The sequence below is a fragment of the Sciurus vulgaris genome (genome assembly GCF_902686455.1).
Source record: "Sciurus vulgaris genome assembly, chromosome: 10".
Taxonomy (NCBI): domain Eukaryota; kingdom Metazoa; phylum Chordata; class Mammalia; order Rodentia; family Sciuridae; genus Sciurus; species Sciurus vulgaris.
In genome coordinates, this window is record NC_136470.1 from 143,630,268 (window position 1) to 143,918,625 (window position 288,358).

Genomic DNA, 288,358 nt, shown 5'->3' on the forward strand with positions numbered 1-288,358 from the left:
TTTGTGGCCACCAGAAAGGTTCCCATGCAAGGAAAACACCTATATGCGGTGTTCTTATTACCTTTCCCATAAAAACAGAACTCCTGGCAGAGTGAAATAGAGGAGACTGTCTGAAAGGAACTCTGCACAAGACCTTTGGTGTCTGGGCTAAAAAGGACCAGGTCTCTTCCACGCCAGCCGCGTGCTCTGGAGGCTGCACCGATACTCATGTGGCAAAGCTGCCTGGAGAGTCCCAGGGAGGATCCACCAGCAAAGATGCCAGTCGCCACCAGATCATGCTCATCTTTCCATCTGAGACTTCTCGGCAGGCTCTCAGTGGGGGGTTCCAACACTAACAGAAAAAATGTTTTGAAACCCAGGTGGGCTTCTTGGAATGGAGTGTCTGAGGGAGCTCTTATGGAGGAACCAATACAGTTACTGCCCCAAAATCAACAGAGAATTTGTCGGAAGGGCCTCCTTCTGGTGGCGGTACTTATTTTATTCTGAGAATGAGATCCATCACTTCTGATTTGACCTGCGGTGGTGATATGAAGCTGCGCATGTCAACACTAAGGTACCTGGGTGTACCCATCTGAGTGCTGATGGAAGTGATAGCTCTCTCACCTGAGAATGTGTTTGAAACATTATTTTTAAAATTAATTTTTAATTTGTCCCAATTTGTTGTACATGACAGTTGAATGCATTTATACATTTTGATAGATCATACATACATGGAGTGTAATATCTCATTTTTCTGATTGTACGTATTGTAGACAGAGATCCAAGATGGCAGACCACAGGGAGGCTGCATTCCTTGTTGCTCTGTGACTCGGGATCCAAGCAGAGGAAATATTGTTTCTCTGCGAGGCAGTCATTGCTGCCCACCGATCCCCTGCTGCTTACCTGATTTGTCCACTGTGATCACCTGCCCTCTGCCAGCATGTTGCCTGCCTTTTGAGTGTGGGTCACTTATCATCTACCATTTACCTGTTTGCCACCTCCTGCCTGCCCATCGCCACTGCCTGACATCCACCCACATACTGTCTGCCATTAGCCTGCAAACCACCAGCGCATTGCCTGCTGCTTGCCATTACCTGGAAGTCCACTGTCACAGTGCCTAGAGCTTTGCTTACATGGTGGCAGCCATCTGGGGCAACAGCAGGTCTGCAGCCCGAGTGCTGCCCCTCGGCTGTGGCCATCTCAGTCTGCCCACAGACCAGGGCCTGGAGGTCTGCAGCCCGAGTGCCACCCCTCGGCTGTGGCCATCTCAGTCTGCCCACAGACCAGGGCCTGGAGGTGTGCAGTGGCACCTGAGGTCTTTCTGCCAGGCGTGCTAGTGGCCACCATCTGGCTGCCTCTTTGCAGGGCTGCTCCTCTGTGTGAGCGCGTGCCTGGTGGTCTCTCTGCAAGGTGAAAGGGCTTTGAGGTCCTGGTGCTGCAGCAAGACGGGGCCTGGGGGAGCCACAAAGCAACTCTCAGCATATACAGAAAAACAGAAATACTGCCCTGCGTTCTATCAGACTGTAAAGGAGTGAAACTAGACACCAACAGTAAAATTAAAAACAGTAGCTACTCCAGAACCTGGAGACTAAATAGCATGCTATTGAATGAGGACTGGATAAAAGAAAAAAAATCAAGGAGGAAATAAGAAAATACTTAGAGGTGAATGAGAACAACATATCAAAATCTCTGGGACGCTGTAAAGGCAGTGCTAAGAGGAAAGTCCATGGCATTAGCTCATACATTAAAAGAATAAAACATCAACAAATAAATGACCTACCATTACATCTCAAGGCATTAGAAAAAAAAATCAACAGCAAAAGAAGAAGACAGGAAATAATTAAAATCAGAGCTGAAATCAATGAAATTGAAACAAAAGAAACATGAAAAAATTGACAAAACAAAAATTTGGTTCTTTGAAAAAATAAACAAAATTGATAAAACTTTAGCTACACTAACAGAGTGAAAACTCAAATTACTAAAATTCATGATGAAAAAGGGAATTTCACGATAGACACCACTGAAATACAGAAGATAATTAGAAACTATTTTGAAAATTTATACTCAAATAAAATAGAAAAATTTGAAGGCATTGACAAATCTCTAGATATCTATGATCTATGCAAACTGATGCAGGAGGACATACACAATTTAAACAGATCAATTTCAAGCAATGAAATAGAAGTTGCCATCAAAAGCCTACCAATCAAGAAAAGCCCAGGACCAAACGGATTCTCAGCCAAGTTCTACAAGACCTTCAAGGAAGAATTAACACCAATTCTCCTCAAATTATTCCATGAAATAGAAAAGGAGGGAGCCCTTCCAAACTCATTCTATGAGGCTAGTAACAGCCTGATACCAAAACCAGACAAAGACACATCAAGGAAAGAAAACTTCAGACCAATATCCCTGATGAACATAGATGTAAAAATTCTCAATAAAATTCTGGCAAATCACATACAAAAATATATTTAAAAGATAGTGCACCATGATCAAGTGATGTTCATCCTAGGAGTATGAGGTTGGTTCAACATATGGAAATCAATAAACGTAATTCATCACATCAATAGACTTAAAGACAAGAATCATATGATGATCTCAGTAGACACAGAAAAAGCATTTGACAAAATACAGCACCTCTTCCTGTTCACAACACTAGAAAGACTAGGGATAGTGGCCATCTACGCCATCTACGCCAAGCCCACGGCCAACATCATTGTAAATGGAGAAAAACTGAAAGCATTCCCCCTAAAAACTGGAACAAGGCAGGGATGCCCTCTTTCACCACTTCTATTCAACATCGTCCTTGAAACTCTAGCCAGAGCAATCAGACATACGAAGAAATTAAAGGGATATGAAAAGGAAAAGAAGAACTCAAACTATCACTATTTGCTGGCAACATGTTTATATATTTAGAAGATCCAAAAAATTCCACCAGAAAACTTCCAGAACTCATAAATGAATTCAGCAAAGTAGCAGGATATAAATTAATTACTCATAAATCAAATGCATTTCTATACATAAGTGACGAATCCACTGCCAGGGAAATTAGGAAAACTACCCCATTCACAATAGCCTCAACAAAAATAAAATACTTGGGAATTAATTTAACAAAAGAGATGAAAGCTCTCTACAATGAAAACTACAGAACACTAACAAAAGAAATTGAAGAAGACTTTAGAAGATGGAAAGATCTCCTATGCTCTTGGATAGGCAGAATTAATATTGTCAAAATGGCCATACTACCAAAAGTGTTATACAGATTCAATGCAATTCCTATTAAAATCCCAATTACATTCTTCCTAGAAATAGAAAAAGCAATCATGAAATTCATTTGGAAGAGTAAAAGATTCAGAATAGTGAAGGCAATCCTTAGTAAGAAGAGTGAAGCAGGAGGCATCACAATACCAGACCTTAAACTGTACTACAGAGCAATAGTAACAAAAACAGCATGGTATTGGCACCAGAATAGACAGATAGACCAGTGGCACAAAGTAGAAGACACAGAGACAAACCCACATAAATACAGCCATCTCATATGAGACAAAGGTGTCAAAAATATACATTGGAAAAAAGATAGCCTCTTCAACAAATGGTGCTGGGAAAACTGGAAATCCATGCCGTAGAATGAGACAGACATTATTACCCTATATACATGTATGAATTTTTTTAAAACAATAAAAAAAATAAAGAAACATTAGACAATTTGTTCTTTCTTTGCTGAAAGTTCAAGTCATCCTGTTTAACTGGAAACAAAGGAAGTCTTTTACATTTATAAGAGAAACAGATGATTAGAAATCTAGAGGCCTTTTCCCTGAAAGTCATTAAGCAGCTAGTTTTTGGATTCCGTGCCGGCTAGCAGACTCTGAGTCACTCTGGCCGCCATGCTCGACTCCAGGCGGGGCAGCCTGCATCAGGGAAGAGCCTCTAGTGATGATTTGAGCAGCAGCACTTACAGACGTTTTCAGCTGGGCTGGGGTGCCCGGATGTAGTCCCAGACTCAGGAGGCTGACAGGAGAGCACTGTGCTTAGGAGTTTCAGTCAAACAGGGGTACATAGAAAAAAACGATTTTTAAAAATAAGTTGGTGGGTAAATCAGGGATCTTCTGTTTTTTTCTGCCATCGTATTTGATGTTTTAATTATTTTCAAATATTTTCAGATTCTTTTCCTTCCTGTGAATCAGGAAATAATGGGAGGTGCAAGGAAATATATAGAATGACCTATAAGATTTCTCTTGCCTCAACTCTGTGCATTAGTCAGCTTTTGTCACTGTGACAAAATTCTGAGAAAAACAACTTGAAGGAGGAGAGATTTATTGTGGCTCTCAGTTTCAGAGGTCTCAGAGGTGTCGGTTCATGGCTGGCGGCTCCGTTGCTTTGGGCCTGTGGTATGGGAGAACATCATGGCAGAGAGCATGAAGGAAGAGAGCTGTTCACCTCAGGCAGGCGGGAAGCAGAGAGGGAAGGAGGGCGGAGCACAAGGTGAACTTTTCCAGGACGCGCCTCGGTGGCCTGCTCCCTCCCACGAGGCCTCCTCCTACAGTGCCCACCAGGGACGTCATCAAATCAGGACCAACCCTCTGAAGAGGCCAGGGCCCTCGGCTCCCATCATCCCCAAAGCCCCATCTCTGGACACTGCTGTCCTGGGACCACCCCTCCACACACGAGCTTTGGGGCCTTGACGATCTAAACTACTGCCCTTTTTCCAAAAGAGGGGTACGATGAGTCGGGAGAACTGTGACAGGTGGCCGCTGGCCCTGTGCTGCGCCGTCCCGGAGCTGCTGGGAGCCCTTCCTCCGCGTCCCCACGCCTGCGGAGTGGGGAGGCGGGTCTCAGGCTTGGCCACGGCGCTTTGCCAGGTGCCTGGCCACCACAGGGGCGTGTACGTGTTTTCTGGGAAGAGAGGGAATCGTGTGCTCACAGAGGAGAAGTAACCAGGCCTCCGACTCAGTTCAGAGTTACAGGAGAGCAGCCACTGGAGACCTGGAGGCCCAGAGTCCCGCCTGGCTTCGTTGCAAGCCGACGGCCTCTGGCAGGACACGTCTCTCTGAAGCTTGGGTCTTCCCTGTGGAGAAGGTCCGCGGCCACACCCGGAACTTGTCTTGTCCGATTCAAAACCCCACGGGTTACTTACATCTGGTAACAGTTGGAATTCTCACGACTTTTAATCACCACTACCCGGTGGTGACGTCTTCAGTCGTGGGATCAAATCAGGACTGATCGTGCCAAACAGGTGATCGATCATGCCAGGTGAGAATGAATCCACCTTCTCTAAGATCCTCTTGAAACAGGTTCTTTAGAAGAACATTTTGCCGTTTTTTCAGCAGGTGTGAGTTGGGCTCCTGCCCACCGCGTCTGCTCTCCCGGGAGCCACATGTCCCTCCTGGCCCCTCTTTGCTGACCATTTTGGTTTAGCAGGTCCTCTCCTCTTTTCTTTGGCTCCAAACCACAAGTTGACCTCTCTTGATCAGGCACGAAGGTGGGCCCCCTGGGGTCGGGACAGTGCCCGAGAGACAACAGCAGAGCTCTGCTCTGCTCCTGACTGGGGAAACAAGAGGGCGGGGGGAGTGGCTCCAGCAGCTGGTGCGACCTGACCTGGGACTCCCGGGAGAGGAGGAGTCCAGCTTCCTCAACCGGTGAGTGCTTCATCAGGTGGCCCCCCCTTCCAAACTAGCCTGAAAGACTGCTCCTGGGTACACAGAGCACATTCAAAAAACAGGAGTCTAGCCTGGCGGGCAGCGCATGCCAGGAATCCTGACCGCTGGGGAGACTGAGGCAGGAGGATCATCAGTTTGAGGCCAGCTTGGGCAACTAGCAAGAACTTGTCTCAAAACTACAAAAGAAATAAGTCAATAAAAAGGGCTGGGGATGTAACTCAGTGGTAGAGCACACCTGGGTTCAATCTCTAGTATGGCCAGAAAACCCCCCAAAACCAAAAAACATACATTTTGCCCAGCTACTTGGGAGGCTGAAGGAGGCTCTCCTGATCTCAGGAATTTGAGGTCAGTCTGGGGGGAAAAAAAAGGATGTTTTGTTATGTGACACATTTATTCAGATCTAAGTATCTGGAGAGAAACTTACTGATGTGTGGGGTGGGATGGGGGTATTATGTCACGTTCCCCAGTTTGTGTGTGCATGTGTGGTACTAGGGATTGAACGTGGGGCACTCTACACTGGGCTGCATTCCCAGCCTTTTTAATTTTATTTTGAGATGGGGTCTCACTAAGGTGCCCTCGCTGGCTTCCAGCTTTTGATCCTCCTACCCACTCGCGAGTTGCTGGAATCGTAGGTGAGCCTCACCAGCCTGGCTCCCAGTGTTTTTGGACAAAATTATTATGGTGTTCACAGATGTTTGTTTCTGAATTTTTCATCAAATATTTTTAAAAGTATCTTTTTTGTGTTGCTACATTACCTTCATAGTTTCAGAGAGTTACCGAAAACTTTACTGGAACCAGGTGTGGTGGCATATGTCTGGTGGCTGAGGCAGGAGGATCACAAATTCAAGGTCAGCTTTAGGAATTTAGCAAGGCCTCCCCCCCCCAAAAAAAAAAAAAAAAAAAAAAAAAAAAAACACGCCCAGGGCGCAGTAGCCCACACCTCTGATCCCAATGGCTCAGGCAGGAGGGCCTCAAGATCAAAGTCAACCTCAGCAACTTAGCAAGTTCATCTCAGAATAAAAATGAAAAGGGTTGGGGACCTGGTCAGTGGTTAATTACCCCTAGGTTCAATCTCTGGTACCAATAGAACAAAAACCAAAAACGCAAAAGCAAAAAATAGGCGGGGATGTAGCTCAGTGGTAAAGTGCCCCTGGGTTAAATTCCCAAATTCCTAGTGCCATAAAAAGACCAAAAACCAATCAAATTCGTTGGACATACTGTTATATGTAGTCAGTCATTCTCTGGGGCTTTTTTTGGTTTTGTTTTGATTTTCAAGGGTTTTTTTCTCCTTTCCTTTTTCTTTTTTTAAATTTTGAGACAGGGTTCCCTATGTTGCTCAGCCTGGTCCTGAAGTCCTGGGTTCAAGTCTCAGCCTCCCGAGTAGCTGGGGCAACAGGCGTGTACCATTGTGCCCTGTTGCTATTCTTGCAGGAAATTTCTAATCTTCCCCTATTACAGATTATGCTACAGTTGGCAATTCTGCAAAAAAACTTGATTGGTAGTGTCTAAACTATTATACAGTTAAGCATTTTCAAAAGAGAAAATGAGAAAATATTTCAATGAGAAAAATATTTTCCCCAGATCCCTCCCCTGCAAAAAGATGAATGGTGGCCAGGCACAGTGGTAGAGACCTGGCACAGACCTATAATCCCAGTGACTTGGGAGGCTGAGGATCACAAGTTCAAGGTCAGCCTCAGTGACTCTGTGAGATCCTCAACAACTTGGCAAGACCCTGTCTCAAAATAAAATATGAAAAGGACTGGGGATGTGGGGATGTAGCTCAGGGTAAAGTGCCCTGGGGGTTTGATCCCCAGCGTGCACACACACACACACACACACACACACACACACACACACACAAGAAAATAATAAAGGATAGATAACTTGCACAAGGTACCAAAGCCGGGCAAAGGCTAGATTTCAGGAACTCCTCTTCTTTGGCCCAGTGCTACCGACTGAAGCAGTAGGTAACATTGGCTGGTCCTATCGCTCATCACCATCCCGATCATCTTCCTCCGCATCATATCAGTGATGCAATTAAGAACACAGATGCCGGCTGCGGGGTGCTTACCTAGAGTTGCAGCCACTTGGGAGACTGAGGCAGGAGGAGCTCAAGTTTCAGGCCAGCCTCAGCAAGGAGGGAAACCTGCCTCAAAATAAAACGTAGAAAGGTGGAGCACCCCTGCACCCCATCCCCAGTGGGGGCGGGGTGGGGTGTGGGAAAAAGGCCAGGAGGAGTGACGGTGAGACCTGCACCTGGGGGTCCCTCGAAGTGGGCGGCCGCACCCTCCACTCTGGGTCACGTCTTTTCCACCTTGCTGAGTACTGGACACTGTGCTGGATGGCCAGGACCTGGCAAGTCAGGAGCTCACAAGTGTCAGGTTTGCTACCCCAGGGACTGGTCAGTTCTTGATATCGCAATAGGAACCTGATCGTGACTCAAACCCGATCTCCTCAAGGTCCTCGCTGTTTCGCTCCTGTCAGCTGCTGAGGACCCAGCCCTGACCTCGGGAGTGTTCTGCACACTGGTTCAGCAAGTCCAGGCGGTTCTGCCCCAAGGGCTTCTGGGCCACAGTGCTCTGATCACTGGGCCGTCCCATCACATTTCTAACCGTTCCCAAGGCTGGAATCTGTCACTGGGATCTAGGCGGCAGCCGGGGGCGGGAATGATGTGTGAGGCTGAGAAAAGCAGGGATAAGAAAAGTTGGGATAAGAGCCAGGCATGGTGGCCAGGCCTGTAATCCCAGCAGCAAGGGAGGCTGAGGCAGGAGGATCACAAGTTCAAAACCAGCCTCAGCAACTTAGCGAGGCCCTGTCTCTAATAAAATACAAGGCTCAGTGGTTAAGCACTCCTGAGTTCAATCCCTGGTACCAAGAAAAAAAAAAGCCATTGGGGTATGCCACCATTTGTACTGACCACATCTGCCTGGAGAATACCTTGTCAGGCATGGGAAAACCAGAAAGAAAACCAAGTCCTCTTCATTTGTTCTCAGAGAGCTCGCGATCTTGTCAGAGTTAAATAGATGAGTGGTGACAGAATTGAAGCCAGCAGTGGAGGAAAACTTACAAACCGTTGGGAGGACGCTCCTGTCTCTGGAGGAGGAATGGGCACAACCAGGGAGGACCATTATGCTCCTGAGAAGGGATCGTGGCTGGGCGCAGTGGCCCCGTCTGCAGTCCCAGTGGTTCAGGAGGCTGAAGCAGGAGATGAAAGCTCAAGGCCAGCCTCAGCCACTTAGCAAGGCCCTGTCTCAAAATAAAAATAAGAGGACTGGGGATGTGGCTCAGTGGTCAAGGACCCCTGGGGTCAATCCCCAGTACAAAAAAAAAAAGAAGAAGAAGAAAAGAAACGACGGAATGGTGACCTTCTCAGGAGCGGCTCCACAGATGAGGCTTGTCCCTGTGGCTCTTTGCTGTCCAGCTGGGGAGGCACGAGATACGGGGTCAATGTCAAAGCACAGTATGAATTCAGTGTCGTGTTTCACTGCGTGGTGAGGGAGTGAAAAGAACGAGGACTTAGGGGACAGAAGGGAGAGACGGGGAAGGCAGCAGGGCCACACGCTGGGCCCCAGCCTGGCAGGAGTGGATGAAGGAGGCCTTCTAGCTGGGCCATGCAAGAAGCAAGTCAGAAAGACAGCACGATGGCCATCCATCTGGAGACCTTGGTGCTAGATCGACAGCTTTGACCTTTATTCTTTCAGGCAGTTGTCAAAAAAATCCCTGAGCCAGAGAATGACATCATGAAAAGAGGAGACAGACCAGACTGGAGGCTGAGAAACCAGTCAGGAAGCGATAAGGTCCTGGTGTGGGAGTGTGAAAGGAGGGACGGACTTGAGGGGTGCCGGGGTGAGGAGGGAGGGGCCCCTGGGGAAGGCTTCACGGGGAGCCTGCTGAGGCCGCTGGTGCTGGCTCTGGTGGAAAGTGTCTGGAGATGCAGAGAGATATTTACGTATCAGCAGGAGTGTACTCTCAACTGATTATCCTATGAAAGCTGTGGAGCTTCTCCATGAGATACGATTTAAAATGGCAACACAGGGCCCAGCCCCTGGCTCAACACGGGGTGGGACAACAGAAAAAGCAGTCTGCACTGGGTTTAAGAACGCTGGGATGAATCCCAGGGTTTTTTTCATGATTTCATTGTATTTACTTGGGAAAAATACTTTAAAAGTCTCTGGGAGAGTTTCCTTGTCTGTAAAGCAGGGGTATAGAATTTATTATCTATTCTTTGGGTCTCCATGAGAGGCACTGTTTATTGTTTTTCCTTGGGGGCATAGTCAGTGGTAAAGCCTGTGCTAGGCCCTGTGTTCAGTCCCCAGCAACAAGAAAATAAAAAGTAAATCTTCATCTTCAGAATGCACATTCTGTATTTAACTGCCCTCAAATTTGGTGGCATAAAGCAGTATTCATTTTATTTGCTGATGATTCTGCAGTCTGGGCTGGGCCCCTGCAGTTCTGCTGTTGTTTGGTGGGGTGGTTGCAGTGGGTCTGCACTCGGCTTGTGGGGTGGAGCTCAGGTCATCTCAGATCCTGAATGGCGGACCTTCACCCCCGCCACTCATGCTCGGACTTCCCTTTATTTGTGTGGTTCCCCCAGCAGGGTAGCTGGACTTCTGAATCTAGTGGCTCAGGTCTTCCAGTGCAAACTGGAAGCTTCCACACCTTCTGAAGGTGTGGGTGGGAGGTGCTGGTTCACCTTCACTGCTGCGTGCTCCTGCTCAGTCCAGATGTAAGCGGAAGGGACTTCATAAGAGTGTGAACAAAGGGAGCACGGTTCATTGTAGGGCAACCATGGTCCAGATGACCACCACAGCCTCCCCAATTGTAGGTGAAAACACTGGCTCCTTGGGAGGCTAGGACCAATGCAGAAGGCCAGCCAGGCACTTCAAGTCCTGTGCAACGAGTCACAGGTCCACAGGTAAAATCAGCATACTCTTGGGAGTGGGTACTGTTGATGTCCCTGATTTACAAAGGGGGCACCCAGGAATAGAGTCTAAGTCTCTTGCATGAGGTGACTCAAGTATTTTGCTTCAGAAATCATACTTCCCTGCTGCCCCGTGCTGCCCCTCATGGGCAGCACCTGCCACACACAGGACACCTAAGTTTAGTTACTCTGAAGTGCTAATCTTGCTAAATGGCCTGGGCTGGCCTGGAACTTGGGATCCTCCTCCCTCAGCCTCCTGAGTAGCTTGGCTCATGGGCGAGTGCCATGGTGTCTGGCACTATTCCTCGAAGCTTGGCAAGGAACGAACACGACACCCTTGCCATCCGGCCCGACCTGGCCTCACCGCTCACTCAGTCTGCGCCCTGGTTCTCACTGCCTTCAGCGCTGAGCACATTCCTGGGCTACAGGTGGTCTCAGCTGTCCTTCCTTTCGCCATCAAACCAGCCCCACAGCTTCTGAACTCGTGGCCAGTCTTGCCCAAGTTGCGTAGCTCCTTTCCCCATGCTGCAACTGTGGTGTCTTCTGAGGATCCTGCGCAGATTCTGCGACCCACGGAGTGAGCCACAGTGGGTTTCCCTCCACCACTGCCCTCCTGGGGCACAGAACTGGATGCGGGGAAACATCGGGCTCCTGCAGAGTTCTACTTATCCTGAAGTCCATCCATGTGCCCAGCTTCCTCTACTTTTTCCCAGGCTGTGGGGAAGGGGACACAGCAGGCCCATGTGCAGATGATCTGGAGCAGTCTGGGACAGGATGCAGGCGTTCAGCCCAGCACAATGGCACACACCTGCCATTCCAGCGATGTTGGAGGCAGAGGCAGGAGGGTGGCTGTTCTAGAACAGGGAGGCCCTGAGAAACTTAGCAACACCTTGTCTCAAAATAAAAAAAATAGAAAAGGCTGGGGATGTGGCTCCGTGGTCTTCAATCATGTACCAAAAAAAAAAAAAAAAAAAAAAAGGCAGCCACTCAGGGAGTGCCCTCCAACTCATCCTACCTTTCCCAAGGAGAACTAGGGAGCGGCCTGTGTTTCCCTTAAACTTTTCTTCAACTCTAAGATCTCAATTTTGACTTTGCTTCGCCCTCATACAAACGTTGAGGCACAACGCCTGAACTTAGTAAGGTTTCATTCTATTTAACAAGCCGTTCCTAGCTGGCCCAGGGCTGAGCAAGGCGCGCAACGCGCACTGCCCGCCGGCTTGTTCCAAGGCCTCTGCTGGGATCCGTGGGAAGGGTCGGGCTTCCTGGAACTCACCTGGCAGCGCCTCCTGTTTTCCGGCAATGGAAAGGGGACGAAGGAGGGACGGAACTGAGCTGCTGCGGAGGGCAGGGCCGCCTCCCACTCCCCGCAGCTGCCCTCCCGCCAGCCCTCCGCCCCTGAGGCGGGGGTCTCCCCCCCCCCCCGCCCTATCCAGTCAGTGGGGGGTGGGCGGCTTTCCCGGGTCATGGGCGCACCCTCGCTACTCCCGGCCACCTGCTTGGGTTCCATCCCGGCTCCAGGCTCCCTGGAGGGCGTCCGGGACATTCCGATCCTCCCACTGCCCGCGCGGATGTTGCGGGGGAGGGGGCGCAACTGCTCTCCCCTTGCAGCGCCCAGCTTTGATCCGGTTTCTCGTCACCCTGGTGGCCCGTCACCCGGTGGAGGACACGAAGGACTGATGAGTGATTCGAAGGTTGTTTACAGCCCACGGGTGGCGACGCTGCATCTCCGGCAACAGAGGCACTTTCTGGGCACCGTCTGCGCCCCAGCAGACAATCGAAGGCCAGGCAGCCAAGATGCCTCCTCACCAGACCAAATATGGTCACAAGCGCAAGGCAGCCTCCCGTGGAAAGGCTGGCCTTCTTGGTGTCTCCCGGCGCCGGTGCAGCCCGGCCTGACCTCTGGCACGACCGCGGTCAGTGCAGCCCTCCTGGAGCCCTGAGGCTCCGCGCCCCGCAGGAGGGTCGGCGCGGCGCCCAGGCGACCCTTCCTCGGCCTCGGCCCCGCATCCGCGTGCCCCCCGCCACCGCAGGCTTGGTTTCGGCCCACGAGCCCTTGATTACACGGGCGCGGGCCGCTCTCCCTTTGATCCCGCCCCAAGTCCGTGGTAAACGCAAAGGAATGCAGATGCAGGGCTCGGCGGGAGGGTCCGCGCGGGCGGAGCGGCGGGGGGGCGCCGACCGCGAGTACCAGCCGCCCGGGGCTGGAGCGCGCGGGCGGAGGAGGAAGAGGCGGGGCGAAGGCGGGCCCGCCCGGACTGCCGGTCATGCATAATTCAGCAGCTCGCTCTCGGGCCGCCCCTCTCCTGGGGGTGGGAGTCTGCGTCCAACTTTGTTTATGGGACAGTCGGGGAGCAGCCGGGGCCGCGCTGTCTGCTGCCGCCGCGCCTCCCGGCCCCGCGCGCGCCTGAGGCCGGCTCGGGGGTGTGAGACCCCGGCCCTCGGCTGCCCGCACCGCGTTCTGTCGGATTGGCCCGCGGGCGGGGCTCCCGCCGCCAGCTCCCAACGCTCCCCAGCGGCTCGGCCCGACGGCTGGCTCGGTGGGACGGCGCGCGCCCAGGTAGAGCCTGCCGAGCGCCCGCCGCACCCCGCAGGGCCGGCTCGCGGGCAGTTGGCCGGGCTGACTGCTCTGCGGGCCGCCTTCCTGGGCAGCTAGGACCCGTCCTTGGCCGCAGCGGCCAGGCGGCGTCCCGGGCAGCTGCGCCTGCTCCCCCGCGCCTCTTCCTCCTCGGGCAGCGCCTTGGCTTCCAGAAGGTTGCATAATTCCGGAGGCCAGGAGGGACCCCTGCCCCAGCGCCTCGCCGCCGCGCGTCTGGCCCAGGACGGACACCTGGCTGTCTCCCGTCCCTTCTTCTCGTCCTCGCCCGGTCCCCACTCCTCCTCCAACTTGGACTCAAGGGCTGATCCCAGCCGCCTTGCTCTTCAGAAGATGAATCCGTCCTCGGCGCCCCCGCCGCTCCCGCCACCCGGGCAGCAAGTGATCCACGTCGCGCAGGACCTGGACACGGACCTCGAAGCCCTCTTCAACTCCGTCATGGACCCCAAGCCCAGCTCGTGGCGGAAGAAGATCCTGCCGGAGTCTTTCTTCCAGGAGCCTGACTCGGGCTCGCACTCGCGCCAGTCCAGTACCGACTCGTCGGGCGGCCACCCCGGGCCGCGGCTGACCGGCGGCGCCCAGCACGTCCGCTCACACTCCTCGCCCGCGTCCCTGCAGCTGGGCACCGGCGCGGGCGCTGCGGGAAGCCGGGCGCAGCAGCACGCGCACCTCCGCCAGCAGTCCTACGACGTGACGGACGAGCTGCCGCTGCCCCCGGGCTGGGAGATGGCCTTCACCGCCACCGGCCAGCCGTACTTCCTCAAGTAAGTGCCTGGAGCCGGGGCACTGCCGCGGTGCCTGGCGAGCGCGCCCGAGTGAGTGGGGAGGGGGGGAGGGACCGCCTCCAGGATCACACAGTGGAGGACGTGGGGCGAGTCCGGGGGAGCTGGGCTTCCAAGGGGCCGGGGACCAGGAGCAGCGAAGAGTCAGGGGCAGCTCGCCCGTGGACCCGGAATGCCCGCCGGGTTCAGGACGGAGACTCCACGCTTTGGAGAAGAAAGCCGGGGGCGGATTCCCCTAAAACCTGAAGGCGGCCGGGCCCCCAGCCCCTGCGCCTTCGCCGACGGCCCCAGCCACACAGCCAGCCCGCCGTCCCCAGGGACGCGACACGAGATAGGGAGGGAGCAGGCGGGGCAAGCGGTCGGGGTGGAGGGTCTGCGGCCCTGGTTTCTGGGTAGAAGCTGGAAAAGCGAACCGGGCCTGCTAGGCCTCGCGCCCCGGGTGGGTGACGTAATGACCGCAGAGCGCAGTGACGTGATCGCAGTTAGCCGGGCTGCGGGGTGGCCGTGGGCTGGAACGAGGACTGTGTGGAAATTGGGTCAGGAGTTTCATGATGTCGGACGTGGAAACCTAAAATACCAGCCAATGGGGAGTCTCCCTTCTCATCCTGCTTCCCTTAATTGTTCTAGCTTTGCGTGTCTGTGTGTGTGTGTGTGTGTGTGTGTGTGTGTGTGTGTGTGTACTGGGGTTTGAACTCCGTCCCCAGCTCTCTTTGTTTTATTTTGAGACAGGGCCTTGCTAGGTCGCTCAGGGCCTCACTTAATGCTGAGGCTGGCCTGGAACTTGGGCCTCAGCCTCCCCATTTGCTGGGATTTTAGGCATGAGTAAGTGGCACCCGGCCGGTTCAACTTTTTGATGTAATGACTTTTACATCAGATTTGAATTTTCAGATTAGACCGACCCGGAAAATGCATTCTTAAACACTAGAGGAGATTGCTTCAATCGTGGTGCCCTGAAATCATTGCTTTGCTAAGCAGAAACCCAGCTGGAACTTGAAATGTACCTAGCAGGCTGCAGGGCCTGGCACCCCAGGCCTGGCTGGAGGCTGTGCCAGCCTGCCCACTTGGCTGGCATTTGCTGCCAATGAGAGAAACACCTGAGAACTTGCCTTAGAGTTCACTTTAAAGCCCATGCTTCTTTGGTGGAGTAGACTTAGTTAAAAAACTGTGTTGAGAAGTTTGAAGTATGAAGACAGCGGCACTGTTTTAAAGTCTTGGTTGAGCTTTTCTTTGGTCACTACCGTCTATACTTGGAGGGCCGTGAGAGCGTCTGAAGAACACACCCCCAGTGAGGGGTGAAGTCTCCACACCAGCTCTTTGACCAGTTCTCTCTCCTTCCCTCTCCCAAAGTTGGTGCCGTCTTATGTAAGGAGGTTTTTTTTTTCCCTTTGGGTTTCTGGGGTTGGTACAATACTGAGGTCCTGAAACAGACCCGATGGTCGTTTGTTTACGGCTGATCTTCTCTGGGTTACTGAGCCATAGTGTAGCCAGCCACCTGCCCAGGGCTTTGATTTCTATGACTGGTGGAAGTCAAGTATGTGATATAATAATATGATATTTTCCTGAAGGCGATATTGTTCCAAAGGATGACATTGGTCTCTTTACTATGTACAGATGCAAAATAGGTATCATCATGTTTAAATTCACTTAGGTAAATGCAGTTTTGCCTGTTTTATGATTTGTCAAAATGGACTTAATAACTATAGATTCAGTAATTTATGATAATTTGGGAAGGCTTTGGTCTCAGACAATTTTTAAACTGTGTATGAATACATACTTATGTGGTATATGGTCAATATAAATGCGATTATTCAAAATATGAAATATGAGCTGGGGTTAGGGGCGGTAGCACACACCTGTAAGCCTAGTGACTTGGGAGGTTGAGGCAGGAGGATCACACGTTCAAGGCCAGTCTGGGAAATTTATTGAGACCCTGTCTCAAAATAAAAAATTATTTAAAAAAGCCTGGGAATGTAGCTCAGTGGTGAAGCATCTATAGAGTCAATCTCTGGTACCTCAAAAAAATAGAAAAAAAAAAAAAAGAAAAAGAAAGAAGAAACAGCTGGGCGTGCCTAATATCTGTGGAAAGCTAGATTAAAAAAAGACCCCAAAATAATAGCAGCAGCAACAATTCCTTTTATACACGTATTCTGAATGATGAGGGAAACGCAGGGCTGTTTGGGATCTAGGGCAAGAGTGGAGATGAGGGTTTGGCAAGTCGCTGTGGTCCCTCCTGCCGGTCCGCCACAGCGCCAGACCCCAGCCCGCAGCAGAGGGTCTTCTCGCTTTGAAGAGACCACCGGTGACATCACAGCTAAAGAAACAAGGACAGCAACAACCCACAAGTGGTGGCTGCCTGATATAATGCTGTCCCTGAAAAGTTCTTGGCCTAGTGGGCGAAGAGGATCTAGGAAATCAAGTCATTGTGCTCTAGATCTGTCAAAAGGCCTTTCTTTCAGAGCTTTATTTAAAGTTTGAATAGGTTGATGTTAAATGTCACACAGCCTTTGGTAGATGAAGGAGTTTGAGCCAGGCCTGGCGGTACGTGATCCCAGCAACTCAGAAGGCTGAGGCAGGAGAATCACAAGTTCAGGACCAGCCTCTGCAATTTAACCATCTCCTAAGCAACTTAGTGAGACCCTGTCTCAAAATGAAAAACAAAACAAAACAAAACAAAAATATAAAATCAAAAGGACGGAGAGGGGATGTGGCTCAGTAGTTAAGCACCCCAGGGTTCAATCCCTGGTATTAAAACAAGAAAAAAAAAAGAAATGGTGGTAATTGACCCTGACTTGATCGCCAGTGATCTGTTCATGACTCGGCCCCTCATCTGTGAAATAGGGCTAGCAGAAGAGTCCTATTCTTGACTCTGTTGGGAGCTGAAGATTGCACAGATCAGAAATCAAAGGATTTCAGAACTGATGAGGACGAGGTTTTGCTTTTGTTTTTTGCTCTTTGTTTTTGATCAGAAGACTGAGGCCAGGGCAGGGTCACTTTCTGGAGGAGCCGGCGGCCCTGTCTTTGTCCTCTGCTCGCTCCCTGGCAGGCAGTCCCCTTCCTTCCCCGCCTTCTTAGGTGCGCGCAGACCTGTGGGCAACACAGGATGGCACACACTCTCGGGTGCTTCCTGCAGGGTCCCTTCCCTGGGCAGCCGCTGCTTTTCTGTGTTGTCCAGCAACAGCAGACAAAGTCATGGCCTCTGGAAGCTCTGGCTGGTCCCTTCTGTCCTCTGAAGCTTGCTAGCCAGAGCGGGGCACCCAAGCCTTGCACTCTTAGCAGCTTGAAGCCTCGACTTTGAACGTGGCTCACACAGGACTTTTTAAAAGCTTCTTGCTGTAATACGATCCATATTCTTTGTACCTAAACCAGAAACCAAAGAATCGTGGAGAAGTGATCTAGCTTCAGCAGATTTTCCCATCTTTATCTCGCAGCCCAGTCTAGAAGAGTTTTATTCGAATAACATGATTCTTTAAGAAAAGAGATTTTATCCTGTTGTTCCATACAATTCCTGCTGACATTTGGCTGCCATTCCTGATTTTTAGGAATGATTTCAGTGCTTCGCCTTTCCTGAAACTTGTGGTAAATTTATGAATTTTTTTAATTCACAAATTTGAAATTTGAAATTCATGATAAAAAATTAATTATACACGTGGTAACAAATTCAGGGGTACAGAAGGACTTTTGTTAAAAACAATGTTTCCTTTACCTCCTCAAGGCTCACCGAGGGGAGTCTTGAATTTTTGGACTGGTTCTGTCTTGGATTTTTAGATCATCATCTTCTTAACTCTTAGTGATATATACCTTTACCTCCCCTCCTTTTTTTGTTACCGGGATTGACCTTTGCAAGGGTGCTTTACTACTGAGCCATTTTTATTTTTTATTTTGAGACAGGGTATCGCTGAGGTCAAACTTGAGCCCTCCTGCGTCCCCGGGGTTACGGGCCTGTGCCACCGCACCCAGCTTATCATCCTGTTTCTGATTTGCCAACTTTGAACTTGTTATGTGAAGGGGAGAATGTAGTTCCTTAAACAAGCTTTCTTCTTCCTCTCCCAAGTTTGTTATCTAAATTATCTTAAGTTTCCTGGGCGTGGTGGTGAAGACCTGTAACCCCAGGTACTAGGGAGGATGAGGCAGGAGAATAGCAAATTTGAGGCCAGCCTGGGAAACTTAGTGACATTCTGTCTCAAAATAAAAATTAAAAAGGGCTGGAGATGTAGCTGGGTGGCAGAGCACCCCTAGGTTTAATCCCCATCACTGTGAAAGAATAAAAAATTCAAAACATTTTCAAAATATCTAAGTGTGTGGTAGGTCACCTGGGTCACTCCTTGGTCCACTTTGGACAGTTCTCTTGACTTGCTGCTGTGTGAGTGAGTGGCTTTGATCGTCAGTACCAGCTCTGCCAATCACTTTTTGGCCATGACACCTTAATGTTCCAAAGCCCTGAACCTAGAGCCTGCACTTGCGTTCTGCCCCAAAGGTGACCTTCTTATTCGTAAGCCGTTCTTGGAGCTGAACCTGGAGGCGGCCTGTGCGACTGCAGCTCTGTGAGTGACTCACCGCCTGCGTGTGAGGTGTGGGTCTGAGACTTCAAGGCTGGCGCGCGTGCTGGACGGCGGGTACAACCCAGAGAGGAGCACGCAGCACAGCCGGGCGGACTCCTCACTCTGCGTCCGTTGTTTACATCCGTCTCACTTTTTAGTTCCCTTTGTATTTGGACCGTGGCTTAATTAAATAATGTCTTTATTTCAAATTGCCTTTAATAAGCCGATGCATTAGTTTCCTTGTTATGACTCATGGATCTTCTGGACTCTGCGCTCCGTCTGTTCTGTCAGGTCTTCTTCTCTGCATGTTTCTGCATCTCCGTGCCCCTCTGGAGTGACTGTCGTGGAGGCCTGCGTGGAGCGGCCGTGGTGGGGCTGCGCGGCGGCCAGGAATGCTGTCTCTTCCCCACACCTTCTTGTTTTGTGGCAGTGCTTTCCTGAGTGACTTCCTAAAACTCAACACCAAAAAACTAGTGACCCGGTCAATAAGTGGGCGAAGGGGCCGAGCAGACACTTCACAGAAGAAATACAGTCGATCAACAAACGTGAAAAATGCTCAACATCTCCAGCAATTAGAGAAATGCAGATCAAGACTGCTCTAAGATTCCATCTCACCCCAGTCAGAATGGCAGTTATCAAGAACACAGGCAACAGTAAGTGTTGGCGAGGATGCGGGGAAAAGGCACACTCACGCATTGCTGGTGAGAATGCAAATTGGTGCAACCGTTATGGAAAGCAATATGGAGATTCCTCAGAGAACTTGGAATGGAACCACCATTTGACCCAGTTATCCCACTCCTTGGTTTATACCCCAAAGATTTAAAATCAGCATACTACAGTGACATAGCCACATCAATGTTTATAACAGCTCAATTCATAATAGCTAGATTGTGGAACCAACCTAGATGCCCTTCAATGGATGAATGGATAAAGATACTGTGGTATATATACACAATGGAATATTACTCAGCCTTGAAGAAGATGAAATTATGGCATTTATCAGTAAATGGATGGAGCTGGAGACTATCATGCTAAGCAAAATAAATGAACTCCCCAAAAAACAAAGACTGAATTTTCTCTGATGTGCAATGCTAATTCACAATAGTAGGTGAGGGGTGACTAGGGAAGAATAGAGTTACTTTAGGCAGAGGGGAGTGTAGGGAGAGGAGGGGGTATGTGGGTAGGAAGGATAGTAGAATGAATCAGACATTATTACCCTATGTACATATATGATTGCATGACTGGTGTGATTCTACATCCTGTATAACCAGAAAAATAAGAAACCATACTCTGTTTATGTATGATGTATCAAAGTGCATAAGTGTAGTCTACTGTCATGGATAGTGAATTAGAACAAATAAAAAGCAAAACAAAAAGTAACACAGAATTAGAGCAGTTTTGCTCACACACACACACAAAAGAAATGGTTTGTGGAGCATAAAATTTTCAAATATTTTCCTATCTGAACATGTTACTTTGAAAGCGTCTCTAAATTTATTTTCTTTAAAAAGTTCCATTTTTTTCTGTTTTGCCTTTGGATGACATATTGTGTGCCCGTTTTCAAGAAGGGCCTTTTGTCCTCCAGAAGCAGTGCCTGCTGCGCAGGTTCCTGTCTGTGACGTGGAGACACGTTTCGTGGTGGTTGGGGAGATCGGATGACACTGACGAGGCACACCTGCAATCCAGTGGCCTGGCGGCTGAGGCAGGAGGGTCGCCCAAGTGTGAGGCCAGGCTCTGCCACGCAGTGAGACCTCGTCCCAAAAAGCAGAAGTGCCGGGTATGTGGGTCAGTGGTAAAGCATCCCTGGGTGCAACCGCAAAGAAAAGAGGAAAAGGCCAGCCCGGCGGCATGCCCGCAGCGTGTGGCTGTGGTGAGTGCCCCGTGCCGGCTAGTCCCCGCCTCACCCCAGGTCCTCCCAGTCCGTCCAGCCCAGCTGATGCAGTGGGGCCTGGCGGTTTGACCCCAGTGATAGCCCAGCTCTGGAGGACAGCCCGGGTCTGCAGCTGGAAGACGGTCAGTCCATCTTCGTGTCTGAACACCTAAGCGGTGCCCACCCTGGGGGCCCTCCCATTTAAGAGGACACTGTCCCCTTCTGAGAAGCACCTGCTGTTTTGGGGGAGGGATTTGGCTTGTAGCTACTAGTTGGACCTTTTTTGTGGGGGGCATTAGAGGAGAGGGAAGAGAGAGAAGGGGTGGCGATGAGGAGGGAAGGAGATCGCCATTTGCTGGTGGCCTGGTCTGTGCAGAGCTGAGTCAGTTCATCAGAGAGGGAGCAAAGGTCCCAGAGTCACGTGCGTGGAGCCTCTTCTGTGACGCTGGGGTTACGTTCAGTCCGTTAGCAGTCAGTCATCCTGGGAACTGTGCATAGTGTCGTCTCATCTACTGTTGAGGAAGCTGAGGCTTGTTGAGGTCAAATAAATTCCTGGGGTCAAGCAGCAGGTGGGTGGCAGAGGTGGGCTGAGAACGGCATGGCTCCAGAGCCTGGCCGCCTGCCCGCCTGCCGTGCTGTCTCATGCCAAGCACATGCCCAGACTCAGGCTTCCCTGGCGACCAGGTACCTGGAGTGGTGGAAGAGCTTGCTTCTGAGCCGAGTGACCCCGTTTGGAGTTCTCCTTGCTGGTGAGCTAGAGATGCAGAAAACCCCCAAACCAGAAGTGGGCAGCGCGCCTACGGTGCCTGTCGGTGCTTTGTTCTCATGAAGATTTCCAGCACAAATCGGCCCACGGCACTTTAGGGAGATTGCGATATGGGGTGCAGACGGCAGTCTCCGGTGGACCAGCTGATGTCCAGGCCCGGCGCTTTGGACTCGTCCACAGGGTTAACTAACCCTGTTAGGGAGGCAGTTTCCAGGAGAAAGAGGCAGCTTGCTTCCCATTGTCTTTATAATTTGAGGAGATTGTTTGAAAATGAATGGTGGTTGAGTCAGCGTTGGGTCCAAGTCTGTTGGCAGATCAGACACACGGGAATCCCAGCCTTGTGGCTCAGCCTCCTTTGCACCCCCCAACCCAGAGAGGGCGGTAAGCGTGCAATCGCCCATCTAAGGGACAGGTTTCTTTTTAAAGGCGATTTGGAAGACGAGGGCTGAAGTGACCGGCCTACTACTGGAGGCCTTTTTGTTACACTGGGACGTGAACCGGGAGCCCTACAGGGACTGCATCCCCAGCCCTGCGATTTCTCCCTTTTAAAAGGTTTTCAGGATTTCGCTTCAGTACACAGAACTTGAGAGTTCTCTTTCACTGGGTGGCTGCCTCGGGCAAGCGGTCCCAGGGGGACCAGGATGCAGGACAGGACCCCGCATCCTCGGGTGCCCACTGGGCCCTGCCCGCCCCAGGCCCGCTCCGCAGCCCTGCCGGGGAGCACGCAGCTGGGAGCCCGGCCATTTCCATGGGGGCTCTGAAGGGCTGTTGGTGACCTGTCTGGCCTTTAAGGGCCCAGAGGTGGAAGGCATGCGCCCCTCCCAGCCCTTCTCAGCTCCTCTGGCCATGGACCTACAGCTCTTGGCCTCCCCACTGGAGGCCCGGCGAGCTGCCTGCCTGGTTCAGGAGCGCGGGTTGTAAGGGGTGGCCCTGCTGCCTTTCTGCTGGGGTCTGGCTGTTCTCATTCACTGAGGCGTTGGTAGAGCAGTGTGTTCTTCAGGCCCTCTGAACGAGGACTTCTGGATGGACAGGTTTGGGATGTGTGCACTTTATCCCTTTAATGCACAATATGTATCAAAGGTGCCAGAGACCCTCCTTAAAAAACTGGTTTATTTTTGCTTACATCAGTATTTCACAGGTTTATTTGGATTTGATCATTTTTATTCTAACTATCATCCGTTAATATGCATTCAGGAAATTTGTACAGACCATACTTTGGAAACCTTTCTGTGACCTTCTCTGTTATTTTATAGTAGAGACTTCCATGTTTGAAGCCAGTTGGTTTTCCTTTTCAGTGTGCTTTGTATGTGTGTATTTCTTGATTTAACAACTGCCAATACTTACTGGGAGCCAGAGCCTAGGAATATGGAGATAAGAAATGGTCCTAAATACCCATCAAGTGGCTTACAGACAAGAAAACCAAGAATCACAATACAGTGTGCTAGTGCCATATTCCTGATTTTGTTTTAAAAATTTGGGGTGCGAGGAGGAGAGAGGAAAAAGAGAAAGAATACACATGAATGTGCTTATAGTGGTCATTTCTGGGATAATGGCTGATTACTACTGTAGTTTCTGCCTTTACAGAGAAATTCAATCATCAAACCCCAAGACAATATTTCTGTCTGAACTGGTGCTGGGGGCAGTTATAGAAAGCGCAGGAGAGGAGCTGGTGGTGGTGGTGTGCTCTCGGAACCCCAGCTGGCCGGGAGGCCGGGGCTGGTTGGTGGCGAGGTCTGAGGCCAGCTCGGGTAACTTCACGAGACTGTCTCAAAATACAAAGCAAAAGGGCTGAGGATGCAGCTCAGAGGTAAAGAGCCTTAGGATTTAGTCCTCAGTGCCAAAGAGAAGGTCGGAGGTAGGATGAAGGCCGGAAGCCAGTGAGGACGGGTTTCTGGAGAGGCAGGTGGCACCTTTTCGTGAGCTTCGGTCTGCAGATGGAGGTGCAGTACTACAGAGGGGCCCTCTGGAGCCGCTTGTGTTTTCTTTGGACATGAACTAGACACAGCAATTGCTGGAATCTTAAGCAAGATTTCTCACTGGCACTCGCCTCGGGATCTGCTTGTGGCGAGTGGCGAGTGGCGAGTCTCGTGGATTCCCTCCCGTCTGCCTCCTGGACTCCTGAGTTTGTTTCGCACTCCCTGTGACCCGCAGATGGTGAGTAGGGCGGGGAGGATGCTCCCTCACCCAGTGCCTGCCGGGCGCAGGGCGGCCTCTGCTCAGAGGAGGCGGCGGAGGCGGAGGGAATCTCCCAGGCCTCCCCTTTGTGCCACCTAAAGATCTTTGGCGTTTCAGCCAATGTTCGCCAGACGCCCACGGGCTGCTCTGGATGCTCGGCTCAGTGCCGCTTCCTGGGACTCATGGGGCTGCTTCCCCTGGCTTCCCAGTCTGAAAAGCTGCTGTCTCTGCCGAGGGACGGGGAGGGAGGCTGGTCCAGCCGGGTGCTGCCAGGCCCGGCAGTGGCCTCCGCCTTGGTGTCTGTGAGGTGTCCTTAGTCTGCCGTCTTTCTGTTGTTGTGGTCTGAAACTTGCAGCCGTACTCAACGCCCTTGGTTTCTTCCACTGGCTGCTCCCTCTGGCCTCAGGGCCCGGCACAAGTCGCTACCTGTGCCTGGAACGTCATTTCCCCGCCTCTTGCCTGCTTAATGCCTCGGTCGCCTTCAGACGTTGGCTCCAATGCCGCCTCCTGCGGGTTCCCTGACCCGCAGCCCCTCTCCAGTTGGGGTGCTTTCCGGGCCTTTGCACGACTCCTTGGCACGACTCCCCTGCACTGTTCATGTCCAGCCTTTGCTTAGTTGTCTCTCTTCTTGGCCTTGAGCTTGTGATTGCTGGCTTGCCTCCCAGTGGCTCTGATTGTAGACGTGCACCGTGGAGCCCAGCCGCCTCCTCTTCCTTACTGCACTGTGACCTCTGTGAGGGCAAGAACCACGTGTGTCCTGCTCGGCGTCGTGTGGCCCCACTGCAGTGCCTGGCCATAGTGGTGCTCCAGGAGGAAGAAGGATCTTGCCATGTTTTCTTTGAACCATTTTCTTTTTTCTTTCTTTGGATACCAGGGATTAACCACTGAGCCACATCCCCAGCCCCTTTTATATATTTTATATAGAGACAGGGTCTGGCTGAGTTGTTTAGGGCCTCACTAAAGTTGCTGAGGCTGGCTTTGAACTCAAGATCCTCCTGCCTCAGCCTCCAGAGCTGCTGGGACCACAGGCGTGGCCACCATGCTCGAGCTGTCAAGCCATTTTCATTAGCTAGCTTGTACCTGAGAATTTCACTGCTATGTTCAGGAATGGAAGTCATCATGTTTGTGCCCCTTGGACTGAATATTTAGGACCAGGGCTTCAGATACCACGTGCCAGAGAGAGAGAGATGAATGAAGGCCGGATAGTCGAAGGAGTCTCTGTGCAGGCGGTGGACCTAAACAGTCTTGAAAGGACATCGACGAGCTTCCAGGAAGAAGGGGCAGGAGGAGCCAGAGGTGCGGAGGGGTCTTTGTGGTCCGACTTGGGCTGACAGCTTGGAACCTCAGTGGGGATGAGTGTGCAGGCCTTTTGATAGTGATGTTGACTCCCTCACCCCTTAGATGGGAGCTCCACCAGCTCTGGCTTCATCTCCCTGCAGCAGGGGGCCCTCGCATTGTCCCCTGTGCTGGGATCTCCCCAACAGTTCCGGGAACTAAGCACTTACCAGCCGCGGAGCCCGGAAGCCGCGGAGCTTGGAAGCTGCGGAGCCTTTCGCGACACTTCACTTGTGCATCCAAGGCCCGGCCCAGTGTCACGTGTCCAGTGAGCAAGGCTGGTCCAGTCAGTGGGTGGTCTCTGGGTTTCGAGTGGTGGACGACAGGCCACCTTTGATGCAGCCCCTCCCCAGCGGTGCTGCCATTTCTGCTTATGAAGAGCTTCTGTGGTTTGTGTGGCTGCTCTGCTCCTTGGAGGCTGCTCGACTCTGCCACGCCCAGGCGGCCCTTGGCCTCGTCCCCCAGGCTGCCCAACCAGAGCAGCCCTGGCTTCCCTCTGGGGCGCGCTTTCTGATGTCACAGGGCGATGTTTTCAGGTGCCTCTCTCACCTGATAACGTGGAATGGGTACCAAGTGCGTGTAAATAGCAGGCTATTCAAACAGCACTCTGCAGTGTCACTCCCCTGGGCCCCTGGTCCCCCGCCCTCGCTCCTTGTCGTTCCAGAGGAGCCATGTGAGCACCAGCATGCATATGCACACCTGGGTTGCACACCTGGGTTGCGTGTGACTCCGTGACTGGCAGTGTTCCAACACTCTTCCACACCTTCTTCCTTGGTCTTAGTGTATCTTGGAATTCCTTCCTTTCCTCTTTCCCTCTTTTCCTCCCTCTTTCTTTCTTCCTTGGAACCGGGGATTGAACTTAGGGTTCAATATCCTCAGTCTTTTTTTTTTGATAAGTTGCTGAGGCTGATCTCAAATTTGCCATCCTCCTGTCTCAGCCTCCTGAGTTGCTGGGGTTATAGGCATGCACCACTGCTCCTGACTCCTTTACTTTACACAAATATTTGCTGTATTTCTTTAAGGACTAAATAATTTTCCATTGTTTGTATAGATTATAAATTTCTTTAACTGGTACCCTTTTGATGGACATTAAATTGTTTCTTTTTTGTTATTAAAATTATATGTGCTAAAATACTACTTGAGGGAGGAAGATGGAAAATAAATTTTTCTGGTCTTCTCTGGATTTTCTATTTAGAGGGAACTGTGGTTGGTAACTTATCTAGAAACAGTCTTTGCACAGAGTGGCTCCTTGACTCCTGATTCACTGTCCACCTCGCCGTCACCGCTATCCTACCCATCGGCCTACCTGTCTTGTGCAGCGTGTTTCACAGTCTGACCAGCGCACCAACCAGTTAGCACGGACCCGGCCAGTCCACACGGTGCACACCTGTGCCAGGCGCCCGAGGGTGCAGCTCAGGGCAGCTTGCAGGGTGTGCCACGGGCCACGAGCCGTGTGTGGCCTGACTGACTCATGCTGAGCTGGACACAAGTTGAGAGTGTTTAGAAACCTTTAGAGCAAATAGAATTGCTGTGATGTCGAGCACAAGGTCAGGGGCGTCATCTTGGGAAACAGGGTGGTTCGGTCTATCGAATTTGTGTGTGGAGTTGCACGGGGTCTGAATCACATCCAAGCCACTTATGACAGGACTGTAAAACGCTCTTAGGATTACTGGGTCGAAACGAATACTCCGGTTGTTCACCACAGAGCTGGAGAAGCACTGCTTTGTTTCTCTGTCTCTTAATTCTGTCTGCTCTCTGCTCACCCATTTATTTTCAAGCATTTTAGTTTTCTATCCTTATAACTGTCTTATGAATCAACCAACCAATCAGTCATACTTTTTATTAACTTTAGAATGATCAGTGCAGGAGGTTGAATAATGAGTCTCCAGTGGAAAAATTCTGTGGCACCAAGGTCGTTTGCGATCTGAGACGTAACGTGTTTTAGGTCTCTGTGGCTGCTATGCTAACTCATTGTTCTAAAGATGCGCCCTGGCGTACCACAGCTCCCAGCCTGCAGACGCACGCCGTTGTGATCCTTTCAGCACAAGGCTACTCAGGCTTTGCCAGCCACAGACTCGGGGGTCAGCTTGGCAACTGGAGGATATCACACACTGTTCACTAAAAAAAGCTCCTTTGTGACGACGTTTTAATTTGTCTATGAAAATGATTTCTTGGCCTAAGTAAATGGTCAAAGATCGAAGCAGCAGTTGTCATAACCCAACAAAAAGCAGAAAGCAGAAGCAAATGTTAAATGTGACTAAAATGAGCAGAGGTAGAACTTCTACTGACTTGGTTTCCTTTTCAGGTCTGTTTTTAAAAAGCTGTTTTTTTTTTTTTTTTTTTTTATTGTTGTTATCAAGAAGTCCAGCAGAACTGAAGGGTGTCGGGTGACAGAAGTGCCCCCCCCTCCTCCCACGGGTCCTGCTTCTCAGAAGCAGGAACCACAGCGTCGGCAGCTGGTTCCTGGCTGACCCTCACAACTTCAGACCAACTTGAGGTGGCAGCAGACGGAACTCTGGAAAGCAGAGCGTGGCACGTGGCGGGCGTCTCGGGGACAGGCCCTCCAGGGTGACCAGGTCCAGAGGTGGGGTTCAGCTTGGGGTTCAGGAGGCTGCTGCCTTCAGTGGCCCGAGACCTGCAGGCTCTTAAGGGCTGTCTGATGCGGGCTGGGCTGGGGAGAGCGGGATAGAAGTTGTAATCGCAGGTTCAGAATTCACAAGCAGGGACTGAAGTACTTGGCCACTGGAAGCAAGATGCACTCAAGGGTGGCGCTGGAAAAGGGCGGAAGTCGTTCCCAGGTTTGGTGGTGGAGTAGATGGTGCAGGAGGATGTTGCTGGCTGTGTGGTGGCGTCCCCGTGACTGGCTGCGACAGGCAGTACTGGGAGGTTTGGCAGAGAAATTTCTCAGCGCATTGAGTTTGCGGTGATGTTAAGATACCTGAGGGAGTTACAGGGACCACAAATGTGTATGTGTTTCGTGTGTGTGTGCACGCGCGTGTGCGCACGGGGGTTGAGACGGGGCCTTAGGCCTGCTAGGCACAGGGTCTACCACTGAGCTCGTCCCAGTGCATGACCTATGACTGTTCCCGTCCAGGTGGGAGGAGCTCCCCCAGAGAGAGGCTGGGAGCCGGTAAGAGGTCCCTGGAGAATGGCGAGCCGGGGGGCAGGAGGAAACCCAGAGAGGGTTGTGTGGAGCCGGGGAAGAAAGTGTTGAAGAGGGCTGTCCGCCCTGGGGCATGTTTCTCCGGGAAGAGGAGAACTGAAGCGCCAATGTCGTCCCCGTGGTCGTCCCCCCCCCCACGCGGGTAGGACAAAGACGGGGCGTGGGGCACTCAGGGATATCATCATTCCGTAATTTAGTTTTGGAAAAGGAAAATCAGGAAGAGGAAGGCTCTCGCTGGATGGGTCTAGACGGCGCTTGCAAGCCGTGCCTGCAAGCCACGCCTTGGGCTCCTGCAGTCCCAGTGTCCCTGCCCCAGGGCTCCCACTTGGTGGCCTCGTGCTGCGGGAGGGCTACAGGTTTGCGTCCTGGAACATCCGGTTAAAATGGGTCTGAAATCAGTGACGTGTAGCCAACAAAGGCCTTAGAAGACTCGGTGAGACTGTCACCCCGATTGATATGGCGATTGCTTGCGGGGGTGGGAATTCCAGTCTTCACGGCGAGCTGCGATAGAATCTTCATCACTGTTGGCAACGCTGAGGACTTACTGCCGGGACAAGTCATACGAAATTACAGCCATAAAAACAGCAGATTATGTTTGGAGGGTATCAGTTAAAAAATTATGATTCAGAACATTATGTAAGTGTAGCTTCAGATAAATGTTATCTTCCCTATCTTTGTTTCTCTCATAGCCAGAACTACTGATACCTGGCACAGGGGAGCTGAGATTAATGCCTGAAATTTCTACAGGCTACGTTTGATTGTGTCAAACTGGTTTGTGTTTGGATACGTTTTAAAGTTGAGGCTTGTTTTGGTGGTTTAAAGGTTATTCTGTTGCATCGCCTGCTTTAGGAGCACCTGGTGGCCTCCTGCAGTTTCGGGATTTGTACAGAGGTGAATTTAGTGGGAGGGATTAGGAAACGTGAAAGAAGGAGTACACTCCAGCACTGCCATAACACACTTACGGTCTCTGGGGACACAGTGGTCCTCACTTTTATGGGTCTTCATGCATGATGTGAAACGCAAGCCTGTGTGTGTGGCGCTTTGGGCAGATATGGGTTCTGCTTACGTAATCGTGTCACTGAGCACATACTTGCTTTTGTGTGTGTTTTAGCATAGAATCAAACCATAAATCTATATAGAAAAATCTAGAAGAAAGCTAGGGGTGGAGAAAAGGTCAGCGACTTGAAGGGTAAGCTGTCACCAAGTGTATTTTTAATATATGATCTTTTTTTTTCTTGGACTTAGAACTTTTTCATCATCCTATCTGTGGTCTAAGGAACGCTACTCTTGGGTCATGGACCGTGCGTTTCGGCCTGGGAGTGTGAGGACAGCGGGCTGTGCTTGGCTTTGGGTGGCGGCCCTCTCAAGCTGAGGTCCACGGGCTGCGGCCCTTGAGGGCACAGGGTGGTGGCTGTTCCCTGAATGTGTCTGCTATTCACATTTTGATATCTGTCGCGTAGCCAGTGAGCATTAACAGATGTCCCCCTGTAGGAGTGGAGTAGAGAGTGGGCCCTGTGGACAGCTTGGGCTGTCCACCTTGAAGAAAGGATCGTGAAAGTTCGATCCCAGTCACCACAGCTCCTGCCTGGACCTGGCAGTGAGTTGAGCGAGGCCCGGGGTCAGGCAGCCCGCTCTCATTGTTAGCATGGTGGACCAGGTCCATGCTGCCACCGTGCTTTTGACCAGTACGGCCAGCCCTAGTTAGTGAGCTGCCAGAAAACCAGGCCGGACAGATTTCCAGCTGCGGGTGCCCTGGAGCGCTCAGCTCCCTCTGATGTGTGGACAGGGGCCCTGGATGGGCTGAGCAGGTGCACCATCCGCACACGCTCTGAAGCAAAGCGTGGTGACCGGGGGCGGGGGGCCGAGGGGCCGGCCTCCGTGAACTTCCGGGAGCATGGAGGTGCCGCTGAAGCCACGGTCTCTTCAGCCGAGCAGCGGAGATCACGCTTACTGACACTTAGGAAACAGCGTCTGTTTTCTACGGTGAGAGTGACGTCTGCCAGGACCGAGACAGAACGAGGTGAAAGGGCACTGCGTGATAAATAACGTCTAATGCCATCCAGACAGCGGGTTTGTGTCCAAAATGTAAACAGGCGCCTCTACCTGAATATTTTAAAGATCTGGTGTTCTTTGTTTGCCACTGATTCGATACATAGAATAATTATGGTTCTGAATATGTCTAGCTCTGGACTGTTACAATAAGGAGTACATCCGTATAGCAAGTAAGAAAGAAAGCCGCGGACGCTCTTGCTGTACTGATGGCTTAGGGATCGTTTTTATTACAGTGGCCTGGCACGAAGTTCGTTGCCTGCATCTGAAATGTTTTCATCTGCAGTTTCTCATAACCAGGAGCCGTATTTCATCCAGTCGTGTTGGTCCTCATTTTTACCCACAGACGCACACGTCGGCTTGTGGAGAACTGGCTCAGGGTCAAGCTGGAGAGATTCTGACAGTTCTCCCAGAGGGTCGGTGTGGATCTGGTCGCTGTGGGTTGCTCGCTGTGGTTCTGAGGAACTTTGGGCACTAGGAGGTCGCCTGGAGTTGAGGCTGTCCTCAGGTTGCTGGTCCTGGTGGAGAGGCCGTGCTGGGCGCGGCGGAGATGACCACCAGTCTGTTGGGATCTGTCTGTTGGGATCTGTAGGAAGAGGAGATACAGATTCTTGTGGGTCGTGTGATAGGGAGGACCAGAGTGGGACTGGTGTGCCCGAGCAGTCACCCCACGTGCAGCTGAACTTCTGGGCAGCTGTGGAAGGCCGTGGGAGCTCAAACCAGTGTCCCAACAGGGCCGTGTTCGTAAGGGACTTTGCGATGTTTGAAGGTGTCCTCTGGAATGTGCCCGAGTTATGTGTGGGAAGAGAGAGAGGTGACTGTGGAAAGTCGCAGGGAAGAACGATGGACGTGCGTGGAGACGTTCGAAAAGCAGCCCTGGAGTGCGCCTCTAGAACTTTCTGCAGGGCGCTGACTAGGAAGAGACTGCGGCCCAGCGTCCTTAAGGGCCATTGTGTGGCAGGGCTTCCCAGCGTCCAGCCGCAGGCTCGCAGGATGTGCAGAGACCAAAAGGCTCCATTTGTTAGGGCTCCAGAGCTCTTGCCTTCAAGCGGGATGTCAAGTGGCCGGCTTTGATTTGCTTCCTGCCCCGAGCCTTCGAGCCTGCTGGGGTGCATTTAGAGCCATTTGTTCCACCGTCAACTGTCTGGGCCTTACCCATGATTCCTGAACTCTGGTTACAGGGGTTATTATAGGACAAGGGCGTCTTTGTAAAGGAGCATGTTTAATACTCTGGGGTCTAGCGTGACTAGTGCATATAAATTGTATGGAAGCAATTAAATGAGAAGGAAATGTCGTGTGGGCTGAATGTAAATGTACAGACTGTGGCATTGATTTTTTAAAAACGTATACCAAGAAGGATGGAGAGAGAAAAATAAAAGAACAGAGAAGAGAAATAGGCAAAGAGAGTCAGGGAGGCACGTACAGAGATGGGAGGCAGTGAGTCCTTTTTAATATTTGGTTAAAAATTCAAAGTCAAGAGTTGTTACTGGCGAATGGCATTGCCTTCATCTGAACCCTTTGAAAGTACAAATGTGGGGATCACACCCTGCCTGCGGACTCACGCATGGTCCCAGCCAGTCACCCATCTCAAGGCTGACGCTCTCTAACAGTGGAGGGAGAATCTTGGAATCTGTTGATGAACAGACCTGAAGGAAGTGCCATAAATAATTGCAGAGTTTCTTTCTCCAGTTTTCTCTCCGTTGTGTGTTCATGACCACTGCATGTTTTACCTGGAGTGGCTCATCTTTGGGTTTCTGGGTAGTACGCATGTCCTTGCTTGCTGGAATAGCCTCCATCTTTGGTCTGTTGAGACTTGGCCAACTGTCTCCTCTCTAACACCGTATTGGACCAACTAGCTGGAAGGACTCTCCTCCTACTCCTGACCCCATAGTCATTTGATCTGTAGAGATGATTTGGCACGTGATCTTCTCTGTTGTCCATTAAATATTGTGTAAGGCTTGTGGTTAAAGGGATGGTTTTATTTCACTTCCCCGACTGTTCACTCTGAGGATAAGGACCTAGAGTTGTATTGTCCTTCAGGCTTCACACATATTGGTACTAGTGGATGTTTGAGATCATTGCCAAATTTTTTTCAGTACTGGGGATCAAACCCAGGGGTGTTCCACTGAGCTGTGCCCCAGCCACCACCCCCTTTTTAAAATTTTGAGACATGGTTTTATAAAGTTGTTGAGACTGACCTCAAACTTGTGATCCTCCTGCTTCAGCCTCCTAGTAGCTGGGATTATTGGCGTGCACCACCATGCACAGCCCATTACTGATATGGAACGTGCTGATGAAGTAATAAAAATGACTGGGTGGTCAGAGGAGAAATGGCTGCTTTTAGATTAGAAGTAATAGTACAACAAGTTTGATGTGAAATTTATTTTAAAATAATAAGCAGCCCTGGGTTGTTGGCCCTGCTGGAGTTTGGTCATGCTTTGTTTTCATTCTTCACACTGTGAACTCCTTAGGACAGGAACCTCATTTTACTCGCCTGGTACTTCTCAGATGCCTGGCCCAATGCCTGGCACTCTGACTAGGGCTTCAGGTACTGTTTCCTGAAGGAAACGTAAGTGATTTGAATTCCCCCGGTATTTAGATCATTCGGTGATTCTTTCCGTATTCATTGAGTTCATATCGTGTGCCACTGCGCTCAGGATACTAAGTACACAGAAAGTATTGCTTCAGGTTTCCCTTTTCTTCTCTCTGGTGCTGGGAGCAGAGCCCAGGGCCTCGCACATGGTGCTAGCAGGGGCTCTACCCCAAGTCCTGTTCCCGGCCCTTGACTTTGGAATGTATTCTAATCTTTGTATTTAATTTCATAGTCTGATTGTACATTCTAAGAAATCACTTCCTCAAGCGGAACAATGAAGATCCAAGGTTGCTAGGAAGAATCCATTATATCCATCTACTCCTGGATTACTTCCACATTCCACTTAGCGGGAATTCACACCCTCCCCCTCGCCCCTCTCTAGATGCCCCCAGGATTGTAGCCTCTCCCTGCAGAGCTGAGAGGAAGAGGAGGCTGTTCAGGTTTCAAAGGACCTTTCAGGATGCAAAGTAAATAGGAAAATTTGAGATCTCAACAAAACTGTAATTCAGCAGATTAACTGTGTCAGTAGTGAGTACAGAGATGTCAGAGGAGCTAGTCAGTCAGAAGTGTTCAAACACAGCCTCAAGTTCATTCCCAGTGGGATCACCTTCATCTCCAGATGGAAAAGAAATCAGCCAGACAAACCCAGGACAAGGATTTCTCCTAGAACCTCACATGCTGAGTCATTAGTCATCATATATTCATTATTATTATCCTCATTTTAAAATTTGGCTTGAGCTCTTTTATTCTTTACATGCCCTTTCAGGTCACATGGATTTAACAAGCTTATTTTCAGATTTCAGAAGAATGGGAAATGAATCTTTTTCTGACCAGAACAAAAAGAAGAGTTTGAAATTATAAGCCAGGTTTATTTTACTCTTGGGTGGCCACATGTTTAAATGCAAAGTGACCTATTTTTTACTTTTAAAGTCTGCACGAGTTACCTATGACTGCATTCTTGCTTGATGAGGTCCACAAACTGATGGTCTCTCTCGACCTGTGGTCCTGCCCTGGCAGGACCGCCCTCCTGCCTCGGTCCCTGCCCTGCTCATCCAGGGCCAGTCACATGCTGACAAGGCCCCGAGGCCTAGCATGTCCCCCTGGAGGGCCCTTGCAGCTGCCCCAGCTCTCTCTAGTCCGTTCTGCCCTGCAGGTCCATCTGGACCTCACTGTCCATCAGCTCTCGGGGTTTGCCTCTCCTGAACCTGCTGCTGCAGACTGAGGGGCATAACGTCAATGTTGCAAGCGTGACTGCAGCTGACCAGGATGACGCCCTTTGGGGTCCACATCTGGCATAGCACTGAGCTGGGCTCCAGTGGACATTAAGTAGTGGAATTAGTAGGCATTAGGACACCAATTTAAACCTGATTATCGGGCCTGTGACTTGGTTTCCTCACCCTAGAGGAACTCGAAAGAGATAATAGCCAGAGTTCTTTTTAATTTTCTTAACCAATTATTCCTTTTTTTTTTTTTTTAAATAGCTTTATTGAGATGTAATTTAAAGATTTATTTTGACCCTGGGGATTGAACCCTGAGGTGCTGTACACTGAGCCACATCTATAGCCCTTTTTATTTTTTATTTTGAGATAGAGTCTCGCTGAGTTGCTGAGGTCAGCCTCAAATTTGTGATCATTTTTCCTCCCTCTCCTGAGTTGCTGGGATTACAGCTATGAGCCACTGTGTCTGGCTGATTTGGCCTTTAAAGTGTATACTTCAGTGTTTTTTAGCATAGCCACAGATTGCCACTGTCCAGAACATCACCAAAGGAGAATCCCCTCCCAAATGGACACCGTTAGTTGCCCCAACTCCCACAGATCCTCATCCTCAAGAGCCTCAGCCACCAGCGTACTCAGTTTCCTTAAGTTTGCTCACTCTGGTCATCTTATGTACGTGGACTCACGTAATATGTGTTCTTTCGTGGCCACTTGGCATAGTGTCTTTAAGGTATGTCCATTTTTTAACATTTATTAGAACCTCATTCCTCTTATAGCCAAAAAAGTTGCACTGCACAGAGAAACCCATTTGGTTTCCACATCCACTCACCTGCCGGTGGGCATTTGAGTTGTTTCCACCTTTCGGCAAACTATTTCTGTTCTGAGATGAAGAGAGCTTCCCCTTCACTGGCTTCTGTAGTTGCCAATGCACTTGCTTCTTCTGCCTCTGAGGCTGGGGATTGAACCCTGGCCTCAGGCCTGCTGGGCAAGCGCTCTACCCCTGAGCTACACCCCCAGCCCATCCCTGCTGCTCGAAAAGCAGGAATCTGGGCCTGCTGGCTGTGTGCACAGTGTGAACGGACAGGTCCAGGTGGGGCGGAGGCTCAGCCCAGGGAGCTCGGCAGGGCGTCCTCGGGATTGTGTCGTCAGACGTCGTGGCTGGAATCACGCTCTGCTGCGCAACGAGCGTACACGGCCTCAGAAGCTCCAGGTCTTCGTCGTCCAGTGGAAATGGCCCTGCCTGTTTCCTTAGGGTCCAGATCACACTGGAAAGGGTGTGGGGCCTGGGATAACCCGGCCAGCGCAGGGGTCCTCATTATGGCTACAGAAACGGGTAAGTGTGTAGGTAGACAGGAGTCAGGAAAGCACAGGCTCCCGAGGCCGGCAGTTTGGGCAGGAGCAGTGCCTCAGTGTGTTCCCGGCAGGCCGCCGCCGTCAGGGTGGACCTGCTTAGTCTTGCAGGGACGAGAAATCAGAGATTTCTTCATCTTGAGTCTAAATCAAGACTGCTGGACGTTAGAGAAGCATGGCCATGGGGAGTGAGGTGTTGTCCCCTCTTAGAGACGACACGGGGAGTGTATTTTATTCTTGGTGGGGACACATGGAAGGTCGATCACTTCCTTTGCTAGATTTACCTGAAAGTTGTGGGCTCAGGGTGAGGATGGTTGCCCTGAGCTTGCTTATTTTTATTGAGCATCTATTGGATCTTATATCTGGGATTTGTACTTGAAGATGGGATCTTTTTGGCCTTAGGTGAATGAGACATGAGAGGTTAATTTGAGTCAAACTTTACTTAGAGGGTGGCTTTCATAACGATGCTGTTGATTTGGTTCGTGTTGTTATTAAGAAATCAAGGAACCCTATAATTTTGGATTTTAATCAAGCCCTGCCTTCACACTGAGAAAGCACGTTTTTATTACTTTTTTAAAGTAAGTAGACTTTAGAAACATACAGTTCTTGCATTCACAGAAGCAGGTCTTTTGAGAGAATGGCAGCTAGCCCTCTTTCTCACCCACACTTAGCTTCGGTGTCCTGATCTATGGGTGGTGGGAACAGTTACTGCCTCCTTCTGCTCCTCTGCCCCAGGCGAGTGGGGACAGGTCTTCCCCGGCACCCTCCCCACTAGCTTGACGTGTGCACAACACCAGAAAAAGTCGGCATTTCCAGGCTGACACGATGACCGATTCTGTGCCGGAGACCTTGACCAAAGGGCATTTATCTCTGGGGGCTGACACCTCAGTCATCCGTCATTAGATTGTGACCCTTTTCTGAATTAAGTGGAGCTTAGAAACAAGGAAGGAATGGGTAAAGGAAATGGGCTTGCTTCCTCCACATGCAAACCGTGCAATAACAAATGAGTAACGTCAGAACGGACTTCATTCCTGGGGTGACGTCAGGGCCCTGGAAAGGGAGGGTTTATTCACCGAGTGAGCTGGTCTCATCAACGTAGGCATCACGACTCTGCTTCCCATTGATCCTGATGCAAGGGGCCCTGATTTACATGCAGACTCCTGTTTGCCAGCCCAACAGGCGGAGGGCTGGGGCAGGTAACTGGAGCATCTCATGAAGTGACAGACCTTGACCTGTATTTCTGGCTCATAGTTGCCTGGAAAAGTGCATTCAGCTGGTCTGTGGGAAAAGCAAGAAGAAATTGTGTTCATCTTGTCCCCAAGTGAAGGCATACCCTGTTGGTGAGGTGGCTGGGAAGGAGGGTGGATGCAGTGAAGGACCTGTGAGAAGTTTGGATCTTTGTTTTTTGCTCGTGGTTGGAGACAAATCACCAGTTTTCTTTCCCTGTATAGAGAACCTTTTCTCCAATTCTCATTGGCACAGTTGGAGGCCAAAGTACAATTAAAGACTTTCATTTTAAACAATTTATTTTGAGGCTACCACCTTTATAATCATGGTTCGTTTAAATATTAGAATCTTATTGCAAAAATAATTCATAATGATCACTGGAAATTTTTTACAAGTGGAAAAAGCCCACTAAAAGTCTCATTCTGTTGTCCCTAGAGTGCTTTTCTGTGTTTGCAGATGGCCTTCCCATACTGCCATCCACTTCCATAACCAGACTCCAGAGTCAGTGGCTTGGCTGCTTGGAGAGGAGCGTCCGTGGGGTTCACCTCATTGCTCTCACGCCAGGGTCTCCAGTGCATTATTTGGCACCCGCCATGTCAGCGCCTGTCAGGTGGAGAAGGGCATCTCCATAGCCTCTCTTCAGCCCTTTCCAAGACCCTGGACGGCAAGTTGCTGGTACTTGGAAACTGAAGAGAGAGCCTGTCGCCCTCAGCCTTGGGGCGACAGCCCAGGAGAGGCACTGGGAGACTCCAGCTTCCAGGGCCGCGCCTGAGGGCACACTCAAGTCCTGGCTGGGGTCACCTGGCTTGCTGTTGCACTGACCTAAGAAATATCGAGCCCCAGTGAGTGGCACACACCTGTGATCCAGCTCCTTGGGAGGCTGAGGCAGGCGGATGGAAAGTTCCAGGTTCCCTGGGCAACGTAGCAAGAGCCTATCTCAAAGCAAAACAAAAAAGGCTGGAAGTATAGCTGAGCGGTAGAACTCTCCTGGGCCCAGTTCCCAGTACTGCCCCCAAACCCAAAACAAAACAGAACAAAACAAATATGTATATATACGTATGTAGACAGGCATATACTGAATTAGTTCTTAGATGATCTCTTGAGGGCCTCCTCTGTAAGGATATAAATATACTAAATAAACAGGCTGGAAATACTAATGTGAGTACTTTGTGAGCCCAAGGTACTGCTGTAAGATCAAAGACAAACTTTTCAGTCTGAGAAGAGAGTAAAGTCATGTTTTGTGAGCAGCAATGTTCATTTAAATAGGGAGGCCAGGTCCTTTTTCCCCTTCCAAATCTGTGCCGTACGATGCAGACACTTATTTTTTTCTTTTACTCTTTCCTTGAGATAGTTGGCAGAGATGACCTCTAGAGGAACCATCAGTTTAGAGTCTCTCCTGCTGGTAAGGTCTGCAGTGACCGCTTGGTCCCGGTAACCATTTCTCCAAATCTTCAAAACTTACCTGTCTTTCCCGTTGGCAGGGACGCACACGCTTCATTATGGGGAAAAAGATGTCCCCTGGGGAAGGATCAGCCTGTTAGACCAAGTGGTGAACTGTGCCGAGAACCAAAGCCGGGTTTCGTGGCAGTCTCCCAGAACAGCGTTTGTTGGTTTGGGTTCCCTGTTGCTACGCATGCAGCTCCCAAATGCCCAGCCCGGCGTGACAATGGGAGTTTTTATTAGACAACAATACTTTCTTTAGGAAAAAAAGTACTATTGCGCAGTGTGAAATACAGGGCGGCCTGCCCTGGAGAGCTCGGTGGGTCTTGTCCCGGGTGACGATGGCGGCGGGCGTGTCATGGCCGGCAACAGGAGGCCTCTGGCCCCGCGCGGGGTCCGACCAGCTGGGTCACAGCGCCGCGCCTTCCCTCGGCCACCGGTCTCATTCTTCTAGTCCCCTTGTGTGCTTGCACTAAGCAAAGGATCGTTGTCCACCTGACATTCAGAGTCGGCTGGGGGTCCTGCATTGTGTCTGTGACACTGGCGCCCGGAGCCCCTGGGGCTTCTCCTGCCTCCCTCCGTGGTCCTTGTTAGCCCCCTGCTTCCCTGGCCTGAGCTTTCTTGGCTTTGCGCAGGCGTGGGCAGGCCCAGTGGCAGGATGTTCACGAGTGTGAAGGAGGAGAGGGCAGGGCACGACGGAGTGTTGGCCAACAGTGCTGGTGGCCTCGGGACAGAGTGGGTGTTCAGCTGCCCGCTGGCCGAGTGCCCGGCTGGGCGGCACCTTGTTTTGACCTGTTCTTGGGTGCACCTATGCTCTGTGCTTGTCTCATCCCCATCTGCCCACGTGTTCCATGGGAGCGGTTCTCCAGCTGGTACCCTCCCGTCCTCCTGGTGGGCAGCACCTCCGGTGCCTCTCCTGGGAACCTGGGAGAGGAGTGGACTCCTCCTCTAGCCAGTAACGCAGAGTCCGTTGGTTTGGTTCTTTGGCCCTGGGATCTAACTCAGGCGCGTTACCATCGCGCTGCTTCCCCAGCCCTTTTAATTTTTTGAGACAGGGTCTTGCTAAGTCGCAAGGCTGGCCTGGACCTTGTCATCCTTCTGCATCAGCCGCTGAGTCCCTGGGATTGTAGGTGTGCGCCACTGTGCCTGGCTCGCTTTTGGGTTTTTGATGCTGATTATGTAAATAGAGTAAAATTCATTTTCATTCGTGTGGTAACTATCACGTTAGTTCTGGTCAGTTTTATTTTTTCTGGTCAGCTGTTTTAGCATACTACAGGATGTGTATGTGATTATACATTCTCTCTGAATTCTGGCTCACACAAGATCTGATTTCAACTGGATGAATTTTAGGGGAGGAAGAAACCAAAGGAACTATGATCAGAGGCATAAGGGATGCTTATCTGCACAGTCTGCCCTGAATGCAGCTTTGTTTACTCTCCACGTTTTGGTGGCTCTGTTATTTCCTCAGTGGGGTCCAGTAATCCAGAGGATTGACAGAGTAGAATTGGTTTATTCACCATAGTTTTGTCCTGAAATCATCGCAGACACCACTTCCCTGTTCAAGGCCACCCCTTTGCTGGATTTGACTCAGCCACCATGGTGGTGTTTCCTGGGCCTTGCAGGAAAGCTCCTCCGTCACGAGCAGCCATGACTTCGCAGTCATTACGAGGTGGTTGGGGCACACTCATTGTAGGACTGGGTTGTGAGTGTCACCTTGCCCCATGAGCTCACCTGGGTGTCAGACACGTGGGAGGGCGGGGCTCGGGCACTCCTGGGCAGCAGGGTGCTGGAGGCGGCGTGGGATCACGCGCAGCCCTGTGAGTCAGGGCCTTGGTGCTGTGCCCTGGACACCTCGCTTCCTTGGGACAAGACACTTATTTGCGTGTGGCCCTGATTTCTGCTTCTTTACAACAATGACAACAAAAATGAGTTGCTCTAAGTCCATCACTGAAGGCAGGGGTTAAACAAAGGCAGGTTGTCCATTTCACCATCAACTGACATTTCCTAAAACGTTGCCTCACTTCCTGTGAAGATGAAGAGTGATTGTAACTTGTTTTTCTAATTTTAGTAAAGAAACAGAACGAGCCAGCTTCTTCCCCGTAGCCAGACACTGGTGTTCTAGAAGGGTGCAGCACACGGGATCTCACACGTGTGCGTGACCCACACTTCCAAGGTGATGACCCCACCTGGAGGCACGAAGCCCACCTGGACCTGTGCTAGGACAGAATGCCTAGAAAAATAACTTAGAGGAAGAAAGATGTATTTGGGATCATAGTTTCAGAGTTTCTTGGTCCACTGTTCCTATTGCTTTGGGCCGAAGGCAGGGAAGAACGTCATGGTGAGGGGTGAGATGGAAAGCTGTCCACTTCATTGCAGCCAGGAAGGAGGGGGAGGAAGAGGAGAGAGGGGGGGGAGGGCAGGGGAGGGGGGGAGGGAAGGAATGGCCTGCTTCCGTCAATCAGGCCACCTCCTACAGTTTCCACCACCTCCTCACAATGCCGTCTGCTATGAGCCCCTCGATGCATTTATTCATCCGTGAGGTCAGAATTCTCCTGACCCAAACCTAACAAGGCCTTTTGACCATGAACGCAGCACACAGCATATCCCATCGCTTCCTTGTATGACTGAGCCTGGTCCGGTCAGGTCTGTTCCAGCTGAGAGTGACAGACGTCCAGCTCCAACTGGCTGGTGCCTGTTCCAGATGAGGCTGAGGTTGCTTCCAGATCCAGGGGCTTCATTAGTGACACCTGGACTCGCCCTCTGCTTCCAAGGCCCCTCTGCCCCTCGGCCACATTTCCTGCTCCAGCTGATAGGAAGGAATATGGCGTCAGGCAGAGCTGGTTCCACACCCCAGGGAAGCAACCCTGGGAGGCATGAGGTCTTCTTACAGCACCTGCTTCAGTTATGCCAGGTCTGCGGGCTGGTCCTCGCTCTAGCTCAGCAGAGCAGGGCGCTACACTGGTTGCCATCCAAACATCACAGGATCAGAAGGAAGGAAGAGCAGGTTCTCCACAGAGGTGGTCTTGGTGGTGGTGGGGAGATGGGACCTGCTGTGGCCAGAAGAAGGGAAGGGAGGTGGGCAGGCAGCAACCACCCGAGGGGAGGCGAGCCATGTGGGGACGCGGCGCCTGGCCCCACCCTGCCGGCTGGCCAGAGGGGGAGCTGCGTGCTCTGTAGATGTGCAGGTGAGGAGGAGAGGCAGGGCTGTCTGAGCAGAGGAACCGACCTCCTCCGGAGGACGCAAGGCTCTGCTTCACAGTCACCTCCCCGTGGGATGCCAGGGAGCCGCCCACTCGCTCGCCACCGTCACACCTTCCGACTGCTGTCTGTGCGTGTGTGTGCATTTTTCAAGTGCAGTTTTGCTCTGCAGTCCAGGTTGGACTTGAACTTGAAATCTCCCTGCCTCGGGCTTCTAGCCGGCTGGGTTGCAGGTACATACTGCGGTACCTGGCTCACACCTCTTCTCTCTCTGTCAAAGGTGGGGATTGAATCCTGGGCCTCTTGCGTGCTCGGCGGGGCTGTGACCACTGAGCCACACCCCTCTTTTCTTTGTAGTCATGTAGTAGGTGGTAAGTCCTTAAAGCAATTATATCATTAATGTCTACTTACACAGGTCTGAATTTATCCTTAGAGAGCATTTCTCTCAAGTTCATGGAAATGATGTCATTCAATGAATAAAGACGTTGATTCATTAGAAAAAAATCTATTTTGCAAACATGATCTGGGGTGTGTTTTACAACGGTGGCATCTTAGTCTGACTTTGAGTGACTGCCCCTCGTGTCCTTTGGTAGATGTTTTTGAGGATGCATCCTTGTTTCTTCATTAGAATCCCTTAGGTGGGCTGGGGGTATAGCTTAGCATCACAGTGCTGGCCTCAAATGTGTGAGGCCCTGGGTTGGGTCCCCAGCACTAAGATTCAGTGAATTCCTTCTTAGAATCACTGGATCCATGGCCACAGTTGCCATGGGTCTTAATGGGGGTCGTGGAGAAGGAATGACAACCAACTCAGAAGCACCTGAATCACTGAGTCCTTTATTCTCTTTGCTTCGTGGAAAACAACTTAGTTGTAAATACCAAAAGATTGTTTTCATTTACATATATATATATTTTTGGGGTGTGTACTGGGGATTGAACTCAGGGGCACTCAACTACTGGCACATCCCCAGCCCTATTTTGTGTTTATTTAGAGATGGATCTCACTGAATTCCTTAGCGCCTTGCTTTTGCTGGCTTTGGACTTGAGATCCTCCTGCCTCAGCCTCCCCAGCCACTGGGGTTGTAGGTGTGCAGCCCGGCGCTGGGCTCATTGCTATGTACTATTCATATTATATGTGGCATTACATCATTGGTACAGATTCATTATTTAATGTCCCTAATAATATACTCTGACAGTTGATCATACTTACATGGTTTTTGAAAAATGAATCTATCGTTCAAGTGGTAACTTGGTAGAAAAGATACTAGTCTTTGGGGAAGTAATAACATTCCAGATTTTCTTTAACAGACTTTGCGGTCATGAGAGCATCCATGTCCATCTTAAGAGTGGCCTGATACAAGCCCTTGTCACGCTGTGGCCCTCATGTCCTAAGGTGGGGTCTGGGTAGTGAGCTGTGGTAGACAGGGCTGTTATTTTTGAAGGGGGAGGGTGTGAAATATGAATTCATAATACCTTCCAAATTGTTTTCTAGATAAAAATGAGTGAGTGAGAGTTAGAACAATAAAGATAAGGAAAACTCCAATGATTGATTAAGACATTTTGACTCTTTGGTCTCCGGAGCAAACCTTTTATGGTGCCAAAGAGAAACCACATACTAAGTTTGAAACTGGGCCAACAACATGTTGAAATGGTAGTAGAGAAATTTGAAGGGTGTAATGTTAGGCCATTGGTTTGTCTTCCATGTAAGACTTTGAGAACAACTGCAACACAGAACAGTGGACCACACAATATATGAAGTTCTTTAAAAATTGGTCTGTAACTGGGTGAGGTAGCGTACACCTGTAATCCCAGTGACTGGGGAGGCTGAGGCAGGTAAAGTTCAAGGCCAGCCTCGGCAACTTAGGCCCTAAGCAACTTAATGAGACACTGACTTGAAATAAAAAATTAAAAAAGAGCTGGGGATGTGACTCAGTGGCAAAGTGTCCCTGGGTACCAAAAATAAATAAATAATAAAACACCTTGCTCTGTACGCGTTTGGACACTGACCATGGCAGTCAGGACTGCTGTCTCCTGCTGACTTCAGTGTTTTATTTGGACTTCTTCCTCGCCTTTGTTGTTCCTCCTGCATTTTTTTCTTTCCATCCTTGAGAGGAAGACGCTGGTGAAAGGACTTGCACTGGGCTCCTCTGAGGAGCATCCAGAGCTGTCTCGCCACTGGTCCGGGCCAGGAACAGCGGGCACTGCGGCGCTCCGGGCTCCTGCGGGCCTTATTTATGACTGTGCTTGCTCCCAGCAGGGCTCACTTCTGTTTGGTCACTGTGGTTTTCAGCTTCCTTCCAATAACATTGCTTGAGTTTAAAAAAAATCACAGAAATACAGTTTCACAAAGACTTCAGTGATTAGAATTACCGTCTGGAATTTTTAAAAGTAGACAGTGAAGAAGCAAATTTAAGAGACTTGCAAAGTTTAAAAGCAAGAACTGTTTCTTTATAAAGGAGGCCTGAAAGTTGTGGGGTTAGTGTTCTTCGCCCTTTAAAATGCTGTATTTAGTATACCTCAAACCCATGGAAGCAAAGCAAAAGCTAAAATAGAAAAAGCCTGTCATTTTGTGACATTTTCGGGACCATAAAGTAAGAATGGCAGCATTTGTTTCACGGATCTGTGGGTCCTTCAGCAAGGTCAGTCTCAGTGCAGACTTGTTCCTGCTCAGGTGGGACGGGGGTTCTTTGGTGGTTCTCTGGGTCTCCCGCCTGCATCCCTCCACCTGGGCTGTTCTCGCAGCCGTGTCCGGGGCATGCGGCGGGCAGGCTGAGTCTCCTGACGGCGGACGTGTGTGGTCTGCTACTTCTGCAGCCTGGAGGCAGGACTTGTTCCTGCATGTCGGCAGGCACAGGGTGACTTCCTGCCCTGGAAATGCCCTTAGGAGCAGGACAGAGGAGTTCTGAGCCGGGACTTGAGGTGTGGTAGGTAGGAGCTAGGTAAACACCACCCAGACCTCCTTCTCAGCTCGATACCGACATGCCCTGCACGCCGAGTAGGTAGACACCACGTGTGCCACGGGCGGTGGGGGAGGAGACAGGGACTGGCGGGACGCTCGCTCCCCCCGGGGCCTCCTCAGGGCCCTTGGAACTGGCTTTGAAGGCAGATGACCAGAGTCCTCCTCTTCATCCAGACTTGTCAGTCGACTGAGCCTCGTGGTCAGACGTGGCCTCCTGGAGGGTGAGCTCTGTGGGTGCCCTGATTCGGGGGCTGCTCAGACAGACTCCCAGGAGCTCGGGTCGTCTCTGGGGCTCGTGCTTGGCTGCGCGGGCGGCGTGAGGGACACCTCTCTTTTTGTTTCTCGTGCCACACGTCCCCTTGTGGATACTTTATTTAAAACATCAAGAAACCAAGTCGCCCTCAACCCGGTAGGAGAGCGGCCTAGCGGTTCACAGGACAGGTTCTGGAGTCGGGATGCTTGGGTTCAGTCCTCGTCTCAGGGCAGAGATGACACAGTGCCTGGAAGACGAGGCTCCTTCCAGGATGGAGAGCCCGTCTGTGCACAGGACGTGGGTAAGCGCTCTGGAGCACCAAGTGATGGAGCCCAGCGCCAAAAGAAATCAGCGTGTAGGTTGGATGGAGCCACATTTCTAACTGGTATCTAAGGCAGAATCCTCCATGTTTCCAGAGGACCACTAATTTGGAAAAACAACATTTAGAAATCAACTCCCTGAGGTCTGAGAGATCCAGATCATGGATGCAGCTTGGTCCCAGGTCCTTCAGGATAAGCCAGCGGCCCTGCAGGCAGTGTTGCTGGGCAGGCGGCCCAGCGGGCAGTGTTGCTGGGCAGGCCTTCACATCTTCGGGTGACGCATGGGCCTCCTGAGGCCATCGTCGCAGGGCTAAAGTGAAGGCCTTCGGCCAAGTGCCTGCTGGGCTCGGCACCGAGCATGGGACTGATCCACCGGCGTGCTCCCACGATTTCTTTCTCAGTAACACTGCCTCCGTGTGAAGAGTTTGAGGGAAGCAGGGCTGTTCTTCATTCTTCCAGAAGTTTCCTGGGGTCCATGGCTGGCCTTCAGGAGAGCCCCTTGTCGACCCCAGCGCCTCTCCAGCTACGTGGTCTGACCTGAGAACTGTGACCGACCGTGAATTTCACCTTGAGTGGTGCCCAGAGCCCACGGGGCTGACCCTCCTTGCCATGTGTCTGCCTGTCTCCCGGCAGGACGAGGTTGTGACGGAGCAGCAGGTTTATCTTGAGTTTCCTTGGGCCTGAGTGTCTCTCAGCTCCCGTGAGCCAGGAGTGCTGTCCCCTGCCCTGACGTGCTCCCGAAGCCCAGGACCCCTGGGGAGCGGGCAGCCCACACTCGTCTTGCACTGTCCCTTGAGGCACTGCTTTTCCAGGCCCCCTCAGTGTGGAGAGGTTCCTGCAGAGACAGAGACTTCAGGCAGGATGGACTCCGCCTGCCTTCCTGGGTGTCTCCCATGCGCCCTCCCTCCCCGTGACTCATGCCTGACCACAGCGCCCTCTCTTTTTCCTCTGTTCGTCTGTGAGCTCCAGGTGCGTGGGCACCGCACCTCTGCCACGGATGTCTTGTGGGTGAGAATGCTTCCCGGACCTCTCTGGCTCCAAACCTGGGCTCGGCCACGTGTTGCTGTGCGGTACTGGGCAGGTTTCCTACCCTCCTGTGCCCTGGGTGGTGCTGTGAGGATGAGAAATAAGCCCATGTCGAGCCTCTGGCTCCACAGCTGGCACAGATGGGCTCAGAAATGCTGGTGCCCCACCTCCAGTGCGGTACTGTCGCCCAGTCTGCGCAACCCGCCAGCACACCCAGACACGTCTGTTGGCCGCACGACACTGACCTTGTGGCCCAGGCTGGTGGCCAGCTCGGGCAGGCAGCTGTTGGCTCAGGAGCCCCTCATGCTGTTGTTCAGTGTCTGAGAGACATGTCCGCAAAGGGCGCAGGTTTTGTCTTTGGAACTTCTAAGATTCAGTCTATCCTCAGAATTCAACAGTGGTCTTTGAAAAGTGACTCTTAAAACTTACTTCAAAGGCAGGTTCGCTCTTTGTTGAGGAAGGGGCTGGGGAATTCCCCATAATGGACTGTCTGATTGTGCACAGCCCCCTTTGCTATATATCTTCCAGGTCTTCCAGTGAGGACATACAGCCAACGATGAAGCAGTCTATATTTTTATATTCATGGGAAGGGCGTTTAGAGTTCATTGTATGACGGGATTTTAAAAGCCTTTGTCTCCTTTGCTAGATGAGGCCATCTAGAAACCATGAAATGTGGCCCACGTGCCTGGGTGGTGAGCTTGAGTAAGCAGGCCGCCCTGTGGTGTGCGCCCTGGGCTGGCCCACGGCTGCCTGTAAGCTTGGAGAGGGGGACAGGGCGAGAGAGGACTGCACAGCCAGGGGTTCTCAGTGCCACTGCCTTGTCAGACCCGTCCGCCTTCCAACCCATCTGTCCTAGAGCTGGGGGGTTTTACTTGGGGTCAGAGTGTCTAAAAATGGCACCGCAGACCTAATGTGAGTAGGGGGCTTCTCGAGAACATCACCGATTTTGCTTTCCCTGGGTGACTTGAGCCCTCTCTTTTCACTAGCCTCACCTCTGGCCGGTGCCTGCGCCCCAGGTCCCTCCCTCCCTGCCGCTCTCCCTCCCTCTCCACGTCCACACTGAGCTCCTGTGTGCTGGAACCGGGGATGCACCCATGGATCGTTCCGCGCGCAGTTTAGGGGGAATCCAGTGGCGCCTCATGTGTGTGGCAGGGTCAAGGAACTTCATTCCATCAGGAAGGGTGGGGCGGACGCGCGGTTCCCCCCGGGGACTTGGTCACAGGGAGCTCCCGAGGCGGACGCCCCCTGAGCTGGGCTGGTGGGTCGGTGGGCAGGAGAGCGGCGGCCCGCGGTCCCGGGCAGAGCGCGCCCCGGCCGTGCGTCCGGCTGCCCCGAGCCCCGCTGGACCCTTCCCGGTCAGTCTTAGGAGGGGATGTCTGTCCTAGGATACTGACTCAGGGCGCTTCCTCTACAGGCAGGATGGCCTCCATCAGCCCGGTATTGTTCTCGGCCCTCGTTTTGTTTTGTTTTGTTATCTTGGATAAACAGGAGAGGCTGATTCATTTTTCTAGAAAAACAGGATGCACTGAAATCTGCCGGAGACAATGAGGCAGGCGTGCTCGGGACAGTGATGTCCGTGGAGGCCCCGCCGTGCGTGTGGCCGGCACCTCCGGTGCGGCCCTGCCCGCGCCTCTGCCTCCGGCCGCGGCCCCCAGGCTTCTTTCTCCGGGTCTCAGTTTCTCGCGAAGTGGAATCGGGACCCAGGCCCCTGACCAGCTGCCTGCGCCGCGAAGTGCCCAGCCTCGGGTGCCAGGGACCCGCCTGGCGCAGCCCCTGGGCGCAGCCGGGTCTGGCCGGGTCAGCGGAGTGTTCCCGGTGGGAGGTGCCCGAGCAGACCGAGCAGAGAGGAGCGCGGAGACCCCTGCCCCCCACCGCCCGCTCTTACGCGGCCCTCCTCGCTCAGCAGTGCTCGGACGTTTGTGCCCGCTCACTAAGTCATTTTAAAGCAGGTTTCTAGACAGCACGTAACTTTGTGCACAGAGAATTGTGAGGGTGATAAATCGGTGGACCAAGGAAGAAACCCTTCAAGTATGGTAGAGACTGGTGTTCTGAACCCAGGTCTCACAGCCGAGTTTTACGAGTGTTTTGCATTCAATCAGAACATGCCTGCAAGTCTTTTATTAGAACGTCTTCTTTTGAAAGATCTTCATGCTGTTTGTAAAAGACTTCCTGGATCAAAACGGCCTTACTAATTTTAGAAAAAAGGCCCAGAATCATACATATTACTCTAGATGAAAAGAAGCCCTTAATCATCAGTGGTATTGCCAAAGAGAGGGTACGAGGGATAGCTCAGAAAAACTGATTTTTCCAGATAGAATAAAAGTAAAATCTAATGTTTGCAAGCAGTTCAAGAAAGACTTCTCCAGAGAGAGACAATCAAGGCGGAGTTTGGCAGGCGATGCTGAGATGTTAGAAGGCTCTCTGGGTGGGGAAGCGACAGACTTGCCCTTCTGCTCGCCATCCATCTTTCTGCCTCATTTTTTTTTTACGTTTTACAATTTGTTTTCATCATGAGCCTATTTGTTTAAAAAATAATAAAAGAATTAAGTTACTAAAATAAAAGAAGTCATTCAGGGTGGAGGCTGGCTGTGTAGAAGTGGAAAGCCCCCTGGCCTTGCCCCTGGCCTTCAGCCGGGGTTGCCAACCCTGGCTTGCCTCTGTTTCTCATTTCTGAGGGCCGGCAGGGCTGCCCACCTTCATGATGCCATTTCATTAGGCCAGGTGGGAAGACCACTGACCACGATCCTGGGTCTGTGTCCTCAGCAGATCCACTCTTGGCTCTGTTCTGTCTTGGGCCTTTGCATTCTCTTCTGAGCCTGTCCAGGCGTTAGGAGAGGGGTGTTGGAAAGGCTGGGCTATGGTGGGTCCCGGGAGACAGGACCCTGGCAGAGTGTCCTCGGAGAGCCGGGGTCCCTCTCCTCTTCACACCCTGAGCATGTGCACATGCCTCTGCTCCCCCACTGGCCCACCTGCCCTTGCTTTGGAAGAACAGTTATCACATACTTCAAACGGCCTTTGGACCTGCACTGGATCTATCTGAAGTTAAGGATGGAAATAAGAGACAGGTGTGTAAAGCAAGCAGGTAAAGGAACTGAACATTACAAGTTGTGCAGGAAGGGAGGTGTCAAAGGCCTAATGGAGGTGAGCTGTGTGTGGAGCCAGCTGGGGAGGGGGTGGAGAGGGGGATGATGGTTAAAGGAGCCATTTCTGTCAACTCTGTATGTGGAAACTGACCTCTGGTGTGACCAGTGGGAAGAGAGACTCCTGTTTCCCAGGCTAGCCTCCCTCTCACTTTTCACCCTGAATATCCTGCTTGTGGAGAAATTCAGTGCTGTGACCTCACATCCACTGACTACCTGGGAAACTGTCAGCACCCGAGGTGTCAGGACTCTCTGGGCCACTTCCCTGAGAAGACTACTCAACTGGCAGGCAACTGGGGCTCCTAAGGGAGCCGTTCAAACACCATCTGTTGTGTATGGGCACGTATGGAGGACAGGGAAGTCAATTCCAAATAATGCCTTTCTGCTAAAGATCCTGAATTTTCCAGTGTGAAATAAAGATGATCCAGCTACCAGGGTAGACTGTGGCAGGCAGTCAGGGTTTTTGCTTCTGTTTTCAGGTTTTGGTTTCTTCTTTTATGCTGGTTGAAGTTAATCCGTGTGAACATTCACCTGGTGCTCACGATTACAAAAGGGTATGGCTTGGTCGGAGCTTGTTGAAACACAGAATGAATCTACCTCAGATTCTTGGTGTTTCCGTCTAGATTCTGAGTGGCACCAAGCTTTAGCTGATGCACCTGCAGGCCACCGTGCAGGTTTGCTGAGGAGGAGTCCTCCAGATGCATGCCTGTTGGGTCACGTAGTGTTCATCAGTGTTTAGTCTGGAACAGTCTGTGGGGCAGCCCTGAATCTGTTTTTTTTTTTTCTTTTCCCTTCTTCTGGATACCAGGGATTGGACTCAGGGGCACTCGACCACTGAGCACCTCCCCAGCCCTATTTTGTATTTTATTTAGAGACGGGTCTCACTGAGTTGCTTAGTGCCTCGCCTTGGCTGAGGTTGGCTTCGAACTCAGGATCCTCCTGTCTCAGCCTCCAAAGCCGCTGGGGTCACATCAATCTTGAGGTCTTCCTAAATGAAGTTGTGAGCAGGGTTCCAGGCCATCCTCTTGGCCCTGACTGCATGTGGATCCTTGTAAGGTAAGTCACTGGGTTTCCCTCCTGTGCCAAATGGAAACAGTGTCTGCCAAGACGAGGGCTAAGTGCAAGCCTGGGGAACCATGTGAGTAACAGAGTGTTTTAGATTAAAGCGACATTCCAGTTCATGAATAGTCATCAGTCTGAGGAAAACGTTTCTTGAGCCTCTAGGTCCCAATGGGGTTTGCCACAAATGTCCAGGAAGTGCGGGGAGGGACGGCATTGGGAGGAAGTCAGCAGTTACCGGAGCCACGCGGCCCCTGCTTTCGACCCCTTCTCACCCGCTGCCCAGCTCTCCCAGCCGGGCTGCTCTGCCCTCACGGCTTCTGTCCCCACTTCTGCCTTCTGAAGCGCTTGGGCATTCGAGACTCAGGCCAGATGTCGCTCTTTCATGCAGTCTTGGCAGTGGCCACCTCAGACCGTCCCTCTGGCATAGGCCAGGCTGGTGACGCTCTTCTAAACAAGGCCATTGATGATTGGACTTTGCAGGCCACTGGTTTTGTTGGATCTGCTTACCTCTCTCACGGTAACGTGAAAGCACCATAGACAATACAAAAACCAGTGCGTGGGCCCTGTTCCAGGAAAACTTTATGTGCAAAAGCAAGCTGCTTGCCGCGCCTGGCCTGCGGCTGCAGTTAGCCAACCTCTGGCCCATGTCTTTGGCTTCTAAGGAGCTTTACTGGTCCTGTGCACATTTACTTCGCCCTGTATGTTAGTGGACTTCTGAAGGGCAGAGTCCAGGCCTTGTCCCTCTTCAGAATCCCCTGGATGCTGTATGAGTAGGAGGGCGAAGGTGGGCAATCTTGGTGTCCTGATGGCCACGGTTCTCCAGCCTGACCACCGCCCACGCCCAGTCTGCCCTGCTGGAGAGCCAGAGCCACCTCGGTCAGCCACCCTTCTACTACTTTGAGCAACTGCTATTTACAACTCCAAGAAGTCTTTATTTATGCTGTGCTGGAGACTGTTTACCCTTGTGGAACTAATATTAGGTAAAAATGTGCAATTAAAATGAAGAGTGGCCGTGTGTAACTTTAGGGGCATCACAGCTGGGTGCATGATGTCAGCGAACGTAGACACCCACCAAGTCATTTCCAGAGGTCCCTGGAGTGGGACTTTCCTAGTTTGTGAGTTACCATGCAGGACTTGTACAAACAAAAAACCTTGTTTCATTTTAAAATCATTTTGTGACACTGAGCAGGTATGAATTTAGTACTTTGTTTTCAACTGCAAAACTGGTAAGTTGAAAATTTAAATATGGATAATATGATTTTTAGTTTTTAAGTTGTGTGATATACAATGGGAGTTTGCATATTTTTCATACTAGAAAGAACAGCATCTCAAAGGAAGAGAAAAACGCTTTCAGTTCCAGGATGTTAAACATTCTTTTTTCCCTGGGGTGAATGCATGACCTAGCTACCGTTTTTTCTACTGAAAGAAGTGAACTGTTGGAGTCCTGGACTCACTGGGAAGATGACATAGACGAACCCCTCTGGATGAAACATTGCTTTTAATGTCGCTGGAACTGAGGCAGATGAGGACTTGGAAAGGAAGGCTCTTACTTCCTCTGTGGAGACTTTTATCTTTGTTTTCTGGGTTGCTGGTAAAAACAATAGTTTGCTGTGGAGTTTCAATAATCAAAGAAAAGGAAATGGCGTGTGAGTGCCTGTAGCTGGTTGGCAGGGACAAGGCTGGCTCTTTGGAAGGTGAAATTAGCCAAAGTCACGTTGACTGTCTCCCAGTTCCAGGGTGACAGGTGTTTTCTGTAAAGGGCCAGATGTATCTCAGCCTTTGCAGCCATGCCTCCAACTGCTTCTGTGAGAAAGCAGCCATGCACCCCATGGAAACAGTGAGTGTAGCTGGGTGCCACCCCACACAGCTGTATTTATGGATACAAAAATTTGTATTTTCATGTGTTGCAAAGTATTCTTTTAAATTTGCTTCAGTGCTTTAAAGAATGCAAAACCTATTCTTAGATTGCATATTATGCAAACATAGGTGTCGAATGGGATTGTCTGCAGGCCATAATTGGCTTACCCTCTGCTAGTGAGTTGGCAGGGTATTTCCTTGGGGTGGGTGTGGGGGGTGTAGTAATGAAGATATTGCATATTCAATGTATTTAGTAGATAATTGGATTTGTGGAGAAAAATCCCAAATGAAGTCTGGCTGATCCTTGGAATCCAGGATTCTTGTCCTCTTTACCCTAACGTGTAGTCGAGTGGCCCTACAGACCTTGGTTGCCCATCTGGTTTATGAGATGGAACTGTATGCCTTCTAAGCCCACATAGATCTCAGCATCTTGGACATGTTACCACTTGTGCTTCAGCTCTTTTTTTCTGATGATAATTTTTGCAGTGTATATTCCTAAAAGCCACTTAAATGTCTGTTGAGAAACTAATATATGCTAACTGGGCAGGTTTGGTGGTTTTCTTGTGTTGAGGGAGGAGGAGGATCCTGGAGGGGAGGGTAATCAGAAAACAAAAATGTGCATTTGGTAGCTCAAATGAAATTTTTCTATGTTGTATAGTTTTTCTTTTGGTTATAAAAACAATATGATAGGTAATTATATATTTTAAAAAGTATTTATTAAAAATAGTCATATGAATTCAGAATTAATAAAAAATACCAGGTAACCAATTTTAGATTATTCATGTTTATTTGTGCATGCAAGAAGCATTTCCTGATCACCTGCTGTGTGCAGGCACTGGATAGGCCTTCAGGACTGCACTCTGCCTGGTGAACCTTGTGTTCTCATGGAACTTTCTGTTGGAGATGATGGGTGGGTGCTGTATTTGACTTTTCAGAAGAGGTCTGCTTACTCACTATGTATTTTTCTTTTTTCTTATTGTTTCAGTTATCTTTTGGCAAATCTCTGAGTAATGTTTTTGAATTAGAAGAGGCAATTTTAGGTTCTCATGGGTCTGTTGCTTTCCCAGCCTCCTGAAGTTGTGAATCATTGAAGATGATTCTGGTTCCTCACTGACGGAATGAATTCACGGCTTTCAGTTATGTTAACTCCTTGGCAAAGCCCTTCTGTCTACTTAAAACCTTAGGGCAGACCGATCCAGCCTCATCATGTACATTTCTTTAGTGAATACCAGAAACCGACGGGCAAGACAAAAGCAGCTGAAAACAGTCACACCTGTTAAAGCTGGCTCATGGCTTTTCCTTGGTATCTCAAATTTTGTTTATTTTTGGAAGAGGGTGGTGTTCTTGGCTTTACAACTAGAAGAACCCCATTATAATAATAGTACTGTAACGACATAAATACCCAAAGTGGCCAAGGCAGCCACACCTATTAATCCTCCCCAGACCTCGCTCCCCTCCGTTCTCTTCAGACAGTGGCCGCCTCTGTTGTTCTTTGTACAGTGAAGCTGCTCAGGCCATTTGCTGCTCCTTGGGACCCTCTTACCCCCACCCCACGCCTACAGCTGGCTAATTCCTGGTGCTTCTCACCTTAAAAGGGTCCCTTCCTCCGGGAGCTCTCCCAGGGGCTGTGGTTCCCCGCCAGGGCTCCACCAGGCGCCCTGCCGTTCTCCAGAGCGAGGGTCACTCGGCGTTTATCTCACTGTCAGGGGAGCAGGATGGAGGCGGAGCCCGTGCTCCAGCTCTGGGCATGAATGAGCCCGTCACCAGGCATTGCCCCCTCCCCTCAAGTCAGCTCTGAAGGCACAGAGGGGCGGAGGGGCTGAGGGGCTTACAGGATGACTGCTCTGTAGCCGCAGGGCCTGCGGGTCAGCCAGGTCTGTGTGACCCCAGAGTCTGCCTCTCACTGGCACTTCAGTTAGATCTATCAGTGTAAGCTATTCAAGTGATTGAGTAAGACACTGATATTTCCTCATCTCGTAGTGCTGTGTGTCTTTTATAACCTAGATATTTGGTCATGTGTTCTGGCTAGGTTGGATCAACTGCCGTTTGAGGACACGTTGGAATTTTAATGGTGGCAGGACACGTGGGCCAGAATGTCTGAAATGAGCATGGCCGTGGGGAAGCAGGGCATGTGTGTACCAGACTTATTCTTATCCTCAAAGAGCTTAAGCCTGGATGGGACAGGAAAGTGCATTTGTGTAAAACAATCTGTGTATGTGTGATCTGTTTGGGCTGCTGTAGCAAAAATACATAAACTGGTGTCCTCTTCCTCACGTTCTGGAGGCTGAGAGAGACCAGATCAAGGCTCTGGCAGATTCAGTACTGATGGGAACAGGTTCCTCACAGATGGCTTCTCACCGGGTCCTCCTGCGGTAGAAGGGACAAACACGCTCTCTGTGCCCTGTTTTGTCGTTTGTTGTTGTTCTTGTTTTCTCTTTTGGTGGTACTAGGGATTGAGCCCAGAGCCGTGCACATGCAGACAAGGGCTCTCCAGCGGAGCCACCTCCGATCCCTAAGTTTCCCAGGCTGCCCTTGAGCTTGCGATCCTCCTGCTCCAGCCTCCTGAACCTCTGGGGTAGCAGGTGTGCACCACCAGGCACAGCTCTGTGGCCTTCTGTGAGGTCCTGTTCGTGATCGGATCCCTTGGGCTCTGCCTGGGTGTTTGTGTCCCAACTCGTGACCTTGGGAGCGCCACCAGCCTTCTGATCATGAGAAAGCAGAACCCTGTGGCTGCATTTTGTGTGGGGCCTGTCTCTGCACCTGGTTTCCTCTGGCACCTGTCCTCACACCTGGCTCTCCTAGCCCGTGTGTCTGATCTGAGGAGACGGGGTAGGGAGGGGAGCGTGCGGGGCCCGGGCAGCACCCTTCAGCAGGAAGGGCAGCCTGCGGGAGGCCGGGGCCTCAGACTTGCCTGACACCTGCCACCGTCCCCTGTCCAGAAAGGCCAAGCAGCTGGTCCCCACGTGGGCTGCAGAATAGGGTGGGGAAGGGACAGGGATTAGGACAGCCCTGTGGCAGCAGCTGTGGCACAGATGCACCTGGCCCTCCTGGAAGTTCAGGGCTCCGTCTCCACCGCCTTCCTTCACTTCCTGCATTTTCTGAATTACAGCTAAAATCCGAGCACCGAAGGGCTAACGTTGATTCCTGAGATGAAACAGGCTTCTTTTCTAGCTGACGAGTTCCTCTGGATGATGAGCAGAGATCGGAGCCAGTGTAGGTGCTTTGCACAGTCCTGTGCAAACCCCTCTGGGAGCCCCGAGTGGACGAGAATTGTGGGTTTGCTCACAGTGAGCTGTGCGGAGGTCCCCCTCACAGGGAGGTAGGCCATGGCTATTGTCTAGCACCAGGTGGGCAGATTGTCTATCTTCTGATCCTCACTATCTTATGGACAGGATTAGAGCATGAAATAGACACTAGGAAAATCAACAAAAAATGTTTTGCATTTGTTTTTGGTTTGGGGGGGGGTTGGGTACTGGAGATTGAACCCAGTGGTGCTTTACCACTGAGCTGCATCCCCAGCCCTTTTTATTTTTTATTTGAGTCAGGGTCTTGCTAAGTTACTGAGGCTGGCCTTGACTTTGCGATCCTCCTTCGTTCGTCTCCAGAGCTGCTGGGGTTATGGGCATGTGCCACTGTGCCCAGCTTGCTTTGCATATTACAAAATGTGAAAATATTTTGCCTATCATACCATTATACTATTATTACTGGGGCTTATAAAGTGTAAAAAAGTTCTGCCCTTTAACCATATTTCACGAAGTCGTGATCTTTCTGATTATCTGAAAGTATCACAAATGCGGCATGGAATTCTTGACTGGCAGAGTCCCATCATGACCTGGGTGTGGCAAGTGTGCTCCTGACAGAGGACTGTGCTGCTTCACAAGCTGTTATTTTGTGTATGACATTTGCGTTGCACTAGTAAAGCATTTTACCATGGAAGCATTTTTTTCCCTTTGACATTATCTCATAATCCAATCATTATCAAGAGAAAATGTCAGTTGGTTTTCTGCATCACTAAGGACATGAACAAAGAAAACTGTAACACAGAACTTTCTGTGTCTGTGAGAGGAGTGTAACTGGCCCGTGACTTCACCAGCGGGGCAGCTCTGGGGCACACCAGCGAGCTGCGTACGGAGAGGCACCCAGCAAGAGAGGGAACGGGGCGGGGAAGGTCATCAGAGCACAGAAAAAAGCTGACCCTTGGCAATTAAATTATTAGCATTATTAGGAAGGAACTGTCTTTGAAATCGTCTTTAAGCTAAAGAATCATAAAGCAGTATTTTTATGTGACTATTTCCCCTTGTCTTTCAGACTTATATGCCAAAAGTTCTTCATAAATCTTCGTTAAGATGTCAGAATTCCTTGTGAAGCCTGTCTTCATTTGCATTCCCTTGTACAGTTATTAACAAAAGACGCTTTATGTCTCTGCCCAGCTTGATTCAGTCATGAACCCCACTTTCCTTTTATTATTTCATAAACTCTGGTTACTTGGCTGCATGTGGTGAATCGCTTGTGGGGGTCTCGGTGGGAAGCCAAGAGTGGCAGTGGACCCAGGACAGGTGGGACAAAGGGACGCAGGCCACCGTGGTCCCTGCTAACTCAGAGCAAGGCTCCAGTGTGTCCTCGAGTCCCTTCTTGTTAGATTCTTAAAACTTCCTGCCCTACGTTAATGTTTTCTGAAGTTTGAAAATAGATTTCTGCAGTTGAAGCCTAGAGTAGAAGAAAACCGAGTTGTTTTTTAAAAATGCCTTTAAAGTTAGCTTTCTTTCATGAATCGAGTGTCAAGCTGGTCATTTTAAAGCATGATGAGAGTGTCGGCTGTTGGCGGGTTTGGACCAAGCCGTGTCCTGGTGATGACCCACACTGGAGTCGCCCCCGTGAAGGCCTGTGCTTTCCGCCTTTCAGATGTTGAGATGAGCGTGAGTGTCCCCAAGCACCTGAGGACCACGGGCCACTACTGGGGTCTCAGGGCTGCTCTGGGCCCAGGGTGAAGGGGTGCCGCCACTGGCCGTGGGCCCCACGGGGCTGCTCCTCCTTCAGTCCAGATCCTCGGCTCATGCCAGAATCGTTGTTAGCAGAAGGACACACTAGCCTGGAATTCCAGAGGTTCGGGAGACAGAGGCAGGAGGAGCCCAAGTTCAAGGCTGGCCCTGTCTCAAAATAAAATGTCAAGAGGACTAAGGATGCAGCTCAGTGGCAGAGTGCCCCTGGTTCCATCCCCACATAGAGAGAGGAAGAGGAAGAATTTAAGTGTCCTCCTGCGGTGTGACTGTGATGAACAAGTCTACTGAACCTTGCCTTCGTTTCCTGACTCCCTCTGAGGCCCGCAGAGACCCCTCTTTCTCCTGTGAGAAACTTCCCTTGTTCTCAGCTGCGTCCTTCAAGGGCCTGTCCCTGATGGTGGTAGTTCTGGTGGGGCCTGGCATGTGCCCTTGGTGGCGAATGTGAAGATCAGATGCAGTTCAGGCTCAAAGGAATTTAGAATCTGACAGGATGAGACCTGCCAGCCCCGGAGCAGTCTCTGTGGACAGGTGGCTCCGAGCAGCCTTACTCCACCCCTCGCATCTCGCTGACACTGACCTCTCTGTTTTGAGGAGGCCACTCCGTGCCGTAGGACCGTGAGGCTGCTTACAAGCTGAGCGGTTTTAGGATTGTTGGTTGGGTGTTGTAAACATGCACATTTTTTTTTTTCCTAAGTAGACTAGAGAATACTTAAAAGGTTCACAAAGGAGCAGGAACTTAGAAGAAGAATCTAAACAATTTTTTCATATCCTGGATCAGTGCTGATTGATTTACAAGGACGTGGTATGGTGGAGAGTTGGGGAACACGCTGGTCTGGGGCTGGTGTTAACTAGAGAAGGCTTAGCTATTAATAGTTGGAAAGTTCCCAAGGGAATGGAGGGCTAGCCACTGGTTTCCAAGAAAAGGAGAAATGGTCAGGGCCGGTCATCCAGGTGCTTCTTTTGAAAAATGCACACATTTCTTACGGTTTATGTATCTTGAGTTCAGAAACGCTGGCTGATTGGAAGCTGAGCGTAGCTCTGTGTGCCAGAGAGGACATGATTCTGGGGGGTAGAACCTCACCCCTGTCCTGCTCAGGAGTCTGCACCTGGGGCAGACTCTGCCAGGGACTGCCTGTGGGGCTCCGAGGCGGTCAGCTGGAGGGCCTGGTGGGGTGCTGGCCGCTCCTTTCCAAGGTGGCTCCCTCCTGTAGCTGGCAAGTTGGTCTTGGCCATCAGCTGGGTGCGTCAGCTTCTTTCCACGTGGGTCTCTCTGGGGGCTGCTTGGGCTTCTGTGTCACCTGGTAGCTGGGTTCCCAGGCTAAGCATTCCAAGAGGCAGAACAGAAGCGATGGGTTTCTTAAGACTTGGGTCTGGAAACTAGCACAGCATCACATGCACCAAATCCCATTGGTCAGGCAGTTCACGATCTAAGTTTTAAATAGGCGGCTTCTTGACTTACAGCAATACTTTCTCATCAAATGAGCACCTCCAGGGTGACTCCTGCCCTGGCAGGGTGGCGTTTTTGTGCCAGGGAGTAAAGCAAGGTGCCACGCGGGTGGGCTTCAGGCAGGCCTGTTCACTGCTGCCACGCGGGTGAGCCAAGGGGTCAGGGGTGGACCTCAGCTCCAGCTGCCTGTGGGCAGAGAAGGGTGCTCCTCTTCAGGTTTGGGTGAGGAAGCCTGCAGACCCCGGTGGCCTTCGGCTCTGGGACTTTAGGATTTTAGCCAGCACTTCTTGGTGCTCGCCATGCACAGGACTTTCCGGCCAGCCCGCTGGGGGGCATTCCCACGAGGGGATGCTCTCGGCAGCCTCTTAGGTGTTGCTCCCCCCTTTTTTTTTTTTGGTACCGGGGATTGAACCCAGGGCTGCTTAACCACGGTTGCTCTTGATTCCTAACAGTGACATTACTTGTCGAGGAGATTATCATTGATGATCTCTGGCTCCATCTTATTACTCTGTATGATATATGCCTTGTTTCTAAAATATTCTGTATCCCTTGAAATTTCGATGTTTTTGAGTGAACTAACATTGTAGCTTCTGTTTCCATATTATCTTGGTGTAATTTGCTTTTAAATTGAAAAAATGGGGTTTAGTGTTATTCTGAATGTTTTCGTTTTGGACGTGGCCACACTGTGGAAGGGGCCGAGTCTTCCCTCGGTCTCACTTCCACGGACACCGTTGAACTGGTTTTGAGATGGGTCATAATGAGCGCTGGCGTAGGACTGTCCCCTCGCCTCAGCAGAGGTCAGCTGGCAGCCAGTGTACACTGTTTCTTTACTCTGGAAAGGTTTTGCCTGGGCAAAGACACCCTTTTAACCAGAGCCTGCCTTTCATCTGTTTTTGATGGCAACAGACCATATTTCCCAGCCATTTGCAAACAGTGCCTGTCTGGCGGGATTTCCTGGACACAGAGCCCTTAACAACCATTACTGGCCAACTTTTTGAACTTCAGTGATTAACCTGGTTATTTGTTCTGTGTTTTCTGCCATGGGAACCAGTAAGGTTATCCTTCCAAGACTAGCAAAGGGTCAGAGAATAATCCTTTTGCTAATTAGGCCCATTGTTTTCCCCAGTCCGTTCACTTTGATGAATCAGATCCTCCTTCCAATATCCAGCTAGCCAGCTGCAGGTGAGTACTAGGCAGAGGGATGCGAATTTCTAGACCAGGTTCCTATGGTAACTCGACCTTGGTCATGGCCGTTTTGGAATCCTTGTCTTACAGATTAACATGATCCAAACATGATAGCAATGGAACATCAATGGCGTTGGATGAAACTGGTTGGCCAATTAAAGATAATTTTATAGTGCAAATATTGTTAAAATCATTCTCGTGCACAGATAACAATTTTAAAACATCCAATGAGTTATCCTCCATAATATGACTATTGTTTTTTCACTACAAAAATCAACAGAAGGTTGGGCTGGGGGTGCAGTGCAGAGGTAGAGTGCTCGCCCAGCACCCAGACCAGAAAACAAAACTGAACAAACAAAAGCAAAACATAAGGCTTCATGCTCTCTGACCCTGTAGCACTGATTGTGGGACTCTGGCCTAAAGGGATAACTCAGACTTCTGAGAGAAGCATGTGCTCAGGGATGTTTATTGAAGCACTGTTTGTAATGAAAAAAGAGAATTCTGAATATCTAATGGTGAAGAACTGGTTAAGCGTCCCGTGATGTTCCAGGAGCGTCTTTAATAGCGTGGCACGTCTTCCTTGCCTTCCCCACCTGTTGGTGCACTCTGGCTGTACATCACGGTGGGCTTGTTGTCGCATATCTGTGCATGCACACGGTGCAATGATGCGATCTGGCCATTGTCACACCCGCACCCCAGCCCTCAGACCCTTTCCTCTGCTGGTCTCCCTTTGATCCCCATGAGATGTTCGCCACACATTTCTTTTCCTTTTTCCTCTCTAGCTTCCTCATGTGAGAAAAAACATACACCCCTTGACCTGAGTTTGACTTATTTTAGCATGGGACTGTTTTTACGATGTTTAAAGGGGAGGACAAGTAGAAATACCTTGTTTAATACGACCATGGCCAGGGAAGATTCATGCGGTGGAGAGGAGACACGGTAAGAGTACTGCACAGGGCCGTACCAGGTCTTTCCAAAGGTAGTTGACTCCTTCACTGTCTGAGTGGTAAAGCACAGGCACGCCTCCTCGCGCGGTCAGGATGCAGCTGGGTGTGTCTGCAGGTTTCCCTGCGGCCCGCGGCCTCCATTTTCCCTCCTCCTTAGGGAACTGTCTTTGCTGAACCCGTGGAAGCTTCTCAGGACAGCAGTTCCTCGGTCCAGAGATCCTGAATTTCTCAGGTTGAGGGGTTCTGAGCCTTTATTTTGGCAGGTGAATTATGTGATGAAAATACTCCTGAACTGCTGAAAGGGGCCGTTAGAGGAGGCTGTGACTTGGAGCTGCTTCCTCGGACACCTAGGCATGTGGCACAGTAAGGCAGAAGACAAAGTAACACAGAGATTCTACTAGTCCCTCAGGGTCCCCCATTTCTCACATCCTGGATGTGCTTGGGAGGACGCATACATTTCTGTTCCCTAGGAGCAAGGTGCTGTGAGATCATAATGCAAGTAGGAGAACAAGGTGCTTTGATTTAAGGAGGCGTGTTTGAAAACAGCTCCTCAGAAGCTCAGCCGTTCTGGAAGTGATGTGTGTTCCCACGTTGCTGAATGCTGTTAATAATGACCATTTATTCAGAGGGGTAAGGCTGCTCTGAAGATACCTGCCATCAGGCGGGCTGCCCAGCTTCGTGGGACACGGTTCTCTTCGGAAGAGTTACTTGCTTAGGGTAGATGTGGCAGGGCTGGTGGAGCTGCTGCCGGAGACCGTGGCTAGAGTCATCTGGGCGACTTCTGCTGAGCACTGAGGAGCCCTGATGTTTCCATGGTCAGTGTATTAGTTACACAGTTCGTTGGGAATGGAGCAGGCTGATGTGGATTTTGAGCACCTTTACAAGACTTTCGTGTGCTGCATGCAGAAGTCAACTGTCCTTATGGAAAAGTCTGTTTTCCCCACAAGGGTTCAAAAGTTAAAGTATAAAAATCCTAAAATTCCTAGCTCAAAAGTGTCACTAAAGTGTCAAGAAATTTATCAAAACTTTAACTTGGTTCTTTTTTTTTTCCTTCTTTTTTTTTTTTTGGTAGTACTGGGTTCAAACCCCGGGCCTCACCTACACTAGGCAAGTGCTCCACCTCTGAGCTAAATCCCAGCCCTGCTCTTTTTGGTTTAATATAAAAATTCTGAACAAGTAAGCCAACTTCTTGTACGTACGAAGCTACAGGGACAGCCCAGGCCAGAGCATCGTGGCCTCTCACCCGTCACGGAGTGGCTGGACCTGCCTCTGCAGGTCACAGTGATTAAAGACACGACCTGTGCTTATTTTGTTAAAAACCCCAAGTCCTCCGTGACTCTGCCCTCAGCATGTTCCCTGCCCGTTGGATTTTACCTCCTCGAAGAGGTCTGGGAAGGGAGCCTGATGGTTGGGAGGTAAAATGAGAACAAACTATGGAAAACTGAACTTGTGTAAACGCAGGCTTGAGAAATTCAGCTTGGCTGCACAAAGGCAACAGCTAAAAGCAAGTGTTAATTTTCTGGAGCTGAAGGCCAGCTTCAGAAAATGACTGTCACACAGCTTAGCTGCCCCTTTCTCAGCGTGGAGGGATTCCTTCAGTGCCAGGAGGTACCCTCTGCCCTTTCTGTTTTTCTCGTCTCCATCGACCTCCACATTGTGATTCGACCTCAGAATGCTGATCTCCAGGTAGGGAGCTGGCCCAGGCTAGCAGTGGGATGCCCGGGCCCGTGTGTCCAGGTGAGCTGAGCACAGGACAGGCGTGGTAGGGCGTGGGGACCCAGCCCTGCACCCGTTCAGGAAGTGGTGCCTTGTTCTGCACTTAGCTCACAGAGGGGTTCTTGGACTCTTAGCCTTCTTTAAAACAGTTTTATTTGGTTTTAGGCCCAGATGCTTCACAATGTGTTTTCTTTCTTCTTTCACGGGATACTAAAAGAAGGCAAAAGAAAATTTCAGCTGGGTGCCTTGCTGCACGCATGTGATTGCAGCCACTTGGGAGGCTGAGGCGTGGGACAAGTTTAAGGACACAAGTTTAAGGACAGCCTCAACAACCTAATTAGAGAGGCCCTGTCTCAAAAAATGAAAAAGGATGGGGATGTAGCTCAGTGGTGGAGCACTCCAGTACCAGGAAACTAAGAAAAGAAAGGAAGAGGACAGGAGACCTCAGGGGTGCTGTTGGCTTTGGGGCCGGGCGATTCCTGCTCTTCTGTTGACAACTGATGGGCTTTAGGCAGGTCTCAGAAATGTTTGAGCCCCAGTTTCTTCCTTCATAAAATGGGGTTTGTCTTGGTGTTTTTTCTGTTGCTATAACTGAATGCTATGGACAGAGTAATTCCTAAAGAATGGATGTTTATTTGGCTTACAGTTCTGGAGGCCGGGATGTCCAAGAGCGTGGTCCAGCACCTGCTGGGCACCTGCTGGGGCCTCATGCTGTGTCATAACATGGTGGGGGACAGCCAATGGAGAGACGGGCTGGTGTGCGAAGAGCACTCCCTTTTATGACAGAACCAACCCCTCGGCAGCCCGTCGATCCATGAGTAGGGAGCCACTCCCGAGGTCCCATCGCCAGTCACCACTGATACCCGACTTTGGGGATCAGGTTTCTGTCGGAGTTCTGGTGGACTCACCCACACCATAGCAGGGACGGGATTTTTTTTCTCCTCAGGATTACTGTGAGTGTTAAATGAGATAATGATGCAGGAAAATCTTGATCTTCATGTAGTTTTTGGGGGTACTAGGGATTGAACCCGGGGGCACTTTACCCCTGAGTCACATCCCCAGCCCTTTTTATTTTTTATATTGAGACAGGGTCTCGCTTAGTTGCTTAGGGCCTTGCTAAGTTCCTGAGGCTGACCTGGCGCTGGCCATCCTCCTGCCTTGGCCTCCCCAGGTGCTGGGAGTGCAGGTGCGCAGCACCTCACCCGGCTCCATTTCTGTTCTCTTCTTGGGTTTCTGCTGTGATTTTTGCATTGATTTTGACGTTCTGTGGAGAAACACCTAGTGAGGGATTCTCAGGAGAATCTGCCTCTGTGACTCTTCTAGACCATTGCAGGCCAAACACCAGCACCTGTGCTGGGCACTGTCCCGTTTCAGGGCTGCCATTAGCCACCTGAGCTGGACCCCCACCCGAAGGTCTGAAGCTGCGGATGCTGCTGACTGTGCGTTGAACAGAAAACCCTGCGTATCTCCAGTCACAGAGGGGTGGTCATGGCTCTAGGAAAAAGTGGTCACTCTCAGACAGAAAGACTCCCAGCGCAGCCATCTTTCCTGTAAAATTTGACCAAAACCAAACAACCAAGCACAAAGATTTCAGTGGCACAAAATCAAGCACACTTGTGACCAAGGTCCCAAGCGGTGTGTCGTTGTTGCTGGCCCTTTCTGTTTATATGTTAGATCGAGCCTCGGGAGGCTTATGCTGCTGTCCTTGAGCACTGTCCCCGTGCTGCGTGAGTCTCTCCTTCACAGGGGATTCCTGGGGATGGAGGGATTTAGGGGGCAGAGGGTGCAGCAGAGTGGCTTTTGTCAGCATGGGGGAAAGGGAGAATCCTTGAGTCTTTTGATCTTTGGTTTCCTTATCAGCAGAGCAGTTGACAGCGTTGTCTACCTGAGAGTTACCGTGAGGGCAAGCGGTAATGGCTACCTGGAGTCATCGTGTGCATCAGGCACTCTGCTGAGGACGTCACGTACCTCAGTGACTTTGAGTTCAAGCTAACTCTGCAGTGGCTCTTTCTGTCCTGAGAATGACAGCTAATGTTTTTTGATGTCTTCTGTCTGTCAGACTTGGTTTTAAGGCCTCTGTGTGTCATGGGCGTTGGTGGGACACTGGTACAGGGGCTGATTGGGTACCTTGCCCAGGTTTATGTAACTAGCAAGTGTGGGAGCCAGGATTGAAAAACAAACTGGCACCCGGCCCTTTAACTGCTATCCAGTAGCTCCATTTTATAGAGAAATAAAGAAACTGAGAAGGAAAGAGAGACCGAGTCACTGGTGAGTGGTGGAGTTGACCCTCAGGCCAGGTTCTGCCTGACTCCCCTGCCCGAATCGTTGCCTGTTAGACAATATGGATTCCAGTTCTGAGACCGTGGCAGTCAGTGTCCCGAGGGCTCTTTGTCCTTTGTTGTCCCCAAAGCTATAAAACACATTAGGAGCAGCCCCCAGCCCCCCAAGGCCACTGCACCGAGCTGCTGCTGTGTGTTAGGTCTACAGGTCCTGGAGGCTCAGTGGTAGACATGTTCAATCCCCAGCACCCACCCCACCCCAATTCCATTGTCCCTTGCTTCCCGAGGTGAGAGAGGCACAGAGAAGTGGGCTCCCCTTCTCACGGGTACCCTATGCACCTACTTGGCAGCGAGGCCTTAGAAGTGCCAGGGCCAACTCCCAGGTGGAGAATGGTCTGGAAGGAAGAGTGGATTTCTAAGGCCAGCTTTTCAGTGATGGGGGTCAGAGGGCAGCACAGGAATACACTGGCTTGTCTCTGGAGAACAGCTGGATGACGTTCGGGTTTCTGGGCAGAGAGCTACCTCTTTGAGCCACTCACCCTCCCTCCTTCCCTTGAGCATCCTTAGACCTAGAGCTGAGAGGAGTGTGTATTGGGCTCTATGTACATAGAACCAGAATTCTGGGCCCGCTGGGCCAGGGTGCCTGCCCAGCTGCCCCTGGGTCATGGAGAACTTGAACCATAACGTATTCAAGAAGGCTACTGCCATCTATCTTGAAAATTTGAGGCCACAGAGACTTGGGAAGGCTTTTATTGTTAAAGGGAGAAGAAATATGAAAGTTGTTACTTTGGACATATTATTGTGAAATGTCATACTTGGGAGGAGGGAGAAGGACGCATGGTCCGTGGTAGCCCCCAGCGAGTTTGAGAACCTTGAGTTCACCACAGTGGTCTGTTCCATATATCTTTAATGGAAGTATTTTCAAGCAAATAATAGATTTAACATTTTACTCCTAAATACTAAAATAGGTATCTCTCTTAAATAAGAGCATTTCCCTGTTACAAAGTGATAATTTTCTTTTGTAACACAATTAATTTTTGTTTCTTCTTCTGAACATCTTCAGACCTGAAGAGATGCTGAAAAGGAGGTGCTCTTGCTCCTCTAGATTCAGCAGCTGCGGACCCATCGCCGCTTTTCCGGCCTGCGTCCTGGTCCTGACTCTGGGGAAGCCGGTGACAGGCAGGTGGCAGGCAGGTGGAGCTTCCGCTATGCGCCTCCGAGTTCTGAAGAGGCCGCGCCTCACGCAGCAGAAGGCTGGGGCCCAGCAATCTCCGCCCTGTCACCTTCTCCTAGTTGTTCCAGAGCATATTAGGTGGCTATCCGCGTGTGTCCTGCAGGGTCCAGCTGGGGGCACCTACTGCGTTTGGCGATCCTGTCTTGCCCAGGCCATCTGCTTCTCTTAGTGAGGTGACGTCTGGTCTGTGGCTGGGATCACGAGGCCCATCGCTGTGTCCACCCCACCTTACGCGTGCACACGGGTTCCTTTTGATTCCATCAGGCCGGTTTTGGTAGACGTGCGAATGATTTTGTGAACGTATCACCACCTCACATGAAGCCAGCAACAACTCTCGACGTCATTCGGTACCTTATCCTCCGCCACCCGTGGCGCCGGTGTGTTGTTGTTTTCACATTGGTTTTTCTCAAACCAATGATCGTGCACCATTTTTTTAAAACAAAGTAAAAAGATGAGCTGTAGTCTTGATTTTATTCCTTGTAGATGCCTTGGGCTTATTCTTATGCCTACTTCAGATGGAAACTATACCTCTTTTCCTTGTATACAAATTACTTGAAAAAAGGGAAGCAATTTCTCTGAATTGCTCTTAAAAATGAAGTCAAATTATTGTAAAAAATATAGAAATCATAAATACGCTGCCTGATGAATTTTCACAAATCAGACATGGCCACGAAAGCATCTCTCAGACTGAGTAAAGGACGTTCTCAATCGGGAGTGCCCCTCCTGCTGCGCCTGGCCTGGGGCCCTCAGGGTGCCCCCTCCCCTCACATCCAGGGCCCGGGATCTGTCCCCTGCTGAAAATGACTTCTCTTTCCCTGACAGAGGAAGCACAAAGTAGAGAAGCCATAAAAGACACGTATATTTTAGTTATGAATTATGAAGCCCACCTTCAAAGACATTTTAAATGATATACTGTATATATTTTCACACAAAATATTTCCCACATCAATGTTTTACATAATGGTTCCATTCAACTGTTCTCCCTGATTCCTGAGAATTGGGATTTTGTCCAAAGCTTTAAAGGTTAAATTATCAATAGAACTCAAAGGGCATTTTGTTTCCGTCTGTGTAAGTCGCCTAATGTTTTTAAGTCCTCCGTATGCTGACAATGGAGGCAGTCAGTCGCAGGGGGCTTAGCAAGGCATTCCTAGAGTTCTCCTCAGTGGCCAGCAGGGTCCAAGCACATGCAGGAAAAAAAGCAGCTCTTTACTGAAGGAAATTATTTTAATTAGTAATTCCCAAAGGACCATCGACAGTTAGATAACACTGAAAACTCCCCGCTTTGGGGCAAATAATTACAATCAGCATGCAGTTAAAAAATCAAAGGAAGCCAGTGCGGTGATGTACACCTGTAACCCCAGCAACTTGGGAGGCTGAGGCAGGAGGATCACAGGTTTGAGGCCAATCTCAGCAACTTAGTGACACCCTGTCTCAAAATAAAAAAGGCTGGGGGTGTAGCTCAGTGGTTAAGCACCCTGTGTTCAATCCCTAAAACCAAAGGAAACTAGGACGAGGAAGTGTACAATCAGCGTGGCACCAATCGTTGCATTTTGAGGGCTTCATGACGAGTGTATGGTCCGCTAATGCCAGGAAGGCATCCCCGTGCGTTTTAATAAGAAGCAGCAGACGGCAGCACGATACAGGTCTCGGGATGGAATCGGCGGTGGCTTCCTGGTCTTCTGGGCTCTGCAGCGGCGAGTGGGAAACCGTCCGGTGGGCTGAGCTGGGGGGTGGCAGGCTCACATGTGCTGAAGCTCTTGGCTCACCCGTGTGCCCCCCACGAATCGGGTCACGTGGACCTGTGATTGGCAGATGAGTGAGAGCCTCCTCCGTGTGCCTGGAGACTTGGGGCGTAGCAGTGCACCTTCAGGGTGTGGCCTTCAGTGTGGCATGCCCCGGGGACATTCGTGGCTCAGTGACTTGCTAAAGTTAGAAGTGGGTTGAACAGCTGGGTGGTGGCCTGCTGCTCGGTTCCCACCAGTTGTTCAGAGGGAGGGAGAGGAGCCACCCACAGTGCTTTGCAGCAGCTGTGACCTCGAACCAAGGGAAACTTTATTTCGAAAGCACACTAAGAATAGAAACATATGGGCTCCCGATTTTAAAAAATGAGTCGGAAGATTAAAACCTTTCTGGTTACAAACAGCTCAGGTCACTTTTTAAAAGCCCCATCTGGACTCTGGCCACGTGGACGTGTGTTCCGTACATGTGCACACACATGCCCCCATGCCTGCGGCTGTGCCCCTCTCTGTCCCTGTGCCCCGTCTAGGCTGTGTTAGCTGAGCTTTGGGTGAACTTGGTCGTTGTCATGCTTCAGATCCAGGCCTTCACATTGGCCTGATGGCTCTCGGCAGGAGCCACCTGTAGTTTCTCAGTTGTGCTCAATTGGGTGTGAAGAATACTGCTTAATGTCTGTCTGCAGCATAATGTGTTTCCTGACAGTGATGCTGAATCAGATCATCATGGTTGGGTGAATATCCTCAATAGTAGACTCTCTCACGTGCTTCCTGAAGGTGTATTTTATAGGATATTGATTGCTAAGTGTAAAAGAAAAGATTGCACCTAGGATTAATCTGAGAAACGTGGACCTAAATTAGACCCAAAGTCTTTTTTACGCATGTGTATCGTGTAAAGTTTAGAACGAAAATACTGCATTCAGTATTTTTCAGACTTATTTGATAGCAGAACTCTTGGGCACAAGAGTGTGGGGCACAACCTTCCAGGACTAAAGTCTGGTGGGTGTACTTGTCTCCTGCCCCTCGGAGATAGCGTGGCTGGGCCTGACGGCTTTGGTTACCCAAGAAGTGGATTCCAGGTCCGAATGCCAGGATCCTGGGTGCTGTGATGTGATTGGCAGGATGTCTGTTCGCCAATGGCCACAATAAAATGAAATAAACTAAAGTAAAAAAGACTGGGAATGTAGCTCAGTGGTCAAGCACCCTGGGTTCAATCCCTAGTATGAGGGGTGGTAAGAGAGGGGGAAGGAGGTCAATAAATCTGTTAAGTAAGATCAAGTTAATAATTGAAACTCTAAAATACTATATAAATGCCAATTGTGATCGTCATTATTGCCATGATTACTGTGACTGTTATAAAGAGTAGTACCACCACGTGAGCCACTAGTACTATGGCTGTGGTCATTATGAACGTTAGTACCAGCCCACTCATTAGACAAGCATTTATTTATTGTGTGCCTACTGTATGCCAGATGTGGCTCACTTGGAGGGCCTCTGGTGTGTGGCACTGGCAGAAGCTCAGCCAACAAGCTTGCGGAATGGAATAGGAATGTGCCGATATGGATCTGATTGTTTTCGGTGGAGTTGTAGGATCATGTAGCATTTATTCTTCCTGGGACAAGTAAAGCACGAGTCTTCCCAAGTGAGTTTTTGGGTACTTAGGAAGATATTTAAGATGCAAATAAGACCTTTGATTTGGTGAATGCTGAGAAGCAAAGCGATTTGCTGGAGGAGACCCACTGGGTGTGTGCATTTGCCTTCACGTCCAGCCCACAGTTGGGACTGCTCAGGAGCTGGAAGCTCAGATAGTCTCCTTCAGTTTTAACCCATCGTGAAGAGTCTCATAGAAAGGAAAACCCTGTGACGGAAATGCCGTTTCCTCTGACAAGGACGGTGGGCTCCCTCCTAGTGGATGGGTGTGGCGAAAGGTCTGGGGGCAAGGTGTGTCTGGGGTGGGGGCCCAAGGAGCCTGTGGCTGGCCACCTGATGGAACTGAAGCCATTATTTGTAGGATATATAATTAACCCGGCTGTTTGAAATGGAAAATACAGCTGCAAGGGGAGGTTTCTACTTTTAGATAAAATTTTAAAAAAAGAAAAAAAGAAAGAAAAGAAAAGAATAGAAAAGAAAAAAGGCAGGCAGGACCAGACAAAGACACAGTTCCAAGAACAAGCAGAGCTGTCTTATCCTAATCTTCCTGGATACAGTAGCCGCCTCTCCTCCGGATCAGGCAGGTGACGGTGACAACAGAACTGCGGCTGGGAGTCTCCGGTGCCGACAGGTGCTGGATATAGGATGCCCCAGATTGTCCCCAGATTGTCCCTGAAGTGCAGACAGCGTCCAGAGAAGGCTGCCCTGTGCTGTGGATGGTCCCTAGACCCCTGCTTGCTCCGGCAGCTGCAGAGGCAGCCACACGGCGCTACCTACTTACAGAATTCCCTTGATCCTCCTCATCCTGCTGCAGGTTTCCCCTCCTGGGGCTGTGCCCGTCCAGGGCTGCTCAGGCTCAGCTCTGTGCCGAGTATCATGATGGTGCCTTTTCTAAGTCACAACTAAGGGACCCGCAGGACGTCAGCCCCAAGCTCTAGCTGTGGAATTACTTTCAGAGGTTGTAATTAGCGGGTATACCTTCAAATGTGGAATGCGACTTTATTGTTCAAGAAGGAAGTGGGTTCAGTTGGGGCGAGGACAGCTTTCATATTCTTTTTTTTTCTGATTAGGAAAATAATTCTTGGTGTTCACAATGAACAAAGTGTGCAAAGAAATCTAAAGCCTACTTCCTCATTCATATGCATTTGATTAACCAAATGGGATTATATTCACTCGGCAACGCATTATGGGTGTCTTTTCAATTTAACAAACAGATCTATGTCATCTGTAAGGCCTGTTGAGTATTCAGTTGTCTGAACTGTACCATATCTGTCTTAATTTTTTTTTCCCCCAGTACTGGGGGTTGAACTCAGGGGTGCTGTACCACAGAGCTACATCCCCAGCCCTTTTTATTTTTTATTTTGAGACAGTCTTACTGTGTTGCCCAGGCTGGCCTTGAACTTGTGATTCTCAAGCCTCAGCCTCCTGAATTTTGGGATTACAGGCGTATATCACTGTGTCTGGCTGGTTGGAAGACTCCACAAACTCCTTAGGTGGTCTTATTGAGTGACTCTATCCCTTATGACTCAACAGGGCTGCTGTAAATCTAGCCATCATGTTTATATTCCAAACTGGAGCAAAGAGGAAGGGTAGGAAGTAAAAAAGTCTGTAACCCTTTCTTTTAAAGAACTTCCCCAGAATCCCACATAGAATTTCTGTTTATTGTCTAAGAACTTAGTCCGTTGGCTAGAACTAGCCCCTAGAAGTGGGAGAGCAGACATTGCAAAGCAGCCAGCCATCTCCACCCTTCCTGATAGTTTTCCTACATATAAGCAGAGAAAGTTATAATTAAGAAAAGTGGTATCCACTTCTTGGAAGTGGATTGCTATATCAAAGCTTTTTCCAGGCTTTTATTACATACTGATAATCTATGGGGCCAATTTAAGTCTAGTAATATGTGGAAGTGATCCTTGGTTAGTTTGCAGGGTCTTTTGCATTTTACGGTAATTTTTAAAGCTTTAAAAAAATTTTTTTTTGTTTGTTTATTTATTTATTTATTTATTGTTAAAATCATATTTTCTGCCAGTTGTGGTGGCTTGTGCCTGTAATCCCAGTAACTTGGGAATCCAGTGCTGAAGAATCAGAAGTTCGAGGTCAGCCTCAGCAATTTAACTAAGCCCTTAGCAACTCAGTGAGACCTGGTATCAAAATAAAAAATCAACAACTGTTCGTTGTAGAGCGGGCCGGGCTCTATCTTAGTGCTGGTGGGGAAACGTCTATGTCTGCACAGGTCAGCTCTCATTTCAAGTGATCCAAGGGGCGTTTCTCAGAATTCAAGTGTTATTCACTCGTGTTTACTTACAAGAAAGTGTGCTTGGAGGTGCCAGCTGAATGAATAAACGAATCAAGCCAAGGTGACTCTCCTGTTTTAAAAAATCTCTGACAGTGAAATAAGACTCGGTGAGTGGTGTGGAGACCCGGTGTCTGATCTGTGCTGGGCCGACCCGCTTCAGCCCCCCATGGACAAGCCCTGCTCCTTCGGGTGCCGTGCCTGTTTTCTCCTTCAGTTGAAGGCTGTTAAAGGACTATTTGGATGAAATCTTAGCACTTTAGTTTAGATGCCGTCAACAAGTTTAGTGTCACCTGGCCCAAAGGGAGCGTTTCCCCCCTGGTACACCGCAGTGCAAGATTTCTGACGCTAGATTCTCCAGCGGACACCGCGGGGTCCCCTGTACTTTAATTCAGTCTTGAGGCTGGGGTGCAGCTCGGTGGTAGAGCACTTGCCCAGCAGGCCCGAGGCCCTGGGTGCGTCCAGCCCTGCAGACGAGCCAAGAGCTCTGACACCGCGTTCCTGCGTGGGCATCGGGTCCCAGGCTGAGATCAGCCCCTGGTGCGCCCGCGCTGCCCTGCCCGTGCCGTTGCAGGACGACGCTTCCGACCAGCCCTGCAGGTCGGGTTCCCGCGCCCCCACGGGTGCGATCGATAGGCTGCAGGTCGGGGTTCCCGCGCCGCCACGGGTGCGATCGATAGGCTGCAGGTCGGGGTTCCCGCGCCCCCACGGGGGCGATCCACAGGCTGCAGGTCGGGGTTCCCTCAACCCCTGATAGGGTTTGATCCTTAGGCTGCCGGCGGCTGGAGGAGGGTGGGGCAGGGAGGGGCGGGGCTGGCAGCGGCCACGCCCACCCTGCCGGGCCAGCCCTCGGAGCTTCCAGCGTCCAGCCCTGCAGATGCCTGCTGGCCGGGCCTTCTCACCCAGGCCGTGCTACCCAAGCAGCTGGACCGCGGCCTGGGCCGCCGATCTCCTCGACCGTCAGCTCTTCTCCTGTCCCCTAGCGATTGGGACCGGGCTGGGAAGTGCCACCCCCTGATCACATGGTCGTTTCCCCGGGCAGTGAGCCGCATCCCAGGACTTTCTAGGTGTCCTCCAAGAGTTGTCTGAAAAGAATGGAGGATGCACCTGCCACCCAGGAAATTCTGCGGAGGAGCTGTCAGGACTGGGCAGGGCCAGAGACCAGCATTAGTACGACTGCCACTTCTAGCCCCTCCCGCCACAAGAGTTAACTGGGCGCTGCGCCGTCCAACAGGGCAGGCACCAAGTAGTGCTTTCTTAGGTCCCCTGGCTTGGTGTTCAGACTGGTGATCAGAGACTTTTCCCCCATTTTTCTTTAGCATGCATGTTATAAAATAAAATTTGTCTCTCTTCCAAGTTAGAAAAGTGACTGGCCAAAGTATTACCTTTACCTGTGATACTCCAATAGTTCATTAGAACACAGATGTTATTCTAGTGTGAATTACAGTCAAAACTAAAATATATATATATATATATGTATATGTATGTGTGTGTGTATGTATGTGTGTGTGTGTGACAGTTGATGAATCAGTCCATGAGTATCTTGTATATCCTCATAATTTTCCTGTCAATTTAAAATGTCAAAAGGTTGTGTACTACAGAAATATTCATTTTATATGCCATCTTTTATCTGCTACTTCAGTGAAGAAGTGTGGGGTTTGGATGGGATATAAGTCATAATTGAACAGATAGATATTACTGTTTTTTGCTGCATAAAAAAGTTAAAAGTGTTAGTACATTTTTATTAACATTTGCTATGGGTGCAGAGCTACTCTATTTGGAGTCTGTGTAAACATGCTGTGTTTAGAGACTGGGGTTGTGGCTCAGTGGTAGAGCACTTGCCTAGCATGTGTGAGACTCTGCATTTGATTCTCAGCACCACATATACATAAAAAGATCCATTGACAACTAAAAAAACAAATTAAAAAAAAAATGCTGTGTTTAAAACTGCAGTGCTTTTTAGACTAAATTTGTTACCTGTTGGAATTACAGAAGCATCCCAGCTTCTTACTGGGATTTCTGTACCTGCACTATCCCTCACATTTTAGAACTTAATCTCCTTTTAAGTGATTAAACATTTAAGTTAAACTAAAGCTTCTCGAGCATTTCTCTGTTAGGAAAAGTGGAAAGCCTTTAGATTTTCATTTGCTGGTATTTGATCTTATTGTACATTGTACTTCAAGCTGAACGTCTTTGATTTTTAAAAAAATATTATTTTTTATCTTGGGACAAGGTCTCACTAAATTGCTGAGACTGGCCTCAAACATGAGCTCCTTGGTCTCAGCCTCCTGAGTTGCTGGGATTATGCTCGTATCAGCTCCTGGTGTTCCCTTTGACTGTAAGTGTGAGACTGAGACTCCTGTGCTGCTGTGGGAGCTCATTGTGACCAGGCACATGACAAGGCTGCAAAGTAATGGAACTCTTGGTCTTTCCTCACCCTAGATCTGGGCACTACTATTATTAGAATGAAAGAGAGAGAGAGAGAGAGAGAGAGAGAGAGAGAGAGAGAGAGAGGCGCTTACGGGGGATAGATATTAGGGGAACTACCCAAAGACTTGTGGCCAGCTCGATATTCTGTTTGAGTATATTTATCTCAAGATCAATGAGTCTTTGGCCACTCTGACTATATGAAATCAAACATATCTGCAGTTTTAGTACTAAACTGATGCCTGCCATTATTTTCTCCCATTTTGGGGGGTTCTTTGTACCTTAGGGTGTTTTCAGATTTTTTTTTTTTTTCATTCAGTCAAATTACTTATCCCTTTAGACAGTTTGGATAGATTTTAGTATAGGAATGGAAGACCGATCATATTTCTAGGGTGTCATGAATGTCTGGCATGATGCTTGGTGCTTCACTTCTGTTGTTGGGTGAAATACTCCAAACAACCTTATGGAATGTACGTTTTTGTGCCCTTCTGGGGAAACCAAGACTCAGGGATTACAGTGCCCTTTCAGCCAGTTAAAGGCAAGGGCAAAATTCAAGTCCACTATACCACTCTGTCTCACTTGGATGATACTTTATACTAAAGATGCCGAGAAATTCACGTGAAGGAACCTGGGGAGGTTCCCAGGTCCCGGGTCGGCCTGGGAGACGTAAAAGAAAGGGCTCAGTGATAGAGCACCCACGATTCCGACTTTATAATCACCAAAGAATGGAAAAGGAAACTGTGGACTGAGCTGACACATGAGCCACAAGCCCTGGTGACTGATGGCTGTTTCCCGGGGCAGCCATCCCTTTTCTGAAGCCCAGTGTGGTCCCCTCCTGATGCATTGGTCTTGTTTTCATTCCTCCTCCTCATTTCTTGAAAAATGGGACCCTGACTCTGCAAAGCTCTTCCAGCCTCTCTTCAGATCCTGGATTCACATCGACCTCTTTAAAGTTCATGTTGTTTCGTGTTTTTCCAACACGTACAGAAAGAAAGTGGCTTTGACAGCTGGAACCAATGGCGCATCCTCTTCCTAGAATCTAAAAACAAAACAAAATAAAACCAGCAGAAAGGAATTGAAGCTCTTCACATGAAGAGAGGAGAAGCTAAACTAACCCAAAAGAATTTCTGTTTTTTAAAGTGGGTTTACCCTCTTTCTTGGCCAAGTGACATTAATTCATTTGGCCCCATTGGAGGGGGTGGGTGGGCGGGGCGCAGGCTTCGGTCGGAGATATTTGACATTCAGAGCGTCTCAGGAGCAGCCAGGCAGTGGGTCAATGTCCTACTTAAGAACAACTGGAAAAACAGCATGTTAAAAACACATGTCAGACACAGAGAGCCTGGAAAAACAATTTTCAAAGTGCTTTAGCATTTAAAGTAGCTCAGTGGCTTCAAAACAAACTCCTTCTAAAGCTAATCGTGAGAGTGAAGCTGCCTCCAGGTGTCGGAGGGGCGGAATGCTGGCCTCTCCACGCAGGCGGCTCTGGAGACAGAACGTCGGGCCATGGACCCTGCGTGCGCCGCGCTTCACTGGCCAACTCCCCACCTTTGATTGCCAGCTCCTGGGGGGTCTGGGCAGGCAGGCATTCAGCCCCGGATGCATATTTAAGGACTCGGACGCAACCCTCATGAGGCACAGATCCCACCACTGCCGCGTCTGGAGCTCGACCACAGAAACAGCACTGTGCCCTGACCCTGGAAGGGACGCTGCCCTGGTTTTGTTAAAAGGTAGCAGTGCACACGAAGCCAGGGGACTGTCCATTAAAAGCTTTTCGTGGTACTTCCCCCCACATCCACATTTGCAAAAATTGCCTTTTTTTTTTTTTTTTTTGCAGTGCTGGGCATGAGACCCAGACCCCTGCCCATGCGAGGGAAGTGCTCCTCCACTGAGCTGCACCCAACCCCAAACTGACTCTGGAGTGAATCATATGGGAACCGTGATCCCATTGTAACCCTCAGATGAAAACCTGGGTGAACACATCCCATTCCCGCTGCCTGTGAGCCTCTTCCCCCTCCTCCTCTTCTCAGTACCTGTTCTCAGTACCTCTTCTCAGTACCTGTAAGAGAAAGGCAAAGTAAGTTCACAGTTTTGGAATTATCTGGAAAGAAGGAAATGGAGTGAAATAAACTCTTCCATTGTTGTCCGGTTCCAACAGAAGACTCTTAAGGTGATTTCTAAATCTTATAATACTGTTATCAGTCCTGACGTGGGAAAACAAAATGCTGGCTGCTGACAGTGGATCGTGAGGCGGCCAGAGTTCTTTTGCAGGGTTCTTGGCCTGCGTCAAACCAGCAGGCAAATCTCCTCGTCCTTTGCTTTTTCTTCTTGTTTTTTCAGGGATCAGGAGAAATGAGGTTAGGCAAGAATTTGGCTCAGCTTTCAGAGGCAAAGCCAGATTTGCCAGTGTTGGGTGATGTTGGGGAGCTGGCACAGACGATGGGGTGTCTCTCACAAGGGCTGGACCGTCTGCCCGGGAGCGAGGCCCATGAGTCACACAGGGGCTCTGTGGATGAGTCAGGTTTTCCCAAAGTGTTTTCTCGAAAAGCGGCACATTGAGAGTGTCCCCCTCTTCCCACCCCAGGACGAGTGCTGGTAAATAAGCCCATTCAGGAAGCACGCATGTTAAGCTCCCCGTTCCTCTGTACTGACGGCAGCTCTGCAGGGGACGGGCTGCCCTGGCTGAGTAGGTGCCCAGACTGAGTCTGCACAAGATGCCGGGGCTCAGGGGCTCAGGGGCTCAGGGCAGGGTCTGTGGTAGACAGAGCACCACAGCTGGGCTCAGCGGAAGTCCTCGTCACGCTGCTGCCGTTACCACTACTGCTAATTTAAACACGTGGAGGCTTCTTGGCAAGGCTGGGATGGAAGTCAAGGATTAGAGCCTGGTAGTTAAAAATACAATCCCTACCATTCATTCGGAATTCCAGAGAACTCTGAAATTTTTTGAATTGGCAAGTGAGTGGTGGAGACCGGAAGCATACACCAAAATAGTGCTTTTCTGGTTTTGTGTCCTCTTTTTTTAGAAGATCCTAGAAACTCCCCTGATTGCATGAGTTATTATTCCTGTGTCATAGACTGAAGCTCCGTCGGATGAGCTGCCTAGGTGACAATCTGACCAAACCTTTTAACCATAAATTCTTTGTGGTTTCAAAGCAGGATGAGCTTTCTTATTACCACAGTTCTGTTATGTGAGCAGTCACCTTTATTGTATGGTGTTTTTATAGCTTTGGGATTTAAACTCTGAAATATTTTGCTAATGGATGTGTCAGCTATGTACATTTGTATCCGGACTTTTTACCTCTTTCTTTCATTCTAATGCATTAGCGTATCAGGGGTGGTGGTGTATAGGATCTGGGCAGAATGGAAGAAGAATTGTGATCAGTGATAGTGTTGCTAACACTGCTTTGAGACAAGGAATCATCAATTAGGGTGAAAGCAAGAAGGATGGCAACTCGGGAGGGTGATTGACAACTTGGGAGGGAGATGGACAGCTCCAGAAGAGCAGTGACATGAGCTGTGTGTCCATTCAGCCACGTCAAGAGGCAGTATTTCATTTTTGATTGCTCAAAAGTGAACTCCCCATTACTAAGTGGTCTGCTGGGGTCAGTTCAGCCGAGGGCTACTCATTTTAACATTGTGAACAGGTAGGCCAGCTTGCCCGCTGAGATGCACTGTGAGGCCAGCGGCCACAGGGGCAGCGGCTCCTGTGGCTGTGAGCTCTCGCTGTGACCCACCATGGGGAGAGCGGAAGGCGACCTGGAAAGAGTGCACACCTGGGTCCAGCCAAGAGAATGAGGCCGTGCACAGGCCAGCTGTCTTTGTTCTTGTGGTTGGAACCCGTCTCTGGTGTCACTCAGGGGAGTTCATTGCCTCGGCAAAAACCAAAACAAAGGTCCTATAAGGTATGAGTAAGATAGGATGTACCATTTTCTAAGCCTTGAGATTCAGGTAAGAACACATTGCTAGGATGCTGAGCTAGGTTAAAACACAGGTAGTGTTTGTCCCTGAAATGCAACCAGTGTTTGCATATTTATATTCTAATCCTAATTGAGGAAATTTTCAAACTTTAACGTAAGCCTAGGGCAAGTCTTCTTGCCATCTGGCACAGGACTAAAAATTGGCATAGCATTTGTTGACTGTGGACATTAGGTCAAATGGACTTGGCAGGCCTATCTGAGAATTTATGACATCCAAATCTGTTTCGATTTCCATTTTTAACACTAGTGGGTCTAATTGGATTGGTTCACAAAAAGAAAGTTACAAAGCTGTTTAGCAGTTTTTAAGCAAATTGTCTTCAGCAGATAAATTTGTTGTAACATTAAGAGAGTAGTGAACTGGCCTAACAAAAAGTCTTTAGAATCTGATTTTTAAAAAATATGACCGTTTACTTTTACCCTAAATTGGGCTTGTAAATCTCATGGGATTGCGAAAGTATTCTTTTTCAGGTGTCTTCTGTGTGCAGAGCAATTTGCTGTTCTGCACGGGGTTCTCAGAAGAGCCCCACTCCATTGGAGAAGCATGAGTACCCCCAGATAGGAGGGATCAAGGAGAAGGTCAGGAGGAGCTGCAGGCGGGGATGAAGAGAAGTGGCCTCGGTGGGACTGAGCTCTGACCGGTGGCTTTGGCTGCAGGACCCTGGCCAGACCGCCTCACGGCTGGCCTCCCTTGCACTGCCTCCCAGCTTGTCAGAAACCAGGCAGGGTGGAGGCCGCCGCTCGCCCGGCCCTCGCAGCCCTGTGGATGGCGGGCGCCCTGATGACCCACAGGAGGGTGAGACTGATACTTAAAGAAGTGGGGGCCGAGGGAAGGCTGGGAAGAAGCCTGACCTGGGCGGGCCGGACCTCGGCCCACAGACCCGCGCGGCATGCTGCTGACGGTTCTGGTTCCTTTCCGATGGAGCCCCTGTAACACTCCTATTTTTGTATCTTTGTATTGTTCTCGCAATACAAACTGTATCGCACAGGCTTCTCTGTTTCAGAAAGTCTTTGTTGTGTGGCTTCCTTCCTTAAAGTTAGGTCAAGAACTGGAGGATAACTTCATCCCAAAACACCAGGCCTTTCCTGGGCGGCAAGAAGCCCGTGGATTCTGTTTTTACAGATAAGATCTGATCTTTGCCTTTAATGGTTCTGCTGCTATTCAGGGTTTTATGTTTTTAAACGCTGCTCATATTCCTACCTACCCTCCTCATTGTGCTTGAGCTTGCCTGGTGCACAGCCCACAGCTGTCGGGTGAACTCCAGCCGGAACCCAGCCTGGGACTGTGCGGGCGGCCTGGCGTGCCCTCTGCCTGCGACCTGGGAAGTCTGCTGAACTTCAGCTGAAACCTGTGACTTTGATGGTCTCAAGGTGCTCAGAACAGGACTGGCTTAGTCCCCAGGGAGGATCTGGCCCCTTTGTTAGGTGTCTCCCCCTTTCTTCTTCTTTTGTCTTGCGAAAATGGGTGCCAGTACTAGCATGGGTTCAGAGACTTTAACCCATTAGGCCCCACAGGATGGGCACCGGTACTGAAGCCCAGGTTCCCTGGTACCTGTGCGTCCACTGTGGTCTTTGCGGAGCCTGCAGACCTGGCAGTCGGCTGCTCAGCAGGAGCCCTGCCTGCGAGTGCCTGTGCAGCCAGTGCTTTGAAAAGACTGGAGGAGGGGAAGCCTGCAGGCCATCCCTTATCCAGGGAAAAGGTCTGGAAGGAGGTCCAGTGGGTAGGGAGGAGGAAGCAGCCCCCCAGGCTGGGGGTAGGGCCCAGCCCCAGAGGGGCGGGGCTGGCGGTCAGGGCGCTCTCCCTTTCTACTGCAGTGACATTTTAACTCAGAACTTACCTAATAAGTTCAGGCTCAGAACTTACCTAATAAGTAAAATGGCTTTCTAAATTTGTGTCTTCATTGAAGAAAACACTTAATCCACAGGGGAAAATGGTTTCACACAAGAGTTTTCCATAAGCTACTGTTTCTAGCCAAGAACCTTCTCAGAAGAGTGCTGGCCTTCCTTGCCCCTTGGCAAGCCCGGGTCCTGGGAGCTGAAGCAGAGCCTGTCAGTGCGGCTGGAGGCCTGCAGATGGTTTGGGCTTTCTGTGACTGAAAGGAGAAGGCTGGCCAGGTGCAGCCCGAGTCCCAGCTGCTAGGCTGAGGCAGGAAGATCACAAGTTCAAGGCCAGCCTCAGGAACTTAGTGAGACACCATCTCAAAATAAAATGGACTAAAGATGTAGCTCTGTGGTACAGTTCCCTGGGTTCAATCCCCGTAACAAAGGGGGGGGGCGGGGAGAAAGAGAGAGAGGCTGTTGGGAAATGGTGGTCAAAGGGGTCTTCAAAGAAGGGAAAAGACACCTGGTCAGTGGCACATACCTGTCATCTCACCATCTGGGGAGGCTGAGGCAGGAGGATTGCAAGTTCAATACCAACCTCAGCTACTCAGCGAGACCCTGTCTCAAAATAGAAAAGAAAAAGGACTGGGGATGTGGTTCAGTGGTTGAGCACCCCTGGGTTCAATCCCCAGGACCAGAAAGAAGAAAAAGACAGGGTGAGACAGGCATTGCATTCGTCACAGGCACTTCTCCAGCACACGCCACCCAGGCCCTCACGTGAAACCCTGTGGGGTTTCCTTTAAATGTAGGGAAAAGGGAAAATGTTTTTGTTGTCAAGAAGCTTTCCTTTCCTGTAGGGACTGGTATTCTGTTCTTTATAAACAACAAGTAATAGATTTGTTTGCCATCTTACCTGAGCCACAGGACGATACAGAAACAGAAGCCAAACCTGCAGTTTACCTTCGGCGACTCCTCAGTGCCGCCTCCTGTGTCCTGGTGCATCAGTTTCCTGTTTCTCTCTGTGTCTTATTTGGTTTGTTCTGCAGCACTGGGGAGCATGTATGCAGGGCCTCACGTGGGCCAGCAAGCCTCCACCCTGGGCTACTTTCCCAGCCCCTTTTCTCCTCTTGTACCTTTGTGAGTGTTCTGGCTTTGATGAGGGAAACAATCCCCAGTCACTGCTTGAAACCTGGAAAAGTCAAAGGAGTGTAGAGAAAAGAAAAAAAACCCACCGGGGAATCTGTTCCTTCCATGTATTGCCATGAATAGTTTAGCATCTTTTTCTCTTTTTTGTTCCCTTTGAAATATGTAAGTAGTATGTATTTATGGAATATGTAAAGTACAAGTGGATTGAATATGTGTGTAAGTACATTCCACTTTCCAGGGGAGGCTGGGAGGAGGTGGGGGAAGGCTGGGATTCCTCTAGCTGCCCTGGGTCCAACACGGAGCCCAGATGAGACAGCAGAGTCAAGGACTGAGCAACCTCTTGGGGTTTAGGAGGGCGGAGGCAGAGAGGCAGAGCCTATGCCTCCAAATGACCTGCAGGACGGCAGGCTGGGTCTCACCGCCCTGTACTCCAGGGCCTCCTGCGAGCAGTGCGCCCCTTGCCTCTGACTGCAGACAGAGCCAGCCTCTGTCCCATGAGCAGGCGGATACCTGGTCCACTGCCCTGCGCAGACTCGGAATTCCGGTGCCTTTCTTCTCTGAGCAGGACTGCTCACTTCAGGAAGCCTCCCTCCTGGACTTAGTCTTTAGGGAATAGAGTGAGTGACACCTGCAATTAACAAGTCGCTGGGAACAGAACTGGAAAAGCCGCTGGCCCAGGGCCGGAGTGCGGGACCAGGCCTGGGTGAGCGCTGCCCCACGGGGTCAGGCTGCCAGGGTGAGGGTAGGAGCTTCCATTCCAAGGCCCCACACAGGCCAGGGGAGGGGGACTGGCAGGCTGTGGAGCACTCGGGTGAGCTGGGCTCCTCCACCACTCGAGGCACCTGCACACCCAGAGCCGCAGGCTGTCCACGTGGGCGGGGACAGTGCAGGGCCAGCACTGGGGAATCCCACCGCTGCAGCTCACTGGAAGCCGAGCTTCCGATGACAGTGTCCCTGCCTGTCCTCCAACAGATGGGGGCTGGGGGTATCGCTGCATCCAACCCCCAGAGTCTGTGGGTCTACTCCTGGCCCAGCATGGATAGCCATGGTGTCAGAGCCCGGGAGAGTGTCCTGTCCTTCTGGTCCCAGAGTGGAAAATCTCTGTGGGAGACGCCTGCCCGGGAAGCCGTGCCTCAGCAGGATGGGTCTTGGAGGGATCATCAGTTTCTTAGCTCGAAGGACTTTGCTAAAGGGACTCCACTGAACTCTGACATCTGAACTCTGACATCTGAACTCTGACATACTCATCATTTGGTTCTTCACTCTGAAGACCTGTAACAAACCCCCTGAGGCTGTCTGAGTTTCCTCATGCCCAGAGTTGACCAAAGTATTTTACTAAAGCTGTAAACAGAATTACAGTGGTTAAACCAAGGTACAGCTGAGACCATTGTCTTTCTTTCTTTTCTTTTTTTGGGATGGGGAGCCACATTCCCCAGCCCTTTAAATTTTTAAAAACAATTTTATTTTGAGATGATCTCACTACGTCGCTTAGGGCCTCTTGAAGTTGCTGAGGCTGGCCTCGAACCTGCAGTCCTCCTGCCTCAGCCTCGGCATCCTGGATCACAGGTGCTCACCCCTGTGCCTGGCACCGTTGTCTCCCATTTCTTTCATTATTTTTTATGCTTAGGGAAGTGATCCTCAATCAGTCTTTCCCTATTTTTTCTTAATAAGACAGTCTTGGTTCTTTTATTTTTGTCACTCATTTCTACTCTTTTTTTTTTTAAGGTGGACTATAAGACTTTAAGACCCTTAGTGTGGACATCTGATAGTTAAACTTATCTCCACTTGCTTTGCCAAGGCTGACTCTTTTTTTTTTCTCCCAGGCTGGGGATAGAAGGGCGGGCCCCACACATGCATAGAAGTGCCTACCCTGGAGATGTGAAGATGCACCCCAGCCCTGTCAGACTTTTTTTGTGTGTGTGGTGCTAGAAATTGAACTCGGGGCCTCACCCGTGCTAGGCAAGAGCATCACCACTGAGCTACATCCTCAGCCCTGTTTATTTTTTGAGACAGGGCCTCTCACTCAGTTGATGGCTGGCCTTGGACTTGCTGTCCTCTGGCCTCAGCCTCCCGGATAGCAGGGATCACAGGTAAGCACCACAACACAGGCTTCTTTAAAGATGTCAGGAAACATCCAGGTTTATCACCAAGGCAATGAATGAGTTTCCTATGGTAATAATTTCAGTCTTGGATACAGAATTTTAGTAGCAGCGGCATTTAATTGTGAGAAAGCAGAACAAAATAAAATGAAAAACCATGAAGATAATAATATATCTCCAGCTCAAGGAAGTTTCTAGATCTAGGATGGAGCCAAGTGTTGGTAACAGTGACTTTCTGCACTAAAGAGTGGAAAGAGGCTGTCATTATTCAAAATTAAGTCGTGTTTACCACAAACAGCAGTCTTGCTCCTTCTGGGTCTGAGGATGTGTCCTAGGTGTGTGGGGTTTGCAGGGAAGAGGCAAAGCTAGTTTACAGTCAGAACAAAGGGCTGAAACTCAATTTCTTCTATTGAAGTTTGCCATCTTTGGTGAATATAGATCCATCAAATGAAACCATTTATAAAGCGAAGTCAGGCATTAGATGATTTTGCTCTTAAAAATATATATAGGGTGCTAGTTGTGGTAGTGCACGCCTGTAATCCCAGTGACCTGGGAGACTGAGCTAAAAGGATCACAAGTTCAAGGCCAGCCTCAGCAACTTAGCAAGACCCTCAGCACTTAAGGACACCCTGCCTCAAAATAAAAAAATAAAAAATAAGAAAGACTGGGGATGTAGGTCAGTGGTAAATTACCCCTCAGTTCAAGCCCTAGTAATACAAATGGAAAAAAAAAGAAAAGAAAGAAACCACCATGCTTCAACCCTACCTCTCCACAATCTGGCACTTGCCACCCCCCTGCACAGGCTTCTTGCTCTTCTGTCCTGGTGTCCTGGGGCCTCATGGCTGCCGGCCCGCTTGGCAGAAGGTGAGCTCTGCACGGTCTGAGCCTGGCTGGGTGGAGCCCAGGGTGCTGTTGAGGAGGCGCCTCTTCGTCTGGTCCCTGCGTGGAGGGTGTGGGCTGGGCAGGAGGGCCGGGGTCCTGCTTTTGGAGGTGAACTCGCCATGGCCTCGGGGCATGGTTGGCGGAGACCCTGAGGTGCGATGGCGTCCGCCCTGGGGTCAGCCAGGCTCTTTCAGAATCTGGGGGCGCCCCTGGGGTGGAGGCCTGGGGGACAGCGCGACTGTGGTTGAGACCAGGACCATTGGCAGCCATGGGGGCGGCTCTGAAGGGCAGAGCAGCGGGGCCTAGCCGTGCTATCACTGATGGGATGATGCTGACAATTTAAAAACCAGCTAATGGTTTCCCTTCTTTTAGTCACACAGAAAAGATCACCACGTGGCAAGACCCTCGGAAGGCGATGAACCAGCCCCTGAGTCACCTGAGCCTCCACCCTGCCGTCGCTGCCACACCAGCGCCTCCGAGGTCCATGGCGGTGTCCCCGCCAAACCTGGGTAAGCCGCAAGCTCAGCTCCTGCCCCTCGGCCTCCCGATGCCCGAGGTCCTTCCCTCCCGTGGCCGCCCTCTCTGCCTCCCTTGCTCCTTTCCTTGGCCTCTCTGCCCCGTAAGTGTGCAGGGCAGTGCTGGCCTCTGCTGTCCTCCTGCTGGGTCCCTTGAAAGCTCGCCCGGCCTCCCGTCTTCATCTAGACCAAGGCAGGCAGGCCACACGTCCTTTCCTGTGCGTTTGGACCTGGGAGACTGAATGACGGATGTCTGACAGCAGGTGCGGCCCTCCCAGGCCGTTAGGCAGGCTCTGTAGAAAATGCTCCTGTGTTCAGACATTTTCATTTAAGATTAAATATCCCGATACTGCTGTATCCCCGGAACAGTTGATTTAGAGGAGGGAAAGGCCCCTCCTGCTGGATTTTCAGGATGGATGGGATAAAAGTGAAAGCGTCATCCCGGACACCCTTTCTCTTGAGGTGCTCAGCCGTGCGTAGGACTCAAACGGACACCATCTTTGCTAGGAGGTCTGCGCCCTTGGCGCACAGCTTGCAGGTGTGCATCGTGTCCAAGAGCAGAGGCCTTGGCTCCCCTCCCTACCTTCCTTACCTAAAGGTCAGATCAAGGAAAGGGCCCAGTCCTCCTGTGAGCAGGGGAAAAGCCAAGCTTCCCGTGACTTATTGTCCCGAATGTGTATGTGCTGGTGCTGGAAGCATGCACCGTGCCATGAGTACACCCATGCTGGGCTGGGGGCGCACACCTGTGACCCCCACAACTGGGGGGGTGGGGAGCTGAGGCAGGAGGACCACAGGTTCAAAGCCAGCCTCAGCAACGTGGTGAGACCCTGTCTCAAAATAAAACTGAAATGGCGAGGGGCGTAGCTCTGTGGTAAAGCACCCCTGGACTTAATCGCCCGTAAAAAACACACACAAGACACCCACGTTAGGTGTTAAACTAGTTTCATGGTTCCATCTGTCTTCGACTTGATCAAACATTCTAAAAGTCGATTGTTAAAGTCCTGACTTTTTCCCTGGTGCTCGGGTCTGAACCCAGGGCCTCGTGTGCTCCACCGTTGCCATGCACGCCCTGTCCTAGATCTTACGTCGTAATCTGTTATAATGGACAAGAATATTCCACAGGCCTGATTAAGAAAGTCCTGTACCTCACAGAGGTGCTCAAAAAGCAGGTCTTCCTCCAGGCCCTGTGGCCTCCGCCCCGTCGTTCCTGCGGCCAGGTGTTTCTGTTGTGTTTACGTAGTGCTAGCATTGCATACCCCTGTGCTGCACTGAGTCTCGCCTCTTCCACCCTGTCCTCGTGCATTCAGAGCTGCCTCCTGCTTTTCAAACATTGCCTCACAGTACCAGATGTGGATGTGCTACAATCGACGTATTTAACTAGCTCGGATCTGACAGCTACTTAGGCTACCAGTGTATTGTTAGTAAATACAATATGTAATCATTGCGCTTGGTCGTACTCTTTTTATGCACTTTCCTTAATTTTTAAAAATTGCATGACAAACTGGGTGTGGTGGCATGTGCCTATAATCAATTCCAGAGACTCAGGAGGCTGAGGCAGGAGGATCACAAATTTGAGGTCCACCTGGGCAACTTAGCCAGAGACCTTCTGAAAATAAAAATGAGAAGGACTGGGGATGTAGCTCAGTGGTAGAGTGTCCCTGGGTTCGATCCCTTATACTGCAAAACAAATAAAAACCACCAACAACAAAAGAGCCACACCCACACTAGTGAAGCACATCTGTAGGAGTTGTGACCTGAGCGTTCGGAACCGTGTGTACCTGTGGCTGAGTGAAGCACCTTACCTTCCAGGTTTCTAAGACGTTAAGAGTGACACATTTCTTAAGACGTGCAGTCTGGGGTTTCCCCACAATATCTGAGTATGTGCCCTTTTATAGAGTTGGCTGTGGAGAATCACAGGTGAGTTGCAAGGAGGGAAACAACCAGGAGCACCAAGCGAGTTCCAAAGACGGGGGAAAACCAGAGACTCACTCTGTGGTGCCCAGTGCCTCACTCGGGACATCGCATTTCAAGGCCACCCTCTGCCCATGACTCATGCTCATCACTATCAGTCTTTGAAAATGACGAGATCAGGCCGGGTGGGGTGGACAGCCTGTCATCCCAGCTGCCCAGGAGGCAGGGGAGCCCAAGTACCAAGCCAGCCTGCACAGCCCAGTGAGACCCTGTCTCAAAATCAGAAATCAAACACGAACAGAGCTGGGGGTTTAGCTTCATGCACAGACCCCTGGTTTAAGACCCAGCACCTAAATAAATAAATAAAAATCAGGCCCCTTTCCTCCTCATCATCCTTTTCTTTTTTGGGGGTGGGGGGAGGTACCAGGGATTGAACTCGGGGGCACTTGCCTACTAGCCACACCCCTATTCTATTTTAGTATTTTATTTAGAGACAGAGTCTCAGTTGCTTAGGGCCTCAATTTAGCTGAGGCTGGCTTTGAACTCATGATCCTTCTGCCTCAGCCTCTTGAGCCACTGGGATCATAGGCTGAGCCATGGCACCCCTCCTCCTTATTCTTTAATTTATAACTTAGATACTTTTCAATGGAATCTAGGTGACAAATGAGTGAACTTAAGTGATGTCCCCATAATGATGTGTATGTACATGTGAAAATGATGTCAAGGTGAATAGCATTACTCCCAGGTGACAAAATTAGTCCCTTTTCACAGCTGACTTCATATGTTTCTAGAGCTGTGATATAATTGGTGACCTAGTTAAAGACATCATAAATAAATCTCCTTTTTTTGAAGCCTCTCGTTTCTGGGAGGGGAGTACTAAGAATTTAACCCAGGGGCAATTTACCGCTGAACCACATCCCAGCCCTTCTTAGCGTTTTTACTGAGACAGGATCCCACTTAGTTGCGTAGGGCCTCACCAAGTTGCTGAGCGTGGCCTTGAGCTTGTGGTCCTCCTGTCTCCGCCTCCTGAGGTGCTGGGATGACCAGCACGTGCCGCCACCCCCAGCGAGGGCCCTCATTTTTCTGTAGGTCAGGTATATGGACTTGGGAGTCAGATTGCCGGAAAATGTGCCTTGCTCTGCCAGTTACCAGCCTGGTGACCCTGTGAGATTAGAGGATCGTGTCTCAGTTTCCCTATGCGTAGAGCGGGGATCATTAATGTATAAGGAGGTGATGAGTCTGTGTGTGTAAAACGCTCAGAACTGTATGTGGCACCCAACAAGCTACAGTAGGTGGGTTTTGCTTGTCTTGTGGTGCTGGGCTGGAACCCAGTGCGTCCTGGCCCCGGAGCCACACCCGACCTCTCTCCATGTCTTATGTTTAGGCCGAATCTCTCTACCTTGCCCAGGCGTCCTCGACTTCTGGTCCCCTGCCTCGGCCTCCTGAGTACGGGGTCACAGCTTGTGCCACCACGCCTGCTACCTAAGCGTCTGGTCCTACCGTCGTCGCTCTTGGTGGGGAGAACAGCTCTTTTTCATATTTCAGTTAACTGTGGCACCTTATATTTTCAGAGAATTTCATTGTTCCTCATGATGACTTTCAAGGAGGAGCTCCTGGGGCTGGTGGGGTCCCAGGGCTGCCGTGAGGAGCACCTGGTTACTTTCAGCGCGGACGGTGCCTCTCTGGGATTCGGCTCTCCCTGTCTGGAAGCTCCTTGTCCTGGGCATCTTACTCCCCAGGGCTTTCCATGGGGCCCTGACGGTGGACCGTGAGGCCCGGTGTCTTCGTGGCCAGGACTTGTCCAGCAGCCTGGCAGATCTGCTGTGTGGTGCCCTGAGTTTTCAGACACCCAGGAGAAGTGACGGGCTCTGAAGGGGACTATTGCCGAAGCGAGGACGCCCGGCTTTCCACTTCCTTCAGACAGTCGCCTCAGTGCGGCCTGGTTTCTGACTGAAACGCCCGGCTTCCTGTTTGCCGACTGGGCTACTGTAAGGCTTGGTGGATCCCAGACCTTGCCTGGGAATGACGGCAGGAAGGCCCGGGGGGGACTCGGGACTGCGAGAGGAGAGGCCACGTGGGGACGTCCCTCCGAGCTGGCGAGGCGTTCAGAGCCCTCACTTTTAAGTGACGCAGTGAAGGCATAAAATCCTAACATGTTCACGTATGAAAGCTGACTTGTTTTTTCCCAGAACATAAACCAGATAGAATTTCATGTTTTAAGAAGTCCGTTGACCTTAATTACTATTAATACCCCTTAACATTTTTTAAAGGAAAAAAAATGAGATAAGGGGAAAAGAGAAAAGACTGTCCACCCGTATGACCTGTAGATCAAGGGCCTGGGGAGAGTGGAGCCCGCTCCTGAACTTGGTCCTGGGTTAGGGTGTGCGTGGAGGGTGGGGGTCCCTTCCGAAGCAGTTAATGGAAGGCGCTGGAGTCAGAAACCGTCTCCCTTGGGCTAGGTATTTATTACTTGGCTTAGTTATCTAACTTTCCCGAGGCTCACTTTCCTTTCTGTGATGTGGTGCTAACAGTGGTAGCCACCTGCTACAGCTGGTAGCAGTATGTAGGGTCCACGCCTGGCCCACAGCAAGCCTGCAAAGAAATGTGTTCTTGCAACCCCTGTTGTGAGCCGGTGGCGTGGACTGCCCGTGTTCTCAGGGAAGAGCCTTTGTGCCCCCTGAGAAGAAAGCCACGCTGCCTGTCCCTCAGGAGAGGCCAGCTGCATGATGGCGATTTGCCGTTTGGGCACTTTGGCTACAAATCGTGATACTAGCTGGTGCTGCAACATGAAATGATCTTTAACCTCAGACAGTGGTTGTGAGATGAGGAAAAGCAAGCTCGCCCCCCAGCCCCATCACTGTCAGACGGCGGGGAGGAATCAGAGAAGCTGTCACCCTTTGAGTTCTACGGGAGGAGAGGTTCCCCGCTGCAAGTAGAGACGCGTATCAGGACGCAGATGTTGAAACACACCCCCACGTTTTAAAGTGCTTTTACCAAGGGAATGTGACATACGGTTTTTGGCCTTTTTGGTGACAATCCTGGCGGTCAAAAAGCTGACTGTGCGGGCTTGGTCACACATTAACAGAACCTATGGGTGGATTGAGGCTCCAACCTGGGTTGCCAGCCTCCTCCAGACAGTGCAGGAAAAATAAAGACCGTGTAACCACCTCACCAGACTGCCAGTCCTGGCCTCTCCAGAAACTCGGTAAAGTGCAGCCAGGATTTTTAATACCGTAGGAATGTTTTAAAGATCTGCACATGCAGACACACACACACACACACACACACACACACACACACACACACACACGCGTCCTTTGAAGCCAGGCTGTCCGCCGGCCCGGAGTCTGAGTCCTGCAGGTCTGTGTCTCCATCTGCACTCAAATCATAAACACATGTCGGCTTTTTTCCCAGGGCATGCTTTTCAAGACAAGATGGAAAATCTTGTCTGTGCTCAGCTTGCTAAATTGGCTCATTCTCCCTTCTACAAAGTGCACAAAGGCCCTTAAAAACATTTTATCAAAAGCAAATAAAATAGCTAAGGGATTCCACAGCCTGGTGTTGCCTAAAGCAAGTAGAGAGGGATCCTTAAAGTTCAAAGTCAAATAGACTAGGGATCCTGTTTTCCTTTTTCTATTTCTTCCTTTCTAATAAAAACATTATTAAATTCATTTAATACATGTGATGTTTGACAATTTCAGGAATATGTGATGATCACATTGTTTGTAAATCCTACATTGCCTTTTGCTCAGAGAAGCAAATCAACATCATACCTTAATACAGCCTAGTGCATTAGACAATTCTGCTCATTGGCAAACTGAGTCCACTGTGTTCACCATTAAGGGTTCCTGTCCTAAAACTGTCCCTTCAGGATCTAATTTACAAGCCTGGGATTCCCTGAACTCTTATATCCATTTTTCTTGAACAAAAGTGTATGTTAGAAAAAATGTTCAGGAGCTGGGGAAATAGCTCAGTTGGTAGAGTGCTTGCCTTGCAAGCACAGGGCCCTGGGTTCAATGCCTGGCACCACAAAAAAAAAAAAAAAAAAAAAAAAGAAAAAATTAGGCCAACCACAGTGATGCATACCTGTAATCCCAGCGGCTCAGGAGGCTGAGGCAGGAGGATCACAAGTTTAAAGCCAACCTCAGCAACTTAGTGAGGCCCTAAGCAATGTAGCGGAACCCTATGTCTAAAGAAAAAAATAAAAATAAAAAGGGCTGGGGATGTGGCTCAGTGGTTAAGCACCCCTGGGTTCAATCCCTGCCCCCGCCTAAAAAGTTTGAGAGTGAGAGAAGAGATGTACTTTTTTTAGTTTAAACTTTATTATTAATTCCTTTTTGATTGTCACTGAAACTCCAAAAGAAACCAAGAAGTCAGAGAAGTGGTCTCAAGGTAGTAATCAAAATGTACTTTAGATTGGCAAAACTTGGTGAATGACATGCCGGCACTGTGACCCCAAAAGGACTCTCGTCACAGTAGTGGCCCTCCTTTTGCACATCGGTTGATTGTGAATGCACTTGTGCAATTCTACAACATAAGTCTTGAGGGCACAGGTTTTCTCTATTTTGTTCTCTCTTCTATTTTGTTCTATTTTGTTCCCTCACGAAGGTGCTTTGCCACTGAGCTACATCACCGGTCCTTTTTATTTTTTTGTTTTCAGAGTGTCTGGCTAAGTTCCTGGGATTGGCCTTGAATTGCGATCCTCCTGCCTGTCAGCCTGCCAGGTGTCTGGCATTATAGGTGTGCGCCACTGTGCCTGGCCAGAGATTCTTGATAAATAATTGAAAAAAAAAAAATGGCAAATGTTGTCATTTACATACTTTAAAAAACCTCTAGCATCAAAACTGGTAAAAGGTGATATGTGATGTTCATGGTTGCTGTAATTATGTGGAGGCAGCAGAGGGAAAGGTATCTTTTCTTTCTGATCAAGTTTACATGGTGGGATCATGGCAGACTTATCTGGCTGCTGTGATTTTTCTGGCGTGAATGTTCTTACCTTTTTTTTTTTTTTAGCTGTGTGGTTTATGCAGCATAAATTAGCCTAGATGCACGTGCCCAGACACACCCCCCCCCCCCCCATCCAAAGGCAAACAAGAAAAACCCTGCGCACTTTACTGGGAGGGTGGAGATGGGGAACGTTGGTGGGATTGTTGTGGTGGAAACTGTGTTTGTGGGGTGGAGGGAGACTGGTGGGCACAGGAAGAGGGGAAAGGGTTCCTGTTCTAACGGGGTTTTTCTGATTGGAAAAGAAGGCAGGGTTTTCTAAACACTATAGAAAAATCACTATTTTTTTCTTAAATAGATTTGAGGAAGCTATTATCTGTTGTCAAAATTTTCTCCATTCCATGTGGAAGACTGTTCTTCTTTGGGGCTTCCAGGAGCCTTTCTTTTAAGAAATATGTGAAATGACTGGACATGATGGCGCACACTTGCACCCCCGCAAGTTGGGAGGCCGAGGCAGGAGGATCACAAGTTCAAGGCCAGCCTGTGCAACTTAGCGAGACTCTGTCTCAAAATTTAAGAAAAAACAAAAAACAGGAAAGAGGAGGGAGAAGGATAGGGAATTATGCAAATTGAGGCTTTAAAAGATTGTTTGATCAACTTTCTATTATTCATTTGATGATTTACTGTGGTGCTGGAGAGGGTGTGGAGGTGGAGCCTGGGTCTCTGAACCTGCCAGGCAAGGGCTCCCCATGAGCAGCACCCCAGCCTTGTTTCAGATTTTTCTTGTATGTAATAAAGTGGGATATGATAGTCAATAAAGAAATAAACCTTGTATTTTCCTGAGTATATTCCAGTTACCTTAATGTGGGAGAATTTTATCTAGATCAGTTTTCTTTTGATGCATTAAAATTAGATGATGAAGACTTGTGAATTTTCCTAATGCGAAATTTAAGTAGAATATCTCTTCTTCCATAAGTACTATTAAGAACCAGGAAAAACGTTTGATGTTGCAATATTCAAAATATTCTCCAAAATAAAATCCCCTCAGTGTGCTGGAGGGATTCCTGGAGAAGCCGTGGCCAGAGGTGCGTTGCTGAGGGCAGCCGGTAGCTGACAGAGGGTGAAAAGAGCATCGCTGAGACCCGCACAGTAATGGTCACAGCCCGAGGCACGTGAAGCCCTTTGTTAGACCACTCTAATTTTGTCCAGCTGGCAGGATTGTCTATGCTGTGATGATGATCTGGGTTTTTACACAGGCCATCTAGAGTCCCCTTTCTCGCACACTAAGCTTCTCGACGACAGGGACCTCGCCCCCATCTGTGGCCGTCTAGCGCTCACCGTGCACAGTGTGTCCTGTGTACTGTTGTGGGATGAATTCATTCAGTGACAGTGATGTGTTCTTGAATGTCAGTGGTGATTAGGGTTAGGCCTTTGACTTGTGAGAGATTTCTCCGATTTTCTTGGCAGTATAGTTATTTTACTTTTATTATATTAAACAAAAGAACAAAATAAAACGAAGGAGACCCACTTGGTACCCTGAGCTTCTGGTGGTGGGAGGGAGAATGGGGTGCTGGGAAGGAAGCTCCAGACCCCGAGTGTAGTCCGGGTAAGGCCAGGGACGCCCGGCCTCTGGGGTTGGCGAGTCTGCTATGGCCGAGTCCCCACTGGCCTCCACGATCCGCCTCTCCTAGCGCCGTCTGGGTCTCCCCCGGTTGGCTGCGTGGAGCGCGGGTGAGTCCTGCGCCCCTGGGACCTGGGAGCCTGTCACTCCCGGACGGCGAGCGCAGGCTGTGGGGGTGGCACCGCACCACGGGGAGCCTGTGGAGGGCGGGGTGGGTCTGGAGGGAGCCCAGGCGTCAGCAGGTGAGCCCTTCGGCCCTGACCGGAGAAGGCCGTCGTAAGGAAGCAGGAGACCCCTCAGCCGAACGGTGCTGGCCCTCGGCACCCGGAGTCCGCCCACCCATTTGGAAGGGGCTCTGTCTGCAGTGCTCCTGCCCTTGGGGCCCTGGCGTCTGCCATCTTGGCATATGTTGTCAGTGGGCTCATGAGCACTGGGTGAGCGAATGCTGAAGCAGCTCTCCAGAGAGTTCTGACCCTGATCATACCCAGTAGACCTCAGAAAGCAAGGAACAAGTTCCTGCGTGGGCTCCAGACATCGGGCGGTGTTGGGAAGTTCCCTGGGTGAGGTGTGGCGGCGCTCCACCGTGTGCTGCAGGTGGGCCTGGAGCCAGGTCTCTGCAGCCTGCCCCTGCCGAGCGCAGCAGGAAGCCACCCCGGCCCAGAGGAGGCGAGGGCCAGAACGCCACCCCGGCCCAGAGGAGACCAGGGCCAGAACGCCACCCCGGCCCAGAGGAGACCAGGGCCAGAACGCCACCCCAGCCCAGAGGAGGCGAGGGCCAGAACGCCACCCCGGCCCAGAGGAGGCGAAGGCCAGGGTCAGCTTTGACTCGGTCCTTCCTTGGTGCTCCACCTTAATTTATTTCTTTCTCTTAATGAAGTCTAATCTCTTCACCGGGCTGTGGATCTCTGCTGGGAATTCCAAAAATACATTGATGGTTTAGTTCTGCCTGCTGGCTGGGTTCTAGCAGTTAGCTCCCAGGAACGTCCCTGCTCTGCAGGACCCACTGGGTTAAAGGCCTTGGGGTTCTGGAATGGCTTGTCATTCAGCCACTTGCCCCAGATTGGTAAGTGCTGAGTGACACTTTGACACTTCTCTTTGATCTCTGAGAAGCCCCTGGTGACATTGCCGCCTGTGTGTGATCATCGCCCCCAGCTGGGTATCAGCTGATTGATTTCTTCTTCCTTTCTGGAGGCTAAATTTATTCCCTGAGTGTTCCGCAGTTGCTGGTGGTCAGGGACAGCTGTTCGGTGCTCTACTCGAATGCTCCTCTGTGGAGAAGTCCCGTATCATACCCGGTGAGGAGGCAGGAAAACAAAGCAGTGGTAATGTTTTCTCCTTACAGGCTAAAAAGAGGAACAGCACCCCTCTCCCAGGTTAAAACCAAAGCAGAAGCAAGCAAAAATGGGCAGGAAAAAAAGGTCCCAAATGTATTCAAGGCAACAAGATTCAAGAATGTTAACTTTTCCTTCATGTTATATAATTGCTGTTAGGTCTTTATATAGGTAATGTTATTTAGCCAAAAATGAGAAAATAAAAATTCTGTAATTTTACCATTCAAAATTATACTAGCATTTTCTCATCTATCTCTTTTTTGAATATAAACCTAAATCAAAAAGTTGGGAAATTCTCTACATTCATTGTGTGTGTGTGTGTGTGTGTGTGTGTGTGTGTGTCTGTGTGTGTCTGTGGGTATGGCCATTTATTTATTTATTGGTACTGGGAATTGAACCCAGGGACGGTCTACAACCCAGCCCTTTTCATTTTTTGAGACAGAGTCTTGCAGAGTTACAGAGGCTGGCCTCAAACTCCTGCCTCCTGGTGGCTGGGATCACAGGTACGTGCCATAGCACCCAGCTGTGGCCTACCCTTTAAATTCACTGTATCAGAGCATCTTTCCACGTCAGTAAATACTTTTCTAAAATATTTTTATGAACCATTTTTATTAGAAAAGTACCTTCAGCATATGGCAGAAACATTCAAATAGTTCCAAAGGGTGTTTACAAGTGGTCTGCCTCTTGGTCACCATGACCCCGAGCCCTTTGTCCCTGCGACAGATGGCCCTGCCAGCAGCTTCCTGACCGCTGGACGTGTTCTACACAGGCACGCACATGTGAATGGAGGGGGCTTTTCAGACTTAGCATACTGTAGAGAGCTTGCTAAATTTGTACCTACTGATTTTTTCATCTTTGTCAGCAACATATAATATTCCACTCAGTTGGTGCACCATATACTTTAACCAGTCCCTGGTGCTGAATGTTTAGTTTTTTTTCCCCGATTGTTCACTGTTCTTGAACAATGCTAGCACAGAAGTTCTTGTGCCATAGGCTGTTTGTGTCTAGTATAGCTTTGCCAAAGTAGAATTCTTGAATCAGAGTATATTCATTTAAAATTTTAACTGTCACTCCATTTCTTTCCTAAAAGGTTACACCAGTCATACTGCTACCAATAAAGTACTTCTTTCCTCATATGTTGGTCAATAAAGTCCATTATCAAACGTTTTAGTCCTTACAATTTGGATGGATACAAGCTAGGGTCTCATTATCTTAATTTTTTTATGTTATGAGTGGACTTAGAAGCATTCTTTTGTTTATAAATCTTTGTCATGTTAATGTCTGCAGTGTTCCTTGTGTAAATTTATTTAACCAATTGTAAAACCAGGGCCTTGATTTATTGAACTACGTTAGTTGAGAGACAGAAGTTGATTCTACTTTTTATCTATTGAAATGATGTTGTAATACATATTTTGATTCATTTTTTTGTCTACCTTTAAGTTTTTCATTTTTCCAGTTTCTTTGGAATTTTCATTTGTGAGTAAAGTATAAAAATTCCTTAAAAAGCACAAATTTGACATGGTGTGCTTTTATCAAACTAAACAAGGAATTTGAAATCCACCCTGTGTTGAGGGGTGATTTTTTGGGGGGTATTACATTCTTTAAAAAAAAAAAAAAGATCTAAGATAGCCACAAAGCATCGTGTTAGCCAGCACCTGCTTCCCATGCCCTGCGTTCCGGCTTTTCGTCCCTGTGCTTTGACTCGGCCGGGCGCCAGTGCCCCCGGAAGACGGTTTGCTTCTCACGCATGTCACATGTTTCTTTCCACATTTTCTTACTTTTTCTTTTCAGTATTATGTTTGTCAGACACCAGTGAAGAGTGAGTTGTGAGTTTTGAATTTTGCCAAGACATAAATACTTGCAGAACTTGAAAGAAAGTGAGAGAGAGAGAGAGAGAAGGAGGTAGGAAGGAAGGAAGGGTGTCTCCCTGGTTCTGCTCATGACACCTCCAATACCCTGCCTCTAAGCTTATGTCTGAATATAGCTCAGATACTCTCCTAGTTCCAGTGTGGCGCATGGCTGTGGTGCCTGGATTAACTGGAGAGCCGTGGTCTCCGCCCTCCTGGTGTGGGATCACCCTTGCTAACACGTCAGGTGCCCAGGAAGCTCTTGTCAAGGTCTCTGGCACTTGCCCAGCACTTGTGTTGCTGTCCTGCTGCTCCTGCCTGGGCCCGCGGACAAGGGAGGTGCCTCCAGGAGCTCTCTTCCAGAGCCCAGCCGGCCTGCTCGGGGGCTCGTCGACTTTTAAGGGCGCCACACTGTTACTCCAGGGTGGTTGGCCTGAGGTGTTCCTTCTTCAGTATGTTCTCATTTCCTGTCCCTCCTCCGTCTCCACTTGGCCCTCTGGCTTGTTTACTCTTCCTCCTGTCAGGCAGGCCAAAGTGCAGCAGTGCCCGCCTCGCTGGCCCTGGGAGGCCAGGCCTTCCTCGGTCAGCACCCTTGGTGCCCAGCTTCTTCCAGGAACACCTGTGGTTTTCGTTCCGAGTGGTCTTGTCTTCAGGGGCAGCTGCACAGGGTGTTCTTCTGGAAGACCCTCCCAGCCAGTCCTGTAGGGTAACTGTCCTGTCTTCCCAAACTGTTTCCTAAACATGATCGGCTGGGGCTTGAGATGTGGCTCAGTGGTAGGAGATGTGCCTCGCCTGGCCCAGGCAGGCTCTAGCATCGCAGGAAAGACAGACAAACCCCCCAACAGACTGCTCATCGGGGTCTCCTCGAAGGTCAGTCGTGCCTCAGGACTGTGGCCTGGAGTCAGTGCAGTTTCTCTGGACCCTACCAAGGAATTTTTAATCTCCAGGGCTTTGGAGTGTGTGTCACAAAGGTTTTGTTTTTAAGTATGTTGCATTTTATTTTGAAATAATCTTAGACTTCAGAAGAGTTTCAAACATTGCACAAGATGTCCTGTGTGTTCTTTGCCCAGATCTGTCTTCACTGTTCATAATTTGCTTACAAAGAAAGACACATTTACTTCTCTCTCTCTGTACACTTTTTTTCTGAACCATTTAAGATGAAGTTGTAGACATCATGCTGCTTTACCCTGAAACACATCAGATTGTACTTTCTAAGGGATGTGTTCTCACGTCACACAATGCAGGTGGCACTGGCGCAGTACTGTTATCTAAGACACAGCCCACGTGTGGAAGTCCTTAGTTCCCTGAGGATGCCATTCTGGCTCTTTTTGCTTCTGGTCCAGGAGCTCAAGGAAGATCATGCATTGCATTTAGTTGTCTTGTCTCCTTAACTTCTTTTCTTTTGTTTGTTTCTTTCTTCCTTTTTTCTTGGTACTGGGAGTCAAACCCAGGGCCCAACACATGATAGGCAAATGCTCTGTCATTGAGGCCCCCACCCCGTTCCTTTTCCTTTTCTTTTTATTGTGGCTATCAGGAGGCATACAGTGCTGATTTGTTCTGGTGCTGGATCTCAGCTGGGTCGGTGGGCTCAGGAAGAGGGGCGCAGCTGCATGTGTCAGGTGACGCGTTCGGTAAAGACAGTAAGGTGAGTTAGCTTTTCCGTCTACCAGGTCTCCCGGAGCTGTGCCCGAGGCCATGCAAGTCTTTCCCTTTGGAGTGGCTGGAGGATGTTGTCATTTGACAAGGGATCTGTGTGGCCATACACGGAGGTAGATTCATGGTGAAATGCTGACACTCCCATCCAATTTTCCCTGATCTTTCCCTTTATATAGCACAGAATGCAAAAGGAAAAAGAGCGATCAAGTTCAGGTAAAGAGACTGTGGCTGAGAGAACTACAAATCCAGCAAACAAAGTGCAGACCACAGGCCCTGTGGTTCTCCAAGTGCTGCAGAGCCGACTCAGAGACCCCGGGGGGCTCTTGTGAACAGGGACAGGGACTCTGTGCTGGGAGTCAGGACGTCCACCAGGCAAGGGCCTGTGTGGGGCCAGGAGAAAGGTTCTTCCAGGCGTAGAGACCTAAGCCATAATCCTGTCGGCCATCCAGACACAGCGACCCAGTGTCCCATCAGTGACACGAGGAGTTTTGGGGAGGTTTTTGGTCACCCTCAACTCGGGGTGGGGGCTTGGTCTTACAGGACCATCCAGTAGCCACGGAGGACAAATGCGTGTGCCCCACACACCCAGGGCAGTGCAAGGACAGCATTCAGAGGCCTGAGCTGTCAGTCTTCCACTGTGTCGTGGGCTTTGTTTTCGAGTGCAGAGCCCTCCTGGCACACCCGTCCAAATAAAATCTCCAGCTATGTGCTTTGGTTTGTTTTGCTTGGGACCAGACCTCCCTCATGAGGGTTGGGAGCCGAGCTGCTTTGGTCTCTCTGCCCACCACCCCAGCCCTGCCGAACCCTTTTTCCTTCCTCTCAGAGGACCCTGGGTCGCTGCACAGGGCCGGGAGCAGTGAGGGCTCTGACCCCAGGGGCTTCCCCCATCCTTCACGCTGCTCGGCTGGCTCAGGGCTCCCCAGGACGTCTTCCTGTTTGTATTTTTTCAGGAACTTTTATTTTACTGTAAAGTATGAAATAATCCAGTGGTTTCCTGTGTAGCCCAAGCAGTGAGCTGGAAGGTGATTTCTGTCCCTCTGGAATGGAGGCCAGTCACAGGGCCCACCCCTGCCCGAGGCCCCCCAGGACGGCTCCCTGCCCTCACCGTGGGGGCTGCTCTGGCCTTGCACACTTGCACACCTTATGCCCCTGGCCTTGCAGTCTCCCCTTCCAAGATGCCCCTACACTGATTTCCACACGTCGTTAAGATGTGTTAGATCACAGGTGACCTCTGCAGAGAGGCCTCCTCACCCTCCTGTGGAACTTAGCTCCACGTTTGTCCAAGCCCTGTCGCTAAAATGATGTTACTCATTTGCTATTGCTTGTCTTTTTTCACTGGCCCCTGATCTCCCAAGGGACAGTGGCCTTGCTCTCCTGTGCCTCACTACCTCTAGTGCCTCAGCTCATTGGGGACGCACAGGAGCGAGCCATAGGCCACACTGGGAAAATCCCGGTTTGTCCTACTGTGCAAACACCGCACTGTTAACATTCCCATACTTTTTCATTTCAAAGGCAATTAGCTTCGGGGGCGTACCATAAATCCTAATAGGATCTAGGGGTATAGTCTTCAATGAAATACATACATGCACAGATTCCCAAAACCTGGCTTCCTTTCTACCTGATTTCCTAATCCTACTACTCTGGTTAAATTGTTTTACTTTTTTTCTGGCCCAGTGCAAAACATACCACATTATTATCTTTTTTCATTTGATTGCTGGAAAATGCTCTTTTCTTAATTTGCATTTTTATGATTCCTTGGGAAACTAATAATTTTATGTTTTATTAGAAATTACAAGTTCCCTTTCATAAATTGTTGGAATCCTTTGACTGTCTCTTGGATTCTTAGTGTTCATTGTGTGACCTCTTTAAATAATAAAGACTTTACTAAAATGGCATATTATGAAAAGGAAACTGATTAAAACCTAGCGGTTCTCACTGGTGACTTTTCCTCCGCTCTCTGATTCATTTTCTGAGGTTTAGCCTGGGTCTCCATGCTTTGCACCTGGAGCAGTTTTAAAATCATTCAACAAAGCTAACCAATAAAAAGTGACCGTAAACTCTCTCCTGACTAATGAAAATAAATGCATGAATCAGAGTTTCCATTTCCTGCCGGGATAAACGTATACCTATTGTCCGAAGGTAATAAATCAGTTTTGGCTGTGTTGCTATTGCCCAGCCATGGAATTAAATTCAGAATCACGAGGATGACTTTGTGAAGTGGCAAAGTGACATCTCCCCGGTTTCACTTTTTCCCAAGGCGGGTTCTTGTTTGCTGACTTCACCAACTGTACCAAGGTACTTCCTGCCAGTCCACTTTTGGTAAATCTGGAGATATCCCTTAATCAGATGGAATCTGGGTAGCACATTCTCATGCTGTTTTAGCCAAAGAAAGATGGTTTCTTTATAGTGAAAGGATCCAAACCAACATGCCAGGAAGAGGCACAATTTCTTTTCTGGATATAGTATAATGATGAGAACTGTCTGCTAAATCCTTCCAATGCCAATAAACTACCTTCAGGGTAAAGTATTTACTAGGAAAGTGTAAAAGCCAGTGTTTTCGGCCTTTCGGTCTCCCCACAGCAGAGCAGAGTGGCCACTTTTTTGCACACGGTTTGTGGACTGGATCACTGTTTGTGTGGGCAGACAGGACAGCAGGTAGGAAGATCATTTCTTGGTGCTCAGTGTTCAAGAGTTCCTGAGAGTCAGCGCAGGGTGGGTTACAAGGCTGAAAGTGGAAGGCCCCTGGGTCAAGCCTTGGAGCACGTGGATGGTCTCAGGGCTGGAAGCGGTCAAGCTGGGCAGCGCGGCCAGGTGCATCACTTCAGAGCTCTGTACCTCGTCAGCTGAGCCAGCGAGAAGTCCCCCATTGTCATTCTCACTCAGAACTGGAATAAAGGTTTCAGTGTGAAGTTGGGATAGTGCAACTTCTTGGTTTAATACTTTGCAGATTTTTGGAAGCAAATGCAGCCTGATGTGAAAAGCTGCTTTTTTTTTTGCTGACCTTGTTGGACGGCTAATACTGTTTCTGGGAAATAAGAGAAACAAGCGACCCATTGTTGGCAAGAGCTGAGAGAGACATCAGAAAGGCGAGAGGCGCGTCTGCAGCCCTGTCTTCCCTTCGCCGTGTCGTGGCTGAGTCAGGCTGGGCCGCGGCTGGGTTTTTCCTTCCACCTCTGTAGACATGTGTTTCCCATCAGCCAGGGCTGCGTGACACCTGACTGGCCAGCTCGCACGAGTTAAGCTGTGGACCGCCTATAAACAGAGAGAAGGCCCACAGCTGTGCCCAGGCACACTCCTTGCTGACATAGTCTTGGCTCGGTGTGGCTGGGGCTGCATGTAAGTCAGACGTGATTTACACCCGGACGCTTGGCATCTTCTGGCTGTAGGTTGAGACTCCTGAACGCCATGTGGCCAGAATGGCTTTGCATCTGTCTGCTTCAGGATGAACCTTCTGAACTGTGAAATGTCACTGTTCAAGTTTATCTGATTTTGTCTTTTTAAAAATTTTCTAGACAATTAAAGAACAAAGTGCTGGACCGTTCTGTGTAAAACTAGATCCCACCCACAGGGTGTCCTCAAAAAGTGAGTCATGTTGACTTCATTTTAAAAGGAAAGAAATCGATCAGATTAGTTGCATTAGACTGATTCAGGAGATGGGGAAAGGAAGCACCACTTACTCTCAGCAGCGCATTTCATTTAGCAGATATTCTTTGATTGCTGAGGGTAGGCAGGACGGCACGTGGTGGGCAATGGCCCCACACTCTGCGGCTCCGGGGACTCCCAAGCTTTGCCGCAGGCCTGTCAGTCTGTGTGTGTGATTTGTGCTGAGTCATTTAACCTTTGGAGTTTCTTACATCTCTGAAATAAGTGGACTAGTTCAAATCATTGGTCTTAAAGTGTGTCCCCACCCCGTGCCAGGACCTCAGGGGGCGTGAGCAGTCGCTGAGCCCCATCAGTGTCTAGTCTCAGAACTCTGCTTCTTCAAAATATTTTTAGAAATTTGTTTAAAATCTCAGTGTGACAGTTGGGAAATGCCGTAGTGAAAGCGAGCCCAAGGGCATTCAGAGAAGACCGTGGGGCTGCCGTCACTTCTCCTTCCCTGCTGGCAGCCGCATAGGCCGCAGCAGACTGCAGGAGGAGCCCCTGGATGCAGGGCAGCCCTGGCTCCCGGCAAGGTGTTGGGCTGGGGAGGGTCCTGACTGAGAGACTCAGACCCCAGGCAGCCTGGGTTCCCGTGGTGCCAGGGCGTGGGGTCGAGACGTGGCCCCCAGGAAGAGTGCTGTGGGGCACAGGTGGACTGTGAACCAGAGGATGAGGCAGCACCAGGCGGGCATGGCGCTCTGGAGAAAAGGGAGCAGCGACTGGGATCCAGGACTCACTCAGTTACTCGGGGGAAGGAGTGGGCACAGCGCAGCCCCAGAGAAGAGGAGTGTGTAGGGGGGTGCGGATTTCCAGTTTGTTCTGTTTTCTCTTCTTCACAGTTATTTTAAATGAACTGTACGGTGATCATCTTTACCATTAAATGAAACTTATATTTTGCTATTGATTTCTGACTCATAACCCTAAAGTTTATGAAAAACGAATTTAGGGCCTACTATGTACATCAGTTAGATTTGAAATGCACCAGTCATATTTGTTCTTATTTTACGTTTTTAAAATGAGATTTGAGAAACATTAAAAAAAAAAAGAACACTTTATAGTGTCTTTATACCATGAACGTTTCACACAATAAAATAGGAAATAACCAAACAGGTATAAAACTTACAGTAGATGAACCGTGTTCATTGAGAAATAGGTCATATTTTTCTATTTTTATAAGGAAAGAAGATCTATATCGTCATGCTGGTTCTGAGGGGCAGGGGAGACCTGGACCCTTCCCAGGACTTGTTGACACAGGGCACAAACCCACCCCTCAGGAAGAGACTGGATCAGTGTTTCTCAGGAGAGCTGGGCTTGGGACGAGCGGCTCTGTCCAAAGCCCGCTGGGAGCTGTTTTGCTGACTGATACAATGCAGCGTCAAAAGCTGTACTTGATTTTTCTTTAAAAGTTAAGAAGTACACAGATGTGTAATATTCCCGCCCTGTTATCAAGGAATGTGGATTCAGAGTAGCTGGCCTGGTGGTGCACACCTGGAACCCAAGGACTTGGGAGGCCGAGGCAGAGGACGCAAGACCAGCCTCAGCAACTCAGAGAACCCCTGTCTCGAAAGAGAAGATAAAAGGGCTGGGAATGTGACTCCTTGGGAAAGTGCCCCTGGGTTCAATCCCTGGTACCAAAAAACAAATAAAAAACAAAACAGAAAAAACAACCCCGAACAAAAAGAGGGCCTCTGCCTGGTCATGATCCAGGAGGACACGCTGATGCCAGTCTTCATCGCCTGACCTTAGTTCTAAAGAGCGAATGGTATTTCTTACTGAGGCCTGGTTTTCTTTTTAAGAGAACATATTAGGTAGGAATAGAATTGTGGATTTCGTTGCTGTGAGGTAGCCTAGAGCCTTGGACAGTCACAGGCCCAGGGTGACAAGCCTGCCCATTCGCTAGGGACTTCTGCAGAGTTGGCACTGGAAGTCCTTCTTTGAGGTTTCCCTCGGTTCCAGGCAAGCCAGGAGGTTGGTCCCTCTCTGCAGCAGACCTCAGGGTCAGCATCTGGAGAGAGGGGACAGAGTGGGGTGATGTGGAAGCACCCAGCCCCGCCTCGGGTACTGCATTTAGGTTCCTTAAAGGTGTTTATGATGCAACAGATTAAACTGAGCCTACACGTCAACCTGAATTAAATCCCGTTCTAAGAAAGAAGTTTCCCAGGTCACAAATCACGTACATTATCCAGCATGTGCATTTGAATGCTGTGTTTACCTATGTTGAGAACATGCCATTCCTCATCCCACTCTCAGAAGAATGGTGTTAGAAGGATTGTTGGAGCACTCGATGTTGTTTTATCACAGCAGATGGGGAAAAAAAATCCTAAAATATGATTTTGAATATATAGCGCTAAAGTTTGGCTTACCCCCTGTGAAAACTGATAAAGTTAAGCCGTCTGTGAAATTTTCTTGTTAATCAGCATTTGCTTATGGAACATTTCAGCAGACATTTTTGTAGTTTTTTACAACCCTTGCTTTCCCTGTGTTTTTATTTCATTTTATTTTATTAATTTATTTATTTGAGATGAGTCTCGCCGTGTTACCCAGCTGGGCCTGGAACTCCGACCCGAGTCATTTTCCTGCCTGAGCCTGGGGGGGAGCTGGGATTACAGGGGTGATCGCAGCATGGCTGTGTATTTAGTCTTGCTTTATTTTTGTTTTTGTGTCTTGCACAGTGGTACCTAACACTTAGACTCATACACTATTTGTTAACATCTGGTTGCTGTTTTCCGGTCTCTAGCTGAGTTCTGAGTAGTTGCTTGATTGATTTTAAAGAGCTAAGCAGATAGTAGGCGCTTCATAAATGTTAATTCATATTGGTTCCACTCATGATTCAACATTCTGCCAAGACGTCTGTGAAGTCGCCAGTGTTCCCTGGCATCCTCAGGGCCAGGAGCACCTGCAGGGCTGTGGCCTGGGCTGCTTGGAACACGTCCTGCAAGTTTCACAAGTGCCCCCCCCCCCCCCCCAGAAAGGACCTTTTAGCATTTTAAAAGCTCTAAGAGGCCCTGCAGTAAGAAAGGCTTGTTACTTTATTTAGTCCAACAATTCAGAATCTTTTTTTGCCACTGGACACATCTGGAAGCAACTTTTTTTTTTTAGTTTAATATCTGTTTGTTTCCATGGAACACGTTATAGACCATATTTCCTTTTGAATATTACATCTGTTTTTATATATCCTATAAAAACTAATTAAACAACTATCGAAGACTTGTCGCCCAGCATGGTTCCTGGTATCCTCTGGGCCCAGGGAGTGTGTGCGAGTTATACTGTGTTCTTTAGAGCGGTTTTAGTCTTACTGTACCCGTTTCTCCTGTTGTTAAATCTCACACTCAGATCTGTGTCTGTCATAATCAGTGACCAGTAGGGACACATGATCACCAAGTAGGTCTGTGCTTTACCCAGATTGGTCTTCACCTGCTGTCCTTTTTGATCCGGGGCCCCTTACACAGCAGCACGTCACCTCTGCTCCTCCTGCCTGCTCAGATGCTTCTGGATACGACACTTTCTTTGACTCTCCTTGTTCTTGATGACCTTGATAATTCGAGTACTGTTGGGCATTTTGTAAGCTTCCCTTTCTTTGGGATTTGTCTGATTTTTTTTCCTCTCATGATTAGACTGGATCGTGGGTTCTGGGGAGGACGAGTACAGTCCTTAATGGCACCGTTCTCATCACTCGGCGTCAGGGGCACAAGCCGTCTCTGGGCCTCGTCGCTGTTGGTGCAGATCCTGACCACGTGGCCGAGGTAGATTTTCAGGATTCTCCAGAATGAAGTTCCCTCCCTTCCCGCTCAGTGCCGTGTCTTTGGGATCGTCTGTTTGCAGGTGTGTTCCCCTTTCCTGTCAAGACTGTGCCTCTGCATGGAGCACTTGGAATTCTTCCACACCAGGGCCTTGTCTCTTCTCCCATGTATTTACTTATTCTGCTATTTGTTTCTATCAGCGTAGGTCCGTGGGGAGCACATTTTTCTTGAACTTGTGAACCATGTGTGAGACTCCCCATTCCTGGCAGGGCAGAGGTACAGAGCAGCCCTGGAGAGAGGCCTTTCCCATTGGCTTAAAGGGCGCTGTGCCTCCGACACGTGGCTTAGAAGCTGAGCGGGCAGTGCCAGGGGCAGAGCCGCCTCAGGTGAAGTGTGCTGTCTTTGAAGGTGACCAGGGACACAGAGCCGACTGCAGGCCGTGCTCTTTGCCCTCCCAGGCCCGCGTGGGAATTGGAGAGGAGGAGGTGGAGGCCGTGAAGCAGGCTTAGGTGACTTCTGCCGCTGGGTGTTGACTGTCTCTTCCATCACCTACTTAGAGCCAGCCCCATGCTGGCCCCTGGTGGGTTTTGTAGTTAAGCCTGAGCTTATGGTTTCGTTTCCTTCTGGCTTTGTGTATGTGTGTGAGTGTAACCAAAGCCTGTTTTAAAAGTGAGGGAAGCAAGCCCAGGACACAGAGCAGCGAGCCGCTGAACCTCTCCAGGGCCAAGAAGACGCTTGTCAAACATTCCCAGAGGCGCGCCGGGCAGCCCCTGGTTTCCTGGCCTCCCTGGGCGTCTGCAGCTCCTGGCCTGGGGAAGCTGCCAAAGCACTTTCTCCATGAGCTGTTGCTCTCTGTTCCCTGGTGCTGCAGAAGGCAGAAGTTCAGGAGCAAAGCCTCTACTTTCCGCACGCTGGCGCCTGTGCGGCAGGTGATGCCTGGCTCAGCCTGGACCCAGGAACTCCCAGTCTTGGGGCTTTGCAGAAGTGGCCGGGCACGTGTGGGCACGCGTCAGAGGGTGCTCGGTGCGCACTGCCCCAGGCAGCCTGGGCCAGAGGGTCCTGTCAGTGAGAGCAACCTGTCCCATGGCTCCCAGGCCAGCTGTTGGTTTCACTGAGGTCTTGAATCACAAAGGCCTTTGTTTCTCAGATGCTATAGAGTCTGGTTTTCTTGGTGTTTTCTTTTATATCAAATAATGCCAATAAAAAGCATGTTTTTATCAATCTCTGAATAGAAGAAAAAGTCAATCACAAAAAAAGAGAGAAAAGAACAAGAAGAAAAGGAAAGGGAGATGAAAAAGGAAAAGATTAATGGGGATCTAAATTTAAATTCTGACTCTCTTGGAAAGAAATTAAAAAGAAAAAAGAAAAAGATGTCTCGGCTTTAGTTTTGCTGCTTTTTTGCTTTGGTGAAGGTCTCTTCTGTTTGGGTTATTCCGTTCTGTGGGGACTGGCGAAGGCCTAGAACTGACGAGGTGTTTAGCCTTTTTGAGGCAGTTTGTGGCTGTCTGCCCATAACCCAGCTTGGCCTCAGATACTGCATTTGGAATACTCTATTGCTTTTTCTCTTTCTTCTTGTTTTCTCCCTGAAATGTTCTGGAACATTATCCCGAGGAGTATTTTGTTCATCACAGAGTCTGATGTTTTTCCTTCCCTGATCTCCTGGGGGCTGCGTTTCTGCCTTGGGCCTCCTTGCCCCCATTGCCTCTGAGTGGCTAAAATCAGCGGTGGTTTTAGATCAGCTCAGCCACCAGTGAAGGTGAGGAGCCCCAGTCTCCAAGAAGGCCCAGTAACAGCTGGAGCTCAAACAGAGAGTGCAGAGCACGGAGCTGCACCCGGCTTCCAGGACTCCCTCTGGCAGCCAGGGCTCTGTCTCTGAGCTTTGGTCTCCTTCCACACAGAGGTTGCACCAAGTGGACTTTTAGTTGTCCCCCCTCTTGTTTTGTTTTGCCTGTGGTTTTGTTTTCTACTTTTCATTTTCATTTGTGTTTTACCAAGTGTTGTGGTCTGGCTGTGAGGCGTGCCCCAGAAGCCCCTCTGCAGCGCAGGGAGGTTCAGAGGTGAGATGGTGGACCCAGAGCACTGTGACCCGTCACTCCATCCCAGTTTGGGTGGACTGACGGTGGCGGCGGGTGGGGCTGGCTGGGGAGGGGTCACCGCGCGTCCTGGAAGGGTGCATCTTCCCTGGGCCCCGCTGTGAGCTAGGCGGCTTTCCCCTGCTGGGTCCTTCCCCCACGATTTCCTGACTCATCTTGAGCCCAGAGCAGTAGACTGAGACCTCGGAAACCAAGAGCCCCAAATAAACTTTTTCTCCTCTAAGTGTTCCTGTCCTCGGGTATTTTGGTCACAGCGACGCCAAAGCTAACAGAAAACAATAAGTGTGAGGGCATGAGGGGAAACTTCAGACAGAGGAGAACGGGAGCAGGAAGACCCTTTGTCCGGATACTCGGCTTCCTGTCCCGAGGCTCCGCTGTTCAGCTTCGGGCGGATGCTTCTGGAGGGCAGTGCTGCAGGTTTGTAATGGGCCCCTCCTTTTCCAGCCACAAACAGTACCGAGCCCAGACACGCGCTTCTGCGCCTTGGGGCTTTGCCCCTGTCGCCGTGTTTCTGAGATTGTTGGATAGAACGCCCACAGAGTTCCCTCACTCTTTGGAATGACTGTGCAGGTGTCTCTGAAGGTGCAGCCCACGCTCCCTCACCGGCGGTGCTAGGATCGCATCGTCTTGTGCCCTTGTGGACAGTACCGTGGCGAATGTCTGGTGGTGACTATGCTCTGTCGGCTTTGAGAACAGAGCCATTGTCCGAGCTCAGTTCTCCAGACTGCAGTTGGTGGCTTGTCTAAATGGCGGAGTCTGGCTGAGTGGAAGGACCCAGCAGCTCCATTATTCCTTCCTGCGGTGTCTCCAGCAAGGGCTGGGTTTTGCAGATCAGCAAGGGTGTTGTGTGGGGAGAGCTCTTCTCCTGGTCTTACACTCCCCCAGGTAAGAAGTCAGACTTGAATAACATCTTGGAGAGTTTCCGGTTGCTGTGTGGCGCTGAGGACCCCAGCACAGCGCTTGCTTCCACATTTTGTCTAGGGACATTCCTGGGAGAAGTCGCTGAAGACAGTCCCACTTGAATTTGAAGTTACCAGACCCAAGTCATTTTTTAAAAATATTTCAAGGCTTCTGGTTTATAAAAACTTAAAGCAGGATTAACAGCCTGTGCTTCTGGGTATTTCTAATATTGAAAATATTGGGCATTTTTTTGTTTATAGTAGTTACATCAGAAAAACAGGAACATACGTTTCTAGAAGGTTCAGAAATGTCTGTCCCTTGAAATGACCACCATTCTTCCCTCCCCAGCTTGCCCTGGGTTTCCTGGATCACACCCTCTGCATGTCTGAATTTGAGCAAGGCTTCCCCGGGACACCTCGTGTGCGCAGCCCTTGACCTCCCGCCCCCGCCGTGAGTCGAGGTGTGACTACCCTCTAGCAGGCTCTGGAAGGGAAACAGACATTGCAGTTATTTTGGCATCAACTAAAACTGTAGGGTTTTTTCCCATCTTCAGTTCTCAAACTAGGAATATAAGAAGTAGCTGACTGTATCCATCCACTCATGCTCACGATTCACAAATTCACACGAGTGTGCCCTGTGTGCTTGCTACCGAGACACACTGATACACAGGCGATCGGACACCATGCGTCCATTCAAGGAAATTCAGTCATAATACGGTTTCCACATGATACACACAGTAAGTGGAAGATTTGAAGTGTTAACTTTGGGCTACAGTTCAGTGGTATACTGTGTGTTTAAAAAGATAAGGCCAGCCGGGCACAGTGTGCACACCTGTAATCCCAGTGAGTTGGGAGGCTGAGACTGGAGGATTGCAAGTTCAAAGCCAACCTCAGCAACTTAGCAAGACCCTAAGAACTTAGTAGACCCTGTCTCAAAATAACCAAATAATAAATAATAACTTATTATTATTATTTTTTTAATTTTAAGGGTTGGTTCAGTGGTTAAGTACCTCTGGGTTCAATCCCTGGTACCAAAAACAAAAAAAATAAAAATAAATAAAAAAGGGCAGGGTCCTGGGTTCAATCCTCAGCACCAATAAATAAATAAAATATATTTAACTCTTGGAACTTCATTAAAATATGTGCATATTTTTATCTTTTAAAGTAGTGATACAAAATATAGAAAAAATTGAAGTTGTTATTTTTTTCTCAGCTATGAAATAAGTATATAAAGTGATAGCTTGCTGTTTTTGGCCCTGGCCTGAAAGCAAGATGTACTGAAAACATGGTTGTCTTCATTACATATTAGCCAGGCTAAAGTTAAACAAATCTGACTGGCGAACTCCTGAAAAACTAGAAACTTCCCCCACTTTTTTTTTGTGAGACAGGGCCTCCTTCAGCCTGGCTTTGAACCCCAGACTCCAGGAATCCTCCTGCCTCAGCTTCCCAAGTAGCTGGGGTACAGGCACGCACCACATCTAGCGTAGCATTTTCTAAAATGTCTATGTGTGGGGGTAGCAATTATGGAATTTATTAAAGCATTAAAACTTTGCTGGGCTGGGAGATAGCTCAGCTGGTAGGGTGCTTGCCTCGCAAGCACAAGGCCCTGAGTTTGATCCCCAGTACTGCAAAAAAAAAAAAAAAAAAAAACAGAACTTTGCCTTTGCTTTTTTATTTTTTATTTTTTTCTTATTAAATTGAAGTTGTTTGGGGACATGCTGGAGAGCAATCTTGGTCAGATGTTGTTATATCGTGTGCCCGTATGAATATGTAGCAACAAATCCCATCATGTCACAGTGGGTATGAGAATAATGCAACCAGATCCCTGTACACTTGCCCTGTGTTCTCCATAGCAACAGAGAAAACTGCAGTGCCCTCTGCTCGCCTGATGCAGACCTTCACACCATCCCCCAGGTCCATTCAGAGTTCCCCCAGTGTTGAGCGGGTGTGGTCCCAGGTAGAACCCTTGCTTGGCACGCACAAGCCATGTACCACTGTGCCCAGCTTGGAACTGCTTTCCAAGTGTGAAGGTCTCTATGCTGAAATTTAAATGCAAATAAGTACTGCCATCGCCTTTGTCCAGTCAAACGTGTTCAGCATCTGAGTGTAGTTTGTCCTTTCACTGAATTTTCCCTTTGTAAAAACAAACATTTGTTGTTCTCAGTCAGATACTTGTTCCTGCGTCATGCAGACTTCTTGGGGGTGTCCCTTTTTAACAAAGCATCGCCGGGCCCCTCCTTGCGCGTGCGTTTCAGATCCAGCTCTGGTTCACATGCTGCTCTCAGTTTACTGCACCCGTGGTGATCTTGTGTGCCACCGAGTGTTGATGGTCATATGCCCCCAGGGCTCTGCATGCGGAGAAAGTGCATGCACACCGCTGGAGGCCTTGCGGACTCTCATAATCGGGATGACCTTTGTGGACCTACTCTACAACTTCATTTGCCATTGTGTTCTGTGTAAGGCTTAAAATGTACTCTGAACACAGGGAAGGTGTGAAGTAAGATTTTTAACAGAAAAAAAGCCAAGACTAGATCAAGAGTGTGGGCTAGTATCTGCCCCTCCATGAATTGAATTAAGGTAATGATTATTTAAATAGTAATGATTAACAGAAGTGCTGAGGAAGGAATCTCAGGAATCTACTCCGCAGCACACTGCCTTCTGCTGGTCTCCTTCTGATAGGCGTTGCAGGCCCTGGTCACTGATCTCCCGTGTGTTCTTCCTGCAGTGATGAGTCACCAACACCAGCAGCAAATGGCGCCCAGCTCCCTGAGCCAGCAGAGCCGCTCTTCTCAGAACCCAGCTGCGGCGCTCATGAGCATGCCCAGCGCCCTGACCACTCAGCAGCAGCAGCAGCAGAAGCTGCGGCTGCAGAGGATCCAGATGGAGAGGGAGAGGATCAGAATGCGCCAAGAGGAGCTCATGCGGCAGGTAGGCCTTCGTGGTGTCTGGTGAGCTCTGTGCCTTGGTGCAGGGCTAAGGGCAGGTGTCTTTTCCTTCAGGACACGCTTCCTTTCTCTGGAAGCACTGGAGGCCAGAGCCCTGCTCCCAGCCTCCTGTTAGAGTGGGTGTCCCTCCCAGCCTCTGTCTGTACTGTCGTCGGAACCAGACTTAAGAGCACTAGCTCTGGCTGCATCCACATGGCGGCCTTTGGCTTCCTCTGCTAGTGTTTAGAGAGAGAGTAGAGAGAACATGTCCAGCTATCCACGACTGTGCAGCAGATGGGCTTAACACTTAGCGGCCCAGGACAGCCATTTCATTGTATCACAACGTTTTGCAGGTTGGGAATTTGGAAAGGGCCCAGCTGGGCTCCTTTTCCCCTGTATGGCACTGAGGGCCACGTGGTGGTCGTCACCTGGAAGATGGGATGATCCAGAGGGTCCAAGATGGCTCCGGTCAGGGGCGTGGCACTGTGAGAGGATTCTGGAAGACTGGACTTGCCTGGACTGAGGCCTGGCTATCAGCGAGCGGTGTCCACAGCATGGCAGTGCGAGAGCAGTTACTGCATGCTGGCCTGAGTCTCTAGGAGAAGCCCAAGGGCCCAGGAAGACCCTGCCAGTACCAGAGGACGGCTCTGGCAATGGTCACAGTGCCGCATGTGCCGTGTTCTTGGTCGGAAATGGTCATGGTGCCACATGTGCCGTGTTCCTGGTCGGAGCACTCACAGAGGCCCCTGGATGAACAGAGAGCCCAGGGCAAGTTCCAGGGAAGCAGTGGCGCCTGTTATGCATCCATCTGGTCTACCACAGAGCGTGAATGAATTGAAGAGAATGAGCAGAGACTGAGAGTCCGCTGGACCCTTCTGCGCGGACGATGGCCTGGGCTGCTGCTGGGCTCTTGTGTGCCTTGCTCCTCGCACCCCTCACTCCCTGGTCAACAGAATGTTGCTGTGTGTCCTCCGGGGTTAGGCTCAGCCCCATCCTTCAAACAACGAACCAAGAGAACCGCGTTTCTCCCTGCTTTAGTGCCTTGCTCTGTGGCAGAACAGCTTGCTTTCTCTCTTTCTTCCTTTTTCTTTCTTTCTTTCTTCCTTTTTTGTCCTTCCTTTCTTTCTTTTTAATGATTATTTTATTTATTTATTTTTCGCAGTGCTGAGGCTGGAACTGGGTTCCATGCTAGGCGAGCGCTTGGCCACTGAGCCACAGCCCAGCCCCAGAACAGTACTCTTTCTGCTGTGTGCTGAACTAACGTCACCCACCTCTGCAGGTCTCTTAGGTTTTCCTGGCTACATCTTAGGAAGAAAAGCTTCAGTTTATTGTTCTAACTCTCCAGACGTTGCTTTATGACTCAAGGGAGGCAAGGTGCATGACGAGTGTCCTTTTGATGCTTTAAGGGAATAGTGGCTCTGCCTGTTCCAAAGAGCTTTCTAGTGGGGAGTCCCAGAGGTGTTAGGGTGAACGCTTGAAAAAATATCCTGTGACTGCCACAAATGACTGATATATTCCTATCAAATAAATCCTGGGACATAAGGTATCTCCACTGCGTGAGGCTGGGAGGACACGGTGAATCGAAATGCCTTCTAAGAGGTGGCTTTCAAGAACGGGAAGTGACTGGGGTGTGCTCTGCTGCTGAGCCTCCCTGCAGAGCCAGGAGGAAGCTCCAGAGGGGCTGGCTGCCTCCCTCGCCCTGAGGCCTTCTGCTGGGCTCAGGGCCGTTTCAGGGTAACAGTTGTTGACACCATTTTTAGATACACGAGATCATATTTCTTGGCAGGAAATACTGCGTTATTGTTTTCTGTCTTTGGGTGATGATTCTATTTACCGTATTGTGGTAGCTTCCGTAGGTTCTCCGTTAGGTTGTAGTTCGGTGAGCTTTGGTGCCTTGTGTGTGAGTGAGACCCATTTCAAAGAAGGACTTGCTTCTGTTTTGCCTCCTTGCTGTTTCTCTTTCTCTTGCCCCGCCTCCTTCTTTCCCACAGAAAGGATGTCTGGGAAGGGGTGGGAAAAAGTGTCCCAGATTGTTTCCTGATCCCAGCTGTAGGTGTTTTTGAGCCATAAGATAATATTGCTGGCTCGTGTTACAGAGATGTCCACTGCGCTCCTTAAATGCTGACCCCTAGAGGCTGTGGCACCGAACCATCTTGCTGCATTGTGGTATGCAAATCTCCATGGAGCCCAGTGAGGAGGAAAGGCTGTCCATCTGCCCAGATTTGCTGGAGGCCCCCCACTCAGCCTCAACTGTGTGTGTGTGTGTGTGTTTTGTTGGGAGGAGATGGAATGGATGGTTCCGATGGCTTTTAGTGTTTGTTGTTGTTGTTGGACTTTTTAGTCCTGGAAGCCTTTCTCCCCATGTCCCAAAGCAAATGCCCCACTGTGTGCCAGATTTTCTCCGAGGCTGTGTAATAGTGGTGTGGGAGGAGGGTCCTGTTGTAGTTTCTGAGCATTTGTCGGGATGTCTGGTTCACCTGTGGCTGGTCTACATCATTGTGGTGGGCGCTTTGACTTCTTTCTTTTGGTGACTTTTCTGCTTCTCTCTTTGTACCTGAGCCAGGGCAAGGGCAAGAAATGGGATGGAAGTAAGAGGATCTGCTCAGCTGCTTTCCCCCATCAGGCAGAAATCTGCAGGGCGGGGCAGCAGCAACCCGATGAGACTGGAGCGTCATCTGTAGACTGGCATTTGTCCGTTCGTCCGCCCTTGGCCTTGGTCAAGCTGCCGGGGAGCCGTGCTCGGGGGCAGTTTGCGGTGACGGCTGTTCTTGCTGGAGGAGATCCCTGGTCGCACCGCCTGTCTTCTGGGCCCTGGTCCTGCAGGCGGGCTCACCTCCTGCAGTTCTACCCAGGGAGAGTCTCCATCAGAGGCCTGCACTGTGCTGTCTCTACAGGAATCGAGTAGGGAGGTGACAAAATTTGATAAGTAGAAGTGTTTATTCCCTGATTCCTGGACAACACTGCTTTTGCGCATTCCTGTCGTTCCTGGATGACAGGGTGGATGTGGCAGGCCTGCAGGTTCCGTGCAGATCTCAGTCGCCCTCCCGCTGCCTTCCTGCTCCTCACCCGCCTGCACCCTCTGACCTGGACGTCACCATGCCAGGGGTCAGGTGTGAGCTCACTGGCACTAGATAGGCTCCTGTCAGGATTCTAACAAAATGGGTTTAAGGACCAGTTGATAACAAATTTAAAGTGAAGCACCGTTATTTCAGGATGGAAGCTCATTTCTTTTCATTCGTTCCTTCCTTTATCTCCTCATTCATTCATTTAGCCAATTCTATATCGTAGGAAGTAATAGAAAGATAATGGACATGGCTATCTCTGACTTAGGAGCAAGCTAATGAGACCTCACGAAATTGTAGTCGGAGAAGTAAGTTGACACCATTCCCTCCTTCGTGAACGCCCGTGGTTGCCGCCCTGACTCTCATCACTGGGGCTCTCTGAGACCAGACACACCAGACTGCTGTGAAAGTGGCAAGAGATGCTTCTTTATCTCTTTCCAGTGACCCTCAGACCAACAGGCTATTAAACAACTACAGAATAAGTGGATCAAAGTGCCAGAGAGGTTTGGCATTTCTTCTGATTAGTGATCTTAACTAGGAGACTCTCCTTAAATATGGTCACTACAATTCCGCAAGGGCTGCTGAAGCAGTGGAGTTGAGCTGCTGCTTTCTGATAATTGATGAGTTATCTCAGGACGTGACAGGTGCTCCAAATGCAGGGCACCTTGGAGCTCTAGAAGGTCGTTAGGGCTACAGCTCAGCATCATCAAACAGTGGATCTTTCCCTACTTTCAACAGAAATCTACCACAGGTAGAATAGTGAATTTTCGGGAAAGCCATTCTCCATGTCTGTGACACATACAGTTCCATCTACCTACCTATCCATTTCTCCATCCATCTGTCCATCCATGGGGGATCCACCCAGGACCTCACACCTGCTGGGTGTGGGTTCTGTCCCTGAGCCCCGTCACCAGCCCAGGACCTCGCACCTGCTGGGCGCGTGTTCTGTCACCGAGCTTCGTCACCAGCCCTTTTTATTTTATTCTGGGAGGTCTCACTGAGTCATGCAGGCTGGCTTTCTTGAACTTGCCATCCTTCTGCCTCAGCCTTCCAAGCAGCCAGGATCACAGGCATCCACCACCACGCCCATCAGAAGAGAGAGATTCTTAGTTGAAGGTTTACTTTTCTTTTATCTTTATTCCTGGAAGAGTTTTATTTTAACCTGATTTCCAAAGTCTGCAGTGTAGCTTCAGAATTATTTAAAAAATGGCAACTGAGAAAATAAAGCTTTTTTTTTTTTTTTTTTTTTGGTACTAGGGATTGAACCCAGGGGAGTTCTATTACTGAGCTATGTCTCCAGCCTTTTAATTTTTTATTTTGAGATTGGATCTTGTCGAGTTTGCCCAGGCTGGCCACCAGCTTGTGATCCTCCCACCTTGGCCTCCCAAGTTGCTGGAATTACAAGGTGTGCACCATTGTGCCATCAAAGAAAGCGATTCGTAGTCAAAGGTTGACTTTCCTTTTATCTTTTTTTTTTTTAAGAAAGAAATTGGAATTTTGTTTTTAGAAGGTTTTGAAGTAGAATTTTTTTTAAAGGATTTAAATATAATTTACAGAATTACTCTTTAAGATAAAACACAGCAGTTTTGCTAAGTTAAAGAAGACAGAGCGGAAAAAACTATTGCATGTTTCCATTATGTGATGTTCTGAAAAAGACAAAACCGTGGGCACAGAGCAGAGGAGCGGGGCTGGGCGTGCAGGAGGCCTGGCACACAGGCAGCCCAGGGACCTGGCTGGTGCTGGCCCAGTTCTGGATCTTGGTCTTGGTAGCTGCTTCACAACTCTGCGCTTGCTCTTAGTTCAGAATGGTACAGAACAAAGAGTGAATTTCACTGGATGTAAATAATAAGAAGAAATGAAATTATCACACAAAAAAGACCAAACACATATATATTGTACAAAAGGTACAAAATACTCAAAAACAAAAACATTATACTCTCCCATACTCTAGAGAATGGCTGTAAAGATGTTGGTGGTTTCTTTCTACTTCTTTTGTACATTTCTCTGTGTCCTTTGTGTCTTAAAAGAAAATCGGTGGCTTATTTTAATACTGTTTTGTTACTTCTTCTTTCTCTTCTGAGGAAGCCATTTATTCTGTATCTGCCTGTGAGTTGAGCCGGGACTGGGTCTGAACCCGTCCTGAGTGTCTGGGACCCTTCCTACAGCAGCTGGACAGGCATTTCTAAACACCGTGAACCACCCGAGCCCTGAGAGACTAGAATGCTCCATTGTTGCAGCTTAAAATTCTACATAGCATTTTCTCAGTATTCTGAAAGGCAGCTTTATCAGGTGAAATGGAGAATTTCAGCCACTGGTACAAAATTGAGAAACAGATATCTCAGTTTTTATTTACCCAGCTAAAAGAAGTTTCTTCACATGAAAACACACACATGGCTTTATCTGAGAAGGATATTTCTTTCTAAGTGTTTTATTCATTTAAATATAAAGTTTTGGGGGAAGCGCTGGAAGATTTTGACCCTGTGGACTTCCTGTTAACCCTCAGGGCCTGAAGGACTAGGCTGGCTCCCCTTCCCTGCTCCCTGGGCCACACTGCTGAGAAACCATTATTATTCTCAAGCAAATTCCACACCGTTTTACCCCATCCTTTCCTTAATTGGGACTGGGGGACAGGAGAATGCAGCTTGTCAAACAAAAATGCTGACTAAGCCTGGCCTCTGGTTGCCAGGGCAACGGGGACAGGAAGGAGGGAGGCGGAGGAATCTTGGCAGACTCCTGCTGGACCTGACAGCCACTAGCAGCCGGCCAGCTGTCCCACCCGCCTGATGGGAGCAGCCCTGGTCTGGGGAAGGTTCTGTTTCCATCAGGAGGAGAGCAGCCATTAGAGAGGTTAGGGAGTGTCAGGGCCTAGCAGACCCCGTAGCGTGAGTGCTGGCCATTCCACAGTCTTGCCTTTGGAACTCAGGACCCAGCTTTGAGGAACACATTTCACAGGGTCAGGTTTCAGAGTCGCCAGGTCACGTGGTCACCATCGAGCAGCCCCTCAGCCCCTCTGTAGTGGCTCGGCTGTTTAATTTCGCTGGTTGTGTATGCGTTCAGCAGACGTCCTGGGCACCCAGCGTGTGGCGTGAGCAGACCTGCCCCGCCGTCCTGGAGCCTCCGCTCCGGCCCTTGTGAAGTGCTGTGTGTGCCTACACGTCCCAGAAACAACCTGTTTTCCGATATGGCCTGCCGTTCCCTCCTGGAGGAATGACACCGAGTCAAGTCTTCAAAAACAACTCCTTTTGTTCACACCAGCATGTTGCCTATGACAAACAGATACATTTTTGACAGTTAAAACAAAAAACGATACAAGGACTCCCTTTGAAAAACGTTTTAAATTGAGCATCATTTAAAAATAGAGGTGCATTTTGTGCGAAGGAAAAGCTGCTCATGATTTCTGATCTTAATCACATCGCTGAGGTCTGAGGAAACATTCCATTTCAAAATCCATTTAGCTTCTTCTGTATTTTAATGAAGAAAGAAGAATATCCAAATCATAACGTTTCCCCTAGTGAGAGTCGAGGGGCAACAGACAGACGGTGGGATAAGTGCGGCCGTGGCACACACCCTGACTCAGGAGCCAGAGACAGGCCGTGGAGGTGATCAGGGACGCGTCGAGCGTCGTCCCCAAGCTTCAGAGCTTCAGCTCTGCCCTCCCGCAGCCCGCCTGGCCGCTGAGCCCGCGAGGAGGCGTTTCGGAGCGGAGGCTACGGGAAGTGTGACCGTGAATTTCTAGAACCTTCTGGCACCGTTGAGAGATTTACATCAGGAATTTTCTTTTCTTTCTTTTTCCCCCCAAAGAAGGTAAATAATTCAGCATTTTGCCTCTGAAGTCCTCGGGTTTTTGGCAGAGAGAGCCATGTCTCTGCACCAGAATAATTAGATTTGAAAACATGGTCTTTATTCTTCTCTTCGTTCGTTCCTCTTCCCCACACCCTTCGTGATTAAAACAGCCCAGTCTTCCACACTTAACTCAAGCAGCGTGCCCTCGGCAGCGGGGACTGCCTGGCTTTCCTGTGACCTTGTTCCAGGGAGGGCAGAGCTGGCCGGTGGAGCTGCCCCTCACCAGCACAGTGCTGGGCCCGTCGGCCACTCTCTGCTTTCTTACCTCTGCTGCCACTGATCCCCTGGAGAGCTGCAGACCAGCGGGAGCTGACCGTGCGCGCTCAGGTTGCTGCCAGAGACTCTCCCTCCACCCCGGCTCCTCTGCACGCACACAGTCGCCCAGCCGCTTGGACAGGGTGCTTCTCTAACCCACACATAATTCTTCGTTTCAGGGAGCTAAATGGATGACCACAGGCTCATGGATTCTCAGGCCCTTATTTTGCAACAGTTTTTTCAACCCTAATGTAGACATGAGTCAAAAATAAAGTTGGTGGGATAAGGAAAGATCTGGGGCGGGACTACTGAGGGCAACCGTCCAGATCTTTCTGAAACTGGCCTTTTAAATCTGAACTTACGTGTTGTGAATTCCCAGGACACTGGCTCCGCCCATATACGTTGAAAAGAACTGCAGAATACATCCAGTTCCATCTGTTTCCCAATTCAGGGAGGAGGACTGTGAAACCACCGGTTCCTTAAGACGAGTTCCTGCTCCCAAGACAGCTCTCCCTCCGTGCTGTGCTGCCCTCTCTCTGCTTAGCCCAAGACATGTCCAATAACTTTGAACCCTTGACGGCTGCTTGAGAATTCCAGTGGCCGATATCCCAGAGGATTAAGAAGCAAGATTCCCCTCACTGAAGTACCCCTGGAAGCTCTTCATCCCTCTTCCTCAGATCTGGGGCACAGCAGCTCTTCCTTCTTCCATGTCTTAGTCCTTCAGTTGTTCAAGAGCTGTGGTGTGTCCCTTCAGTCTTCTCCTCGTATGGTTTGGCTATGAGGTGTCCCCAAAAGCTCCTGTGTTAATGCAGGAATGATCAGAGGAGAAACCATTGGATTATGGAAGCTGTAACCTAGTCGGTGAATTACTGGGTGGTAATTGCAGGCAGACGAAGCAGGGCTGGAGGAAGTAGGTTGCTAGGCTGTGTCCATGGGGATTGTCTTTGTGCCTTGCTCCTTGCGCTCTCTCTGCTTCCTGGCTGCCGTGAGCTGTGTAGCTCGTGCCCACCATGCCTGTCCACCATGATGTTCTGCCTCGCCTTGGAACCAGAGCAATAGACTTGGTCTATTCATGGACTGAGACCTCTGAAATTGTGAGCCCAGAAATAAATTCTTCCTCCTCTGAGTTATTCTTGTCGTGTATTTTGGTCACAGTAAGGAAAAGCTGACAAATGTGTCCCTTTTGGTTAAATAATCCCCAGCCTTGTCAGGGAACATGACACCCACACTCTCCCTGTCCTGGTTTTGCTTTGGTCCGACTTTGTGAAGACTCTGGTGAGGTGTCGAACAGACACTCGGATGGCAGGAAGGGAGGTCAGTCGGAATCACAGAGAAGCAATTTTGATCTGCTGCTCGAGCAGGGGGCCTTTGGAGCATGGCGATTCTGGGAGATGGATCCAGAAGGCTTGACCCTTGACCGTGATTCTTTTCGACCGTCTGTCTTCCACACTGGAATCTTCATGAGGAGAAGGCCTTACCTTATCAGTTGCTGCTGCCAGAAACAGTACCTGGCATCTGATAGTCTCAGTAGTATTTTTTAAATACTAAATACAGGTGCAAACAAGAATCACTGTGGGGTTGGAGTTGTGGCTCAGTGGTGAGCGCCTGCTTCCCACATACAGGGCACTGGGTTTGATCTGCCACACCACATAAAAGTAAATAAATAAAGGCATCGTGTCTGTCTGCAAGTAAAATCATAAAAAAACATTCTCGGGGTCTAAGGAAGAAATAGTTGACTTGGATCTTGAACTTGGATGAGTAGTGATGACCTTAGAAAAAGCCTGACACTAACAGGAAGTGCTGCCTTAAGCCTGATGAGGAGCCCGGCCTGAGGCCCGTGGAGGCTCAGGTGCCAGGGAACATGTCATTGAGTCATCTGGGAGGGGTCCTTAGCTGGGCGCGGTGGGCAGGCAGGGCACCTGGATGAGGTCGCATCCAGGACTTCTGAGGCTTCCGGAGGATAACACAAAGCACTGGTGAGCCAGGAAATGGAAGGTCCTGGAGGAGTCTGGTCACCCACTTCCTGCTGGAGACGGCATGGCAGGGTTGAATCCAGGCATCTGGTCGCCCACTTCCTGCTGGAGACGGCATGGCAGCGTTGGATCCAGGCATCTGGTCGCCCACTTCCTGCTGGAGACGGCATGGCAGCGTTGGATCCAGGCATCTGGTCGCCCACTTCCTGCTGGAGACGGCATGGCAGGGTTGGATCCAGGCATCTGGTTGTCCACTTCCTGCTGGCACTGCTCCTCCTGGTGCAGTCCTGTGTCAGGAGCTGGGAGGTGCAGCAGGAGAGGGTGAGGATGGACGGGTGCCTGCGGGGGAATGAGAGCAAGGCTGTTGTGTCACTCATCTGTGTGGTTGAAGGTGTGAGAAGTGCTCTTGGTTTGTTTTTATTGCTAACCACAACTTCAGATATTTCCACTTAAATCCAGTGAAATTGCCCATTTATCTGTTGAGTGGATATTTACTTAGTACCTACTCTGTGCCCGGCATGGTTATGTTGCAGCAGTGTACACATAAACAAGATGGACAAAATGCCTGCCCTCATAAGCTTACATTCCAGCAGGAAAGAGCACCAATGCCTAGGTTGATAGGAGGAAATTGATACGGGTCAAGAGACAAAAATAGACGAGGCAGGCTGCTCTAGACAGGGTGAGGGAGGAGCTTCTGTGAGGAGTGACCTTTGTGGATGGGCAGCGAGTGAGAGACTGAGCCGTGAAGAAATCCGAGGAGTGGGCTAGGGACAGAGGGACAGCTGGTGTGCAGTGGGAGGAACAGCAGAACCAGGAGTCTTCAAGGGGCCAGTGTGGAGCTGTGAAGAACTAGGCAGGGTAGCGGGCAGGGCTGTGGGCTGCAGTCTCCAACCAGGTAGGATCTGGGGGGTATGTGACCTTCACTCAACCCTCACTTTGGCTGTGACCCCAAAATGACCTTAGGATAGTCTTACAGAACCCCTTGCGTTGGGAATGATGGCTTTCTAGCCTGGACTAGCCTGTTTCTCAGTTACTTTCCCCCAGTGTTTGCAACACCCTCCTGTATTCTCTGGCTGGTTGGTCATTTGGGTGGACGATGAGACTGAGTCCCTGTGGTCCCAAGGCAGCCTGTCCTCTCAGGATGACTTGGCCAAGTCTCCACAGCAGAGAAGCCACATTGATGCCAGAGAACAGAAGTTCAGCTCTTTGGATTTAAAAGGGAGGGCATGCTGGGAACAGCAAGTAGAATATTCCTGGCACAGTGGAACATCCCTCCAGTGTGGTGGAACATCCCCCCAGTGTGGTGGAACATCCCCCCAGTGTGGTGGAACATCCCCAGTGTGGTGGAATATCCCCAGTGTGGTGGAACATCCCCAGTGTGGTGAGAACATCCCCAGTGTGGTGGAACATCCCCAGTGTGGTGGAATATCCCCAGTGTGGTGGAACATCCCCCCAGCGAGGTGGAACATCCCTCCAGTGTGGTGGAACATCCCCCCAGTGAGGTGGAACATCCCTCCAGTGTGGTGGAACATCCCTCCAGTGTGGTGGAACATCCCCCCAGCGAGGTGGAACATCTCTCCAGTGTGGTGGAACATCCCCCCAGCGAGGTGGAACATCCCCCCAGTGTGGTGGAACATCCCTCCAGTGTGGTGGAACATCTCCAGCAGAGTGGAACATCCCCAGTGTGGTGGAACATCCCCCCCAGCGAGGTGGAACATCCCCCCAGTGTTGTGGAACCTCCCCAGCGAGGTGGAACATCCCCCCAGAGTGGTGGAACATCACCCCAGCGAGGTGGAACATCCCTCCAGTGAGGTGGAACATCCCCCCAGTGTGGTGGAACATCCCCCCAGTGTGGTGGAACATCCCCCCAGTGTGGTGGAACATCCCCAGTGTGGTGGAACATCCCTAGTTGGGTGGAACATCCCCAGCACAGTACCCTTCCAGCTCTGGTCGTGTTGTAGGCCTTTTGAATTTCATTTATATGTCTAGCAACACAGCATTATTTTATGTTGCCTGCATTTGAAGTGTTCCAGGAATAATTTAAATGAAAGTGAAGTTTAGAACCACATGTTTTATATCTTGTTTCTGAGATTTGTTCTTATAATTTGAATTTTATTTCCATGTTATATGTCATTACAGATAACAATTCATATATAGTCTTCTTTTTTATCTAAAGTATCTGAAGTTTCAGAAATGATTCTTATTGTATTTAAATTCAGACCCTCTTGGACTTTACAAATCAAACCTGAATACTTAAGACATGGTGATAAAATTCTGTGAAATTAAGAAAATACTGTCATTCCATCAACTTTTATGCTTAAAAGGGTATTTGTTGGGAGTTAAATCCCACATTTATGGTTGAAGAATAGACGATTCTAGATAGTTTGTTTTTATATATATAATGAAGGATTTTAGCCACGAAAGTCTTGCATTTGCAGTTTGTAAGGGGCTGGAAGTTGTGTCGGGGCCAGATGTTTTCATACTGGGGTCTGGGCATGTGTGTTGCGGAGTGGCGCTGGTGGGCGGGCCCCTCACACCTGTGCAGCCCGCGGTCTCCTGGACCAGACTTCAGGAAAGCTTTGCTGCATGAAGTGTCATCGCGCATTCTGACGACTTGTGACCTAGGCAGGCAGCCGTGATCTGGCCCTTTCTGGCCAGGGTGTTGACCTCAGGGAAGGCGTCCAGCAGGCCTTCGTCTGCAGCAGTCATGCTACCAGCCTCCCACCAACAGCAGAGCGAACCCTGGTAGCTGAGCGTTGTTGCAGCCGCTGCCTTCACTGGGTCTCGTCTAGCCGGCAGTTACTCTCTGAAGCCGTAGCATGTCAGGACTGGAAGAGATCTAACAAGACGAACAACTCGGAAGGCCTAAGTCTGCTTGCCACGGTAGCCGTGGCTTGGGGCTTGGGGGCTCACGACTTCAGCCTGCGGTGGGAGATGGACGGGCAGAGGCGAGTGGAGGAGCCGCGCCGGGGTCTCGGGTGCAAGCGTGCTCGCACAGAATCCTCCTCTGATGCCTGCTCGAGTTGTCTCAGCAGGAGAGCCTCCTGGAGGTGCTGCCTAGAGAACGTAATCGCAGGCAGTGAATTCATGACCGTTCGTATTGCCTCCACTTGGCAAAGTAGGGCTGGCTTAAAACAATGCTGCTAGCATTCTGCTCCTGCTGATAAAAGCCGTGTGCTGTCGGGTGCGTGACTCTGGGATTCTGCTTGGCCCTGCATTGTTCTCCAGCCTCCAGCCAAGTAACCGTAGTCAAGTAACGATACAGTCCAGTGGAAAGCCTTTTTAAAGTGGCTGTTCTGTTCTCCCGGTTATTGGCATAAACTGTCAGATGTGATTTAATGTGAATCCTGAATTCTGTGATCCCAGGTCCACTGGCCTGGGAGGAGCAGGGACTGGAATGTGCCCGTTGCTCTGACTGATGGAGTAGCCTTGTCTCTGAGAAGGTGCCTGGAGAGGCTGATGTGCGGTGGGTGTTTTAACAGTCCCATGGGTGGCGTGTGGTGAAGGCCATGCGGGAAGCCATTCCCGCGCTTGCCCTTAACTTTGTGAGTGTAGGAGAGCCATTTACGTCACTCATGACTTCCTGATGACTTGGACTTACTGGGAATTAATATAAAGCGCTTCGTGTTTGGTGAGTCGTTCTGCTCAACCCTTGCCACTGTTGTGCCCCTGTAGGAAGCTGCCCTCTGCAGACAGCTCCCCATGGAAGCTGAGATGATGCCCGCTGTCCAGGCTGCTGCAAACCCTCCCACCATGACCCCAGACATGAGATCCATCACTAATAATGGCTCAGACCCTTTCCTCAATGGGTAAGTGAACACTTGGGGGACATTTAACTTGCTCTGTTTATTATGAGGTCCAGACTATAGTGGGGTTTTGGTTTATACTTGGAAAAGATGAGGGGCTTGGGGGTTGGGGTAAAGGTAGGAGGTGGGGGGAGCTGGTAAGAAAAAGAAGAGCAAAGGGCATAGTATCCCTTTTAACAAACTCTCAGATTAAAAAGTCGGCTCTGTCCTCTTGAGTCCACCCCTCGTGGATAATTGGGTTATGGGAATCACTTATCATTTGACAGGATGGTGCTGTCTTGTGTTTGTCTGTGGCTTTATGTGGCCACCTGGGGGATAAAAGCATGTCATATTGCATATTGAGAACAAAATATTTAGGAGATGATACTCTGAGGGTGACATGTGTCATCTAGTTAGGAGGATTCCATGGTTGCGTTTCCAGACTTCGATATTGCACCGTGGCTATGGGGCATGCCTCGAGGAACTTGGGTGAAGGGCACACAGACACTCTCTGCACTCTCTTTTGCATCTTCTATGTGTGATTAAAATTATTTCACAATGGGGCTGTGGACATAGCTCAGTTGGTAGAGTGCTTGCCTTGCACACACAAGGCCCTGGGTTCAATCCCCAGCATCACCCAAAAAAAAAAAAAAAGAATGAAATTATTTCACAATTAAAACATGATTTAATTGCTTAAAACATGATTTTTAAAAAAGAAAACATAGGAGCAGAAGGAAAAGATGATTTAGCCGGAGGTGTTGCCAAGCTCACCTGAGGCCTTTTGAGCACACAGGGTGACCCTCTGATCCCATGTCCTTCTGCCCTCACAGGTACTTGTGGCAAGTGAATACATTCAGAGATAGGTGTGGAGCAAATGTGAACGGAGAGAGAGGAGGCACAGGTGTTTCAAGTCGTTGAATATGAAGTACAGAAAAGCATGAATAATAATGTGGAGTCACTAATTCACCCACTACCCAGACATGCCATATTTCCATCCAGTCTTACTTTTTAATAAATAAAATATTACAGTTGCTCTTTGAAGCCATCCTCCCCACTACTGGACTCCCATTTCTTCCCCGCTTATCTCTGCGGGCGCTGGCGTGTGTCCGTGGTATACGCGTCTTACTGCCATTAGTGTGTGTATCCATAGCAGTGTTGAAACTTGTTTTCCGTTTTTTAAATCCCACCTCAATGGTATCATGCTCTGTAGAACGGTGTCCAGACGGTCGTCTGAAGAGGCGAAGGCAGTCAGGCCCGCTCGCCACCCGTGGGCAGGTCTGCTGGCCTTCAGTTAGATGACACTGACGTCAGAAGGGTACTTCAGAGTGCAGGGAGGGACCGTCGCCCTTCACTGCCCGGGAAGTCGAGCCGCGCGTGGAACCCCCGTTCCTGGGACTGGGATGCGATCGCGGGGTGCCTGGAGTGGGTCCCCATGACGTCTCTCCTCTCTACTCTGCAGGGGGCCCTACCACTCACGGGAGCAGAGCACCGACAGCGGCCTGGGCTTGGGGTGCTACAGTGTGCCCACGACCCCCGAGGACTTCCTCAGCAACGTGGACGAGATGGACACAGGTGGGGAGCGCTGCCAGTGCTGCGGCGTGCCCCTCACCACCTCCACTCTAGGACCCAGCCCCCCGCCACCTCCACTCTAGGACCCAGCCCCCCGTCACCTCCACTCTAGGACCCAGCCCCCCGTCACCTCCACTCTAGGACCCAGCCCCCCGTCACCTCCACTCTAGGACCCAGCCCGAGCACTGAGTCTCAGGGGCAGCACGGGATGACACCTGAAAATCTTCGGACGCAGAGGCACGGTGGGCGACCTCTGACCGCTGTCCCACAGCCTCACGCAGATAGTTCTGTGCCTGGCCACAGGATTCTGGTCACTGTGTGGTTTGAGCTCATCTTTGCTTCTTGCAGCCCCTTCCTCACAGTTGCTGAGAGACCCCCATCTGCTTTTCCACTTCTGCCACGGGCCCTGCTGTGGTAGTTTTTAAGTATATTGCACAGGCCACTTTTTGTCCTGGAAAATGGTGCTAGTCACAGTTCCACCAGTCACCCAGGTTTCCACGTCATCTGCTCATTTGGGGATCAGTTGGCAATGGGCATTTAGAAAGTCAAGCAACTCAGAGCATTTTAAGGCCTCGATTCAGCGTTCCACCTGGTGATAATGCCCTCCCTTGCAATTGAAAGGAGGTAACCAGGGGGGCCGCTCCCTGGTCCTTACCTGTCATCAGGCAGGCCAGGACCTGTGGGCTATGGAAGATGCCTTCCGTCGTACTTCATCACATAATTGTTGCAGATTTTATGCTTTTTGCTTTCTTTGTTTGTTTTGCAAAAAGTAGGGCGCAGTCATTATGTAAAGCTTTTAAAAAAAATTGTGCTAGGATTGCTTAAAGATTATTTATTACGAAACTATCTTTGATGCAAGATTAGGATGCACAGAAACTGGAAAACATAAATTAACGCGGGGAAATACAGTATTTCCTCCATCCTCAAGGAGTGAACCTTCCAATTGCAAAAACAGTTTTCAACCTTATTTTACGTAAATAATTATGAAAATCATAATACCAGATATATTCCAAAAGCACAACCAAATGACACCTGAAGCTTCTACCCTTTGGAGTTACTCAGCAAGTTTCTACACCATGGTCATGGATGATATGAAGTTAATTCACCTGCGACAGATTAAAGACTGCTTTTCCAGAGCCTCTGTCCATGGTGCCCTGGTGGCACTGCTCCTAGGTGACCCTTTATGCCTCCCCAGAGCCTCTGTCCACAGTGCCCTGGAGGTTGGTGGTGCTCCATCCTTGCACTTTGACCAGCTCACCTTGTTCTCTGAGGAGTTGCGTAGATAGTGGGAACCGTTTACTTTGCTCTTCTTCAGTTTATTACTGCCATTCTCTGTGTCCCCTGCCCCTTTCATCTCTCTCTACTTTTTGGTGTAAGGTTTAATTTGTTCCCTTGGATTGGCCTGACGAAGTGGCTCCTTCCTATGTTTAATAGCTGTTTACTTTCATGTTTTAAGTGAAAAGAATACTAATAAGCCAGTAAGGATAAAAAGCAAAGTTATATAAGAAAGTTCTCCAGAGATTAAGCAAAATAAAGGGGGGGGGGGGGTTCTTTTCCATGTTTAAGAATCATGGCCTCAAGGGAGAAGATGGTAAGTGCCCTGAAGCCAAAGTGTGGGATCGAATGGCTTCTTGACAAGGGAATGGTCTTTGTAGACAGGCTGCCTCAGTGAACCCTGCTTCTGCACTTTCTGGAAGCTTCTGTGGACTCCTGACCTCAGTGGCTTCAGAGCATCAACCGTGAAGTGGGACTCATGTGGGCACTTCCCCTCAGGGTCATAGCGTAGCACAAAGGTCTGTCAGAAGGCTGAGGACTCGAGTGGTCACCTCTGTGAAGTCTCAGAGGCAGTGGCCCTGAACCCTCCCAAGGGCAGAGAGCAGCTGAGGGGGATCAGGAGGGGCAGAGCTCGAGCCTGGTAGAACTCTGGCAGTCCCGCCGGCCGGGCTGACCACGTGCCAGATGGAACGGCCAGCTGAGTGCTCCCTCTGCAGCAGGTACACCAGCCACAGCTGGGCTGGGTGCGAGGATGGAGCACAGGGCCAGCAGGAGCAAGAGCGGGCCGTCTCCATCCTTCCAGAACGTTCTCCCTCACAAGAATTGCCTGGTGTTTATCTCATCCATGTTTTAAGTGGACAAAACTACAAAGTCCATGGGGTCGCCACAGGATTGCAGAGTTGCTCCAGAGAGTTTAAGATGGTCAGCCTGGAGGAGAAGCTCAACCGTCTCCCCGTGCTTCCCATCGATCCAGGGGGGAGGGATCTGAGCAGGTTCTTAAATCAGAGATTTCATTTGACTAAAATATGTATTTTGAGTATTAGAAAGTTAGACCAATGATTCTCACTGGAAATGAAGAAAACCCTAGGCCTTTAGCTGAAGTAGCTTTCCAGGACAGACCAGTGTTTTAAACCTCATTTTCCTCTGCTGTGCTCTAGTGGTGGAAGAAAGTTGTTTTGGGTTTTCTTTTCTATTTAATGTTGTTTTCAATATCTGGAGTGCTCTACTGAGGTCATGTTTGGCATATGATTTAATTTTTCAAATTACTGCCCTTTGAAAGTCCTATAAACTGTCACCCAAGAGTATGGATAGTTTGCGACTTCTAGGAAAACCATGTGCTCTGCTGTCAAATGCAGGTTTCTTCCTTTATCACTCAGAATGATGCAGATTTTCTTCTGTGGAGAACGCATGTGGATAAAATGAGATTTCTGCACTTTCCTCAGTGTGATGCGGCTCTGCACGTGCTGTTCAGGGAGGCCACTGCATGTGTGAGGCCCCAAACTAACACGGCAGGGTCCTTCCTTCAGTGCTGCTTGGCTGGGAAGGGCCGGTCGTCAGAGCCTGTCAGTCTTGGAGGCAGAGTTATCCCTTCAGAAGACTGATCTTTGGGGCAGTTTGAATTAACTAGTTGTTCTAACATGTGTGATGCTAGTGCTGGGTGCCTAGTTTCTGTCTCAGCACAGTCTATGGACGTTTGCAGTGTTTTGTGTGGACAGATGATATCCACAGCCACCGTAGTCCCAATTTCCAGGTGCATAGACTGAGAGTCAGACAAGCGAGTGTGCCGAAGGTCACACACTCAGAAGACCAGTCTAATGGCAGGTCTCTGTGGATTTCTTCCAGTAGCATCACAGGTGGAGAACAGATTCTCCACGTCATGTTCCAGCTGTGTGACGTTCTGGTATTTTCTCAGTGGTGCTCTGAAGTACTCTGGTTTTATTCAGAGATACACTCTGCCAAAATAGGATTAGATACTTTATTGGGTTCAGGAAACAGTGGACTAAACAAAATAAAAGAGATTACTGCAGGACATGGGCCCCTACCATGCTCATGCTCTGTGCTTGTGTGCCGTGGTGTGGAGTGTGGAAGACCTGCCCACCGGGCCCAGAGCCATCGTGAAGACAGGAAACCTCGTGCTGCCCTCCCCAAACACCAACAGGGTGGTAAGGGTGGACGAACGTTCCAATCAGACCCTCGGAATGCAGCCCTGGGGTCAGGTGTTTATTCAGGCAGCGCCTCTCTCTCTCAAAACAACTCTTGATGCCTCTGTCGCAGAAAGGCACAGATCCTGGGCTTTTAGAATCTCTCCTACGTTTCCATTCTGGGCCATGTCTACCCATTTTAGGTGACCCCGACACCTCTGTGCCTCCTACAAGCAAAGCGCACCAACGTGCTGTCTGAAAGTACAAAGGCGACAGCTCTGTTAACACTCAGCCGGCCACTCCCAAGAGCTTGCGAGAACTTACAGTGGCTTCTTTTCATTTGGTTACAGGAGAAACCGCAGGTCAGACGCCCGTGAACATCAACCCGCAGCAGACCCGCTTCCCGGATTTCCTTGACTGTCTTCCGGGAACAAATGTTGACCTAGGAACGTTGGAGTCGGAAGATCTGATCCCCCTCTTCAATGACGTAGAGTCGGCCCTGAACAAAAGTGAGCCCTTTCTAACCTGGCTGTGATCGCTACCTTCGTAACTGGGGTGCAGCCTGACCTGACATTTTCTGGGCCTCTTGGAAGGGCGAGGGAGCTGGGCAAGCCAGCAGCCACCCGTTTCTGCCTTCCTGACCCAGGCTCCCTCCTTTCCATGTGACCAGTTCGATCACTGCCTGGTTTTGATTGACATTGACATCTTCTGCAAGCCTGCATTTCTGTGGCAGAAGATGCAGAACTGTGCCTATAGAATTGGTTATGCAGAATTACTTTATTCTCTCTGCTGCCCCATGGCTAAGCTTTATGTGTATTAGTTGAAATTTATACATATATTGATTATAAACCATAGGAAGCTGACCACAGCCAGTGACTTCAGATGGGCAGCTTGGTCCAGGAAAGGTGTCCCGACTTACAGTTTCAGAAACGGAGTGTGTCACAGTAGTACCAAATGCCTTAAAACCTATGTGATGAGTTCTCAAACGTCGCCGTGTGGACGGTGAAATCCTGCTCTGTGGAGCACAGCCTGGTTTTGAACCCGTGCTGACTCCATGGCTCTTGTGACTGCACTAGCGCACACACAGTCCTGGGGTAGTTTATCCATGGTCGTTTCACTGCAGAGCACCTACATACCCAGTCCCCATGGCCAGAGGGTAGTAGCAGCAGCAGTCACGGTTCTTATCCTAGAGACCTTGCCAAAGAAACCAGTTTGGTACCAAAACAAGGATTTATTAAACAAAACTTTTTTTTTCTCATATTGCAACTTGGATTTCTGAAAAATGCAGCTTAGAATTTGATATTTTTTTAATAAAACACTGTAATTTTGTAGCTGATGACAGAGCAGCCAGATGTTTTTGATAAATCAGTGGCAAATGTATTTTTGTCTTTTGAAACCCTTCTGAGACATCAGGACAGCGTAGATGCCAACCTGATGGCACATGCAGTAAGCTGTTGCTTTTTACCTTGCAAAGCTTCGTCAGTTCTTCTGTCAACATTTCTAGTGTTTGAAATAATCATATCTATGAAACTGAAGGATGAAGCAGATCTCTGACTGACGCGTAAAAAAAATGCCCTCCGAGGGCATGTGGTGGAGACGTGTTTCTGAATTCAGTAGAATTGGTTCCTACGTATATTCTCCTAACCCTGTTTGCTACGACTGGTATAAAAAGGCATGAGATATGTACTCAATACCTCTATGTAAACAAAAACTCTCTTCATCAGCTTCCAGGGACTGAGAGTGGCGTGTTCACCTGGCATGCAGTCTTCCCGCATTGCCAATGAAGTCCTCAGCTGTTTGATGTTTCCAACTGACGTTATTATAATCTATGAATTTAATCTCTTTTTTTGAAAGACATTAATAATTCAGGTCTCTGAAAGCAAACGTTCCATTCCCGTAGGGGCTTATTTGCTGGGGATCTTAAACGAGATCCTTTTTGACCTACTGGAATGCAGATGTACAGAATACATTTGATCTAGTTGGAAAGAAGGCAAGTGGAAAGGTCGGCGATGGAGTGGTGAGCTGAAAGGAAGTAGTGGAGGGGTTCCAGTTGTGGGGGAAACGGAGACACAGGCTACCCCAAAGGCAAGGCAAGTGGAGGTGAGGCCCGGAGAGCAGAGCGGACAGCTTTGTGCCAGAGACCGTGGCAGGAGGAAAGAGGGCTCCGTGCACTGACGGGGCCAGGTGTGGCCCTGTCCCCAGGCGCGAGCTCCTGGGCAGGCTAGGCAGGGGCCCGCTGTGGCCTGCGGCCCTGGCGAGGCCTGAGGACCCTTTGCTTTGTCAGCATGGCCAGCCGTGAGGAAGACTTTTATGTTGCTACTAAATTGAAAGGGAACACTCTTCTTTTCCTCTTTCATTAGCAAGAATTGCAAAAAGTTGTACATTCTTTCTAAGAAAAAACAACAAGGGACCTAACAGAACTCAGCAGTGTTACTGTATTTTTAAAAAATATTTTTATAGACTCATTTTCAGGTTATTAAATGTAAAAGATACAGATACCCTTTTTTTTTTTAAAAAAAAAGTAGTAATCATTGATGATTTATATTACCAACTTTTAGGAGTAATTTTCTAGTAAGCTTGTGCCATTAGAACATACTAGGATAATTTTTTTAGTGAAATTAGTTGGAACATTTATCAATGAACGTAATAAATATTTTTCAGAATAAAATATGGACCCTATTTGTTTACTAATAGATAAAGCCATATATAATTTTATGTTGTTTTTAAGGCCATTAAGTATGACCTTCTTTGAAGAACATTAAGGCTAAAGATCTCAAGTAAAAGCCTTTTTTTTGAGGTGCTGGGGTTCCAACCAGCATGTCAGGCCACTGCTCCACCCCAGCATGTCAGAGCGACTTTCCAGTGGCGGTTTCTATTATTATAAGTGTTAAAATCCCTCAGAAGTCATGATAAGGTGCTATTTATATTTCTTCTTATTAAGACAGCTGCCAGGATATCTCATATTTTTAGTTCAAAATTAATCCATAAATTTCAACATCTCATCCCAAAATCTATTTAGAGAAAAGTCATATTTCAAAAGGGAAATTGAAAAATAATTTCAGAGATTTTTATTCAAGATTTTTTTCCCTGATAAAATACATTTTCTTGAAGCACATAAATTTCAGAACTTAGTTGTCTTTTTTAAAATCTAGATAACTGTTAGACATGTCTCCCGATAGTACTTAGGATATGAATGCCATTTCTTCACTGACCACACCGGACACAGGAAGCTCCTAAAACTGAAGTGTTCTGAGTGCCGGAGCTGCGGCCCCACGTGGTGGAAAGCTCTCTGCAGAGAAGGCGATGTGGGGTGTGAGGAAGGCTCGCTGATCACCAGTGTGCTCTCACCACGCAGTGAGAAAGCGACTCCTGGAAGTGCAGCCAGCTTCTGTGAACAAAAATAAGCTGTTAAGAAAAAGAAATCATGGATTGATTTAATTGGGAAAAATGGGTGACTGACAGAGACTGTTTCCCTAACACTATGTCATTTACGTGCTAGTACTTTAACTTTTTAAAAATTTTACTTCTACATTTTGTAATATGACACTTGTGTGTTTATTTTTAATTTAGAATGTTGTCATGCATACAAAAAAGTGTGCAGCCAAATCAATCAGATCAAACCCTTTTACCTGGAGTTTGGTACTGCATTTTACTTCTCTGATTATGTATAAGAAAAATAAATACAATTGAGTTTCCACTTGGAGTCTTTGTCTCATTATTCGTATATGTTCTTCTCACTGAGCATTTTGGGTGGAACTGAATTGAGAGACTTATGTGACCTCTTGGCAGACAATGAAAGAAGGGAAATTCTGTAGAGAACCGCTTTTTTTGGCTCCCATGCCTGAACTTAAACACTCTAAATATCCACAGAATTCTGGTTTCTACTTCATTTGAAGTAGCCCCCTGAGATTAAAAAAAAAAAAAAAAAAATTCAGTACCAGGAATTGAACCCAGGGGTGCTTAACCACAGATTCACATTCCCTTTTTTAGAAAAAGTTTTAAATTTAGATACAGGTCTCACTAAGTTGCTGAGGCTGGCTTTGAACTTGCAATCCTCCTGCCTCAGCCTCCCCAGCCACTGGGATTACAGGCGTGCACCACCACCCTGTGCCCTCTGAGATTTTTAAAGGCATATATTCCTTTAAAAAGTCATGCCATTCTGCCAACAACCTCACAGAGGTGACAAGACAAAAGAACTATAGGATTCTTACTCTTGCCTGTTATTAACAATACAATTTGGCTTTTTTGTTTTTGTTGCTCTCAAAACTAAAACCAGAGACTCAGGAGACTGAGGATCACAAATTTGAGGTCAGACTCAGCAACTTAGTGGGACCCTGTCTCAAAAAATAAATAAATAAATAAAAAGATCTGGGGACATGGCTCAGCAGTGAAGAGCCCCTGGATTAGCTCTCGAGTACCAAAACAAACCAGGAAGCTGAAACCAGAATAACGGATCACCATTCAGGCTGAGTCTGGGCCTGGGACAGGACACCTCTCTGTCCTTCAAGTCCCTTTGAATTCCACCGTCTGATCCTGCTTACACGGGACAGACAGATCCTGTGAGAGCGCTGTTACCAGGAACATCGGTGCGAACGTGCTGGTGGAGTGGCTTCTCAGTATCCCAGCATTCTGGTCTCGTACCTCTTTTTCAAAACTGTTTCATCACCACTTTTAAGGTAACAAGCGCTCAGAGTTGAAAATGTGAAGTTACCAACACGTCACATAAAAAGGTGAAGCTTCTATATCCTCTCAAATCTCAGATTGAAATATATATATTTTTCAGTTTTTCCCTATAAGTTGGATTTTTAATCATAAAAGTTGTACATGCTCTTTTGAGACTTTCCTGTTTTCTCTTAACAATAACTGATATTACTAATACTTGTTGAACATAGTGCTAGACACTGTGCAAAACACTCAGTAAATATTATCTCATCTGAACAGCAATTTCGTTTCAATACACTGGCCTCACTTTACAGATAAAGACATCGAGGTGTAGGGCAGTCAAGTAATTTGCACAGGGTCACAAAGAAAGCAAGAGATACATCCAGGGTCTCACGGGCATCTCTCTGAAGCCAAATCCTGTGGGGCAGGCCTGAACGGGATTGCGGGGCTAGCTGGTGGTGCTGGTGGCTTCTCCAAACCCTGGCTGGCATAACTGGACTAACAGCCCTGACCAAGTGCTACATAAAGCCCTGGACCAGCCTACTCCAGGGGCAACCCCTCCTGGGTCCTCTTGCCCGGTGGGACTTCTGATTCCAATCACAGTTGAATGAATCCTCCTCTTGCACTTGCTCATCCTCCTCTGTGGAGTTCATTCATCAAATTTGCAAGACAAAAATCCAGAAAGAAGAAATTGGTGGTGAGCTGTCAAGGTCTGCAGCGACACTGGAGGGCACAGCCCACCATCCAGAGCAGCACCCCTGTCTTGGCTGAAGAGGTGCAGCTTATGCAAATCCCACCCACCAGCAGAAGCAGAGAAACAGGTTTCATCTCAGTGCCAGTTAGTTAGTTGTATTGTTTTGTTATCTTAAACTGCTGATAACATTCTTTCGTGTGGATGTACGTTATTGGTTTGTCAGTTTTTGCCCTGTGAACTGTGCTGCAGTGAACTGTCCCTCTTTTGTGGCTGCAGCTAGAGGACAAATTCCTAGGAAAGGAATCGCTATATCAAAAGGTACATGACTTTAAATTTGATAGATGCTATCAAACTCCTCCCATAAAGGACTGTACCAATTTACATCCCCAACAGCCCTGTGTGCGAAACCCTGTGTTGCTACGCCAGCTAGGGGCAGATTGCCTGTCTCTTGCATCTGGAGAAGGTCTTCCTCTTGCAGGTTGTGTTGCCGGAATCAATAGTGACGTTGAGTTGACGACGCCTTTAGTGGATGCATCGGTTCACCCAGCTCAGCTCAGGTCCCTGTTCCGCCATTTTCCAAGCACTTCACTCCTCCCACCCAGCCCAGGTATTTTCAGCTCTTAAAGGAGGCCAGAGTCCACTTACCCACACACAGGCGGATTTTGTTCCCCAGAGAAGCAAGTAGTTTCGGAGAGGACAAAAAGATAGGAGGGGCTGAGGACTGGGAGAAAGGAACCTCTCAGAAAACGAGTTGATCAAACAAATCTGTCACTGATCAGTGGAGGGACGGCATTCCCGCCTATCTGTCCAGTTACTTGATCGATTGATCTCGTTGGTGAACTAATTCCGAGAGGGGCATTGAAACCACGCCGGTTCAGAGCTGGCAGCTTTGCATCCATAAGATTCCCAAGTTTCTCTTTCCCTCTCTCTTCCTCCCTTCCTTCCTACCTTCCTTCCTGCCTTCCAGTTCTTTTTGGATCATAACATGTGGAAATCTCACATGTTGGTATTTCACATGGAAAACATGGTTCTACATCTTGCCTTTTTTCCCCTTGGGCACTGGATTTTTTAAGAATCGTGCTTAGACCTTGTGTGGCTGTCAGAGCTCCTGGGTGCGACTTGCTTGGTCTCCTCTGGGAGCACATCTAGGGCGAGCTGCAGGTGCTCGGTCAGAATCTAGGCGCCCCGGCATCTCTCACTGCCAGAATAGACCAGCGAGCGTCCTGTGCAGCGAACACGGAACCAAGCCCTGACACGCCATAGGGCAGCCATCTGGGATGAGTGTCTGGTCACTGGAGTGAGATGGGTCTATAAAGCCTGCACCCAAAATGGGATGAATTTGTCCTAGGGCCACCCAGGGAGTCTGTCCTCACTCAGGCCCTCCAAACGCAACATGGACTCATCGGTAGGAGCGGTCACGTGATTTGTGGGACCCAGTGCATTATAAAAATGCAGGGCTTCTTCCTCAACTCCCCTACGAATTCTGGTGGTGGAAGCAGAGCCTCAACCCACACCTGGGACTCTGGAGTGTGGGGCCCGGGAAACCTGCTGAGAAGGCAGCCCCTCCCTGCTTCCTGCGGGGCGCTAAGCCATCCTGCACGCCAAGGGGCTTTCAGTGCCAGTTTATTTGTGAAAATAGGCAAGAGGCTGACATAAAGGACTTCATTTCAATAAAGAATTAGGTTGGGGAACTGTTGACATTTTCTCCTAATAAATCTTCACCAAACTTTCCAGTAGTTGTAGAGAAGTAGGTGGTCTGTGGGTATATGTATATTCCTATATTACTGAAATAGCTACTCCTAAACCTGCTCACATACGTCTTCCTGTGTGTTTATAAATGTCCATGTAAATATGGATATAGGTTTATGTATACATGTTCTTACATATGGATAGGTGTTCCAATGTATATTCCTATTTATATTTCTATATATATGTTCCTCTATATATTCCAATATATATCCCTATGTATGTTCTTACACATATGCATATATATTCATATCATCTATGTATATTCATATCATATTTATATGAATATATGTATATAGTCACATACATATTCATGTATTTTTCTTAATCTTTTTTTTTGTCTTATTTGGAACTGGGGGTCAAATCCAGAGCTTTGTGAATGCAAGGCAAATGCTTTGCCACTGAGCTACATCCCAGCCCCATTTTCATGTATATATTCATATAAATATATTTATACACATATATTCATATATATGCAAATACCTATTTATATATATATTCATGTACATATTCACATATCCACAGATTTCCACTTATATTCACATTCATATTCACACGCAAATTCAAATACATATCATTTGAATAATCATTTGCATATTCCTCTGCATATTCATCAGCATGTATATCTGCATATTCATTTGTATATTCATCTGCATAGTCACGTATTCATATACACATTTACTTATATATCTATATACATAGTTGTGTGTATTCATAAATATATTTATATACATATTCATGTGCCTCTCTTTCGTTTCCTACATTGTGGATTGAACTGGAATGTTCTCAAATGGAAACTCTTTGGATGGAGGGTACAGTGAATGTCTCCCTGGATCAGGTGGAGGATATAGGGTCTACTCCACTCACCAGGTGCCTGGAATGGGGATATGGTCTACACACCTTACCAGTGCTGGGCATGAGGGTATCATCCCACTAGGTGAAGGACATGGGCACCTACTCCCTCTTGAGGTGGAGGGTGTGGAGATCTACTCCTGTAGTAGAGTGAAGAGCAGAGTGAGCCATTCCCCATACTGGGTGGAAGGCACTGCCCTCTTCGTCGTCGTAGACATATGTACACATATTCACACATACATGTCTTCTCCAGTTTTGTACTTTGGGGATTGAACTGAAGCATTCTGAAATAGGACCTCATCAGATACAGAGTATAGTGATCAATTCCTCTGATCAGAATGAGGATACAGGGGCTGGGGAGATAGCTCAGGCGGTAGAGTGCTTGCCTTGTAAGCACAAGGCCCTGGGTTTGATCCCCAGCACCCCCCCACCAAAAAAAAAGAATGAGGATACATGATTCTAACTCACTCACCATATGGAGGGCATGGGGGTCTGTCCTCATGGGATAAGGACACACGGACCTACTCAGACAATGGAGACCAACACCCCTCACAGCACGTAGGATGTGGAGATCCACTCACCTCATGTTGTGGAGAGCACTGTCATCCATTCCCCATACTGAGCAGAAGCCCTAGGATCTGATTCATATATACATGATCTTAAATATTCATGTACACATTCATACATACGCATTCATATTCATTCATAGTTATACACATGTTCATATTGATGTGCATATTTATAGTCACATTCATGCATACACACGCGTACACAGTCACATTCATACACACAAGATCATTTATATATTCACACATGTATATGTACATATATTCATACACATAATCATATACATATTTATATTCATGAAAATGAACAGTAATGTTCATATCCATACACATATTTATATTCGTGTGCATGTATACATTAATATCCACACAATGTTTATATCCGTATTTATATACACATTCATGTTCATGCATATATTAACATTGATATTGAAGAGCATGTACAAATTTACATACATATTAATACAATCATTCATAATCATATGCATTTATGTTTGCATGCATATCAGATAGACATATCAATATGTATATATTCATATTAAGATATATATTTCTATACTCATTCATACACATTCATATACATATGCATATCATCAGCAATACATACTTTGAGGGTACAACTGGAAAGCTGGAATGGGAAATGATCAGAAGGACTGTACAGAGAGTAACTCCCTTGATCAAGTGGAGTGCATGTGGCTCTGCGCCTCACCATGTGTAGGGCAGGGGAAACGGAGGCCCAAAGGGTGTGAGGACATGGGACCGACCCCGAGAACAAATCCACTCACTGTGGGAGGTGGGCAGATCTATGCCCCATCTAGAGGAGGGCAGAGTCCTTCCAAGGTGAGCAGGTATATCTCCTACTCATGCCCCTGCAGGTGAGTCCCACAGAGGTACATCTCCTCCTCATGCCCCTGCAGGTGAGCCCCACAAAGGTACACCTTCTCCTCAATCCCCTGCCGGTGAGCCCCACAGGGGTACATCTCCTTCTCATGCCCCCGCAGGTGAGCACCACACAGGAACATCTCCTCCTCATGCACCTTCAGATGAGTCACAACACAAGTACATCTCCTCCTCATGCCCCTGCAGGTGAGCCCCACACAGGTGCATCTCCTCCTCATGCCCCTGCAGGTGAGCCCCACACAGGTGCATCTCCTCCTCATGCGCCTGCAAGTGAGCCCCACACAGGTACATCTCTTCTTCATGCCCCTGCAGGTGAGTCCCCACACAGGTACATCTCGTCCTCATGCCCCTGCAGGTGAGTCCCCACACAGGTGCATCTCCTCCTCAAGCCCCCGCAGGTGAGTCCTCACTCAGGTGCATCTCCTCCTCATGCCCCCGCAGGTGAGTCCTCACTCAGGTGCATCTCCTCCTCATGCCCCAGCAGGTGAGCCCCACACAGGTGCATCTCCTCCTCAGGCCCCTGCAGGTGAGCCCCACACAGGTACATCTCCTCCTCATGCCCCTGCAGGTGAGGCCCACACAGGTGCATCTCCTCCTCATGCCCCTGCAGGTGAGTCCCACAAAGGTACACCTTCTCCTCAATCCCCTGCCGGTGAGCCCCACAGGGGTACATCTCCTTCTCATGCCCCCGCAGGTGAGCACCACACAGGAACATCTCCTCCTCATGCACCTTCAGGTGAGTCACAACACAAGTACATCTCCTCCTCATGCCCCTGCAGGTGAGCCCCACACAGGTGCATCTCCTCCTCATGCCCCTGCAGGTGAGCCCCACACAGGTGCATCTCCTCCTCATGCGCCTGCAGGTGAGCCCCACACAGGTACATCTCTTCTTCATGCCCCTGCAGGTGAGTCCCCACACAGGTACATCTCGTCCTCATGCCCCTGTAGGTGAGTCCCCACACAGGTGCATCTCCTCCTCAAGCCCCCGCAGGTGAGTCCTCACTCAGGTGCATCTCCTCCTCATGCCCCCGCAGGTGAGTCCTTACTCAGGTGCATCTCCTCCTCATGCCCCAGCAGGTGAGCCCCACACAGGTGCATCTCCTCCTCAGGCCCCTGCAGGTGAGCCCCACATACGTACATTTCTTCCTCATGCCCCTGCAGGGGAGCCCAACACAGGTACATCTCCTACTAATGCCTCTGCAGGTAATTCCCCACAGGGGTACATCTCCTCCTCATGCCCCTGCAGGTGAGCCCCACACAGGTACATCTCCTCCTCATGCCCCTGCAGGTGAGGCCCACACAGGTGCATCTACTCCTCATGCCCCTGCAGGTGAGCCCCACACAGGTACATATCCTCCTCATGCCCCGGTAGGTGAGCCCCAAACAGGTACATCCCCTCTCATGCCTGCAGGTGAGTCCCACACAGGTGCATCTCCACCACATGCCCCCGCAGGTGAGTCCTCACTCAGGTGCATCTCCTCCTCATGCCCCTGCAGGTGAGCCCCACACAGGTGCATCTCCTCCTCATACCACTGCAGGTGAGTCGCCACACAGGTACATCTCCTCCTCATGCCCCTGCAGGTGAGGCCCACACAGGTGCATCTACTCCTCATGCCCCTGCAGGTGAGCCCCACACAGGTACATATCCTCCTCATGCCCCGGTAGGTGAGCCCCAAACAGGTACATCCCCTCTCATGCCTGCAGGTGAGTCCCACACAGGTGCATCTCCACCACATGCCCCCGCAGGTGAGTCCTCACTCAGGTGCATCTCCTCCTCATGCCCCTGCAGGTGAGCCCCACACAGGTGCATCTCCTCCTCATACCACTGCAGGTGAGTCGCCACACAGGTACATCTCCTCCTCATGCCCCTGCAGGGGAGCCCCACACAGGTGCATCTCCTCCTCAGGCCCCTGCAGGTGAGCCCCACATACGTACATTTCTTCCTCATGCCCCTGCAGGTGAGCCCAACACAGGTACATCTCCTACTCATGCCCCTGCAGGTAATTCCCCACAGGGTACATCTCCTCCTCATGCCCCTGCAGGTGAGCCCCACACAGGTACATCTCCTCCTCATGCCCCTGGAGGTGAGTCCCACACAGGTGCTACTCCTCCTCATGCCCCCGCAGGTGAACCCCACACAGGTACATCTTCTCCTCATGCCCCTGCAGGTGAGCCCCACACAGGTACTACTCCTCCTCATGCCCCTGTAGGTGAGTCCCCACACAGGTGCATCTCCTCCTGATGCCCCTGCAGGTGAGCCCAACACAGGTACAACTCCTACTCATGCCCATGCAGGTAATTCCCCACACGGGTACATCTCCACCTCATGCCGTTGCAGGTGAGCCCCACACAGGAACATCTTCTCCAGATGTGCCTAGAGGTGAGCCCCACACAGGTACTTCTCCTCCTCATGCCCCTGCAGGTGAGCCCCACACAGGTACATCTCCTCCTCATGCCCCTGCACGTGAGCCCCACACAGGTACGTCTCCTCCTCATGCCCCCGCAGGTGAGCCCCACACAGGTACATCTACTCCTCATGCCCCAGCAGCTGAGCCCCACACAGGTACATCTCCTCCTCATGCCCCCGCAGGTGAGCCCCACACAGGTACATCTAATTCTCATGCCCCCACAGGTGAGCCCCACACAGGTACATCTCCTCCTCAGGCCCCCGCAGGTGAGTCCTCACACGGTGCATCTCCTCCTCATGCCCCTGCAGGTGAGTCCCCACACAGGTACATCTCCTCCTCAGGCCAATGAAGGTGAGCCCCACACAGGTACATCTTCTCCTCATGGCCCTGCAGGTGAGCCCCACAGAGGTACATCTCCTCCTCATGCCCCTGCAAGTATGTCCCCAAGCAGGTACATCTCCTCCTCATGCCCCTGCAGGTGAGCCCCACACAGGTACATCACCTCCTCATGCCCCTGCAGGTGAGACCCCCACAGGTACATCTCCTACTCATGCCACTGCAGGTGAGCCCCTCAGAGGTACATCTCCTCCTCATGCCCCTGGAGGTGAGTACCACACAGCTGAATCTCCTCCTCATGCCCCTGGAGGTGAGTACCACACAGCTGAATCTCCTCCTCATGCCACTGCAGGTGAGTCCCCACACAGCTACATCTCCTCCTCATGCCCCTGCAGGTGAGTCCCCACACAGCTACATCTCCTCCTCATGCCCCTGCAGGTGAGTCCCCACACAGCTACATCTCCTCCTCATGCCCCTGCAGGTGAGTCCCCACACAAGTACATCTCCTCCTCATGCCCCTGCAGGTGAGTCCCCACACAGCTACATCTCCTCCTCATGCCCCTGCAGGTGAGTCCCCACACAGGTACATCTCCTCCTCATGCCCCTGCAGGTGAGTCCCCACACAGGTACATCTCCTCCTCATGCCCCTGCAGGTGAGTCCCCACACAGCTACATCTCCTCCTCATGCCCCTGCAGTTGAGTCCCACACAGCTACATCTCCTCCTCATGCCCCTGCAGGTGAGTCCCCACACAGCTACATCTCCTCCTCATGCCCCTGCAGGTGAGTCCCCACACAGCTACATCTCCTCCTCATGCCCCTGCAGGTGAGTCCCCACACAAGTACATCTCCTCCTCATGCCCCTGCAGGTGAGTCCCCACACAGCTACATCTCCTCCTCATGCCCCTGCAGGTGAGTCCCCACACAAGTACATCTCCTCCTCATGCCCCTGCAGGTGAGTCCCCACACAGGTACATCTCCTCCTCATGCCCCTGCACTTGAGTCCCACACAGGTACCTCTCATCCTCATGCCCCTGCAGGTGAGTCCCCACACAGGTACATTTCCTCCTCCCTGCCCCTGCAGGTGAGTCCCCACACAGGTACATCTCCTCCTCATGCCCCTGCAGTTGAGTCCCACACAGGTACATCTTCTCCTCATGCCCCTGCAGGTGAGCCCCACACAGGTGCATCTCCTCCTCATGGCCCCGCATGTGAGCCCCACACATGTACATCTCCTCCTCATGCATCTGCAGGTGAGCCCCACACAGGTACATCTCTTCTTCATGCTCCTGCAGGTAAGTCCTCACACAGGTACATCTCCTCCTCATGCCCCTGCAGGTGAGTCCCACACAGGTACATCTCGTCCTCATGCCCCTGCGGTGAGTCCTCACGCAGGTGCATCTTCACCTCATGCCCCCGCAGGTGAGCCCCACCCAGGTACATCTCGTCCTCATGCCCCTGCAGGTGAGTCCCCACACAGGTGCATCTCCTCCTCATGCCCCTGCAGATGAGTCCCCACACAGTACATCTCCTCCTCATGCTCCTGCAGGTGAGTCCCACACAGGTACATCTCGTCCTCATGCCCCTGCAGGTGAGCCCCACACAGGTGCATCTCCTCCTCATGCCCCCACAGGTGAGTCCCCACACAGTACATCTCCTCCTCATGCTCCTGCAGTTGAGTCCCACACAGGTACATCTCCTCCTCATGCCCCTGCAGGTGAGTCCCACACAGCTACATCTCCTCCTCATGCCCCTGCAGGTGAGTCCCCACACAGGTGCATCTCCTCCTCATGCCCCTGCATGTGAGCCCCACACAGGTACATCTCCTCCTCATGCCCCTGCATGTGAGTCCCCACACAGGTACATCTCCTCCTCATGCCCCTGCAGGTGAGCCCCCACACAGGTACGTCTTCTCCTCATGCCCCTGCAGGTGAGCCCCACACAGGTACATCTCCTCCTCATGCCCCTGCAGGTGAGTCCCACACAGGTGCATCTCCTCCTCATGCCCCTGCAGGTGAGTCCCACACAGGTACATCTCCTCCTCATGCCCCTGCAGTTGAGTCCCCTCACAGGTGCATCTCCTCCTCATGCCCCTGCAGGTGAGCCCCACACAGGTACATCTCCTCCTCATGCCCCTGCTGGTGAGTCCCCACACAGGTACATCTCCTCCTCATGCCCCTCCAGGTGAGTCCCCACACAGGTGCATCTCCTCCTCATGCTCCTGCAGGTGAGTCCCCACACAGATGCATCTCCTCCTCATGCCCCTGCAGGTGATTCCCCACACAGGTACATCTCTTCCTCATGCCCCTACAGGTGAGCCACCACACAGGCACCTGAGCTCACACTGTGTACCTGAGCTTCCTGTCCTGAGCTCCTCAGGTGATGTGTCCGACACTCCCAGGCCCCATATTCGTGCACTCTTCTGAGTCCTGCTCTGAACCTGCTCTTCCTGTCCTCATCTCTCTGGAAGGGCCAGTGACAAAGGACAGGAAATCGTCTGACTGCGTCCACACTGAAACAACCAGCCCCCGAGCTCCACAGGTTGGCCCTCAGATTCAGCGTGGGTCTGGTCAAGGGGTACACTGAGGACTGTCTTTCCTGGCGTCCCGTGCCCCTCGGTGTGATCCACTTAGTCAGCGTGCTGTGTATTTAATCCCCCAGACTCATTGTGACTGAGAGTGTGTACCCTTCGCCAACGTCTTCCTCTCACTCCACACGCTATCCCTGCGGCTCCTGGAACCTCTGTCCAGCTCTCTGCAGTAGTTTGCTTGCACTTTGTGGGATCATTTCATTTAGCATTCCCCCCAGGTTCTTCCTTATTGTTGCACATGATAGAATTTCCTTCCTTTTGAAGGCTGAGTGCTATTTCACTGTGGTGTCTGTGATGTTTTCTTTATCAATCTATCCATGAGTGGCCATTAGGCTGTCCCCATACCTTGGCTCTTGTGAACAGTACTGCAGTGGAAACAGCAGTGCAGATGTCTCCTTAAGGTCCGGGTTCATTTTCCTGGACTTGTACTCAGGAGGAATGGCTGGGTCCCATGGTAGCCCTAGCTTTGAGGAATCTGTGTGATTTCCAGAGTGGCTGTGGAGCCAATCCTTCTCCCAGAGCAGTGGATCCACGGCCCAGGTGGGCTGGAGCATAGCTCACAGCTGCAGAGTCAGCCTGCCAGTGTGGACCTGAGGCATGGCAGCCAGGCCAGGTGAGCCCGGACAGCCCAAGCCCGTAGTGCCACAGCCAAGCCCGAGCATCCATGATCCAAGGACCCCAGCCTCCCACATCCCCGGGAGCAGTGGGGAGCGGTATCGGGCAGGCCTGAATGGAAGTGCCGCAACAAGGGCCCACCAATAGCATCTGTACTTCTCCAAACCCCTTGCCTGAGCTTGACCATAAGGTCAGCGCCACAGACCTCAGGACTAGCACGTGATGGATCGTTTCCCTTTGAGAGTTCAGTTCCCCTACTCTTTTCATTGAAGAAATCCCCCTTCTTTCAGTTTTTGGGGGTACTGGAGATGGAACTGGGGCGCTTAACCACTGAGTCACATCCCCAGCCTTCCTTATATCTTATTTAGAGACAGGGCCATACTAACTTGGTTAAGGCCTCGCTAATTTGCGGAGGCTGATTTTGAACTCAGATCCTCCTGCCTTAGCCTCCCAATCCACTGTGCCCGGCCAGCTGGCCAGCTCCTTTCATGCTTGCCTCCCATTGTCCTGTGAATTTCCTTTTTTGAATCTGCAAGGCCTGGAAAGAAGTTGGGGGTGAGCTGCTGGGTTCTGCGGCAACACTGGAGGGCGTGGCCCCTAAAGGCAAAGAGAGCTGCACAGCCACTCAGTGGTGGAGGAGGAGGATGGGCTCTCCAGCTGTGGACCCTCGGGGCTGACGGGGCTGACGCCTACCTATGGCCTACCTACCAACAGAAGCGGAAGACCGGACTTCATCTCAAACCCAGGTTTAGTTGCAAGCGGCTACCTACGTGTGCAGGGGCTTCCTCTCTCACATCCTTAGCAGCACGCGTGAGATCTTTCTTCCTGGTGCTGGGCTTGAACCCAGGGCGCCCTGCACTGCGCTGCACCCCCAGGCCTTTTTATTTTATATTTTGCCATGGGGTTCCCAGACAGGCCTGGAGCTTGCCCTCCTCCTGCCTCAGCCTCCCAAGCTGCTGGACTTGTGGACACGGCCACTGTGCTGACCAAGTGTGAGATCTTGAGCGCCACCTGCCATTCTGCGCTGGCCTCTGGCCTTCCCTCTGTTCCCCAGAGAAGCTCTGCAAATCGCCTTCCTTTCCCCAGGAATTCTCCCCGTGTCTCCGGCTCTTCATCCCAGAGGAAGCCAGAGAAGTGAGCAGCTCGGCTCCCACTCAGGGTAAAGCCGAGAGCATCTGGTCTTGAGCGCCGTGGCCTGTGCTGCACGCCTGCTCCCCACGCCCGTCTCACCAAGGGCTCCTGGCCCCCACTTCCCACCCCACCCTCCTAAGCGAGCCAGCTGGAGCCGTGACTTCGGCAGTGACTCCCACCTGGTGGACCCAGGGCCCCCTTCTCAGAGCTTGGTGGGATCTCCAGTGACGGGCTCCTCCACGTCTCCTCCGTCCCAGCCAGCTGCCACTGCCGCCTCTCCTCCCAGCCTGCTTGTCTCTCGCTGCCACGGTGGCCGCCTGCTCACCGAGGGCTCACACGCCTGACCGTCACCTCCTCCCAGGCTTCTTTCTGCTCTGAGTTCTGAGGCCTGGGGACCCGGGAGTCTCAGGAGCTCTGTGGTGAGACAGGGTCCGCACTCCACCTCCATGACCTCCTTTCCACAAACACCTGTTGCCCTGCCCTGCAGGGACACACGGGCCACGCCACCGTCACCAGCTCCTGCGCCCTCTCCCCACCCGGGTCCCTGCAGGGCCCGACCCTCCTGCTGGAGGTCTGGGTCTGCTTCCTCCTCGACACACACCTTGCTTCCTCTCGGGCCAAGCTCTGGTGGGCTGTCGCCTGACTGGCTTGCTCGAGTCCCAGTCACTACCCTGCCTGCTGCCCACCCTCCAGCTCCTCCCTCACAGGCATGATGCGGTCACTGCTCCTCCTCCTCTTTTGTTTTTGGTTATCTTTTTAGAAATCTGATCTAATTAGTGGTACATGACAGTAGAAAGCATTCTGACACGCCACACGTAAGTGCAGTATACCTCCTCCCTCTCTGGTTGTACGTGATGTAGGAGCACACGGGTCGTGCATAGAGTACTATGTCCAACTCATATTACTGTCTGTCCTACCCCCAGGCCGTCCCCCCTCCCTCACTCCCCTCTGTCTAAGCCAAAGTACCTCTATCCTTCCCTAACTGCACCCTCTTATCGCTCCCCTTATTGCAAATTAGCATTCACATGTCAGAGAAAACACTTGGTCTTTTGTTCTTTGGGACTGGCTCATTTCACTTAGCCTGATGTCCTCCAGTTCCCTTCATTTACCAGGAAACGCCATGATTTCATTGTTCTTCACAGCTGCATAATATTCCATTGTGCATATGTACCACAATTTCTTTATTCAATCCTGTTGAAGGACACCTGTGTTGGTTCCATAGTTTCACTATTGTGAATTGAGCAGCTATGAACATTGATGTGGCTGTATCTCTGTAGTGTGCTGATTTTAAGTCTTTTGTGTGTAAGCCAAGGAGTGAGATAACTGGGTCAAATGGTGGGTCCATTCCAAGTTTTCTGGGGTATCTCCACACTGCTTTCCATAACGGTTGCACCAATTTGCAGCCCCACCAGCAATGTTTGACTGTGCCTTTTCCCCACATCCTGGCCAATACTTATTGTTGCTTGTGTTTTTTTTTTTTTCTAATTTGAGCCTTAGCAGATTTTGGGGGCATGGCCGACTTGGGGGTCATAGTTAATTTGAGGAGCATTTGCTGATTTTGTGCAGTGCATTTGTTCTGCCTATTCTTCCATTCCCTTGCTTGAACTGGGATCATCAGACTCCTTCCACACTAGACAAAAAGGTGAGTACATCACCTGTTGAATCTAGTGTTGGTTTAGGAAACAAAATATCTAAACAGATTGACTTCATCTCGAATCCTTTTCATTTTTCAAAATATTTTGTTTTTTTAAGTTGTAGGTGGACACAACACCTTTATTTTATTTATTTTTTATCTTTTTAAATTTTTATTGTAAACAAATGGGATACATGTTGTTTGTTTGTACATGGAGTAACAGCACACCATTTGCATATTCATACATTCACATAGAGTAATGATGTTTGATTCATTCCATTATTTTTTTCCTTCCCCCCCACCTCTCTTTTCCCTCTATACAGTCCCTTGTGTTCTTGATAATCGCCATTCTGACTGGGGTGAGATGGAATCTCAGTGTAGTTTTGATTTGCATTTCTCTAATGCTAGAGATGTTGAGCATTTTTCACATGTCTGTTGATGGGTTATATGTCTTCTTCTGTGAAGTGTCTGCTCAGTTCCTTAGTCCATTTACTGCCTGGGTTATTTGTATTTTTGGTGTTAAGTTTTCTGAGTCGTTTTACATCCTGGAGACGAGTGCTCGGAGGTGCATGCAGTAGATTCTCCCCCACTCTGCAGGCTCTCTCTTCACGTTATTGATCGTCTCCTTTGCTGTGAAGAAGCTTTTTAGTCTGAATCCACCCCATTTGTTGGTTCTTGATTCCACTCCTTGCACTCCAGGAGTTCAGTTAAGGAAGTCATGTCCTAAGCAGGCATGACGGAGACTCGTGGTCCACCCCTCTTCTGATGCCCTCTGTGGCTTCCTGCTACTTCCAGGAAAGCCCAAGTCCCTTGACATGGCACCCGGGGACTCTAGTCTAGCCTCCTGCCTCCCTCCCTTGAGTCTCCAGAGTGAAATATCCTCAGTGTCCCCAACACCCCCTGCACCCCAGCAGACGGTACCTGCCTGGGCCCTCCTGACATCCACCAGGCCCTTGCGGGTCACACACCAGCCCTGGTGTGTGGTGACCGTGTGCTGCCACGTGGGCACCCTGGAGCTACCTCGAAGTGCGGATCAGCTCAGCTGTCCAGTCGATGCCACCACACCCACTGGCCCCTGGAGAGCAGCACCTCCCAAGTTGTGGTCCGAAGACCCAACCTGAGGACTAATTTTTTAACATGGAAATATATTTATTGATTTTTGAGATGTAAGCATTCTACAGATATAGTACGTGACAATTTGAATCAATATTGCTGAACAGTATGCATGGGTGCCTTCTGCAGACAGGGTTCCTGGGCCATCCAGCTGGAATCTCTGAGGAATGAACGAGAGGCAGGAAGAAAACAGCAGTGGTGTTTGTGCTTGTGGGTGCCTGAGATCTCCACGGTCTCCTTTAATCATCCCAAGAAGTCGACTGAGGCCATTTTACAGGTACAGAGCCTAAGGCTCAGAAAGGCACCATCCTTCTCTCCTCCCCGCTCTTCACCCATGACCCAACCCTGCAGCGACGGTGGGCATCTGTTCTCCTCTTCCTCACAGGCTGGTGTTGTGAACCTGGGCGCGGCACTGCGGCTCTGGTCGGAAGACGGCAGACTGCGCGGGGCTGGACTGTCCCTCAAACTTGCTCTTTTCCCAACCCGGTGGCTCCAGGAAATACGTATGTTCTCATTTCTCAGCACTAAATCCTCTTGCCACTTAACCTTGAACTCCTGTTCAAAAGGCCTGAGACCAAGAAGGACAGCGCAGGGTTGGGGGCTGCCTGCCAGCACAGTCTCTCTAGGCCCAGGCACGCCTAATGCAGTTGCATCCAGGTTTAATGATTCTAAGGACACGTCATACCACACGTGCTCACAGTACGCCCCAGCTGTGTGTGGTGGCCACACCACCCCCAGGGGTGGGGGCTGAGTGAGGAGGATCAAGGGTTCAAGGCCAGCCTGGGCAACGGAGTGAGACCCTGCCTCAAAAACAAACAAACAAACAAAAAACCAAAAAAGGTTGAGGAAACAGCTTGGTGGTAAAGTGCCCCTGGGTTCAATCCCCAGTATCGCCCCCCAAAAAACAAACCAAAACAAACAAACAAAATGCAAACATCAAAAACCACGAAGCCCAGTACTGACTGCGTGGACTTGCCCTTGGCCAGCTCTTTCTAGCACGCACGTCAGCTTGGACACAACTTCTGCGGGAACCCAGGAGCCCGGGGTGGGAAAACCTTCATTTTCTCCAAGAGGTGCCCACGGTGACAGGGATCCAAGAGCAGGGCCAGGGGAAGTCTGCAGGCCAGCCAGCTCCCCACAGGCAGGGGTGCCCTCCCAGCGGGGGTCCCCCTCCTCCGGGGACAGGGCCACAGGCAGGAGCCGGGACTGGCTCCTTGCCGTCGCCTTCCTTTCTGGGGATCCCACGTGGGTCGCTCTCCGTCCGCCATGCAGAGGTAGCTCCCATCCCGCTGTAAACCGTACCATCAGAGGCCGAAGATCAGAGGGCAGGAGCCTGCTGGGTATCTCAGCAACACTCAGAGCTCCTCACACTTGGATCCAGGCTCAGTCACTATTCCTAGGCTCAACTTTGCTGCAGTCCCGGCTTCAACATCGTGTGTTTGCCTATCAGCTTCCAGCCCCACCACAGCGCAGGGCCCAGCCTTAGTGAAGGGAAAGCCAAACCCACCTGCATCGGGGCGCTGGGAAATCTCAGACCCCAAGTGCAGGCCTGAAAGGCTGAGGTCTTGAAAGGGGAAACAGCAGGTGAGGGCATTTACTGCATGCTGGTCCCAAGGTGCGGGTGTATGGAAGCAGGTGCGAGTCCCTAGGTGGAACTGTCAGGGCCGCGGCGCACGCCGCCTGAGCACGGGCTGAGGACGCAGCGAGTCTGCACAGACTCTAGGCTGGCTGGAGCCTGGGCTGGGGAGCAGGACCCTTCCCAGGGGTGCCGTGCTGCGGGACCCAGAGCGCTGTCCAACCTCCAGAGCCCCGGGGGGCTCCCCGCGGGTCGGGCAGGACCCGGCGCCGCACTGCCGCCCGCTGGCGCGGGCGGGGAACTGCACCTCGGGGGCTTCGAGTCGCTCGCCAGACCGCGCGCGGGGCCGGGTGCGGCGACCTGGAGCGCAGCCCCTTCTCCCGCGCCCGGCTCGACTTCGCGCAGCCCGGGAGGTCGCGCGCCCCGCCCAGGTGCGGCTTCGGGGGTGCCCGGCTCTCCACGCTTTGCCGCCAGAAAGGCGCCCCGTCTGTGCTGCCCAGGTGCCCGGCGGGCGCGAGCCGGGCGGTAGATGCCGGAAGCGGCGACCCATCCTGCGGCGGAGACTGAGCTCGGGTGCCCGCAGCGCGGCTCTGCTCTTCTCTTTCAGGGCCCCCAGGGCACACTCACCTGCCTGGGTCACGCCCTGCATCACCTGGGGGCGGGAGATGCCCTGCTGGCACTCCGCTCCCTAGAATCCCCGGAGGCAGGGCTGTCGGGGTGCCCGAGCGGTGCACCTCCCTGCGACCTCCCTGCGAGCGCTGCGCAGGCCGAGGCTCAGAATTCCCAGGCGGTGAGCGCGGGGTCCCCCGGCGAGGACGCTCAGTCCCAGGCCAGGCTCGTGGCTGGCAGGTCCCGTCGCCCTCCCGGCTGTTCCGCAAAAACACCGGACTAGGTGGCGCGAGCTCTCGGGGCTGCGGCTCCCAGGGCGCTCCAGGGTGCAGGCTCCAGGGAGCGCTGCAGGAGAGCTGAGCTACTCAGGCACCGGGCCTGGTGGGAATCAGCCAGGCAAGCTGGCCGCCGGCCGCTCCCTCTGCGGGCTGTGTCGGCAGGTCAGACTACACTGCCCAGAATTCCCGGGCTCTGCCGCTCCCAGCCGTCCTCCTGTTGAGGGCCCTGCGGACAGACCTGTGGACTGTGCTGCCTGCAGGCCGGGGTGCCTGGGCAGGCGCCGGCAGGCAGCTCCTGAGGTGGACAGATGAGGCTGGACACTCGAGGAACTCCCAGGAATCAGGTTTATTTAAGCTACAGCGGTCCAGAGGGCTAATTCTAAAAACCTCTGGACCCCGCGTCTGGAAGTTCTTTGAACTTTATATTTAAGGGGTGGAAACTTAAGTTACTCCTTGTCCCATATTCTCAGGTAGGACCGAGGTTTTACAAAGCTTTCCCGGGAAAAGAGAGAGAACATCTTTTTGCACAACAAGCCCTCTCTGAGACAGACTCTGTCACACCTCTTGCCTGCAATCCTGGCATTTACACGAAGAGGAAGCTTCAAATCACAGAACTCCCGTGAAATCCTGTGACACTCTGTAAAATCTCGGTGACAAGAAACATAATTACAGGGAGGGATTTTGGGGGCTACTTCACTACCAAGTGCCTTGATGAAGAGGTCCGCGTAGGTAGGGTCCACCGCACTGCCCAGGATACCCAGTGGCCTAACCCAGAGGCCTCTGAGTCAGGGCAGCAGGACTGCTTCTGGCGTCCAGGATTCCTGGGGCTTACAGCCCGTGGTGGGGGCTGTACCAACATAGCTCCAGACTGCACTTTCCATGATCCTTGGGGACCTGCAACCCCCAGAGGCTCAGCGAGAAGGGCTGCATGGTAGAATTACACACCCGGGCTCCTGGGGTGGCCAGGGCAGACACCGGACTTGCAGCCACCCTAGGCTTTCAGGGCGAGGGCTGCATCTGCAGGGCACCAGTCGGCACTGCCCACAGACCTTAGGCCTGCATCTCCCAAAGGCTTCCAGTGAGGGCTGGGTGGGCAGGGCAGACTGGACTGTCTCGATTGCTACTGGGCAAGGGTGGCCATGCGGCCAGCAGCTCCCAGAGGGCTGGGCGGCTAGAGGTGAGCAAGCAGGATGGACTGAACCATGTACAACACCCTGGGGCAGTGGGGTGTGTCCTGCAGCTCCCAGGGGCTGTGGAAGATCTGCTTCTGAGCTCAGGTTCTCTTTCCTTTGACGGTGGTCATCATGGCTGGCATTCAGCTTCTTGAAACCCATGATCCTAAAGTGGGGCAGTCCCTGGCTAGTCACCCTGTCTCAAAGACCCATATTCCAGAGACCTCGGACGGCTCACGTTTACAGCCTTCCGTCGCTGGGCACAGGCCTGGTGTGTATGGGTCTCTGCGAGGCTGTGCTTGGCAGTGTCTCTGCCCGCCTGGCCCCTGGCTGAGCTTGGCCTGGAGGGGTGCAGGCTGGGGTCTCCGGGAGGTGGTCTCCTGGACTCCCTTTTCTCCTCTCCTGAGATTCAACTCTGGTGAAGCCACAGATAAACACAGCCAGACCCAGTTAGGGTGGTGGGAAGAGATTTTGTGCAGTAATAGCTGAAGGTGCAGGAAGGAGCTGAGGGATTCACCAGGAGGCCAGGAGGGACCTGGCTCTGAGCAGTGACCAGCTCCTGTGCTGGGCCCTCAGGCAGAGGGCCCGGCCTCATGCTATCTTTGATGCCTGTCCAGCCTCCTCGGGGTGAGGTCGGGGGTCTCCTCCTCAGGACCAACCTGGCGGGAGGGCACTGACTGGTCCTGGGAAACTGGGTCATCCTGAAGGCAGGGGCAGAGCTCCCTTCTCAGAGCAGCCTCAGAGGGCCCCCTGGCTCGGGGCCTCTGTGCGTCATTCTAAAAGGACATCTAGAGTTCCTTCTCAGACCAGCAAGAGGGAGGCGCTGCAGACCACTCTGGATGGAGCACTCCCGTCCTGGGCCTGAGAGCAGAGGGGGCCAGCTGGGAGCCGCTCTCTCCTCCGCTGTCACCAGGCTCCCTGTGCGGAAATGCCCCTTCCTTAGGCTGTGACACTCCTTATCTCAACACAGTGACCCCATCTGGTTTCTGGGGAACCTGGCAGGGAGGAAGGAGGAACGTTGCGGAGGGTCCTGAGCCTGAGGGGACAGCCCAGTGCACCCCGTCTCTGGTTTTCCTTAGTGTTTTGATAATTCATTTTTCTTGCAGTGTTTAAAGTGGTAGAAAGGTTTGGAGAAATGCATGTGCTAAGTTATTTGAGTTAAAATTCACTGTTTCTAACAAAGCCAGAATTAAAATTTTATTTCACCACTTTCATGGAACTAAACTCATTAACCACATTTTAGTTTGGTTGAGAAATCACAGTTTAATTGACTGTATCTGTATTTCCCCCCTCTTTTAAAAGTGTTCTTATTGGTGCATTTGGGTTACATGTAATAGTGAGGTCCTTTCTGACATGGGCAGATGTGCTTGGAGGTGATCGGCTCCCTTCCATCCCCAGTGCTTCTGCTTTCCCGTCCCTTCCATCCATTCCTCTGTCCACCACCACCCTTCAGTCTTCATGGCTTCACCCATTACTCTTTCCTTATCTCTCTCCAGCACTACATCTGAGATAAAACATCTAGAGTCTGTCTTTTTTGCACTTAGCATGATGATCTCATTTCCATCCACTTATCAGCAGATGTCATAATTTCATTATGTCTGAGTGAAACTTCACGGTGTCTGTACACATTTTTCCTCATTCCTCTCTTGATGGGCACCTGGGCTGGTTCCATGACTTGGCTATTATGAGTTATAGAGCCACAAACATTATGTGGCTGTATCACTGCACTATGCTGATTTTAGTTCTTTTGGATAGACACCAAGGAGTGGACTATCTGGGTCAAATGGTGGTTCCATTCCTAGCTTTTTGAGGAATCTCCATACTGCTTTCCAGAGTGGCTACACTCATTTGCAGTCTGACCAACAATGTACGAGTGAACATTTCCCCCCAGAACTTACATAATTATTATATATTATAATCCTTTCCAGCACTTGTAATTTGTAACGGTGATGTCTGTCATTCTAAATGGAGTGAGATGAACTCTCAGTGAAGATTTGGTTTGCTAGGGATGTTGAACATTTTTTTCATATATTTTTTGACCATTGTAGTTCTTCTTTTAAGCAATGTCTTTAGTTTTTTGCTTGTTTTTGATTGACTTATTAATTTTTTGGTGGTGTTTTGAGTTCTTTAAATATTCTGGATATTAATCCCCTGATAAAAAAGGAACTGGCAAAGATCTTCTGCCATTCTGTAGGCTCTCTCTTTGCGCCTTTGCTTTCTTTGCTGTGCAGAAACTTTTAAATTTGAAGCCATGCCACTTACAGAGTCTTGATTTTATTTTTGAACTTGGGTCTGGTTAAGAAAGTCCGTCATGCACAGATATGTTGGAGAGTTGTGCTTTTTGAGCCCAATCCAGCTTTTCCACTGAGTTCATTTCAGAACTCCTTTATCTTTAATTGATTGATCTATAATAAATAGCACCTTACATTTTAGTTTTCCAGTACCCTACAACTTCTGTCAAAGACTTCATCCTCCACGAACATTACAATGTATTAAACGACGACGAAGATGAAGTAGAATAAAAGGAAATGGCTTTACAATCATAGTGCATCCCTCCCTCACTTTGCTTTTCTCCTTGCAGTACTGGGGTTTGCGCCCGGGACGCACACATCCCAGGAGAGTGCTCCGCCACTGCGCAACAGTCTCAGCTCTTCTTTGTTCTGAGACGGGATCTTGCTAGATTGCCCAGGGTGCCCTCAAACTTGTGATCCTCCTGCCTCCGCCTCCCTAGTGGCTGGGATCACAGGCGTGGCCGTCTCTGGGGCCCTCCTCTTTTAACATGTGTAATGAATACCTGCCAGGGGCCGTGCTTCTAGCAGCTGTGAGGAGCAGGTAGTTGCTGTGGCTACTGGAGGGACTACTGCCCCCGGATTCAGGATGGCAGAAGGCTAGTCAGGCAGGCTGTCATTGCCACAGGTCCTGCTTCAGCCTCAGTTTCCCCAGATGGAAGGCTGCGTTTGGCTCTGAACTAGCGACCACCAACGCTGTTGCTCCTCGCCAACCACGGTCCCTCTGCCCCCTGTTCCAGACTGCAACCTCCTCAAGCTCCCACCCTCCCAACCTCCTCCAGATCCCACCCCCAAGGCCCCGCCCGCCCTCAGGCTCCACCCCTCCAGACCCCACCCACCAAGACCCTGTCTGCCCTCAGACTCCACCCCCTCCAGACCCCACCCCTCTCCCAGACCCCACCCACCACAGCCCCGCCCTCCAGTAGACTCCACCCCCAGGCCCACCCCTCTTCCAGACCCCACCCCAGCGGGCGAGGACCTGCATCTGCCTGGTCAGCGCACTATTGACTGGATGTAACGGTGCACAAAATAATGTCTATTGTATAAACACTGACATCATGTATTGGATGAAATACCTTATGCATATCAGACTTAAAAATACCATAAACTAATTTAGGAAAGTCACTTCTTTCTCTTCTTTTCTCTAGATCATGAACATTTGAAATAAAATCAGAATTTGTTAAAGGTCAGGTAACACTCAGCTGTGACCCCCGATGACCCCGGGGTCTTTTCCAGTGGGAGACCTCTAAGCATCAGTCCAGGTCTTCCTATATTATTTGATCAAGTTAGAGTTTCCTTATTTTTAAGTCATTTCGCAACATCTGTGTTTACTAGGAAATTCCTCAAGTCCTCTGGGTTTCCAATTCTGTACAGTAGGTTTCTCCTGTTCAATTTTTAATTTCTCCTCATTTTTTATAGAATTCTTCATCCTGTGAACTTCTGCTATTTTTCATCAGCAACATTTAAAAATATACTTTTAGCTTACTTCAATTTTGATTGAGAGAATTGTCTTTTTTGAAAAGTCTCATGATACTCTGAAATGATTTTAATTATTTTCCACTTATTAAGACATCTTTAGGGACCATGTGTGCAACTCAGTGGCAAGAGCACTTGCTTAGCATGTGAGAGACCCTGGATTCGTTCTCAGAACGATACACACACGCGTGCACACACACACACACACACACACACACTTACACAAGCATAGACATGTGCAAACATACACACACACATGCATATACACATACACACACACACACACATGCATGCGCACACACAGGATGCCCCTGACAGGACCCAAGTCTCAGAGGTATCGTTTAAAAAGATTATGTATTTACACATATACATACACTACATATCTCTTCCAATTTTTTTTTTTTTTTTTTAAGTGCTGGGGCTTGAACCCAGGGCCTTGTGCTTGCAAGGCAAGCACTCTATGAACTGAGCTATTTCCCCAACCCTCTCTTCCAAATTTGATAAAATTATTTAAGCAAAAATTTCCAATCAACTTTAGAAACAGGAAGATGGTATTTTTAATGCCAACTATTGATATTAGTATGATACCTAAAACTGTTCTAGAAGTTTCCTTAAGACTTAAATCATTACAGTATGTAAGAGACAAGTCAGTAGCTGCTTTTTGTAATTCAGATACATTTACTGAAAATAAACTTTAAAAATAGAACTTTTCTACTTTTCAAATTTAGGAAACATATCCTTGTGGCTTATTAAAGATCTACATTTATCAGAAAGTCAGTTCTCTCCCCTGCAAGCGAGGGGCTGGGCCTTCTGATGCACAGACCTTATGCATCACCGGAAATCATTGTTGGAGAACTCTATCAAAGTGTTTCACCTCTGTTCACAGTATCATTTAAAAATGTACCAGTGTGCTTTCAATTTCAGAAATTTGAATTTCTTCTTTTGAGATCATGTGTTTATTAGTACTTAGGGTTATTACATGTGGTAAGTGCCATGATTACATTTTATCTTGATTTTACTATATTTAAAGGTTATCATATTTGAAATTAGTAGAAGCAGAGGTTAGATATGTTTATATTGTGGGACAAACAAAGTGCAGGTTTACTTTAGTCATTTGGGGGAGGTTGATGACATGGCTTCTGCCCTGTTCTACACCTGCCATGGTTGTCTATGATCAGATGTCTGGCCTGGAGAATTTTTTGGCACTGGGGATTGAACCCAGGGCCTTAAACATGTTAGACAAGCACTGAGATACATATATCCCCTGCCCTTTTATAAATTTTATTTTGAATCAGGGTCTTACTAAATTGTTCAGGTGGGCCTCCAATTTGTGATCCTCCTGCCTTAGCCTCCCACGTAGCTGGTATTACACATGTGCATCAGAATGCCTGGTTTGTCCTGGAGGATTTTGATGTCAGTGTCACTGTTTCCAATGTATTAATAATTTCCTAAGCTAGACAGTGAATGCTCCACCTTCACCCCTTTCTTATCTGTAACTTCTTGTGGCCTCAGTGAGAACCCTGGCTCCTAGCTTCTGCCATGTACTTAATTCCTTGTTCATTTATGACCATTGAATTCATTGTTCCAGATTATAGGTCGTGACGTAATAAGATATACATTTTCCTCTCACTCCAGTTCCTGGTGCAGAGCTCCCCAAATCCTGACATTTCCTGAGTGACAGAGGTGTTAGGATCATCTTTTGTTCTAACATTTGTTCTTTGAGTTTAGTTCCTTGTGCAGAGCTCCTGAATCCTGCAGAATCTCTTGGGTAGTAGGAGGGTCTTTTTCTGTAATAAGGACTCTTGCTGGGTCTCAAAGACAGCTTCAGGATGGAGGATGGTCATGAGGAAGACCAAGTGACGGTTAAAAAGTGAGAACTTTGAGTCCCCTACCCCATTCTCTGGGGAGATTGAACTGAAAAGTGGTTCAGAGAGTTTGAGTTGCTGAACACCACCATGCACAGGGAGGGTGGTGCTCCCCAGCTCCATGTGGACAGAGGCTCCTGCACGGGGACCCTCCTGGGCCTCAACCTGTGTGTATCCTCATTGGACTGTAATTTTGTTTTTTCTACAACAGCATCAACATTGGGCCATACAGCGTGTTGCCTCTTTGCCTGGCTTATTACATTTAGCAGCACAGCAGGTAGGATTCATCTGTGTCTCTGTGCAGGTTTGCGAGTCATTCTTTTCCATTCTGTTGGTTGTGCTTTCTGCTATGGAAGGAAATTCTGATCTTTTAAATCTTATCGCCATCAGGAGATCTGCTGTGTATTCGTACATGGAAGTTCTAGTTAGGCGTGCTTTCCAGAGCACTTGTCTAATGCAGGTGAGTCATAGGCGCACTGTGGAGTCATAGATTAGAACTGTTCTGTCTTGGAAAGGACTGTCACGCTGTCCTAAAGGGACCGTGCCACGTGTCCTTCCAGCAAGGCCCGAGAGTGCTGGGGTCCCGCATCCTGCAGCTCTTGCTGCCTGCCCCTTCTCAGAGGCCAGCAGTTCTAATAGCAGTGCCCTGGTACCTCATTATTTTAACGTGCGATTCCCTGATGGTCTGAGATGCTGAGCATCATCTTGTATGACTGTTTGCCGTCTTTATATTTTCTTTGGTCATGTGTCTGTTCAGGTATTTATCCATTTTATTTGTGTTTTTAGTCGTTTTTAAAGAATTCTTTGTGTATCTTGAATCACAAATTCATTTTCAGAAATGTGTTTCTAAGTAATTTATCCCAGTCTGTGGCTTGTTTTTTGTTCCATAGAGGAGAAAATTCAGTTCTTTAGTTCTGGGAGTTGAATGCAGGGTCTCGCATGTGCTAGGCAAGTGCTCTACCACTGAGCTACGTCCCATCCCTTTTCAATCTACCAGGCTGGCCTCGAATTTGCAATCCTCCTGCCTCAGTCTTTTGAGTAAATTGAGATTGTCAGCATGCAACACTGCACTTGGTAAAAATTTATTTTTATAAAGTGCACGTTGTCAATATTTTCTTCTGTCAGTTGGCTTTTGGTATTGAGTTAACTCATCACCAAGGACTGGAGATGTAGCTCAGCATTAGAGAGCTTGTCCAGTGTGTAGGAGGCCCTGTGTTCCATCCCCAGTACCAGAACACACACACCTCCTCATTAAGGCTGACTACAAAGATTTTCTTCTGTTTCCTTCTATAATTTGTTTAGTTTTCTCAAATTTTAGTTATGGACTATTATGACAATTTTTGTAGGAGTTTCAGTTTGCGTCTACATTTATTTCACTCAATATGGTCTCCAAAAACTTGTTGAATTTCCCCCTTTTTGAAAAATCATAATGTGTTTCATTTCGGTTTGAATTTCCAAAATCATGGCCTCGGATACTCTAGATGCAGCATTGAATTTCGTCCACTTCTCAGGAGCCCCAGGAGGGGGTGCGTGTTGCATCCCTGAACTGCAGCATCCTGCACTGAACCCCAGTGGCCACCAGAGGGCACGCCGCCTTCCCAAACCAGTGGTGTCCGTTCTGAGCTGTGTGATAATGCCGAGGTGTCCTCCAGATGCAGCCTCTGATGCTAATGCATTATCCACAGTGGCCTTTGGTGATAATGTGTCCACTAGCATGTGATACTAGAACAGTGTCCATATAATGTGGTGCTAACACCGTCTCTACAGAGTGGTCTTGAACACTGATACAACTGCTGCCATATGGCCTTTAATAGTAATATAATGTTCACACCGTGTCCTCTCATACTAATATAATAACTGTCCTGTGGTCCGTAATATTAATGACCACACATGGCATCCAATACTAATACAATATCCCTACTGTGGCTGCTAATACTAATGTAATATTCACACTGCAACCTCTAATACTAATATAATATCCACACTGTGACCAGTAACACTCACACAATATCCATACTGTCACATTAAACACTAGCTTAATAGCTCCCCTAATATATTAATATATATAATATATAATATATTAAGAGTATATTCACTCTTTGGCCACTAATACTAATATAATTGCATGGTGGCCTGTATACTCATGTAATACTGATAAAATATCCATGCAATAGCCAAGCATGGTGGTGCACGCCTGTAATCCCAGTGACTTGCAAGTTCAAAGCCAGTCTCAGCAACTTAGTGAGGTCCTAAGCAACTTAGCAAGACTCAAAATAAAAAATGAAAAGGGTTGGGGATGTGGATTAGTGGTTAAGTGCCTCTGGGTTCAAACCCCAGGGAAAACAACAACAACAACAAAATATATGTGTTTGTGTGTATATATGAGTGGGGTGCTCACTCCTGTGAGTGTGTGTGTGTGTGTGTGTGTGTGTGTGTGTGTGTACCTACTCATGCAGTGGCATCTAACACTAATATAATAGATGTACTGTGGCCTTTCATATTAATATAATATTCACATTGTGTCCTCTGATAAGATGACCTGTGTCCTTTAATGTTACTGTAATGTCTACACTGGGTCCTCTAATAATAATATAACACATGCCCTGTTTCCTTTAATATAATGTCCACACTGTGGCCTGTAATGCTAATATAATATGTATACTGTGGCATCTGACACTAATTTAATAGTTGCCTGTGGTATTTATATTAATGTATTAGCCATACTGTCACTATTAATACTAATATAATATACATATGGTTGCAGCTAACACAAATATAAGAGCCATGTTGTGACTTCTGATACTAATACAGAATCCAAACTGTTGCTGCCAACACTAATATCTGAATTTTGGAAATTAATATTACTATAAAAATGTCCTTTACTCCATGTACAAACAGAAACAACATGTATCCCATTTGTTTACCAAAAAAATGTCCACAATGTGGCCTCTAATATTAAGATAATATTCACAATATGGCATCTAATAGTAATATAATAGCTTTCTGTGGCCTCTAATGTTAATATTAATATTCTTATTAATGAAATATCCATATTGTAGCATCTAAGACTAATAAAATATCTGCCCAGTAGTCTTTAATACTAATAAAATCTCCATATCATAGCATTTAAACCTGATATAATAGCTGCCCTGTGGCATTTTATTATATATACCATATATATAACATATATATAATTTATATATACCATATATATGTAATACATATATGGTATATAATCTAAAACCAATATAATAGCTGAACTTTGGTATTTAATACTAATATAATATGCATGTAATAATAACAGCTGCCCTATGGCCTTTAATACTAATGTAATATCCACAAGATAGCATTTAAATATACTATAATACCCAGTCTTTGACCTTTACTACCAATATAATATCCATACTACAGCATCTAAAACTAATAAAACAGCAGCTCTGTAGCCTATAATAGTCATGACATCCATACCACAGCATCTGAAACTACTTAATAGATGCCTGGTAGCCTTTAATATTAATGTAATATCAATACTGTGGCCTCTAAAACTAATGTAATAGCTGTTCTGTGGCCCTTTAATATTAATATTGTATCCATACTATACCATCAAAAAGTGGTATAATAGGCTCTCTGTGGCCTTTAATAGCAACATAATACCCATAATATAGCACCTAAAACTTACAGTGTAGCATTTAAAATTAATATAATAGCTGCCCTCTGGTCTTTAATACTACTATTTCTATTATAGCATCTAAAATTGATAAGACAGCTGCTCCGTGTCCTTTAATATTAATATCATATCCATAATATAGCATGTAAATTTGATATAATATCCACTTAGGGTCTTTGTCACTAATACGATGTCCATATTATAGAATTAAATCTAATATAATAACTGCCCTTTGGTCTTTAATACTAATAGGATATCCATACTGTAGCATGTGAAACTAATACAATAGCTGGCCTTTAAAATTATTATGATATCCATAGCATCTAAAGCTAACATGATAGCTGCCCTATGGCTTTTAATACTAATCCGATATCCTTACTATAGCATCTAATATTGATATGCTAGCTGCTCTGTGGCCTGAAATATTATATTCTATAGCATCTAAAACTAATACGATAGCTGCCCTGTGGCCTTTAATACAAACACAGTACACATACTACGGCATCTAAAACACCTCCAACATCTCCCTATGACCTGTAATACTAGAATAATATGTATACTATACTATCTTAAGCTTTTATAATATTTGCCTCGTAGGCTTTAATATTAATGTGCTATCCATATTACAACCTCCAGAACTAATGTAATAGCTGCTCTGAGGACTTTATTACTAATATCTACAGTACAGCATCCAACGTTAATGTGATAGATGGACTGTGGCCTTTAGTATTAATAAGATATCTACACTATAGATCCTAAAGCTAATAAAATAACTGATCTTTGTCATTTAATACTAACATAATATGTATACTATAGCATATTAAACTACTATAAGCTGGCATGTCACCTTTACTAATGCACTAGTCATACTATAAAATTGAAAGGAAAATAATAGCTTGTTTGTGGCCTTTAATATTACTGTAATATCCATATAATTCCTTGTAAAACTAATATAATATTTGCCCTGTGGTTTTTAATAATAATGTGATATTTATAATTTAGCATCTAAAATGAATATAATATCTGCCCTATGGACTTTAATATTAATATAATATCAAAACCTTAGTTTTTAAAACTAATGTAATATCTGCCTGTGGCCTTTAATACTAATATAATATCAGTATCACAAACTAGTAATATAGAGCCTAAAACTAATGTAACAGGGTTCTTGTGGCCTTTAATACTAATAAGATATTCATATTCTAGTTTCTAAAACTGATATGATAGCTCCTCCGAGGCCTGTAATATAAATAAAGTCTTCCTATAGCATCCAAAACGTACATAATAGCTTCCCTGAGACTTTTAATATCAATGTCATATTTATACTACTGTATGAAAAACTCACATAGTATCTGCCTGTGGATCTTAATAATGTGGTAGGTAAACTATATCGTCTAACATGTAATACTGTCAAGTGGCCTTTAATAGTAATAAAACATCCACTCCAGACCGCCTACCGCTAGTGTAACAGCTGCCCTGAGGCGTTTAACACTATCATCACATCCATGATCCAGGGTGGGATGACACCTAGCTGCCCCGTGGCCTTTAATGCTATCATCACATCCATGATCCAGGGTGGGATGACACCTAGCTGCCCCGTGGCCTTTAATGCTATCATCACATCCATGATCCAGGGTGGAATGACATCTAGCTGCCCCGTGGCCTTTAATGCTATCATCACATCCATGATCCAGGGTGGGATGACACCTAGCTGCCCCGTGGCCTTTAATGCTATCATCACATCCATGATCCAGGGTGGAATGACATCTAGCTGCCCCGTGGCCTTTAATGCTATCATCACATCCATGATCCAGGGTGGGATGACACCTAGCTGCCCCGTGGCCTTTAATGCTATCATCACATCCATGATCCAGGGTGGGATGACACCTAGCTGCCCCGTGGCCTTTAATGCTATCATCACATCCATGATCCAGGGTGGGATGACACCTAGCTGCCCCGTGGCCTTTAATGCTATCATCACATCCATGATCCAGGGTGGGATGACACCTAGCTGCCCCGTGGCCTTTAATGCTATCATCACATCCATGATCCAGGGTGGGATGACACCTAGCTGCCCCGTGGCCTTTAATGCTATCATCACATCCATGATCCAGGGTGGGATGACACCTAGCTGCCCCGTGGCCTTTAATGCTATCATCACATCCATGATCCAGGGTGGGATGACATCTAGCTGCCCCGTGGCCTTTCGTATCAGCGTGGTGACCACAGCTCTGCACTCAAAGCTGGTGAATAGCTGTCCTGAGGTGTTGAATTGCAATGTGACACGGACTCTTCATGAAGAGTTACAGGAAAAGCGGTAACCTTTTTTTGGGAGACCAAAACCGAAACTCCAGTTCAGCCCAACTGAACGCACACACTCTAGGCCCTGGTGCAACCTGAAAACACAGCCTCCCCTGTTCAAAACTCACAGGACCTCGGGGGTGCAGCTGCAAATGCTGGTGCTCCAGTAGCCCTTCTGGGTCTGTGTGACATCGCAGGCCTAAGCCCGCTAGGTGGTCCCAAGTCCAGTGGACCTAAACCTGACTGGTCATTAGCAATCCGAGGAAATTACTTTTAAAACATTGATACACCATTCACACACCACCAATGCCACAATTTCAAAGGACAAAATACTGTGTGTGTGTGTGTGTGTGTGTTTGCACACTCACAGCTGTACAAAGGTCATTGCTAACTCAGAATTGACTGACCACTCCAAAAAGTACCTGTCATCAAAACCCAAATGTAAATAGCCATGTTCCCCACAGCTGTCTTTTCCCTGGTGGATGTGGAGGAGCCCTGGAAGGTACATTACCAATCATCGCAGAGGAAAGAGGGCCAAGCCTAACTGCAGAGGCTGAATGGAGGAGGCCCAGGAGGCCCTCCCTGAGTGAGGCCCACAGGAAGCCGGGTGAGAGCTGAGGGAGGGAGAGGTGGAGCCCTTGGAGGTGGAGGGGCTTGAGGGGACTCTGAGATGTCACAGGACACCTTTTGCTCCATCATGATCCTCGTTCCTTGGTTCCCATTTGAGCACAGGCAGGGTCAGGGTCCTCTGGGTACCCAGTCTCGGCGGTGCCTGCTCTTCCTACGAAGGGGACAATCGCAGCCTCGTGAGAAGGAGGGCATCTGCACACCTGAGCCCTCTGCCACCTGACGGAAGCGCTGACCTGTCAGACGGTCGGCACCCACTGAGGCATGTCCTCTTCATCCCTGACCCCAGGTGAAACGTGTGCTTGCTGGTCTGCACGCCACCGTAGAGAAGCCAGCAGCCCCTCTTGCGGAAGGTCATGTCTGCTGCACCAGCCCACAGGCAGGCTATGACCAGTGGCTGCTTGTAGTATTCCGGGACAGCTGGGTCACTGCATTTTTGGCTATTCCACAGGAAGAACCAGCATTTTCCCCAGGCCAAAATTCCACCAGGAAGGAATATAAAGAGGTAGGAAATTCGTGTGTTATTTCCAAGCTTTTTCTCCTAATTTTGTTGCAAGGCAGCGTCTCCCTGAGTGGCAGAAGCTGGCCTGGAGTTATCGACCCTCCTGCCTCTGCCTTCTGAGTGGCTGGCACAACGGTGTAGCCGCCATACCCAGCTTTTCAAGGCTTGTAACAGGTCCCAGAAGTTACGGCTGGGATGTGTGGGACTTGCAGGCCGCTCATCGCCTCGGCCTCTCTCCAGTCCCCACACTGTCAGGAATGGCTCAGAAATCCCATGTCTGCAGCAGCACTCCCTGGCCGTAGCCTTATCACTGAATAAGAGGCGTCGTGCCTGCTCTACGGATCAGGAACAAGCACCCCAGCAAACCGTTCCCTCAGGCAGAACACAGGTCAAGCACATCAAGCCGGGGTGACCATCTACGTCCACAGGTGGGGACCCACTCCTCTTGGGCAGGGGGACCTGCACTGAGCTGCAGGATGCTCGTGCCTGGAGTTGTGACACTCCAGGAGTCCTGGAGAAGCCAGCCGAGACTTCAGCTCTTTCTCTTTGGACACCACAGCCAGTGCTGCTGTGGTGCCTGTGCACACGGAGCCCTCCACAAGCACCACGCATGGAGAAGGTTCCGGGACTGTGCTGCACTGTAGAACCCATGCTCGCCTGCAGGCCCTCTGGTCATGCTGCCTTCCGTCTTGCTTGAGGACTGGGCTACTGCACTCTGAGACTGCAGGGATCTGAGGTCCACATGAGCCCAAGGTGGGGGCGAGGCCCTAAGACCACCTTGCTGGGTGATCTCACCCCTGATCTCTGCTCACCTGATCTCTGCTGTAACTGAGTTCTGCAGCACCACCACCTGCAACCCACCTTGCTGCCTTCAGTGTCCAGACAAACAGACCCTCTCTAAGCAACCCTGAAGAAGGAATACGCCAAAGATCTGACGGTCTCCACAATTTTGAAGACAACAGGGGGCCTGCATGCTCTTGATGCCACCCCCTTCACCCTCAACATTCACCGTCCCAACTTCCTTTCCAGCTTCGTCTCTGACCCTCACTACATCCCTCCCTCGCGTCTGTCTCCGTTTCCCTCTTCATCTGGCAGAACCCAGACTGGACAGGTCCAATGCTCTTTCTGTTCCCCATCAAGTGTGCACAGCTGAGAACACACTACCCCCAAGCTGGCCAGCGGGACTTGAGCTCAGCACGCCCTCAGCGGCTTCCAGTTCTATTCCACCTCACAGCACGACCTGAGTTCTCCACCAGCAGTTTTTTGAATGACAATAAACTTTTCCTCACAAAGATGAAGGCCAGAGGAGAGCAGCACAAAACTATCAGTTGAAAAGAGCTGTGAAAATTCTCAATCCAGTGGCCATACCATTCAAAATGAAGAATAAATTGACACATTACCTGGTAGAGAAAAACACATGGTTTTAGACAGCAGCCTTGCCCTGTGGAATGACCCAAGAAGTCTCTGCCCAGAAGGGAACATTGGGAGGAGGTGCGAGGGCATAGTAGCAAGAAGAAAGCACCCGGGAACAGAAGTGTGTGTTGACATGACAGGCTCACCTCTTCCAGTCAGTCGCTCTTGTTTAATGATTGACGCATAAAGCTCGGCACCACCTAATGCAGGAAAATATGAAGACCAATGCACGTGGGCCAGGAAATTCCTGTCAAAATCACAGCGAGGCTTTTCAGATATGAACATGATCACTGTCGATTCTGCATTGAAAGTCGGAAGAAGGATAACTGCTGAAGCAGTGTGAAAAATAATAGGGTGGAGACGTTAGTCCAACAAATGTCCAGACTCATCACGTGACCGCAGTTCTGAAGACCGCCTGCTACAACTGGCAGAGGGAGAGAGACAAGGACAACAGACTGGAAGAGAGCACCAGAAACAGACCCACGGGACGTGCCAGCTGACTTAACAGAGTCAAGAGAACAATTCAGAGAAAGAAGGGTGGTCTTTCAACAATGGTGCAGGTACCAGGGGCATCAGCCACTGTCTGAAAGGAAATGAGCTAAGTCACAAAATCCCACAGGAGTTAACTCCAAGTGGACCATGGGCCTGACGAAAAACAGTGTTGGTCAGCTCCTCATCACGAACCAGAATGCCTGACGAGAACTCCTCGGAGGAGCCGAGGTTCATTTTGACTCATGGAATCAGTGTGGTCAGCCAACAGCACTGCAGAGACATCACGGTGAGTGTGCAGGAGCTCTTGGCAACCAGAAAGCAGGGGCAGAGAGTCAGAGGTAAGGGCCCTTACACTCCCAGGCCACACCCAGGGACCCACTTTCTCTGGCCAAACCCCATCTGCTTGTCATTTTCAACCTCTCAGTAAGCCCGTTCAAGTCACCATTTTATTTTTATTCTTTTTCCAGTAGTGTTGATCATACCAATGACCTCGCACATGCTGGGCAGGTGCTCTGCCCTGAGCTATATCCCAGCCTGCTCCATTTAAATTATTAAACTACTATGTGGGTCAACCCACTGAGGAGGTCAGGCCCTTGTAATACCATAACATTTAGGAAAAAAAAAAACAACAACTAAGAATAAAATCTCTGGAACAAAAGATTAAGCAAAGCATTTCAGATTTGACAAAAAAGTACAATCTATTCAAAATAGGATTATTTTGAAAGTATATATAAATATATATATGTATGTCAGTATATAAAAATATAAATTTGCAGATATATCTAAAATATATGTATGAAAACCTATAAATGCTTGAGATTCTTTTAAGTAATATCTCAGAAGGTCAGAAGGTTTGAGGTCCTCATCAGCAGATACCCTTGCTTCTGTTTTTCTTGTTTTATCAAACGGTTGTCATACTTTAAGGAAAAGTGTGCACATATCTGTAGAATCCTGGGTTCCTAAAGCACATAATGAAGAACCAATTCTACTGTGATCAGCTGCAGCACTTTTGTGGGACCTTGTCATCCTATCAGACTTAGCAGGTGCATCCTTAACTCAGTTATGATATTCCAAAAGGAATGTTTGTTCATGCTTGAAGAAATCGCCTACACCCTGTACTCCTGGAACAATTACTCCATCTGCTGATTTAACCATGTTCTTAAAGAAATCTTCAAATTTCTCTTTTTAAATCTTTCCTTGCACACTAAAATCTCGATTATATTCCAAGAAGACATGGAAATTTAGAACTTTTCTCAACCTAGGATGTGCTGCCACACAACATAGGAACACTTGGGGCTTGGTAACTGTCTTCTTGAATAGTGCCTAATGTTCAGCTTCCAGTTCCTGTTTCATGTCTGTGAATTCTTCCTTTGCCATTGATCTTTCCCCTTCTCAAAGCCTCTGTAGTTTTTCCCTTGAAGCATCAAAATCAGGTCTTGGTGGTGCTGGTGGAATGACATATCCTGCATAGTCTTCATTTTCAACAAAGGAATCATGAAGCCAGAGACATCTCTCATGTTGTCGAACAACAGAAAACTCGTTCTGTTTAAAATTTGTCAATGAACCCTTTGTGTGAACATGAATTTTACTTTATCCCTTTCACTAAGTGCTTTACTTATTAATACTGCATTTCAGACTTTTATTTTCAGCTGGCCCACATCTCTGAGTTACTTATTCCCTCCCCTCGCAGGATGTGGCAGAGAGCACATATTTATGATGTACCATGTAATTCTTCCTTACATGTGTACATTGTTTAATGTTTAAACAAGGTTAAACATATTTGTCTCCTCAAACGTTTATCACTTCTTTAGGGTGAAAACATTCAAATTCATTATATAGTAGCTTTTTAAAATTCATTTCTTTCATTTTAGGTATGCATGACATTGTAGTGTATTTGACATATGATATATACATGGAGTACAGCTTGTCTAATTAGGAGCCCATTCTGTGGTTGTTCATGATTCACTGGTTGAGTATTCATATATGAACACAGGAAGGTGCTGTCTGGTTCATTCGACTGTCTTTTCTACACCCTTTCCCCTGAGCTTCTCTTCATTCCACTTTATCCAATGCATTCTATTCTTCCATCCCTGCCTCTTATCATGTGCTGGAATATGCATATCAGAGAGTACATTGAGCCTAGAATAATGGTAACTAGAGTAACGGTAGCGATTTGTATATAAATAGATATGAGTATATGTGAATGTATGTATATGTATATAAAACAAAAATATAAAATATATACAAAATATATATGAGAAAGGTTAGGTTTTTGAGTTGTGTTAAGGTTCAATTATGGATTAAGATTTGAATTTCATTTTGGGCTAGAATTATGGTCAATGTTAGGGTGCATATAAATATATGAAATTCTGTAAGGACATATATGAATATATATGTAAAAATACATATGGATATTCCAAGTAATATTTAAAGATTAAATATAAAAGACTTCTGTTAAAGCACAGTGTTGTATTTAGTTCTGACTTAAGGAGTAGTGTTAAGGTAAGGGTTAGGATGTAAAGATATCATATATATCAACTTATAAATTTATATGAACATAAATTATATATAAAATATATAAATATATATGCTTTTATCTATGGATAGGTTTATGTTAAGGGGGATTTTCAGGTTATGTGTTAAAGATAAGGTATGTCTGTAGAATTGAATATATGTAAAAATATACATGGATTTTTATGTGAATTTATAAAATTATCTCAAAATATATATGTGCATTCATGTAAATGTATAGTTTATATGTAGAGTTGTTTATGTTTAGGGGTGGTGGTAGGGGTAGGACTAAGGTTAGGGTTTGAATGTCTATATAAATAAATACAAGTATGAATATATATGTAAAATATACATGAAAATATATAAATGCATATGTGTTTTGTAATGGTTAGGATTATGTTTAGATGGATGTTTATAGTTTGATATAGGTATAGATTATATATACATAAATGAATATATAAAATATGTATGAATTTAAGTGAATATATAAATATTTATGTCAAATATATATGAATATTCATATAAATACATGTGGTTTTATATGTGAATATTTTATGATTGGGGGAGTGTTAATGTTAGGAAAATGTTTACTTGTTGGTTTAAGTAAAGTGTTTTACAAGGATACATATATGAATATACTTGAATATATTTTTGAAGGTATTTGTGAATATATGTGTAATTATATATGTAAGTGTATCTGACTATAGATATGAGTATGTTCAGAGTTAGTGTTAATAGTACATTATTTCAGGTTTAAGGTACAATAATGTATGAATATGTCAAAGTGTATATATTATTGGTTACATGAATGAAAACATGATTGTCTTTGTCACTATATATGCATGAAAATATGAATGAATATGTATATAAATTCATAAATAAGCATAAGACTGGTTAGGTTTAGAAGTAATTATAGATTTAACATTAATTTTATCCTTGAATTTGGATGTATATTTGTGCAAATGAATATATATGCACATATATATATACATTTAATGAAATATTAGGTTACATTTAGGGTTGGAGTAGAATTAGAATAGCTTTTAATTCCTTGTATAATTTTTAGAATTTAACATTTAGAGTTAGAGTTGTGAACTTAGTTTTTAGTAATAGGGATTAAGTTTTGGTGTTTCATATTATGGATACCATGAGAATTATGGTACTAATTTGCATATAAATACATATGAATATATAGAGATTAATATTTTTGTATGTGTATAAAAATATTTATTGAAAAGAAAATAAATTTATAAATACGCAGTATTTTTAGTTTTCAGTTGCTTTATGGTTTGGATTTTTTTTTTACTGTGATTGCATACTTATTTATTTTTTTAAATTATTTTTTTATTTTTACAGACTGCATTTTGATTCATTGTACACAAATGGGGTACATCTTTTCATTTGGGAGGGGGTTTATAAAAATGGTTTGGAGTTTGATTAAGATTTGTTTTATTTAGGGATAGGATTATAATCGCTATGGTGTTTACATATATATAAATCTATATAACGTATGAATGTATATTTGAAAATATATAGAATATTCAACAATATTTATAGTTTATACATATGGGTAGTTTTAGGTTTAGTTTTGAGATACAGTCTAGATTTAGGGGGGAGGTTGATGATGGAACATATATGTCATAAATGAAAGTAAACATGAATGTATATATAAAATTATATGTGAACATATATAAACATATATACTTTTATCTGTGAATATTTTTATGGTAAAGGGGAGTCTTATGCTTTGTGTTAAAGCTAGGGTGTGCTTATGGGAATGAATATATAAATAAATATATATTTAATATGCATATAAATGATATATATGTGAATTTATAAATTTATATCCCAATATATAGGTACATTCACATAAAGTGTTTTGGTTTATATGTATAGGGTTTTCTGATTAGTCATAGTGGTAGCGATAGGACTAAGTTTAAAAATAGGGTTAGGGTTAGGGTTAGGTTTTGAACATTTCTAGTCATGTATATGAATACAAATATGAATATGTATGTAAGCTTATATATATATAAGTATATAAAGTATATATAAGTATATAAATATATAATATGTTTTTGTATGTGGTTAGTTTTCTGTTCAGATGGACGTTGACAATTTGGTTTAGAGATAGGCTATGAATATATAAATGAATACATATGAAAGTTCATAACAATCATAATTGAACAAAAATCTATATATGTCAAATATATGTGAATATTCATATAAAAACTTGCATTTTATGTAAATATTTTATGCATGGGGTAGTGTTATGGTTAGGACTCTAACCATATGCAAGAATATGCATATGAATATACATGTGAAGGAATATATGATTATATATAAGATATATACATATAATTGTATCTGATTATAGTTTATGAATATGTTCAGAGAGAGTGTTAGTGTAAGAGTTTCCAGTTTAGGTTACAATAATGTATGAGTATATAAAAATACATATGATTGGATATATGAATAGGAAGGTGAAAGTATTTGTCTATATGCATGAAAATAAAAATATATAATCATAAATATGCATTAGACTTTTTATGTTTAGAAGCAATTATATATTTAACAGCAATTCCACACTTGAATTTTCAATATATATTTCTGTAATTATAAGTATATGCATATTTAAGTGTATATTTGTGGATATGTAGGGTTAGATTTAAGATTAGGGGTAGAATTAGAAGGATTTTAAAGTATGTATAACATTTAAAATTTAGTATCTGTAATTAAGTGTGGGAATGTGGAGTTTAGTCATAGGGATTATGATTTGATGCTTAATTTTAGGGATATATTTAGAGTTTTGGTTGTAATTTGTGTGTGTAAACATGGATATATTTATATATAGATATTTTTGTTTATGCATCTAAAACATTTATTAAAAATAATGAGTTTACAAATATACATGAGCATGATTAGGGTTTTCTGTTGCATTAGGATTTCATTTTGGATTAAGGTTTGGGTTTCATTTAGGGCTCGGATTATGGTTATGGTTAGGGTCCATACACACACACACACACACACACACACACACACACGAATGTATATACAGATATATATGAAAGTATATGTGAAAATATATAAATATTCAGAATAATATTTATAGTTTATATATAAATGACTGACAGCTATGTGTAGTGATAGGATCAGTTCTGAGTAATGGACTAGGTTTGGGTGAGGGTTACCATATGCACTTATATATCAATATATATGAATATAAATATGGATGTCTAACTAAAATTATATATGAAAATATATAAATATATATGCTTTTATCTATGGAAAGTTTTAAGATAAGGGTTATTTTTATGGTATGTGCCAAATCTGGAGTATGCCTGTGGAAATGAATATATATGAACATTTCTTTGGATTTTTATGTGAATTTATAAATTTATATTCCCAAATATATAGGTAAAGTGTTATAGTTCATATGTATAGAAGTTTCTGTTTTGGTGTAGTGGTCGGGATAGAACTAAGTTTAAAAATAGGGTTAGGGCTAGGGTTTGATCATCTGTATCATATATATTAACAGAAATATGAATGTATATGCAAAATATACATGAAAATATATTAATGTATATGGTTTTGCTATATGGTTGGTGTTCATCCATATGGATATTTACAATTTAGTTTAGAGGTAAGTTATGAATATATATAGAAATATATATGAAAATATATGACAATTATAAGTGAATATATAAATATATTTGTCAAAATATAAATGACTATTCATATAAATACGTGGTTTTATATGTGAATACTTTATGGATGGTGCATTTTTTGGTTAGAACAGTATTTAAGAATTGGTTTAAATTTAGGTTTTTACATGAATATATATATGAATATACAAGAATATATTTGATGGTGTATGTGAATATATGTAAGATCATATATATGTGTATCTGATTATAGATGTGAATATGTTCAGAGTTAGTTTTAGTGTTAGTTTCAGATTTAGGGTACGATACTTTATGTGTTTGTAACTATATATATGTTTGGATATATGAATGAAAATGTGAATGTATTTCTCTATAAATGCATGAAAATACAAATAAGTATATATCTATTTGTATATATATTCATAAATATGTGTAAGACAATGGTTATGTTTAGGGGTAATTATAGATTTAATATTAATTTTACCCTTTGAGTTTGGATATAAATATATGCTTGTGTAAATGTATATGCATATGTATATATATTTTAAATATGTATATGTATGAATATTCATATAAATACATGCAGTTTTATATGTGAATATTGTATGGGTGGGGTAGTGTTATGATTAAGATGATGTTTAAGTGTTCCTTTAAGTACAGAGTTTTACAAGAATATGTATATGAATATACATGAATATATTTGTGAAGAAATGTGTAAATGTATATAATTATATGCATATGTTATATTCATATTATATATATGAATATGTTCAGAGATAGCATTAGTGTTAATGTTAGTTCAGGTTTAGGGCACAATCACATAAGTATCTAAATATATATATATATATATATGATTGATATATGAATGGAAAAGTGAATGTTTTATATATGCATGAAAATACAAATGAATATATTAAAATATGCATAATATTATTGCATATCCCATAATATTATTGGTACGATTATGGACTATCACATGTTTAACATTAATTTTACACATGGAGTTTGGATATATCTATTTCTGTAAATCATATGCATATGTATATTGATGTATATATTTGTCATTCAGATTAGACTTATGGTTGAGTAGAGATAGAAGAGCTTTGAGACTTTGTATGACTTTTACAGTTTAGCATTTACAGTAAAGTCTGTGAAAATGGTGCTTGGATGTTTGATTTTATGGATACAGTTAGAGTTATGGTCATAATTTATGAAAAATACATATATATAAACATATACATACATACATATATATAAACATATAAATACATACTATATGTATATATATATATACATACGTATCGTATAGACAGACACTCAAATAATACCCTCTATGCTGTTTTAGACTCACATAATATCCTTTGATAAGTATGTGATATTCTTACACATAAAAACAGCTCAATCCTCCACACACAATTCTCTGCTTCTTCAGGTCAGCTTCCTGGATGTGTAGACTGAGGTCCAAGGCTGTGGGGAGATGGGCACATAGCTCCTCGTGGGACGGTTTGTGACTGGTTCACGGTGGTAGCGTTGCTGACAGGCATGTAACAATTTACTTCTGTTAGACATTGTGAAACAGCTGTCTGATGAGTACCTTGCATCTAACGAGGGCCTCACCATGCAGCTGAAGCACGGTGGTGCCCCGTGCGTGCCTGCTGCCAGGCCGCTTCCTCAGTCCTGCCCTCTGCCTCTCCTCTCAGCCTCCAAGGGCCTCCCTTCTGTGGAGCCACACCCGGGGGGCGTGGATTTCTTCCCCACAACAGAACACAGCTACTTCAGTCTTTTACATATTCCACCTGAATTAACATCTAAAAAGGACAGAAAGGTTGTGCAGAAACAGTTTTCTCCTCCATTATTTTCTGAGAGTAACCAGGTGGATGGGTAAATGATAGTTGATTGAGTAAATGGCCGAGTCTGCAGGCCTGGGGGGGCCTGGTGGTCCTGCCTCCCGCCCTGTCACAGCTGGGGGTTGTGGAATGCACAGAGGTGAGTTTATGGGGGGAACAGAGTCTACTCACCAGGAAAAGGATCTGCCCTCCATCCAGATTCCGCAAGCGCCTCGGTGGCCTGGAGCCCATGGTCCGTGCAGGCAGCTGCAGGCAAGGTGAGGCCCCGCCCATGCTGAGGAGGGGCCTAGAGAATCAGCATCAGATGATTCGGGTTTAAGGTACTGTTAGTACGGGGGCTGTGGGTCCTGTGGTGTGGGCTGCGGCAGTTAGAACAGGCCAGTGTCCAGGCAACAGTGGGGCAGATGAAGCTATGCACCTCTACACCTCTGAGAACCCACCCCAAAGGTGCTGAGAGAGGAACACAGCTTTCCCGTGGCCCCTGACCATGGCGATGCTGCTGTGGCTCAGGACAGAGACCAGCCTGAAGCAAAGGCAGGAAACGAGGAGCAGACAGCTCTGAAAACTGCCTGCAAACCCACTGGATTGCTGGCGAAGTCGTGACTGTCTTAGGTGATGTTTTCACAGATGTTATCATGGAAGCTTTGCTGCTCACAGCATGCTGACGCAGTCTTTTGGTTTGGGTGTGTTTTCAGGGAGAAATCCAGAACAGAGAAAGGAGAAAATCTGAGACACAACCCCAGGATGTCAGGGCGGCTCAGGGAAGGAGCTGGGGCTTGAGGGTCTGGGGCCACACCGCGAAGTGGGAGGGCTAGTGCCTCCTCTTCACTGGCTCTTATTCATGTTTTAATGGTCCAGGTTTTTCAGTGTTAAAGTACTTGAACAGTATTGAGAACTTGATGTAGTAAAACCTGAGCATGACGCAAGTTTAAATATGGCATTTCTGTCTGGTAGAAAAGGTGGGTGGATACAGCTCAGTGGTAGAGCGGCGTCCAATATGTTAGGACGTGGGCTTGATCCCGGTCACAGCAAGAAGACCCAGAACAAACAGAACATAGACAGACTGGGAATTCTGCAGTATAAATTAATGCTTTTGTAAATAATAGGCCACAAGAAAAGGGAGGAGTTAAACTGTACCCACCAAATGCAATGGGTGTTCCCAGTAGAAGCCCGACTTGAAATGATTGGAGAATTCTGCGTGTTGCTTGGACGTTGTATATTCATGAATTATTCTGGCCTATTTTCAGTGTGATAATAGGATTGTGGATATATTTAATAGTTCTTTCCACTATTTGAATAATATTTTTAAGGAGGAGAACAGCTGCTGCTGGGCTGGCTTGTCAGTGCTCACACAGTGTGGCGGGCCGTCTGGGGAGTCCCACGGGCATGTGGTGACTGCTGCACGGGCAGTCTATTCCATCAGTCTGGACATCTGGAGAGTTACCTTAATTTATTGATTGTTTTCCAGTCTATAGTATTTGTTGCTCAATTCTCTGCTGCTTAAGACATTGGGAATTCTTTCCATTATCTCTTGTTATTCTTTAACATTTTTGGCATTTTTAATCCAAAAGTTCTTTCTTTCTGATTTGTGAAAATAACCCTGACTCATACACCTGCTCTATCAGTTCTTGTATCAGGCATATCTTCAAAGAGCCCTGACTCCTTTAATTACAGAGTGATAGTAAAATCTCTTATCTGACTATTGAATATGCCCATTGCATCTTTGCCCTCAAACTGACAACGCAAAAATGTTTATAAATGTGTTCTCATCCACACTGTCACCCAGTTGTGACTACATTTATGTGGAGCCATCTGTTCATGAGTTTATACTGATCTGCATTCAGTGGATTCTGATCCATTAGGACATAGATCAGTCTGACTTCACCCCTTGCTGATCTCTAACATCTCTGTCAACAGTGAGAAACCTGGGAGGTAGCTTCTGCCATGCAATTAATTCATCGTTCCATTATGAACTATTAATTCATTATTGCTCCAGAATACATGTGTTGGTATAATAAAAAACACATATTTCGACTCCACTCCCAGTTCCTGGTGCAGAGTTCTCCAAATCCTCACATTTCCTGAGTGATATGGGTGGTAGGAACATCTTTACTGCTAACATTTATTCTTGACCTTGGTTTCTTGCATGGGCTCCTAAATCTTGCAGAATATTTGGAATGATAGTAGGGTGTTTTGCTACAGTGGGTGTTAGGTTGGAAATTAGGCGACTATAGGGGGCAAAGCTGAGCGGCTGGAACAAAGACCAGCCCGCCAAAGGTGACCAGAAAGTTTGCAGCAAGGTGGATGGAAAGTCCCACTGACCCTTCACACCCACCTGTCACTCAACAGGACCCCCTCCTATCCTGGTCTATAAAAACCCTAGGCAGCCAGGGCCACGTGCGATTTTCTCCCACTCCCTATAGCCCCGGGGGTCTGGGAATTTCACCGGAGAGCCAAATTCCAATAAAGCTTGCTTCGGCCACTTTCTGTCCCTTTTTATTTGGCTACTAACTGTGCCTGCCAAGCCCGCCGAGTTTACATTTGGTCCTGCCGTTGAGCCCACCAAGCCTGTCTGAACTTACAGTGGGGACTTTAGATGTGTCTCTAGGGCAGCTTCAGGATTGAGGATGGTCTTATGCAAGACCAAACACTGACTAAAATCTTACAACTCTCAGTTCCACCTCCTCTAGGGAAAAAAATCTGGAGACTGAATCAATAACCTATTAGACCAACATGATTAAATCACCAAAGTTTCTGTCTGAGATGTGGTCCAGAGTGCTTCTCATTTGCTGAACCCAACCTTGCACAGGGAGGTTGGTGCACCCCAACTCCATGTGGACAGAGACTCTTGCATGGGGGACCACCTGGGCCCCACCCTGTGCACCTCCTCATCTGACTGTACTTTTATCTTCTGTTGCCTCTTCAGTCTGCTTTTTGCATTTAGCAGCACAAGAGGTAGGATTCATCTGTCTCTGTGTAGGTTTGTGGTTCATTCCTTCCCATTCTGTGTTGGTTGTGTATTCCACAATGGAAAGACAGTGTCCTTTTAAAAATTGAATCAGCATCAATAGATCTACTGTGCATATTTGCACCGTAGTTTTGGTTAGACATGGTTTTTCAGAGCACTTGTCAAAATGCAGATAAATATTAGACACACTGTTGAGCCACAGATCAGACTTGTTTTGCCTTGGAAGGACTGGCGCTGTCTTCCAAAGTGCCCGTGCCATGTGTCCTTCCAGCTAAGAGTGCTGGGTCCTGCGTCCTGCAGCTCTTGGTGCACTGCCACTTCTTAGAGCTTACAGTTCTAGTAGCAGTGCCTTGATACCTCACTGTTGTTTTAATTTGTGATCCCCTAATCTTATGTGACACTGAGCATCATTTTGTGTCTTTTTATTTTCTTTGTTCAGGTGTCCGTTCAGATATTTACTTTTTCAGCACTGGAAATTGAACCAAGGAGTGAGTAATGCCTGGGCCACAACCCAGTTTCCTTTTTACATTTTGTTTTATTTTATTTTTTTGAGTCAGCATCTCACTAAGGCTGACCTTAAATCTGCAAAACTTCTGCCTCAGAGTTTTGAGCACTTGGGATCAAAGACATGCAACCCTGCGCTTGGCAAAAAGTTAATTTAATAAATCCATATGATCAATATTTTATTCTGTCAATTCACTTTGGGAGGTGAGTGTTAAAACTCATCACCAAGGGCTGGGGATGTGGCAGAGTCTTAGAGGTTGTCCACCATGTGTGCGGTTCAGGGTTTGATCTCCAGTGCCATCACACACACACCCCATCACTGACTAAGATTACATAGGCTTTTATCTGCTTACTCCTAGATTATTTTTCTTTTCACTAATTTTAGTTGCAAAGTATTATGAGTTAATTTTTGTAGGGATCTCAGTTTGTACATTCATTTCACTCCCCAAGTAAAATGAATGCAAACACTTGTTACATACGCCCTTTTTTCAGAAAATTATGGATAATTGGTTACATTTTGAATTTCCAAAATCATAGCCTTGAATAATGTAAGCTGCATTACTCATTGTGTCCGTTTCAATTTGTGTCCATGCCAGCAGGGGGCGTGTGTGCACTACATTATGCATTGAGTCCGTGGCCACCAGAGGGTGGGAAGCCTTCCCGGGGGTGTCCTAATATTAATAAGGCAGTGTTAACAATGGTGATGTGTTTTCCATATGCAGCCTCCGTTGCTAATGAGTTATGGAGAGTAATAAAATAAGTGCTCTGTGGTGTTTAACACTACCGATACCTATTGTGTCACCTCTAAAACTAATATCATAGGTTCCCTGTGACCTTTAATAGTTACATGTTATCCACACTTTGCATTTTAAAGTAATAAAGTATATGTCCTGTGTCCAGTAATATTAACATATTATCCATAAAATTTTCACCCAAGTCTAATAGAATAGATTCCCTGCGTCCTTTAACATTCATATAAGACAAAACGTGTGGCCTCTGAAACTAATATTAAAATGGTGAAGCAGTCTTTCAATACTGACGGCGGATCCACGCTGTAGCATCAAGAGCTGCCGTCATAACTGCCCCGAGGCCAGGAACACTAGGTGTTATCCACACCATAACACCTAGACCTAACGCGATAGCTTCCAGTTACACTGGGTGTTATCACACCACGACACCTGGACCTAACACGATAGCTTCCAGTTACACTGGGTGTTATCACACCACGACACCTAGACCTAACGCGATAGCTTCCAGTTACACTGGGTGTTATCCACACCACGACACCTAGACCTAACGCGATAGCTTCCAGTTACACTGGGTGTTATCCACACCACGACACCTAGACCTAGCACGATAGCTTCCAGTTACACTGGGTGTTATCACACCACGACACCTGGACCTAACACGATAGCTTCCAGTTACACTGGGTGTTATCCACACCACGACACCTAGACCTAACGCGATAGCTTCCAGGAACACTGGGTGTTATCCACACCACGACACCTGGACCTAACGCGATAGCTTCCAGTTACACTGGGTGTTATCCACACCACGACACCTGGACCTAACGCGATAGCTTCCAGGAACACTGGGTGTTATCCACACCACGACACCTGGACCTAACACGATAGCTTCCAGTTACACTGGGTGTTATCCACACCACGACACCTGGACCTAACGCGATAGCTTCCAGGAACACTGGGTGTTATCCACACCACGACACCTGGACCTAACGCCATAGCTTCCTGCCTTGGGCATTTAGTAGGGATATGAGAAACACGTCATGCCCTTTAAAACTAACAGCCGCTTTGTGGTCTTCAGTTCTAAATTAATATTTTTAATATGCCACTTAGCACAGAGCCCCTCTCCTTGCTCGTCCGCTCGTCCTGTCCCCGTCCAACAGGCTGAGTGAACGACTGCCTCCTCTCCTCCTCAGCCATCGGGGAGCCGCCACCTCACTTAGAAGACCCATCCCAGGTTCCAGCTGTCGCCTGTCCGGACTTTGAGGAGGAGGGGCAGCGGGCCAGGCTCGGTGTGATGCGTCCCAGTTCAATGCTCCCCTGAGCCACGCTGCCCTGCAGGCTCCCCTGCCCTGAGCTCTCCCCACCGTCACTCCGTGTGGCTGCTGGGGCCCGAGGCTGGTTTCCCGATCGGAAAACCCGGGTGTGCCGAGTCCTGGAGGAGGGGTTCGGAGGGCAGTGCCGCTGGGGCCGGTGCTAAGCCTGGTGACCCACCTGCCCTCAAGCGCAGCTCCCTCCCGGCTGGTCCCCTGGAACTGGCGGGGGCTGCCTGCCTGCAGCAGGAGCCAGGGGAGCGGGCCGCCGGGGACCCGCTCAATGACCTGGAGCGGCCATCGAGCTCAGCGCCACCTAGCGGGCCTGGGCGGAGGTGCGAGCGCTCAGGCTTCAGCGGGTCCCTTGTCCTGCCTGGACCTGGAGCGGCCATCGAGCTCAGCGTCACCTAGCGGGCCTGGGCGGAGGTGCGAGCGCTCAGGCTTCAGCAGGGTCCCTTGTCCTGCCTGGAGGTGGAGCGGCCATCGAGCTCAGCGACACGTAGCGGGCCTGGGCGGAGGTGCGAGCGCTCAGGCTTCAGCGGGGTCCCTGGTCCTGCCTGGACCTGGACCTGGATCGATCCGCCGCCCCGGGGCTGCACTCCCCACACAGCCTGGCTCCTCTTCTCCTGGGCGATGAGGTTGGGATCACATGTCTTGAAAACCGCAGGCCCCTGGCCGTGCTCCCTCCGTCTGTCCTCTTAGCATCACAGCTGAGCCGGCCTCCTCTTGAGTCTGAAGGGCCAGGAGCGGAAGCGTCTCTGGTTGCCATGGGAACTATGAGGCCATGGTGCCGTCATGTGGCCCCTCTGTGACCTCAGGCGGTATCTGCAGTGCAGGCACGACGTCACGGGAGCCACTCCTCAAAGTCCATGTTGCCCAAGGCTCGGAAACAGGCTCTGGGGAGAGCAACCCAGTGCGTCTCCTGGCGCAGTCTGCAACCCTGCGCCGTGCACACCGAGCTGCCCGACGCCTGCCCTTCCACTTGACTAGAGGAGCGCTCCCATCTTTGCTCTCAGGCACAGGAACCCTGGTCACCAAGTGAGCCCTGGTCAACAAGTGAGGCCATTTTCTGAGTGGAATTGGAAGCAACAGGAATGACTGAGAGATCTGGGACATGAATTTCAGCCACTTTTCTCACTGTAATGAATCTGCAGAGTGATCGCTGTGAACACAAGAGCGGAAGGTTCAAATTGGAGGAGGAATGCTCTCTTTCTGCCAGCAAATATCGGTCCTGGGACCCCAGACCCCGAGACCGTCACCGCTTGCCTTCGCCGGTGGATATCTCCTGACAGCGTCTGGCTAAGCAGCTGAGGCTTCCCTCATTGAGGCAGACGGCCCTGCCCAGGAGGAAGCCCTTCCTCCACCTCGCCCATACCTGAGATGATAGGCAGGGTCCAGCACCTCCACTGGCGCGTGCATTTTGCACAGCTCTCTGCTGGTTAGAATTTCGCAAAAGAAAATGCCAAAAGGACAAAAACCAAAAACAAACAAACAAACAAAAAACAAAACAAAACAAAAAAAAGGATCGTGGAAGGCGTCAGTAGATTGCGATTGTAATGGCTAGGGATGCACATGTGAATGACCCCAAATTCTCCTTTCATAGTCACGACACAAGCATATTCTTTTTCCCCACATAGGCCCGCCTCTCCTCGCGCCTCCATGGATCGCTGATATAATTCTCTGCTCAGTGATCAGCTACAACGCTTTTCCTCCTTAAGTAAAGAAGGGATCTTTCCCTCAGGACACACCCTAGACTGTGGGTGTTGACATGGAAAAAGTTCCTTGCAGGATTATTGTGAAAAGGAGATTTAAGAATTCCTTGACATCGTTTGGCTTTGTCTAGGGTTGCTTCTCTGCACAGAATTTCACAATCAGACCCGTAGAGGATCAAGTCATGTACCTTAGAGGAGCTGTTCCTGAGCTGGTGATATAGGCCATCTCGTGGAGTGCTTGCCTAGCCTGTATGTGCCCTGGGTTCGAATCCCCAGCACCTCAGCTGGGAGAAGAAAGAAAACTCTTCCAAGCATGCCAACCTTCTCTCCTCTCAACCTTTATTTTCTCTCCTCTCTTAATCAACTGAATCAACACTGTTGAAGTTCCAGTTTCACATACAAGCAATTTCCCTGGAGTTTCTCAGTCTCTTTTGCTTTGCACTGGCTTGCACATGTCTTGATGAATATGGTAGGATTTGGGGCTGAATTCATGTTGGCTTCTGCTGATAGCATTCAGGAGGAACAGGGGGATTTACAACCTAGTCTCCCAGTATCCTTGGAGGTCCAGTGTCAAGAGGAATGGAGCACTGAGATTTCATCTCACTACAGTTTGTATGGCAGCGATCAAGAGTACAAATAACAAGAGTCACTGGCAAAGTTGTGGAGAGAAAAGTATGCTCATGCCTTGTTGGTGGGACTGTAAAGCAGTAGGATTACTTTGGAAAGCAGCATGGAGATTCCTCAAAAGACTAGGAATAGAACTGCCCTATAACCCAGCTCTACCCGTCCTTAGTACTTATCCAAACATATAAAATCAATATTCTACAGTGATACATACTTACCAAATTATATCAGTGCCATTCACAATAGCCAAGTAATGGAACCAGCCTACTTGACCCTCAACAGCCAAGTGGTGAAAGAAATATGGTGTATATATACAATGAAGTTTTACTCAGCAACAAAGAAGAGAAATTATGAAATTATATCATTTTCTGGTAAATGGATGAAGCTAGAGACTATCATGGTAAGTAAAATAAGCCAGGGTTCGAAAGTCGAAGGTCAAATACATTCTTCATAATGCAGGAACTATAGAGAAAAAATAAATTTTAGCAGGGGAATCTCATGGAAATAGAAGGGAGAACAGAAGAGTACAGGAAGGAAATTGAGTAGGAGAAAGGATGGGTGGGAAAGGGGAGGAGCCACGGAATTAAATTGAGCAATTTGTGATATGCTCATGTACAAATGTATTACAATGAATTCCACTTTTGTGTCCAAGTATAACAGAACAATTTAAAGCAATAAATAAATAGAAGGAAGACTAGTAGAATAGAGGCAGGAAAGTGGGAGAGGGAGGAGGTGAGAAAAAGCCAAAGTACTGAGGATTGAAATAGAACAAATTATGTTATGTGCATTCATGAGTATGTCAGTATGAACCCAGGTATGATGTTTGACTACAATTCATGAATAAAACATTTCTTAAAAAACGTATGGAATGACATCAACAAAATTCCACCATTCAGGAAGCATTACTGCAAAGGGGCACAGGGGAATTTTTTTGGCATTTTGGAACTGTTATATATCTTGGTTATGGGGATGGTTGCACAATTGTAGGTCCTTTTCAAGACTCAGAACTTCCCAGTAAAAGAGTGAATTTTACTTTAAATATTAGCTTAGTGAAAATAATTTAAAAAGCATCATTGCTATTCTGTGATTCCAATTTGGCATCTTAAAAATAATAAACTGCTGGGCACAGTAATTTCTGTGCATGCCTGTAATTCCAGCAACTTGTGCGCCGGAGGTAGGAGGATTGTAAGTTCGAGGCTGGCCTTGGCAACTTAGCAAGATTCTGTCTCAAAAAAAAAAAAAGGGCTGGGGAGCTGGGGTCCAATTCCTGGTATAATAATAATGATAATAAGAATAAGAATGCCAATATATCTCTGCATGCATGTGCACTTCCACATTCATAGAAAAGCTGTATGCCAAGTACAGACCAAAAACTCAAGTATGAACCAGATGTTAGCAGTGGTCACCTCTACGGAACAGAATGGAGGAATGTTGGTCAGGAAGAGTTTTGATTTTGTCCAGCTGTGGGGCATTTAAAGACACATATATTTAGATATTTAAAACCATTTCAAAAAAGCATGTGTGGAAGATATTTTCATGAGTAGTGGGCACTGAGGATGTCTTTGCCATCGTGATCTGGCTCTCGGGAGCCAGGAGAAGGAGGCAAAGGCACTCAAGTAATTGAGGAGTTTCAGGAGGCAGAGATGAAATGCCTGCGGACAAATCTGACAAATGCTCTGAAACAAGGGATCTTCAGATTAACCTTTTCTTTCAGCTTTTAGTCAACACATCATTAAAAATGCAGAGTTACAAGCCAACCTTTGACACATGTACAGTCGACATGGAGGACTTTGCCACACAGAAGCCATGCTGAACTATGAGAGTAAAGTCTTTTACCTCACCACAGGTCGACAGCTGAAAACAGACTGGAGGGCCGAGTCTCCTTTCTGAAAGGGCCTCAGGGCCACCAGGCTTTCCATTCTCGTGCAAATCACAGCCTACCATGCCCTGAGCTGACCTGGCTTTTTCTTACTTCCCCTCCCTGCTAACTGGCTCCACAACCTTGAGGAATGCAAATTTCCCTTTCTGACAAAGGTAGAGGCCCAGAGTGGCTCCAGAATCTCAAAAAGGCTTAAAGGAGGAATAATACAAGTACCTGTTTTATCTAGCCTACCAGATTGGTGAAATGGACATTTTGTCCGACTTTCCACACCTCCTCTGTGACCACCGCCCTTCCCCTTTCCTGTGCCCACCCACAGCCCCGTCTGCTCGAGACTTTGTGGAAGGTGGATGTTGGTATTTCTTCCTTAGCTCTGTGAATTTACAAGTTCATACTCTGGGTTTAATTTGTGTATTTTTCTTACTTCCTGAAGTGAAGAGTTGCTTCCTTTATCTCCTCAGGCTTCTTTTTGGAGCTCTGGGGCTCTGATGCTTCCACCTAATCACGGTTTTATCTACTTCCTTCAAAAAAAAATTTTTTTTTTGAAGTTGCAGATGGACCTAAAACCTTTATTTTGTTTATTTACTTTTATGCGTTACTGGGGAAGGAATCCAGTGCCGCACATGCATATTGAAAGGATTTTTAAATGACCTCCAATCAGATATCTGCCTCTTAAATGTGGCTAAAGGGGTCATTTATTTAATAGAAATCAGAGAGGGAGAGAGCTGTGGGAGATGGAGGGGGTGCTCTAAACAGATTCAAACCCCCAAATAGAAATCATTGTAATTCAAAGGCTGGAGAACTGGGGATGGGGGTGTAAGGTCCCCAAAAAGGAAACCCCAACTCTGTCCCATGGACGGACGGCAACCCCAATCAACCACAGGAGGCGTCACTTGATGCAAACCGCAAGAGGCTTTTATTCCAGCGCGCTGGGACCCAACTCGAGGAGTCGAGTCCCTAGCAGAAAATCTTGTAGGTTTATAAAGGCAGAAACCACACATCGGGAGGGGTCACACATGAAAGGGAAAAGGGGGACAAAGCTGCCGGGAAATTTCAAAGGGGGTCTGGGTTTGCTGATAACATACAACATGTTTCACAATGTTTTACAACAGGGCGTAGATTCTGGTCAACAGTTTCTGGTAATCATTCTGTTTGATCACTATCTGGCTATCAGGCTCAATTTACCCTTTTATTCTCTGTTTGGGGCTGTTTCTTGGAACAGCTTTAAGGGCTTTGTTCCCACTACTGGGAGGGTGACCTTAGGGAGTTGAGATGACTGGGAGGGTGACCTTAGGGAGTTAAGATAACTGGGAGGGTGACCTCAGACAACTTAAAAAAATGTCCATTCTTTCAGGGGCAGAATGATCTAAAATTTGTGTGACCAAATATAAAACAAGAGTGGTTGGAGACAGTAAGGAAGAAAAGACACACGATGGAGGGAGGGAAGGGTGATGGAGAGATCCAGTGAGAGCCAGTGCAGGAAGGGAGCTCAGTATAGTCTGGAGCTACTTGATTCTTTTCACCCTCTCTCTCTCTCCCTCTCCCTCTCCCTCTCCCTCTCCCTCTCCCTCTCCCTCTCCCTCTCCCCTCTCTCTCTCCATCCCTCTCCCTCTCCCCCCCCTTTCTCTGCCATCAATCTAATATTTTTTTCATTTTAGTTTAAATCATCATGGAGCATCACACAGACAGATTCTGCATTTCCTTCATCTGTAAAGCTGCTTCAGAACTTGGCCTGACTACCTTAGTAGTCTCTATGTTCTGCGTAATCTGTATGATCTGAGTGGACTAGGCAACCTGTGTGTCCTCTGTGATGCTAATAGTCTAAATGACCTTATAAGCGCTATGACCTCAGTAGCCTCTGAGACCTGTGTGGCCTGTGTGTTCCCTTCAACCTCTATGATGTACAGACTCTATGACCTTCAATGTTCATGATTTGAGTGACCGAATGACATGTGTGCCATCATTGGCCTCCATGTCCTGAATGATCATGGCATCCCCTACTACCTGCATACCTCTAAGACCTTAGTTGATCCTCTGGCTTCAATGGCCTTAGCCTCTATGACCTCGCAACCTTTATAATGTACAAAGTCTCCGTGGCCTTAGTATTTCATATAGCTGGGTAACATGTATGGCTTGAGTACCCCATAATGCCAGCATTTCTTTGATCCAAGTCACCTCAATAAGCTGAGCAGTTCCTATGAACAGTGTACCCACCACAACATGTACAACCTCAATGACCTGCACAGACTATGACATTATAGAGCCTTTATGGCCTGAGAAGTCTAAATGGTAGGAGCGGACTTTATCTACACAGTATCCACTATGACCTGGTTGTATTAATAGCCTGAGTCACTCTATTTGTAATCTCTGTTACCTTCATACCTTCTATAGTCTGAGTAACCTCCAAGACCTACATAGATTCTGAGGCTTGACTAGCCTCTGTATTGCACACCTTCTGTAGTATCAAAAGCCTCTATGAACTGTGTGGACTCTATGACCTCTGGTGTCTCTATGACACGTCTTTAGACTTTCCTGCCTCAGTAGGCTGTGTGCTCTGAGTAGAAGTTTGTCTTGCAAAGCCTCTATGATTGTGTAGTCTCTATCCTCTGAGTACGTCTGCGACATGCATAGTCTCCTACATTCGACTGTCCATGTTCTTCATAGCCTTTGACTTTCATAGCCTTTAAGGCCTGAGTAGCCTAAGTGACCTATGTGGCCTTAATAGCGAGAGTTACTACATCATGTACAACCAGAGAAATGAAAAGTACTTCATTTGTGTAAAATAAATCAAAATGTATTCTTCTGTTATGTATAACTAAATAGAAAAAAACAATAAAAAACAGTAGCTAAATGAACTTTGCAGCTGCTATGCTCACTGTAGTCTCTCTGACTTACATAGCCTCTATGACCTATGTAGCCTCTGTGGTATGTACAGTCTGTATGACCTGCATAGCCTCTGGCTATTATCCTGAAAAGCCTGAGTGAACTTATTAGTCTCTATGATCTCAGTTTGTCATGATTACCTTTGCCCTGTGAGTCTCAAATCTATGAGCACACAATCTGTGTACTCTGTAGACCTGCATAAACTATGACCTGAATCACCACTAATACTACATGGCTTCTGTGATCTCAGTTGCCTGTCTGACCTGTGTAGTCTCCAAACTTTCATGGCCTCTGTGATCTATAGAGCCTGGATGACCTCAATAAACATGTCTTAAGCAGCCTTTCTGGTCCGAATAGACTCCATGACCTGCATATTCTCTTGGAGTTGAAGCACCCCTGTGGCCTGCCTATTTTCTAGGTCCTGAATGGATTCTATGGCCTGCTTACCTGGTATGACCTTAGTAGCCTCTATTATGTCTGCAACATCTGTACCCTAAAATATCTGCTATGACTACACAGACTCTGTGTCAGAATAGACACTATGATCCTCCTAGGCTCTATGACCTGAGTGGCATCTGTGACCTATGTAGTGTCTATGACCTGAAAAGTCTCTATTATAAGTATATGTATTAAATGTATTATATGCATATGTTAGATGTTTTCTGTGCTGTCTGTGTTCTGAGTATCCTAAATGATCTTAGCAGCCTCTATGACATGCATAACCAGTGTGGCATGAGCAGTCTCTATTTCCTGAGTAAACTGTGCGACTTTATAGCCTCCAGCATGATTAGCACCTATGACTTGCATCACATCTATGACTTGGACAGCCTCTTTGGCCTTTCAACTCTGTGATCTGCGTGGTTTTTATGACCTGAGTATCCTAAATGACTTCAGTGTCCTTTTCTGACCTCAGTAGACTCTATGACCTTTGAAGCCTTTATGCCTTGAGTAGCCACTATGAACTGCACAGTCGCTATGGCCTTTGTAGCCTCTATGCTTGTCACACACCATGACGTACGTATCCTGTATTATCTGTGTAACCTGTACAGTCAGAGTATCCTCTGTGTCTTGTGTACCTTCTATGATGTAAATAGACTGTATGACCAGCCTAGCTTCTATGGCTTTATAGCTTCCATGACATGAAGAGCTTCTAAAAATGAGTAGCCTCTATGATCTTATAGCCTAATGTCTTGAATATGTGCTAGAGGATGAATATCCTCTATTCCATGAGTAGTCTAAATTACCTTAACAGCCCCTGACAGCATAGCCTCTATGACTTTAGTAGCCTTTTTGATCTTCATGGACTTATAACCTGAACATTCCTTGTAAGCTAAGTTGCATGTATGTTGTGCATAGCTTCTATGGCCTCAGTAGCCTCTGTAAACTGTGTTTCCTCTGCTATCTATGTAACTTTATTATCCTGCGTAGCCTCTATGATCTGGGAATCCTCTATGGCCAGCCTAGCTTCTACGGTGTAAGTAGTCTCTATCTTTGATATGTTCCTGTAACCCTGTGCAGCTTCTGTGTCCTGATTATCTTCTAAGAAATGTATCACCTCTGTGACCCGTGTAACCCCTAGGACATACATAACCTCACAGACCTGCATAGTGCCAGTGTCCTTGGTTTTTTCAATTTTTCTTTCTAACCTCTGCGTCCTGAGTGACAAATTTAATCTACAAAACCTGCATGACTTGCCTATCCTGTATCTGTGCCAGAGACTCTTTATCCAGCATAGTCTATGTCCTGTTTAGCCCTTTTGGCTTGAGCATCATAAATGAGCTTAGTAAATACTGCAGCCTTAGTAGCCTAAATTCACTTGAAATCCCCTGTGACCTGTGTGGACGCTGTGTTCACTTTATATGTATGACCTTCTATAAATCTCTGTAGCCTTTTTGACCTCATTAGACTCTATGACCATTCCATCCATGACTTGTATATATATTTTTGACACTTTTAGCCATTAGAGCCTATGTATCATTTTTGTCTGTGTAGCCAATATGGCCTGCCTAGCAAGGATGGAATATCATCTATTGCCTGTATTTTTTTTTCTTTGGGGGCTGCTGGGGATCAAACCCAGGGCCTTGTGCTTGCAAGGCAAGCACTCTACAGACTGAGCTATCTCCCCAGCCCCTATTGCCTGTATATATTCTATGACCAAGAACCTTGTATTAACGGAGTAGCAGGGTCAGTATTGTAAACTGTGTCCATTGTATCTTCTACTTTAAAAAAGCAATTTTTTTTTCAATTTTTTATTTGTGCATACATTTGTCCATAATGATAGGATTTTTTACATATTCAAAAATGTACACAATATAACACTATAATTTGGCCAATATTATTCTCCCACCTGCATTCCTTAAATTACTAATTTCAGTTTTCATGAGATTCACACAGATACATACCTTTCTTTTCCCTTTACTCTCTAGCTTCCACATATGAGGAAAAAACAATGGTCCTTGACCTTCTGAGTGTGGCTTTTTGTACATAACATAATGTTCTCAATTTCCTGCCATTTACATACAAATGATATAATTTTATTTTTCTTTATGGACAAATGAAATTTTATTGCATATATGTATGTATACCATATTTTCTTTTCCATTCAGATACCTTGACTGGTTCTGTAGTTTGGTTACTGTGAACTGTGCTGTTATAAATCTGGGGCACACAGATATTGCTGAATTATGATGAATAATTCTTTACAATGCACACTGAGGAGGGGTACAGCTTGGCTCCATGGCAGTTCTCTTCCTAGTCTTAGAAATCCCCACACTGATTTCCATAGTGGTGTACTAATTTGCCATCCACTAAAACTGTGAAGAGTGTTTCTTTTTTTCCACATGTTCTCCAGCATTATTTTTGTTTGCATTCTGGATGATGTCCCTTCTGACTAGAATGAGATGAAATTTCAGTGTAATTTTACTTTGCATTACTTAATTAGTAATGATTTTGAGCATTTTTAATGTATTTCTTGGCCATATTTTTTCCTTTTGAGATGTGACTGTATAGGTCATTTGACCATTTATTAATCGGGTTATTTGTGGGTTTTTCATGTTAAGTAAGTTATTGTTATATTCTGCATATTAATCTTCTTTAAGAAAAGTAGCTAGCAATGATTTTCTCTCATTCTGTTGATTCTCCACATTCTAAATTTCTTCTTTTGCTGTTCAGAGGTTTAAATTGATTCCATCATACTTATTAATATGTGACATTAATTCTTCAGTCTTAGGAGTACTACTGAGAACATTGTTACATGTGCCTATAGGTTGGAGTGTTGATCCCAAGTTTTCTTCTAAGAGTTACATAGTTTCTGGTCTCATTTCAAAGTTTTTATTCCATTTTGAATTGACTTTCTGCACAGAGTGACAGATAATTGTCTCATTAAAATACATATGAATAACCATTTTTTTCCAAGCACAATTTGTTAAAAAGACTGCTTTGTCAAAGGTATGTTTTTGTCCCCTTTATAATCTCTTAACATCCATGATCTACACAGCCTCTGTGGTTTTTGGTCGCATCTATAACCTTCATAACATCTATTACCTGTATTTCCATGATGTGTAGCCTTGTGCATGGCTTGTGCAGCCTCTATGAAATGTGTTTCTGTTTTGCTCTGAGTAACTTAAATAAACTTTATAGTGTATATGCCCTTAGTAGACCTTATACCGTCTGAAGCATCTATGGCCTGAGTAGATTCTGTGTTTTGAGAAGAGACTGTGACATGTCAAACCTTTATGACTTCAGCAACTTAAAGAACGTAGTAGCTGCTATCTACTGTGTAATCGTGATATGCATAGGTTGTTAAACTTGTGTAACCTTGATAACTGAATAGTCAGATCCTTATTATCTGAGTAGATGAAAGTTCTTACCACCTCTTCAGTCTCACTTTCCAATGCATATCCTATAATCTGAGTGTCATCTAAGAGTCACATAATGTCAGAGGCCTGCTTCACCTCTGTCTCAATTGCAGTTCCTGTGCTCTCTGTGGTCTGTGTATCATCCCTAAACTGTGCATCCTTATTGACCCACGTATTCTCAGTGACTGAGTGTTATCTGTGATGTAGTCAACCTCTGTGAGGTGCTTAGACTTAGTGGCATGATAAGCCTAAATGAACTCAGCAGCCCTATGAGCAGTGAAGCCTCTATGATCTGAGGAGCTTGTGATATAATGACTCTGGGTCCTTAGTGGACACTATCCTGCATAGTGTCTATAACCTGAGAATTAAAATTAGCTTAGTGACTCCTACGACCCGTCTGTACTTCATGGCCTAATTAGCACCAGGACCCACAATGAATTTATGACCTTAATATTCTCTAGCATAAGCGTATCTTTTGTGACCTGTTTATCTGTCCTAAATATACTGAGTGACATTACTAACCTCTTTGGCCTGAGGAGACTGGATGGACTGTACAATCTCTATGGTATGCAAAACCTTTATGTCACCAACATTCTAAATGGAATGAAGAGCCTCTATTACTTAATTAATACCTTATGAAATTGTAACTTCTATGACCAAGACCTTTGACCTGAATAGGCTTTATAGCCAAAGAGGCATAAATTACTTCAGTAGCCTCTATGACCTGGTTGACTCCTAATGACTGGGTAGCCTGAGATGGTTTACCACTGTGACCTGAGTACCCTCATTGGCTTGAGTAACCTCAGTGTCCTTAGTAGTGACTGATTTGTGAAGCTTCCATGGACTCCATAGCCTGGGTAGACTCTCCAACCTGCAGAGCCTTTCTGGCCTTTGTAGCCTGTATAACCTGCACAACATCTAAGACCTAGGTATCTTTCATGACATGAGAATATCCTATGCCCTGTTTATCCACAGGGTCTGAGGAGACTCTATGTCATGTTCAGGCCCATAGTCCTTTGCAGCCTCAGAATTCTAAATACCCATAATATACATTGTGACTTTTGTAGACTTTGAGCCTGAGTAGCCAAAATGATATTAGAAGTCTCTAATGACCTGAAAAATCTCTATGATATGCAAAACATCTATTATATGCTTAACCTTTGTTTTCTTGTCACCTCTATGATTTATGCAGCCTTTATGAACTCAATAGCTTATATAAACTTAGTAAGTACATTGGCCTAGGTAATTTCTATGGTTTCTTCAATATCTGAGACCCCAGTCTGTATGGTCTGAGTAGACAAATGACCTGAGTAGCCTTGATGTCCTGTTCAGCCTTTACAGACTGAGTGTCTTAAAAAACCTCACTAATATCTATGGACTTAGTGAACACTATGACCTTCATAGCCTCTTTGTCCTGAGTAGCCTAATGTTCTTAATTGCCCTATAATCTCAGTAGTCTCTATGACCAATATAGTTTCTCTGATCTGTGCTTCTTCTATGAACCAAGTATCCTCTTTGACATGAGGAGCCCTGACAACCTGTGTAGAAATCATGGCATGATTAGATGATATGTCTTGCGTTGCATTTATGACCCATGTAGCCTGTATGACCTTCATTGGCTTTATGACCTGTGTAGGCTTCGAGGTTTGAGTAGTCTCTATAACCTGCATTATATCCTTGGTCTGTGTAATTCCACGACCTATGCTGCACATAAACAATGTGGTGTAAATCACCTTCATGGCCTGAGTAGTGTAAATAACTTCTGTAATATCGATGCCCCAGGAAACATTATTATCTGGTTGCCTCTGTGATCCGTGTTGACTCAACAAACTGCATAGTCACTGTGTCTTCAATGGCCCTTGAAAACTTGCTTAGCTTCTAATTTCCATGAAGCATAAACAACCAGTGTCCTGTATGACCTGTGTACTGTCTTTGACCTGAGTTGTCATTATGACATTAATAACCTCTCTATATAACTTTCGAAGTGTTTTGGACTAAGTATCCCAAATGACCTTAGTATTGCCTGTGACCCACATTGGCTCCATGACCTCAGCAGCTTCTATGAACTAACTACCCCATAAGAACTGAGTTTCCTTTATTATCCCCATAACACTTGTGACCTGTGTATCTGCAATGACCTGCGTATGTTCTATGATTTCACAGTATCCGTGGCATGAGAAATCTGTGTGACTCGTGTAACCTTTATAGACTGAATAGCCTGAATAACTGAGTCCCTCTAGCACCCAGTAGCCAGTAGGAGCTGTGTAGCTTCAATGTCTGAGAGTCCTCTATGCAAGTGCATATGCACAGCTTCTGTAAACTGAGGAGTTTTACAATCTGCATGATCTGGTCTATATGACCTCTATAGCCTGAGAAGTCTATGGCTTGAAAACTATGATATTTGTAGCCATTATGAATTGAATAGTCTGAATGACCATGTATACTCTGTGACCTGTCTACACTCCATGGCCTTGTCGGACTTTATGGCCTCGGTATCCTAAATGAATTTAATAACCACAATGACTGTAACCTCTGTGATCTGTGTGATCTGTATGAATATTGTTATGGTTTAAATATAAGGTTTCTGCAAGAAACCCTCACGAACAAGATGATGAAAAAAAGTATAAAGTTTATGAGGGCCTCAACTCGATCTGTGAATTAATCCCCTGACAATGATTAACTGAGTGTAACCATAGGGTATGATTGGAGGAGGTGGGTCATTGTGGGTATATGTTTGGTGAGCTGAGCGTAGTTTCTGCTTCCTGATGTGCTTTCTTGAAACATTTCCCTCTACCACACACTCAATTCCTGAGGAATGGAGCCTGGTGCCTGTGTATTGTGACCTCTGAAACCAAAAGGCCCGAGAAAAGCTTTTACTCCTTGCACTGTGCTTTTCAGCTCTTTTAGTCACAGCATTGAAAAAAACTGTCTAAAACAACTGTGTAGCCTATGCGTCGTGATTAACCTCTGACACTTGCAAATCTTTATGACCTAGTAGTCTTGTAAGGCCCCCCAAAAAGGAAACCCCAACTCTGTCCCATGGATGGACGGCAACCCCAATCAACCGCAGGAGGCGTCACTTGATGCAAACCGCAAGAGGTGTTTATTCCAGCGCGCTGGGACCCAACTCCAGGAGTCGAGTCCCTAGCAGAAAATCTTGTAGGTTTATAAAGGCAGAAACCACACATCGGGAGGGGTCACACATGAAAGGGAAAAGGGGGGACAAAGCTGCCGGGAAATTTCAAAGGGGGGTCTGGGTTTGCTGATAACATACAACATGTTTCACAATGTTTTACAATAGGGCGTAGATTCTGGTCAATAGTTTCTGGTAATCATTGTGTTTGATCACTATCTGGCTATCTGGCTCAATTTACCCTTTTATTCTCTGGGGCTGTTTCTTGGAACAGCTTTAAGGGCTTTGTTCCCATTCCTGGGAGGGTGACCTTAGGGAGTTGAGATGACTGGGAGGGTGACCTTAGGGAGTTAAGATAACTGGGAGGGTAACCTCAGACAGCTTAAAAAAATGTCCATTCTTTCATTTCCCCATTTTCTTTTCTGGTAAGTTCTAATCATGGAACTTCTGTCTCTATATACTCTTCTCCAAAGCTATTTCCTTGGCGGAGGGACTGGTATTGTTGCCTAAGCATTAGTACCTGTACAGCACTTATTCTTTCCCTGATGAAGGTGACTAGGCGATTTCAGGCAGGCAAGAGCCGAGGGGGCGGGCAACCAATTAGCAGTCCCTTGTTTGCAGTCCTTGATAAACAGTCCTTGATAAAGGCAGGTAAATTTGGTAATCAATGGCCTCCAGAGATCCTTGACATTCCATTCTTCCAGGGGCAGTCTCCAACTTGCAGAGGCAGATGACCTCATGGCTTCATTTCCTCGATTTGACCCGATCCCCTATTTCTACACTAACTACCTATTCCCAATTCTGGCTTCATTCCCCCCTTTAGCTTTAGGAACCCATAACTGCTTGTTAAGAAAATGAAAAGGGGCGTCGGTCATTCTGGCTGCTTCGAAGCTGAATGGGGGCAGCAAGGGGCAAGCAGTTTGGAGTTCCTTCCTTTTAAAAAATCGGGTCAATCGAGGGGTCCCAGGAAGAAGCCTGGTTGGGGAAGAGCAGGTTGTAAAGTCATCTGGGGGTGGCTGCTTCTATGATAGAAGAACAAAAAGACATGAGTACTGAAATGAGATTAGCACAAAGTAAATGTTGCAGCATCTGAAATATGCCACTGAGTATCATGAAAATGACAGAAGTTAATCTCTCACCAGGAGGTGAAAGAACTGAGAAATTGTTCCCATAACTAGGCCTAGCAAAGGCTGGAGAGAACAAGGCCTTTATTTGGGGACTTTAACATTGTCATAGATGTCCCCAGAAAATATAGTTAAGCTACTTAATGTCATCTGATTTTGTAAAATATCCCTTTATTGGTATAACCTGTGTTTAGTAGAGATCTCTATACTTCTGTTACTTAGAAATAGATAATCATACTGGCAAACATAGATTAAGTCTACCTGTGTAGCTTAGGAAGGTCTGCAGGCCTTAAACTGACTAAAAACTTCTGACTCTGGCAGTTTCTCTGATAGTTATCAGGCTACATCTAAAGTTACATTTAACTATTATTTCCTTTAAATGCCCAAGAATGGCTATACTTTGGTTTTAACTGTTTTGCTGGGTGTCTAAGATCAAGCTGGTCAAATTGACCTGGTTCCTGTCTTGTTAAAGAGTCAGCTGAGTCCCACAGGGGTCACTCGTACAGAACTTAAGAGCGGCTCCTTAGCTCCACCAGTGACTTTGGTTAGGCAGGGTCTCTTGATGGGGTGACTTCCTTTAGAAACATCAAGGGATGTTTCCCCTTTTCCATGACCCTCCTCTGCAGCAGATGCACTGGATGATTTTTCATCCTCTAGTCAACAATCTCCTTGATCAGGAGGTTGTGTGACCCAGAGTTGCAACGCTCCTTAGAGAAGTTCTCTTAATCCCTGGGTTCAGGCTAATGTTGAGGGCAAGACCCAAATATGGACTTTTCTTGACCTCTGTATTTAACTCCAATTTCTAAGTTTGATCTTAATTATCCAGCAAGCCAGTCTCACCAGTCATAAATTAAGAGTAATGGGCTTTAACTTTGATGTCCATAACTTTACAGTTATTTACCCTTTTATCTAACTGGAGTCTGCATTAGTACTGGAAGTTACCACTATCTATTCTATAGGTGATGGCTTATTATCACAAGTTACCTAGGTTGTTTGTTCTTGGAGCAGCTACTTCTGCAAAACATTAACAGGTAACAGTTTTACAAAATGAAATTAGCAAGAGTAAAAATATATTCAGCTTGTATAATAGCTATCTTGAATTTCGATTGAGAACTACATTCTATCCCTATTTGAGATCACAGTACTTTTACAACAAGAACCAATCTTTTGACTATAACTTTAAATAAGCTGAAGTCTGGCTTATTTTGGAGTCACTCTAACATGCAGTAAGGTGGGAGGCAGAGCCTTATCTCAGGTAAGGCAGGGCTCTTTACAGATCTTAAGTGTTCTAATTCTGATGTTGATCTTTGCTTCTTCCTTAAATATCATTAAGTAGTTTACATATACTGTTTCCTGAGTCTATATAAACTTTATAATTAACACAATTTAACATAGTATCTAAAACATGAATCAAAGAAAGGCTGAAAGAGCTTTTGTTATTTCCACAATCCGAGAGTGCTGGGACTCGAACCCAGGCCTCCCGCTTGAGAGTCAGGAACTCTACGAGATGAGCTAAATGGCCTGCACTGAGAGAGCTTTTAACTTTCCTTTTGTGATTAAATGGCAAAATGTTTTCATGTTTCACAATATTAACCTTTAAACAAGTCAGACTCTAATGTTTAGAAATACATTTACACTTGAAATTCTTTATCTCAGTGTAAAAAGTAACAAATTTTACACATACCCTATTGATAGCAGGTTCTATAATAGAACATTAAATGATAGAAATAAATCTCCAATAAAATTTACTCTTTATAAGTTTAAGATTACCATTACAGACAAGTTTAATCTGGAGGATAGCAGAGCTTAATAAATTCCTTGCTTTAAAAACTTGTGGTCCTGAAAAATATGAACACATTTAATATACAACTAGTGACCATTTCACAAATACCTTGACACTTTTATCTTACCAAATTGAGTTTTTAAAGAGAAATGTATACTCTGTAACAAAGTACAATACTCTATAATAGTTGTTTAACCATAATTGTATACACCCCAATTTTTAAGACTAATTGTTCTAAAGAATAAAACTTAATAGACACAAAGTTAAGAGTAAATTAGTGTTTCAAATCCTTGTCATTTTACCATGTCATTCTACCATATAGATTAAACTTTGGTTTATATCAGAACGCTAGTATTTCACCTTAGGAAAAACCTTCAATAATTTTAGCTGTCTCACATACATATAACCAACTTAGTTACACACAAACTTGTTGAAACTTGCCCTTTACTTACACAGACTTTCTTAGCACTTACTTAGACCCTCATGTATTTCATCACACAAGCACTTTCTTACCCAGAAACATTTCCTTTTTCCTTTTACTAAATATATTTCCATACCCAGAACCTTTTATTTTCTCTTTCCTACTCGTTGACCACTTTTTGTTCACATTCTGAAACAACTCTTATGAAATTTCTGAATTTAGATAAATTACTCTATTTTAATAAGATTAAATATTCTGTTGTTTATAGTACTCTAATTGAAACACAGTTGAAACTTTTGGGACCCTTTGTATATAGAATTGCACTTGTTAGGACATGACTCTTAGTAACCTTGTTTTTAGTTTAGTGATGACACAAAGCAAGTTTAAACCCTTTTATTTACCAACCTATGAAAACACCAATAATGTTTAAGTATGATACCCCATGGAATTCAAGGAGTTAAAAGTACTCGATGTTATTTAACAATTAGCATTTTAACTTTGTAAATTAATCAGATGTCTCTACAAACACATTAGAGTAATCCCATACATGTTAACTCTAATTCACTTATTCTGTAAAAACCAAGATATCAGACAAGTGTCCTGAACAGTATTTGCTGTCTCTTCCCTGTTGAAGAAAAGTCCTAGAAACAATTGATATTAGACATTTTATTAACATCAATATTTTATTAGCTTGACCACCTAGAGACTTGCAAGTTATTTTCAAAGACATTTTACTCTTATTAGTTTACCCAATTTGAACCTTTTTAAATCACGTGAATTAAAAGTATCTGGATCCATTTTTAAATCTTAATTTTAGGAGCGCTCAGTTTTGATACAGACAAAACATGACATCAGACAGCACAACATACAAATAACACAAAATCAAGCCCTTGTAACTTCATAGGTGAATCTCCATTGCAGTGTAACAGATGTTCAAAAACTCTAGTTGAATAAAAAATAGAACTGGTCAAAAAAATCATGAGCTCAAAAAAACATATAATTAAAAAAAACCAAGAGTCCTGGAAAAAAATCATACGGCCGTTAATTACTTTAGTAAAGTACCATAAAATTTACTTTGCTGGAGTTTTAAAGACTCTTTTTACCTTTTCTTTCCCTGGGTTTGAGACCGGTCTCCTACTGAGCCATTAGGCTTCTTTTATTTATATTTCAATGCAAGCCTGGACTGAGATCTGGAAGGATCTAACAGGTTTTAACAGAAACTCTGTGTCTAAGGCATTTTAGCCATCTCATCAGGACAGGTTGGATGTTAAAATTATGAGACCTTATTTTTCATTACTTTTGAGACTGAAGCTACTTTGCTAAGTTACCCTTTAGGGCTGTTGGGAGGGGGAGTCCAGAGAAGGAACCTTTGGGGTCCACCCGAGAGTAGCCCGGGCCCAGAACCCCCCAGTTGTTCCAACCCTTCCTCCACCTCCGCCACAAACACACAACAGAACCAGATACAGACAGGCGCCAATCTCTGATCCACCAATTGAACCCCATCAGCGCCCTTACCGACGGAGACTACCAGGCGTCCCTGGCTCTCCTTCCACCCTTAGGGCGTCCCCCAGGGCTGCAACCTGTGGCCCCCCAGGCACGTCTACCGGCCACTGTCCGGCCCCTCTCACGAGTCACCGAACGGCTGCCACCGAAACCGAAAGCGCGCTCACAGAACCAGACCAACTAACAAAACACAAGACAAAGACAGACAACTTCGGGGTACCCCTTCTTACCTCCAAGGTCGACTCCGCGGATGAGGGGGGGCCGTCTTATCCCGGACGAGCCCCCAAATGTAAGGCCCCCCAAAAAGGAAACCCCAACTCTGTCCCATGGATGGACGGCAACCCCAATCAACCGCAGGAGGCGTCACTTGATGCAAACCGCAAGAGGTGTTTATTCCAGCGCGCTGGGACCCAACTCCAGGAGTCGAGTCCCTAGCAGAAAATCTTGTAGGTTTATAAAGGCAGAAACCACACATCGGGAGGGGTCACACATGAAAGGGAAAAGGGGGGACAAAGCTGCCGGGAAATTTCAAAGGGGGGTCTGGGTTTGCTGATAACATACAACATGTTTCACAATGTTTTACAATAGGGCGTAGATTCTGGTCAATAGTTTCTGGTAATCATTGTGTTTGATCACTATCTGGCTATCTGGCTCAATTTACCCTTTTATTCTCTGGGGCTGTTTCTTGGAACAGCTTTAAGGGCTTTGTTCCCATTCCTGGGAGGGTGACCTTAGGGAGTTGAGATGACTGGGAGGGTGACCTTAGGGAGTTAAGATAACTGGGAGGGTAACCTCAGACAGCTTAAAAAAATGTCCATTCTTTCAGTCTAAATGACCTTCATCCCCATATCAGCTTCATAGCCTCAATGATCTGAATAATCTATATAACTTGGGTAGCTTTTGTTATCACCCTAGTGTTTCTGACTTGAATAGTTTCTGGTGCCTGTGTCCCCTCTATGACCTGAGTAGCTTCTAGGACCTGAGAAACCAAAACTTCCGGTGTATTCCGAATGACCTGTGTAACCTCTATGACCTGAGCCGCCTCTATGACCTGGGCAATCTTTGCACCTTGTGTAGCCGCTAGTGCTTAGTACCCATTTTGACCTGAGTATAACCTATTAGACTGTGTAAAATGAGTAGCCCCCATTTCCTGTGTAGGACTTAACAGTCGTATAGCTTCTATTGCCCACATATCTTCTGTTACCTTAATAGAATATGTTAATATTCTAATATATGTTAACATATATTCTATGTTAATATGTTTGGGAAGGAATGACTACGGATCACAAATTGGCCTGTGCAGGGATGAAAGATTGCTCCATGGGAAGGTGGATTGTGGCTACCAAAGATATTGGCACACAGCTTCCGCAAGCAAGCGGGCAGATGGAAAGGGATTCCTTATCTTCAAGTCTCTTCTTTCTTGCGCTTCTCTGCTCTTCCGGCAAACGCCTCCTTCTTCTCCCCCTCTTAATTCCTCCTCCTCCTCCAACTTTGCCCCACCCAGCCCACCTAGTCCTCCTGCCATGAGGTCCCACAGACACCGGTGTGGAGGGAGTAACCAGCCCCACCATCAGTGGCATGTCCTAGTAAGGAGTATGATATAGTAGCCCCAGTCCCCACAAGTGTTGGGAGATAATTGTTTCACAATTTTCTGCTACCGAACCTGAATTGATTACTAACCAGGAATAAGGGTTAAAATGCCCTAGGCATCAAGTTTCTGCTAGAACATTTTGGCCCCTTTCAGATCCAGATCTCAGTCAAGGCTTACATTGAAATGCAAATAGAGAAAGCCTGAAGGCTCAGTAGGAGACGGTCTCAAACCCAAAAAAGAAAAAAAAGAGCAAAAAGTCTTACCTGAACTCCAGCAAAAGTAAATGTTATGGTGCTTTACTAAAGTAATTAACGGCCGTATCATTTTTCCAGGACTCTTGTTTTTTTTGAATTCTACATTTTTTTTGAGCTCATGACTTTTTTGATCAGTTCTATTTTTTTAATTCAACTAGAGTTTTTTAACATCTGTTACATTGCAATGGAGATTCACCTATAAAGTTTCAAGGCCTTTAATTTTGTGTTATGTGTATGTCGTACTGTCTGATGTCATGTTTTGTCTGTATCAAAACTGAGCGCTCCTAAAATTAAAATTTAAAAATGGATCCAGATACTTTTAATTCACGTGATTTAAAAAGGTTCAATTTAAATTAAGTAAACTAATAGAAGTAAAATGTCTTGAAAATAACTCGTAAGTCTCTAGGTGTAAAACTAATAAAATGTTGATGTTAATAAAATGTCTAATATCAATTTTTCTAGGACTTTCCTTCAACAAGAAAAAGATGGCAAATACTGTTCAGGACACTTGTCTGATATCTTGGTTTTTACAAAATAAGTGAATTAGAGTTGACATGCATGGGATTACTCAAGTGTGTGTGTAGAGAAAATTGCTTTGTGTCATCACTAAACTAAAAACAAGGTTACTAAGAGTTGTCCTAACAGGTATAATTCTATACACAAAGGGTTCTAAAGGTTTCAGCTGTGTTTCAATTAGAGTACTATAAGTAACAAAATATTTAATCTTATTAAAATGGAGTAATTTATATAAATTAAGAAATTTCATAAGAGTTGTTTCAGAATGTGAACGAAAAGGTCAACAGATAGGAAAGAAAAAAAAAATAAAAGGTTCTAGATATGGAAATATATTTAGTGAAAAACAAAATGTTTCTGGGTAAGAAAGTGCTATGTGATAAAATACATGAGGGTCTAAATAAGTGCTAGAAAGTCTGTAAAGGGCGAGTTTCAATAAGTTTGCATGTAACTAAGTTGGTTGTATGTATGTGACACAGTTAAAGCTATTTAAGGTTTTTCTCCTAAGGTGTAATACTAATGTTCTGATATAAAACAAAGTTTAATCTATATGGTAAAATGACAAGGATTTCTTAGAAACACTAATTTACTCTTAACTTTGTGTCTATTAAGTTTTATTCTTTAGAACAATTAGTCTTAAAAATTGGTTTATACAATTATGGTTAAGCAACTGTTAGAGTTTTAGGCTCTAAGAACTGTTAGGCTCTGTACTACATTACAGAGCCTAAATTTTTCTTTAAAAACTAAATTTAGTAATATAAAAGTGTCAAGGTAATTGTGAAATGGTCACTCTTTGTATATTAAATGTGTTCATATTTTCCAGGTATACAAGTTTTTAAAACAGGAAATTTATCAAGCTGCTATTCTACAAATCAAACTTGTCTGTAATGGTGATTATAAAGAGTGAATTTTATTGGGGATTTATTGCTATCATTTAATGTTCTATTATAGGACCTGCCATCAATAGGGTATATGTAAAACTTGTTAAATGTATTTCTGAAGTTTATTGAGAGCCTGATTTGTTTAAAGGTTAAACATAAAAACATTTTGTCACTTTGCCACACAAAAGGAAAGTTAAATGCTCTCTCAGCATTTCTTTAATTCATGTTTAGATGCAATGTTAAATTGTGTTAACTAATGTTCATGTAGACTCAGGAGTCAATATATGTAAACTTCTTAAAATGACATTTAAGAATGTAATGCGCAGTAGCAAAAATGGGACAGCAGTGATTGAGACTGGGGTCTCTGACCTCATGACTCTGGACAGTGGACTTCCTTGAGAGCGACACAGAGCTCCTAACATTGCACTTTGCAGCTCTACCATCTTAGATCTACAGGCTCAGCTTGATTCCTTGGCCGCTGTTGTCCTGCAAAATCGTCGTGGTTTGGATCTGCTAATGGCGAAGGAAGGAAGGCTTTGCCTGTTCCTTGGTGAAGAGTGCTGTTTCTACGCCAACCGCTCTGGCATTGTACAAGATAAAATCAAAAGCCTACAAGAAGATCTGGAACGTCGTAGGAGCGAGCTCCACTCTAATTTCCTCTGGACTGGGTTACATGGCTGGCTCCCCTACCTCCTCCCGCTTAGGGGCCTGCTAATCACCATTATCCTTGTGTTCACCTTTGGGCCTTGCATAATCAATAAGCTTATCCATCTCCTGAAAAGCCAGGCTAAGTCTGTGCAGCTCATGGTGGTCCGACAGCACTATACCGCCCTTCATAATGATGATTGGGAGCCCTATAGGATCATGGATCACTTGTATCAAGACACTGGGGTCTAAGTGTCTCTCCCTTAAGCCCTGCTCCTCCTGAGGGGCCCGCCTGAAGCGCTAAGGTGGTAGTCAATGACCGGTAAGATTCTGGGGAGCTCATACCAACCTAGACAGGAAACGAGGGCAAGAGCCTCATTGTCCAATGACGGGTAAGGATGTTGCTCTGCCGTGGACAACCTAAGACAGGCACACTTTCGAGTAAGGCGGACCCCCAAACTGCTAGGGTGATGTTCCATGACGGGTAAGACCCTCCCAGGAGCAACCTAAGACAGATACACCCTTAATATAAAACAAAAAAGGGGGATGTGTTGGGACTAATGAGACGTTAACTAACTCAGGCTGACTCCTTACTCCCTGGCGAGTGAGCAAGATCAAGGCTCAAAGGCGGTTTCAAAGGTTCATGACGATAAACCCGACCACCGTCAGGGATTGGTTAACAACAGTTCTGCGAAGGTGATCAGCTCTGCTTGCCATATAGTCCTATGGGACTCTCGCCTGCGTGAACCCCCTGCCTTGCTGACCTTTAAGCTGATTGGTTCCCGCCTAGCCCCCACCCTACATAAAAGCTGTGTGACTTCCTCAATATACGAGTTCCTGCTGCGATGGGTCTCCCTGATGCGTCTGATTGTCCTCCGCCTGGAGGGCCGGGAGTGGGCGGTCAGTCGGCCCTACCTATCCCGGTCTGACCTTGTTGGGGAGTGTCCCCTTCCCTTGTCGCTGGTCGAGAAGGGCAAGGGGGCTTAAGACCCCGACAAGCATAGATTCTGTTCCCTGCACTGCTTCTAGTAACACTAAGAACTAACACTTCTACTAAGTGTCCTACTAACACTTCTACTAGCTTCTAAGGCCTGAGTAGCCCAAATAACCTTAGTCAACTTGATGTCCTGCATAGACTCTATATTACCTGTGTGTTGTAAAAACCCTCTATGACCTGCATAGTATCTGAGCACTGAAAAACTTCAATCATCTGCACAGTCTCTAGACTTGCATAGCCTTAATGAACTGAGTACTCTAAATGACTTCAGTTCTTCTGTGCCCTTAGCAGCAACGAAGATGGTTACTCTGGTCTGAGTAATTATGCCCTGTGTAGTTTCTATGATTTTTGTAACCACTATTACCTGAGTAACCACCATGACCTGTATGGCCTTTATAACTAGAGTAGCCTGAATGATCTCCCTAGCCTCTATGGTTTATTAATCAAATTAACTTAGTAGACTCATAACCATAGCTTTGATGACCTGTGTAACTTCCATGGTCTGAGTTGTTTCTATGGCCTCTTCACCTTCTATGACTTAGGTAAATTCTATTTTGTGTAGCTTCTGTGAACTACAGAGTTTCTATTTCTTGAGTATCTTGCAAAATATGCACAGCCTTTATGGTCAGCATATCCTCTATCTCCTGGTAGCCTCTATTTACTACAATGGTTTTATGTATGTGTAAACTCTTTGGAATGAATATCCTATTCCCCTGAAGTCCCTTAAGATTGGAGACAGATTTTAACCAGGGTATTTCCTAGGATCCGTGTAGCCTCTGTGACCTTTGAAGCTTCTGTGGTATATGTAAATTCTACAGATTGTGTAGCCTCTATTTTAAAAGTAGAGATTTTTTGCCTACCCTGTATGACCTTACTAGGGTGGTGGCCACACCTTCCCTGACTCGAGAACCCTGTGGAACTCAGTTTCACTAGAACTACCATAACTTCTGTGACCAGCATAGCTGATACGGCCTGTGCACCCTCTGTGATGTGAGCAGCCTTTAGGGTCTAATTAGCCTGATGACCAGAGTGTGCTGCTCAATGTCCTGCACACCTTCTATAGCCTGAGCAATCTCTGGGAACTATGAAGATTCGTGGTCCTGTGTAGCATTATGACAGTAAGACCTCTGTGACCTTCATGGCCCCTGTTACCTGTGTAGCTGCAGAGATGTGCTTGACTCCTTTGCCTGACAATCCTGTATGACCTGTGCAACTACAGAGCCTGAGTATCTTGAATGGCCTGAGTATCCTGTGTGACTTCAGACTCCACTGTTATCAGAGTAGCTACTATAGGATGAATAGTTTAGATGACCTCATTAGGCTCTAATAACCGCAGAGACTGCTTGACCTGTGTAACCTTTATAACCTGAGTAGCCTAAAAGATCTTAATAGATCTATGACTTACTTATACTCTATGACCAGTAAAAACTCCATGGCACAAGTATCTTCTATGGAGTGCACGTTCTGTGTCCTGTTCTGTCATCTTGTAACTTGTATGATCCTTTAAAATATATGACCTGAGTATTCTCTATAGCCTGACCAGCTTCCATCACCAGAGTAGTCTATCTTCTGTGAACCCCTGTAAATTCAGTGACTCAAGTCTTCTCTAAAATATGCATAGTCTCTTTGACCTCAGTAGCCTCTACAGTATGTGTAGCCTCTCATCTGAGTAGATTCTATCATCTGCCTAGAACCTATGGCATAAGTAACCTCAATTGCCTTGATATTTCTATAATGTGAGGAGTATTAATAAGTGTAGCCCTTTTGAACACCATAGCCTCCATTGCCTGTGTAGCCTTTTATGGCCTACTCTATGGCCTGAGTAGTCTCTCTGACCTACATTGTATCTAGGACCTGAGATACTTTAATGTTCTCTATAGCACCTGTGAACAGAATAGCTTTTATGGCCTGCAGTCTATGACATGAGTAAGCTTTACCTTCTAAGTAGCCTTCAGGACTTGCATGGTCACTATGACCTGTGGAACTTCTATGACTTGGATAGTCTGAATGACCAGTGTAGCTCCTATTGCCTGCTTAGATTCTATGGTCTGAGAAGCCCTCATAAGGTGCACTTTCCTATGACCTGAATATCTTCCACATCCTTACTACCCTATGTATTCTGCAAAACTACTATTGCCTAAACATCCTTCTTATTTCACTCCATGCTCTGTGAATCCCCTGTGTCCTGCATAGACACTAAGGTTGGTTTTGGCCCTATGGCCTGCAGAGCCTCAATTGCCTGAACGTTATGCATTCACAATGTGTACTACATATAATCTGTGACCCATGTCTCCTCTGTGTCCTGTGTAGTCTCTATGTCCATGCAGCCTAAATTACCCAATTAACCTCCATGCTTTCAGTACCATTATGATGTGTTTAGCCTCCACATTCTGTGCAGCCTCTATGACCCAGGCAGCCTGAGTGGCCTGTGTAAACTTTATGACCTACTTGACTTCTATAACCTGAGCATCATATACAACTGTATACCTGCTATAATCTGGGTAACTTCTAGAACCCAGTGCCCTTCATGAAGAGAATTCCCTCTGTGGCCTGTGTCATTTCTATGGCCTAAGTTGCCTCCTTTACTTGAGAAACTTCTATGAGTTAGCTAGCATACAAAATGTACAGACTCCATGATGTTCTTAGCTTCTGTGGCCTGAGCATCATCTGAGAATTTCAGAACCTATAGGATATGCATAGCCTCTACTGCCTATGTACTCTCAGTGACTTGAGTAGCCTCTATGTACTCAGTAGACAGCACCACTAGCATAACCCATATTATCTATGTGACCTCAATGTGTTTCATACCCTCTTTGTCCTTTGTAGACTCTCTGTCCTGTGTTGCCAGTACTGCCTGAGTTGTCTCTATAAATTTCCTTACATATGGTACCTGTGCATATTTGATGTTTAGGTCCATGGAGAATTTATGTCCTGACTTGCCAAAAATCTGTGAGAATCCTCCAGGCCTGGATTAGCCTCTGTGATGTGCATGGACTTTGCAACCTGCCCAACACCTCTGACTTTTGTTGCTTCTATAGCATGAATATTATTGGTGTCCTGAGTAGTCTCTATGAACTGTATCCACTCTACAATCTAAGTAGGCTTTAAGGCCTTAGTAACCAAAAGGAGCTAAGTACTTCTGCGACCTGCTTAACCTCTATGATCTGTGTAGCCTTGGTGGCCTGAGTAGTTTTCATGGCTGAAATCCCCTCTATGCCACATCTGCAGAGCCCCTGGTAACTTGAGCAACTTTCTTGGTGTGCATAGTTTCTGTGGCCTGAATATCCTCTATGAACTTGGTAGCCTATATGTCCTGGATAATCTATATTCTAAGTTGCCTGATTGACGTCCTTAGTCTCTGTGGCCTGTGTATCCTATTTGAACTACATTGCCTTTGTGGTCTGAGGAGAACCTTTAACCTAGAAACATTCTTATCCTACATCCATCCAGTCCTTGTGTGGCTTCTATTAACTGCAGAGCATATAACATTTGAAGCTTGATTGACTTACTTTTTTCTATATCCTCAGTTGCCATTATAAACTTCTAAGTCTCTGTGACCTATGTAGCTTCTATTATCTGTCTTCTCTATATGGTGTTAATAGACTGAAGGCCTGAGTGGCCTCTCTGGCTGGCTACATCTCTGTGACTTACATAGTCTTTATGTCCTGAGTATCCCAAGCTCCTGAGAAGGCCTCTATAAATTGAACTATTTTGATGACCTGCATAGAAACATGACTGGTGTAGTTTCTGTGCCTAAGTATTCATTATTACTTTCACAGCAGGAGGTCCTGTGTAGTTATCATAGCTTGAATATGGTCTATGATATGAGGAGCCTCAATTACCCTAGTGTCTCCTCTCTGCATTGTACTTATTGGACCTATTGTATGAGAACCCTCTGTGCCCCTAATAGCCTTTATGAACTGATAGTGTCCATGAACAGTGTAAGTTCTATGGCCTGGGTATCCATTATGATGTACATAGCCTCTATAGCCTGGAAGACCTCTATAACTGGCAATGTATCTATAACCTATGTGGCCTTTAAGTTCCAAGTATCATAAATGACTTTAAAAATCCAGTAACTTTATTAGCCTCCATGACCTGTTACACTCCATGTCCTCAGTAAACTGTATGAACTATATGGCCTGAATGACCTGAATGGCTCCTATGGACTGAGCAGCACCTACGACCTGAGTAGCCTCTATGAATTGTGCAGCCTCTATGACATGTGTAACCTTTGATCTGAGTAAACTGAAGGACCTGAGTATTTCTATCAAGGATTGAATACACTCATTACATTACAACTATCATAATGTAATCAGTTCACTTCTGACAATCCTCAGATCATACTGCACACGGGCTCTGAGGGGATTATAAATTATAAAGAACGGCAATGCCCTATGACAAGCATAGACTTTATGGCAGGAGTAACCTAAAGGTCAAAATCCTTATGACCTCAGTAGACCCCATGATCTCTGTCATTTTTGAGTCTTGTAGAGCCTTGAAGAACTGCATAACTTCCCAGATCAGCATGTCCTCCATGCTTTGACTGAATTCTATGCCCTGTGTAGCCTCTGTAATCTGCATAGTCTCCATGGCCTGAATATCTTCTGTGGTCTCCACAGACTCACATTCTGTGAACTGAGTACTTTCTAGAACCTGTGTAGCCTGTGTAACCCATATCCCCTCTTTTGTTCCCTGTATGTCCTGAAGTTCCTGCATGACCATCATACCCTTTAATACGAGCATAGCTCTATGAACTGCACAGGATTTGCAAGACCTGAATAGCCAAAATAACCTGAGTATCTTCTGTGGTGAGTATTCTCTGTGGTGTGTGTATCCTCCATGCTCTGAGTAGATTTCATGAACAGCATAGAACTTTGACCTGTGCAGACACTGAACGGCATAGCTTCTATGCTGTGCACAGGCTCTGTGACCTGCAAACACTTGTAGACTGAGTAGCCTAAATGGCCTGAGTAGCATTGATGTCCAACGTCACTTCTATGAGCCATATGCCCTCTATGACTTATTAACCACTAGAACTGCTTATGCTCTATGACCTGTGTAACCTCGATGGCAGGAGTATCCTTGATGGCTACCATGCCTTCTGTGGCCTAGGTAAACTCCATGGCCACTCTACTCTAGTCTTTAATATCCACATATACTTTATGGCCTCAGGGGTGTGAACAACGTAACGACTGTGGCCTTAGTAGGCCAAATGACATTATTTGTCCCTATGATCTTCATTGTCTTTATGACCTGAATAGCTCTATGGGTTTGTGGCCTCTATAGCCTGAGTAGCCTCTTTACCTGTGAGGTCTCTATGACCTGCATATCCACAAGGAAATGAGTAACCCCCCATGGTCTGAATACCATCTATATACTGACTAGCCTCTATTGCCTGCATACCCTCTATTACCTGAATAGCTTCTATAAACTGAGTAGTGTCTAAGGTTGGAGTACCACTATATAATTTGAAACCTCTATGACTTCTGTGTTCTTCATGGATTGGGTAACCTCTGTGGCCTGCATGGACTCTATGGCTTGAGTAGCCTCTGTTACCTTCGAAGCCTCTGTGAACTCCAGAGTCTCTTAGGTCTCAGTCATCTCTAAGATCCTCGAGGCCTATAGGCCTGAGTAGCCTCCGCCTGAGTGGCATTAGTGACCTACATAGTCCCAGTGATCACACACTCCCTGTGACCTACCTATCTTCTATAGCATTAGCCAACAATGTGGCCTTTTCAGTCTGTATGATCTGTGGGGCCTTTGTTTTCTGGTTTGTCTTGATGATATAAGTAGTCTCTACTGTATGAGTAACCAAAATGACCTTGGTAGTCCCTCTGAACTATGTAGCCTTTATGATTTTTGTAGCTTCTGTGACCTGCAAATCCCCTTTGAACTGTGTAGCATCTATGGACTTGGTTGACTCTACTACCTGCAATTCCTCTGTGACTCGAGTAACCTCAATTAACTGAGTAACCTAAATGACCAGGGTGCTGCTAAGACCTGGGTAGCTTATATGGCTAGCAAAGCCTGTATGGACTCTGTAGCCTATAGTACCTGCAAAAAAACTTCGGATCGAACAGTTTATTTCTTCTGCACAGACTCTGTGTCCTGTGTAAAATTTGGCATGAGTAGCCCAAATGACATTAATGGCCTTTTTGACCTCAGAGGCATAGATTCTAAGACTCCGTATCCTCCATGAGTGATGCAGCCTCTATATCCTGAGAATATTCTATGGTCTGTGGATCATCTATTGACAGTGGCCTCTAAAATGTGTGATTGTTATGATCTGCATAGCCTTGTGACCTGAAGTGCTTAATTTACTCAACTTCTATCATCATATTAGCCTAATGACCATAGTTACCTCTATGTCCTACACATCTTCTATTGCCTCAGAAGCTTATGAGAAATGGGAAGCCTCTACTGGATGAATATTCTCTATGGCCTGTTTATACCATGGTATAACAGTCTCTATGACTTGAGTAGCCTCTAAACTCTGTGGCCTGAATAACCTCTATGGCCTTGACAGCCTCAATTGACTAAAGTGGACTTTTTGATCATTTTATCCTCTTGGACTTATGTGATCCAAATGGTCTGAGTAATGTAAATGATGTTAGTAGCCCATATAACCAAAGAGCTTTCTATGACCTGTGAAGACTCTATGACTGATATAGCCTTTATATTCTGAGTTGCTAAAATCATATGAAAAAAGTATGACCTGAGGTCATATAATACCTGCAGGGTCTCTATGACCTATGTAGTGTCTATGACATGTGTAGCACCTATGACCTGCCTAGCCTCTATTGGAAGAATAGCCTCTATGAACTGCATTGCCTCCAGTGCCTGAGTAATCTGTGTGACCTGCATAGACTCTATGGTCTGCACATGCTCTATTTTCTGAGTAACCTTATGGCCTGAGGCAATTTTATGACCTGAGTCTCCTGTTAGCTGCATATACTCTATGCCATATATTGCCTTGTATCCCAGGTAGATTAGTGACTTGAGTAGCGTGTATGGTCTGAGCAGCTTTGGCCTGCATATCCTCTTTTTGCTGAGTGATTCTTGATCTGAGTAGCATCTTTGGTGTAGTTTATTTTTCTATACTGGACCTGAATAACCACCATGATCTGTATAGCCTCTATGAACTGAGTAACTCTGATGACCTGCATAGCATCTGTGGCCTGCAAAATATGTCTTTCCTCTGTGCTCTCTATTGACCTCTTTGAACTGAGTAGCCTATATGACCAGCAAAACCTGTGATCTCTCCAAACTCCATGATATCTGGGACCTGTATAGAAAGAATGACCTCAGTAACAGCTCTGACCTGCATTGACCCTAAAACCTCTATAGCTTCTATGGCTTGAGCATCTTCTAATATCTGCGTAACCCTTCAAATGGCATAGATTATGTTGCCTGACTAGTCTCTATTTTCTGTGTACCATTTATGCATTGGGTATCCTCTATGTACTGAGTAGCCTCTGTGACCATGATAGCCTCTATGATCTATGCAGCTTTACGACCTGCTTAAACTTTGTGACCTGCATAGACTTTAAGAACCTAGTAGAATCTATGTTCTTTATAGCCTTTATGACCATACAAATTTTCATTGCCTGTGAGTCCCGCTTAGCCTCTAAGTCTGTACCATGTCATCCCATGAAACCTGTATCATCTGAGTGGCCTCTATCACGTGTATAGGTAATGTAACTGCATACCTCTTTGATCCCAGGAACTTCTATGACTTCCTCACTCTCTGTGATTGAGTAGGTTGTATCACCTGAGTAGCCTCTAGGATGTGTGTTGTCTCTGTACAAAACATTGCCTCTGTCATTCACATGTTCTCTATACCTGAGTAGTCCAGATGAACTTAGTTGACCCTTTGACCTGCATAATCTCCATGACCTAAGTAACCTTTGGGACCTATGTAGTTTATATGATCTGAGTTGATCCATTGAAATTCATAGACTCTACATTTTGTTAACCCTTTATGAACCGAGTAATCTCTATATACTCAGTAACCTCAATAACCTGTGTAATATTTCCGAACTCTTTTAGCTTTTATGAATATCTCTATGATCTGCAAAACATCTATAGACAGTAGCCTTTATGACCATAGCTACCTCTACGACCTGAGTAATCTGAATGATTTCAGTATCCTATTTTACCTCAGTAACCACTATAAATTTACTAACATTGATGACCAAAAAGACTATATGACCAGCATAGCCTCTGTGGTCTGAGTATGCTCTATGGACAGTTTGTTCTTCCTAATCTGCATAACCTTTATGGCCCTGCTACCTAAATGACTTGAGTAACACTTTTGGTCTTAGTAGCCTCTGTGACCTGTGAAGAATTTATTACGTAAGTAGCCGCCATCACTTGAGGAAGCTTTTTGACTTTCATAGATTATCCTTCATAAGCATACTGCCTTCTATGATCTTTGTAGCTTCTATAATCCTAGTACACTCTAAGACCTCCACAGCCTGTAGGCTGTTATACTACTACAACTGGCATAGCCTCTAAGATTTGTGTTGCCTCTGTGAACTGAATATCTTCCATAACCTGGGGCCTCTATAACCTGCCTAGTATCTATGGCCTTAGTAGACTTTGTTTCCTGTGAACCCTCAATGACCTGAGTTTCCTCTATGAACTGTTTACCCCTTATGACCAGCATGACTTCTGTGACTTGCATAGACATTATGTCCTGTGTATTCTCATATCTGCATATATTCTCATATATTCTATGGCCTACATAGCTTCTATGGAATGAGTCACTTCTATGACATACACAGCAGCTCTCACGTATGTTTCTTCCATGTTAGTGTAGCAATGATGACATGTATAGACTATATACCCTGCACCATGTCAATGACCTTCATAGAATTTATGACTTGAGTATTCTTTTTTATTTCATTAGGCACTATGGTCTTCATAGGCTCTCTTACTTTGTACTGTCTATGAACTTTGCAGTGCTTCCCCTATGACATCTAGATTGTATATGCCCTCTTTATTGTCATGGCCTTTGTAGCCTCTATGACCTGCATGACTATAATTACCTTTGATGCATTACTCTCCCTTGCATCTTATGTGACCTGAGTCCCTCTACAATCAGCATAACCTCTATTATATAGGTACCCTTTCTGCACTGAACAGCTTGGATGACTGAAGAGCCATATGGCATTAGTAGTCTCAATTACAAGAATATAACCTATGGTCTGCTTAGCTTGCCTGTCATACATAGTCTTTATGGCCTGAGAAGCCAAAATGAACCTAGTAGGCCCTAAGCCCTGCATAGCCCCAATGTCCTGCATAGTCAGCACAGTCTAAGTATACTCTAAGATTTTCATAAATTCTGTTATAATTAGCCTCTGTTACCTGGAAAGCTTACATAAATAATATATGCTTACTAACTGGGTATCCTCTCAATTTCCGTACCCTATATAGCTGAGGATCCTGAATGATCCTGAATAGATTGTGTTTCCTAAATGATCTGAGTACTATCTAAGATATTTGTAGCCTAAATGATCAGAGTGTCATTTATGACTGTGTATTCTCTATGATCTTGGTAGCCTCTATAAATTTGGTAGCCTCTAATGCCTAAGAATCCTCTGTGAAATTTTCAGCCTCTATAATCCGATTACTGTAATGCATGAGTGATCTATATGACCTTCAAAACCCCTATCCTGAATAGATTCTATGGTCTGACTAGCTTCTATGTTAGCCTCTATGAACCAAGTAGCCTCTAAAGATTTCAAAAACTCTATGACCTGCATATCATCAATTTTATGATCTGCATATCTTGTCTTTGCAACCTGTAGAGCTTCAAAGACCTCCATGCCTCCCTGGACGGAGAAGCCTCTATTGCCTGCATTCTCTCCAGCTGAGTACCCTCTATGAACTGAATATTTTCTCTTACCTTACTAGAAAGCATGGTCATATAGTCTCTATAAGTAAACAGCTTCTGTAAACTGCTTGGCATCTATGATATGAGTGGTCTCTATGGCATAAGTAGCCTAGATTAACTCACTCAACCAATGAAGTTTTTATACTGTGTGAACTGAATAGTTTCTATGACCTAGAAGCTTCTATGCAATGTGTAAAACCTATGACCAGCATAGCTTTTAAGAACTGTGTAGCCTCTATGACTTATGTATCCTCTCTGATCTGCATAAGCATTTATGGATTTGTTAGTCTAAAAGATCTTATTAATCCCTTGGACCTGCATAGTCTATATAACTTGAGTAACCTCTGTGTCCTAGGTAATTCTATGACCTGAAGCTTCTATGAACTGAATGGCTCTATGGAGTGAATCGTCTAGGTTTCTGGTTAGCCCTCTATGACCAGAATGACTTCTATGTTACTTAGTAGCATCTATGTCCAGCATAAACTCTATGACCTGTGTAGCCTGTGTGTCCTCAGTATCTTCTTGGATTTAAGTAGCATATATACAAATGTGTAGAATGTATGAGAGCCTCTATAACCAGCAAAATCTTTATGTGCTTCATAGTCTTTATGGCCTATGTAACCTCTATCAGCTTCATATCATGAAGTCTGAGTATCTTAAATGACTTCAGTAGTCTGCATATCTTCATTGATCTGCATAGACCTTGTGAACTTCACAGTCTGTAGGGCCTGAGTAACCTCTGGGGTCTTTCAATACATTATCCATTTTCTATTCAAGAACATTTTAGCATAAATAACTTGTGTATACCCTACGACCTTAGAATCCACTTTATCTTTGAAGCATCTGTGACCTCATTAGTCAGTATGACCTAGTAGCCTATAAGACCACCCTAGCTTCTATACCATGGGTAACTTTATGACATGAAAATCCTTAATGACTGCTGTACCATTAGGCTCTGTATACTCTCTTATTTAGCAGACTAAATAAACGTGATAAGTTCTATGGTCTAAGTAGATTATATGGCCTTAGTAACTTATATAACTCTATGATTAAGTATTTCTATGACCTGAAAATCTTCATGGCTTAGTTTTCTACATGTTCTGAGAAGCCCCTGTGACCTGTTTAACTTCTTTGGCATGAGAAATCTAAATTTCATTAGTACCCCCTATTACATATGTAACCTCTATAAAGAGAATATCCTCTGTGACATATGGAGACTCTATGATATGTGCTGCTTCCATGACTTGGATAGCCTTTATAATTTATGAAGCAATTATGAGCTGGGTAGTCTTTAAGACCAAATAAGGCTCTGTCTTTGGTAACCTCTAAGACCCACTTAAGTTTTATGCCCTGATTAGTTCTATAATCAACATAGCATCTATGTACCGAGTAGTTTTTTATCAATAGCAAAGCCTCTATATTCTAAAATATTTGTATAACCTGCATAGATTCTTTGGACTGCATAGACTCATTGACCTGTTTATCTTCTATGAACTGAGTAGCTTTTATGAATAGTGAAACCACCATGATCTGCCTCTGGTTTGGGTAGCCTAAATGACCTCATAAATTCTATGGCCCATGTAGCATATCTGAACTATCTACCCTCTAAATGACTGCACTGCCTAAATTATCTCAGTAGCCAGTTTGATGTTTGTAGTCTCTATGAACTTCAAGGTTCCTATGACCTGCAAACCTCTGTGATTTTTGTAGACTCTTTGACATTTGTGGCTTCTGGATTTTAAGGATGCTATATGACTTGCATACATTCTGTGGCCTGAGAAATCAATATGACCTTAGAAACACTGTGTGACCTGCATACTCATACTGACTCCTGAGGTCAAAGATGTTTCAAAATGAAGTGGATTCTGAGGTTATAGCATATACACAGGTTTAGCAGTCTGTATGACCTGAGTAGCCTGTATGAGCTGCATAGACTCAATCACCTGAGTAGCTCCTATAAGCAGCCTTCTAACTATGGACTTACGAGCTTCCATTGCTTGTGTACCTCTATGACCAGAGTAGTCTTTATGAATTGAGCAAACCTTTTAACCACAAGATTTTTATATCCTAAGAAGCCTCTCTGATCTTTGTAGCCTCTATGACCTGCAAAGCTGCAAAGTCTTCAATAGATTTTATGATCTGCAGAGTATCTATGAATTGTATGGCTTATGACTTGCATCACTTCTATACCTGAGTATCCTGTATGGTCTAATTAGTCTCTATACCTTCTGTAGATAGGGAGACACGCAAGCCTTTATTGTATTAGTAGAATTTATTACATGAGTAGCTTTCCAGATTTCAGGCATCATTATATGCTGAGTGGTCTCAAAGACCTTAGAAAACTCTGAATATGTAGCCTTTATGATCTTCATAATCTTTATGATCTTAGCATATAAACATCTGAGTTGCCTCTCTGAACTGAGTAGCCTAAGTGTCCTTAGTAGCCCCTAATATCTGAGTGGATTTTTTTACCACCTTAGAATCTATGGCCAGAAAGTAAATAAAATCTAAGCCTTAGTCAGTGAAGTTGAAAGAAAGAATCAGCAAAACACAAACCTGCTTTTTTAAAAAAAAAAAAAAAAAAAAAAAAAAAAAAAAACCCTTAGCCAAGCTAATAAAGAGAAAGAGACAATTGAAAGTTCTAACATTTCAGATAATTAAGAAACTACCACAAAGGTCACCACTGAAATACAGATGACAATCAGAAACTATTTTGAAAATTTATACTGTAAGAAATAGAAAATTGTGAAGACATTGACAGTATTCTAGAGACAGATCATCTACCCAAACTGAACCAGGAAGACATAGAAAATTCAACATATCCATTTCAAGCAAAGAAATTGAAGACATCATCAAAGACTATCAACAAAGAAAAGCTGAGAACCACACTAAATCTCAGCTGAAATTCACCAAAGAATAACCAACACTAATCCTTCTTAAATTGTCCATGAAATAAAAAGGAAGAAACTCTTCCCAACTCATTCTATGAAGCTAGTTTCACCCTGATACCAAAACCAGACAAATACCCATAAAGGATAGAAAATTTCAGACCAAAATTCCTGATGAACATAGAAGGAAAAATTCTTAATAAAATACTGATGATATTTGCATAAGTAATATATTAAAGAGATAATGCACCATGATCAAGTGGGTTCATCCCAGGGATGTAAAGTTGTTTTAATCTATGGAAATCAATAAATATAATTCATCACATGAATGAAATTTAAAACAATGAATCTTATGCTTCTCTTAACAAATGCAGGAAAAGTATTTGACAGAATCCATTTATGTTCAAAACACTAGAAAAATTAGGGATAGTAGGAATGTACATGAACATTGTGAAATTATATATCCTAAACTCAAAGCAATATTACTCTAAAGGTAGAAATTTTCACAGCAGTCCCTCTCAAACCTGGAACAAGACAGGGATATCATCTTTCACCATTTCTGCTCAACAGATTTCTGGAAAGTCTAGCCACAGCAACAAGACAGAAGAATTAATGGGATACAGATAGAAAAAGAAGACAAGACCTGAAACTGTCCCTATTTGCCAAAAACTTGATTCTATATTTGGAAGACCAAAAAACCAGAAAGCTTCTACACCTCATAGGTCAAGTCAGCAAAGTAGCAGGATATAAAATTAACACCCATTAATCAATGAGATTCTATACATCAGTGATGAGTGATCTGAGAGAGAAATTCAAAAAACTATCCCATTCACTATAACCATCAAAAAAGCATTGGGAATCAATCTAACAAAAGAGGGGAAAGGCCTCTGCAATGAAAGCTACAGCACACTAATAGAAATTGAAGTTTTTAAGGTACCCCGTGTTTTTTGCATAGGTAGAAATAATATCAAATTGGCCATAGCACCAAAGTTATAAAGCAACTCATATGAAAGTTCCAATGACATCTTCCATATAAATGGAAAAAGTACTCATGATATTCATATGGAAAAATAAGAAACACAGAGTAACCAAAGAAATATTTATTGAGAAAAGTGAATCAGGATGCATCACAATAGTAAACTTTAAATTATACTACAGACCTACAGTAACAAAAAGGCCTGGTATTGGTACCAAAAACAGACATGAAGACCAATGGTACTGAATAGAAGACACAGAGACAAATCCGTGTGAACATGTTTATCTCATAAAAGACAAAGGTTGTCTTAAACATATCTTGGAGAAAAACAGCCTCTTTGATAAATGGTGCTGAGAGAATTGGAAATCCATATATAATAAAATGAAATGTGACCCCTATATCTCACCCTGAGCAAAACCCAACTCAAAGTGGATCAAGGATGTAGGTATTAGAACACAGACCCTTGATCTACTAGAATAAAAAGTAGGCCCGAATCTTCATTGTGTTGCCTTAGGAACTGAATTCCTCAACAAAATGCTTAAAATTCAAATTCAAGAACTAACATCAGATATCAATAAATGTGATACTATCAAACTAATTAGCTTCTTTTCAACAACAAGAAAACAATCACGAACATGTACAGAGTACCTAGAGAAAGGGAGAAAACCATTACCTTCTTCATGTCAGATAGAGCATTAATCTCAGGATATAAAAAGAACTAAAAACTCTCAACAAAAAACAACTAATAACCCAATAAGTAAATGGGCAAAGGAACTCAAAATGTACTTCACAGAAATATGAATGTAAAAAATACATTAAAACCTCTTCAAAATGTCTAGCAATTAGAGAATTGAAAACTAATAATACACTGAGATCCGAAGTCACTTTAGTCAGAATAGTCATAAAGAATACCCATAACAATAAATGTTGTCAAGGACGTTGGGAAAAGATACACCAATATATTGCTGCTGGGACTGCAAATTTGTGCAAGCACCCTTCGCTATGGTGATTCCTCAGGAAAGAGAATGGAACCTATGTTTGCCCAGATATTCCACTCCTCAGCGTATACCCAAAGGACTTAAATCAGCATACAAGAGTGACCTGGCCATCAATGTTTACAAAGTTATGGGATCAACATAGGTGGCCTTCAGCAGATAAATGAATAAAGAAAATTACATACACATATGTGTGTGTGTATATATACACATACACAATGACGATAACTCACTCATAAAGGAGAATAAAATCAGGGAGAGAGGGAGGAGTGGAATTTCCACTGATTGGACAGAAGGTAGTGAAAGGCAGGGAAAAGGTATGAGATTGGGAAACACAGTAGAATAAATCAGAAATGATTTAATTCTGTTCATATATGAATACATGGCCAGTGTAACTCCATATCACATACAACTACAAAAAAGGGGACGTTATAATCCACATATGCATGATATGTCAAAATACATTCTACTGCCATGTATAACTGAAATAAATAAATACAAAAATTCAAACAGAATCTATGGTGAGTATCCTCAATGGCCTGCTTAGCATCTGTTTTCTTAATAGTCTGAATGACATGCACAGCCTCTATGTGTGTCAAAGACCTGCATAGTCTTATGGTCTTTTAGAGTAAATGATGTTAATTCCCTGTAACCTGTGTAGATTCCATGGCATGAGTAGAAACTATGATCACAGTGTTCTTCATGACTTATTCCCTCTATGACCTGAGTAGCCCCTATGACTTTTGTAGTATTTGTATCCTGAATCCTCTACTATCTGCATACCTTCAAAGATCTGTGTAGCCTCTATAAAATGTGCACCCTCTACAACCTGTTACTTCTATGACCTGCTGGAGTCCGTGGCTTTAGTAGCCTATATAACCTGTGGAACACAAGTGGAAAAGTGGCCTCTATTGTCCATGTGTTCTCTGTGTCCTGAACAGCATTGGTGAACTGAGCATTCTTTATGCCCTTTATGACCTCCATATCCTCTATGGTCTGAGAAAACTCTGATATATGTAGAATTTATGGACTGAATAGTCTCTTTAACTTTCATATATTCAACTTCTTTATAACTTCCATAATCTGAGTATTCTCTATGATTTGCAGAGCTTGTATTCCCTGCATGATTTTTCTGACCTGAATAGTCTCTATGACCTGAGTAGTATAAAGGATTTTTGTAAAACATATGAACTGCTTAGCCTCTAAGGTTTCATTGACTATATTAACTCTGAGTCTCATGACCTTAGTAGCCCCTGTTATCTACGTAATACCTATATCTGAGTCTCCTCTATTGCCTTTATACACTCGATGACCTGCACGACCTCTATTGTCTGGGTGGTTGCTCTGACATTAATATCATCGATTACCTGTGTATTTTCAATGACTTGCACAGTTTCTATGACTGAGTATTCTCTATGACCTGCTTTATCACTGTGACTATCACAGTTTTTTACGGACTGAGTAGCTTTACTTTCCTATTTGGCACAAGGGGCAGTGAAGCCTCATGACCTATGTGACCCTTATCAACTGTGTAACCTCCATGACCTGCACACATGGACAATCTAGCCTCAGTGACATGTGCGTCTCTTGACTGCATAGCATTATTGGCTGAGTAGTCTTAATTTCCTGAGTACTTCCTATTAATTCCATAGACACTATGTACTGTATAGTCTTTAGGAGAAATTATTCTCTATGAACTATGTAGCCTCTATGTTGTTTATTTTCTTCAAATCTCCAGTGACCCACTCTCTCCAGCCACACCTTAGTTTCCTACAGTTAACAAAGAGTTATTCCATCAAGGCATGTCTCCACTCCTCAGATTACAACTATCATAATCTAATCATTTTACCTCAGATCCCTGTAACATCCTCACACATGTGAGATTTTGGGGCACCTCATAGCTAAACCATAACTTTCCACTCTTGACCCCCAACAAACTTATACCCTTCTCACAATGCAAAGCATTTCTAGTTCATTTCTTGGAATTCTTACAAATTCCAGTATTCCAAGTCCAAAATTTCCTGAGTATCAAAGTGTACTGTCAGCTTGCATTGCAGTAAAAACCAAAAGCCATTTACATATATCGAGTATATAATGACACAGAAGAAACAATCACATTCAACAAGGGAGATACAGCAATATATAAAGAAAGCATGAGACCAAAACAAAACTAAGGAAAGGACAGACCAAAACAAGACTAAAAGCTGGGCACAGTGGTCCATGCCTATAATCCCACAGGCTTTCGGTACTGAGGCAGGAGGTTTGTGAGTTCAAAACCAGCCTCAGCAAGGGTGAGGCACTAAGCATCTCAGAAAGACCCTGTCTCTAAAGAAAATACAAAACAGTGCTGGGGATGTTGCTTGGTGGTCGAGTGCCCCTGAGTTCAACCCGTGGTATCCACCCCAAAAAAGACTAAAATCCAGCTTGAGAATAAAGACCATAATTCCACATCCAGAATCTGGGACACATGATGTGGTGTTCTCTCCAAGGAACTGTGCAGCTTCTACAGGATTCTACAGCTTCCTGGTTCAAACACACAAGGCTTCTCTCTTGCCACGGTTCTTGTTCAATTTTTACAGCTTTCCTAAATAGATGTTTCATATTATGAGCATTTTTAAATCTTGGAGTCCTCACCTAAATTTCTGTTTTCTTTTCACATCTTCATGCATCACCCTCTGAGAAGCATCCAGCAGAGTGCTTGGCCCTGCATCCCTTTGCCTGGTCTTCCAGGTCTTCCTTTGAGATCTCAATGGAAGCCCCATGATCCTCTAACTCCATCATATTACATTCCTGCAGAATCAGAACGATGTTGATGTCGAATTCTGTAGCATCTCAGGCGTAGCAAACTCTCCAGTACCAACTTATGAATGTTGTGAATGACTGAGCATGGTGAAAAAACACCCGTGGTCCCCTCGTAAGCAGGGGACCTTCCAAAGGAGGTCCTCCACCGTGGAGACGGTGTCCCCCCAAAGGAATTTTTACCTTAGTGCTCTTGAGCCTGAGATAAATGATCTTGTCAACTCCTGAGATGCCCTCATGCCATATTTTTGACATGGACTGAGTATCCTCTATGACATGCACACGGTGACCTTTTTCACCTTTATGGTTAAAGTAGCCTAAACGAGTAGTGTTTCCTTTATGGTCTGAATAAACCAGACGACCTTTGAACCTCTATGATCTCTCTGGCCTCTATGAACATCAAAGTCTCTATTTACTGCAAAGTCTCTGTGATCTGTGTAGCCTCTGTGGCCAGAATAGCCTAATTACCTTAGTAGCTTAAATGATTTTCATATATGCTGGAATATGAGTAGCCTCTATGACCTATGTAGCATTTAAATTCTGAGTACACTCTGTGACGTTTAGCCTTGATGACTTGCACAGCTTTCATACATATGAAGTCTCTATGTCCTGGGTAGCCCTATGACATATGTAGCGTCTGTGTCTGCAGATGCCTGTATTACCTCCATACACTCCATGACCTAAATATCCTCTCGGAACTCAGTATCATCTATAAAGACATAATCTCCGTGACTTGCATAGTCTCCATGAACAGACTAGCCTTTCTGACTAGCATAATATGTATAACCTGTGTAGACTCTGTAAGCTATACAGTCCTTTGTGCCTGAGTAGCTTCAGTAACCTGATTATCTTCTTCATCTGAGTGGTATGTAGAACTGGGATAGCATCTTAAACTTCTGTGACCTGTTCAGCACTTGTTCCTTCATAAGCTTCATAGCATGGGTAATATTCTATGATTTAAAAGCCCTAAGGCCTGAGTATCACCTGTGTCCCATATGGCCTCTAAGATATGAGTATCCTGTATATTTTTTTAAGCATGTAAGGCCTGAGTAGCATCTATGACCAGATTAGATCTTTGACTTGCATCGTCTCTATGGCTTTTGTATCTTGTTCAGTATTAGTGGCTTCTTGGACTTGTGAGTAGGACACATTACCTGTGTATCCTCCATAACTTGAGTAGCACCTTGGGACTCAGTATCCTCTGAGATCAGAATACCTCTAAGGCCTGCATGGCCTCCATGAGCAGCAGAACCTCTGTGACAATCCTAACCATTATAATCCGTGCAGCCTCTGAAACCTGAGCAGCCTTGAAGACTCAAGTTTCCTAGATAGCCTTAATGATCTCTATGGCTGTGTAAATTTTATGTAATGAGGAACAGATAGGTTGTGCATAACCTGAATCTTACGTGTACAGGTGTGCCCTGCAAAACTTCAGTAATGTGCAAACTTCTGTGGCCTCAGTGGCCTCAGTGGCTCAAGCAGCATCTATGCCTGTGTAGCATGTATGACTGGAGCTGTCTAAAAGACCCAAGTTGCCTGTATATATTCAGTATCCACTAGGTTATTTGTGTCCTCTAAGGACTGAGTTGACTCTGAGCTAGATATCTTCTATTACCTGTGCAAAATTATGATTTTGTAGCATGTTTGACATGCACAGCAACTAGTCCTGTGTGTGTTCTATGGCCTGAGTATATATAAGCACCTGAAAACTTTATTCCTCTACAGCCTCTATGACCTCAGCATAGCCTCTATGACCTCAGCACAGCCTCTATGACCTCAGCATAGCCCCTATGTCACGAGTGTCCTCTAGTTCCTATGCAGACACTAAGATCTGTGTGGCATTTATGGCTTGAATAGCTAAATGACGTGAGTGACATTTATTACCTAGCAGATTCTATGATCTAAGTAGCCTCTATGACCTGAATGTGTATATGACCTGAATAACCCTAATTATTGGAGTTGTCTCAATAGCCTGATGAGTTTATATGACCTGCTTATTGTATATGACCTATACAATGACTGTGGCATGTGTAGGTAGTCTCTATGTGTAGAAAAACCTCTAAAAACTCCAAAGTCTCGATGACTTGAGTAGTCTCTATGACCTTTGTAGTACCACAAGCCAGAGCTGCACTGGTGATCAATGTAGCCTCTTTGACACACACATCATCTAAGGCCTGATTGCCATATGATTCCTGAACAGTCTCAATGACTGTGTACATTTTCTGGAATGAGGACACAAAATGATCTCATTGTCCCCTAATGAATTTCACAGCTTCTATGACCAGATTCGTTCTAAGACTCATGTAGCCTTTAAACTCTGGCAAGTCTACCTGATGCACATATCTTACTGGGATTTATTAGTCTAAATAAACTTAGTGGACACATGTAAGACTGAAGTTGAATCTATGGCCAATCAAGCCCCTATGACCAGCTAAATTTATATTGCATGCACATCCTGTGTTACATGTATGTCCTGAGTAGAACAAATGACCTGTGTAACCTCTGTGGTCTCTGTAACCACGGTGATTTGCAGATCCCCCATGATTTGAATTTTCTCTTTGAACTATATAGTCTCTATAAGCTGTGTAGGCTTTATCACTTGAGCTTCTTTTCTGACAAGCTTAACCTTTATGAACTGCAGGTCCTTTATTGCCTGAGTAGCCCGTATGATTTCCATAGGTTTTGTAATGTTGCCTCTATGACCTGGTAATCTGTATGTCCATAGTATCCTCTGAGGCCTGCATAGCCTCTTGTCTTGATTATGCTCCATGGCCTTTTAAACCTCTATGATCTGCATAGCCAATTTGACCTATAAAATCTGAGTACAACCAAGTGTGTGTAGCATCGCTCACATGTGTAGACTCTATCCCGTGTGCACGCTCTATGTTCTGAACAGCCTTTGAACCTGCATACCTTCTATATTTTTGAAGAATGTATGGTTGGAGTAACCTCTTTGATTGATTTACCCTCTGTTAAAGTTTAGAGATTAGGGGTCACCAAAAGATCGTGTATGAGAAAATGCCAGAGTGAAATTACTGGGTTTTGGCAGCTTTAATATACTCAGTACATTAATCACCAAGTAGGAATTAATAGATGGTAATTATAGGCAGGTAGGGTGTGGATAGAGAAGCTTGGTCATTTGGGGTCTCACTTTTTGGTATATATTTGTCCTCAAATTCATTCTCTCTCTCTCTCTCTCTCTCTCTCCCTCCCCCACCTGCCTCCCTCATTCCTGGTGTAATGTCCCCAGCTGGATTTTCTTTCCTTTGCCACCCACTTCTTTGTTAATTTTTAAAGGTTATAAGCATTGGTGAGAATGAATATTGACCATATTTTGCTGTACCTATTTTCAGGTACATCAGGTGCTACAAATTGTATATTTGGATTAGTGAAATCTAGATTTTTTCTTATGATTTATTTCTCCAAATTTTATTTTGATTCATCGTACACAATGGGGTAAAACTTTTGTTTCTCTGGTTGTACATGAGGTAGAGTTACACTGTTTGTGTGATCTTACATGTACATAGTGTAATGATATATGTCTCATTCTATTATATTTCCTTCCCCCTGCCTCCTCCTCACCCCTCACTATCCTCTATACAATCCAAACTTCCTCCATTCTTGCCTCCTACCCCATTATGTATCGTCATCTACCTATCAGAGAAATCATTCTGCCTTTGATTTATAGGATGCGCTTATTTCATCCTTCATCAACTGAAGGGCATCCAAGTTGGTTCCACAATCTGGCTATTGTGAATTGAGCGGCTATGAACATTGATGTGGCTGTATCTCTGTAGTATGCTGATTTTAAGTCCTTTGGGTATAGGCCAAGGAGTGGGATAGCTGGGTCAGATGGTGGTTCCATTTCAAGATTTCTAAGGAATCTCCACACTGCTTTTCAGAGTGGCTGCACAATTTGCAACCCCACCACGAATGTATCAGTGTGCCTTTTTCCCCACATCCTCGCCAACACCTATTCTTGCTTGTATTCTTGATAATAGACTTTCTAATTTGGGTAAGGTTGTTTTGATTTGCATTTCTCTTATTACTAGAAATGTTGAACATTTTTTCATACCTCTGTTGATTGCTTGTAGATTTTCTTCTGTGAAATGACTGTTCATTTCCTTAACCAAATTATTGATTGGTTTATTTGTATTTGTTGTGTAAATTTTTGAGTGTTTTATAAATTCTGGAGATTACTGCTCCATCTAAAGTGCATGTAAAAAAGATTTTGCCAAATGCTGTTGGCTCTCTCTTCACATTTTTGAATTTTTCCTTTGCAGAGAGAATGTTTTTTAGTTTGAATCTATCCCACTTATTGATTCCTGCTTTTATTTCTCGTGCTTTGGGAGTCTTGTTAAGAAAGTCTGGTCCTAAGCTGACATGATGGAGATTTGGGCCTACTCTTTCTTCTATTTGGTGCACGATGTCTGGTCTAATTCCTAGGGTCTTGATCCACTTTGAGTTGACTTCTGTGTCGGGTGAGAGATAGGGTTTAATTTCATTTTGCTGCCTACAGATTCCAAATTTTCCCAGCACCATTTGTTGAAGAGGCTATTTTTCCTTTATTGAATGTTTTTGGTCCCTTTGTCTAGTATGAGGTAACTGTATTTACATGGGTTTGTCTCCGTGTCCTCTATTCTGTACCATTGGTCTACCTGTCTACTTTGGTGCCAATATCATGCCATTTTTGTTTCTATTCCTCTGTAGTACCCTTGAAGTTCTGGTATCATGATGCCACCTGCTTCGTGCTTCCTGCTAAGGATTTATTTGGCCTTTGTGCATCTCTTATACTTCCAAAAGAATTTCATGATTGCTTTCTCTATTTCCATGAGGTACGTCATTGGGATTTTAATTGGAATTGCATTGAATCTAAATAGCACTTTTGGTAGTATGGCCATTTTGACAATATTAATTCTGCCTATCCAAGAACAGGGGAGATCTTTCCATCGTCCAAGGTTTTCTTTAATTTCTTTCTTTAGTGTTCTGTAGTTCTCATTGTAGAGGTCTTTCACCTCTTTTGTGAGATTGATTCCTAAGTATTTTATTTTATTTTTTCAGGCTTTTGAGAATGGGGTAGTTTTTGTAATTTCTCTTTCAGAGAAGTTATCACTTATGAGTAAAAATATATTAGATTTATGGGTGTTGATTTTATATTCTGCTACTTTGCTGAATTCATTTATGAGTTCTAGAAATTTTCTGGTGGAATATTTTGGATCCTGTAAATATAGAATCATGTCATGGGCAATAGTGAGAGTTTGAGTTCTTCTTTTCCTATTCATATCCCTTTAAATTATTTGGTTTGTCTAATTGCTCTGGCTAAATTTTCAAGGAGGATGTTGAACAGAAGTGGTGAAAGAGGGCATCCCTGCCTTGCTCCAGATTTTAGAAGAAATACTTTGTTTTTCTGCATTTAGAATGATGTTGGCTGTGGGATTAGCATAGATAACTTTTATAATTTTGAGGTATGATCCTACTATCTCTATTTTTTCTAGTGTTTTGAGAATACTTTTTCTGCATCTACTGAAATAATCATATGATTCTTATTTAAGTCTGTTGATGTGGTGAATTACATTTATTGATATTTGTATGTTGAACCAACCTTGCATCTCTGGGATGAAACCCACTTGATCATGGTGCACTATCTTTTTAATATGTTTTTGTATACAATTTGCTAAAATATTGTTGAGAATTTTTGCACCTATGTGCTTTAGGGAAATTGGTCTGAAGATTTATTTTCTCAATATGTCTTTGTCTGGTTTTGCTATCAGGGTGAAACTAGATTCAAAGAATGGGTTTAGAAGGTTTCCCTCCTTTTTTATTTCATGGAATGCTTTGAGAAGTATTGGAATGAGCTCTTCTTTAAAGGTCTTGTAGAACTCGGCTGAGAACCCATCTGGTCCTGAACTTTTCTTGGTTGATAAACTTCTGATGGTTTTTTCTATTTCATTGCTGGAAATTGATCTGTTTGAATTGTGTATGCTCTCCAGATTCAGTTTGTGCGGATCATTTGTTTCTAGAAACATATTGATGTTTTTGAGATGTCTCTTTTGTTGGAGCATAGATTTTCAAAATAGCTTCTAATTATGTTTTGTATTCCAATAGTGTCTGTTGGGACATTTCCTTTCTCATCACGGATTTTAGTAATTTGAGTTTTCTCTTTTCTCTTCATTAGTGTGGCTAAGGGTTTATTTCGTCTATTTTTTCAAAGAAGCAACTTTTTATTTCATCAATTTTAAAAATTGTTTCTTTTTTTCAATTTCACTGATTTTCAGCTCTGATTTTAATTTTTCCTGTATTCTACTACATTGGATGTTGATCATTTACTAGGTGATCTGTAATGTTAGGTCATTTTTTGTTCGCTTTCTCTTCTTTTATTAAATGTGCTCCATGCAATGAATTTTCCTTTTAGTATTGCTTTCAGAGCATCCCAGAGATCTTGATATGTTGTATTGTTATTCTTGTATACCTCTAAGATTTTTATCTCCTCCCTGATGTCGTCTGCTATCCATGCATCATTCATTAGCTTTATTAATTAGTCTCCAGGTGTTGGAGTAGTTTCTGTTTTTTATTTTATCATTGATTTCTAATTTCAATTCATCATGATCTGATAGAATACAAGGTAGTATCTCTCTATATTTTTTTTCTTGTATTTGCTATGAGTAGCTCTGTGGCATAACATATGGTCTATTTTAGAGTAGGGTCTATGTGCTGCTGAGAAGAAAGGGTACTCACTAGTTGATGAATAGAATATTCTATGTCTGTTATGTCTAAATTATTGATTGTATTATTGACTTCTGTGGTTTCTTTGTTGAATTTTTGTTTGAAAGATTTGTCCAATGGTGAGAGAGGTGTGTTACAATCACCTAGTATTACTGTGTTTTGTCTATTTGATTCCTGTAATTGAGGAGGATTTGTTTCGTGGAAACGGATGAGCCACTGTTTGGAGCATAAATATTTATGATTATTATATCTTGATGATTTATGCTTCCCTTAAGCAGTATTATATGTCCTTCTTTATCCACTGTGACTAACTTTGGATTGAAGTCTGCTTTATCTGATATGAGGATGAAATCCTGCATTTTGCCTAAGTCTGTGTGCACGGGATGTGTGTTCCCATCCTTTAGTCTGTGGGTATCTTTTTATATCAGATGAGTCTATTGAAGGTAGCATGTTGTTGTGTCTTTCTTTTTAACTCAATCTGCCAGTCTGTGTCTTTTTTCGATGAGTTTAGACCGTTAATATTCAGGGTTATTATTGAGTTATGACTTGTATTCCCAGTAATTCGGCTTATTTTTGGTTTTTAACTTGACTTGGTTTCTCCTTTCTTTGGCTTTTCCTCTAGGGTAGTTCCTCCCTTTGATGACCTGCATTGTTGTTTTTTACTTTCTCCTCATGAAATGTTTTGCTCAGAATGTTCTTTAGTGCAGGCTTTCTATTTGTAAATTCTTTTAGCTTTTGTTTATCATGGAAGGATTTTATTTCATCCTTAAATCTGAAGCCAAGTTTTGCTGCGTATAATATTCTTGTTTGGCATCCATTTTATTCCAAGCTTGAAATATATTGTTTCAAGCCCTTCTAGCTTTTATGGTCTGGGTTGAGAAATCTTCTGATATCAGTATTGGTTTATGTAATCTGTTGCTTTCTCTCACAGCATTTAAAATTCTACCTTTATTTTGTATGTTAGGCATTTTGATTATAATGCACCTTGGATCTATTGTGGATCTGTTGTGAATTTGTACATTTAGTGTCCTGTAAACATCTTGTATTTGATTTTCCATTTCATTCTTCAGATTTGGGAAACTTTCTGACATTATTTCATTGAATAGATTATTCATTCATTTTGTTTGTAGCTCTGTGCCTTATTCAATTACAATAATTCTTGAATTTGGTCTTTTCATGATATTCCATAAGTCTTGGATATTCTGTTCATGATTTCTTACCATCTTTTCTGTTTGGTCAACTTTGTTTTCAAGATTAAGTATTTTGTCTTTATTGTCTAAGGTTCTGTCTTCCAAGATTTCTAGTCTGTTGGTTATGCATTCTATTGAATTTTAAATTTTATCTATTGTTTCCTTCATTTCAAAGATTTCTGTTTTTTTCTTTTCAAAATCTCTATCCCTTTTGCTTCTCATTTGCTCTTTTAACTGTTTATTGTTGCGATCATTCATTGCCTGAATTTGCTTTCTTATCTCATCCTTTGCTTCTCAGATCATTTTAATTATGTACATTCTGAACTCCCTTTCCTTCTTTTCTTTTTTCTTTTTTTTTTGCTACTGTCCCTGGATTATGTTGATATAGCATCTTGGTTTGTCTGGGATACTTTCTTCCCTTATTTTCTCACGTTGTTCATGTATCTTCCCTTCTAGCAGTATGAATCTGAGATACTTCAGTTTCCCCCCTATAGACTTATAAGTGTCCTTGTAGGTTTCCAATACCTCACTGTGCTGAGCCACACGGGCACTCAGAGAATGCTACAGCTGTGGTCCCAAGAGGCTTGGCCAATGCTAGAGAAGACACAGACTTTGGCAGCAACCTAGTGGTGGTAGATTAGCAGGGATGGAGAATGTTGGAGTGAGGAGGTTATAGAAGTTTCCAGTGATATTTCAAAGGAAGGAGTAGGAGGCCAGGCAAAGTGTATCAGAGTTGAGATCCCCGTGGACTCAGATACTGAATGAGAAGCAACAGCATTTATTTCTTAGCCTGAATTTTGGTTTTGCTTTGTTCCTATCCCATCTTTCTATGCACCTATTTCTTCACATGGAAATGTATATTCTGTTCCTTTATACATTGGCTACATATAACACTTGATTTTTAGAGGAGTTCATCATAAATATTTTCCCTGAGTCTCAGAGGAGTCTTTTGGCAGTGATGGAACACTTAAGAATATAAGGACCATTAGAAATGGAGGACGTATATTTTGGCAGGCTACCAGGGATTGAACTTGGAGACAATCAACCACTGAGCCACATGCACAGCTGTATTTGTATTTCATTTAGAGACAGGGTTCCACCAAATTGCTTCGTGCCTCACTGATGCTGAGGCTTCGTTGAAGTCATGAGCCTCACAGGGGTGTGCAACAGCACCAAGTGGACTAATGTTGTGTGCACAGTGAAACTTGCATGAGGTTTTGGGTTCTGGAATGCAATATTATTCTTTAGATATTAGGTGTCCCCCAATATCTCATATGTTTAATAATGTGAGAATGGTCATAGACAAAATATTACACTATGGTAGATGTAGTCTAATAAAATTACTCATGTCCTTTAGGTTACTCAGATCATAAAGGCTATGCATAAAAGTATTGAGACTTGTCAAGTTACTCAGGATATTAGAGGTCATGAAAACCTCATAGGACACAGATGCTTTTCCATTTTTAGCGGTTAGGGAGGCCAGCCAGGTGCAGTGGCTTGGGTGACTAAAGCAGGAGAATCAAATGTTTAAAGCTAGCCTCAGCGTCCATTAGGTGCTAAGCAACTCAGTGAGACCCTGTCTCTAAATAAAATACAACACACTGCTGGGTATGTAGCTCATTGGTATAGTGCCACTGAGTTCAACACCCAACAACAACATCAACAGCAAAAAATTGGTAGGCCATATATGCTGTGCTAGTCAGAGAACATACACTGGTTTTATGATTGAATACAGGGTGTCCTCAAAAACCTCATGTGTGAGAAATGCTACAGATTTAGTTAAAATGATTCATTCATCAGAGTGTTAATCTAATGACTACAGAAATCTTCTGATAGGAATTGACTTTGTCGTAGCCATAGCCAGATAGGGTGTGACTAAATAAGCTGTGTCATATTGTCTTTTTCTCTGAAATATATATATATATATATATATGTATATGTGTATGTATATATGTATGTATGAATATGTGTATGTATATATACATATATACACATATATATATATTTGCTATAAATAGAATCTCGGTAGCCTGCATAACGTCTAAAATTTTAATACATTCCATGACCTGTGCAGTCTCACTGAATTATATAGCCAACAGCAGAGAAATAAAATTTATTTTTCTTTTTCTCATAACCCTGTCTTCATTATTGTGCTGGCATGAGTGACAAGGATCCAGCTTTCAGTAACAAATACATAATATTTACATCCTTAGTTTTGTCTTTCTTTTTCTCCTGGGCCTTTTGTCAAAAATGTTATACTACAATACAAAATACTTTCTCTTTAAAGATTTACCTTTTAATTTTTTACAACAAAGTACATTTTCATACCTATGATGTTCTTATATCTCACTTTTTTGATGTTGACCTCCTTTTAAAATTTACATTCTGAGTTAAGCCATAAAAACGTACTGAATTTAGACAAATTACATTTTCTTGAATGAAGTAAGGTACTTTATTATACTTTAAATGAAAAATAAATATTTTGTATATAGAACAACAAATGGAATCAGAATTTTCTTAGTCCTTTTTTTATTGAAGACCTAAATCTACAAATGAAACAATCTTAAATTGTTTTTCAGTATACCAACAGTATACAAAAGCATAGAACACGTTGTCTTATACAATTTAAGAAGCCAAGAATACTTGAATTTGTATGAAGCAGTTGCAAATTAGTCAGATGTCTCCTTAAGGAATATGTTTGTAAATATTTATTCCACTTTTGTTAAGTCTAAGTTACTCGTGAATTGATGTATGCTACCCAGGAAAACTAAGATATCATACAACTACTTAACACTTAAAGTTAAAAAGTTAACACTTAAAGTTAAAGGTAAAGTTACCTTCTCCTTCTTTAAAAAATTCATAGAAACAATAGACATATATTAATGATTTTATAGAAACCAACACTATATGTTTTGACCACCAAGCAAAATGAGAGGGTTAGTTAAAGACATGAAAAAATGTTGTCTAACTAAATTTAATCAAGTGAACTGAAAGTCATTTGGATCCATTTTGTTATAAATTTTCAAGTGCTTTTTTATTAATATGTTAATTTTGGCACCATGTACATGATATAGTGACACATGCACATATAAATGCAACATACACTATATAGGTATGCACACACATGCATAAAACTGATAGAAAACAAAGTTTTCATAGCTTTTATCAGGTATTATTTTCCCAAAGACAACATTAAAAAAGACATACTGATAGTTATTAAAAAGTCTGTCATATTTAACAATTTAAAATTAGGCATGAATTTTTACATTATGACTCAGGCATGTGAAGGGCCTCTGCATTTGGCGATGTCAGGAGTAGGATCTGCCAGCCATGGTGAACACTGAACTCAAGGTTCAGGTAGCCGCTCATTCTCCAAGTGGGAAAACCCTCTTTTATCTTGAACATTGTATATTCTCCCTACTTATATCACTTCAGAGGAGGTCTCATTTTTTTCCAGTGCATTGAGATCTAACCCTTAAATAATAAGACACCAGGAAACAAAAAACAGTGCAGTAGAAGCTCCAGATAGACAAGAGTAATTGGTGCGAGAACGAAAGTAAATGCACACACCCACACACACCCACACACAACACAGACTTCAAACAAAACAAAACTAAACAAGTTGAGCTCAGAAATAGAGGTTTGAAAATTGACAAAGGTATAATATTCTAGTAAAGAACACGTGGAAAGTATTAACGCAATGAAGTTCACTTTTCAGTCAGCTTAAAGCCAAATCAGATGCTCACAGAATGTGCGAGCCCACGAAGTCTTCAGGAAAGTATTTACAAGGTAATGAAAACTTGTACATATGACACTCTTTAATTTTCCCTTAATGTACCTATTTGGAGAAGAGAAAAAAATCCACAGGGATTATGCCATACCCTGACATTCCCAGGTCTGATGCAGCTGGTTTTCCAAGATTTTCTATTTTATTGTCTCTTCCTTTTTTAGAATTTAGGGAAAAACTTACTAAAATGGTAGAATGGTGGAGCATAAGAGAAAGAGCAGTCTGCTTTGTTCCAGAGAACTTAGAATTAAAAGTGACACCTAGTCCTCTGGTTTGTACTCAGTTTGGCTGGTAAAAGTAGCTGACATTTCAGACGGATATCGGGAAGACATTTAAGGAACGAGGAAACCACCATTTTGAGAATGGGGGGTAAAACATTCATACATAGCACAGCCTGTACCATTTTTTCTCCCTTTTTGTTAAACAAGTCCAATTGTAAGATAAAGTAATATTTTTTATTTCCCTCCAGAGGTTATTTTCTTCATTCTGAGCTGATAATTAAACCAGCTCAGGTACCCAGTAAACTTAAATATTTCTTTCATAAAAGTAGTATGGAAATCTTAGCTTGTTTTTGATGCATTGCAGAGCAGTGAGAACCTGGTACTTTATCTGTAAGACAGAGGGGGGATTAGGCATGTCCTCCAACATTGCTTGTTACCTATAAACCAGACTATTTTCTGGTTTTCTCTGAATACTAAGGTATGGTACAATAAGAGCAGGCCTGCACAGTGGCAGATTTTTCTTCAATATGCAACCACAAAGATAGAAAGAGGCCTTTTGGATTCTCCAAATGTACTAACATGTCCCAATTTGAAGCCGCACACTCCGAAGTGGATAATCTATGTGAAAAAATTTAGAGATGTTTAAAATTCGGTGTTTTGAAACCAACAGAAGTTAAAAAAAATATTTTGCAGAGGATTAGGCCCCACTAAGAATGAAAGATAATACATTTTTGATAATTACTTGAGTTAACAGGATATTTGTGAGGTAGAAGTTTCATTTAAAATGGTCTCTTGGGCCCTCAGAGTCACAGGACCATGGCCTGTTGTATGTTCCTCAATCTGAACTAGGAGGCAAGTCTGATATAGTCAGGGTGGTATTGCCAATCGAGAAGCCAAACAATTGAACTCCCTGAAGAAAGAGTGGTACAGGGTAATCTATTGTAATGAAGTGGTAGGATGATTTATTGGATTTTTTTTCTGTGAAGAAAGGCTATCTTGTGAAAGTCTGAAAAACGACACTTAATTTTGAATATAGGGAAATCTATTTTGTTATGGTCACACAATGGCTCCCTTTCTAATAGTTGAAAATCGGGAACAGACTTGGGGTTTGGATGCCAGAAAGTGTTTGAGACCCTGTAAGTCCACATACACTTTTTGTAGGCACTTGAGCGAGAACAGGTATCATAACTGAGAGTGCGCTGGAGACAGAGCATTTGGGAGTACCCTGCACACCAGGGTTACATTGGGAGAGGCTATTTTGAAGAGAAGAGAGATTCTGGTGATTAATGGGGCACTGTTTTCCCAAGTACCTCAGATCGGACTAAGACTGTCTGAAGATTTTTCTGAGCTCAATATGCTCTTCTCTTAAATTCACCATTAGTTCTTCCATATTAGTCTTATTTTGTCTAACTGATCCTCTGAGATTTTTTTCCTCCCATCTATTCAGAGATCAAATATTTAAAAGTCACTATATTCATCCATAAAAAATAAAATTATGGCATTTTTAGGAAAATGGATGGAACTGTAGAACATTATATTCACTAAAATATGCCAAATATGCAACAAGAGATATGTATGTTTTCTCTCATGTGTAGATGCTAGAGATAAAAATGAAAAATATAATTGCATTAAAATAGAAGAAAAGGGCTGGGATATAGCTAAGTTCCTAGAGGGCTTGCCTCACAATCATAAGGTTCTGAGTTCAAACCCCAGCACCACAAAAAAGAAAAAAAATAGAAGGCCAATGAGGTAGAGAACATTTCTTGTTGCAGTGTTGCACAAAAACATTTAAATTTGCTCTGAAATTTCTATCTTTTGGGGGAATGCACAGGAATTCTGCATAAGAAACATTTCAATCATTATAAAATTTCTTAATTGTGAATATAGAAAAATTAATAAGTAGAGGCAGGGTAGGTGAATGCAATGAATTAATCACTGTTAATGTGTGCTGTGACACACAAGCCAGTGGAAAACCTTGGCAGGATGGGTAACTTCATAGGTACAGCCACGAAGGTGTTCCTTGAAGAAAGCCCAGAATGATTTCCCTTGGAAGGGCCTCATATCGAGGGAGAAAATCTGTGTTGTTTCCATTCATCTAACAGAGTCCCAGAGATCTGAACCCACACACTTTTTAACCTTGCAGGACAATTTACCACTGCATTAAAGAGATCTTTCATGACATGATGCATTTTCTGGAATATGAATCCAGCACTCTCAGGATTGGAATAAACTTCAAAAATAATTTTATTTGTAGTTCAGGCTTTGTGACTCAGAGGGATCTGTATGAACAACTGGAATGAAGACTTACATGGAAATTTGAAAAACATGTGACTCCTAGAACTGGACTCTTCTACATTCATGAAATACAATTTGGCCAAACGTAGGTGAATTGAAATATTCTTCTGATGAAAAGACTGAGAAGACTTTGAATGAACCCAGCTGGGAAGGCAGGAGATATAAAATTGCTTTGCCCGAATGGAATAGTAACTTTGAAGCTGGGACTCCTGAGGAAAATGACTTATCAGCATGGGAACAAAAGGCAGCTATGGCGGCCTAGTAGTTCCTAGGTAAAGGAGTTTGCATAACTGAGAAGTATTTTTCAGAGCACAAGAGAGTGGCCAAGCTCCAGAGAAGGCAAGCAAAAACTCGAGGTTACAGCCTTTCCTTCAGGTGGAGATACACTCAGGGCATCCCATGCTCCACGGACACTAGGCCAAAAGGTAGGGTCCGATATTTTGTTGGTCCCCAAAATTGGTGTCTTTCCTTAGGGATTGATGCCCTATGCAGGCTTGGTGAGAAATTGTGGACATCTCCATATACATGTTAATGTGTATTTTCAAGACATGATTACATGAGCTGTTACGTCTGATCATTTGCCAACACACAACACTAAACATGTTCTTCACATGGTTTTCGTCTTTCAGGTCAGCCGCTCTGAACTGATTGAAGGAATGATCATTTCTTCTGGTAGGCCTGCCAAACAACACAGGAAACTCCTGTTAATTCTGTGTGTTTCAGGAAACCTCACAGAAATTCTGTACAAATCGTATCTCACATGCCAAAGAACTTCTTAATTATCAACACAGAAACATCTTTGTAGAATAAAAAGGTCAGAATAGCTGACTGCGATTATCACACCCATTGGGAGATTGTAAAATGTGACACACAAGTCCATCAAGGCTCTGGTGGAAAGATGAAAATGACACGTAGAGGCATTGATTTTTCAATAAAAGTAACTCTGCATTATTTTCCCCAGTCCCTGTGGGGTACCAGTGTTGAGGGAACAAACATGGCTAGGCAGTCCAGCAGCCCTATGTTTATTTCCACGGCGCCGCTTCAAATGCACAATAAATTTATTTTGCAAAGTCATAATTTTTACAGTGAAGACAGGTTCCGCTGATGGATCAGAGAAAATTCTTAGAGGGGCTGGGGAGACAGCTCAGTCGGTAGAGTGCTTGCCTTGTAAGCACAAGGCCCTGGGTTCGATCCCCAGCACCCCCCCAAAAAAAAATTCTTGGAGACCAGAACTTAGTTTTTGACAGAACCCGGGCCCCTGAAGGGAGACCCTGAAGAGCAATGCCTAACGGAGCTGAGAGTGCAGAGCTGCAGGGGCTGCTGAAACACGACAGGTGTACGCCTGCCAGTTTTTGAAGAACACTGACATAAAAATCAATCCATGAGACTACCAAAGGCCTTGAGAGCCCATCCCTCACCCCAGCGCACAGAACCCAGCACTTGGAAATTTAAGACAACATCTCCCTCTGGATTTCAATTTTGCATTGAATTGATACCACCTTTGTACTTCCTAATTTCTCCTTTTTAAATTGGAATGTTTACTTTTTGTCGATTTTTTCATGGTTTATGCACATACACAACAACATACACATACATGAATACCTTGCCTTGAGTCTCAGAGCGTTTTTGGAATTGTGCTGTTTTTCAGTACTGGGGATTGTACTCAGAGGCGTCTAACACTGAACTGTGTCTACATCGATTTTATCTTTTAAGATTTTGAGGTAAGCTCTTGCTAAGTTGCTTGGGCTGGCCTCAAATTTATGATCCCCATTTCTCAGCTGGGTGACATTCTTTCCCTGGGCCACCAAGTACTCTTTTACTTTTGAGTAACATTGAAAATATTTGAGATTTTGTGATTATTGGAGAAGAAACCGAAGCATTTTAATTGTGTGAGAAACAAGAACCTTGGAAGATAATTGTCAGAATAGTATGGATTGCATGTGATAAGCGTATCCCTGAAGCTGTCATGGGTCAGAACGTGATCCGCGACGTGGTGAAGGGGTGTTTTGTAAGTGTCAAAAGGTTGGGGTAAATGGTATCTTCTTAGGACGTTGTGAATGTTTCCTTAAAAAATAATTGATTCATTTCTCAGGGTATTTTGGTAATTTTTCACGAGAGAGTTGACATAAAATCTTGAATCTTCTCCCTCTCAGTGTCTCTGAGGTCCTGAATGATGCTCTGACATCTAAATTTGATTTGTGCTTCCACTCTTGCAATCCCCCCAATTGCATGTAATCAAGAGAACCCTTAATAGGGATGAGGTGGTGGGCGTTCAATCCTATAGAATCTTCACATCTGTGAGCAAAATAGAACTTGTTTGTAAATTAATTTAATATAGGCATTTTGTTATAAACGTGATGTGTGATCTAATTCAGTACAGTATGCTTTTGTGAACAAAAGTGGAAATATTTACCGTTTCTCACTCTTTGATCCCTCTAAAATTAAAAAAAATCATAAGTATAATTAAGAAACATATTTATTAGCATAAATTCAATAATAATCTTCTCCTAAAAAGAACAAACATTTAGTTGTATTAACAAGGTGTTCAATAAAGTGTCATATTTAAAAATTTTACACAAATTTAAACTCTTCCTTGATACGTATATCTAGCCACAGAATATTTTTTAAAAAATCTGAGATTATTATGTAATGAATCATCATTCCTTTTTCAATTACATAAATACTCAGACAAAATTTGAGAAAATACTAAATGGGGCAAACTAGGATAAGAAGAATCTCATGCTGTGCACTCACTACCATAAAGTTGACAGATTGGCCTATAATTTAAAATACCTGGATCTCAAGGTTACAAATTGTGCTTAACAAATGTTTAATGAACAAAGCAAAATGAGAATCACAAGTTTTATATATACTTTTTAATGATTTATTTATTTTGATTCATTGTAAGCAATGGGGTACAACTTGTTTCTCTGGTTCTACATGATGTAGAGTCCTACCATTTGTGTAATCATACATTTACATAGGGTAATGATGTTTGTCCCATTCTTCCTCCATTCTTGCCTTCCTTCTACCCCCCATTATATATCATCAACTGCTTATCAGAGAAATCATTCAGCCTTTGGTTTTTTGGGATTGGCTTATCTTGCTTAGCAGGATATTCTCCAACTTCATCCATTTGCCTGCAAATGCTATACTTTTATTCTTCTTCATGACTGAGTAATATTCCATCATCTATATATACCACAGTTTCTTTATGCATTCATCAATTGAAGGGTATCTATGTTGGTTCCACAAACTAGCTATTGGGAACTGAGCATCTATGAACATTGATGTGGTTGCATCACTGTAGTATGCTGATTTTAAGTCCTTTGGGTATAGGCCAAGGAGTGGGATAGCTGGTCAAATGGTGGGTCCATTCCAAGTTTTCTAAGGAATCTCCACACTGCTTTCCAGAGTGGCTGCACTAATTTGCAGCCCCACCAACAATGTATGAGTGTCCCTTTCTCCCCACATCCTCTCCAACACCTATTGTTGCTGTATTCTTGATAATCGCCATTCTAATTGGGGTGAGATGGAATCTTAGTGTAGTTTTGATTTGCATTTCTCTTATTACTAGAGATGTTGAACATTTTTCCATGTTTGTTCATTGCTTGTAGATCTTCTTCTGTGAAGTGTCTGTTCATTTCCTTAGCCCATTTGTTGATTGGGTTATTTGTATTCTTGGTGTAAAGTTTTTGAGTTCTTTACAGATTCTGGAGATTAGTGCTCTATCTGAAGTATGAGTGGCAAAGATTTTCTCCCACTCTGTAGGCTTTCTTTTCACATTGCTGATTGTTTCCTTTGCTGAGAAAAAGTTTTTTAGTTTGAATGTATCCCAGTTGTTGATTCCTGCTTGTATCTCTTGTGCTTTGGGAGTCCTGCTAAGGAAGTGTGGTCCTAAGCCAACATGTTGAAGATTGGGACAACAGACCCACAGCAAGGCACACTATAATGAAAATACCTAACATACAAAAGAAAGGTAAAATCTTAAAAACTGTGAGAAAAAAATCAAATTACATTCAGGGGAAAACCAATATGGATATCAGCAGATTTCTCAACACAGATCCTAAAAGTTAGAAGGGTCTGGATTAGCATTTTTCAAGTTCTGAAAGAAAATGGATGCCAAGAATCTTAAATCCAGCAAAACTTACCTTCGAATTTGATGATGAAATTACATTCTTTCATGATAAACAAAACTAAAAGAATTTACAAATAGAGAGCTGGCATTAGAGAACATTCTCAGTAAAATATTCCATGAGGAAGAAATGAAAAACAAGGATGTAAGTCAGCAAAGGGAGGAACCACCCTAAAGGAATAACCAAATAAGGGAGAAAACAAGCCAAGTTAAAAAACAGAAATAAGCCAAAATGACAGGGAATACAAATCATATGTCAATAATAACCCTGATCACTAATGACCTGAACTCATCAATCAAAAGACACAGACTGGCAGATTGGATTAAAAAGAAAGACCCAACAATATGCTGCCTTTAAAGACTCATCTCATAGAAAAGGATACCTGCAGACTAAAGGTGAAAGGATAGGAAAAAACATATTATGTATACTTTTAATATGACTGTATTTTATTTTAATTTGTGTGTTGTATTCCTTTTAAAATAATGGAGTCCATTTTATTTAACCTTTCATTACTAACAGATATTTGAATTGTTTCCAGTGTGTACATGATGCTGCCGTAATTAGTCTTTTTCATGGTGAACAGATATAGGCTTTCCTACTATGTATATGCCTAAGAGTGAACTCATTGAGCGACCCCAGAAGCTTATGTCCATCTCTACATGATACCACCAGAGATTCCAGAAGTGGTTGTAAAAATCCACACGCATATCCAGGTGCAGTTTTGCATGCTTGTAATCCCAGTGGCTCTGGAGGCTGAGGCAGGCCTAGCATGAGTCCAGTCAGTCTCAGCAAATGGGAGGCAGTCTCTAAATAAAATGCAAAAATAGGGCTGGGGATGTGACTCAGTGGTCAAATGCTCCTGAGCCCTGTACCTGGTCCAAAAAAAATTCAAAAGCAAAGCAGTTCATAAGATTCCACATATTCTACCTCCTTTCAAGTCTTTTTTGTTCTTTTTAGATATACAGGACAATAGAGTGCATTTTGACATATAGTACATACGTGGAGTATAACATTCTAATTGGGATCTGATTGTTGTGCTTGGACATGAAGTGGAGTTTTATTGGTTGTATATTCATATATGAACATAGGAAATTTATGCCTGATTCATTCTACAGAATTTTCTATTTCCCCCTCTCTTTTCTTTATCCCCCTTTGACGAGTCCAATGAACTTTTATTCTCCCCTTGCCCCTTGTGTGTTAAAATTCATATATCAGAGAGAAATTTTGGCCTTTATACTTTGGGATTGGTTTATTTCATGTAGCATGTTAGTGTCCAGTTTCAAAAATTTTAGAGTGATATTACTAATTGTTACAATTTTGATTAATTGTGTATAAAAAATTAATTGTATAAAAAATGATGGTGTTTTGGTTCTGGTTTTATATCCTGTGTAGATTTAAACGTACTAATATGCCATCAAACAAAATTGTGTATTAGTATGCCTTTCTAAAATTTAAAACATTTTGTTTAATTTGAAGGATCTACCTTGTAGTTATATGTGATGTACTTAAAGATTGCTAACTCATATTTGACAAGTCATTGTCACTAGGATAGTTGAAAGGGAGTTTAAATAAAAATTCTTGGGTCTACTACTTTTTACATACCATTGGTCTAATACTGGGCATGGCCTAACTTTTGTCACGGCTTAGATCTCACTGACAAGACATGTTGAGTATGCTGTACTCATACATTGACCTCTTTCACATGATATTTTCTCCAGAAAATAAACAGTTTTTCTCCTTCCAACATAATATGAAATGCTATTTTAAGATTCTTTTTATTTTTAAAAATTTTTACTTTTACAGACTGCATTTTGATTCATTGTACACAAATGGGATACAACCGTTCATTTCTATGGTTGTACACACGGTAGATTGACACCATTTGTGTAATCGTACGTGTACACAGGGTAATGATGTCTGTCTCGTTTCAGGTAAGTGAAAGGCTATTTTTGATGAGATCATGTTGATGGGGTAGAAAAGATAGACTCTCAAAAAAGGACAGAGTAGGTAAAGATATAACTGGGTCTAAACTGCATCTTTTTGTTTGAGACTGAGCGGAAACGCTAAGGTGGGTTTCACCAGATGTACTCTGATTCCAAATCATCTGCTCTGCCTAGACATTGCTGTTCTACTATTCCTCTTGCCAGCATGAAAGGGTGTGTATACAGAAAGAAGAGTCACAAAAATAAATTATCCCATTCAGAGAGTAAGCCCTTTTCTTCAGGACCAAAGCAATGTCATCCAAAGAATATGCATGATTTGAATAAACGTGTATGTCTGAAACTCCAAGAAAATGAAACAAATATCATGGATCTGTAGTGAGAGTTTATGCATTTATTCAAAGAATTATTTCTGAATTTCTTTTGCTAAGCTCTAAAGTCAGATAATGCCCATCACTCTATAGAAAACAAATTGCGTATACTGCCAAAAAGCAAACTTTTATGATTCCTATATTTTCATTGTTTATGGATTTTCATTAGACTTCCTCCATTTGAAATTACCTACATATAATCCAGTAAAGCTCCATTAGTAATGGTGAAAAATTTATGTGTTAGGAAAACTCTCAATTTCCAATTTCTTTTTTTTTGTGTGTGTGTGTGGTGCTGGGGATTGAACCCAGGGCCTTGTGCTTGCAAAGCAAGCACTCGACCAACTAAGCTATATCCTCAGCCCTCCAATTGTTTGTCAATTTTTGGTTTGCTGTCATAGAGCCTGAATCCACCCACTACAGCTCCTGATCTCAGTGAAATTTTGCATAGCAGGAAGTACACATTACCTGAGCAACTCTAGAAGTCCATCGGGGACAACAGTACCAGCTAAAACAGCTGTTCACCTGCTGTCATTTCTACCTCACTCTGTTTCTCTAACCCATCCCACATAAATACTTATTTTGTGTTGTAATTTACCTGTGACTCAGACAGGGAAGTGAAATATATCAATATTTGGTGTTTCCAACTAGATCCTACCAACAACACTCCTCAAATCCACCAACCTTGGTTAATATCTGGAGTTGTGTTTATCTTCTCCATATTTTTACACCTTCATTATCTTTATTTCATATTCTTAAGATTCAAAACTTCAAATAAAATGGTTATTTAAATCAGTAAAATGTTTGTTCTCATGTCACTGTTACTTTCCAAAATATTATCCAAGAACAGCCTCCACTATTTAAGTGTTCAAGAATGTAAAGTTCCTTCATGCAAGTTTGTGCCATGTAGGAAACTCACAGCACTCAGAGGTTTGTGTGAAAGAGTGAACTTGGTCTGTATAAGTTCATAGCATATTGAGAAAATTGGGTCGGGGTTTAATGTGTGACTGAGGGGTGTTTACAAACGTGAATATGATACTTTTGTTTGAGTAGAAATGATGTTTTTGTTTTGTGTCTGTGTGTTATTTGGAGAGATGTTTTATTTATTGATTTCCTTTGTTGTGACTAAAACCATGTTTTTGTGCTTATAGTATGTGTGTTTTAAATTTTTATGTCGTTTAGATGTTCAAAATAATGAATTAAAACTTTCTTTTTGAGACTCAAGAAATAATTAGGTTTTTTAACCAAAGGGAACAAAGAATGTGAGAATGTAAAAATCAATGTCTATATCCAAATTCCAGTCAAAATATCAGTTTTTGTGTAGTCCACAAAGCATTTATTTTTTTTTTTTCATGTAAGAAAGGCAGTAATAAGAATGAGCAATTTATAATCATAAGGGAAATGGATGATGTTTCTCATTTACTGAATAAGAGGCACCGGACAAAATTTTTATATGTTTTATTACTCGTTGCATAAAGCTAAAAAAATTTGGTAAATTTAGTGTCATCTACAAAGTAATAATTTCTTATCTAAAAATAGCAAAAATAAATTAAGCATAGGGGACTAATGTTTCTGACAGGTTGTTGGAAATTGATAAAAGAGAGTAGGGAGTGTAGATTGTTCTAAGAAAAAGTAATGGAGTAGTATTACCTATGAAAATACATGAATGTGGTGTGCTCTCGGACTGGGTCAGTCAAGACCAATCCTGAGGCTGTTTGAGGATGTTACGGGTTTCATACACGTCAGACAGTTCACATGGATTCTGCTGGCTCATTCCTAAACAACTTTTAATATATCCAGCTTGCCTGAGAAAGTAAACTCAAGAAAGATTTGTGGTTCTTATATGGTGTTTATATATATTTACCATTGTTAGGTAGCGAGTAGGAGGCTGTTCACTGACGCATTCAATGAACATGCATAGTTTACATCTGTGTGGATAAAAAACTGTTTTCTACTAGTAGTGGATAGCAGTATTCTTATGTCAATTCATGCTATGGGTGACTATTTTCACAATTTCACTTGTTAAATTTTCAGAAACTTGTAGATATTTTATTTCAGCCTGGGTATACTATTGAGTTGCATTTATCAAACTTCCTTGTAGTTAACTGTGATCATGTTATTAGACTCTCTATGAGTGAAAGAGAGTGGAAATGATATGTGACAGTTCCTGGCATGGGCATACAAATTCCACACTCCTCCAAGCTAATTCATTTTCTAACTCTCTGTGATGCTGACATCCAAGTTTGCATGGAATGGGGTGATCATAATGATAAATGATAAAGAATAATGAATTTTACCATAGGGGACACATGTCCTTTCTATCTTCTTCTCTGTTATGAACTGTTACTTAAAAGAGGAGATTTCCCAGGATAATTACTATTGCCTAGACTGTTTCTACAAATGCATAATTTTTTGAGATGAAAATAATTGCACTTGATATAAAATAAGTAAAAAAAATGAGTTTAAACATTATCTTCCCCTGGCCTATTTATGTGTTTAGGTATGTGTGTCAACATGGATATGAATAGCTGTATATACTTGGCATAGCTCAGCTTATACTCAGCAGCATCTTCAATATGTTTGAATTTGAAGGTGCATGAAATGATTTCTCCCTCCAGATCTCTCCAGTTGACGATTGGGAAAAAATGAGCCCCAATCATCACTGACTATATTGGATAATTGTTAGAAATTTTCGTTTGAACTATCAGATGTACTAAGAAATATGAGCCAGACTTTGAAATGTTGCAGTTTGCTCCAATTTGTCCACTACCACCAAAGAGAAATGGGCCTCTCTCAGTAACCTTTTCTTTACTGTGAATCCATGTTTCTACCACTATCTTATATCCTCTAAAGAACCAAAAGTTATATAAATTTAGCCTTGATGTTTAAGAGTGTTTGTGTTTTTATATCCTTTGTTTTCTTTGAATTCCACATAAAGTTCCCTACATTTATATCTTAGAGTATGAAAAAAATAGTTATTTAACTTTACTCTTCTCAAAAGGAAGGCCTTGAGAACAAGAAAAACACCCCTTTCTCCTTTGTTTCATGCGTTGTCACTTGGCCTTGATCTTTTATCTCTCATTCCTTCACTCATCTTCCTCTAACTAGAGAAACGCCCCCTTCCTTCCTTTTAGAAGGCTGTTTTGGTTCTCTTAGGCTCAGAGAAGAAGAAAACACATACCCCTTGATTTCTTCACAGGCTGAGGGATGAAGGAATTTTCGAGAGTTCCTCTTTTGCCTCCTCATCATGGTGATACTCTTCATGAGGTTACTCATATCAGATATCATTCTCTCAGAATCTCAACTCTCCAAAAATTAGGTGATGATGTGTAAGAATAAAACCCATACCTGAAGAGACAACATGTAAAATGGACTTAGGCTATCTGTTCACTTAATCAGTATCCTGAGCTGCGCTTGGTGCATCATGGTTGTTCAGAGATCAACTATCACTAAGACCTCAGCAGTGAATTACGACTTACTGATGACACGACAGAGTCCAGGGACTCAGACCATATTTACAGTATTGCAGCATTGCTAATGTGCAACATGTAAGCAGATGCTCATTTTGCATCAGATGTTCTATCATTAACTTGAATATTCATTTACTGCACTTGATACCAAAGTTAGAGATGCGTATGGATTAAACAAAGGTAATCCTCCTGTAAATCTATAGACACTTGATTACCAAATCTTTACAGTGTGAGGATATGACAGTACCAGAGAAGGTCAGGCTGAGAATCATGCTTGACTCAGAAATGTAATGGCTATATACATAAGTGCTATTTAGAGTTTATAGAACTGACCGAGACGAATATTGAAATGTGGGTTGAGTGTAAGAGTACCTCACCCATACAGATAGCACCTGAACAATGGGAAAGGATTGTTTTTATCGTATTGGTTTCTTACTGAGTCCATAAAAATTACCAAAAAATTATTATATAAAGTATAGTGTATTATCTTCTTTTGGGGTTCAAAGCACATTATGGGACTTGACATTTAAGGTCAAGGTTTCAGCAGAACTTCTCCTATCTGGAAGCTAAACTTAAGGATGCTCCAGAGCTTCCTACAATCATTACCTGTTGTTCATGTTCTTAATATTTATCAAGTATCAGTCAAACACCTATGATCACAGTTCCACTCTGACCACTATGTTCTTAGCTGATTCTCATAAATCCATTGTGGTAAACATGACTATGTCCAGACTAGAAGTAGAACAATCTTCACATTTAAAATATTTGACTTCTTCTCATCTGCATAGTCCCCGTTTTGCACAAAAGGTCACATATTTATGGATTCCTGGGATTCAGGATTTTATATTTAAGAGGTGAAAGTTGCTGTCAGAGAAAAGGGTTTGTTCTTTATCATTCTATGCCAAAATAAAATCAGAGATATTTAGGGGAATTTACCTATAGTAAAATATAGTATTTATTATAAAAGTAGAAACCTGAAATTGAGAAAAAGTTTATAATTAATTTAAAATCATTATGTAAACATATAGAATAAAACAATCAGAATAAAATAAACTAGATATCAGTTGAAATTAAACATTAACAAAAGTAGTGAAATGGCATTACAAAAAACATTTTATGCTATAGAACTAAGGGAAACAGATTAAACAAAGGATAACTCCAAGTCAGGATGACAGATCAATATAAGTAACAGAATTTTGAGATTTTGGAATTCTGTAAAATTGAGATGTTAAACAAGTATATATCAGAATAAATAATCCAATTAGAATCTGAAAGAAATATAAGGAAACACAAATTCTAATGTCTGTAAATAAATACAGATAAAGTGAAGAAAAGGACAAAATATAAAATCTTAAAATATGTGGGGTTTTTGTACGGGGAATTGACTCCAGAGGTGCTTCACCACTGAACCACATCCCCAGCATTTAATATAGTTTATTTAGAGAGGCCATTTCATTAAGATGCTTGTAGCCTCTCTCAGTTTCTGAGGTTGGCTTGGAATGGTGATCCTCTTGCCCCATTCTCCCAAGCAGCAGGGGTGACAGGGGGCATGTGCCACTGTAACCATTAATGAAAATATTTTTAAATACAAACAAATCAAAGGATGCAACAAAGCAATAATTATGGCTTCTGAGTTAAATATGTTAACACCTTAAGTCTGTGATACAGCCATTTCAAAAATAAAGGAAAATGTTAAGATAGAATGTGAGCCAAACTCACTGCTATGACAAAAAAACCTTGACCAGAGTCATCTTAGAATGAGAATTGGTGTGGACCAGGGGGGGAATTGATGAATCCAATTGCATAATAAAATTTTCTAGGAATATTATTTTGTCTTCAATTTTCTTAAATCCTAGAATTTGAGTACTGCTGCAAACTATTTTTCCATCTTCATCTGCCTTAACAGGTGCTATACCTGTCTCAGTTCCATGATATCTATACACGATCTTCTCTGCTTTTGTCCCATCTGTTCCTCCTGTCTTGAAAACTCTTTGGGAAAACATTTATCTCATGATGAGAATTTTAATGTTCATGTAGAAAACTATGAACCCATTTTTAATTTTATTGTTTTTTTAATTTTGAGTTTCAACTTAATATGTAGCAGTGATACAAAATCACTATATTGTTTTAATGGCTAAAATAATATAAGTCTGGGAAAGTATTTGGATGCTTTTGAATTATTTAGCAAAGTCTTCCAAGTGCTTTCTTTTGTAAGCACTTTGCTATATTGTATGTTACAAAATCCCAAATTTTCTGATGTTTCAAGTCAGTAGAAGTGTGTTGATGAATCAAATGTTTTCCTGTCCTCTTAACACAAGACAAAATTTTGGCATTAACTAATTAGCATATGATTTTAAGGATAACAACAAAAATATTCAAGAAAAGTAATAATGTTCAATAAGATTGTTGACTGTTATGGTTTGGGTCTAAGAATGTTTCCCTGAAAAGCTTATTCATCAGGCAATGTAGCATCATTCAATAATGAGGATACTGAACTATGGAAGCTGTAACTTAGCCCTGGAATAATCCATTTGTCAAAATAATATCTAGAATGGAAAAGAGAGTTTTAACAGGAAGCAGTTAGACGTGGTGGATAAAGTAGGTCACTGGGAGAATGGAGTTGGATTTAGATTGTCCCTGGATTCTTCCCATATCTGGTTCCTCACTGCCATGTGGTGAAGAAACGTCCTCTGTCACATGTTGCGCCATGATGGTTTGCCCCTGCAGACCCAGAAACCTGGAGTCAGGAGATCATGCACTTTGACATAGGAAGTGAGCAAAGAAGATACTATTTTATTCTTTTTGTTGTTCTTCACAGGTTATATCTAGGATTATATAGGTATCTAGGATTATGCTGGTGAAGTTAGGTAATGGATACATAGAAGTACCCTGGATTTTTTTTCAATTATATGTAAGTTTTTCCTAAACAAATTAATATTATTTAAAACCTGAGGAAATCTCAAGTTTGACTTTAAAAATGGAAATAAAATTTACACCCCAAATTATAATTGAATCAAAGGTAAAATGTCTCAAAGTAAAAAAAAAAAAAAAAAAAATGCATTAAGAAATCACTGACTCATATAATATTGGGCAATTTTTGTTTTATTATTATCAAAACTGTCATCCTTATAAGTAGTCTTTTCTCCATTATCAAGGCAACACAGCCGACTCACAAAGAATACAAAAGTCCTTAAAAATAGTGAGGCACTTAAGGTCACAAACTTGTTTGTTCCAAGTCCAGTTATTTTGCTTTTGATTTTTTCAGTGGCGGTGCATGGATAGTAAATACTAATATTTTTCTCACAAATGTAATAAGTTAAATAACTTGTGTTATGCAAGTCTGGCACATAATAAAGAGCCCCAATAAAAATGCAAATAATAGCAAAAAGGTATGCAACTCATGCAAATGATTTTTGCAAATGTTCCTAAATATTGGCAATCATCAGTGCCAATGTGACTACCTTAAAAAATTACATTTATACAATATTAATTTAAATGTTTTCTACTTTTCCATGAATTCTAGGAAGTTCAGGGCTTAATGTGAAGCTCCATCCAACAAATATGTTATATTTGTGATTTCCTTTTACTTTAATCTAAGTTACTGTTTCTATGTTTTGTGTTTTAACTCAGTGTTTAACTTCCTTTTCTTATTTTGAATTAGAGCATTATAGTGATGCATAGTGGTTGGGTTCATTGTTCCTTCAGGAAAGCATTATTTTAGTGGTCCTATTTTTTATACATCACGTTAGGATTCATTTAGAAATTGGATTACAGTTTACTCTAATCCAGGCCCCTCTACTACTTTTTTCCCTCCCATCCTCCATCCAGTTTACTTTGTCCTGTATTCTGCTTTTTCTGAGCTTTCTGGTATTTACCGGTATTTTTTAAAATTACTCTATTGTGGCTATATATGACAGTGAGATTCACTTTGGTGTATTTATATATGTAGAAGAGAAAGTTAAGTCACATTAATTACACTGTTTTTGCATCATCTCATCACTTTTCTCTCTCATTCACCTTAATTTGGTCCACCAAACTTTCTCCTATTTTCATGGTATTTTTCTCCTACTTTTTTCTTTCTCTCTCCCCTTTTCCAATTTTGTTATAGATTTTCCATATCTGAAGAAACGATTGACCTTCGGCTTCATGTCTGTGTTATTTCACATAGAATAATAGTCTATTATACCACATATATACCAACAAATTTTTATTTTTTATGACTGAATGATATACCATTGTACATATATACCAGATTTTCTTTATCCACTCATCTACTGAAGGGCAACCAACTTGATTCCATAGCTTGGCAATTTTGAATTGTGTTGTCATGAACATTAATGGGACTGCCTAGTTTTTGTATACTGAGTTTAAATCCTTGCTATATATTGAGAGTAGTGGTAAAGTGTCATAGAATGGTTTCATTTCCTTTTTTTTCTTTTTTTGAAGTTCATCATAATCTTTTAGTAATTTTTGAATATTTATTTTGATTGATTATACACAAATGGGGTAAAACTTATTTCTCTGGTTGTACATGAGGTGGACTCATATAATTTGTGTAATCTAGGTGGGAAATGATGTTTGTCTCAATCTGTTATTTTCCTTCCCCCAACCCCTCCCACCCCTCTTTTCCTCTATACCATCTATCCTTCCTCCATTCTTGCCTCCCTCCCACCCCCCATCAGGTATCATCACTCGCTTATCAGCAAGATCATTCGTCCTTTCTTTGCGGGGATTGACTTATCCCACTTAGCATGATATTCTCCAACTTCATCCATTTGCCTGCAAATGCCATAATTTTAGTCTTCTTTATGGCCGAATAACATTTCATTGTGTATATATACCAATTGAAGGGTACCTAGGTTGGTTCCACAATCTGGCTATTGTGAATTGAGCAGCTATGAACATTGATGTGGCTGTATCTCTGTAGTGTGCTGATTTTAAGTACTTTAGGTATAGGCCAAGGAGTGGGATAGCTGGGTCAAATGGTGGGTCCATTCCAAGTTTTCTAAGGAATCTCCACACTGCTTTCCAGAGTGGCTGCGCTAATTTGCAGTCCCACTAGCAATGTATGAGTGTACCTTTCTCCCCACATCCTCACCAACACCTATTGTTGCTTGTGTTCTTGATAATCACCATTCCAGTTGGGGTGAGATGGAATCTTAGTGTAGTTTTGATTTGCATTTCTCTTATTACTAGAGATGTTGAACCTCATAGAAATAGAGGAAGCAATCATAAAATTTATTTGGAAAAATAAGAGACCCAGAATAACTAAAGCAATCTTTAAAAGGAAGAGTGAAGCAGGGGGTATCACGATACCCAAATTTCACTACACTACAGAGCAATAGTAACAAAAATGGCACAGTACTGGTACCAAAATAGACAGGTAGGTCAATGGTACAGAATAGAGGACACGGACACAAACCCAAATAAATACAGTTTTCTCATACTAGACAAAGGTGCCAAAGACAAACGATGGAGGAAAGATAGCCCGATCAACAAATGGTGCTGGGAAAACTGGAAATCCATATGCAGCAGAATGAAACTAAACCCCTATCTCTCACCCTGCACAAAACTCAACTCACAATGGATCAAGGACCCTGGAATCAGATCAGAGACCCTGCAGCTTATAGAAGAGAAAGTAGGTCCAAATCCTTTTTTATTGAGGCTTCACCACACCAAAATCCAGAGTGTACAACCTCACCCAAAATACAAGAGTTTACTTTTACCACACACTCTTGCCTCCAGGTATTATTTGTATTCTCATTTATTTCGATTACTACTGAAGTGAGAAGAAATATCAAAGAAGATTTGATGTGTCATTGCCCAATTGCTAGAGAGGTTTGACATTTTTCCATGGATTTGTTGACTGTGTGTCTTCTTTTGAGTAGTGTATTTTTCTTTTCCCATTTGTTATTTGGCTTATTAGATGTCTGTCAAATTTTTGAGTTCTTTATACATTTTTGATATTAACATGTTATTATGGGAGATTATTTTTGAAAATTTATTATTAAGTTTATTATTAAAATATTGGATTGATTTATGTGATTTGTCTCTTGTTTTTTACTAAACTTATTAATTATTCTATAAGTCTTCTGATAGAGTGTTTTGAATCCTTTAAATGTATAATTTTGTCATTGGCACATAACTTGAATTCTTTATTTCCTATTCATATCTCTTAATTTCCTTCATCTGCCTAATTGCTATGGATAGAATTACAACCACTAAGTTGAATAGGGATGATGAGAGTGGACATACTTGCCTTGTTTCTGTTTTTAGAAGGAATGACTTCAGGTTTTCTGATTTCAGTATGATGTTGTCTTTGGACTTGTCATGTGTAAGCTTTACAATATTGTAGTAGTTTCCTTGTATCTGTAGATTTTCTAGTACTTTAAACAAAAGCTGGAACTGTACTTTTTTGAAATTCTCATTCTGCATCTATTGAGATAACCATGAGTGTTGCCCTTAACACTGTTTATGTGGTTAATTAGTTTATTGATTTCAAAATGTTCAAACTTATATTCCTGCTTGATCATATTGAACTTTCTTTTTTTTTCAAATTGCATGCACATAATTCATGCTTTAGTGCCAGAAAAACTATTTCACTTGGATATATCTTTACAGTGTATAACTCAGAGATTAACTTTTAAACATGAAGAAAAATATACTCGAAGTACCACCCAATACTCCATAATTTATATGGTAACTGTTTATTCTATACTTTTCTAAGAGTTGGAACCCTCTTTTCGCACTCTCATAGAAAAACAGGACTCAATTAAGTCAATTTCACAACACTGTAGAAGTATTGGCCCAAATTCAAGCAACTAGCTTCTTATTAGCTAGTCTTGAGATAAAAGAACTCAGAAAAATTTAGAAACTGAATTGCATCTACAACTTCAAACTTTCTCCCACAAACATTTTTTCCAGTTAAGATTTATTCACATTTATTTTTATCATAATAAAGGAATAAAAACACAAGCCTTCATCAAATACTTGATAAACACTATTCATTCGTGTATTTATCTATTAAGAACTTTTGAAGTATTTTGATCCATATGATGACCCAGATCATAGACACATGACAATGAAGAAGCCAAGTTACCGAACCTTGAAAAATTCTATCTGCTTAGCAGTCAGAGATATAACTTCAGTGATGACATTTTCCAAGAAGTATGAGGAGATTCACTGAGCATAAAGAAAGTGACAACAACTTTACTAGGGATTCAGGAAGGCACCTCAGAGGAGTTGACATTTATTTTAGATATGAACTACAAAGCACAATACATGAGTATAAAATTATTATGATTATTTTGTTTCCTTACCTCTTCTTCTATTAGTATGCAAACATGGATACATTCCAAACTTTCTTTTTAGCAATGATCTTATATTTAGTTTGTGAAGATTAAGATTTTTTTGGATCTATGTTCATCAAGGTTATTTCTCTGAAGTTTTATTCCCTTGATTTATCACATTTTTTTGTTGTTAGGTTGATACTGACTTTAGAATATAAATATGTAACTTGTAAGTGTTCACTCCTTTCTATTTTATGAATCATGAAGAATTTGGATTAGATTTTTTTCCATCTGGTATAACTGAGGCTATTCAGACCATACATTTATTTGTTATAAGGCTTTTGGTAGCTTGCTCATAATATTATATGGTCCTATTCTGTTCATATTGCCTATATCCTAAAGACTTAATTTGTGTAGGTCATGTGTCTCTAGGAATTTGTCTATATCCTCAATATTTTGTAGCTTATTTGCATATCAAATTTAAAGTATTTTATGATCCACTGGTATTTAGTAGTGTCTGTGATTATATTTTCCTTTCAATTCCATTTTCTTAGTTTAGTTTTTATCTTGGTTAGTATTTCTGAGGTTTTCTTAATCTTGTGTTTATCTTGAAAACACACTTTTTCATTTATTATTTGCAGTGTTTTTATTCTCAATTTTATATTTCTTCACTGATTTTATTTATTTCCCTTCTTCAATTGAGTTTATAGTTGGTTTGTTCTTTTATTTAGTTCCTAAGGTGTAATTTTAGATAACTTATTAGGTATAATTCTCTCTAATGTTTGCACTTAATGACATTAATTCTCCTATTATTACTGATTTTCTGCTTTCCCAAACATTTTGTTTCACTCATTGTAAAGATTATTTGTTTTTCCTCTGATTTCTTTTCTTATTAATTTTTTCAGTTAAAATTAAATTAGTCTCCAGGCATTAGAGATAATTTAATTTTATATCTTGTCATTGATTCTAATTTTTTGATAACATTTTATTTTAATTTTCTTAGACTTTTTAAGCTTTTTAATTTGTTCTAATTAGTTGTACATGACATTAGAATACATTTATACATTTTGATAGATCATACATAAATGGAGTGTAATCTGTCATTTTTCTGATTATACATATTGCAGAATCACATCAGTCATGCAGTTATATATGTACACGAGGTAATAATGAGTGTTTCACTATACTACTATTCCACCCCCACACCCCTTACCCTCCCCTCATTCCCCTCTAAGGAATTTAAAGTAAATATCTTCTTACCTAGTCCAGCTTATTGTGAGTTAGCATCCACATATCAGAGAAAACATTCAGCCTTTGGTTTTGGGGGTTTGGCTTATTTTGCTTAACATGATATTCTCTAACCTAATCAATTTACCACAAAAAATGCCATAATTTTATTCTTTTTAAAAACTGAGTAATATTCTTGTTATATATATAGCATTTTCTTCATCCAAAAATTTAGGTATGGGGAATTGAGCTGCTATAAATATTGATGTGACTGCATCACTATAGTATGTTGATTTTAAGTCCTTTGTGTACAAACATAGATTTAAAAATTTCCAATAAAATTATGGCAAACCACATCCAAAAACATATTAAACAGATAGTACACCATGATCAAGTGTGAGTTCATCCCAGGAATGAAGGGTTGGTTCAACATACAGAAAACAATAAACATTATTCATGCAATATCAATATGAACATTATTAAGGCAATATCAATAGCCTTAAAAACGACAATATGATCCTCTCAATAAAAGCATAAGAAGCATTTGACAAAATACTGCACCTCTTCCTGTTTAAAATGCTAAAAGAACTAGGGATAGTAGGAACATACCTCAACATCATAAAAGCCATACATGCTAAATCCAAGGCCAACATAATTCTAAGTGGAGAAAAATTAAGTCTTTTTTATGAGCCACTGTAATTTACCACTTTCTCTAGTTATATTTTCTTTTTCAATACCAGTTTTTAGTCTTTATTTTCTTTACCTTGGTTAGTTTTTCTGAGGGTTTATCAATCTTGTGTATGTTTTAAAAACAAACTGACTCATTAATCATTTGTACTGCTTTTTACTCTCAATTTCATTGATTTTTTACTCTGACTCCTTTATTTCCCTTCTTTCATTGATTTTAATATTTTTTTGTTCTTTTTTTGTGCTTAAAGTGTAATGCTAGGTAATTTATTTGGTATAATTATATCTTTTTAGTATTTCCACTTAATGCCACTAATTTTGTTGTTATTACAGAATTCACACTTTTCCAGACACTTTGTTATGTTGTATAGTTAATTTCACTTATTGTAAAGGCTTTATGCTTTTTCCAAATTTTGTTTAGTAAATCAAAATAAATTAGTCTCCAGGTATTAGAGATAGATTTGGTTTTTACCTTTCATTGATTTCTAATTTGCATAAATTTCTGATAAGATGCAAGAACTTATTTTTATTGCTTTGTGGTTTTTATGATATGATTTGTGGCCTATAATATGACATAAATATTTTATGCACTGCTGAGAAAATGAATGCAGTCATTGGTGAATGACATATTCTGTAGATACCTGCTAGGTCCATTTGATACATAATATTAATTAGTTCTAAATAATCATTACTCAATTTTTGTCTGAATATTCTATCCAGTGGTGAGACAGATGTGTTCGAGTCACCCAGTAGCATAATATTGTAGTTTATTAGATTCCTAATGTCAAAAACATTGTATTTTTTGTACATGGATGCATCAGTTTTAGGGTATAAATATTTACATTTTCTGTATCTTGGTGTTGGATGAAAACATTAAACAGGATTAAGGCATTTTATTTGCCTTAATAATGAATGATTTTTACTTGAATTCCACTTGACTGATTCAGAAATATAAACTCTAATATTGTAATCGACATTGTTTTCAGGATACATCTTTCCCATTCTTATACCTTTAGGTTGTGCATGTCTTTTTTCAAGGTGAGTCTCTTGCTGCAAACACCATATTGTTCACTCTTACTTTTTTAACCAAATCTGCTACTGTTTATCTTTTGATTGAAAATTGAAACCATTTACATTCCAAGTTATAGCACTGACTCTTATTTCCTGCCAATTTTTTTATTTATAATGTTGAATTCTGAATTGGTTCCCCTTTACTTAACTCTTTTTCTAGTATAATTAATCTGCATGCTGGTTTCTATTTTATAGTAACTTCATAAAATGTTTCATTGAGTACTTTTTAAAACAGACTTTGCAAATATTAACTTGTGGAATTTCTCCATCCAGCTGGGAACCACCAACCAGCTGTGGCAAAAGAGTTGGTGAGAGACCTCCAGAGACCAGTTTCAGAGAACTCAATCTATTTTATTGTTACACAGCCAGGCTTATGCTGTCGAGCCATCACTGGGCAGAATATGTCTGAGAGTAACACAAACACTCTGAAATTCAGGGTCACAGATAAGCCTTTGAAACATGAGCAATATATCTAGTTGCTCTTGTTGGAGATCCAAGTCTCGCTGGATAGCTAGTAAGGCTGCGTGTGAGAGTTTATGTGAGTCATTTTGGATGGTAAAGGCTTCACTGTGGAAGTGAGTAGATTGTTTACAGTCTCTGCAGTGTGAATGTTCTGAGTGAGCGAGATGGTGGCAGTGGCTGTGGTGGCCAGGACAGTCACCAGGGAAGTCATCCCTGTGATAATGAGGCCAGTGGCATGCCTGGTGAGAGCAGGATTTCATTCAGAAGATTCTTCACCTCCATGTCCCATGGAATCTTCCATTCTTGGGACATGTTCAGCAGAAGCCATATGGCGGGAGGAATTCTAAGAATAAACATGTTTAGCATTCATAGCAGGATTTAAGCAATTAGAAAGCCAGCATGGAGGTTTATCTGTACATGGGACTTGTTCAAAGGTCATATTTGCATTTCCCATCTTATTAATTATCAGCTTAGTGAAGGGTGGTGTGACACAAGTTTGAATATAATGGGTATGAGTGCAATTAGGAAAAAAAATAATAGAAAAAGTAGTTCCTGTATTACTAACATTCATATAACTGGCTGAGACCCCTTTTATGGGCCTCATAGCAAGTAATATGGGTGTAAGATCCATTGTGCCAAGTTCATTCCCTGCATAATGGTTAGTTGTAGATTGTTCACAGTAGCAGGTTGCACAATATCCCTGGTGAGTTTTGGGTGTATCTGTTATATTCCAGGGGCCTGCACTCAACCAGGCACACAAATGTTGATATAATCCAGAAATGTTTCTACCATCTATGAGATACGGCATTGAAGTAATGCACTGATTCCGAGGTGTGGAGTTATTATCTGAGGAGGGTGACCCAAAAAGAGTGTTTGGACAGCTAGGCAATTGGGGGGCTTATGAACATTGATATTTTTAACTATGATCCTTAGATCTAATAAGCCAGCACAGGAGTAGTTATATTTACCTACAATTCTACCTTCAGCAAGGGAGAAGAAACAAGGTCAGTTTGGATTATAGGTGTCATTTGTAATACGCAAGAAACAAATAGATCCATTAGGTGATGGAATGCTAGTGTGCTATCTTATGGTAGTTAATGTCATATTTAGTTCAGGGTCAATGATATTTGAAGAAGAAGAATAGTAGAGAAGAGAAGAAGAAAAGTAGAGAAGAATCTCAGCAATGCTCTTTCCCAATTTGCTACTGCCGAATGTGGTGGTCTGGTGACCAAGGCACAATCGACTTGACAATCAGCTTCACTGCTTGCTGTCAGAGCTGCATATAGCAACACTGCCATTATGGTTCCTGGATGAAGGTCCCCAACAGGTGAGGGGCCATTATGGTAGCTTGCTCAGCTATGCCTGTAAGATCACCCCAGGTTACTTTCCCTGAGACTTGCTGTTCTGTTGAGTATGGCACCTCAGGGTCTCTCTTCCAATGACAGTTCTTTCATCTTCTTTGTCGATGGCTTGAGGCATCCAGGGCTTGAAATTCCTAGTACGAACACAGATAGGTCAAGGTTCATCCTCTGGAACGACACAAGCTAGCCCTTGGCCCATTGTTAGAGGGGTCCTGCATCTTTCCAAGTGTTGGTTAGGGGTCCTTCCATAAAACCAAAGGCAAAAAATAGGGCCTTATGAGGGGAGGCCAGTGCTTATGGGCTGCTGTTTCTTTTAAAAATCTTGATGTGGGGAGAAATTTTAAAATAAAGCATAATGTATGGCATCATGTGGGGAGCTAGCACAGCTTTACCCACTCTGGTTTGAAGCATTGTGTTAAGTTCTTCATGAAGGTGCTCAACTATGCCTTGAGCTTGGGGGTTATAAGGTAATCTAGTCACATGATTTACAGCAAAAATGAGCAAAGTTCTTTAAAAGTGTTGTTCATATAGACTTGGTCATTGTTGGGGGCCGCTGCCCTGTAGGGCCCGCAGTGGTGGCTGGCCTCACCCTAAGATGGTGCCGAGAAGCCCAACTGCAAAGAAAAACAACTTTAAGGAAGTGCTTTCTATTGGCTGACTGATCTCCTCCGTGTCCGTGCTTAGCTCGTGATCAGTACATGTCCTCATTACCCACCATTAAGTCTCCACGAGCCGAACGCCTGACCCGTTAAGGTGATTGGCGGTTACATCCCATAAAGCTGCGTACTTTGCGCGGTGGAGGCAGGCAAGGAGGGCAGGCAGCAGCTGCGGGACGAGAGAAGAGAGGCGGTGGCGGCGCGTCGAGAGAGGAAGAAGAGAGAAGCGGCAGCTGCACGAGAGAAAAGAAGGAGAGAGAGAGCAGCGCGACAAGAAAAGAAGAAGAAGAAGAAGAAGACGGCGGCGGTGGAGGAGGAGGAAGAACCAGGCACTCGGCTCAGAAGCTCTCCCATAAAAATAAAGACCTTAAAACTTCATTTGAGAGCCGAGTCTTCATTGTACTCGCTGGACGAGACAAGTGGTGCTGAAACCCGGGACCCCTCGCACCGCCACAAAAGAGGTAAGTAATCCAGGTAAAACAGCTGTTAAAACTAAACAAGTCAAGTAAAATAAGTTAAGAAAGGTTAAAGCAGGTACAGGGGGCTGGGTGAAGTAACCCCCAGTGGAGAGGGCCCAAGTACAGGGAGCTGGGCAAAGTAACCCCCGGTGGACTGGCCAGGTATTAAAATAATAAGATTTTGTGTGTATGTTGTTTGTCAAGAGTTCATGTCTTTGGTTGTACTGTATTGTTGCAGAGCGCTACTGTTTTTAGTTGTTTTAGTGTGGCTTAGCATTGTAGTGTGGTTAGCATTTAAAGCTTTAGAAAATGGGTGGCGAAACATCACGGATCAGAATGGAGGGTCCGCTTAGAGATTATTAAAAGCAAATGGAAAACCTCTAAAAACAAAGACTGCGAGGCTTTTCCTCAGAACAACAGAGGAAGCTGCGCCATGGTTTTTAGATGAGGGACTCTTAAACATACCACGGTGGGATCACTTAGGAGAGGATCTAAGAAAGAGGGAGAAAGTAGAACCATTGCCGGTGGGCACGAGCGCAATTTGGAAGTTGATTCACGGGTGCTTAATTAACCCGAGGCCAACGTTTAAAGATAATCTAGAAAAAGGAGAAGACATTTTAGAGGAGAAAAAAGAGGAACAGGAAAAAAGAACACAAGGAATTCAAGGGCTAAACTTTGAGAAAGGAGGACCCCCAGGATCATGTTTCTATTGTAAACAACAAGGACACTTTAAAAAACAATGTCCCCAGTTAAAACAGCAAGACAGACCCCAGAGAAGGCCTAAACCTGGAGTCTGCCCAAGATGTAGAAAGGGATATCATTGGGCTAGTGAATGCAGATCTATGATAAATGTAGATGGTAACCCTATCCTTCCTCGTGGAAGTTCAAAAAACGAGGGATGGGGCCCACAACCCCAGGGCCCGGCACAAATGTATGGGGTGATTCAAAAAGTGGCCAGGACACATTATCCAGTGACAGACCAAGGAGAGCCACACCAGGAAGTGTAGGACTGGACCTCTGCTCTACCACCAGAGCAATACTAATGCCAGAAATGGGAGTACAAGTCATACCTGTTGACTTTAAGTGTCCCCTACCTGAGAACACCATGGGACTATTATTAGGCAGAAGCTCCAGTGCACCCAAAGGATTAATGATAGTTCCAGGAGTCATAGATCAAGATTATACAGGAGAAATTAAAGTGCTTGCTTCATCACCTCAGGGCATTATTTCCATTTCTCCGGGAGACCGAATAGCTTAGCTTTGTATACTACCTAGTCTTCATGGCTCATTCCCATCACAACAACTTTTTAGGGGAGATAAGGGTATGGGATCTACAGGTATCGATTTGACCTGCCTTACTACGGAACTAAAAAACAGACCTATGTTAGAATTAATTGTAAAAGGAAAAATTATAAATGGATTGTTAGACACGGGAGCAGACACAAGTATCATAGCAGAAAAAGACTGGCCAAAGGATTGGCCCACACAAAAGGCAAATCAAACATTGAGAGGATTAGGTATTGCCACAGAACCAAAAAAGAGCTCCATGTGGCTACAGTGGAAAAACCTAGAAGGTCAAGAAGGACTTTTCCAACCATATGTCTTAGAACAAATCCCAGTGACACTATGGGGTAGAGATATTTTAAATCAAATGGGGATGAAAATAACCACAGAAGGAATATACAGTGAACAAGCACAAAACATAATTGAAAAACAAGGGCACAAGTGGGGAAAGGGCTTAGGAATCAATGAACAAGGCATAACGGAACCAATATCAATTAAACAAAAAGGTGATAGACAGGGATTGGGTTTTTCCTCGGGGCCACTGATGAAATAATTAAAATAAAATGGAATATAGAAAAACCAATCTGGGTCCCTCAGTGGCCCCTAAATACAGAAAAACTTAAAGCGGCCCAGGAATTAGTACAAGAACAATTAGAGGCAGGGCATATAAGGCCCTCCACATCACCTTGGAATACCCCCATATTTTTTATAAAAAAGAAATCAGGTAAATGGAGATTATTACATGACCTAAGAGCCATCAATGCCGTAATGCAATCCATGGGGCCAATTCAGTTGGGCCTACCAGTCTTATCGGCATTACCAAAGGACTGGAAATCAATAATATTAGATATAAAGGATTGTTTTTTCTCTATTCCTCTCCACCCTGATGACATAGAAAAGTTTGCTTTTACGGTCCCCTCCATTAATCATGGACAGCCTGATGCCAGATATGAATGGAAAGTCCTACCCCAAGTGATGGCCAATAGTCCAAACATATGTCAAATTTACATAAATAGTGCTTTAATACCAATCAGAAATAAGTACCCAGATATAATTATATACCATTATATGGATGATGTATTAATTTGCCACCCAGAACAAACAATATTAGATAAGGTATTTACTGATATAATTAGTCATTTAAAGACAAGAGGACTTATTATAGTACCTGAAAAGATACAAAGACAACAAGTTCAAGAATTTTTAGGTGCTAAAATAAACAGCACGATCATTACACCCCTAAAAACTTCTCTTAGACTCGACCATCTTAATACCTTAAACGATTTTCAAAGGTTATTAGGTGATATTAATTGGATAAGGCCTTACCTTAGATTAACTACTCAAGATTTAGGACCATTATTTAATATCTTAAAGGGAGATGCTCATCCTTCTTCACCCAGAAAACTTACAGAGGAAGCTAGAAAAACCCTAGATGTAGTACAAAAAAGACTAGACGAGGCACAGGTTGATTGTATAGAGCTGTCGGCATCTCTATCACTCATAGTACTTCCAAATAATTTAGTCCCTACAGGAGTCCTCTGGCAACAAGGACCTTTAATGTGGATACATTTACCCTACTCTCCAGGAAAAACAATAGTTTCTTATCCTGAAGCAATGGCACAAATAATATTTAAGGCATTAAAATCAGCCATCATAGTATTTGGAAAAACTCCAGACAAGATAATAACCCCATACAATTCAGAACAAATTTCTTACTTAAGCAATAATAACAATGATTGGGCAATTCTTATGTTCACAACTGCTGCCCAATTTGACAATCATTATCCAAAACATCCATATATACAATTTTATCTAAGAAATCCTGTGATTCAAATAAAAATTACAAAAAGGGAACCTATAAGACAAGCAGTGTAGTGTTCACTGATGGTTCCAATAATGGTACTGGAGCATATTTTCATAAAGACAAGGTACAAACATTTCTTTTTCCAAAGGCTTCCACACAACAAATAGAATTATTGACAATAGAACAAACATTAAAAGATTTTCATAAAGTTCCTGTAAATATTCTGTCGGATAGCCATTACGCTGTTAATGCAGTTCAACAACTGGAAGACACCTGTCTAATCAACAAAAATTCCACCATATCCAACATACTCTTAGCATTACAAAAACATTTGGAGTAGAACAGAGCCATTCTACATAGGACATTTAAGAGCTCACACAGACTTGCCAGGTCCATTAACACAGGGCAATAATATAACTGATCTAGCCACAAGGGATCCTCATGTTTTTTCTATAATAGAAGAAGCACAAAACTTCCATAGTAAATTTCATGTAAATTCTAAAACCTTACAAATAAAATTCAATATAACCAAAGAACAAGCCCGAACCATTGTAAAAAACTGTAATAATTGTGTAACATACATAAATTCACCTAATAATAGCATTAATCCAAAAGGCCTATTGCCCAACCATCTATGGCAGATGGATGTAACACATATTCCAGAGTTTGGAAATCTCAAATTTGTTCATGTAACTATTGATACCTACTCAGGGGTTATATTTGCTTCATTACATAGTGGAGAAAAAATAAAAGACGTAATATTACATTGCTTACAGGCCTTTGTGACTTGGGGAAAGCCTAAACAATATAAGACAGACAATGGCCTGTATATATTTCTGCATCATTTAAAAATTTCTTAAGTACCTTTGATATTTCCCATTCCACTGGAATTCCATACAATCCTATGGGACAAGGAATCATTGAAAGAGCCAATCAAACACTAAAGGCTGTTTTAAATAAATAAAAAGGGAGAATAGGAGACACATACAGGTCTCCTAAAGATAAACTAAACATAGCATTATTTACTTTAAATTTTCTAAATTTGGACAAAGATGGAAAAACAGCCGCAGATAGACACGAAAATCCTACAGCGGCTCCAAAGGTCCTTGTACAATGGAAGGATGTACTCAATGGACAATGGAGAGGCCCGGATCCAGTGTTATTCTGGAGTCGAGGCTCCATATGTGTTTTCCCACAGGATGAAAAAACACCAGTCTGGATCCCAGAGAGATTAACAAGACCCGCATCTAAGACGTCATCATCCTTTACCATTAACTAATACCTCTTCTATTCTTCCACCTATTTTTAGTACCAATGCCTCGGCAGGATTGCCTGCAATTCCCTTTGATTCACAGACCATTCTTTTAATGCTACGTCTTTTTCTTTACCAGGATGATGTTCAGTTAGAAATGAAACGTGTCAATCCTTATGATAACCGGTTTCTGCTTTCTAACACAAAAGGATATACTAATATACAGTCATTTTTCAGCCTTCTGGGAGCGGAACATAAATTGTGCCAGTGGAACTCCTCTAATTGGGACAATTCTTCTTTCCTATCTGCTACTCAGTTTCTTATCTGTAATAGAAGCATAACCTTTCCTCCCACTCCAGTTTGTGTGTCACCCCCTTTCATGTTTCTATTAACTAACCATGGTACTATCGTCCTAAATTGTTCTGATGCTAACATAACTTGTTTCCTTTCACAATGTTGGAATGCCTCCCAGTTTTCCGTTGCAGTAACCAGTCTCCATAACTGATGAAGAGCTGCCTATGATTTTGTCTAGAAACAAAAGAGACTTTGGCATTACAGCAGCAGTGGTTACAGCGGTGGCTGTGTCTGCTGCTGCAGCTGTGGCAGCAGCGACAGCATTAGCTACTACAATACCAATAGCACAAGCTGTCAATAATATAGCTGAAAGAGCTGCCTCAGCTTTACAAACACAAAAGGTTATCAATGCCCACTTAAAGGCTGGCATAACTGATCTTATACTCCTGATAACCTTACCACTCAATTATGATTAGAGACTGAAACATGGGCAGACATCATGGCTCTTGGAATACTTATGGTACTGGGTTTGGACTAATGATCTGATGCCTTATGCACATAAGACGCCAACAACAGGGAGAACGTCAGACCATCAAAATGGCACTTATGGCGCTTGAAACTGGCACATCTCCCCAGGTGTGGCTAAATATGCTGGATCGGTAGCCAATGACGGGTAAGCAAACAGAGACATATATCAACCTAAGACAGGTCCTCATCCCAAGATGGGTGAGATACCAACGACGGGTAAGAATATGTTCTGGTGTTATGCAACCTAAGACAGGCATGATCCCGGGGATCCAGAGTCACAGATAGGCTCATGGGGGCCCATACCAACCTAAGACAGGGTTCTGACGCCTGGAGAATTCCGATGACGGGTAAGGATGGTGCTCGCCACATGAGCTATCATGATGACCTGATCCTAAGCCCATTAATAAAACAGGGGAAGATGTTGGGGGCTGCTGCCCTGTAGGGCCCACAGTGGTGGCTGGCCTTGCCCTAAGATGGCGCCGAGAAGCCCAACTGCAAAGAAAAACAACTTTAAGGAAGTGCTTTCTATTGGCTGACTGATCTCCTCCGTGTCCGTGCTTAGCTCGTGATCAGTACATGTCCTCATTACCCACCATTAAGTCTCCACCAGCCGAACGCCTGACCCGTTAAGGTGATTGGCTGTTACATCCCATAAAGCTGCGTACTTTGCGCGGTGGAGGCAGGCAAGGAGGGCAGGCAGCAGCTGCGGGAAGAGAGAAGAGGAGAGGCGGCGGCAGCGCGACGAGAGAGGAAGAGAAGCGGCAGCTGCACGAGAGAAAAGAAGGAGAGAGAGAGCTGCACTGCGCGACGAGAGAAGAAGAAGAAGAAGACGGCGGCGGTGGAGGAGGAGGAAGAACCAGGCACTCGGCTCAGAAGCTCTCCCATAAAAATAAAGACCTTAAAACTTCATTTGAGAGCTGAGTCTTCATTGTACTCGCTGGACGAGACAGGTCATTACCAATTTTATTGGAAATAGTGTCTCCCATGATCCCAAAACAACTAAGTAAATGAGAGATAACCCTTTTTTGGTTTCTCCAGAGGAAGGAATAGCCACAACAAAGCCTAAATAGGAATCAATGGTTACATGTATATATTTAAGCTTGCCCAAAGGAGAATAATGGGTGACATCCATTTGCCAAAGAGCACTGGATTTCAGCCCAGGAAGGTTTTCCTCCTGAGGGCTCTGGGGGTCCAATGGGAAGAAATGGAGCACACTCTGTACAATCCCTAGCTAATTGTTTACAAGCTTCCTTAGAAGGGCTGGGGACAGCCTGTGGAGGGTTAGGGTGTGTCACTGGAAATGTGTATGTAACCAGAGGGCTTGGCCAGTTATTGTCATGGCCTTTATGGGCCAAGTAAGTTGATCCACTGTTTCCGTGAGATCCAAAAATGGCCCTGGTAAATGAGAATGTGCTCTGATTGATATGTTGGATTAAAAGAGGGCATCTTCTTTCTTCTAGCATAGTGTGGATGCTAGAAATCAAAACACCTAGTGGTTTGGTGAGATCTAGCTTGCAATAAGCATAAGCAAGCTGGGGAATTAACTGGGCACAATATTGGCTATCTGATAACAGGTTAATGGGTTGTAAAAATCTAGAAGTTGTAGATATTGGTGGGACCACAATAGCTTGTCTCTCTGAAACTCCTGTTGTTTATTGGAGATTACATCCAAACAAACTAACATAGCTTCCGTAATGTGCTGAGTGGACACAGGGTTTATATACTGTAAGGTTAATTGGTTCAGAGTCTGGAGGAATTCATCTCGAGTCGAATGACTGTCTGTTATGCCTGGGTATCCTTTTAACATATACAGTTCAGAGGGATTATTTTGCAGTAAGAAGTTTAATTACTCTTTTGAGATCAGGAGTACCAATCTACCAGGTTCTAACCCATAAGTACCTACACTCTGCATTCTTGGACTTTGTACTAATGTGGCTAGGGCACTGAGAGGGCTGCAGATCTTAGGCATAGGGTTGGAGGGCAAATTCACCCATTTTAATACATGTTGTTTGGGTTGTCATAATACCCCCATAGGAAGGCCTGGGGTTGCCAAAGTGATGGCACACAGATCCTTATTTGGTCTAATATGAATAATTTTAATGTCCCTAATGCCTCAATAACCAACCAAATTGCTTGTATTGCCTCAGGAGTTAACATCCTCAAAGAATTTGGTTGTGGGTCGCCTTTAAGGCAACTGAATAAAGGAGTAAGTTGGGCTGTAATAAACTTAAGCCAGGGCCTTATCCAGCCAGTATGTCCTAATTGTACCTGAAGATCATTTTAAAGTTATTTGATCTGGAATGTGACGAATGGGCCCTCTAGGTCACATGGTGTTAGGGAGCACCAATGTGGCCAAGAGGGAGTAAGGTGGCCTTTTGTACCTTTTCAAGGGCTGTACAAGTTCCGATAGACTAAGTTGTTCTTCAGGATCACGAAGGCTTCCTCTGTATCATGTTCCTTAGGATCAGCTAGCAGGATATGATCCACTTAATATACTACTGTTGAATGTAGCCTAATAATGGTTTAACAGCCTCTAGTACATACATTTGACTTAGGGTCTGGCTAGTTTTCATCCCCTGAGGGAGGACTGTCCGCTGATACCTTCGTATTGGTACCATGTTATTGGTGACAGACACAGTGAAGGCAATTTATTCTCTCTCTGGTGGATGTAGTGTAGTGCTGAAAAAAGCAGTCTTCAATGTCCAGAATTCTAGTAAGATGACCATGGGTAAATTGGCAGCCCTTGGTAAACTGGGCCACAGTGCCCATTTTCTTCCATAACAGCATTAATACCCCTGAGATCATGGAAAAGCCTGAACTTTCCTTTTGTTTTCTTTTCTATGATGAAGATGGGAGTAGTATATGGACTGGTAGAGGGTTCTCTATGTCCAGCTTTCAATAGTTCCTTTACCAGAGACTGTAAATGTGGCACTTTGTCTTTATTTTTTATTTATTTATTTTTTTTCATACAAGGAACCATTTATTTGTGTAGACGAATTCACGTCTGCACGGGGGAACGGGGGAAAAGCAGAGAGAGAGATGGCGGACAGCTCGTCTCGGAAATACGAACTTTGCGGACTGAGAGGAAACAATCGTGGAGAATTCTTACAGACTGACTGATGGGCCAATGATATAGTGGGACAATGCTGGAGGCAGGAAGCAATGTAAGCCGGAAATCCCTGTAACCGGAGAGGCGGGGAAATGCAGATTGACAGGTCATTGGGAGATGGGAAATTCCTTTCGTGGGAGAGAAAGATGGTCTTATATCTTACATTCTTCCATTTCATTTTATATAAAAAATAAAAAAATCTTGTTTGGGTACATGGATGAAGGTCAATCTTCTGTAATTACTTCCTGCTGGGTGTGGACGTAGAGCTGGTATCATTGTGGTAGGAAGAACTGGGGACTTGACAGTTTCTCTGGAGGCAAATCTGCAGCCAGGCTCTGATTTTTTTGAGATCCTGATATTTCTGCAATACAAGTTGATTAGTTGACATGGAAGTAAAAGACAGGGGGTGGAAGAACTGAGGAGTTGTTCCCATAACAAGGTCTAACAAAGGCCTGAGAGGACAGGCCTTTATTTGGGAGCTTTAACATTGTCTAGGTTATCAGGAATGTGAACACAACATTTAGTAGAGATCCCTATACTTCTGTTACTAGCAAACATAGATTAAAGCCTACCTGTGTCTGTAGGCCTTAAACTGACTAAAAACTTCTGACTCTGGCAGTTTCTCTTGATTGTTACTATTATTTTTAAATGCCCAAGAATGGTTATGCTTTGGTTTTAACTGATTTGCTAGGTATTCAAGATCAAGCTGGTCAAAGTGACCTGTTCCTGTCAAAGAGTCAGCTGAGTTCCCACAGGGGTCACTCATAGAGAACTTAAGAGCAGCTCCTTAGCTCCACCAGTGACTTTGATTAGGCAGGGTCTCCTGATGAGGTGGCTTCCTTTGGAAGCATCAAGGGATGTCCCCCTTTTTCCATGACCCTCCTCTGCAGCAGATGCACTGGGTGATTTTTCATCCTCTTGATCAGGAGGTTGTGTGACCCAGAGTTGCAACGCTCCTTAGAGAAGTTCTCTTATTCCCTGGGTTCAGGCTGACGTTGAGGGCAAGACCCAAACATGGACTTTTCTTGACCTCTGTATTTAACTCCAATTTCTAAGTTTGATCTTAATCATCCAGCAAGCCAGTCTCACCAGTCATAAAGTAAGAGTACTGGGCTTTAACTTCATTGTCTATAATTTACAGTTATTTACCCCCTTTTATCTAATTGGGATTTACATTTTCTGTTCTATAGGTGATGGTTTACTATTCCAAGTTAATTTATGATGTTTCCTCTTGAAGCAGTACTTCTGCAAAATATTGATCAGGCAACAATTAGAGTTTATAAGGAAAATACAAAATGGAGTCATCAACAGTAAAACATTCAGTTTGTGCAATAGCTATTTTGAATTTTGGCAGAGTTACAACAAACATTAAACTTTTAAACACAACTTTAAACGAGTTAAAATTAGCCTTACTTTGGAGCCATTGTAAAGTGTAGCAGGGTGGTGAGGCAGAGCCTTATCTCAGGTAACGTGCGGCTTTTCAGTGAGGGGCAAAGGAGTATATAAAGCACAGATTTTGAAGATTAAGCTGAGATCAGCTGGAGCTCTGTTCTCTGATGGAAATGTGGCTCTAAAGAGTTATGTTAGCAATCTTTATATGTGTGCAATGTTAGGTTACCATTACAGACAAGTTTAATTTGGACAATAGCAGCTTGATAAATTTTCTGCTTTAAAGGCTTGTATACCTGGAAAATATGAACACATTTAATATACAAAGAATAATGTTTTTAAATATGTTACTCCATGGAATAGCTTTATAAATTAATCAAATGTTTCTAACAAACACATTTGAGTAATCCCATACATGTTGCTTATTGTAGAAAAACCAAGACATCAGACGAGTGTGGCAATAGTATTTGCCGTCTCTTTCCTGTTGAAAAAAATGTCCTAGAAAAATTGATGTTAGACATTTTATAAACATTAATATTTTATTAGTTTGACCACTTAGAGACTTGTGAGTTAATTTTAAGGACATTTTACTTTTATTAGTTTACCCAATTTAAATTGAACCTTTTTAAACCTTAAAATTGAACCTTATTAGATCACGTGACTTAAAAATATTTGGATCCATTTTTAAAATTAATTTTTATGCATGCTTATGTAGGACCCCCCAAAAGGAAGACCCTTACCCGAGTCTCAGGATGGCACGCTCCAGGAAGCACGAGAGACCGGCTTGATGCAAAAGCAAGAGGCACTTTAATAACGGAGCTCCGGGTCAACACGTATCTCACGCAGGAGATAGAGGAGTTGACCACGAGGCTCAGAAATCAGGGGTTTATATAGCAAAAGTTAGGGAGTTTGGCGCGGGTACACATAATTGGCTGATTCAAACATAAGCGGGCACATGACTACATTGATTACATCAGCAAGTAGTACGTGCAAATTGACATTCCAGCAATGGGGTAGGGCAGTTTATTTTGATTAGCAGGGGTCAAGTTAACTTTAAAGAAAAGGGAAGAAGGGGGAAAGTGGGTGACACCAGATGGTCCACGGCCTTGTGGAGATTGTTTATCCTCCATGGCCAGTTAGTTTTTGATGATTTGGCAGTCTTATTTTAGGCTTGTTTAGGTATGTTCAGGCCTCAGGCCTGTCCCTCTTTGTTTCTTTTTCTAAGTTCATTTGCTAGACTACAGATGCTGTGCTTTAATTATGGGCACTTAAATTTTAACTCCTTCATTCCCCTCTTCTTCTTTTAACTAATTCTAATCTTAGAATTTATAAATCAGTATCTTATGGAACTTCTGTTTCTATATACTCTTCTCCCAAGTTATTTTCTTGGCGGAGGGACTGATATTGTTGCCTGAGCATTAATACCTGTACAGCACTTACTCTTTCCCTGATGAAGGTAACTAGGTGATTTCATGGCCTTTATTTTCTTGATTTGACCCGATCCCCTATTTCTACACTAACTACCTGTTCTTAATTCTGACTTCATTCCCCCCTCTAATCTTAGGAACTCCATGCTGCTGGGGAAGGAGGTCAATGACCTCCAGCTTCTTCAAGCTGGAAGTGGGTGGCGTGGGGCAAGCAGCTTGGAGTTCCTTTTTTAAAAATCGGGTCAATCGAGGGGTCCAAGGTAGAAGTCTGGTTGGGGAAGAGCAGGTTGTAAAGTCATCTGGGGGTGGGTGCTTCTATGAGAGAAGAACAAAAAGACATGAGTACTGAAAGGAGATTAGTACAAAGTAAATGTTGCAGCATCTGAAACATGCCACTGAGTATCATGAAAATGACAGAAGTCAATCTTTCACCAGGAGGTGGAAGAACTGAGAAATTGTTCCCATAACTAGGCCTAACAAAGGCTGGAGAGGACAAGGCCTTCATTTGGGGACTTTAACATTGTCCAGGTTACCAGGAATCTAAACACAACATTTAACTCTTAATGTCATAGATGTTCCCAGAAAATATAGTTAAGCTACTTAATGTCATCTGATTTTTGTAAAATATCCCTTTATTGATATAACCTGTGTTTAGTAGAGATCTCTATACTTCTGTTAGCAAACATAGATTAAGTCTACCTGTGTAGCTTAAGAAGGTCTTAAACTGACTAAAAACTTCTGACTCTGGCAGTTTCTCTTAATAGTTATAAGGCACACTTGCTGAAGAATCTCTTTTTCATTTGTAGCTTCCAGTCTTTATTCTAGTGGGCTAATACAAGTGTACATCTTAAGTTACATTTAACTATTATTTCCTTTAAATGCCCAAGAATGGCTATATTTTGGGTTTTAACTGTTTTGCTGGGTATTTGACCAGTATCTAAGCTGGTCAAATTGACCTGGTTCCTGTCTTGTTAAAGAGTCAGCTGAGTTCCCACAGAGGTCACTCATACAGAACTTAAGAGTGGCTCCTTAGCTCCACCAGTGCCATTGGTTAGGCAGGGTCTCCTGATGAGGTGGCTTCCTTTGGAAGCATCAAGGGATGTCCCCCTTTTTCCATGACCCTCCTCTGCAGCAGATGCACTGGGTGATATTTCATCCTCTAGTCTCAACAATCTCCTTGATCAGGAGGTTGTGTGACCCAGAGTTGCAATGCTCCTTAGAGAAGTTCTCTTATTCTCTGGGTTCAGGCTGACGTTGAGGGCAAGACCCAAATATGGACTTTTCTTGACCTCTGTATTTAACTCCAATCTCTAAGTTTGATCTTAATCATCCAGCAAGCCAGTCTCACCAGTCATAAAGTAAGAGTACTGGGCTTTAACTTTAATGTCCATAACTTTACAGTTATTTACCCTTTTATCTAACTGGAGTCTGTATTAGTACTGGAAGTTACCACTATCTGTTCTATAGGTGATGGCTTATTATCACAAGTTACCTAGATTGTATATTCTGGAAGCAGCTACTTCTGCAAAACAGTAATAAGCAACAGTTTTACAAAATGAAATTAGCAAGAGTAAAAACATATTCAGCTTGTATAACAACTATCTTGAATTTTGACTGAGAACCATATTATATCCCCAATTTGAGATACTTTTACAACAAAAACCAATCTTTTGACTATAACTTTAAATAAGCTGAAGTCTGACTTATTTTGGAGTCACTCTAACATGCAGCAAGGTGGAAGGCACAGCCTTATCTCAGGTAAGGCGTGGCTCTTTACAAATCTTTTTTTTTTAATATTTGAATTTTTTTTTATTGTAAACAAATGGGATACATGTTGTTTCTCTGTTTGTACATGGCGTAAAGGCATACCATTTGTGTAATCATAAATTTACATACAGTAATGTTGTTTGATTCATTCTGTTATTTTTTCCCTTCCCCCCACCCCTCCCACCCCTCTTTACCCTCTATACAGTACTTCCTTCCTCCATACTTGCCCCCCTCCCTAACCCTAACTCTAACCCTAACACTAACCCTTCCCTCCCCCCCATTATGTGTCATCCTCCACTTATTAGTGATATCATTCATCCTTTCGCTTTTTGAGATTGGCTTATCTCACTTAGCATGATATTCTCCAATTTCATCCATTTGCCTGCAAATGCCATAATTTTATCATTCTTTATGGCTGAGTAATATTCCATTGTATATATATACCACAGTTTCTTTATCCACTCATCAATTGAAGGGCATCTAGGTTGGTTCCACAGTCTGCCTATTGTGAATTGAGCAGCTATGAACATTGATGTGGCTGTATCTCTGTAGTATGCAGATTTTAAGTCCTTTGGGTATAGGCCAAGGAGTGGGAGAGCTGGGTCAAATGGAGGGTCCATTCCAAGTTTTCTAAGGAATCTCCACACTGCTTTCCAGAGTGGCTGCACTAATTTGCAGCCCCACCAGCAGTGTATGAGTGTACCTTTCTCCCCACATCCTCGCCAACACCTGTTGTTGCTCATATTCTTGATAATGCCATTCTAATTGGGGTGAGATGGAATCTTAGGGTGGTTTTGATTTGCATTTCTCTTATTACTAGAGATGTTGAACATTTTTCCATATGTTTGTTGATTGCTTGTAGATCTTCTTCTGTGAAGTGTCTATTCATTTCCTTAGCCCATTTGTTGACTGGATTATTTGAATTCTTGGAGTAGAGTTTTTTGAGTTCTTTATAGATTCTGGAGATTAGCGCTCTATCTGAAGTATGATTGGCAAAGATATTCTCCCACTCTGTAGGCTCTTTCTTTGCATTGCTGATAGTTTCCTTTGCTGAGAGAAAGCTTTTTAGTTTGAATCTATCCCAGTGGTTGATTCTAGCTTTTATTTCTTGTGCTATGGGAGTCCTGTTAAGGAAGTCTGGTCCTAGACCAACAAGGTGAAGATTTGGACCTACTTTTTCTTCTATAATCTGCAGGGTCTCTGGTCTGATTCCGAGGTCCTTAATCCATTTTGAGTTTAGTTTCATGCACGGTGAGAGATATGGGTTTAGTTTCATTCTGTTGCATATGAATTTCCAATTCTCCCAGCACCATTTGTTGAAGAGGCTATCTTTTCTCCACTGCATATTTTTGGCACCTTTGTCTAGTATGAGAAAATTGTATTTATTTGGGTTTGTGTCCGTGTCCTCTATTCTGTACCATTGATCTACCTTTCTATTTTGGTACCAATACCATGCCGTTTTTGTTACTATTGCTTTGTAGTAGAGTTGAAGATCTGGTATTGCAATACCCCCTGTTTCACTCTTCCTGCTAAGGATTGCTTTAGCTATTCTGGGTTTCTTATTCTTCCAGATGAATTTCATAATTGCTTGCTCTATTTCTGTAAGGTACACAATTGGGATATTAATTGGAATTGCATTGAATTTGTATAGCATTTTAGGTAGTATGGCCATTTTGACAATATTAATTCTTCCTATCCAAGAACATAGAAGATCTTTCCATCTTCTAAGGTGTTCTTTAATTTCTTTCTTTAGTGTTGTATAGTTCTCATTGTAGAGGTCTTTCACCTCTTTTGTGAGATTGATTCCCAAGTATTTTATTTTTTTCGAGGCTATTGTGAATGGGGTAGTTTTCCTAATTTCTCTTTCTGAAGATTCATCACTTATGTATAAAAATGCGTTGGATTTATGGGCATTGATCTTGTAACCTGCTACTTTACTGAAATCACTTATGAGTTCTAAGAGTTTTCTGGTGGAATTTCCAGGTTCCTCTAAATATATAATCATGTCATCAGCGAACAGGGATAGTTTGAGTTCTTCTTTTCCAATTCGTATCCCTTTAATTTCTTTGGTTTGTCTAATTGCTCTGGCCAGAGTCTCAAGAACGATGTTGAATAGAAGTGGTGAAAGAGGGCATCCCTGCCTTGTTCCAGTTTTTAGGGGGAATGCTTTCAGTTTTTCACCATTTAGAATGATATTAGCCATGGGCTTAGCATAAATGGCCTTTACAATGTTAAGGAATGTTCCCACTATCCCTATTTTTTCTAGTGTTTTGAGCATGAAGGGGTGCTGTATTTTATCAAATGCTTTTTCTGCATTTATTGAAATAATCATGTGATTCTTGACGTTAAGTCTATTAATATGGTGAATTACGTTTATTGATTTCCTGATGTTGAACCAACCTTGCATCCCTGGGATGAAACCCACTTGATCATGGTGCACTATCTTTTTAATATGTTTTTGTATGCGATTTGCTAAAATTTTGTTGAGAATTTTTGCGTCAATGTTCATTAAGGATATTGGTCTGAAATTTTCTTTCCTTGATGAGTCTCTGTCTGGTTTAGGTATCAGTGTGATATTGGCTTCATAGAATGAGTTTGGGAGGGTTCCCTCCTCTTCTATTTTATGGAATACTTTGAGAAGTATTGGAATGAGCTCTTCTTTAAAGGTTTTGTAGAACTCGGCTGAGAACCCATCTGGTCCCGGACTTTTCTTTGTTGGTAGGCTTTTGATGACTTCTTCTATTTCAGTACTTGAAATTGTTCTATTTAAATTGTGTATGTCCTCCTCGTTCAATTTAGGCAATTCATATGTCTCTAGAAACCTGTTGATGTCTTCGAAATTTTCTATTTTGTTGGAGTATAGATTTTCAAAATAGCTTCTAATTATGTTTTGTATTTCAATCCTGTCTGTTGTGATATTTCCTTGTTCATTCCGAATTTTAGTGATTTGGGTTTTCTCTTGTCTTCTCTTTGTTAGTGTGGCTAAAGGTTTATCAATTTTGTTTATTTTTTCGAAGAACCAACTATTTATTTTGTCAATTTTTTGTATTGTTTCTTTTGTTTCAATTTCATTGATTTCAGCTCTGAGTTTAACTATTTCCTGTCTTCTACTACTTTTGGTGCTGTTCTGTTCTTCTTTTTCTAGGGCTTTGAGCTGTAGTGTTAGCTTGTTTATTTGTTGAGTTTTACTTCTTTTATTAAATGCGCTCCATGAAATAAATTTCCCTCTAAGTACTGCTTTCATAGTGTCCCAGAGATTTTGATATGATGTTTCTTTGTTCTCATTTACCTCTAAGAATTTTTTAATTTCCTTCCTAATATCTTCTGTTATCCATTCATCATATAATAGCATATTGTTTAATCTCCAGATGTTGGAATAATTTCTGTGTTTTACTCTTTCGTTTATTTCTAACTTCAATCCATTATGATCTGATAGAATACATGCTAGTGTCTCTATCTTTTTGTATTTTCTAACATTAGCTTTGTGGCATAATATATGGTCTATTTTAGAGAAGGATCCATGTGCTGCTGAGAAGAAAGTGTATTCGCTCTTGGTTGGATGGTATATTCTATAAATGTCCGTTAAGTCTAAATTATTGATTGTGTTATTGAGATCTATGGTTTCTTTGTTCAATTTTTGTCTGGAAGATCTGTCCAGTGGTGAGAGAGGCGTGTTAAAATCACCTAGTATTATTGTGTTATGGTCTATTTGGTTTCTGAAATTGAGAAGGATTTGTTTGACATACATAGATGAGCCACTGTTTGGGGCATAGATGTTTATGATTGTTATATCTTGCTGATTTATGCTTCCCTTAAGCAGTATGAAATGACCTTCTTTGTCCCTTCTGACTAACTTTGGCTTGAAGTCCACATTATCGGAAATGAGGATGGATACTCCAGCTTTTTTGCTGAGTCCATGTGCATGGTATGTTTTTCCCCATCCTTTCACCTTTAGTCTATGGGTATCTTTTTCTATGAGGTGAGTCTCTTGCAGGCAACATATTGTTGGATCTTTCTTTTTAATCCAGTCTGCCAGTCTATGTCTTTTGATTGATGAATTCAGGCCATTAACATTCAGGGTTATTATAGAGAAATGATTTGGTTTCCCGGTCATTTGGTTCATTTTTTAAATTTTATTTATTGATTTGTTTGACACAACTTGTTTCCTCCTTTATTTGACAATTCCTTTAGGATAATTCCTCCCTTTGCTGATTTGCTTCTTTGTTTTTCATCTCTTCCTCATGGAATATTTTGTTGAGAATGTTCTGTAATGCTGGCTTTCTTTTTGTAAATTCTTTTAGCTTTTGTTTATCATGGAAGGATTTTATTTCATCGTCAAATTTGAAGGTAAGTTTTGCTGGGTATAAGATTCTTGGTTGGCATCCATTTTCTTTCAGGGCTTGAAAAATGTTGTTCCAGGCCCTTCTAGCTTTTAGGGTCTGGATTGAAAAATCTGCTGATATGCGTATTGGTTTCCCCCTGAATGTAATTTGGTTCTTTTCTCTCACAGCCTTTAAAATTCTGTCTTTATTTTGTATGTTAGGTATTTTCATTATAATGTGCCTTGGTGTGGGTCTGTTGTAATTTTGTGTATTTGGAGTCCTGTAAGCCTCTTGAACTTGATTTTCCATTTCATTCTTCAGATTTGGGAAATTTTCTGATATTATTTCATTGAATAGGTTGTTCATTCCTTTGGCTTGTTTCTCTAGGCCTTCCTCAATCCCAATAATTCTTAAATTTGGCCTTTTCATGATATCCCATAGTTCTTGTAGATTCTGTTCATGATTTCTTACCATCTTCTCTGTTTGTTCAACTTTGTTTTCAAGGTTAAATATTTTGTCTTCAATGTCTGAGGTTCTGTCTTCCAGGTGTTCTATCCTATTGGATATGCTTTCTATGGAGTTCTTAATTTGGTTTATTGTTTCCTTCATGTCAAGGATTTCTGTTTGGTTTTTTTTCAATATCTCTAACTCTTTATTGAAATGATCTTTTGCTTCCTGTATTTCTTCTTTTAACTGTCGATTGGTGCGATCATTCAATGCTTACATTTGCTCTTTCATCTCATCATTCAGTGCATGCATTTGCTCTTTCATCTCATCGTCTGCTTCTCTGATCATTTTAATTATGTCCATTCTGAACTCCTTTTCTGTCATTTCTTCTGCCATGCTGTCATTGGGTTTTATTGATGTAACATCTAGATTTGTTTGCAGCATTTTCTTTCCTTGTTTTCTCATATTGTTCAGGTATCAGTGGACCGCTGAGATATTGCAGATTTCCTCTATTGACTTACAATGTCCCTGAAGATTTCTATATATATATCCCCCCTTAGCCTTCAGTAGGCTGAAGTCATGGAGGAAGTTGATAATGTGGTGCTCCACAAGGAAGCTGCCTCTCTAGGAGTGGTGGCCTTCAGGTGGGGTATAATCCCTGCTAGTGGGCAGAGGTGCCTCCACTTGTTGACCAATGGTCATCCAAAGGGGACCTAGGCTGCGGGCTGAGGCAAGGCCTGTTTGGGCCTGAGTCTCTGGTTTTACCGTCCTTGTGGGGAAACCTCACCCAGCAGGGAAGACTCACCCGGTGGGGAGGTCTCGCTGGTCAGTTCCCTCCTAGAGGTTCCCCTCAATTTACAGCTACCGCCTGGGCTGGGCTGCCTTCCTCTGCAATGTTCCCAGGGGCCCGGCCCTATTCTCCTGGGCCTGGGAGCCTCACCCTTCGCAGATGAATCTCCTTAGGCTGCCCCTCCTCAGAGAATTTGCCCACAGGCCTGGAACCTTCGCTCCGCCCTAAGCCTGTCTCTGTGCGGCTCTTCCACCCAGAAGCCTCCTAGATCCTGCGACCCTGCTCTGCACCTAATCACCTGGCTGTGTGGCCCCTCCTCTGAGCAGCCACCTGTGGCCCTGAACAATCACTCTGAGTCCCAGAGACCCGCCACAGGCCTCTTCCTCCAGACAGCCGCCCAGTATTCCGGTGGGGTCACTAGGAGTCCAAGAAACTCACTTCGTGCCTCCTCCTCCCACCAACCACCCGTAGCCCGGGGCAATCAATCACTCCGAGTCGAAGTGACCCTCCCCGTTCCTCCTCCTTCTCCAGATAACCCCCCGGGTGTTCAGGAGCAGTCCCTCTGAGTGGCTCTGAATCCACGTGGCCCGCTGCACGGGTCCTCTGGGCAACCGCCCGGAGCTCTGGTGCGGCCACTCAAGACCAAGCGTCCCACCACGCTTCTCCTCCAGGCAGCCCCCCTGTGTTCAGGCGCTGTCACTTTAAGTCCAAACAACTCACCACTCGCCTTCTCCTCTGAGCAGCCACCTGGAGCGCTAATGCAGTCACTGCGAGTCCAAACGACCTGCCGCGCTCCTCCTCCTCCTCGTCCTACTCCTCCGGGCAGGCCCCGGGGTTCAGAAGTGGTCTGAGTCCAAACAGCTCGCCGCGCGGGTTCTCCTCTGGCAACCGCCTGTAGCTCTGGTGCAGTCACTCCGAATCCAAGTGGCCACGCTCCTCCTCCTCCTCCTCAGGGCAGGCCCCGGTGTCCTGAGTCCACACAGCTCTCCTCGCCACTCCTTCCCTGGGCAGCCGCCGGAGCCCCAGTGGTTGCTCTGAGTCCCAGCGCTGTGCCGAGCGGCCTCCTTTACGGCGCTCCCAGCTGTCCGAGTTCACTGCTCCAGCGGGGGGAGGGGCGTCTCGCCGGCAGTTCTACTTCACAAAGTTTCCTGCGTTCCGGGACCACCGTCCCATCCGGGATTCCTCCCCAGGGGGTGAGAGTCACCCGGCTGCTTTGAGTTGGTCCCAAGCATCTCAATATCTCCTCTTTTGAATCCTGAGTCCTGGAGCAACATGAAATGCAGCCACCCTCTAGGCCGCCATCTTGAAACCCCCCTCTTTACAGATCTTAAGTGTTCTAATTCTGATGTTGATCTTTGCTTCTTCCTTAAATATCATTAAGTAGTTAATAGGTCCCATAATAGAACATTAAATGATAAAAATAAATCCCCAATAAAATGTACCCCTTAAGTTTAAGATTACCATTACAGACAAGTTTATTCTGGAGAATAGCAGTGCTTGATAAATTCCCTGCTTTAAAAACTTGTATACCTGGAAAATATGAACACATTTAATATGCAACTAGTGACCTTCTTACCAAATTTAGTTTTTAAAGAAAAATGTAGACTCTGCAACACAGCACAACACTGTACAACAGTTGTTCAACCACAATTGTATACACCCCAATCTTTAAGACTAATTGTTTTAAAGAATAAAACTTAATAGACACAAAGTTAAGAGTAAATTAGTGTTTCAAATCCTTGTCATTTTACCCTGTTATTTTACCATATAGATTAGACTTTGATTTATATCAGAACATTAGTATTTTACCTTAGGAAAAACCTTAAATAGTTTTAACTGATTGTCTCACATACTTGTAACCAAATTAGTTACACACAAACTTGCTCAAACTTTCTCTTCACTTACACAGACTTTCTTAGCACTTACTTAGACCCTCATGTATTTCATCACAGAATCACTTTCTTACCCCAAAAACATTTTCTTTTTCCTTCTACTAAATATCCATACCCAGAACCTTTTATTTTCTCTTCACTTACACAGACTTTCTTAGCACTTACTTAGACCCTCGTGTCATCACACAATTGCACAAGCACTTTCTTACCCCAAAACATTTCCTTTTTCCTTCTACTAAATATATATCCATACCCAGAACCTTTTATTTTCTCTTTCCTTTCTGTCGACACCTTTTTGTTCACATTCTGAGACAACTCTCATGAAATTTCTGAATTTAGATAAATTACTCCATTTTAGCAAGATAAAATACTTTGTCGTTTATAGTACTCTAACTGAAACACAGTAAGAGGGGAGATGGTAACTCTAATTCCAAACCTAAGAGCTCCTTGGAGCTTTGCAGAACTGGAGGGGGAGCAGGGGCAGTGATAAGGAAGCAGATGGAACGCTTATCCTCCGGGTTGGGGTTTTACCTGTTAGGACATAACTCTTAATAACCTTGTTTTTAGTAATGACACAAAGCAATTCTAAACACTTTTTAATTTACCAACCTATGAAAACACCAATAATGTTTAAGCATGTTACTCCATGGAATTTAAGGACTTAAGAGTACTTAATGTTATTTAACAATTAGCATTTTAACTTTGCAAATTAATCAGATGTCTCTACAAACACATTAGAGTAATCCCATACATGTTAACTCTAATTCACTTATTCTGTAAAAACCAAGATATCAGACAAGTATCCTGAACAGCATTTGCTGTCTCTTTCCTGTTGAAGAAAAGTCCTAGAAACAAGTGATATTAGACATTGTTTAACATCAACATTTCATTAGTTTGACCACTTAGCCCAGGAGTTTAAAATGCACCTCTTTTTTTTTTTTTTTCTCTCTCAGGTTAGTCCTACCTCTCCCACTGAAACTGCTACAGTTCACATTCCAATGCAGGCTTCAGCAAGGCCAGGCAAGGGGGAGGGAGGGATTGCCCAGGACTTTTTAACCCTTTTTTTCCTGGTTGAGAAATCAGGTTAGGTTTGAATGCAGAAAATCACAAAACATTATTTCCCACTACTTTTGGGGAATGGAGCTGCTGAGCTCTCCGCCTAGGGGGATTGGAGTAAACAAATCTCTTAGGAACAAGGAGAAGGACTGTAAAGTACCCTGCAATGAGTATCCCTAAGCCTAAGAATAGGGGACCTGAGGGAGGACAAAGGGAGCCCATCCTCCGACAAAAAAGAACACCAAAAACCAAAACAATATAAAGACAACAGATACTAACACGTCCAAGCACACTCGTTCGCGCCTAGACTTGAATAGGCAGCCGAACGCGACCTCTGACGGGGTAGGACCCTGCGTCCACTCCCGCCTGGATAGAAGGAGCACTCCGTCTCCTTCGTTTCGAAAAACCACAGTCAGGTCCTCCTGACTGCCCTCCACCCATGGAACGTCTTCCAGGGCTGCAGCTTGCGGGCCCGGGGAGTCCCCCCTTCCACGGCCAGAGGGTCCTCACGGACCACAGAGGCGGCTGCACAGAGAGGGATTCCACGTCCTCTCCCTTGTTTCAAACCGAAACCAAAACTCCCATACACACTGTGGCACCCCACACAAACATTCAAGACTCACACCAACGAACCTACAAGGAGTCTTCGAGCTCCTGGGGTCGCGCACTCATCCCGGACGAGCCCCCAAATGTAGGACCCCCCAAAAGGAAGACCCTTACTTGAGTCTCAGGATGGCGCTGCTCCAGGAAGCTCGAGAGACCGGCTTGATGCAAAAGCAAGAGGCACTTTAATAACGGAGCTCCGGGTCAACACGTATCTCACGCAGGAGATAGAGGAGTTGACCACGAGGCTCAGAAGTCAGGGGTTTATATAGTAAAAGTTACGGAGTTTGGCGCGGGTACACATAATTGGCTGATTCAGACATAAGCGGGCACATGCCTACATTGATTACATCAGCAAGTAGTACGTGCAAATTGACATTCCAGCAATGGGGTAGGGCAGTTTATTTTGATTAGCAGGGGTCAAGTTAACCTTAAAGAAAAGGGAAGAAGGGGGAAATGGGTGACACCAGATGGTCCACGGCCTTGTGGATATTGTTTATCCTCCATGGCCAGTTAGTTTTTGATGATTTGGCAGTCTTATTTTAGGCTTGTTTAGGTATGATCAGGCCTCAAGCCTGTCCCTCTTTGTTTCTTTTTCTAAGTTCATTTGCTAGACTACGATTCTGTGCTTTAATTATGGGCACTTAAATTTTAACTGCTTCACTTATATGTAACACAAAAGCAAAGGCCTTGTAATATTTATTTCCATTGCAATGTAATGGATGTTCAAAAATAACTCTAGAGTTGGATAAAAAGAACTGATCAAAAATTATTAACCTAGGTCTGTAGGATCAAAATTGTGAGCTCAAAAATATAGCATTTAAGGAAAAAAAAAAGTCCTAGAAGAAAAATGATAATGGTTATTAATTAAAGCATGAGAAAATGAGAAGGGAGAAAAGTATTCTGAGTTGTAGCCCAGGAGAAATTTAAAATGGACACTTTTACACTTTTTTTTTCCTTAGGTTTGAAACTGGTTTCCTACTGCGCCTTTCTTCATTCACATGTTTATGTAACCCTTGACTGAGATCTGAATCTGAAAGGGGCCAATATGTTCTAGCAGAAGCTTGCTGCTTAGGTCCTTTTAATTTCTTGAGCCTGCAGGGAGAGCTGAGAGAGAAAGAAAAGATTTGAAAATAAGGAATTACCCAAGAGGACGTGTTCAGGTGTCACTCCTTCCACGCCAGCCACCTCCCGTAAAGAAGCTAGAATGTGTGTACGAGACCATGTGGTGGGGGGACTTGGTGGGCTGAGTGGCGAAGCGGAAGGAGAAACAGAATGAACAGGAACTTCTGCAGTAGGAGTTCTGTAAGGACATGACTCATCAGCTGGATTAAACTTAGAAGAGAAAGGATTAGCAAGAAAGAAAGAAAAAACACGAAGGGGAAAGGTTCCTTTCCATTCACCAGGTTGCCCGCATATGTATTTAATTATAACTAGTACAACTAGGCATATAATTATTCCTAGTACAAAACTGAAATTTAGGGTGTCATAAATAGACCATTCTGACTTACTATCTAAAGGACAATTTAGCTCTGATTCAGCGAATAGGTGAAGGGATTTGAGATGATTCAGTAAACATCTCAGGGGCGCGTTTGCTGAGGTGGATGTTCTGAATCCCATGGTAAACTGAGACTCACCTTATTAGTGATTTCGGCGGCCCGAGACCACGATACAAGGCAACCAGAGGTTAGAACAAAGGCTGGTACTCACCAAGACCAATGTTTAACCGGGCATATGCCGAGAGGTTCTGAACACCTGGCCAGGATTTCGAGCGAGACGCAGCAGAAAATAAGAGAGAGGTTCAGATCCTGAGAAAGAATCTCAGCACCATAAAACCCAGGAATCCACCCAGCAACTGATACCGCCATTTACTGGTGACGAGTTCTGCTTCCTCAGGTGTTGAAGTATAACGCCGGAGAAGCACGCCAAAGCAAGCATATTAAGCAGGTTTTATTTAAAGCTAATAATACAGACTTCTCCCGGCAGGGAGAAGGGGGCCATGGCTGATGTTCAAAAGTCCCCAGAAGTGAGCGCACCCTACATCTTTTATAGGTTAAATTCTCTTTTGTTCTCCAGTTCTCTCCTCCCTTTATCTCTCTTTCCTGCCTAGTGACTAGGCCTGGTTTTGCATTAAGTGAAAAGCCATGGGCAGGGGGAGGGCCAAGGTGATTCAGGCAGGCAAGGGCCCAGGGGGCATTAATTAGCAGTTCCTGGCTTGCAGTTCTTGATAAAGGCAGGTAATTTGGTAATCAATGGGCTCCGGAGATCCTTGACATTCCATTCATTCCAGGGGCAGTTTCCAACTTCCAGAGGCAGATGATTTTATGGCCTCCATTTCCTCGATTTGACCCGATCCCCTATTTCTACACTAACTACCTGTTCCCAATTCTGGCTTCACAACTAAGACCAGTTATTCCCACACCTCGGCAGTCCGGCGGCCGAGCCGCAGCCCAGGCAGCGGAAGCCACGAGAGGGAGGGGGAAGCCGCGGGCGGCGAGTGAGAGGGAATGGAACCACGGCGCCCCGGGCTGCGGAGATGTGTTTCTGGTCAGGGGCCTAGGAGAACTCACCGATTCTGGAGTCCTGTGTTGTGTGCAGAGAAGTGGGCATCCCGGTGAATGGAAGATGAGCCTGTATAAGGGGCGCTCGCAGGAGCTTGCGGATGGGGTACCGCCTGCTAGACAGCGAAAAAAAACCCATCCCCGAGTCTTTCAGCACCAGATGTTAGCTTGGAAAAAGAGGCGCACAATATGGTTCGTTGCTAGCTCCCAGAAACGCTCCACAGATACAGGTCTCATACAAGGAACCATTTATTTGCGCAGACGAATTCACGTCTGCACGGGGGACCGGGAAAAAGCAGAGAGAGGCAATTTGTCTTTATAGGCCACTCTTCAGTCCAGGTAGGCTCTCCATGATGCCACTGTAGTGGGAGGTAACGACTGAACAGTGGCCCTTGGAAATGGGGGTGTATTTCTTTCACCCCACGCAAGTTTGGATCATATAGCTCTGTGTCTCTAATATCTTCATAGAAGGCCTTGTCTTCCGTAGGAAGAACAGCTCCCATGTGCATAGTTCAGAGAAAGGATCAGACTCTGGAGGGGGTCCTGACCAAGGCAGCTGGGGACTGTTAAGGTTGTCCACTTTCTCCTCGTCTATCTGTAATCGCTGCGTGAGTTCAGATAGTGAGGAGCAGACCTTCTTTGGCGTAACTATCCCTATTTTAGTTTCTTTCTATTCCTGTTGTGCATCAAGAGGTTGAGCCTCTGCCTTGCATGTTTCAGTAAGCTCTTCCACTTTCTTCTTGCGTTTCCTCTCTTGACTCCCTATTTCTGCTGGTAATGTGGCCATGACCTGACAAGGATGGGACACATGGTGGCACAAAGATTGTTGGATGGCTGTCATGATGGGGAAAAATTTAGAGGTAGGCAACATCCTTGTCTGACCTATTCTTGCCTAGCATTAACTGTGATTCCAATATCTCTGGATCAAATACATCAGCAGCTTCAACCCAAGGACCAGTATTCACTACTATATCTCAAATTTTTTTGCTTCCTTTTTATTTAATGTTAGTCCTCTTCTACTAAGAAGGATATGAAGCGGTTGCAGCTCAGTCCTTCATGGAGCTGGTAAATTGCCCGTACTTCCCCTAATACCTAGGGGTCCTACTCCCACACCTACCTGCTTGCCTCAGGTCCGTCTGTGGCAATGTGGAGTCCCTTGGTCCAGCCAGGACCCACTGAACAGCTGAGGAGGGTGTGGTGATGGAGTCAAAGGATGACCTCCGAGAACAGTGTCAGAGAACTCCATCTACTTCATTGTTATATAGGCGGGCTTATATTGTTAAACAGTGCTGGGCAGAATACGTCTGAGAGTCGGATGGCCCAGTGGGTTTACAGCGTGTGCAGGGATGATAAGCAATGGGCTAAAGAGTCACTGGCAGAAAAAGAAGAGGAGAAGAACGTGCTGAGGATCAAAGGGGAGCTAGGCTGCCATGGTGATGGGGCCAAGTGTGGTCAGTGCTCCAACCAGTCTGTGGATTTAGTGCTGAGACCTGAGAGCCTCTCACAGAGGCACTGCAAGCATTCTCCAACGTTAATTCATTTAACTTCTGTTTATCCTGGAATGCTTTAATTTCATTTTGAAATCCATAGGAAACATTTTTGCTGGGTGCAGTATGTTCATTGGCACCTTATTTCTTTAGCAGTTTTTTAATGTATTAATCCAAACCCTCTTGTCTTTCAGAGTCTGTTGAAAGATAGCATTGGAATTTGAATTGGTTTACCTCAAAAGGTAACCATTTTGTTCTTGCACCTTAAAAATCATTTATTCAATGTTAAAGCATTTTTAATATAATGTACATTGTAGTAGATCTATTGTAATTCAGTTGATTTGGAGTCCCATGAACATCTTCTTTTGAATTTACATATCATTCCTAAAAACTGGACAATTTTTCAATGTTCTTTCTTTGAAATTTTGTTTATCTCTGTAGTTTGCATTTTGGAGTATTCATCAACCCTAATGGTTCTTCAGTTTGATTTCTTGAATATTCTTTCATGGTATCTTCACATCTTTACTTTATGGTCTACTTTACATATGATTATAGAGTATGTATGTCTTTTATGCCTAAAAAAAAAAAAATATTCAAAGCGGTCTACTCCAGGCTGGAGTTGTGAATCCATTGGAGAGCTTTTGTCTGACATTTGTGAGGGCCTGGTTTCAATCATAGCAAACATAAGTAAATAAATAAATAAAATTAGGTTGGTCTAGATTTCATCAAATAGAGTTTTTACAATGTTAAGACATGTTTCTACTATGCCTAGATTTTTATTTTTTAGTGTTTTGAGAATGAGTGGATGCAAAATTTTGCCAAATGCTTCTACTTCATCTATTGAGATACACATGTGATTCTTCTTTTTAAGTCTTTGAGGTGATGAATTACAGTTAGTAATTTCATATATTGAACCAGCTTTGCATCCCTGGAATGAATTGCATTTAATCATGGTGCACTCTTTCAAATACAGTTTTATATGTGATTTGCCAGCATTTTATTAATAAGTTTTGTATCTATCTTCAAAAGGAATTTTGACCTGAATTTTCTTTCCTTCATTGTGTCTGTTTGGTTTTAGTATCAGAGTGATAATAGCTTCAAGGAATGAATTTGGAAAGGTAACCTTCTCTTCCATCATCAAACAATTGAGAAGTATTGGTATTAAATACTTTGAAGGCTAGAAAGAAATTAGATGAAAAGCCAAAGGACGAATGATATCGCTGATAAGTGGAGGATGACACATAATGGGGGGGAGGGAAGGGTTAGAGTTAGGGTTAGGGAGGGGGGCAAGTATGGAGGAAGGAACTACTGTATAGAGGGTAAAGAGGGGTGGGAGGGGTGGGGGGGAAGGGAAAAAATAACAGAATGAATCAAACAACATTGCTCTATGTAAATTTATGATTACACAAATGGTATGCCTTTACGCCATGTACAAACAGAGAAACAACATGTATCCCATTTGTTTACAATAAAAAAAAAAATAAAATAAAAAAAAAAAAAAAAAAAAAAAAAAAAAAAAAAAGAAATTAGATGAGAATCTGTCCAGGGTTGGGCTTCTCTTTTGTGGTAGGATTTGAAGGTGCCTTCAGGTTTATTTCTAAAATTGATATATTTAAATTTTGGATATCATCCTGATTCAGTATGATTAAGTAACATGTCTATAGAAATTTTTTGAGAAATATCTATTTCATTGGAGTATAGAGTATCAAAATTTTATTTGATTATAATCTGTATTTCAGTAGTGCTCATGTTGATATTTCCTTATTCACCAAAATATTAGTAAATGGAGTGTTTTATATTTCTTCATTAGCATTACGATAGCTCTACCACTTTTATTTATTTTTTCAAAGAACCAAATTTGTATTAGGTTGTTATTTTCAAATTTATATTTTATTTTCATTGAATTTAGCTATAATTTTAATTATTTCCAATCTTCTGCTTTTGTTATTATTCTCTTCTTTTCCAATGTATTTGAGATATACATTATCATATTTATTTTGTGACTTTCTACTTTTTTAATGAAAAAAGCTCAATGTATTGACCTTTCCTCTTAGTACTGCCTACAGAGTGTCCACGAAAACTTTGTATGTGGTGTTATTCTCATTTATTCCTAAGTAATTTTTTTATTTTATCCCTGACATTTTCTTCTATACATCAATCTATAAATAGTATATTATTTAATCTCCTGGTAACACATTAGCTTCTATTTTCAATTTTATTTTTGATTTCCAATTTCATATCCTTATAATCAAATAGAAAGCAAAAAAATCTCTATTTTTTGGATTTTCTAAGAATTACTTTGTAGGCTGTGTGGTCTATTAAGAGAAGAATCCATGTGTTGCTAAGAAGAAAGTGTATTCAATCTTTGATGAATGAAATATTCTATATATGTTTGTTAGTCAAAATTATGAATTGCATTTCTACATCTTCTTTACTTTTTGCTTGAAGAATCGATACAGTGATGAGAGAGGTGTATTCAACTTACCCAATGTTATTGTGTTGTGATCTATTTGATTATTGAATTTGAGAGTAGTTTTCTTGATGTATGTAGAGGTTCCATTGTTTGGGACATAAATATTTATGACTGTTACTTCTTGATGTAAATTTCCCTTAAAAAGCATGAAAACACATTCTTTGTACCTTCTGATTAACTTTGGCTTGATGTCCACGTCATCTGATATGAGGATAGAAACCCCTACTTTTTATGTGATCCATGCAAATGATACAATTTTCCCATTGTTTTACCATCAGTCTGTGGAGATCTTTGCTTATTTGTCTCAAAATACAGAGCAAGCGAAAATATGTTTCTAAAACTAAAAAAAAAAAGTTTTCAAGATGACAGAATAGAAGAGGTAGCTTTTCTGCCTGCTCTGTTGAGAGAAAGCAAGAAATCAGACAGGCAGTTCTCAGCAAAATGGGTGACCAACAACAACAACAAAGGACAGACTTCACTGGAATTAAAACCGGATTTTCTGAGCAGACCAGGAACTCAGATGTTGGATAACATAAAATAAGGAGTGAAATCCCAGCAGCACAGCCACTGCCATGGCCATGCAGGCAGGACACAAGCAAGGGTGGTCTGTCCATCAGAAAAGTGGAGTGATAAGTTCACTTAAATGTCCCACATTTTAGGAGGCCTGTGGCATGTCTGGATATGGAGTACTTAAGGACATTGCCCTACTAAACTGGAAGGCATGCTGCACACTGACCATGTGTAGGAAAGAAGCCACCACCTCCTGAGGTGGCTTGCAGAGGACAGCCCTACTAAACTGGAAGGCATGCTGCACACTGACCATGTGTAGGAAAGAAGCCACCACCTCCTGAGGTGGCTTGCAGAGGACAAGGAGAGGAGCATTTTGCACCTGCAGCATGTAGGACAGAAGTGAGGAAACAGATTTCTAGCAAACTCATATTTGGAGCTTGCAGCCCCAGCGTGGAAAGATGCATCTGGCAGGGGATACAGAAGACTGGTGGTAGGAGATGTTGAGGTTGGATTTTAAACCATAGACCGTGAAATGTGGAGGCTAACGATGATGTAGGGGACTAAAATTCAGCTCCTTCACCACACGAGGGGAACACACATGAGATCCCTACAGTACAGCTTTCTAGTATGATCCAGCAGTTACTGGTCCCTCGAGGTGTGTCGATTTAAAATTCCCAGAAAAACTGGCATTCAGTGAAGATCCTACAGCCCACCTGCTGCTAGACACAGTCTCCAGGACTCATGCCAGTGGGACTCTGTCTCTCACTCCAGCAGTGCAGAGGGTGGAGCTTCATGCTCCTCAGGACCCTGCGTGAAGCTGTGACTCTTTTGAACCACAACAGAAAGAATTTGTGAACTTTTCATGGATATTATTTGTCCTTTTTTCCTTTTCTTTCTTCCCCTGTTTAGTTGTGACCATAATGGTACATAAATATTTGTACAGACTCATATTTTTTCTCTTTCTAGAATTTTTGAAGGGAGTTATTTGTTATGGATCAGTGTGTTGAGGACTATGATATTTGAATGAATATTTTAAAAATTTTGTTCTGTATTCTTTTATCTAATTATATTTTAAAATTTGTACTTTATATATATTCTTTTATGTTTCTGTTTCCCTTGCTCTTTCTCTCTTTTCTTCTGCTAACAGCCAATCTTTATTGTTTTCTCTTCCATTCATCCTTAAAAGTTTTACTTCTATCTTTTCTCCTCCCCCCACATAATCATCTGACCCTATATAATCTCTATTCTGTCCCTGTTCAGCATTTGAAATTGTAAAACTTATTGCAAT

General features: G+C 45.1%; 1 protein-coding gene, 1 long non-coding RNA gene and 1 pseudogene across 3 annotated transcripts; 2 read left to right on the forward strand and 1 right to left on the reverse strand.

Moving 5' to 3' along the window:
- Nucleotides 1-13,218: 13,218 nt before the first annotated feature.
- WWTR1 (WW domain containing transcription regulator 1) lies at nucleotides 13,219-132,014 on the forward strand. Its single transcript, XM_079100937.1, has 6 exons — nucleotides 13,219-13,914; nucleotides 83,664-83,800; nucleotides 110,216-110,418; nucleotides 123,223-123,356; nucleotides 124,792-124,904; nucleotides 128,668-132,014. The coding sequence occupies exons 1-6, from the start codon at nucleotides 13,484-13,486 to the stop codon at nucleotides 128,850-128,852; spliced, it is 1,203 nt and encodes a 400-aa protein (XP_078957063.1). The 5' UTR covers nucleotides 13,219-13,483; the 3' UTR covers nucleotides 128,853-132,014.
- On the forward strand, nucleotides 118,073-121,455 carry LOC306637743. Its single transcript, XR_013757247.1, has 3 exons — nucleotides 118,073-120,890; nucleotides 121,008-121,215; nucleotides 121,339-121,455. It is a non-coding gene; the product is annotated as an uncharacterized lncRNA (long non-coding RNA).
- Nucleotides 132,015-165,907: 33,893 nt separating the features above from the next.
- LOC306637701 (sorting nexin-6-like) lies at nucleotides 165,908-167,417 on the reverse strand (annotated as a pseudogene). The gene is made up of 2 exons: nucleotides 166,631-167,417; nucleotides 165,908-165,918 (listed from the first exon to the last, which is right to left on the reverse strand). The product of its transcript is annotated as a sorting nexin-6-like (transcript).
- Nucleotides 167,418-288,358: the final 120,941 nt, after the last annotated feature.

Coding starts and splice junctions, on each gene's coding strand:
- WWTR1 (XM_079100937.1), top strand. CDS start 13,484: ATGAATCCGTCCTCGGCGCCCCCGCCGCTCCCGCCACCCGGGCAGCAA. Junction 83,801..110,215: donor GGTGTCCCCGCCAAACCTGG/GTAAGCCGCAAG, acceptor TTCTTCCTGCAG/TGATGAGTCACCAACACCAG. Junction 123,357..124,791: donor TCAGACCCTTTCCTCAATGG/GTAAGTGAACAC, acceptor TCTACTCTGCAG/GGGGCCCTACCACTCACGGG.